Raw genomic sequence first — 288358 nt, 5'->3', positions numbered from 1 at the left:
CTCACTCACCTGCCCTGCCTTATTTCCCAAGAGTAGGTCAAGTTTTGCACCTTCTCTGGTAGGTACATCCACTTAATGAATCAGAAAATTTTCTTGTACACACTTAACAAATTCCTCTCCATCTAAACCCTTAACACTATGGCAGTCCCAGTCTATGTTTGGAAAGTTAAAATCCCCGACCATGACTACTATTATTATTACAGATAGCTGAGATTTCCTTACAAGTTTGTTTCTCAATTTCCCTCTAACTATTAGGAGGTCTATAATACAATCCCAATAAGGTGATCACCCCTTTCTTATTTCTCAGTTCCATCCAAATAACTTCCCTGATGTATTTCCAGGAATATCTTCCCTCAGCACAGCTGTAATGCTATCCCTTGGGACAAATAGCCTGTTTCTACACTGTAGGTGTTCTATGATTCTATGATTGGCTATTCAAAGCTAGTAGGAGGTATCATTCTCCATTTTACCTTGAATTGAAAAGAAATGTTTAAAACATAACCACCTCATAAAACCCTGCTTTTCTATCATTCTTCAGATTTGCAACGTATTGGCAGGGTGTCATGACATTGCCATAGTGTGGTAAAATTGTCAAAGCTGTCTGCTCTGTGCATTATGGGTCACTTGGAACTGGGTGTGTGGACTTAATGAAGTTAGTCATTTTATGGCAAAGCTTACATTGCTTTCCATTAAAGTTGAATATTGAAATACAACAAAAACATGAATAGAAGTTCAGGTTGTAAGTTTGCTCACTGAGCTGGTAGGCTTGTTCTCAGTGATTGGACAGTGATCACTATGTCGGACAGACAGGCAGAAAACTAGCCACCAGGATGCATGAACACAAACTAGCCACCAAAAGATATGACTAGCTATCACTAGTATCCTTACACACAGACGAAGAAGGACACCAGTTCGATTGGGACAACACATCCATCCTAGCAAAGGCAAAACAAACACACTCACGGGAATTCCTAAGGGCCTGGCATTCAAACTGGAACTTCATCAATAAACACATCAATTTAGACCCCATTTACCAACCTCTGAGAGAAAGAACTGGAAATGATATCACCCACCTTAACAGACCAAAACACATAAATGGAAAGTAGAACAGAACACAAGCACTTCACCGGAGGTTCACGGATGAGCATGGTGACAAAATGTCTGAGAACAAACCTATCAGCTCAGTGAGCAATATTACAACCTGAATCTCAACCTAAGCTACAAATTTTCTCATAAATCACAAATGAACAGAAGTTATCCTCTTGGGTACAGTCCCTCTTGAGTTTCTTTATTAGAAGAGAGTGAATTAAATATGAGGGTGGTACACTGTCTGAATAATTTTAGCTACCTTTCAGATATTTAGTTTCTCCGACAGGACATGAATGTTTGTAGGCATTAAGAGCCACAATTTATATCCATCTCATCAATATTAGGCATCTCTATTAAATTTTGTAAATCTCATTGTACCTTTCTAGTTCTAGTTTCTAACTACTAACTTCTGTGTTCGTAACAGGGATATTTTGGCTAGCCTGAGGTTTCATAAGAGACTATCATGTAACTCAGATGTAATAAAATTAGCTATAAGTATTATGTAATAAACTTATCCTGGTCAACAATACTGAGCCTGTCTTCTGTCAAAGATGGATATCCTTCCCCACTTGGTATCAGTAATTTTGACTAATGCCAATGAAGATTGTTTACAGTGAATCTATCCAAGTCATCGTAAGATGATTGTAGTGGACACGACCACTTTGCACACTAATTCCCGGAGCAGCGATCGGAAAAGTGCAAGTTTTGCTTGGGTCAAAGTTATTAAAAGTTTCAGAAACAACTCATGAACAGAAGGGAAGAACAAATAGTAAGGTGTCTTCTTTTTTGGCTAAAAACCAAAGCAATTTAAAGAGCTTTCTTTTAAAAAGGCAATCAACTCTTGTTCCACTACCCAACACTCAACATACAGAATATCATTGCTAGGGAATTCAGTGACAGTATAATGTGTGAAGCAGTGAAGAATAAAATAATGAAGGTGTTTATCAGCCAGGCTTAATTCCAGTGCATCTTCACAAGTGTATTGCAGTCACCTCTGCCCTTAGTAATACAAGAAGCTATTAGACTTCCATTCTCATGCAGTACCCATCTTATAATGTGTCTGCCCAGACACAATTCACATCCAGCTGAACATATTGAAATATGCAGCCTTGTCTCCTTTGTAGACGGTAAAGCTCCGAGTGTCAGATTATTCGCAATGCTAATGTATTACTTTCCTGCCAGTTTCAGACACCCGCCAAGATTAAAAACTTCACTGTGGCGTCAACTTGTTAAATTCCAGTGAGTCTTAAGTCTTTTATTAGCCCCGGTGGTTTTCTTGGTTATTTAGCAGTTTCATGTCACTAATCAACAACACATCCTCTCTTTGTTCCATTTTTGTCACTAGAGGGCATGTGCATCTGACAGCTGTGTGATTGAATCCATTTGCATGGTCCTTTAGGAAGGGAGAAAAAAATTGCGTCCTCACTCATGGTCTTGAAGTCTTTACTATGTATTTTATGCCGTCACTTTGGGCTAAGATGCAGCATGTCAGAGAGTTCACAGGATTAGAACTAAAGAGTAGAAATGGTTTGTTCTCTCTGCTGAAGGAGAACAGATGGTCTGATCCAGTTTCGGACACTAAGGTAGGTTAGTTTTCCCCCAAAATGTTAATTTTCCACTTTATTGGAAATGTCTCAGAACTGTAAGATTAAGATACAGCGCAGCCAATTTGGATAAGAAGGACTCATTGCTTTGGAATGTGGTATGCATCTACAATGAGTTGGTACACATTCTTGTGATAAACAGATTATTTCCTGTATTTCAAATAAAGAAAATACATCGTTAGAGGAAAGAAAGTGATCATTGTGCTTTAATTTATGAGACTTTGTGGCCACATTTATTTTTGTGATAAACTGAGTTTATTTTTACCTCAAGGTAATGATAAAGTCACAAGGTGATTCCACCAGCATTTCTGGGATGTGATTCTCATCATGTACTTCAACCAGAAAAGTCATAAATCTGCAGCCATCTATAATTCATAATTTAATAACAACAACAAGCAGCAATTTCATTATCCCTCACTATGCGTAACAGCTTATTAATGGGGCACATCAAATTTTTCATGCAATGTTTTGACGTATTTTAACTTTGATGAAATCTTGCTAAGTGTTCAACATTGATCCAGCAGTTTGATACTGAAAAACAGAATTGAATTGATTAGCTGGGTGTTATGCACCCCCACCACCATTGATTGACTGTTTAAAGGCTTCAATAGGTGCAAGGGTGGACAGACCTCCTATGAAAACATCATCCCTCCAAAGATTTCACACAGGTTGGGGTCAGGCATGAAGATCTCCTACAGGATTTTATAAACTCTCCCTCTCCAACTTTAAACGCACTGGAGTGTAAAATCCAGCTGTATGCTTTTAAAGTGTGAGGGGCCAAAACTGGGCAGCAGATACATATGATTTAAAAATTCAGAGAGAACTCTGTACTCGCAGAGTAATCAAAATGTAGAATTTGCCCCACACAAGTTGAAATTAATAGTGTGGCTAGGTTTAAGGGGAGGCTGGATAATGGTGTTGGAGACAAAGGATAGAGTTAGATAAGTTGGGGGCGGCACGGTGGGTCATTGGTTAGCACTGCTTCCTCATACCACCAGGGTCCCAGGTTCGATTCCAGCCTCAGGTGACTGTCTGTGTGGAGTTTACACATTCTCCCCATGTCTGTGTGGGTTTTCTCTGGGTGTTCTAGTTTCCTCCCACAGTCCAAAGGTTTGCAGGCTAGGTGAATTGGCCATGCTAAGTTGTCCATTGTATTAGGTGCATTAGTCAGGGGTAAATGGGTCTGGGTGGGTTACTCTTTGGAGGGTCGGTGTGGACTGGTTGGGCAAAGGGCCTATTTATACACTGTAGGAAATCTAATCTAATCTAATTAATGAGGGAGGAATATAGTGTGGAGTGTCAATATCATCATTGACCTGATGGGTTCAATGGCCTGTTCCTGGCTGTAAGTGTTAAATTGGAGAGATGGTGGCTTGGTCACTAGACAAGTAATCAGAGCTCCATCCTAATGTACTGGGGCCATGGGTTTGAATCTCATCATGGCAGATTGTGAAATTTGAGCTCAATAATAAAACATCTTAGAATTAAAGTCATGGTGGCCATGTTACCATTGTCAATTATCATAAAAACCATCTCTTTCACCAATGTTCTTTAGGGAAGGAAATCTGTCATCCTTACCTGGTCTGGTCCACATTTCACTCCAGACTGACAGCCATAAGACATAGGAGCGGAAGTAAGGCCATTCGACCCATCGAGTCCACTCCGTCATTCAATCATGGCTGAAGGACATTTCAACTCCACTTACCCGCATTCTCCCCGTAGCCCTTAATTCCTTGTGACATCAAGAATTTATCAATCTCTGCCTTGAAGACATTTAGTGCCCAGCCTCCACTTCACTCTGTGGCAATGAATTCCACAGGCCCACCACACTCTGGCTGAAGAAATGTCTCCACATTTCTGTTCTGAATTTACCCTCTCTAATTCTAAGGCTGTGCCACGGGTCCGAGTCTCCTCGCCTAACGGAAACAATTTCCTAGCATCCACCCTTTCTAAGCCATGTATTATCTTGTAAGTTTCTATTAGATCTCCCCTTAATCTTCTAAACTCCAAAGAATACAATCCCAGGATCCTCAGCCGTTCCTCGTATGTTAGACCTACCATTCCAGGGATCATCCGTGTGAATAGCCGCTGGACACGCCCCAATGCCAGTATGTCCCTCCTGAGGCGTGGGGACCAAAACTGGACACAGTACTCCAAATGGGGCCTAGCCAGAGCTTTATAAAATCTCAGTAGCACAATGGTGCTTTTATATTCCAACCCTCTTGACAGCGATGGAGATTACCTCTTAACTGAGCAGTTGGAAACAGCAACACATGCTAACCTAGCCAGCAACACCCATGTCCCATGAACATGTACAAAAGCAAAATACTTGACAAATTTTAATTTCTGTTCCTATTTCTTTCAAGTTAAAGCTCTTTGGCATCCATGCATCTATTGGAAGATGAACAGTAGGAGTTATTTATGCGACAACATTCTCCAAAGCCATGGACAAATCCAGGTTTTGCATGTCAATTCCAGTCTGCTTTTCTTCTTCCTGTCATTGTAATCAGCAGCTTGCGAACAAAAGAAAACATTCTGCTTTGTTCTGCTTTGAATGCTTGGAGCTCCCATCCTTGGGTACGCTTTTTAATAGAGGTGTCACTGTGGTTAATATGATATGATAAATTAATCCTCATTTGGATATGAAGTTCTAACTTGTTTCATGCTTATACACCGCAGAATGAAGTCCAGCTGAACAGGGAATGCACATGCCATTGTTATTAAGCAGTTGCAAACTCTTCCCTGACTTTTGGCCTTACCCCCACCTTCCTCCCTCCAGAAATTGTGCCACCCCACAAAAATCACTCCATCTTCAACATCCCTTCATGTGATGGTGTTGGCTGGTCAACTTGTGTTACTCTAATGTGATGATTGTCTGCAGGCAACTAAGCAAAGAAAGACATGTAGTTAGATAGTACCATTCATGGGTTTCCACTGTTCCAGGCTGCTTTACAACCAGTGCGGCCCACTTGATGCATGGTCACTGATGTAGCGGACAAATTACAGCAGTCAATTTGCAGAGACGATGGTGCTATAAATACTGACATGAATTGGGAGCAGAGAATGCTTTTTGTGTTGCTTTACAGGGGATAATTTTTGGTCAGCACATCAAAAAGAGCCCTGCAGTACTTCTTCAGAAATGGCTCCATGGGATATTTAATGTGCAAGAGCAGCCTGACCTTAATGTCTCATCCAGATGGGAGTACCTCCATATATGTTAGCTACAGACGACAGGATACATTCCTCCCATTCGCTCCCTAGTAGACTGTGGTCAGGTTGCCACTGGCTGCCTCTGGGTGCTTTCTGGGCTTGGAGGTCCGAAAGGAAAGGGGTAAACAGAGGCAGAGAGGGCTGGGAATGGCAAAACTGGAGCAGCAGCTGGTTTTGCTTAGTTCTGAATATTGAATCCCTACAGTGTCGAAGCAGGCCATTCGGCCCATCAAGTCCACACCAATCCTCCAAAGAGCATCCCACCCATACCCATACTCCTTACCCTACTCCCGTACCCCTGCATTAATCCACCTAACCTGCACATCCCTGGGCACTACAGGACAGCTTAGCAAGGTCAATGTACCTAATCTGCACATCTTTTGACTGTGGAAGGAAACCAGAGCACCTGGAGGAAACCTAAGCAAACATGGGGAGGACAGTGTGCAAACTCCACACTGGAATCGCTGGGTCCCTGGTGCTGTGAGGCAACATTGCTAACCACTGAGCCACAGTGCCACATGAATATTGAATCCCAGTACTCTGAGACGTCTCAAAAACAGACACAAACCTTGGCTATCGGATCCATCTCTGGCTGTACTATGGCACCTGACACTGGCCCAGCTCTGTCCTGAAATGGTAGCCCCAACCAGCATTTTACCAGACTCGGAGTGTCATAGTATAAGGTTCGGGGAAGATTGTGGCAATGACAAGTGATGGTGTCAAATGCGTACTCTTCACCACTTTCTCGCAATGCAGCTGTTCCTTTCTGTCTCCTGTGTCGAAGCACTCCAGAAGCCGATGAATCTCCTCTTTTTAAAATCTCGAGTGGACTGCTTAATGTGTAACTGTTCAAGGTAAAGATCACTCAGTTGTAACGGAGGTCATTAATATTGATCAGCAGGCCACTGATGTCTGGTTATGTCTGTCCGTGCCTTTTACGATTGTCCCATGTGAGCCTTCTGAAATGACAGTGTTGATCCACCCAAACCAAGTGCAGCTGTCATTTGATGTGTGAAAGATGTTGAGTGACAGGTCTAATCATTATATCATGAAAACCTGTCAGCAGGCTTTTTTGCTCCTAGAAGCCTATTTGTGATTGGTGACTATTTATTTGTGCAAGCTGCTATTTGGATTTTATGACAAATTATATGCAGCACAGAGACTGGCCATTCATTCCAAATGGCCTACACTGGTGCTTAGGCTGGGCACAGACCCCCTCCCACACCTCTTTCTCTCACCCTATCAACATATCTATCCATTCTTTTATCACATACATGCTCATTCAGAGTTCCCTTAAATACATCTGAATTACTGGTCAGCTCAACAATTCCATCTGATAGTAAGTTCCACTCTCTGGGTAAAGAAGCGTCTCCTTAATTCATCACTGTACTTATTAATGACTGTCTGTGATTTATTCTCCCGAGTTCTGGTCCTGCCTACAAATGGAATCTTATCTATATCAACCCCTTTCATAATCTTTATGATCACTATCAGGTCACCACCCTTCAATCTTTCTTTTTCTAAGGGAAGGACATCCACCTGTTCACTCTGGCATACAAACAAAAGTTACAGCTCTTGCCTCATCTCAACATTTCCTTCATACATTGCTGCTTCATCAGCTGCACCTATGAGTTAGATGAGTCATATATCTGTTTGGTCGAATGGCCTGATTCTGAGCTGCAAATACTTTGGGATACTTGTAATGAATACCTTGTTTGTATCTGATTTCCTTTTCAAAAATCCACTCAAAATTAAATGTATTACTTCTGATGTCACTCAGCATGGTGTAAATTAAAAGTTGCAATTTATCAATCTGCCTTATTTAACTTCTTTTCCTATTTAATGTTATTTATTAAAACTGATTAACAATTTGTAAGCCTTTTTTGGTAGAAATCTGTATGTTGCGCATGTGTAGAATCTGAAAACTCAGAATTTACCAAACAAAGCCTCAAGGTTCACAGTTTTAATCAAAAGGGTTCTGTTGTGCACAAACCAAAACATGAAAAATCAGTAAATACACCCTATCTTAAGTAATTGATTGCATTAGAGATAATGAAAGAACAATTAGCTTAGTTATTTATAATCTAAACCAAACGCTTCTAAATTCCACTTGCTCCTACACCCATTAGGACTATGGCCACCTATAAACGAGTCAAAATTTGAAAGAATAGCATTTTGGTCTTAGTACTGTTTTGAAGATTTGTAAAATTGGTTGAGATTTCATGCATTTTCTGTTTACTTCAGCAAGGTTTTCCTTTCAAATCTCCAATTATCCAACAACTGCAAGTTAGCACAGGCATTACCAGCATTGAGTCAGAGTCAGAGATCTCCTGACTCTAATATTTCTTAACTCTGGGATTTAATATGTGAAACTGTCTCTTCTTCTCAGCTTGAAAGTACCAGAAATCTAATTCTCTAAGAGGATCCTTCAGTTAGCAAGATGATTAACTTTTATTAGCCAGCACCTAAAGTTTTAGCTCAACTCTGAAATAGATGTTTCCTGCATTTCGCTTGTTCTCATAAATAAAACCTAACTGCTTGAACATAGAATTGCATCCCTACAATTAAATTATTTGAGATTCATTTCTCTATTATTAATTTCTATGGCAACCTGGTCAGATGATAAATAACTACAAGCCAGGTCCTTTGCCAGAAATCATCTGTGAGAAACTTGATTCTTAAAGAGACCACTGCCCCAACACAAGATCCAGGGCTATCATCCCAATAGACCATGGGACATTACATGTCAGCTCTCAAAACAAAAAAAGCCTTGCTTATTTTTCACAATAGCTTAAAATATGAATTTTTTTTAATATTATAAACAATAATACAACAATAATCTCCTCCCCATAGTTCAATCAAAATTCAATATTCAACATCTTGCAGTCCCAATGCCAGATTTTACACTTTCACAACCCGATTCAATTCCAACATGCCCCCACTAGACCCAACACCCACATCCACCACCGAACACGATATCCACACACTCCACCAGACCCAACACCCAAACCCCCTGCTGCTAGACCTGACACCACTCTGGTAAGGTAAAAACAATGGCTGCAGATGCTGGAAAGCAAATACTGGATTAGTGGTGCTGGAAGAGCACAGCAGTTCAGGCAGCATCCAACGAGCAGCAAAATCAACGTTTTGGGCAAAAGCCCTTCAAGGGCTTTTGCCCAAAACGTCGATTTTGCTGCTCGTTGGATGCTGCCTGAACTGCTGTGCTCTTCCTGATACCACTCTGCCTGCTCACTCAACATGGCCCCCACATTATTGGACTTGATATCACCACCTTGCTCTGTCCCTTGACCTGATACTCTATCACTTACCTGGAACCCTAACCACCTTGTGTCCTTTTTATCTGACTCCATATCACACTACTTAACTGACATCCTGGCATGGCTTGACTTTCCCTGACTATACTGTGCTACAAGGAAGCCATTAGACTTCAGGGTCACCGCATACTTCTGAAGAAATTCATTCAGTTCCACCAGGAAGGTACAGAAAAAGACAGAGCAGAATCACTATCAGTGCTATGCCTCAGAAAATCAGCCCCATGTTTTTAAATGGATTTTACAGCTTTCTTTTCTGCTTATTATTCCATTGCCTGTTGAGAAACTTTAATATGTTTTTGAGCAATTGTTTATATTTTTGATACACTGTCTTAGAATGTTAATACATGAACTATCAGATTAATTTCCTCCTCTTGATCCATAAACTTTTGCTTGGTAAATTTAATTGGGCTTCTTCCTTCCTGTGTATACAGTAATTCAAAGGGACTGAAACCTGGTGATTTATTAGCTCCTTTTCAAATTGCAAACTTTTCTCGAAGTTCAATTCCCCTTCCCCACCCTCTGGGTGTTGAATAAGTTTTGACCATTCAGTCTTTAAAGTTTGGCATCTTTCCTCTGCCCCTTGCAAGTCTGGATGCTATGTAGCTGATTGAAATGGAGATTTGTGTCAATGTGAGTCATCATAACCATAAGATAAAACTGCAACTTCCTTTGTTTTAGAAACATTCTGTCCTTCGAGTGAGACCTCATAGCTGCTACCATTGTTCATAATTTCTTCTGAGATTATGGTCTTCCTCAAAAGTCTTCTTTTTAAAGTCTTAGCGAAGTAAGTTGAATGATATACTGACTGCACCAATTGTCTCCCTCTCCAACATAAACCACAAAAAATGTTCGGTTTGTGTTTTCTTTTGTTGAAAATGTGTTATTACCTCAACTGGGGGCAGGGAGTGGAGGCTGTCCACAAGCCTTCTCACACAGATTTATTCAGGGTAGAGGTCATCCACAATTTGCTGCCTTATTACATGCACCCTGCTACCAAATTTCCACAGAGGAGGGTGTATGATAAATTTGTAACTTCTTCAAAACACCTTAAGAAGCCATGAAAAATTTGTCATAATGCATTCCCCTTCCACTTGAACATTAACATTCACAATTTCTTTCAGCCAAGACTGAAGATTCAATGTGACTTACATTATACTGAGGTTCATATCAACAGATATGAGACATGGGAACACCACCACCACCACCTACAAATCCCCTTCCAAGCCACTCACTATCCTGACTTGGAAAAGTATCACCATTCCTTTCAGTCTCAATGGGTCAAAATCCTAGAATTCCCTCCTTAACAATATTATGGGTGTACTTATACCAAATGAACTTCTGTGGTTCAAGAAGGCAGCGCACCACCACTTCTCTAGGGCAGCGGGAGAGCATTTTGGTAATAGTGATCACAACTCCCTGACCTTTACCATACACATGGAAAGGGATAGGAGCAGATGTTATGGGAAAGTATTTACTTGGAGGAGGGGCAATTACACAATGCTATTAGACAGGAACTGGGGTGGCTAAATTGGGAACAGATGTTCTCAGGGAAATGTGGAGGTTGTTTAGGAAGCACCTGCTGATAGTGCTGGACAGGATTGTCCCCACTGAGGCAAGGGAGGTGTGGTAGGGTGAAAGAATCTTGGGTGACAAGGGATGTGGAATATCTAGTCAAGAGGAAGAAGGAAGCTTACTTAAGGTTAAGGAGGCAAGGATCAGACTGGGCTTTAGAGGTTTACAAGGTAGCCAGGAAGGAATTGAAGAATGAACTTAGGAGAGCTAGAATGGGGCATGAAAATGCTTTATCAAGTAGGATTAAGGAAAACCCTTAGACATTCTACACTTATGTGAAGAACAAGAGGATGACCAGAGTGAGGGTAGGGCCGATCAAGGATAAAGGAGGGAAATTGTGCCTGGAGTCAGAGGAGGTTGGGGGTGGTCCTTAATGAATACTTTCCTTCAGTATTCACTAGTGAGTGGGGCCTTAACATTTCTGAGGACAGCATGAAACAGACTGATATGCTCGAACAGGTTGGGATATGCTGAAAATTTTGACGTTAAGAAGGTGGATGTGCTGAAAGTTTTGAAAATCATAAGGATAGATAAATTCACTGGGCCAGATAGGATGTACCCAAGGTTACTACAGGAAGTGAGGGAAGAGATTGTTGCGCCTTTGGCAATGATCTTTGCATCCTCACTGTCTACTGGAGTAGTCCCCCATGATTGGAGGGTGGCAAATGTTATTCTCTTGCTCAAGAAAGGGAATAGGGATAATCCTGGGAATTACAGACCAGTCAATCTCACATCTGTGGTGGGCAAAGTATTGGAGAGGATTCTGATAGACAGGACTTATGATTACTTCGAAAACCATAGTTTGAGTAGAGATAGTCAGCATGGCTTTGGGATGGGCAGATCATGCCTCATAAACCTCATTGAATTCTTTGAGGATGTGACAAAACATGTTGATGAAGGTAGAGCAGTAGATGTGGTGTACATGGATTTTAGCAAGGTGTTTGATAAGGTTCCCCATGGTAGGCTCATTCAGAAAGTAAGAAGGTATGGGATAAAGGGAAATTTGGCTGTCTGCATACAGAATTGGCTGGCCCATTGAAGACATGTAAATAAAGGGTGACTTAGTGATGGGATACTAGCCTCTGTGGTGGTAGATGGAAAGTATTCAGCCTGGAGCTTGGTGTCCAGGGGTGTTCTGTAGGGATCAGTTCTGGGACCTCTGCTTAGAACTTAGAATTCCAACAGAGTGCAAACAGGCCCTTTTTCATACCGACAAAGACACATCCACTCACACCCACAAATGCATACATACCCAGGTGCATAAACATGTACAACCACTCACACCCATTCATAATTTATAGATTTGCCTATTGGATGCCCACACTGAGCCTGCCAGACTCTCACATCCACACTCTCAAATAGTGAGTAGTTAGGGTATGGAATGAACTGCTGGAAGTGTAGAGGAGGCACATTCAATTGAGTCATTCAAGAGAGAGTTGGATGATTATTTGGATAGACATGGTGGGCAGGGATATAGGCAAAAGGCAGGAGATTAACACTGAGCAATTGACTATGTGTTCCCTGATTGGGGCTGTTAACCTAGGGCAATTAGGGAGCCCTGGCTAACAGATATAAACAGGAGTGTCAGAGGTTCTGTTCACTCTGACAGCTGACTCCGAAGGAGCTGGATCAGTGTCAAAGACTCTCCACATGTAAATAAAGGGTGACTTAGTGATGGGATACTAGCCTCTGTGGAATTATTTCAAGAACCAGTGCAGGTACTATGGGCCAAATAATCTCCTTCACGATAACAATTCTGTCATATGCACATCTACATACAAGTACCTGTCAATACACACTTACACACACACACACACACCAGGGGTTCCACAGAGGTGAAATGCTAATAATGAACAATGTTCATTGGATTCTGAGAGTCTCAGCCACCACCTTGTCACACACATGCAAGGAATAGTTGAAGATCCAGATGACATGCATGAAAGTGAGCAGGAGGCAGAGGGAAAAAGAATAGATTGGCAGGAGGTAGAGAAGAAAAAGAGACAACAACTGACAGATAAAGGGAAGCAGCACTGAAGGGAAAGTGTTTTTTTGAAAAATAGAGAGGGAGTGAAAATATATCAATGGACAATGCAGTGTAAAGAAGCAAAGCACAGAATTAAAGGGAGAAACTGGATCTAGGAAAACTGGAGTGTGTGTTTTCATCATTGCATTCATTTGTCCCCTCATACTGGTTAAATATTTCTTCAAATTGTCCAAAACTCAGCATCACCTTCTTCGTGCTGCTCCTAGTTTCTAGACGCAAGTTGAACTTCTTTTTTCTGTAAAAGAAAAAACAACTATTACTTATCATGATGGATACAAAATAACATCCGAGAATGGTCCTGACCTTCAAACAGTCATAGAGATCTGATCCTGACAAACCTGATCACAGTCCACCCTTCAATGTTTGAAAGACCCAGCTATAAAAATTCACAAATTAATTTCCAGTGTGAATATTTTGTGGCGCTTTTTGGTCCTGTCACATTCTACTTTGACCCTGCCAGTGGGATTAGGAAAGTATCAATGACAGATGTTGCTAATGTCGGTGATGATGTACCTTCACCCGCAGATTTGAATGGTTATATTCATTAATAATGGGCTGAGTTGAATTGTGCCCTGGGGATTGTGAATTGGAGGAGTGTCATATTTAGCATCAGGCATACAGTGCACAAGACACAAACGGCTGACCTTGATTTTCTAGTAGTGTAATTACTGAGTGTTATGTCCATATAATGTTAAAACATTTCTGTTACTTTGTGTTGCCCAGTGTTTTTATTGTGTGTGAACGCGTCATCAATTTGTACCAATTTGTCTTTGTATCCTTGGAGAAGGTTACTTCTAAACTGCAAGCTATGGAGCTAACATCCGCCACTCTCTTGTCAGGTCCACGCCCCCCACCAACCCACCCTCCCCTCCTGGCACCTTCCCCTGCCACCGCAGGAATTGCAAAACCTGGGCCCACACCTCCCCCTCACCTCTGTCCAAGGCCCCAAAGGAGACTTCCACATCATTCAGAGTTTTACCTGCACTTCCACACATGTCATTTACTCTATCCATTGCTCCCGATGTGGTCTCTCCTACACTGGGGAGACAGGATGCCTACTTGCAGAGCGCTTCACAGAACATCTCCGGGACACCTACACCAACCAACCCTATCGCCCCGTGGCCAAACACTTCAACTCCCCCCCAACTCCACCAAGGACGTGCAGGTCCTAGGCCTCCTCCATCGCCACTCCCTAACCAACCTACACCTGGAGGAAGAGCGTCTCATCTTCTGCCTTGTGACTCTCCAATCCCACAGCATCAATGTGGATTTCACCAGTTTCCTCATTTCCCCTCCACCCCCATCTTATCCCAGATCCAAACTTCCAAATCAGCACCGCCCTCATGACCTGTCCTACCTGTCCATCTTCCTTCCCACCCATCTGGTCCTCCCTCCTCTCTGACCTATCACCATTACCCCATCTTCATCTACCTATCATACTCTCAATTACCTTCCCCCCAGCCCCACCCCACTCCCATTTATCTCTCCACCCCCTTGGCTCACAAGCCTCATTCCTGAAACATTGATTCTCCTGTTCCTCGGATGCTGCCTGACCTACTGTGCTTTTCCAGCACCACACTCCTGAGCGAACATCATGGCTGCACTGGTTAAAGCAGCTTGAAGTATCTGGTTTCTGAACCACAAACAAAAACAGAATGTGCTGGAAAAGCTCAGCAGGTCTGGCAATATGTACGGAGAGAAATCAGAGTTAGTCTTTCGGGTCGAGTGACTAGTATACAGTTCCTACCTCCCCAGAACCAGTCCCAATGTCCCGAAAATCTAAACTCCTGCCTCCTGCATAATGTTCCAACCAGACCTTAAGCTGTCTTATCCCCCTATCTCTATACACTTTTAAGCACAGCATTGGAACTAATCCAGAGTCATAGAATCATACAGCATGGAAACGGCTTCAGTCCAACCCGTCCATGCTGACCAAGCCACCCAAAGTAAAACTAGTGCCACTCGCCTGCTCACATCCCTTTAAACTTTCCTATTCATCTACCTGTCCAACTGTCTTTTAAATGTTACACTGTACTTGCATCTACCAGTTCCTCTGACAGTTCATTTCACATTCGAGCCACTCACTGTGTGAAAAGGTTGCCGCTCAGATCCCTTTTAAATCTTTTGCCTCCCACTTTAAAAGTATGGCCTCTGGTTTTGACCTCTAAAACTCCAAAAGACCTTGGCTAGTCATCTTATCTGTGCCCCTCATGATTTTATAAACCTCTGTAAGGTCACCCTCAGCCTTCCTCACTCCAGTAAAAAATGTCCCAGCCTATCCAACCTATTCTTATAACTCAAACCCCCCATTCTTAGCAGCATCCCGGTAATCTTTTCTAAACCCTCTCCAATTTAATAATATCTTTCCTATAGCAGGGCAACCAGGACTGTCCACAGTATTCCATAAGTGACCTCACTAATGTCCTGTACAACCTCAACATGACATTCCAACTCCTATACTCAATGCTCTAAGCAAATAAGACAAGCATGCCAAAGGCCTTCTTAATCATCCTGTCTACCTGTGATTCAATTTTCAAAAACCTGAACCACCAGGTCTATCTGTTTGACAACGTTACCAGGGCCCTACCATTAATGGGTGGCACGGTGGTTCAGTGGTTAGCAGGGACCTGGGTTCAATTCTCACCTTGGGTGACTGTGTGGAGTTTACACATTCTCCCCGTGTCTGTGTGGGTTTCCTCTGGGTGCTCTGGTTTCCTCCCACAATCCAAAGATGTGTAGGCCCGGTGAATTGGCCATGTTAAAATGCCCGTAGTGTTAGGTGCTTTAGTAAATATCGGGTAAGGGAATGGGTCTAGGTGGGTTAGTCTTTGAAGGATCAGTGTGGATTTGTTGAGCTGAAAGGCCTGCTTCCATACTGTAGGGAATCTTAATTCTATAAACACTGCCTTTGTTGGTTTTAGCAAAATGCAATACCTCACAGTTGTCCAAATTAAACTCCATCTACCACTCCTCAGCCCATTGGCACAATTGATCAAGATCCCTTTTTAATCTTAGATAATCTTCTTCACTGTCCACTGTCACACAAATTTAGGTGTTATCTACAAATTTACTAACCGTGCCTCCTAAATTCTCATCCAAATCATTTATATAAATGACAAATGAAAGTGAATCCAATACCGATCCTTGTGGAACATCATTGGTCACGGGCGTCCAGTCTGAAAAACAAACCTGCCCCACCAGAGACTACATGTGAGATCCTGCTTGTTAATTTTCTGCATCAGTCCCCAAATTCTGACTTCAGGACCAAATCTCTTTATCAACCTTTCGTGAATTAAAGGTCACATGATGGGAGATGTGGTACTATGTCAAGGCAATTTCTTTTTTTCTTAATTCAAAGTTATCTCCACTCCTACTGGAAGCAGTCATACACTTTTGAACTACGCAGGATTAGGCCATTTTCCAGTAGTTTGTTTAAGTGCCCCTTCTTAACGCCTGAGGCTAGACAGTTAATGTGAGCAGATTATTTGACTTAGGGTCTGAGCCTGAGCCTGAATCCAAGCGTGTCCTAGTCAACCTCTATCCATGTGCACTCTCCAGCTGAATAGTAATCACAAGTGGAAGCTTTGACTGATTTATTTCTGGAAATCCCAGTCTGGAAATACTGAGGCCAATTGTAGCACCATGACCCTGGCTCAGATCAAGTAATTCAGCAAGACGGTACAGCTTCCTGATCAGTACGTGTCAATTTCACATTGCAAGCAAAGTCTTTCAACCATACCACACAATCAATTTTCTGTTAATTAACAATATTCCCAAATATCAAAGATGCAATTTGTTTTACATTAAAAAACAGCATATTTAGTGGGTTGTGTAAAATGTGTATTGCCTCAGGTCAGTATGGCGATGTGACTGAAATACTTTGATTAGCTAATTCTAATTACCTTTAATCCTGGTTAGGGTTGAAACGTCAGCCAAGAAGGGAATAAATTAATGGACAAATTCCTCAGGATGTTTATACATACCTCTCAGGAGCCAGTTACATAATGCCCTTTGTCAAAGCATGAATTTAGGTTGTAAGTTGTCGTCTGAGACCTTCGGGCCTTGTAGAGCAGCCTTACAGAAATAGAAATGTCTTTGAAATGTGGAAGAACATATCAGGGAGCGATGAATCTATAGCTAGATTCAATCATGAAGTACAACTCCCTTGTTCATCAAGCCCTCGTCCCCCATACAGTCCAAGAACCTCAAAACCCCGATGGTTACCTCTTTATTGGATCTTAGTGGAGAGGAGACGATGAATGTTGTTTCACTGAGGTCTTGCAGAGTGGGTGCTGTCATCAGAGGCAGAATATTGCTGAGGCAATGGGCTCTCATCAGCTGGCTAGAGATCTGGCAAAAGTCCAATGGTGTGTCTTTCCGGAAAAACCTAACCAAGCGACCTGCCAAATGGAAAATAACCAGACCATTGCCGGCCTTCCCCTGGAATCAAGGCTGCCACGGGTGGAGGTCCCATCTAGTGGGGTCTGCTGGCCAAAGGTGATGGACAGTTTCTGTCACCATGGCAGAAGTACTTCTGGTTGCTGGAGGTAGAGCAAGTCTAGAGTCCAGAATCATGGAGTATTCAGGTCATGGAGGCTAGGGGAGAGGGTAGGAGTTGCTGGGGGTCAGAAGCAAGGTCAGAGGCTGATGGCAGGTCCTGCCCAATATCCAGTCCCTCAGTCAGTCACTGATTTGATCGAGGGACTCTGTTCCTCACTCACTCTCCTGAGCTGCCCAAGGGGTAGCAGCAAATCACATGGTGACAGGCTCATCTGAACCACAATGCCCTCAATGGCAGCATGGTGGAAAAGTCACCCCTGGGCCTTCCTGGACAGAACTTCCTTCTGATGGAGGCGTGAAGGCAGCAGTTTTTGTGTGCGTTACCAGCCCAACTAATGAAATGATCTTCCTGTCTCCAATCTCACCACTTTCAGATTCATTGGATCCAAGACAGAGGTTCACCTGTCTCCCTTCCAACCTACTTTACTGCACCAGGTGTTCCCAATGTGGTCTTCTCTGCATCAGGGAGACCGAACGTAAACTTGGGGGACGGTTTCAGATGCATCCGCAGGGACCAACCGGACCTCCCAATCACCGCCCATTTTAATTCCGCTTCCCACTCCCTTTCTGATATAACAATCCTTGGCCTCCTCCATTGCCACAACAAACCACACCGTAAATTGGAGGAACAACACCTCATCTTCCTCTTGGGCAGCCTACAGCCCGGGGAACTCAACTTTGAGATCTCCAATTTCAAATAGCCTCCCTACCCATCCCCCAACACCCTTCCCAGCCCCTCCCCCTCCCTTCCACTCCTTCCTGCCACCAAACGGATTCGTTCCTCCCATTGACCAACCAGGTCGTACCCTCTACCTGTCTTCACCTATGCCCACCCGGCCCCCGCCACCCCCTTTATTTGCAGCTCTCCCCACACCCACCCCCAGTCCTGAAGAAGGGTTACACATGAAACATCGACTTCTGTCCCTCCTGATGCTGCCTGGCTTGCTGAGTTCTTCCAGCTTACTGCCTGTGTATTTTGGATTCCAGCATCTGCAGTTTTTTTTTGTCTCCAACTAAGTATGGGCAGGATTGCCACAGTTACAGACAAATGGCTGATACATTTGTGGGTTTGTGATGCAACCACAAGGGATGTGTGTACATTTTTGGCATTTAGCGTTGCTTTTGGTGGTGGGGCCTTGTGTACGTAAATAGTTGAATAGTCACACAGCAATTGAACTAACTCCCTGTACACCAGAATGCCAACAGTTTAAAATGAAAATCAGGCCAAGCACGCTACACTGTAGTAATCTTTCAGTTCCATTCTCCAGCAGCTCCCAGGTGAGCTGCTCAGTCAAAGCAAGTGACCTAGCTAAAATTATTAAAATAATTTAAATGCCCTCCTAACCCTGAGAACAGAATCGGGGTCAGGGAGCCATCCTTTCCATGTTTCGAACATTATTGCTGTGCAGAAGACCTAAAGCAAGCACAGGACTTGCATTAATATAATCCCTCTCAGGCGCTCAGAATTTTCCCAAACACTTTGCAGGCAATTAAGTTCTTCTGAAGTGAAACCACTGTTGCCAAGTAGGAAGTTTAGATTACTTACAGCGTGGAAACAGGCCCTTTGGCCCAACAAGTCCACACCGACCCGCCGAAGCGCACCCACCCACACCCATTCCCATTCCCCTACATATACCCTGCACCTAACACTATGGGCAATTTAGCATAGCCAATTCACCTAACCTGCACATTTTTGGACTGTGGGAGGAAACCAGAGCACCCGGAGGAAACCCACGCAGAGACAGGGAGAATGTGCAAACTCTACACAGTCAGTCGCCTGAGGTGGGAATTGAACCCAGGTCTCTGGCACTGTGAGGCAGCAGTGCTAACCACTGTGCCACCATGACGCCCAGCAGACAATTTGCAAACATCATGGTCCCACAAACAGCAATGTGTTCATAACCCAGGAATCTGATTCAACATCCTTGGCTGAGGAATAAATATTGCCTAGCACTTAAAGGTGGATTCCCCTGCTCTTCTTTGGGTAGTGTAAAGGTAAAATTACGATTTTACTCTAAGAATAGCTACTGAATAAAGAATCACGTCTTAGTGACATCAGATCACTTGGATTAGCGTGTCTGTCAGCACGGACGGGTTGGACCGAAGGGTATGTTTCCATGCTGTATGACTCTATGACTCTAAGATGTCCTTTCGCAGTATCCCTTTTACCCAGGCAGGAGTTTAGGTTCTGCCCAAAGTCCAGTTACTTACACAGTCACTGATTTGATTGAGGGAACATACTCCCTCACTCCCCAAGGTACAAAACTGCCTGTAGGACAGCAGCTTTTGTAAAAACTACACAATTACAATTAATGAACTTTGTTAACATTCACTTGCCTGCATATACATGATGTACACAGTAGACATGGCAAATGCAGTGCAACGTGGCTAAATGTTAAGTTATACACTTCAATTTGAAAAGTAGTAGGAAGAAGTATTATTTAAATAGTAGCATATTGGGAAATGTGAATGTACAAAGGGACCTGGGTGTCCTTGTACATCAGTGAGTAAAGATATAGGGACAGATGCAGCAAGCAATCAGGAAAGCAAATTGCTCTTATTGCAAGAGGATTTAAGTTCAGAAGTTGTAGTTACACAGCACCTTGATGAGGCAACACCTGGAGTATCACATGCAGGAAGGGTATACTTGCCACATAGGGAGTGTAGCTGAGATTCACTAGACTGATGCTGGAATGGCAAGATTGTCACATGAGGACAAATTGGTTCAGCTGGGCCTGTATTCAAGTAGAGTTTAGAGGATGAGAGGGGACCTGATTTAAATGTGTAAAATTTCAATTGGGCTGGAAAGACTAGATCCAGGGTGGATATTTCCCTGAATTGGGGAGTCGTGAACCAGGTGACATAGTCTCAGGATATAGGGTCAACTATTTAGTACTGAGATGAGAGACATTTCTTCACTCGAACGGACTAAACCTCTGGAATTCTCCATAGCAGAAGATTGTGGAGACCAAGCCACTAAATATATTCAAGCAAAAGGAAGCTAATTTTTTAGATTTTGAAGGCATCAACAGAAATGTGGAGAAAACAGGAACATGATATTGAAATAGAGAATCAGCCATAAACCACAAACCAAAGAACTGTGGATGCTGGTGGAAAAACTCAGCAGGTCTGGCAGCATCTGTGAAGAGAAGGCAGAGTTAATGTTTTGTGTCCAGTGAGCCTTCTTCAGAACTAGTTGTAGCTAGGAAAAGGTTGGTTTATGCTGAAGATGATGGGGGCGGGTTGCGGGGGTGGTGGGGGGGGGGGTGAGGATGTAAGGAGAGAGGAGTAAATGATGGAGATGGAGCCTAAAGAGAGAGAAAACAACAGTTGGGCAGATAAAGGTCAGCCTGGGAGAATCAATAGCTGCTAATGGGGACCATTAGTGATTGACAATGGGTTGTTTATGATTGAAACCCATGTGATGGCAAGGCTTGGTGTGTGGGGATGCAATAAGGACTTGGGAGAAGGTGCTCAGTCCTTATGATTATTGAGTCTACAGGGTCCCCAAGTGGAAAATGAGATGCTGTTCTTTCAGCTTATGCTGAGCTTCACTGGAGACATGCAGCAAGCCCGATGCAGAGATATTACCCAGGGATCATGGTGGTGTGTTAAAAATGCAGGCAACAGGAAGCTTCTGCAGACAAAACATACGTGTTCCACTCAGCGGTCACTCAGTCTGCAATACTTCTCCCCAGTGTAGAGGACACTACACTGTGAGCAGCAAATGCAGTAGAGTAGATTGTGTGAAGCATTGGTAATTCATTGCTTCATATGGATAGAGAGGAGGGAGAAAGTCAATAGGCAGTTGTTACACCTCCTGCAATTGCATGAGAAGTGCTGTAGGACTGTGGGGAGGTGCTAACAGTGGAGGAGGGGTGGACAAGGGTGTCCCAGACAGAATGATCCCGGCAGAAGGCTGACAGGGGATGAGATGGGGATATGTGTCTGAGGGCAACACCTCACTGAAGGAGGTGAAAGTGGCAGCTAATGATCTTTTGGATGTTGATGATGGTGGGATGATCAGTGAGGACCATGAGGACCCTATCACTGCTGCGGGAGGGAAGAGAAGGGGCGGGGCTACAGTGCAGGGAAAAATAAGCCGTAATCCCAATGAATGGTGGAGCAAACTTGAAGGGCTGAATGGCCTATTCCGGCTCCTATTGTCTATGTTCCAACGTTTCCATATGTAGACCTTATCCTATTGGAGACAACACTTCCAAATGAACAGCACTCTCTCAGAATTACACTGGCATTTCAGCCAGATGATGTATGGTCAAGTCTCTGGGGTAGTTCTATGAACTATGAAGTCCTTGGACATGGTAATTGAGGGTGCTACTTACTCAGCCTCAGCTTAGAAAGTCTCTCCCAATTGTATTACAACTATCATGATCACTATCCAGCCATTTGTGCTGGCAATGTATAACTGTGATGAAGTGCTCAGTGAGGAGAGGGCAGCCTTTCGTTAGCCCGTGCAACTCTTGATACAATCTCTGCTGTACCAGCAACACACATAAAATTGATTCCAGAAAATTGCAACAGCCGGTTAATCAAAGCTAGTGTGCAGGGAAAAGAAATAAATGTTAATGATGTGATAAGACACGCTGCCTGTAGTAATGAGTAATTTAAGATGACAGATAAACAAGATTGTGCTACATGACAGCAAAATATCGAGGGGTTATGATGATTTCTTAGATGACAACAGTGAAGCTTAAGTAATTTATCAATGTCACCTCATACCTAAGAAATATTAGTGTCTTGGTCCATGTTCCATGATGTTATATATTCATATTTATATACATAATATTTCATGTATATGAACCCAAAACACTTTACTGTTTCATGCCAATTAAATTCATTAGGAAGTTCTCTGATAGCAGACATCGATGATTGTCAGCTGATGATCCAGGAGCTTCCAATGGTTTCCTTTTCACTGAGTGATAAATGTCAGTCTAAAATGTCAACGTTGTTTTTCGCTTGAACAAACACGACTTGTATTTTCACACAAAGTTAAAATTTCTACCAAAACATTATCCTTACAAATAAAAAGGCAATTTAAAGTTCAGATTAAACTTTGGGTTTTATTTCAGTGAAACATATTCTTTATCTTGTAATATGTTTGCTACCCAATGTCTGGGAACTAATACATACTCTTCTCAATTTGTTAAATTTAATTAATGTTTTTCCATTTGTAAAATATTCCTATAATCCCCATTTCTCAGAATGATTTAATATCCCTGCCTGATTTCTCACAAGCATTTTGTGGCTTCGTTTTGTAAATGTATTTGCTGTCACGGTCTATGATCAATAAATTATATTTTCTGCCTCCCGGTGTGATTACAGAAACCTGTCAGCTCTAAGCATTCAAAGTTTCATTTTTATGGTAATTTTGAATTCATTAATTAAATAGTTTTACTGCATAATCAATGCTTTTTCAAAAGCTAATGTTAATACTTTCATAATACCTGTTAAATTGAAATTGTTTCTCGTGGTATATATTAAATGCATTAAATGACAATTTGCTAATGAGAAAGGGAATAATTTTTCATGTTTTTGTCTGTGTATAAATATATTTGATTCTATGCATGTATACAGTTTTGCTCTATGTATGAATTTTGTCTATACATACCTGCTTTGTGCTATTTACAAAGATGCATATCTGTCATATATATGTTTAGTGTACAGATGTAGCTCCAGCATGGTGTGTAGTACACCTCTTATTGAGTCACATGGGAGATGATGGCTTCAAGACTGTCCTGAAGACTTGAGTACGACATCTAGGATTCCAACATCAAAGGTGGTCTGTACTATTTGGGGATACTCAGCAGAATCTTACGCTGTCCTTCATGGTGAGTTTGATGGCAGGGGAGGCTATTAATCAGTCAGAAGGTGACCCCATCTTCTCTACTCCATTCTGATCAAGTCCAAAATGAGATATCTTGCATTCATGCCTCCTAGCCTCACCGCCAGTTGAGACTCTGAATTAAGTAGGTCACTAGCATACTAAAGACCTTAAGCTCCATCCAATGGTATTAACTCCGTAAAGTGAGGGCATTTACAATGCAGGAGCTCACAGAGGCTGACTCTGATTCAAAGGTTCTCAATGTCCAATGGAGAGGCATGACATTGGGGAAGTATTGCTCTGTTCTCTTTGCTTCAGACCTCACCTTCATACCCCGATCCCATTCCCACCACTACTCACCTCTGGCCTGGGATCCAGTGACAGCCCTGAGCCCAGGTTAGGGGACCATGCCAGCAGAGGACACCATTTCCTTGGTAGCACTGTTGTTCAGCCTCTGATTGGCTAGCTGCTGTTAGAACATAGAGTATGGAACTGTACAACACAGGAACAGTCACTTTGGCCCACTGTGTTGTGCTGAAAATGACGCCAAATTATACTGTTCCCTTCTGACTGCCCATAGTCTATATCCCTGCAATTCTTGCATACTCATGTGCTTATCTAAAAGTCCCTTAAATGCCCCTATCGTACCTGCCTCCACCATCACATCTGGCAGTGCATTCCAGACTCCTACCCCTCTCTATATAAAACACTTGCTCCTCACATCTCCTTTGAACTTCCCCCCTCTTACCGTAAACACATGTCCTCTCATTTCAGACATTTCAACTTGGGGATAAAGATTCTGACTGTCAATCCTATATAAGTATCTCATAATATTATAGACTTCTATCAAGTCTCCCCTCAGCCTCCACCGCTCCAGAAAAAACAACCCATGTTTTTTCTAGCCTCTCCTTGTAGCTCAGACCATCTCATCCAGGCAGCATCCTGGTAAACCTCTTCTGCGCCCTTTCTAAAGTCTCCACATCCCTCCTGTAATGTGGTGACCAGAATTGAATGCAACTCTGAAAGTATGGCCTAACCAAAGTCTTACATAGCTGCAACATGACATCCTGACTCTTGTACTCAATTCCCAAAACAATAAAGACAAGCATGTCATACACCTTCTTTACCACCTGTCTACTTACATGGCCACTTTGAGAGAGCTATTGAATTGAACCCAAAGATCAATGCTGTTCAGGGTCTTGCCATCAACTGTATACTTTTCCTGAACAGTTGATTTCCCAAAGTGCAGCACCTCACACTTGCCTGGATTAAACTCCATCTGCAATTTCTCTGCACATATCTGCAACTGATTTCTATCCCACTGTATCCTTTGGCAACCTTCTACACTATCCACAACTCCACTGATCGTATATCATCTGTAAACTTACCCACCTACCCACCTACATGTTCATCCAAGTCATTTATATATGTCACAAACAGCAGATGTCCTAATACAGATCCCTGCAGAACACCACTAGTCACAAACCTCCAGCCTGAAAAGCACCTCTTCCACCACTTCCTTCTGCCTTTTGTAAGCAAGCTGATTCTGAATCCACATGGCTAAGTCACTATGGATCCAATGGACCTTAATCTTTTGGATTCAGCTCTTGACAATGAGACTTCTACCTCAGCGTCCTTGGTACTGAAGGAAGGCCCACTCCAGGTCTTTCAAGTGCCTGAGTAGAAGTAGCTCCTGTCGGCCTTCCCACAATTTGTTTTTGTGAATGTGAAGAATTGTTGGTGACCATGTTTTAGTCTTTTTCACCAGAGAACAGCAACTGTGGTGTAAGTAAAGTGGAACCGTTTGATAGACTGTGAACCACCCTGTGGGTGAGATATGTATTTTTAGGTTTGTCCTCTTACAAGTTAATTAAGTCACATCTGGGAAAGCTGTGTGAGCTTTGTTTCTAGGCTTATCCGGTCCCAATTATGGTACACACTATGCAAATTAACTGCTATTTGAATATTTCTAGAAAAAGAAATTTGACTGTGAAGTAATGGCAGCAAGATAGTTCATGTCCTAACACTTTGCTACATTCAGTAAGTTAAATCCTGAAATGTTTATATCTAACCCTCACAAAAATTATATAGAAAGAATGCAATTGAAACCTATGAGGCCCCAGAAGCATCTTAAACTGATGATTTTGGTTTTCAGAGCTCAGAGGATTTACAGCAGATTGTAAGTTAAAGGAGTAATATCTTTCAATTGTACATTGTAACCAGTAAAAAAAATCGCAAGGATATTTGTAATGATTCTACATTGATTGTCTTATAGATTCAAAGGAGAGTATTTCACCTATCTTCTAGGTATGAGAGAAAGTGAGGACTGCAGATGTTGGAGATCAGAGCTGAAAATGTGTTGCTGCAAAAGCGCAGCAGGTCAGGCAGCATCCAAGGAGCAGGAGAATCGACGTTTCGGGCATGAGCCCTTCTTCAGGAATGAGGAAAGTGTGTCCAGCAGACTAAGATAAAAGGTAGGGAGGAGGGACTTGGGGGAGGGGCATTGGAAATGCGATAGGTGGAAGGAGGTTAAGGTGAGGGTGATAGGCCGGGGTGGGGTGGGGGGGGGGGAGAGGTCAGGAAGAAGATTGCAGGTTAGGAAGGTGGTGCTGAGTTCAAGGATTGGGACTGGGACAAGGTGGGGGGAGGGGAAATGAGGAAACTGGAGAAATCTGAGTTCATCCCTTGTGGTTGGAGGGTTCCTAGGCAGAAGATGAGGCACTCTTCCTCCAGCCATCGTGTTGCTATGGTCTGGCGATGGAGGAGTCCAAGGACCTGCATGTCCTTGGAGGAGTGGGAGGGGGAGTTGACGTGTTGAGCCACGGGGTGGTTGGGTTGGTTGGTCCGGGTGTCCCCGAGGTGTTCTCTGAAACGTTCCGCAAGTAGGCGGCCTGTCTCCCCAATATAGAGGAGGCCACATCGGGTGCAGTGGATGCAGTAAATGATGTGTGTGGAGGTGCAGGTGAATTTGTGGCGGATATGGAAGGATCCCTTGGGGCCTTGGAGGGAAGTAAGGGGGGAGGTTGGGCGCAAGTTTTTCATTTCTTGCGGTTGCAGGGGAAGGTGCCGGGAGTGGAGGTTGGGTTGGTGGGGGGTGTGGACCTGACGAGGGAGTCACGGAGGGAGTGGTCTTTTCGGAACGCTGATAGGGGAGGGGAGGGAAATATATCCCTGGTCCTGGTTTGGAGGTGGCGAAAATGACAATGGATGACATGATGTATATGGAGGTTGGTGGGGTGGTAGGTGAGGACCAGTGGGGTTCTGTCCTGGTAGCAATTGGAGGGGCGGGGCTCAAAGGTGGAGGAGCGGGAAGTGGAGGAGATGCTGTGGAGAGCATCATCAACCACGTCTGGGGGGAAATTGCGGTCTTTGAAGAAGGAGGCCATCTGGGTTGTTCGGTATTGGAACTGGTCCTCCTGGGAGCAGATGCAGTGGAGACGAAGGAATGGGAATATGGGATGGTGTTTTTACAGGGTGCAGGTTGGGAGGAGGTGTAGTCTAGGTAGCTGTGGGAGTCGGTCGGTTTATAGTAAATGTCCGTGTTAATTTGGTTGCCCGAGATAGAAATGGAGAGGTCTAGGAAGGGGAGGGAGGATTCTGAGATGGTTCAGGCAAATTTGAGGTCGGGGTGAAAGGTGTTGGTAAAGTGGATGAACTGTTCTACTCCTCGTGGGAGCATGAGGCAGCGCTGATACAGTCATCGATGTAGCGGAGGAAAAGTTGGGGAAAGTGCCAGTGTAGCTGCGGAAGATGGACTGTTCCACATATCCTACGAAGAGGCAGGCATAGCTGGGGCCCATGCGGGTGCCCAAGGCTACTCCTTTGGTTTGGAGGAAGTGGGATGATTGGAAGGAGAAGTTGTTCAGAGTGAGGACCGGTTCAGTCAGTCGAAGGAGGGTGTCAGTGGAAGGGTACTGGTTGGTTCGGTGGGAAAGGAAGAAGCGGAGGGCTTTCAGTCCTTCGTGATGGGGGATGGAGGTGTACAGGGACTGGATGTCCATGGTGAAGATAAGGCGTTGGGGACCGGGGAAGCGAAAATCATGGAGGAGGTGGAGGGCGTGGGTGGTGACCCAAACGTAGGTGGGGAGTTCTTGGAATAAGGGGGACAGGACTGTGTCGAGGTATGAAAACACCATCCCTCCAGAACTACACCTCTCTGAGGATGAAAGATCAGTCCTCAGCAGAGGCCTCACCTTCATCCCCCTATGCTCTCGGATTAACGAGTTCAACACGCGGCGAGACATCGAACAATTCTTCTGCCGCCTTCGCCTCCGCGCCTACTTCTTCAACCAGGATTCTCGTCCACCCTCTGACGACCCCTTCTCCCGCCTCCAACACACCCCATCCACCTGGACACCCCGTGCTGGCCTCTTACCTGCCCTCGATGTCTTCATAGCCAACTGCCACCGCAACATTAACCGCCTCAACCTCTCCACCCCTCTCACCCACTCCAACCTCTCACTCTCGGAACGTGCAGCCCTCCACTCCCTCCGTTCCAACCCCAACCTCACTATCAAACCGGCAGACAAGGGAGGCGCGGTAGTAGTTTGGCGCACTGACCTTTACACCGCTGAGGCTAAACGCCAGCTCGCAGACACCTCCTCCTACTGCCCCCTTGACCATGACCCCACCTCGCACCACCAAACCATCATCTCCCAGACCATCCATAACTACATCACCTCAGGGGATCTCCCATCCACCACCTCCAACCTCATAGTCCCACAACGTCACACTGCCCGTTTCTACCTCCTCCCCAAAATCCACAAACCTGACTGCCCCGGCTGACCCATTGTCTCAGCCTGCTCCTGCTCCATTGAACTCATCTCTGCATACCTTGACACGGTCCTGTCCCCTTTAGTCCAAGAACTCCCCACCTACGTTCGGGACGCTACCCACACCCTCCACCTCCTCCATGATTTTCGCTTCCCCGGTCCCCAACGCCTTATCTTCACCATGGACATCCAGTCCCTGTACACCTCCATCCCCCATCACGAAGGACTGAAAGCCCTCCGCTTCTTCCTTTCCCACCGAACCAACCAGTACCCTTCCACTGACACCCTCCTTCGACTGACTGAACTGGTCCTCACTCTGAACAACTTCTCCTTCCAATCATCCCACTTCCTCCAAACCAAAGGAGTAGCCATGGGCACCCGCATGGGCCCCAGCTATGCCTGCCTCTTCGTAGGATATGTGGAACAGTCCATCTTCCGCAGCTACACTGGCACTTTCCCCAACTTTTCCTCCGCTACATCGATGACTGTATCAGCGCTGCCTCATGCTCCCACGAGGAGTAGAACAGTTCATCCACTTTACCAACACCTTCCACCCTGACCTCAAATTTGCCTGAACCGTCTCAGAATCCTCCCTCCCCTTCCTAGACCTCTCCATTTCTATCTCGGGCAACCAAATTAACACGGACATTTACTATAAACCGACCGACTCCCACAGCTACCTAGACTACACCTCCTCCCAACCTGCACCCTGTAAAAACACCATCCCATATTCCCATTCCTTCGTCTCCACTGCATCTGCTCCCAGGAGGACCAGTTCCAATACCGAACAACCCAGATGGCCTCCTTCTTCAAAGACCGCAATTTCCCCCCAGACGTGGTTGATGATGCTCTCCACAGCATCTCCTCCACTTCCCGCTCCTCCACCTTTGAGCCCCGCCCCTCCAATTGCCACAAGGACAGAACCCCACTGGTCCTCACCTACCACCCCATCAACCTCCATATACATCATATCATCCATTGTCATTTTCGCCACCTCCAAACCAGGACCAGGGATATATTTCCCTCCCCTCCCCTATCAGCGTTCCGAAAAGATCACTCCCTCCGTGACTCCCTCGTCAGGTCCACACCCCCCACCAACCCAACCTCCACTCCCGGCACCTTCCCCTGCAACCGCAAGAAATGAAAAACTTGCGCCCAACCTCCCCCCTTACTTCCCTCCAAGGCCCCAAGGGATCCTTCCATATCCGCCACAAATTCACCTGCACCTCCACACACATTATTTACTGCATCTGCTACACCCGATGTGGCCTCCTCTATATTGGGGAGACAGGCCGCCTACTTGCGGAACGTTTCAGAGAACACCTCGGGGACACCTGGACCAACCAACCCAACCACCCCGTGGCTTAACACTTCAACTCCCCCTCCCACTCCACCAAGGACATGCAGGTCCTTGGACTCCTCCATCGCCAGACCATAGCAACACAATGGTTGGAGGAAGAGTGCCTTATCTTCCGCCTAGGAACCCTCCAACCACAAGGGATGAACTCAGAGTTCTCCAGTTTCCTCATTTCCCCTCCCCCCACCTTGCCCCAATCCCAACCCGTGAACTCAGCACCACCTTCCTATCCTGCAATCTTCTTCCTGACCTCTCCGCCCCCACCCCCATTCCGGCCTATCACCCTCACCTTAACCTCCTTCCACCTATTGCATTTCCAACGCCCCTCCCCCAAGAACCTCCTCCCTACCTTTTATCTTAGCCTGCTTGGCACACTTTCCTCATTCCTGAAGAAGGGCTCATGCCTGAAACGTCGATTCTCCTGTTCCTTGGATGAAGCCTGACCTGCTGCGCTTTTCCAGCAACACATTTTCAGCTCTATCTTCTTGGTATGCTTGTTATCATCGTTCCCCAATTATTTTGCCTCTTCCTCTATGTACTTTGTCCTGGCTCTGACTATCACCAAATGACCACAATAACAAGATAACAAGGATGGTGCCAGTTCTTAAGGAATGAGCTGTGAATGAAAGATAAGAAAACTGCAATAAAAATAATTTAGAGTAAGGAGAATGGAAAGAAGAGCACCCTTGCATCTGACCTGCACTTTACTTGCAACACTGTAAGATCTTCCCCCTTCTCCAGTACTGGCCGTTTGTTCACTCCCTATTTGTATCACACTATCGTTTCGCCCCTGGTTTCAACAGCCTACGTCCAAGTTTCTGGAAATTATCACAAGCAAACATTGTCAGGACATTCGTATGATGATGTAAACTGCTAAATCCAACTTCAAGGGTTCATCTCTGTCCTGCCACAAAACTCACAAACATCTGACACTAACTTCGCATCACACCGTTGTAAGAAAGGACTGTTAGTTTAAAATAACATCTCAGATTTGGCAGCAGATGATGAAGCAAAGGTGCTCACCACTAACCTCAAAGAATATTTACCACCAAGTGACCTTTGAGACATGGACCTCCCATCCCCTAACACGACTTTAAATGAGGAGCCAAGTCAAGAAGATGTCTTGGTGTATTGCAGCAGTCACCTCAGCAAACAGGTAAATAAATAATTATGTTGAAGTATTGAGACAAAGCAAAGCAGAAGGTAAATACACTCAACTTCCTTTATCTTTAATTTTAATGCTCAGATAATTAAATAAATGATATTGATTGGAAGAAGATCAAAGCTAAAATAAAGAGGAACAAAAATGCATAGTTTTTTTCTGATTGTGGAGAAACTTGACAATCAATAAATATTTAATAGTAGCTTTACAGGACAACTGAGGCTGTTTAACAATAAATGTGAATTTAATACATCATCAAAAACATACATCAAAATCCAGGTACTAGGTTTTAGGCACAAAGGGTGGTGATGGTCTGATGAATTACCAGGAGTGATCATGCAGAAGGATGGCGGTAAATGAATACATTTCTGGCAATTTGATCTGTTTCTTTTTCCCAGTGAAGCAGTTATCCCTTGATTAACGGTTGTAAATGCCCTTGCCCAAGGAGTATATCAGAGGTTCAACTGATATGGTGAATGGTTGTCTGCGAGGCAGGCAAGGGATTTTGAGGGTTTTGTTGTCTCACACAGATGGAAGGCACTTTCTTTATAAAAGCCAATGATGACCCCGATGGGCAAGTTCTTCCTGGAACAGGGACCATGGCCCACATCCTCACTTGTAACATTGAGGCATTGAAAACTTACAGCACAGGAAGAAGACATTCAGCCTGTCATGTCTTTGCTGACCATTAAAGAGCTGTTCAGCCTCAACCCACTTTCTAGTTTTTGATGAGTAACCTTGTAGATCACAGTGCTTCAAATGGCTTATCCAGATGCGTTTTAAATGTAGGGAGGGTTTCTGCCTCTAACACCTTGGAGCAGCTTGTTCCAGAACATTCTGGAACAGACCTTGGAATCTTTGCATCATTCCCAAGTGTCTGGACAAGACAAACCTTTGCCTGTAGGCAAACATTATCATGCTGTCCGTGATTCTCAATCATTTCTTATCTCTCCTCTAATCTTCACGCCAACGTCTTTAAATCTGACTATCACTCCAACTGTAAAGGAAACAGGATCCCTCGTGCCTGCTGTATTTGAACACTTCATGGATTGTTACATCTCAAATGATTCTCACCTGACTTTCCACTATTCCAAAGAAAGGAATCACAACTTATTCAAAATTTATTCATTGCTAAACTTCTCTATGTTTGGCAGCATCCTCATAAATCTCTTTTACAACCTATTTGGTTCCCACATCCTTCCAGGAATGAAGTGTTTAGGACTGTACACAACACTCCAACTCCATCATGAGCAGGGATTTTGTGTCCATCAATTCCCTTGTCTTGTTTATGTCTTATTTACTTTCCAGTCACCCTTCCACAAGCCATTTTACACCTCACGACCCTTTTCATCCCAGTTAGGAACACCTTCACCTTTCGTATGGGTCCTCAACAACATCTGTTCCCCTGCCCCCAATCCCACACTCTACACTATCAAACGTATTTTAGAAAACACATTTTCCAAGCCGTTTCACTCGGATTCAGGGTCAAATCTCACAGATGCAGAGTTCCTCCAGCACTTTTTGTATCAGTTTCAGGTTTCCAACATGTGCATTATTACTGCTTTTATTCCATCTCTTCATTTTCACCACTCAGAAAGACCAATCGTTTAATATTTTAGGGACAGCACAAAATCCCTGCGAATCTTTTACTGCTGGATTGCTGACTGACCCATCCAGACACGGGAACAGTGCAAGGATTCCCTTGGTCTGTTCCATAATGATCCAGCAAATGGTCAGAGCTTCCTGAGCAAAAACAGAAGTTGCCGGAAAGGCTCAGCAGGTCTGGCAGCATCTGTGCAGAGAAATCAGAGCTAATGTTTCTGGTCTGGTGATCCTTCCTTGGAACAGCTTTGTGTATCCTATTTACAGCCTCCGGCCTCAGTCATTTTCATAGGAGCAGGAATAGACCATTCAAAACTTAGTCTGACCGAACGGCAAAACAACATATTCAGTCACACTGAACGTGAGCCTTTGTTGAGCACTGCAGGCATTCTGGATGGCCTAAGAACAAATAAACCTTGGCTTTTTTCCTGGAAAACATGTTAATGTGAGTGATGAGGTGGCTAACATCACTTGAAACTGGCATTCAGGAAAATAAATCATTTTCTGTTGCTGACGCTCTTTTCCGATTACGCTGATATGTGGCAAACCTGTTGGGAGACATTGATCCAAATTTTCACCGTGACGAAGTGATACTGTACCATGGCAGAAATGATGGCAGAGGCCAGGAACATGGCCCTTCCCATGTTCATCCAGGGGTGGTGGGGGGGGGGGGGGGGGGGGTGGGAGGTGTCATGGGCAGGAGTGACATCAGACTAGGTTTTGCACAGGCACATTTATAGAGGCAGCTGACCATTTGAGTCACCAGCCTCCATAGAGGTGGGGTTTTGGCTTGGCTATGGCGTGAAACCAGGAGTGAGCATATCCGACATGCTGAATTCTGCAGATTCATTGGGAAAGCAAGGATAAGCCCTCTGGAGAAACAAGTTCCAGTTTCAGTATGTCCTGGGTCAACGTTTGAAATGCCAGATAGGCTCAAGGGCGTGTCAGTTACCCGCAGTGAAGAGAGGTGTTCAGGTATTAATTGTGTTTGTTGACAGTGGAGAAGTTTGTGTTTAAACGATGCACAAACCCTTTGGAAATATCAAGCTGTAAAAGGAGTGTTTAAGCTGTCTGGCACTGTTGTACCTGTCAAGACTGTCAAGTCCATTTTTATGAATGAGTGTTTTTTTTTCTCAATAGGGTGTAATCTGCAATATGGAACTTTAAGGAATATGTTTTCTTTATCTGCTATGTGCACAGATACCAGTGGACACTGGGTGAGGAGGAAAGGGTGATGGATGGAATCAGTGCTGGTGGGAGTCAGCTCTAATTTCACGTAACGACGGGAAATGGTGGGAGAAGGGGTTTGGCTAGGGGGCATAGTGTGTCGTGGGAGTACAAGAGGCCATTGGGAGGATGAGTAGACTGCATCAGATGACTTGGGTCCACATGGATAGGGCAGGAGGAGTGTGCAAGGTGAGAAATGTGAAGGGAGTGTGAGGGCTAAGAACTGGAGGAAGGTTTTTTCAAGTTTTATTCGTTTATCTTAACTTTTGGACGTCACATTGGAGCGTTGAAGTAGGTTATCCAGCCAGCAAGGCACTCATTCCTGGGCAGTTACCAGCAGCCTACAAGTGGTGACCTTGTCCATGATACACATTTCCCATGTGGAAGGAAATTTCTGTGGCAATCTTCCAAAAGATATTGAGTAACCTTCTGACATCCTTGCCAATACTTAGCCCTCACCCAAATTTGCTGACCCAGCTTCCTTCTGGGAAGTCTGTCTGAGAGGCATTTTGGAAGCAGCTAGCTACGTGCTGTTAGCTTGACAAAGCTTGATATTGTGAAAAGTCCCTGTGACACGGTGCGATGGTCAGTTTGCTCAACCTCCCTACAGCCGCATTCTCATCCACAGAGGGAGCAAGAATCTCAAACCTGTTAAACAAATGCAAGAATCTCCAGAGGAACATCGGTCTGTTACATTTGCAGCCCCTTTTAAACTGCCAGCACATTGCCCAAAAACACCTCAGAGGGAATTATCTTTATACAGTACCTTTCGCAAACTCCCGATGCCCTAAAGCTTTTTACAGTCAATTCTACCACTTAAAGGGAGCAGACACAAGGGACCACTACCATCTCCAGAGATCGTCTCCAAGCAACACAACATCCTGACATAGAATTATGTTGCTGTTCCTTCACTGTTTTGGGGTTATAATCCATTCCTCACAGCACTGTGAGTAAGCCTACACCCCAAAGACCTCCAGTGGTTGATGAAGACAGCTCACTTTCTCAGGGGAAAAGGAAGGATATGCAATAAATCTTGGCCTAGCCAGCAGAGTACATTATTAATGCCGATGTAAGGCAAAGTCACCATAGTCTGAGCAGATCATATGGCTTCTCCCTCATTAGAGAGAGATGATTCGTTTAGCCTCATGGTCACTGCGCATCAAGCAGGGGGCGAAATCGAGAGGGAGAATCCTTTGTAGATACCTCAACCAGTGCAGGAAGTAAACCCACACTCATTGCTCTGCACTGCAAACCAGCTGTACAGCCAACTGAGCGAACTGACACCTCTTGATAGCACTGTTAATGATACCTTCCATTATTTTGCTGATGACTAAGAATAGACTGATGGGGCAGTAATTATCTGGTTTGAACTTTTCTTGCTTTTTGTTGGCAGGATGCCCTTGGGAAAATTTCTGCATTGTCAGGGAGCTGCAGTGTTTCAACTGTACTGCCTGAGCTTGACCAGGGACATGGTTAGTTCTGGTGCACATATCTTCAATCCTGTTTCTGGAATGTTATCAGAGCCAACATCCTTTGCAGTACTTAATACCTTGAGCCATTTCTCAAATCTTACCTTTATTTTCATTTACAAATTGATAATATTTAAAGTGTGAGAGACTGAAAGGTATGAATCAGTTCAACAATATGAGATTAGACTATAATGGGTCATGGGAATGCTTCTTCAACATTATCTTCAGATTACTGAATGGACTTAGCCGATATTATCTCAATAAAGTTTGGCCATGGGCCTAGATCTTAATGATTGTGAAGATCTGGCTGGACAATGATCAATTAATTAATCCATCAAGGGACTTAAATCATCAGTTGCAATATTAATTTGAGTCTGAGGAGCTTAAAAAATGATGAGAGTGTATCAGTAGTAATCTCTACCACAGGTATTGATATTCATTAGGACCACCTGATAACTATAAATACAATCCGTCTCGATTTTAGACTCAACGGTGAAGGTTTGTCTGCTTCTACAGTGACACTGCTACTCTTGCAACTGTTTACAGAGTGTGGTATGCCTCAGGCTGCCTCGTTTTCAAGCATGATTTCTTCAAGCAAGAAAACTTCTTGAATGCAGCTATTTACTCTTTTTAAATTAAACTTTCTAAGGAATTTAGGGCAGAACTCATTCTACCCGACTTATAGGAGAGAGTGAGGTCGGCAGATGCTGGAGATCAGAGTCGAGAATGTGGTGCTGGAAATGCACAGCAGGTCAGGCAGCATCCGAGGAGCAGGAGAATCGACGTTTCGGGCAAGATGAAGGTTGTTTCTCCTGCTCCTCAGATGCTGCTTGACCTGCTACCCAGCTTATAGCTAACTTAGAGTATGCCTGCATGTTGGCATTCACAGGTATCATTACTAGCAGCCATCAAACTCTTTGATTGCTACTGGAGAAATAATAAAGCAACAAGGGAAAATTTGCAGGCATTGATCTTTTTTGGTTCCAGCACCTTTGTCCAGACTGATAGCCCCCACCCATCCTCGTTTTGACAGAATGGAAGGTGAAAGTAGACAGAATTCCGTTGCTTCCACATGGTGGATGTCCAGGGATTTGCCTGAGACTGAGATTCTCAGAAACCGTTGGCCTGTTTTAAACTTTACTGCCTCTGAGTAAGCAAATTTACAATTGGAAAATCCTGGAGATGGGGAGGTTGCTCTCCTCAGAGAGGAGATGGTCGAAAGGTAATGTGGGTGTTCAAAATCTTGAATGGTTTTGATCATGTGTGTGAACAGCAACTATTTTCAGTGGCAGAAGTGTCATTAACCAGTGCATACATATTCCAGCTGATCAATGGCAACAGGATTGAACTTTTCTTTCTTTCTTTCTTTTCTTTCTTTCCACCTTTCTTGAAAGGTGGAAGCAGATTAAATGGCAACTTTGAATGAAATAAACAGAGTCGTCATCTCTGGGTTGTTGCCGGTGCCACGTGACAGAGAGGCAAAGAATAGGGAGAGAGTGCAGTTGAACACGTGGCTGCAAGGATGGTGTAGGAGGGAGGGCTTCCAATATTTGGACAATTGGACTGCATTCTGGGGAAGGTGGGACCTGTATAAACAGGACGGGTTGCACCTGAACCAGAAGGGCACCAATATCCTGGGGGGTAGGTTTGCTAGCACTCTTCGGGGGGGTTTAAACTAATTTGGCAGGGGGATGGGATCCGGACTTGTAGTCCAGCAAGTAAGCTAGCTGTGTGTCAGGATGCCCAAGACTGTAGGGAGGCTGTGGAGAAGGTAGCACTGACAGGGACTACTTGCGGACACAGAGATGGGCTCAAGTGCGTATACTTCAACGCAAGGCGTATCAGAAATAAGGTGGGTGAACTTAAGGCATGGGGTACCTGGGACTATGATGTTGTGGCCATCACGGAAACATGGATAGATGAGGGACAGGAATGGCTATTGGAGGTTCCTGGTTACAGATGTTTCAGTAAGATTAGGGAGGGTGGTAAAAAAGGAGGGGGGGTGGCATTGCTAATTAGAAATGGTATAACGGATGCAGAAAGGAAGTTTGAGGGGGATCTGCCTCTGGAGGTAGTATGGGCTGAAGTCAGAAATAGGAAAGGTGCAGTCACCTTGTTGGGTGTTTACTATAGGCCCCCCAGTAGCAGCAGAGATGTGGAGAAACAGATTGGGAAACAGATTTTGGAAAGGTGCAGAAGCCACAGGGTCGTAGTCATGGGCGACTTCAACTTCCCAAATATTGATTGGAAGCTCTTTAGATCAAGTAGATTGGATGGGGCGGTGTTTGTGCAGTGTGTCCAGGAAGCTTTTCTAATGCAGTATGTAGAGTGTCCAACCAGAGGGGAGGCCATATTGGATTTGGTACTCGGTAATGAACCGGGACAAGTGGTGGGCTTGTTAGTGGGTGAACATTTTGGTGATGGTGACCACAATTCTGTGACTTTCACCTTGGTTATGGAGAGAGATAGGTGCGCACAACAAGGAAGATTTTACAATTGGGGGAAGGGAAATTACGATGCTGTAAGACAGGATTTGAGGAGCATACATTGGGAGCATAGGCTGTCAGGGAAGGATGTGGTGGAAATGTGGAACTTTTTCAAGGAGCAGATACGACGTGTCCTTGATATGTATGTACCGATCAGGCAGGAAAGAAATGGTCGTGTGAGGGAGCCTTGGTTGACGAGGGAGGTTGAATGTCTAGTAAAGAGGAAGAAGGAGGCTTACATAAGGTTGAGGAAACAGGGTTCAGACAGAGCAGTGGAGGGATACAGGATAGCCAGAAGGGACCTGAAGAAAGGGATTAGGAGAGCTAAGAGAGGGCATGAAAAATCCCTGGCGGATAGGATCAAGGATAACCCCAAGGCATTTTATGCGTATGTGAGAAACCTGAGAATGACGAGAACGAGGGTAGGTCCGATCAAGGATAGTAGTGGGAGACTGTGTATTGAGTCGGAAGAGATAGGAGAGGTCTTGAACAAGTACTTCTCTTCAGTATTTACGAACGAGAGGGACCGTATTGTTGAAGACGAGAGTGTGAAACGGACTGATAAGCTAGAAGAGATACCTGTTAGGAAGGAAGATGTGTTGGACATTTTGAACAACTTGAGGATAGACAAGTCCCCCGGGCCTGACGGGATATATCCTAGGATTATGTGGGAAGCAAGAGAGGAAATTGCAGTACCGTTGGCAATGATCTTCTCGTCTTCACTGGCAACGGGGGTGGTACCAGGGGACTGGAGAGTAGCGAATGTTGTGCCCCTGTTCAAAAAAGGGAATAGGGATAACCCCGGGAATTACAGGCCAGTTAGTCTTACTTCTGTGGTAGGCAAAGTAATGGAAAGGGTACTGAGGGATAGGATTTACGAGTATCTGGAAAGACACTGCTTGATTAGGGACAGCCAGCACGGATTTGTGAAGGGTAGGTCTTGCCTTACAAGTCTTATTGAATTCTTCGAGGAGGTGACCAAGCATGTGGATGAGGGTAGAGCAGTGGATGTAGTGTACATGGATTTTAGTAAGGCATTTGATAAGGTTCCCCATGGTAGGCTTATGCGGAAAGTCAGGAGGCATGGGATAGAGGGAAATTTGGCCAATTGGATAGAAAACTGGCTAACCGGTCGAAGGCAGAGAGTGGTGGTAGATGGTAAATATTCAGCCTGGAGCCCAGTTACAAGTGGAGTTCCGCAGGGATCAGTTCTGGGTCCTCTGCTGTTTGTAATTTTTTTTAATGACTTAGATGAGAGAGTCGAAGGGTGGGTCAGTAAATTTGCAGATGATACGAAGATAGGTGGAGTTGTGGACAGTGAGGAGGGCTGTTGTCGGCTGCAGAGGGACTTAGATATGATGCAGAGCTGGGCTGAGGAGTGGCAGATGGAGTTCAACCCTGCCAAGTGTGAGGTTGTCCATTTTGGAAGAACAAATAAGAATGCGGAATACAGGGTTAATGGTAGGGTTCTTAGTCAGGTGGAGGAACAGAGGGATCTTGGGGTCTATGTACATAGTTCTTTGAAGGTTGCCACTCAGGTGGATAGAGTTTGTAAGAAGGCCTATGGAGTATTATCATTCATTAGCAGAGGGATTGAATTCAAGAGTCGTGAAGTGATGTTGCAGCTGTACAGGACTTTGGTTAGGCCACATTTGGAGTACTGTGTGCAGTTCTGGTCGCCTCACTTTAGGAAAGATGTGGAAGCTTTGGAGAGGGTGCAGAGAAGATTTACCAGGATGTTGCCTGGAATGGAGAGTAGGTCGTACGAGGATAGGTTGAGAGTTCTCGGCCTTTTCTCGTTGGAACGGCGAAGGATGAGGGGTGACTTGATAGAGGTTTATAAGATGATCAGAGGAATAGATAGAGTAGACAGTCAGAAACTTTTTTCTCGGGTACAACAGAGTGTTACAAGGGGACATAAATTTAAGGTGAAGGGTGGAAGGTATAGGGGAGATGTCAGGGGTGGGTTCTTTACCCAGAGAGTGGTGGGGGCATGGAATGTGCTGCCCGTGGGAGTGGTAGAGTCAGAATCATTGGCGACCTTTAAGCGGCATTTGGATAGGTACATGGATGGGTGCTTAATCTAGGTTAGAAGTTCGGCACAACATTATGGGCCGAAGGGCCTGTTCTGTGCTGTATTGTTCTATGTTCTATGTTCTATGTTCTATCTATGTTCTAAATGCTTGAGGTGAGAAAGACATTGTGCAGCCATTCAGAAAGAGCAGAGAAATGGGTGTAATTCAATAGTTTTACTAAACTGCTAGTATGAACACAAATGGCTGAATGTCCTCGCACTGTGCTGGGCCATCCTATGACTTCATTTATTCTAACAGGTTCCTCTCAAATCATGTGATGTTCTAAAAACCTGTCCCTGCTTCCTCTGATTGATAATCTTGGACCTACAAGCTTCATCTTTAACCCCGGCATTGATTTCATTGGTTAGAATCATTATGCACAATTCTCAACCCACCCAGAGTTGGCGAGAAGACAAACTAATTGGGAAAGCTAGCCCTTTCTCATCATCTCACCACCCGTGTTCTGGATGAGAAGGTCCATCTGGGACTTTCTCAACCAACCAGCCACAAAGGCCCATAAGTGGTCAATTAACAGCCACAAAAGACCACAACCTGCCACCTCATCAATTACCTGTTTTCCTGACAGGGAGGATCTCCGAACTGAGTAACCAAGGCAACCTACTGCCCAAAACCTCGATTCTCCTGCTCCTTGGATGCTGCCTGATGTGCTGTGCTTTTCCAGCACCACACTCTTGCCAGTGTCCTACATTGTCCTCAATCTGGAAGCCATCAGAGGTATAGATCAGTGAGAAAAGTGGTGGATTCTGAAAGCCATGTCCCCCCCCCCACGCAACTATTTCTCCAATGTCTCAATCATGTGATATTCACCTTCTCTATTACTAGACGAGGTGGGATTGAGTTTCACAAGGAAGTGGTATTAGAAATCCTGCAGTGTGTGAAAATAGATATGTCCCCTGGGTCAGATGGGATTTATCTTCGGATCCTCTGGGAAGCCAGGGAGGAGATTGCCAAGCCTTTGGCATTGATGTTTAAATCATCATTGTCTATAGGAATAGTGCCAGAAGACTGGAGGATAGCAAATGAGGTTCCCCTGTTAAAGAAGGGGAGTAGGGACAACCCTGGTAATTATAGACCAGTGAGCCTTACTTCAGTTGTTAGTAAAGTGTTGGCAAAGGTTATAAGAGATAGGATTTATAATCATTTAGAAAAGAATAATTTGATTAGGGATAGTCAGCATGGTTTTATGTAGGGTAGGTCGTGCCTCACAAACCTTATTGAGTTCATTAAGAAAGTGACAAAACAGGTAGATGAGAGAAAACCAGTTGATGTGGTGTATATGGATTTCAGCAAGGCGTTCGATAAGGTCCCCACAGTAGGCTATTGTACAAAATGCAGAGGAATGGGATTGAGGGAGATATAGCAGTTTGGATCAGTAATTGGCTTGCTGAAAGAAGACAGAGGGTGGTGGTTGATGGGAAATGTTCATCCTGGAGTCCAGTTACCAGTGGTGTATTACAAGGGTCAGTGTTGGGTCCACTGCTGTTCGTCATTTTTATAAACGACCTGGATGAGGGCATAGAAGGGTGGGTTAGTAAATTTGCAGACGACACTAAGGTCGGTGGAGTTGTGGATAGTGACGAAGGATGTTGTAGGTTACAGAGAGACATAGACAAGCTGCAGAGCTGGGCTGAGAAATGGCAAATGGAGTTTAATGCGGACAAGTGTGAGGTGATTCACTTTAGTCAGAGTAACCAGAATGCAAAGTACTGGACTAATGGTAAGATTCTTGGTAGTGTAGATGAGCAGAGAGATCTTGGTGTCCATGTACACAGATCCTTGAAAGTTGCCACCCAGGTTGACAGGGTTGTTAAGAAGTGTTTTAGCTTTTATTAATAGAGGGTTCGAGTTCCGGAACCATGAGGTTATGCTGCAGCTGTACAAAACTCTGGTGCGGCCACACTTGGAGTATTGTGTACAGTTCTGGTCATCGCATTATAAGAAGGTTGTGGAAGCTTTGGAAAGGGTGCAGAGGAGATTTACTAGGATGTTGCCCGGTATGGAGGGAAGGGTTTACGAGGAAAGGCTGCGGGACTTAAGGCTGTTTTTGTTAGAGAGAAGAAGGTTGACAAGTGACTCAATAGAGACATATAAGATAATCAGAGGGTTAGATAGGGTGGACAGGGAGAGCCTTTTTCCAAGTATGGTGATGGCGAACATGAGGGAGCATAGCTTTAAATTGAGGGGTGATAGATATAGGACAGATGTCAGAGGTAGTTTCTTTACTCAGAGAGTAGTAAGGGTAAGGAATGCTTTGCCTGCAATGGTAGTAGATTCGCCAACTTTAAATACAGTTAAGTCGTCATTGGAAAAGCATATGGACGTACATGGAATAATGTAGGTTTGATGGGCTTCACCCCCCTACGACCCACCCTCCCATTCTGGCACTTTCCCCTGCCACCGCAGGAACTGTAAAACCTGTGCCCACACCTCCTCCCTCACCTCTATCCAAGGCCCTAAAGGAGCCTTCCACATCCATCAAAGTTTCACCTGCACATCCACCAATATCATTTATTGTATCCGTTGCTCCCGATGTGGTCTCCTCTACATTGGGGAGACTGGGCGCCTCCTAGCAGAGTGCTTTAGGGAACATCTCAGAGACACCCGCACCAATCAACCAAACCGCCCCGTGGCCCAACATTTCAACTCCCCCTCCCACTCTGCCGAGGACATGGAGGTCCTGGGCCTCCTTTACCGCCGCTCCCTCACCACCCGACGCCTGGAGGAAGAACGCCTCATCTTCCGCCTCGGAACACTTCAACCCCAGGGCATCAATGTGGACTTCAACAGTTTCCTCATTTCCCCTTCCCCCACCTCATCCTAGTTTCAAACTTGCAGCTCAGTTACTGTCTCCTTGACTTGTCCGACCTGCCTATCTTCTTTTCCACCTATTCACTCCACCCTCTCCTCCTTGACCTATCACCTTCATCTCCTCCCCCACTCACCCATTGTACTCTATGCTACTCTCTCCCCACCCCCACCCTCCTCTAGCTTATCTCTCCATGCTTCAGGCTCACTGCCTTTATTCCTGATGAAGGGCTTTTGCCCGAAACGTTGATTTCGCTGCTCGTTGGATGCTGCCTGAACTGCTGTGCTCTTCCAGCACCACTAATCCAATTTCAGATTGGTATGACAGGTCAGCGCAACATCGAGGGCCGAAGGGCCTGTACTGCGCTGTAATGTTCTATGTTCTCCCATGACACTCTTCTACGTGAAGCACTCGAAAAAAACATACATTTCCACTATGGGATTCTCTTATGAGTAGGATTTGACCAACACAGTGGTTCAGTGGTTAGCACTGCTCTTCAGAGCACCGGGGACCTGGGTTCATTTCCAGACTTGGCTGACTGTCTGTGTGGAGTTTGCATGTTACCTGAATGGGTTTCCACCTGGTATTCCGGTTTCCTCCCACAATCGAGAGAGATACAGGTTAGGTGGATTGTCCTGTGGAGTCCAGGGATGTGCAGACTAGGTCAATTAGCCATGGTTAATGTGGGGTTACAGGGATAGGGCTAGGTCTGGGTGGGATGCTCTTCGGAGAGTAATTGCAGATTCAATAAACTGAATGGCCTCTTCCTGCAGTGTAGGGATTCTATGAACAGCCTCGAGGAATCAGATGCTCTGGCATTATGGAACACCAGTGTTCCAGCCTGCCATTCTCTGAGAAGCTCACATTAACATGCCAGTGAGCTGATTGGTGCATGATCCAGCAAACTTTCTTGGGAATTTGGAAAGTAGGTTTGTCATGTGATTAGAGCTATGAGAACTATCCATTTAGTTCAGGTTACGAATTTGGGAAAATTGCCTTGGATATTCAGTTGAGTGCAGAAGTAGATGCCATTCTTGTAAGTGGGCTGGAAACCTTACATTTTAGGGTCTGCCCATACTGCTAAGTTCCTGTACCATGTGAAAATGTTTTTCGCATTTCCTCCACATTTGTCAGCACATTCATATTTATTGAGAAGAGCAATGAATCTGAAACCAAGCTCTCGAAAGCCACCACTGTTTACCTCCATCCAATCCAAATATACATCTGCAATGTTGGCTTCTTTTAGCACTGAGGCTAACTTCCTACCTCGTTGCCACACTCAATTCATAAACTATAATTAAATTAAATAATTAAATATTAAATGTGTAATCAAATCTTAGGCGCAGCACATACGCAGAATACTGATGCTCCCTCTGCCACTTGGAATGAATGAGGCTTGATTCCTGCTGCTGACAATTGGTGCCATGGGTTGAAGCAACGACTGCCAGTTTAAATATCTGAGAATTGACACTGAATGATAAGGCAAAATGTGTGGTGCTGGTAAAGCACAGCTGGTCAGGCAGCACCAAGGAGCAGGAGAATCGATGGTTTGAGCATATGCTCTTCATTCCTGACGAAGAGCTTATGCTCATAACGTCAACTTTCACACTCCTCGGATGCTACCTGACAGGCTGTGCTTTTCCAGCATCACACTTTTCAACTCTGATCTCTACCATCTGCAGTCCTCACTTTCTCCCTCTAGATGATGAGGCACTGAACTGACTCAACTCTTTCACAAAAAGAACACTAGGATCTCGAGTTGAAAACAACAAATGGAGAGAGAGAGAGAGAGAGAGAGAATCTGTACAGTTACCGCCTTTGCTGTTTGAATTCGTGTATCGCTGGACATCGGAGTACATCTGGGAAAATTAACAAACAGTGAAATTCACAACTAATCTTGGAGGAACTGTTGGGCGAAGTTCACAGCACAGAATTGATAATTGGTAAGGTAATTGTTGTTTTAAGTCTGTCCAATAGAAAGGATGCAGTAGTGGGTACAGTGGATTCTTTCTTGATGATATGTTTTTGGAGCTAAGTCTCTTGATTAAACTTAAAATATAAGCCATAGCTATTAATTTAACCTGGGGCAGTGTTTGTAGAGGAATAAGACGGTGTTATTTTCTGGGTCTGTAGATTGTGAAGGAGCAAAAATGGCCTTTGCAGTGATATGTACTTCTTGTCAGATGTGGGAGTTTAAAGAGAGTGTAAGGGTTACTGAGGATTATATCTGCCATAAATGCTGTTGGATACAAATCTTATCAGATGGAGTGGATCGGTTGGAGAGACAAATAGAAGCGATGAGGAATTTGCAACAGCTACAGTATGTGACGGATGGCAGTTATAGAAAGGGGGGAAAGTCTCCGATACAGTCACATAGATGGGTTAACTCCAGGAAGGGTAAGAGAGGTAGGCAGCTAGAGCAGGAGTCTTTTGTGGATATAACCATTTGAAACGGGTATGCTGTTTTGGAAAATGTAGGGGGTGATGGATTCTCAGGGGAACGTAGCACAAACAGCCAAGTTTCTGGTATTGAGACTGGCTCTAATGCAATGAGGAGTACATCAGCTTCCAGGAGATCAATTGTGTTAGGGGACTCTCTTGTCCGAGGTACAGACAGACGTTTCTGTGGCCAGCAGCGAAAAATCAGAATGGTGTGTTGCTTCCCTGGTGCCAGGATCAAGGTGTCTCAGAGAGGGCGCAGAATGTTCTCACGGGGGAGAGGGGCCAGTAAGAGGTCATTGTCCACGTTGGAACCAATGACATAGGAAGGGAAAAGGATGAGAGTCTGAAGGGAGATTACAGAGAGTTAGGCAGGAATTTAAAAAGGAAGTCCTCAAGGGTAGTAATATCTGGATTACTCCCAGTGCTATGAGCTAGTGAGGGCAGGAATAGGAGGAGAGATCAGATGAATGCATGGCTGAGGAGCTGGTGTATGGGAGAAGGATCCACATTTTTGGATCATTGAAATCTCTTTCGGGGTAGAAGTGACCTGTACAAGAAGGACGGATTGCACTTAAATTGGAAGGGGACTAATATACTGGAAGGGAAATTTGCTCGAGCTGCTCAGGAGGATTTAAACTAGTAAGGTGGGGGGTGGAACCCAGGGAAATATTGAGGAAAGAGATCAATCTGAGACTGAGATATCATAGCAATATCATATCATGGGACTGGGATATCATAGCAATTACAGAAACATGGCTCAGGGATGGGCAGAGACTGGCAGTTAAATTGGAAGGGGACTAATATACTGGCCGGAAAATTTGCTAAAACTGCTTGGGAGGATTGAAACTAGTAAGGTCGGCGGGATGGGGGTGGGGGCGGTGGGGGGGGGGGGGAGGTGGGACCCAGGGAGATAGTGAGGAAAGAGATCGATCTGAACCGGGTACAGCTGAGAACAGAAGTGAGTCAAACACTCAGGGCATGGATTAGTGGTGCTGGAAGAGCACAGCAGTTCAGGCAGCATCCAAGGAGCTTCGAAATCGACGTTTCGGGCAAAAGCCCTTCATCAGGAATAAAGGCAGTGAGCCTGAAGCATGGAGAGATAAGCTAGAGGAGGGTGGAGGTGGGGAGAAAGTAGCATAGAGTACAATGGGTGAGTGGGGGAGGGGATGAAGGTGATAGGTCAGGGAGGAGAGGGTAGAGTGGATAGGTGGAAAAGGAGATTGGCAGGTAGGACAAGTCCGGACAAGTCATGGGGACAGTGCTGAGCTGGAAGTTTGGAACTAGGGTGAGGTGGGGGAAGGGGAAATGAGGAAACTGTTGAAGTCCACATTGATGCCCTGGGGTTGAAGTGTTCCGAGGCGGAAGATGAGGCGTTCTTCCTCCAGGTGTCTGGTGGTGAGGGAGCGGCGGTAAAGGAGGCCCAGGACCTCCATGTCCTCAGCAGAGTGGGAGGGGGAGTTGAAATGTTGGGCCATGGGGTGGTGTGGTTGATTGGTGCGGGTATCCCGGAGATGTTCCCTAAAGCACTCTGCTAGGAGGCGCCCAGTCTCCCCAATATAGAGGAGACCGCATCGGGAGCAATGGATACAATAAATGATATTAGTGGACGTGCAAGTAAAACTTTGATGGATGTGGAAGGCTACTTTAGGGCCTTGGATAGAGGTGAGGGAGGAGGTGTGGGCGCAGGTTTTACAGTTCCTGTGGTGGCAGGGGAAAGTGCCAGGATGGGAGGGTGGATTGTAGGGGGGACGTGGACCTGACCAGGTAGTCACGGAGGGAACGGTCTTTGCGGAAGGTGGAAAGGGGTGGGGAGGGAAATATATTCCTGGTGGTGGGGTCTGTTTGGAGGTGGCGGAAATGTCGGCGGATGATTTGGTTTATAAGAAGGTTGGTAGGGTGGAAGGTGAGCACCAGGGGCGTTCTGTCCTTGTTACGGTTGGAAGGGTGGGGTCTGAGGGCGGAGGTGCGGGATGTGGACGAGATGCGTTGGAGGGCATCTTTAACCACGTGGGAAGGGAAATTGCGGTCTCTAAAGGAGGAAGCCATCTGGTGTGTTCTGTGGTGGAACTGGTCCTCCTGGGAGCAGATACGGTGGAGGCAGAGGATTTGGGAATACAGGATGGCATTTTTGCAAGAGGTAGGGTGGGAAGAGGTGTAATCCAGGTAGCTGTGGGAGTTGGTGGGTTTGTAAAAAATGTCAGTGTCAAGTCGGTCGTCATAAATGGAGATGGAGAGGTCCAAGAAGGGGAGGGAGGTGTCAGAGATGGTCCAGGTAAATTTAAGGTCAGGGTGGAATGTGTTGGTGAAGTTAATGAATTGCTCAGCCTCCTCGCGGGAGCACGAGGTGGCGCCAATGCAGTCATCAATGTAGCTCAGGGCAGGCAGGGACAAGGTAGGACGAAAAAATTAAACTGCATTTATTTCAATGCAAGGGGCCGAACAGGGAAGGCAGATGAACTCAGGGCACGGTTAGGAACATGGGACTGGGATATCATAGTAATTATGGAAACATGGCTCAGGGATGGGCAGCACTGGCAGCTGAATGTTCCAGGATACAAATGCTACAGGAAGGATAGAAAGGGAGGCAAAAGAGGAGGGGGAGTAGCATTTTTGATAAGGGATAGCATTACAGCTGTGCTAAGGGAGGATATTCCTGGAAATACATCCAGGGAAGTTATTTGGGTGGAACTGAGAAATAAGAAAGGGATGATCACCTCATTGGGATTGTATTATAGACATCCCAATAGTCAGAGGGAAATTGAGAAACAAACTTGTAAGGAGATCTCAGTGATCTGTAAGAATAATAGGGTAGTCATGGTTGGGGATTTTAACTTTCCAAACATCGACTGTGACTGGCATAGTGTTAAGAGTTTAGATGGAGAGGAATTTCTTAAGTATGTACAAGACAATTTTCTGATTCAGTATGTGGATGTACCTACTAGGGAAGGTGCAAAACTTGACCTACTCTTGGGAAATAAGGCAGGGCAGGTGACTGAGGTGTCAGTGGGGGAGCACTTTGGGGCCAGTGACCATAATTCTATTAGATTTAAAATAGTGATGGAAAAGGATAGACCAGATCTAAAAGTCGAAGTTCTAAATTGTAGAAAGGCCAATTTTGGTGGTATTAGGCAAGAACTTTCGAAAGTTGATTGGAGGCAGATGTTCGCAGGTAAAGGGACGGCTGGAAAATGGGAAGCCTTCAGAAATGAGATAACAAGAATCCAGAGAAAGTGTATTCCTGTTAGGGTGAAAGGAAAGGTTGGTAGGTATAGGGAATGCTGGATGACTAAAGAAATTGAGGGTTTGGTTAAGAAAAAGAAGGAAGCATATGTCAGGTACAGACAGAATAGAACGAGTGAATCTTTAGATTATAAAGAAAGTAGGAGTATCCTTAAGAGGGAAATCAGGAGGGCAAAATGGGAACATGAGATAGCTTTGGCAAATAGGGTTAAGGAGAATCCAAAGGGGTTTTACAAATATATTAAGGACAAAAGGGTAACTAGAGAGAGATTAGGGCCCCTCAAAGATCAGCAAGGCAGCTTTTGTGTGGAGCCATGGAAAATGGGGGAGATACTAAATGAATATTTTGCATCAGTATTTACTGTGGAAAAGGATATGGAAGATATAAACTGAAGGGAAATAGATGGTGACATCTTGCAAAATGTCCAGATTACGGAGGAGGAAGTGCTGGATGTCTTGAAATGGTTAAAGGTGGATAACTCCCCAGGACCTGATCAGGTGTACCCGAGAACTCTGTGGGAAGCTAGAGAAGTAATTGCTGGGCCTCTTGCTGAGATATTTGTATCATCGATACTCACAGGTGAGGTGCCAGAAACTGGAGGTTGGCTAACGTGGTCCCACTGTTTAAGAAGGGTGGTAAAGATGAGCTAGGGAACTATAGACCGGTGAGCCTGACCTCGGTTGTGGGCAAGTTGTTGGAGGGAATCCTGAGGGACAGGATGTACATGTATTTGGAAAGGCAAGGACTGATTAGGGATAGTCAACATGGCTTTGTGTGTGGGAAGTCATGTCTCACAAACTTGACTGAGTTTTTTGAAGAAGTAACAAAGAAAATTGATGAGGGCAGAGCAGTAGATGTGATCTATATGGACTTCAGTAAGGCGTTCAAAAAGGTTCCCCATGGGAGACTGATTAGCAAGGTTAGATCTCATGGAATACAGGGAGAACTAGCCATTTGGATACAGAACTGGCTCAAAGGTAGAAGACAGAGGGTGGTGGTGGAGGGTTGCTTTTCAGACTGGAGGTCTGTGACCAGTGGAGTGCCACAAGGATCAGTGCTGGGCCCTCTACTTTGTGTCATTTACATAAATGATTTGGATGCGAGCATAAGAGGGACAGTTGGTAAGTTTGCAGATGACACCAAAATTGGAGGTGTAGTGGATAGCGAAGAGGGTTACCTCAGATTACAACAGGTTCTGGATCAGATGGGCTAATGGGCTGAGAAGTGGCAGATGGAGTTTAATTCAGATAAATGCAAGGTGCTGCATTTTGGGAAAGCAAATCTTAGCCGGGCTTTCCCACTTAATAGTAAGGTGCTAGGGAGTGTTGCTGAACAAAGAGACTTTGGAGTGCAGGTTCATAGCTCCTTGAAAGTGGAGTCGCAGGTAGATAGGATAGTGAAGAAGGCGTTTGGTATGCTATCCTTTATTTGTCAGAATATTGAGTACAGGAGTTGTGAGGTCATGTTGCGGCTGTACAGGACATTGGTTAGGCCACTGTTGGCATATTGCATGCAATTCTGGTCTCCTTACCTGTCGGAAAGATGTTGTGAAACTTGAAAGGGTTCAGAAAAGATTTACAAGGATGTTGCCAGGGTTGGAGGATTTGAGCTACAGGGAGATGCTGAACAGGCTGGGGCTGTTTTCCCTGGAGCATCGGAGGCTGAGGGGTGACCTTATAGAGGTTTACCAAATTATGAGGGGCATGGATAGGATGAATAGACAAAGTCTTTTCCCTGGAGTCGGGGAGTCCAGAACTAGAGGGCATAGGTTTAGGGTGAGAGGGGAAAGATATAAAAGAGACCTAAGGGGCAACTTTTTCACACAGAGGGTGGTACGTATATGGAATGAGCTGCCAGAGGATGTTGTGGAGGCTGGTACAATTGCAACATTTAAAAGGCGTTTGGATGGGTATATGAATAGGAAGGTTTTGGAGGGATATGGGCTGGGCGCTGGCAGATGGTACTAGATTGCATTGGGATATCTGGGCGGCATGGACGGGTTGGACCGAAGGGTCTGTTTCCATGCTGTACATCTCTATGACTCAATGACTCTAAATGTTGGATGATGAGGAAACAGTGATTCAATAATGCAAGCCTTGGATTTAAGATATCATTGATTTCTCTGGTCGGAGATCCGAGAGATTGGAGCAAATTACTGCAGATGCTGGAATCTTTACTAAAAACAAGAAATGCTGGAGATCACAGCGGGTCAGACAGCACCCATGGAGAGAGAGATCAAGCTAACGTTTCGAGTCTGAAAGGTCATCTAGACTTGAAACGTGAGCTTGCCCTCTCTCCATGTGACTTGCTGCGATCTCCAGCTCTGTTGTGTTCAACTGGAGATCCTAGAATTCTTTTTGTGTTAGAGTTGAGACAGTTCAGTGGCTCTTGGGGGCGAGGTGGGTGGTAAACCTCTCATTTAGTGAAGTTCTTGTGTGAGTCTTTAATGCGTATTGAACTATATTCCTGCATGCACTATGTTTATGCATCCATTACGTCTAGGTTAAATCCTGTAGAGAAAAAACAGATACAGGAATATGGTACAGTTATACCAAGCCTTCTCACATGAACTACAAATTATTAGGTCCACGTTTTGAAGGGTATTGGTGAGGATGCAGGGGGATGGAACCGTATGCATGTGAGAATACCTATAGTCCTTCCCTGTTCTGTCCAATGCTTTTTATTCTTGCTAATTGTATCCTGTCTCCATATGGTCCACCCATTGCTGGTCAGACAAGACTCTCTAAAATTCCCTGATTCTTTCACCATTTTTAGCAAGTTCCTTAAAGTCAATACCCTTCACCAATTTTTCAATTGCATAAACTAATTGTTCGCCTTCCAGTCACAAAACTCATTTTCATCATGCCTATTGCAAACCAGCTGAGGGCATTTCCTGCATTAAAAACAATACTTTAAATGCAAGTTCAATACTGTAGGAGGACCAAGAAATGAGAAAAGTTAATGAAGCAATTAAAGCCACAGTAGTCTACAGAATTTATACAGGACAGTTTGTGGAGATGGATTTTGGAGATTAACAGTCAACGAAGGATGCAAACATTTCTTTTCTCTTCTCCTAACATGAGCAAGGTATCTGAAGAGCCGCTTGCGATGCAGGAGCAATATTTATTATTTTGACAGAGGAGCAACATGGGGTTTAACAAGTGGGGGAAAAGAACGGACACAAAAGAGGAAACCAACGTTCTTGGCAACCATTTTGGATGTTGGAGTTTCAGGAGAGGTACATAAATCTGAGGTATGAATAAAAGATGAAGGATGCAGCAACTGGAGATAAGAGGAAAGGGAAGAGCTATGACTCATATGAAAAACATAGCTCCTTTCCAAAATTAACAGAAGCAAGCTTTTTTGAGCTTCCCACCCAGCCAAGTTCTGTTGATATTACCATGATAGATTAAAGTAAAGAAGAATAAAGATTCTCTACTTTGACAGTCAGTCTCTGGCATCAGTTTTTAATTGCTGGGTGGCTGACTGAATTGGCCAGGTGCCCGTTCTGACAGTGAGAGGCTCCAGCTTCACTTACGTTCATGAGGTGAGGTACAGGACCCCAGAGATGGGTTGTCTCTTGTGATCCAGGGAAAGAGAACAAAATGGAGTCATATGGGGACGGGTGGGGGGGGCAATCACATAAGGCAGAGGTTCCAATAACTTCACAAAAATTACCTTTCACAGTCAGGTCCAATTTATGTCAAAGACCCTGATTTCCACATGAGAAAGAACCCATCATCTGAACCGCGCAACAGACACTTCCAACATGCCAAGGTAGGAACTCCTTGTGAAATGATGCCTGTCGTGGGATAGCAGAGTGGTAAAATTACTCGAGCGTGTTTTGAGGCTGTTACCACCCATTTGAGCAAGGGTTGAAAATTGACTCCAAAGCTTGGTATGAGCAGTTGAACATACAGATTCTTTCACCCAGTGATTAATGCTTGTGGGAGGTTCTGAATAATTTACCACAAAACAGTGGAAGAATATCCCTGTATGAACTCCAATTTAAGGCTATGCTAATACAGATCTATTATACAAATCTTCTGCACAAGGAAGTTAGAAAGAGCAAGGCTATAATTATTATAACCCAAGACCTTTTCTCATCTCAAGTAAGGCCGACTCCTTGCAGGTGAAATGTTATTACAATTCTCAATTAGAGTCATTTCTCTTCCCAGTATATTAATTTAAATCGAGGTCTCACCATTTAGAATTTAATTAGCTTTCATTTTCCGATATTAAGGCAATTTTGGCTGTCACAAAAAGTGAAAAAAATCAAAATTGATATAACAAACTAAACGTGACATTGAGACAAAAAGAATTCAGCAGGCAACTCAGAACCTGAGCTGAGCGCTGTAATCATTTTTTAATCACAGTTATTCATCATACCCCACTTAAGAAGCTTGCAAATAATTAATTGATCTAGGACATTTGTACAAAAATGGATCTGAACTGGAATATTGTGTTAAATAAGTAGGTTCTCAAAACCAAACTAATACTGAATGGTGTGAACATGTTTTGCAGCTACAGTAACAGATTTAGAAATACAGGTGTTCCCTGTATCTGCAGGTGATATATTCCAAGACTTACTGCTGATGCTCGAAACCTCGGATAGCACGAACCCTATCATTTAAATGGGAAATTTACCTCCCCGGCACAATCCCTGGAATTATTTCTGGAGTGTTCTATGTAATATTTTTGGGCTGCAGTAAACCACACATAACTGAAACCGCTGAAACCAAATCTGTGGATACGGGGATTCTACTGTAATTTTATGAGTCTTCTGCGTCTTGAAGGGGTAAATATAACATTGTGTTACACTGAACTGTCTAAACTGGTAAAGGGAATAACTCCACAGAGGCTGGAATCCCATCACTAAGTCACTCTTTATTTCCATGTTACTTGATGCTGATCCAGCTCCCTCAGAGCCAGCTCTCAGAGTGAACAGAATCCCTGACACTCCTGTTTATTTTATATATATATTATTAACCAGTACAAATTACAAACAAACAAACAGTTAACATTAACAGCTGTATACAAGAAACAGCAATTTACAGGGAAAAGGGGCAGCAAAACCAGACCCCAAACCCCAAACCTGCTTATATCTGTCAGCTGGGGCTCCCTTATTGGACGGGGTTAACAGCCCAATGAGGGAACTCATATTCTATGAGATCAACCTGGCTGACCTTATTCTAATCATTACGGTTAATAAGATTTTCTGAATTTAGGAGAGATTCCTTTGGATTGGAAAGTAGCCTTCAGTGCTCAAGAAGGGAATGGGGAGAAAACAGGAAACATAGGCCAGCTAACTTGATGAGGGGAAAAGTGTTGGAATCAATCATTCAGAGAGTTATAACTGCACACTTAAAAACTCAAGACATTAAGAAAGGGAAACTATTTAATCCATTTTTATTTGCAGTTTGTTGAAAGAGTAATATGAATGTGAACAAAAGGGAGCCAGTACACATTTTGTATTTGGATTTCAGAAGACATTTGACAGGGTGCCACATTGCAGAGTAAAAGCTCACAGTATGGGGATAGCATATTAACAAGGAAAGAAGATTGGCTGGCTTGCACAAAAGAGAGTATGCATCAGTAGGTCTTTTTCCGATTGGCAGGGTGTGACAAAGGAAGTCTCGCAGGGGTCAGTGCTGGTGCCTCAGTTTTTTGCAGTTTAAAAACTGTAAGAAAAAATTTTGAACAAAATTTTGTAAAACTGTTTTTGAAATTATGCATGACTTAGATGAGGGGAGGGAAGTCATGATCACAAATATAGGTGGGCCAAGTATATGAGGAAGAAACCACGAGGAGGATGCAGGCAGATATAGATTGGTTGAATGAGTAGAAGATAATCTGGCACATGGAGTAAAATGGGGGAAAATGTGAAGTTCTTCAGGAAGAATAAAGAAAAAACAAAGTATTCCTTAAAGAGAAAAGTTAAAGAGGAATCTAGATATTCTAATGATAACTAGTTAATATGTTGGTACAACGAGGAATTAAGAAGGCTAATAGGATGCTATCCTTTATTACAAGAGGGATTGAACATAAAAATAATGATGTTACGCTTTGATTTTGTGGAACATTGGTAGGACCACATCTCAAAGACAGTGTGCAGTTTTGCATTCCTTATTTAAGGGGAGGTGTTGGCCCATGGTATTGTCACTTGACTATTAACCTAGATGTTCCCATAATGATCTGGGAACCCTGTGTTTGAATCCTACCATGGTGGATGGTGAAGTTTGGTTTCACTTAAAAATCTGGAATTCAGAGTCGAATGATGATCCTGAAACTCTTTTCACTGTATTTTCCCAAGTACATGTGACAATAAAGTCAATCATTCAAACAGATGACCTTGAAAACTCAACTGGTTCACTAACGTCATTCAGAGAAGGAAATCTGTCATCCTTACCTGGTCTGGCTTACATTTGACCTCTGAGTAAGTAGGGATGGGCAAAAAATACTGGCTGAGCCAGTGATATCCTCATCCTGTGAATAAACGAATAAAAACATACGAGGTGGTTCAAGGCAAGTTGATTTTCACCTGTTTATCTTATGGTGATAGGTTGGACAGGCTGGACTTGCCTACGCTAGCATTTCGAAGAGTGAGGGGTGATTTGGTTGAATTATGTAAGTCCCTGAATGGTCTTCGCAACATGGACATGGAAATAATGTGGGTCCTCTTGTGGATTAGTCCGGAAATAGGGTTCACTGTTTTACAATTAGAGGTTGCCCTTTCAGGACAAAGACTCATGATCATAGGGTCATAGAGATGTACAGCATGGAAACAGACCCTTCAGTCCAACTCGTCCATGCTGACCAGATATCCTAACCTAATCTAGTCCCATTTGCCAGCACTTGGCCCATATCCCTCTAACATCTTCCTGTTCATATACCCATCCAAATGCCTTTTAAATCCTGTAATTGTACTAACCTCCACCACCTCCTCTAGCAGCTCATTCCATATCGCGCACCACCCTCTGCGTGAAAACATTGCCCCTTAGGTCCCTTTTATATCTTGCCCCTCTCACCCTAAACCTATGCCCTCTAGTTCTGGACTTCTCCACCCCAGGGAAAAAGACCTTGTCTATTTGCCTTATCCATGCCCCTCATGATTTTATAAACCTCTATAAGGTCACCCCTCAGCCTCCGACGCTCCAGGGAAAACAGCCCCAGCCTGTTCAGCTTGTACCTATAGCTTTAAGCCTCCAATCTTCGCTACATCCTTGTAAATCTTTTCTGAGACCTTTCAAGTTTCATAATATCTTTCCGATAGGAAGGAAACCAGAATTGCACACAATATTCCAAAAGTGGCCTAATCAATGTCCTGTAGAGCTGCAACTTAACCCTTTAATTCTGATACTCAATACTCTGACCAATAAAGGAAAGCATACTAAATACCTCATTCACTATCCTATTGACCTGCGACTCAACTTTCAAGGAGCTATGAACCTGCACTCCAAGTTATCTGTGTTCAACAACACTCCCTAGGACCTTACCATTAAGTGTGCATGTCCTGCTCTGATTTGCCTTTCCAAAATGCAGCACCTCACATCTATCTAAATTAAACTCCATCTGCCGCTCCTCAGCCCATTGGCCCGTCTGATCAAGGTCCTGTTGTACTCTGAGGTCATCTTCTTTTTTCTTATAGGATTGTGTGACTTATATGCTCTCTGTCTTTCAAGCTCATTAAATTAAAGTGGAAATAGATTCCTGTGAGTTGGAGGAATCAAATATTCGTGGGGGTAATATGGAATTCAAAACATAAATAGATCAGACATAATCTTATTGAATAGCAAAGCTGGCTTGAGGGAAAGAATAATCTAATTCTGCTCCCAAATCATATACTACTACAAAATTGGAACAGTGTTGTCAGAGCCGTTTCCTAACTGATGTGGGTGGGTACAAGCTGTTAGACATGGTTTGGTTGTAGCATGCTCAGTTGTGGATCAGAAAGCCCCACTCTAGAGACCACTGTATGTAATCCAGGCTGACACTTCAATGCAGTGCTGAGGAAGAGCTGCACAATCAGTGATAATATTTTTTGTGGATAATACATTAAACAAGGATTGAGAGTGTGTGCTGGAAAAGTACAGCAGGTCAGGCAGCATCCGAGGAGCAGGTAAAGCGATGTTTCAGGCCGGAGTCCTTCTTCAGGAATTAAACCAAAGATGTCAGTCTGTCCTCTGAGGTGGATGGCAAAGGTCACCTTGACACTCTTTGAAGAAAATCTGGAGAGATCTGTGGGAACACCTCCACTCTGTCCTCAAAAAATGACCGCAACCTTCCAGTTGCTTGCAATTACAACACCCCATCTTGCTCTCAAAGTTACTTTTCTGTCCTAAGCCTATTGTCGTGTTCCAGCAAAGCCCAGCACAAGCTGAAGGAGCAGCAGCTAATATTCTGCACCTTACAGTCTTCAAAACGCAACACTGAGCTCAAGGTCATCCCATGACCTCTGTCCTCTATTTTGAACACTCCCTCCTACACCTCCTGGCACATGAGAGTTTTGTTTGCATGGGTTTGTTCTCAGCAGAACTATTTTCTGCTATTAACACCTATTCTTTGTTTATATACTTTTCCTCTACTGCCATCAGCACACTGTTTGCCTTTTTTTCCTGGACACACTCGCTATGTATTACTCTTCCTTCTCCTCCCACTTTTTCAACAGTATAAAAACTATCTTAGTTCCATCTCCCTTGTTTTCTGACTAAGTTATATTGGTTTCAAAATGTCCAGGTGGGATTCTCTTCAGAAGGTCAGTGTGGACTTGATGGGCCAAATGTCTTGCTTCCACACTGTAGGGATTCAATGATTCTATATCCTGATGTCCCGGTCAAATTTTTTCCCTCAATTAATGTCACTTAAAGAGGATTAGTTTATCTCATTGTGGTTTGTGCAGCTTTGCTGCATTCAAACAGACTGCAACATCACAGAAATATTTCATTGATGGTGAAGTACTTTAGGACATCCTGTGATTGTGGGAGACAGTATATGAAAACAAATCCCTTCCTTTCCTTTAGCGTTGGTGCTCTGATTGGAATCTTAGTCTCAGGGATAGTGAAATCTGCCAGAGTCCAGGAAGCTGACTGGAAAGTAAACTTTGGGTGAGAACTGGACTCAATTCAGTTGTAACAATTCCACGGGGATTCATTGTCTGGTGAGCCTCATTTGAGAAAAGCTCCATGATACACAAAAAAAACAAAAAAGTTTGCGGATGCTGGAAGTCAGAAACTAAAATAGAAGTTGCTGGAAAAACGCAACAGCGTCTGTGGAGAAAAAGACAGAGTTAACGTTTCAGAACAGCACCATGATTCAGGTGTGATATCCAAGAGTGAATGCTGACTGTAGAATTGTGCTCTAGTACAAATCATCATCCTCAGGAGAAAAAAAGGAAGAAATGTGATTTGACAGATGTTAAAATAATTACAACCTTTCCTCAGAAATTAGCAGTAATATCACTGCTTCAGATTGCCTAGTCAGGAAAATGCAATGAGAGCTTTAAAACTTTGATTTCTGCATTGCTATGGATATACGAATTTAATAACATGGTGATTATGTCATTGGACTAGTAATCCAGAGGTCTGGACAATAATCAGAAGATATAATTTCAACACCACAACAGTGGCTGGGGAATTTACATTTGGTAAAGTAGGTAAATGAGAATTTAAAAAACTAACATTGGTATAGCTCACCGTGAAACGACTGAATTGTCGTAAAAACAAATCTAGTTCACTACTGGCCTGCAGGGAAGGAAATCTGCATTCCTAGCCTTATGTGGCTCAAGACCCACCACATTATGGCACAGCAAGCCACAAAATTGGACCAAAACATTAGGAAATAAGAACAATGCATGATGGATTGACTTGCATTGACTGAGAGAAAGTGAGGACTGTAGATGCTGGAGATCAGAGTCAAAAAGATGTGGCTCTGGAAAAGCACAGCAGGTTAGGCAGCATCTGAGAAGCAGAAGAGTCAACGTTTCGGGTATAAGCCCTTCATCAGGAATGTTCCCACATTCCTGATGAAGGGCTTATGCCCGAAACATCGACTCTCCTGCTCCTTGGATGCTGCCTGACCTGCTGTACTTTCCCAGAGCCACATCTTTTGACTCTGTATTGACTGAGGTCCCAGATAGACGAAGAGCACACCCACAATCAGCTGGACCCAGATTATGAAATTGGGAGAGCTATTCTTCTGATGAATCAAGCCATTGTCACATGTCGAGCATTCTCAGCCAATATCCCCAAACTCTTCCTTTACCACCCCAGGGCATGAGATTTGCTACCAACAAGACACACTGACTGGAGATGGTTGCACAATGATGTACAGTCTCAGGGAAGTGGCACACTTTAACACAGTTGTCAGTGACCTGTTTCTGAACAATGTTGTCAATTTACTGTCTAGATAGTTAATATTTTGCTGAGGCCTTTTGCCCACCATAACTGAGATAACAAAGACTAATTATCCGGTACACCCAGAAAAACAAACATTTTATCCCAGCAATTTGTATTGGACTTAGATCCAAGAATTAAAGTTTAAAGTGCATTCTTTCCCACTTGTGTAACACAATCCTCAATTTAGCTGTACTCCTTGTCTATGCATTGAAGTTATTCAGGATTTCTGTGTGTTTAACTTATATCTCCTGGTTAAGTGTTCTAATAAGTCAAGCTCCATTTTCTCTTTAGAATTCATGATGTGATATTTCAAAGGATTAAGGAATTCTCATTCCAAAAAAAGTGACTGCGAATGTAATTGAATATTCTAGTGGTTTTTGATTTGGTGTCTCAATGCCAGAATCTATTAATATGAAATAAATGTAGTGAATTATCCCAAAATCAAAATTTCTTTCTTTCTAGTAACTGAAAAATATTCTCTTACGTGTGTTGTCTATGGTGGTGAAAGCTGTGCATAACCTATATTAATGTTGTGGTTCTGTTCGCCGAGCTGGGAATTTGTCTTGCAAATGTTTCGTCCCCTGTCTAGGTGACATCCTCAATGCTTGGGAGCCTCCTGTGAAGCGCTTCTGTGCTGTTTTCTCCGGTATTTATAGTGGCCTGTCTCTGCCGCTTCCGGTTGTCAGTTCGAGCTGTCCACTGTAGTGGCCGGTATATTGGGTCCAGGTCGATGTGTTTGTTGATAGAGTCTGTGGATGAGTGCAGTGCATGGCCACTGCAGTGGACAGCTCGAACTGACAACCGGAAGCGGCAGAGACAGGCCACTATAAATACCGGAGAAAACAGCACAGAAGCGCTTCACAGGAGGCTCCCAAGCACTGAGGATGTCACCTAGACAGGGGACGAAACATTTGCAAGACAAATTCCCAGCTCGGCGAACAGAACCACAACAAGGAGCACCCGAGCTACAAATCTTCTACCAAACTTTGAACCTATATTAATCTTGTACCATTTGTCAAATTTCCATCACATTTATTTAGCACCAATGGCTGTACTTTTCCAACTACAAGAAAATCCTTTGACCCTGTCAACCTGAAGGTTCATGAAGAAGCCCCCTCAAATTGGACCATCCTCAGAAATGTGTTGCCATCTTCTGCCTACTCCACAATGAAACGTTAGCCATGGTCCTCACCCGTGGAATACCCACAGACTCTACATCGGTGAATGCTAGAGTCAAACAATATTGTGTCGTGGCACCAATCCTCTTCATCTTTCTTGCTGCATTACTCTGCCTCATTTCTGCCAAGTTGAAATAATCTACAGAACAGGTGAGAAATGCCAACCATGCTACCTTCAATCCAGAAACAAGACCGTTCCAACACGAGCTCTTGAGCTCCATTAGGCAAATGACGTTTTTTTTTTAATGAAATCATTCAGAAATTGAGACCTGAGTCATTATTGACTCCTTCTCCAAACCAAATCTGAAAATGAGCCTTATGCTAAACACCCAGCAAATCCTGTATCAACCATCTCTCACAGTGCAACCTTTCCAGGAACTCAAATGCAATACTAAGGTCATGGTTTACTGGACAGCAGTAAATCCCAAACTTCCACAGGCTCTGGAGGCCTCATAAATCTACTTCAGGTTCCTGAAAACACTGGAGATGTACCACCACTGGGTGCTTCAGTAAGATCCTCAAATTCCAGTGACAAGGAAGGTGAACCAACAGCAGTCATCCTCTTCCTAGCTGTCATGCCCATCATTGAGGAGCTAGTCTCCGAAAATCAGTTCCACTCGGCAAGGCTTGTTGTCATACACCTGACACCAGCCTCCCAAAGCTCATTTCAGAACGTGCTCATGACAGGAGACACCCACTAGGAATACAAGATGCAACAGGGGTGTACTTAAAGCACCCCTGAAGTGATCCACCATTCTTGACAATTCATTGGAATCTCTGGATTGTGTCTGTCCAAAATGGAGAATGTTTATTCAGGAGCATATTGAACACATGGTTGGGAACACACCAAGGCAACTTCAAGGCTTCAGAGAAACCTCCCAACACCTCATCTACCCACCCCTCCAAGGAACACCCATCCTACATGGAGCAGATTGTGCAATGGACTGTCGAGCCATCTCAAAACACCTCAAACTGGAGTGAAAGCAAGAACGCAATTCTTGTCTGGTGCCATCTGGCTAATGGATGCATTCCAGTGTGTGGCAGGGATTTCTCCACACTCAAAATCCAACGGAATGTCAGAAGGAAACCACAGGTAAAAATGGAATTAAGAAGAACAACTGGGGAGTGTCAATTAAAGGAAATCTTGCAATAAAATTATGGTTAGATTCCCCACAGTATTGAAACAGGCCCTTCGGCCCAACAAGTCCACATTGACCCTCTGAAGAGTAATCCACTCAGACCCATCCTCCATATTTACCCCTGACTAATGCACCTAACCCTACAGGCAATTTAGCATGACCAATTCACCTAACCTGCATATTTTTGAATTGTGGGAGGAAACTCATGTAGACACAGGGAGAATGTGTAAACTTCCACACAGACAATCACCCGAGGGTGGAATCAAACCTGGTGCGGTGAGGCAGCAGTGTTAGCCTGTGATGATCAGTAGGAGCTCTGCAACCAAGCATACAGCTGCTTCAAAAGAGAAAATGCTGGAAATTCTCAGCAGGTCTGGCAGCATCTGTAAGGAGAGAAAAGAGCTGACGTTTCGAGTCTAACTGACCCTTTGTCAAAGCTTTGACGAAGGGTAAGTTAGATTCGAAGCATCAGCTCTTTTCTCTTCTTACAGATGCTGCCAGACCTGCTGAGATTTTCCAGCATTTTCTCTTTTGGTTTCAGATTCCAGCATCCGCAGTAATTTGCTTTTATACACCTGCTTCAGTTGGATATGCAAAATTCATTGTCTTATAATTAAGAGCAAATGTTGCACATTACATTTTACTTTCTACAAACCTCCGAGATATCTGAACAGCTCTAATTCTGGTTTCTTACCCGACCTCAGTTTTAATTGTTCCATTATTGGCAGGCATGCCTTCAGCAGCCAACGCCTTCTGGAATTCCCTCCCTAAATGCCTCTGCCTCTTTACATCCCACTTTTTCTTTAAGGTGCTCCTCAAAATGTCTCTACCAAGATTTTAGTCATCTTTCTTAAATTTTTCTGTGACTCGGCATCAAGTTTCATATGGTGACTTTATTACATTAAGGGAACTATATAAGTACAACTTAAGGTTGTAGGGTTGCTTCCTGATGTGGTACTTCATTTTCTGCTGCTCCCATTGTGTTGCCTGAGATTCCTTTTTATTTTGTGGGGAGTGTTCCATTACAGCTGATCCCACTTTAAAAACTTCCGAAAGTCTTGGATGATAATTGTTTCCTTGAGGGCTGACCATTTCCCCCAGTGGCTGATATAGGTTCGACAGGGGTTAGCACAGGTCTGTCTGTGCTGTGGCTGGTGGCCACAAAATGCAGATACCTTAGTATCTGACAGGTTTATTTTGTAATAGGATAGATTAGAATTAATTCTAGATGGCGCTTTTTGGTTCCATTGGTGGAAAATCTTTTGTTGCTTGGGAATTGACAGTGAAAATGACCATGTAAACGTTCTGTGGCAATCAGTCCGATTCCTAATCTGCTATGGTTCTTGAAATAGCTCCACAGAGGCTGTCACCAAGTCACCCTTTATTTTCACATGGAACATAGAATCATAGAGATATACAGCATGGAAACAGACCCTTCGGTCCAACTCATCCATGCCAACCAGATATCCCAACGCAATCTAGTCCCACCTGCCAGAACCCAGCCCATATCCCTCCTAACCCTTCCTATTCATATACCCATCCAAATGCCTCTTAAATGTTGCAATTGTACCAGCCTCCACCACTTCCTCTGGCAACTCATTCCATACACGTACCACCCTCTGTGTGAAAAAAGTTGCCAAACATCCTTGACTCTGGCAGAGCCTCGTCACCCAGAGTGTCAGTACCTCTGACATTCTGCTTTTTCTTTTATTTTGTTAACCAATACAGTTGACAAAACAATTACCATTAACAGCTGTAAACAGAGAAACGGCAATTTACAAGGGAGAGGAGCAGCAAAGCCAGGCCAAACCCTAACATTCAACCAGTTTTCAGAGAAATGAGGACAAACCTCAAATCCCAGTTTCAAACATCACAAAACGGTAACAGTGATAAGCACATATAAGATAGTCCAATTACATAAAAACAGTGCATAAAATACAGACCCCCAGCAACCCAGCATGTCACCCGTCCCTCCCACCTTCCAGCCACTCTAAGACAGCCTGCCCCCATGCCCCTTCCGGCTGCACCTCGCTATTTTTATTTTATTACAAAATTACAAAACTGTTTACAAAAAGGAAAACTTAACATTTACAGCTGTATACAACAGCAATTTTACAAGGGAGAGGAGCAGCAGAGCCAGGCCCCAAACCCTACCGTTCAACCAGTTTACAGGGAAATGAGGACAAACCTCAAATCCCAGTTCCACATATAAAAGACAGTGACAATGACATTTGTACATGAGACAATACTGTTACATGCAAAAGTGCAGACAATACAGACCCAGCATGTCACCCGTCCCTCCTACATTCCAGCCACTCTAAGGCAGCCTGCCCCCATGCCCCTTCTGGCTGCATCTCGTTTTTTTATCTGTCAGTCAGTGCTCCCTGATTGGAACAGACTAACATCCCTAATCAAGCAACTCATATTCAATGAGGTCCGGCTGACTGACCTTGTTACAATCAGTACTGCTCTATTGGCAGTAGACTCTCCCCTGAGTCAAATGGTGCGAGTTTGAGTCCTTTTCACAGACTCGAGCATATTGTTTGGGTTGACACAAATGCAGTAGTCAAAACACACTGTTGGAGTTCCTGTCCTTGCTCTTAGAGAAAGATCCACTGGCATTATTGCAAAGAAGAGATTAGATTACTTACAGTGTGGAAACAGGCCCTTCAGCCCAACAAGTCCACATTGACCCGCAACCCACCCATTCCCCTACATTTACCCCTTTACCTAACACTACGAGCAATTTAGCATGGCCAATTCACCTGACCTGCACATCTTTGGACTGTGGGAGGAAACCGGAGCACCCGGAGGAAACCCACGCAGACACGGGGAGAATGTGCAAACTTCACACAGTCAGTCGCCTGAGTCAGGAATTGAATCCGGGTCTCTGGCGCTGTGAGGCAGCAGTGCTAACCACTGTGCCACTGCGCCGCCCACAAAGCAAGGGAGTTTTCTATGGTGACCTGGTCAATACTTATTCCTCAACCAACAGCATCCAAACAAATTATCTGGGCATTGCATGAACAGTTTGCTATACCAACAGTTGCATTTCTGTTTTGTACAGTCCAGCAGTGACTTCATGTCAGAAGCATTGGTTGGCTACAAAGCAGTTTGGCAATATCCTGAGGTTGTGAAAGACGTGATATAAATGCAACGCTTTCTTTACCAAGATTCAGGTATTAGTGCCATAGAATCATAGAGATGTACAGCATGGAAACAAACCTTTCAGTCCAACTCGTCCATGCCAGCCAGATATCCTAACCTAATCTAGTCCCATTTGCCAGCACTTGGCCCATATCCCTCTAAATCCTTCCTATTTATATACCCATATAGATGTCTTTTAAATATTGTAATTGTACCAGCTTCCACCACTTCCTCTGGCAGCTCATTCCATACACACACAACCATCTGTAATGAAACATTGCCCCTTAGGTCCCTTTTAAATCTTTCCACTCTCACCTCAAACCTATGCCCTCCAGTTTTGGATTCCCTCAACCCAGGGAAAATACCTTGTCTATTTATCCTATCCATAATCCTCATGATCTTATAAACCTCTATAAGGTCTCTCCTTAGCCTCCAACACTCCAGGGAAGACAGCTCCAGCCTATTCAGCATCTCCCGATAGCTCAAACTCTCCAACCCCGGCAACATCCTTGTAAATCTTTTCTGAACTCTTTTAAATTTCACAACATCCTTCCGATATGAGGGAGAATGGAATTGTACACAATATTCCAAAAGTGGCCTAACCAATGTTTTGTGAGGACTGCAGATGCTCGCTCTTCCTCCAGGCATCGTGTTGCCATGGTCTGGAGGAAGAGCAACTCAACTTCCGCCTAGGCACCCTCCAGCCACAGGGGATGAATGCAGATTTCTCCAGCTTCCTCATTTCCCCACCCCCCACCTTTTCTCAGTCCCAGCCCTCAAACTCAGCACCGCCTTCTTGACCTGCAATCTTCTTCCTGACCTCTCCGCCCCCACACCCTCTCCGGCCTATCACCCTCACCTTAACCTCATTCCACCTATCGCATTCCCAACACCCCTCCCCCAAGTCCTTACCTTTTATCTTAGCCTGCATGGCATACCCTCCTCATTCCTGAAAAAGGGCTTATGCCTGAAACGTTGATTCTTCTTCTCCTTTGATGCTGCCTGACCTGCTGCGCTTTTCCAGCAACACATTTTTAAGCTCTGAAAGGAAAGGCTGGGAAGTGTAGGGAATGCAGGATGATGAGAGAAATTGAGGTTTTGGACAAGAAAAAGAAGGAAACATATGTCAGGTACAGACAGAAGAGACTGAGAGAATCTTTAGAAGAGTATAAAGGCAAAAGGACTATACTTAAGTGGGAAATCAGGAGGGCAAAAAGGGGACATGAGATAGCTTTGGCAAATAGTGTTAAGGATAATCGAAAGGATTTTTATAACTACATTAAGGACAAAGGGGTTACTAGGGAGAGAAAGGGCCCCTCAAATATCAGCAAGACAGCCTATGTGTAGAGTCGCTGGAGATGGGGGTGATACGAAACGTTTACTTTGGAAAAGGAAGTGGAAGATATAGAATGTGAGGGAATACATGGTGACATCATGAAAAATGTCCACTTTACAGGGGAGAAAGTGCTGGATGTCTTGAAACACATAAAAGTGGATAAATACCAGGACCTGATCAGGTGTACCCTAGAACTCTGTGGGAAGCTAGAGAAGTGATTGCTGAGCCTCTTGCTGAGATATTTGTATCATCGATAGTCACAGGAGAGGTGCTGGAAGACTGGAGGTTGGCAAACATGGTGTCACTATTTAAGAAGGGCGATAAAGACAAGCCAGGGAACTACAGACCGATGAACTTGGCATCAGTGGTGGACATCTTGTTGGAGGGAATCCTGAGGGACAGGACGTACATGTATTTAGAAAGGCAAGGACTGATTAGGGATAGTCAACATGGCTTTGTGCGTGGGAAATCATGTCTCACAAACTTTATTGAGGTTTTTGATGAAGTAACAAAGAGGATTGATGAGGGCAGAGCAGTAGATGTGATCTGTATGGACTTCAGTAAGGCGTTCGACAAGGTTCCCCATGGGAGACTGATTAGCAAGGTTAGATCTCATAGAACACAGGGAGAACTAGCCATTTGGATACAGAACTGGCTCAAAGGTAGAAGACAGAGGGTAGTGGTGGAGGGTTGTTTTTCAGACTGGAGGCCTGTGACCAGTGGAGTGTCACAAGAATCAGTGCTAGGTCCACTACATTTTGTCATTTATATAAATGATTTGGATGTGAACATAGGAGGTATAGTTAGTAAGTTTGTAGATGACACCAAAATTGGAGGTGTAGTGGATAGTGAAGAAGGTTACCTTAGAATACAATGGGATGTTGGTCAGATGGGCCAATGGGCTGGGGAGTGGCAGATGGAGTTTAATTTAGATAAATGTGAGATGCTGCATTTTGGAAAGGCAAATCAGAGCAGAACTTATACACTTAATGGTAAGTTCCTGGGGAGTGTTGCTGAGCAAAGAGATCTTGGAGTGCAGGTTCACAGCTCCTTGAAAGTAGAATCACAGGTAGATAGGATAGTGCAGAAGGCTTTTGGTATGCTTTCCTTTATTGGTCAGATCATTGAGTACAGGAGTTGGGAGGTCATGTTGCAGCTGTACAGGACATTAGTTAGGCCACTGTTGGAATATTGCGTGCAATTCTGGTCTCCTTCCTATCAAAAGGATGTTGTGAAACTTGAAAGGGTTCAGAAAAGATTTACAAGGATGTTGCCAAGATTGCAGGGTTTGAGCTATAGGGAGAGGCTGAATAGGCTGGGGCTGTTATCCCTGGAGATCAGAGGCTGAGGGGTGACCTTATCAAAGTTTATAAAATTGTGAGGGTAAATAGACAAGGTCTTTTCCCGGTGTGGGGGTCCCCAGAACTAGAGGGCATAGGTTTAGGGTGAGAGGGGAAAGATATATAAGGGATCTAAATGGCAACTTTTTCACACAGAGGGTGGTATGGATATGGAATGAGCTGCCAGAGGAAGTGGTGGAGGCTGGTACAATTGCAGCATTTAAAAGGCATCTGGTTGGGTATATGAATAGGAAGGGTTTGGAGGGGTATGGACCAGGTGCTGGCAAATCGGATTAGATTAGGTTAGGATATCTGGTTGGCATGGACGAGTTGAACTGAAGGGTCTGTTTCCATACTGTACATCTCTATGACTCTATAACATGAAATACCCTCTTAAATATCTGCCTCTGCAGGCACTCATGTCAAATTATTTGGATGTATTGTTGCATTCAAAGGAAAGGGGCCTTGAATTTGCCTCCCAAAAACAAAAGGGTCAGAAAGAATGATAAGGTAGGCTACTGTAGTTAGCTATCAGATTGAGTAGTGCTTGATGTTATTGCTCAAAACGTTTTAAAATGAAAAGCTTGACCGACCTGTACTGACTATGAAACTTTTCAATTACAAATGCACATGAAGCCCCAGTTTTAGTCAGCAGGCTAAGAAAAGCTTCTAATCTCTGAAGTCTTCACGGTAGAAGAGTTGCCGAGTTTTCCAGTATTGTTAGTGAAATTCCTCCATTATGTGGGCAGCACGGTGGCACAGTGGTTAGCACTGCTGCCTCAGCAACAGGGACCCAGGGTCGATTCCAGCCTCTGGCGACTGTCTGTGTGGAATTCGCACATTCTCCCCGTGTCTGCGTGGGTTTCCTCTGGGTGCTCAAGTTTCCTCCCACAATCCAAAGATGTGCAGGTTAGGTGAATTGGCCATGCTAAATTGCCCGTAGTGTTGGGTGTATTAGAGGGAAATTGGGCCTGGGTGAGTTACTCTTCGGAGAGTCGGTGCGGACTTGTTGGGCCAAAGGGCCTGTTTCTACACTGCAGGGAATCTAATCTAATTATGATCTCCCAAATCCTATACCCAATGTACTGACCAAAAAAGGCAAGCATACCAAGTGCCTTCTTTACTATCCTATTGACCTGCAACTCAACTTTCATGAAAATGTTACTATATTTGATAGAGACTAAAAGTTATGACCTCCTTTTCTGATTCCTTCCATACCTGCAGCTGTCCTATGTATCAGCATCAATCCTTTACCCACTGTCAATTATATAGTTTTCCATTCCCTCTGGGGCTCTCTCATATGATCCGGCTTTATTATAGAAGAAATCTCACCGACAGTCACCTCTTTAAATATCAAAAAGAGATGTAGAATTATGGTTACCTTGCACAACATTTTGCTCTATCTGTTCTTTGGATTCTTTTTTTTTGTAACATTTGATAACCACATTGTTATTGGAGAAAACTGGCTGGGAGGAGTCAATCAGCGCAACATTATAAAAAAAAACAGAATTACTCCCAGCAGGCAGTAAGGTGCTTCAGTGAGCTTGCTGTCAATAAAAAAATAAAATTTGGACAAAAAAAGAACATTTCTCAAGGCAATTGTTGTAAATTGCAGTTCCAGGATAGACCTAATCTGTTGCTCTAATGACAGTGCAATGACAAATTAATGTAGAGCTTCCCTCATTTGTTTCTGAACGCTTGTTAAGATAATTAATTGTCATGCCAAATTCAAGACTGCATGGAAACCTAGCCATTCTTTGTCATACAAGAGGGAAAAATGCGAGATATAAGCATTGGTGTGCTGTTTTGATCAAAGGTTCTCCAGTTTCAAAGCTGTACGGTTTACCATTGTTGCAATTTACTGTCAGTTTGCCGAACAGGTGACTGCCACTGTCCATAGGTAGCTGCTGAGTACACATTGGTGCAGTCTGCATCATAATGGTACCATTCAGATCATTGGTAATAATTACAAACATTCACATCAGGAGCAGGCACAGTCCACTCAGTGCTTTGAGCCTGCTCTGTCATTCAATAACAAAATGACTGATCTAATCACTCTATATTCACACTTACTCCCGATAACCATTCACCCTCATGCTTATTATGAATCTATCTACCTCTGCCTTAGAAATATTTCCAAACTCTGCTTCTGCCACCTTTTGAGGAAGGGAGTTCCAAAGACTCACGACCCTCCGTGAGAAAAAAAAGCACAAGAACAGATGAAGGCCATTCAGCCCATCAATTCTGTCTGCCATTCTGTCTTACATGGATGACTTCTTATTTTGAAGCAGTTGGCTCCTAGTTCTAGACCGTGACTTTAATTCTAAATAAATACTGTAATAAATTCTAACAGTAATACATTAAGTTCTAATGCATTAATAAATACTAAATAAATACAGAAAATTTCCATTTAATTTTTATATATTAAAAGTGAAAATTTTAATTTAAAGTGATATTTTTCATGTAGATGCTACTTGCAATCAGTGCTGTAAAATGTACATCACATTAAGGTCGAAACACAGTTATATTTATATTTTAAAAACCTTCAAGGATGCAATACCCACTCCTGAGTCCAGAATACTCCAAATTTGAGGCCTTTGCAACACCAGGTTAAACTGTCACTAGACCACTAAAACATCTCCCTAACAAACTATCCGGGATCCAAATAATGCTACTTTAAATGATGAGACAAGATATACACATTATATATTCAACCACTGTTTCACAAAGAATTCAATGGTGCCCATAATTGTTAAAGGCTAGCCTCTTAATGCATTCTTAAACAATATAAATGGTAGCTCCTTAGGGACCTGTGTTACGCAGTGGGTTAGTGCAGTGGATTGGCACACTGCCTTTTTCATCTCTGTGATGCAGATCTGAATCCAGCATGGGCTGCATTTCCTTCCCTTTTCTCTCTCTCTCCCTCTGGCTTTGTTGGCTCTCAAAGATTCTAATCAAAGCAACTTTTGACAGTTTCAACCAATTCTAAGCAGGCGCAGACCTGCATCAGGAGAGAAAAATATTAACTGCTCGTGCCGCATGGAATGTGCACAAAGCCTCCTGCTGCCTGAAGAATTGAGGGAGAAAGATTGCATTGATTTGGTGCAGAATGCTTTCCTGGAGTGAGGGTACAGGCAAAGGGCATCTTGTATCTGATTAAATCTCTTGACCAAGGAGTACTTGGTACTGATAAACATTATCCAAAACAGACTTTTTTTTAACGATTCAAGGTACAGGCCAGCACATTGGCTCGGCCAGCACATCCCTAATTGCCTGCAGAGCAGTTAAGAGTCAACCACGTTGCTATGGGCCTGCAGTCATATATAGACTGGACCAAATAAGCATGGCAGCTTCCTTGTCTCAAGGACATTAGTGAACCAGATGGGCTTTTCCCCTGACAATTGGTAGCTGTCTCATGGTCATCATTAGACTCTTAATTCTAGATTTTAACTGAATTTGAATTCCACTATCTGTCACAGCGATTCAAGCCTGGGTCCCCAGAACATCTAGGCCTCTGGTTTAGTAAGCCAAAGTCAATACCGTCGGACTTCCACTTCTGTTTTTAATCAGCTTTAATGGAAATTAAGGACCGTTTTTGCTGAAAATCCCCAAAATAGCTGGCTAGTGAGTGACCCATTTCCAAAGCTTGCTTTCTGATCTTGTGTCTCAATGGATAAAATAAGCAGATGTATAAACAAACTATGGCTCAGTCACTCAGGGTGAAATGACACAGACCATTGTTATTCCTCCTTTGTCTCAAAATCTTGTGTGAGAGGGAGAGAAATGACTGAAGGTAATTGGGAAAAACTGAAGGACCTTTTCTTCCAGTGCCCCATGGCAAACCGGTAAGCTCGACTAGACTACAGTAAGTCATGAATCTTAGTCATCTCAGCTATTGCATAATTTATCACCTATATCTTGAAAGCTCATTCTGTGAAGAGCTAACCAGCTCCTGTTTGGAAGACTGCATCAAATCCATAGTCATTATACACATGCTACAGCAATCAGTTCCAGAGGATGTCGACTGTTTACAAAAACACATATTTCCAAACATCTAATCGAGTATTTTACCTCCAAATTTTATATTAATTTTATAATCTATAGTAAATTGACTGCAGTTTACTCCCTTCATGATTTAAAAATCCCAAACAAAATAGAAAGAACTTGCATTTGTATAGCACTACTCACAACCCCAAGATGTTTGGGAGTGCTTCACGGCTAAGGGAGTAAACTGCAGAGCACGAATGAGCTGTAATAGACGCAGCTCGCACCTTATCAAGTGACCAGTGAAATGTTATACACAATGATTCTTTTCAAAATGCCACATGTTTGTGTGGCACCAAGTGAAACCTGAAGAAACAACCTCCTCCCCTCTCACTCAGAGCTCATAGATACCCTACAGTGTGGAAGCAGGCCCTTTGGCCCATCAAGCCTACACCACCCCTCCAAACAGCATTCCACCCTGACTCACCTATCATCGCTCTGTAACCCCCATGCTAACCCACCTTGCTTACACATTCCTGGACGCTATTGGCATGACCAGTCTACCTAACCTACATGTCTTTGGACTGTGGGAGGAAACTGGAGCACCTCGAGGAAACCCACACAATGCAGGGAGAATGTACAAATCAAACCCAGCTCTACAGCACTGAGAGGCAGCTGTGCTAACCACTGAGCCACCATGCCACCCCAGTAATGATCTACTTTGATGTCTTCATAGCCACTGTGTAAACTAGATTTATTTATGCCTCTCATCAAAGTTAGTAGAGAGTGAGGACTGCAGATGTTGGCGATCAGAGTCGAGTGTGGTGCTGAAAAAGCACAGCAGGTCAGGCAGCATCCGATGAGCAGGAGAATCAATGTTCCACCTCATGTAAGTTAGTCATTAAGTAATGATATTTCCCTCAACCTAAACAGCATGGCATTTAGATTCAGTGGGATGTGGTCAAAGACCATTCCTCTGACAATTGGTGATTTGCTTCAATCAACAATCACCCACAAGCAGAATCATGCATTCAACTTTCACACAGTTTACACTCGCCTTCTTATATTCACTTCAATCCTGACTACTACTCACCAAAACTGTGAGGAAACCTTAATGGGCCTCAGAAAGGCACTCGCTTATAATGACTGTTGAACAAATCATTTTGATTTCTCATGCCATACCTGATCCTACTTCTCTACTCCAAAATGATAATTCCACTATCGTATCCTACAACAATAGAAGTGAGCCATTCAGGCCATCGCTCCCATGATGGCTCTTTGAAAGAGTTCTTGAAATTAATCCCACATCCAAGCTTCTTCCTCAAAACCCTGAAAAATAGTTCTCTTGACCAGTATCTGTTGAAGGTCTATATGGAATCTGATTCTATCACCCATTTCAATAGTATATTCTCGATCTGTAAACAAAAACTCTTCATTTTCCCTTTCGATCTTTTTACCAATTATTTTAAATATGCAATTTCTGGCTACCAACTCACAAGAAGAATTACTTTCAACTTACTTCATTGAAGCTTCCTATTCAATGTTTGCATTAGGTCCGCTCGACCTTCCCTATTCCCAGCCTTCTCTAATTGCTTCACGGAGTTGGAACCCTTGATTTCCTATATGTGTAGGTATCAATGAGCTGACCTTTGAATTGAGGATGAGATCTATTCAAGGTCTCAAGGTCTGTTGTGAGTCTTCATGACACTGAACAGGCCAAATATTGGCCTGCAGTTCTTTCATATGCGGCAGGATGACCCATGTGATAGTGGGGTCAGCAGACCAGGATTTGCTTCCTTTTAGACCATAAGAAGTCCATAAGAAATGGGAACAGGAGAAAGCCATTCAGCCCCATGAGCCTGCATCACCATTCAATGGGATCATGACTGATCCGACATTCCTTAAGTCCACTTTCCTGCCCTTTCCCCAAAATTCTTGATTCCTCTACTTATCACGATTCTGTCCATCTCAGGCTTAAAAAGACAAAAGGGCTCTGCCTCTGCAGCCTTTGACATGGAGTTCTAATTCAGCTCTGTGAGAGAAGAAATTCTTCCTTATTTCAGTCTTAAATTGGTACATCTTTGTGACTATGTTCCCTGGTCCTAGCCTCTCCCAGGAGAGGAAACATTCCCTCAGTATTTACCCTGTCAAGCCCCTATATGTTTCAATGTGATCAACTTGCATCCTTCTAAACTCCAGGTGTAGAGTCCCAACCTGTTTAGTCTTTTCTAACCAGTCAATCCCTCCATACCAGGGATCATCCTATTGAAGCTTCACTGAACAGCTTCCAATGAAATAATATATTTCTTTAAAGAAAGGGGACTAAACTGCTCACAGTAGTCCAGAGGTGGACTCACCAGTACCTGTACTGCTGCAGTAAGACTTCCCTACTCATACTCTAAACCCCTTGAAATAAGGAGAAAGTGACAACTGCAGATGCTGGAGATCAGAGTTGAGAGTGTGTTGCTGGAAAAGCACAGCAGGTCAGACAGCATCCGATGAGAAGGAGAATCAACGTTTTGGGCATCAGCCTGGTTCCTGATGAAGGGTTTATGCCCGAAACATCGATTCTTCTGCTTCTCAGATACTGCCTAACCTGCTGTGCTCTTCCAGCACCACACTCTTACCCCTCGAAATAAAGACCAACATACTCTTAACCTTTCAGATTACCTGCTGTGCCTGTGTGCTCGATTCCTGTGTTTCTTGCACAAATAGTCCCAAGTCCCTTTGTGTTGCAACTTTCTGCAGCTTTACTCTTTTTTTTCCTGCTCTGCTGGCACTGTGCCTCAACATTATGCTTTTGGAACGTGTTGCTTGCTGCAGCTTGGGAGACACTTTGACACCATTTTGATTTACTGGTAGCAATCTTTGAGATCAATCTTGCTGTAATTTATCCACTCCTGGAACTTTGATCATTTTCAAGTTGGGAAAACTTGACCTGGGATGGAGACAATATTCAAAATCCAGACATGGTGCCTGTCCATCAAAGTTGCTTTTGCAGGGATTTTTGCCTGAATATTTGTAGAAGTGGAAAGACATTAATTCTGTTTATTTAATGGCAGCAGAGGATATGGTGGAGGCATTGTTGGTAAAGTTTCCCTAGCCCTCTTTATGTGTCATTGATACACAGTCACTGTAATACAGGAGTGTGGCAACAACTGCTCTGTATTACTGCTGTAATTACTGCCAATGCCTTGTCAAACACTGTTTTAGTTTATAGAAGACTGAGCTCACACAGTTGGTCGGGAGTTGTTGCCATCGTCAATGGTAGCATTTTGAGACAGGAGGTTGCCAATGTGTAGGATGTGCTCAACATATTCAGAGTCTCTTATTTAACGTATATGGGAGGTGAAATATTTGGTTCACTGGATCTGGGTTGGTATGTGGCTTGTTTTGGCAACATTCAAAGACAGACCTAGTCTCCTACATGCAGCATTGGAATCTGTTATTTCTCACACTACATCAATGAATATACTTATGCACTTCGTGTGGTATAATCTGCCTGTGTTGCACACAAAATGTTTCAATGTACCTAGGTACACATGACATTAATAAATCAAATCAAATACACTTCAAAAGTAATTAATTGTCTGTAAAGCACTTTGAAAATCAATTGATCCTGAAAAGTGCTATATAAATGCAGGGTTTATTTTCTTTTATTTATCTTCCTGATAAGACTTCTGAGCCTTCTGTCCCAAAATGTTCAAGCTTAGGTCACCTTTGGGTCACCAGATTGGCTTGCTGCTGCTCTTAAGTGTGGTTTGCAGCATTGAGATGTGAACCCTGAAGGAATGAGATTTATAATCACAGAGAGTGAGCCAGATGGCAAATCAGTTTACACATATGGAACTGTGTTTATTTTAAAGAATAGCATATATCACATTAATTTACATTTTAGTTCAAATGAATGAAATGAATGAATATCATCTCTGTTGTATGCAACTTGCCAGGTCTGCATATGGGTCAAGTAAGGGCCATGGGCAGGATCTAATATTTACTGAAGTTGACTTTTCATCTGGTTCTCTATTCGGCCCAATTCAGTTTAACTATGGCTTTATTCAGTTTCAGTTAAAATAATCTGGTAGAGATTGGAACCCTTTTCATTATCCCTGGAGACTGGCAGTGCCAGGGCATTTAATTGGGACAAGCACAAATTGGCATCACACTGGCAGATTCGTTCACTCTGCACTGACAACTGAACAACAAACTCTCTGCACAGTTGCCGGCCTCATTTTCCTGCATGTTTCCAAATAAAACGCTGTCAAATGGTCTGCCCTTTATCTCCATCATTTAACCGACTGCTCGCTTCTCAACGCAGGGGAAGGTGGTTGGTTATCTTTTTTCTCTCTCTCTCTCTCTGTTCCCGTCCTGCATGAACTGATTAACTGAAACCCCACGTGGGAAAACTATTTGAGTAATACTGCTGGAATGTTGTCAGAAAATTCCTCATTTACTCACAGCATCACTGCGGCTATTTGTGGGGTGTGTTTATTTGGAACGGGAGGAAGGAGTTGGGGGGGGGGGGCGGAGGGAAACGTTTGCCGGATTTTCAAATATTTAAAACTTTGGTAGAGTTTTGTTTTATACATAAAGGACATATTATTGTGGGATGTTTCACACAGCGCGCTTACTTCTGTAATTTCAGTTTAGCTCTGGTCCGGGAGTCGACCCCTCTTCCAAAGAAATACAGTGCAGTGTGACTGAATCTTGCAGTCATCTCAAACTCTGATTTTTACGTAAATGTCAAATAGGAGCCGGCTCTAGCAGGGTGTAAAAGCGGTATGCTTAAAATGTTTTAAAAGTGGAAGGATCAACTAAAATATAAATATGTAATTCTGGAATATGAGGTGTTTCATTGATAGAGATGGGGGCGGAGGAAATTCGATTGATTTTTTTGTGCTCACGTGTTAATTCGTGACTTTAAAGGTCTGTAGAATTGATGTTCCCTCGTTTTGTAGCCTTTGTTGGTTATCTGTGAAACGCTTTTAAAATGGCAATGACTACCACCGACCTTTCATATATTATTCAGCATATCATTCCTTTATACATGTACGGATGTACTGTATATGTTAAACATTTACACATCCGTCAGGTTGGGGGACACTCATCACTGAAACAATAAAAGGAGGGTGTTGGTGGAGGGTACGAATGAGATGAATTGCAGTGGATTTTCATGTTGCTTTACTGTCGCTTGCAGCAATGTGTGGAATGCGCGCATGCGCACCCAGTTGCGGATGAGCGAGGCGTGGTCTTATTTGAATATTCTGCCGGGGTTATCCAATGAGTAGGCGGGGAATGGAGTGGGGCGTGTACGTCACAATAACGGCGGTGTTTGATTGACGTGTGCATTTTGGGTGGGGGAGGGGGGAGGCAGGGGACGCAGCTGGTTGGTTGCTTGGTGTATCAATGTGTGTATCTGTGTGCCTGTGTGTATCTGTGTGTGTATTATTGTGTATCTGTATGTGTATATCTGTGTCTATTAATGCGTGTATGTGTGTGTCTATGTATATCAATGTATGTATCTATATGTGTGTATTAATGTCTGTATTTGTATGTGTCTATATGTGCATCAGCTTGTGTATGTGTGTATCTGTATGTGTGCATCTGTGTGTATTAATGTGTATATGTTTATTAGTATGCACTGTATATGCAAGTGTGAGCACATTCATGTGTATCTGTATGCATGTATCAATGTGTGCATCTGTATGTATTAATGTGTATATCTGAATATATGTACCTGAATGTATGTATATCTGTGTGTATTATGTGTGTATCTGTATTTTAATGTGTAACAGTGTGTCCATGAGTATAACAGTGTCAATGTATATTTTAATGGGTGTAACAGTGGATCAGTGTATATTTTAATGGGTGTATATGTGTGTGTGCGTCGATGTATACTTTAATGTGTGTATCTGCGTGTGTCAATGCATGTATTAATGTGTGTGAGTAGCGGTGTGTTTATCAATATATGTGTACATGAATATGAATGTCAGTGTGTGCATGTCAATATGTGTACTAATGTGTGAATAGCAGTGTGTTTATCAATATATGTATATATCAATGAACGCCTGTATGTGTATGTCAATATGTGTATTAATGTGTGCGAACAGCAAGCAGTGTGTATCAATGTGTGTATATATACGAATGTGTGCGCCTGAGTGCGGACCCAGAGCGCTGCGCTGCTCAGTGGCTCACACACATACTCTACTCCAATCTGTGCTGTGCCATTAAAACCCCCACCGTATATATAAAAAAAGACGCTCCTCTCTGACAGTCCGACAAGGCGTTCGCTGAGACCGCCCGTCTGCCTCTCTGCTCCAGATTCGAGGAATTTCTCTCTTTCTCTCCCACCACTCATCGCTTCTGAGGAGAAAAAGAACCGTGTGTGTTTTATTTTCTCTCTTTTTTTTGTTAATTCCTTGAGAGGGGAAAACAAAAAAATGTGGAAGAACTCTCAGTGTTGAAGCGGACCTATTTCGATCCTGATTTGAAGAGGGGGAGGAGGGGAGTTGCTGCTGAAGAAAGAAAATAAGAAGCCGGGCACAACTTTCTCTGCAGCGTTTCAGCCGAAAGCAACTTTCAGCTTGGATTTTTGAAGGGAGAAGAAGAGGGTACAGCGAAAAAGCGTGTTTCTTTTTTTTCTAATTGTTAAATTCGCCCTGCACGCTACCCGCTTGCCTTGTGGCATCGGTGAAGTATTCGTGTGTGCGAGAAGACTTCTTCCCTGAAACTTTCGCTGTGATTTTTGTGGGCTTTTTTGTGTGTGTGTGTGTGTGTTTTGAGTACATAAAAGTTTTTTTTGTTGTTGTTGTGCTGTTTTGCAAGAAAGAAAAGCAGTGTGAAACAAAAATGGTTCCGTCTGGGATATACCTGGCTGCCAAGTTGCTCGCAGCCGTGCACCTTCTGCAGTTGTTCGCTCAGAGCGGCCGGGCTCTGGTGTGCTTACCGTGCGAGGAATCTAAATGCGAGGAGCCCAGGAACTGCCCCGGGAGTATCGTGATGGACTTCTGCGGCTGCTGCTCCGCCTGCGCCCGGCAGAAGAACGAGAGCTGCGGCGGCGTGTACGGTCTGTACGGGACTTGCGACCGCGGCCTCCGGTGTGTGATCCGACCCCCGTTCAATGGCGATTCCATCACCGGCTACCAAGTCGGCCTCTGCGAAGGTAGCTCGGAAATCAGCGCGGACTTTTTCTCTCTCTCTCTCTTTTAACATGGCGGGGTGGCATGCTGTAACTTGGAACCGAGTGAAGTTCAGTCTAGTTGCTATTTTCACATTTCACTGACTGGCTGAGGGGGGGGGGGGGGTGCTAAGTTATTTTTTTAAAATTGCAGTGTATGCTTTTGCACAACGTAGCCAGTGGAAGCAAAATTTTGATCCCGCTTTGTATTTTTAGCATATATATATTTATTTAAAATTGCAATGCACCTTTCTGCGGATTTGATCTGGGCTGGAATCTGCAAAATTGCATAGTTCGGGGTTTTTTTTGCATTGGGTGTGATGACCTGCACACAATTGGATTTATTCATGTCCTTTTAAATATATGTATAGTATCTACACAACATATAATAGCTTTTTATAATCTTTACAATCGCACATCCGTAGCTGAGCTGAGGCTGTGATCTGGTAGATTGTAAAGGGGATCTTTTTTTGTTGCTACTAATAGATTCCTTGCTGTTTTTGGATTCGATATTGCGAGTTCAGGCTTTGACTGTGGGCTGTTGAGGGGGTTTTTTTTGACAGGAATGTTTGCTATGTCTGATTGCGGACCGGCCCCCTAAAGGTTTGGAAGCCACACTGTGATGCCTCAGGGAAGCACGCCGTGAGAGCCCTTCTTACAGTGTGTGTTGAGAACCGACAGCACACGACAAAGCGCACACCACCAACTTTACAGTCTAACTTTCAGCAATTTACATCAGCGTAGGTCGGTGCTGTCATTTGTAAAGTGTGTATTTGTGTGACTGTGGTGTGTGTGTGTGTGGGGGGGGGGGGGGGGGGACGAATTGTGTGGTTACAGGTGGGGACCACACGCCGGCCACTTGTGGCTTTTTCATTAGTTTAATAAATACAAGCTGAAGACGGTGAGTAAGGAATTTAAAAGAAAACACCCTTTTCTAACTGAGTGCAGCGGGCTCTCCGGGATATTGGAAATTCTGCCATCACGATTTGTATAAGAGTCTGCCTTTCCAAATGGGATCGGGGTGACTTGAAATGCGGCCTCTTTATTTTTTCTCTCTCTTCTGAGGAGACTTCATAGAATCAAACTGGCGAGAGAAAGAAAAAAAAGCATAAACGTCATCCGATTTACTTACTTGCTTAAAATATATTTTGCTTTGTCTAAACTGGATTTCACTTTGACCCGGGCATTTAATTTCTTCAGGCAGCAGGATTTTGTATTTCCTAAAAAAGTAGGAACAAATCTCTGCTCAGAGGTTTTCTTACCCCCCCCCCCAAAAATAAAGAAATGCTTGGCGAGTACTTTTCCATCCTCCCCCACACCCCCGTTCTCCCTTATTAATTTTCAAACGCAGAAACTTGCTTTCTGAGCAATCTCTCTCGAAAGACAGGCGGCAGCAGCGAGCTTTGGAGAAAAATCAGAAATTCTCACGACTGGGGGGAAGTCAAAACAGTAACTGAGCTCGAAATCTCCTCTCCAGGAACTTAAGTCGATCGGTTTTTGTTTTGCTTGTTACCAATTATCTAAGGTTGTTTCAGACCGTGACAGAGGGGATGGGAGAAGATGGGGTTCGGGGTGCAGGTGATGTTGGAAATTAGTGCTGTAAAGGTAACTAACTACATTGGGCTTTGGGAGCTGCTGTTTTTCTTTTAAATTCCTAAGCAGTGGGAATGTCAGCCTTCCGCCACCACTTTCTTATCCTGAAAGTTTCGACAGCCCTCCACCCTTTCTCCTTCAGATCCCAAGGATTTCCTTCCCTTCGCCTGCTGGGACCTTTCCAGGGCTCAGCTCCAACCTTGGAGCACATGATACATCAAAACAAGAGCTTACCAATGACACAGAGTGCAGACCCAGCACTACCCAACCCATGACCTGTACTTCCTAGCTTCTGAACAAAACAAGGTTCATGTTTGTGTTTTAGCTGTTTAGATTTGGCACCAAATTCTGAAGCAGAAGTTGGCAAGGGGATTGTGTTAGTTCGAGGTGTTACTTCAGGCTCCATGATGCCTCAGAATCTTTAACTCATCAGGAACTGAGCACCACTGCTCAGGCCCCAATTGCAGCATCACAGTGAGCTGATCTCACCTGGTGAGGGATTAAGATTACTGCGATTAGTGTAACCAATTTCAGGTTAGTGAAGAAGGCCAAATTCGGGACTGCTCGCATATCCAGAGATTTCATCTGGAAGCCCCATAGTGTGGGGGCAGAATTCAGCTTAACCAGGATGCTACCTCCAGTCAGGCAAAGTCGACATAGAATACTGACTCTGTGGATGAGTTTCCTGGGCCCAGACAGATTCAGTGCTTGTCTGAAGGGAAAGCCTTGGCACCGTGCCACATAACGGGAAACCTGCTAGCGCATACAGTTACTGCAGCAAAACAAAAAGTCTGGAAGCACTTTGGTCCATAAATGTAGAATGAAAGCAGAGGATGCTGAAAGTACTTCGCTGATCAGGCAATATCTGTGGAGGCCCAAACACAGTTAATGTACTGTATGTTACATCTCCCGAGGGTATGTTGGCAGGTGAGGCGAGATGCAAGTTTGAATGCAACCCTTTAATCCTGTTCAGGAGAAGAGAATGTCGTCATGGGAAGAGGGAACTTGTTTTGTACATTTGACAAGCCTGGTATGCTGTGAAAAAGATGTGATCATTGAGATATGGGCCATTGTGCCAAAGGGATGGTGCGATCGCAGATAGATTTATTACTGTGATCTATTCGTAGGCTCCACTTTAAATTGAGAAGAAAATCAAAGTATTGTAATATAGGTAAATTTCACAGCTACATGTTTTTATAAAATCTATTCACCACCTTAGTACCTCAACATCCTTCATTGATAAAGATGTAAGTGCTATTTATTGTAGTAGATTGTGTGGACTGCCAGAATATCAACTAAAAGACAGGCAGTGTTACCTCCCTGTTGGTGATCTGCTCTATGCTCCGATACTGACAAGGCCAGTAAGGGCCAGCAAGGGAAGGAAACGTGCTGAGTACAAGAGCTAACATTCTGTCTGGTCTCTCCTGAGACCTGGGGAACACCTGTATGCTCATGTCACTAGAATGGAGGGGAAGCTGGAGGAAGTCATTCCACACAGGAGTACTTTAAAAAGAATCAGTTACATGTTTGCAAAGGAAGGACATCACCGGATGAGTCACAAAAGGCTGGGAAATGAGATTAAAGCAGGTAGCTCTGCTCAAAGAGGTCTGGTTCAAATGTCCTCTGCTAATGTAATTACTTGATCCTTTGGTGCTATTTCCATTCTTGGAACACAAAATCATGTTATGCTTTATTTTCCCTGTAAATGTTGTCTTTTAATTCTTGTGGTGTGATAGATTCCACTAGTGTTATCTCCATGAAATGCATGCTTTTTAATTGGTAAGGAAGGCCATGGTTTACGTAGTTATGCTGAACAATAGTGAGAAGACTCCACTGGTGGCCTTAGTGGGTTAATCCAAGGGGGTGATGAGATGCTGAACCATAGAAATTTGTCATCTTGTATTCTCTGAGACCTCAGCCAGAGGAGCAGTGAGGCTGTGTCAGTTGTCCCTTCAGATTGGGTAAAGAAGCTTCACAGCCCTTCAGATGGATAGTGAAACAGCATGAGTTCCTGTCAATGGGCAGTGAGCTAGAGGGTTTTGTCAAATGTAGGCATAATTTGGAGCAAAAACCTGTCAGCACTGATGTAAAATGGACACCTGGCGGCAGTACTGTAAAACTGCTCCAGGAAGAGCAACTTGAGTCAGCAGTTATTGGAGGAGAATAAATAGAGTTTACGTTAAATGTGTAAACAAATGCAAAATATGGTGTAAATTGTAACATTTGCCTGGATTTTTCCAATGGCCAGACATAGATGGGAGTTGGTCATGGGGACCCTGATGGGAGTTGGTCATGGAGACCCTGCGGAATCCTCATCCTAGCACAGTCCAAAGGAATTGATTGGGAAATTGAATCATCTGCTGAGCAATTGTGTTACATCTGGAACCCTGAAGATTCCATTTCAGCAGAAACTTTGGAGGGTTCCAGTGAGGTTAAGTAAAATACTTGCTCAGGAAACATTAGACTGTTAAATCTGAGTCGTAACTCCTCAATAGCTGTTAAACTGACCCTGTATATACTTCAGATTCTTGCCCCCCCAGCTACACCTTCCTCAGAATCCCTACATCACAGAGCTTGACCAATCAGCCTCCTGGGACCTGATTGGAATCCCCTGCTGCTGTATTCAAATAGCAGCCTATTTGAATACTACTCTACCAGCCTACTCCACCAGCCCCAACTTCTTCCACCCCAATGACCTACCCTAAATAGTACATCCCATACCTGGTACCCTGGCACCCTAATCACTTTTGACTTGGCATCCTGCCCAGCTGGAACCCCACACCATTCAACTTGATCCCTACATACCTGGCGCATAATCCCTGATGGACACCCTCTCCCAGCTGGCACCTAACTTTACCTGGAACCCAGCCCTTCCCATCTAGCATCCTACCCACCCTGCATCATTACTAACCCAGCATCCTACCCCATACTCACCTGGCATCTTAACCTTGCACCCTACTCCCTCCCTAGCTCCAACCCTACTGACTTGATATACTAACCCTGTGTCCATCTGTCACCTTCCCCTCCCAGCACCCTAATACCTTGTGTACTTATTAATTGACAGTGGCTGTCAGTGTTAGAATGGAGCAGTGAACAAGTGTGAAGAGGGAGGGATGCCATAGTTTGTCTTCCCCCAACAGTTCTGTACCGTGAAAGAGCTGTCATAGGAACAGGAGTAGGCCATTCAGCCCCCCAACAAGCCATTCAGTGGGATGCTGGAAGATCTGTGGCCTAACTCCATATACTTACTGTGGGCCCATAGCCCTTAACATTTTTCTTTAACAAAAAATTATCCATCTCAGTTTTAAGACCATAAGACAGGGGAGTGGAAGTAAGGCCATTCGGCCCATCGAGTCCACTCCGCCATTCAATCATGGCTGCTGGGCACTTCAACTCCACTTACCCGCATTCTCCCCGTAGCCCTTAATTCCCCGAGACAACAAGAATCTATCAATCTCTGCCTTGAAGACATTTAGCGTCCCGGCCTCCACTGCTCTCTGCGGCAATGAATTCCACAGGCCTACCACTCTCTGGCTGAAGAAATGTCTCCGCATTTCTGTTCTGAATTTACCCCCTCTAATTCTAAGGCTGAGTCCACGGGTCCTAGTCTCCTCACCTAACATCCAAGCCATGTATTATCTTGTACGTCTCTATTAAGTCTCCCCTTAATCTTCTAAACTCCAATGAATACAATCCCAGGATCCTCAGCCGTTCCTCATATGTTAGACCAACCATTCCAGGGATCATCTGTGTGAATCTCCGCTGGACACATTCCAGTGTCAGTGTGTCCTTCCTGAGGTGTGGGGACCAAAACTGGACACAGTACTCCAAATGGGGCCGAACCAGAGCTTTATAAAGTCTCAGTAGCACATGGTGTTTTTCTATTCCAACCCTCTTGAGATAATTTTAAAATTAACAACTCATCTAGCATCAACTGCCACTTGCATAAGAGAGTTCCAAACATCTACTACCTTTTGTGCATAGAAGTGCTTCCTAACATCTCTCCTGAATGATCTGGCCTCATTAATAGACCATGTCCTCTTGTTCTTGAATCATCAACCACTGGAAGTAGATGATCAATTCTTGCCTATTCCTGGTAATATATTGAAGACTTCGATCAAATCATTCCTCAACCTTCAAAATTCTAGAGAAAATAGGCCTAAGTTTTGTAATCTCTCACTATAACCCAACCCTTGAACTCCAGATATCGTTCTTGCAAACCAAGGTGTCCTCCCTCCAAGCCCAGTATCACCTTCAGAATGGATGTGTAGTTCTACACTGAAGCAACCCTGATTGGAATCTCCTGTCAGAAATGGGTAGCCTTCTTCTTTCATAAAATTCCTTGGAAAATCTGGCCCATTGTTTTATTAAATATTTCTACCATATCTTTTAGTAGCCTGTAAAAAGGTTCCAGGTCAAATTCCTAAATTTCTGAATCTGTACCTGCCATGACTTGTGCTCTTTGTGCACTGAAGAATGAGTAAACTGAAAGTTAAACTCCAGGCATAAGTGTGAATGACTTGATATTCATTACTCTGACACATCTGTGTCACACATTTAAAATGATAGCTTCTGGTATCATTATTGAGGGGGGGGGGGGTGGTGGCTGTGGGACCCTTTAACTTGCTAATTACTTCTATAGACACTGTGCCTTTCAAACCTAAATGTTATAGGGCACACATGGTGTCTTTATGTATCTTTATTTACTGAGTCAGTTCCAAACTAATATTGCCTTTTTAAAGCGTTGACTAAATTTGAAAAATCTTGAGGAAAGAAGATTTAAGAAACAAACTTTGGAAGCCACATTACATGGAAAGTACTCGGCTATTGAGAATCAGAGAGAACCCCCACATATGTCATATATAAACAAGCATTTGGGAACAATTCCCAATGAATTGGTCACTGTACTGTTGCCAAGATTGTGACTTGTTTGATACTCCAGTACGGTTTGCAGTAACATGCAAATTGTGGGCTTATTTTGATCCTGACCGTGTTCTGAAAATACTTTCCTTTCAGATGAGAGCTGGGAAGACGACCAACTTCTTGGAATCGAGCCCTGCAATGAAAACCTAGCAACAGGCTGCAACATCGTCAATGGGAAGTGCGAGTGTGACACTATTCGGACCTGTAACAATCCATTTGTGTTTCCCAGTCGGGAAAACTGCCTTTTGGCAATAAAGCAGATTGAAGGTAAGTGCGCAGTGAATGTCAAAAAGGCACTTCAGATTGGAATTTGTAAATTTGGCATTGTCTTTTATGTTCAGCAGTGGCCACAAATGTAACTGACAGCTTAGTGGGTGTGGATAGATAGAGAATTGGTGAGGTAATCTTACAGAGATATTTAGACTGACATCTGCCTTTGGTCTCCACCTACTCAAGGCCAGATCTCTTCCCCCCTCTCTCTTTCTAACTCATACTTGTCATTTATACCTATCTTCTGTTTGAGAGCCTCTGTAAAATTACAGAATTCTGTGTGATCTGAAGCACAAGGTGTCGTTCTTAAATTTTCATCGTCATCTGCTGATTATTTCTGTAGATTTGTTGAGTTGGCTTTACAGAAAACACGCAACACAGAGTTGGTTGAAATCCCATTTCCCTGCTTTTTTCCCTGCATCGTATAGTATTTTTCTAAATACTGCCCTCTCAAGATCGACACTCACCATTCTCCCAAAAACTACTTTTTGAGAGCAATCCCTCAAAAGTTGCAGAATGTCAGAGCCAATCAGAATTGGGAGAGACAGTTGGGGGGGAAATGGCTCAACATGTAGTTGACAAGGAGGGTCTTAAGGGGGCTTTTGAAGGTGAGAAGTTAGGTAGCAAAGAAAGAGGAGCTTACAGAGGCAGTTGGAGTGGTAGGACAAGAGACTGGAAGGTTCTATACATGATGGTAAAGTGGACGAACAGGACCACATGAAGCTAGTCAGAACTAGAAGATGGGGGAACAGAGCGATGACTGACTATAAGGGACGGTTAATATGGGGGAGGGGCTGCAGAAATAAGGAGAGCATGTAGGCTGCTCACTCCTCTTCTAGTTTTTCTTGCTATTGCAATCAATAGCTGATCCACTGCTGTCTAGTTTTCTTCCTGACCTGCAGAATACCACCCCCCCCCCCCCCCCCCACCCACACCACAATGGGAAAAAGCAGGGAGGATTGGAGGAGGTAACAAAAGCAGGGGAGAGATTTATGGACCCAGCTCTTCCTTATCTCGACTTTGTAATAACGTTATTGCCCTTGTTCTGAACTATGGAAGTAGCCTTTCACAAGTTCATCTCTACTCCTTTCATAATTTAAATGGCTCTGTTTAAACAGCCCCACCCAGTACCAATGAACACACACTTCAAAAATGTACTTTATTCATAAAAAATCTTTGTATACATACACAGTCATGAAAGCAGTTTGGTTTTGAACAGCCTTTGCATATGGAGAATAAACAAACATTGGAGTTTGACTTCCCCCACCTCACCCTAGTTCCAAACTTCCAGCTCAGTAACTGTCCCCATGACTTGTCCAGACTTGTCCTACCTGCCTATCTCCTTTTCCACCTATCCACTCCACCCTCTCCTCCCTGACCTATCACCTTCATCCCCTCCCCCACTCACCTATTGTACTCTATGCTACTTTCTCCCCACCCCCACCCTCCTCTAGCTTATCTCTCCACGCTTCAGGCTCACTGCCTTTATTCCTGATGAAGGGCTTTTGCCCGAAACGTCGATTTCGAAGCTACTTGGATGTTGCCTGAATTGCTGTGCTCTTCCAGCACCACTAATCCAGAATCTGGTTTCCAGCATCTGCAGTCATTGTTTTTACCTTTCCAATAAACAAACCCAAGGCATTTCTTACTTATGCAAAATACTACTTACATATAGTTGAGACACCGGGAAGGTCCAATAACTGAACAGACCCCCATTGTAGTTTGGCCAAAAGACCTTAGGCGGTGGTCTTTCCCCCACTGCGGTAAAAACAATGACTGCAGATGCTGAAAAGCAAATACTGGATTAGTGGTGCTGGAAGAGCACAGCAGTTCAGGCAGCATCCAACGAGCACTTTCCCCCACTGCACCTTGGCAGCAGCTGTCACCAACTTTAGTGCATCCCTCAGCACATAGTCTTGGACCTTGGAATGTGTCAGTCTTCAACACTGGATCGCGGTCACCTCTTTGCTCTGGAGGACCAACAGGTTTGGGGCAGCCTGAAGTGTGTCCTTTAATGAGTTGATGATCCTCCAGGTACAGGTACTGTTTGCCTCTGTGTGCCTGGAGCATGTATAGGCAGCTGTTCAGCAATGATACATCAGCCTCTTCTGGGAAAAGGTCCAAACAACCGCGTGCCTTCTTCCACCTTCTTCACCGTCACTCTGTCCGTGTTCTGGACACCACCTGGCCTGGGTGCAGGTGCTTGCTAAGGTCATAGCTTTTGGTTGGCTTTATCCTGAATTGGTGTTAGGCCAAAACCATTATGAGAAGGTTCGTCAACTGATCATCTTCCAATGTCCAATCACGATCCAGTGGTGATCTCGAAATTCTCTGATGACTCGAAACTCGGAGTTTACACTTGAGCTTAGCTGGAAAACCGTTCGCAGGAAGTGTCTCCAGCTACAACTCCTGGAAACCTGGGTTATGGAGTTGGAGCAGTTTTTAGGGACACTGTGGAGATTCATGAAGCTGAGTATAGTGGGCTGATCACTCCTCAGGTTAAAACTCCACAGATAGGAAGGGAATGGGTGACCACCCGACAATGCAAGTGGACTAGGCAGGCAGTGCAGGCTATTCCCCTGAGAAACAGATAGACCACTTTGGATACAGTTGAGACACTGGCTCCACTGCATGGGACAGGAGGAGAAAGTGTGAGAATGCACTAGTCTTCAGGGATTCAGTTGTAAGGGGAATAGATAAGTGTTTCTGTGGCCACAAACAAGGTTCCAGGATGGCATGCTGCCTTCCTGATGCTAAGGTCAAGGATGCCTCGGATCACCTAACAGAACATTCTAGAAGGAAGGGGTTATTCCAGTGGTTGTGGTATACATTGCTGCAAACAACACTGGTTTGAAAAAAGGGATGAGGCCCTAAAAGCTGAAGATAGGAGCTAGGCAGTAAGTTGAAAAGGACCTCAAAGATAGTGATTTTGGGATTATTATGAATGCCATGTGCTAGGCAGAGTAGAAATAGTAGGATATATCAGTTGAATTTGTGACTAGAAAGATGGTGCATGGAAAAGTTCAGGTTCCTGGCACTGATTCTGGGGGAGGTGGGACCAGTACAAGCAAGGCAGCTTAACCTGGGCAGGACCAGGATGGATGTCATAGGGCAGGTCCATGCAACTGTGGTTGGACGGGTTTGAACTAAATGCCAGGGAATGGGAACCTAAGCAGGGTGACAAAGGAAAGAGAAACAAGCATAGTAATGGACGAGAGAACAGCAAAATCCAAAGTCAATAGACAAAGGGTGAGATTTCCACAGTACAGAGAAAAGTCAGGATGATTAAAACTGTCAAAAACGTCAGTTTAAAGGCTTTGTGTCTCAGTGCACGAAACATTCGGAATAGGGGAGACAAACTGACAGTGCAAATTGGGGTAAATGGATGTGATCTCAAGGCTGTTACAGAGGCATGATTGCATGGAGTACAGGGAACATAACATTCAGGAATAGTTGACCTTTCAGAAAGACAGAAGGGAAGGAACAAGTGGCGGGGTAGCATTGTTAATAAGCGATGAAATGAGGACAATTCAGAGTTGATCTAGGCTTGGCTGATGTAGCATCAATTTTGGTAGAGATAAGAAATGAGCAAGAGAAAGAAGAAATTGGTAGGAATAGTGCATAGGCCCCCAAATAATAGCTACGCTGTGGGAAAGGTTATAAATCAGCATATAATAAGAGCATGTAAAATGCACAGTGGCTAAGTGGTTAGCACTGCTGCCTCACAAGGCCCGGGACCCAGGTTCAATTCCAGCTTCGGGCGACTGGCTGTGTGGAGTTTGCACATTGTCTGCGTGGGTTTCCTGCAGGTGCTCCGGCTTCCTCCCACAGTCCAAAGATGTGCAGGTCAGGTGGATTGGCCATGCTAAATTGCCCATTGTGTTAGGTGCATTAGTCAGAGGGAAATGGATTTGGGTGGATTACTCTTCGGAGGGTCGGTGTGGACTTGTTGGGCCGAAGGGCCTGTTTCCACACTGTAGGGAATCTAATCTAATCTAATCAGTAGTTATGGATAACTTTAACCTTCATGTTGATTGGGTTAATCAAGTTGAATGGGTAGCTACAACAACAAATTAGGGATAGTTTCCCAGAGCAGTATATCGTGGAGCCAACCAGGGAATAGGCTATCCTAGATCTGGTCAGGGGTAGTGAGGCAGGTTTAATAAATGACCTCAGAGTGAAAGATCCCCAAGGAATTAGTGATTGTAACATAATGAAATTTCAATATTCAGCTTGAGAGTGAGAAACTCGCTTTGGAAGCAGCTCTGTTTAGCTTAAATAAAGGGAATTGTGATGAAATGAGGCACAGTTATCTAATATGGACTGGGCAGATTGGAGGAAAGAGAGTAAACAAGCAATGGCTGACACTTTTTAGGAGGTAATTCATGACTCAGTAAAAATATATCTTAGTAAGAAGGAAAGGTTCTAAGAGGGATAAATACAACCATGGCAAACCAATGAAGTTAAGGAGTTGAAAGAAAAAGCATATAAGGAGTTAAAAGTCAATCCTGAAGACTGGGATAAATTCACAATTCAGCAAAGGAGTACTTAAAAAGACGATATGGAGGAAGAAAATAAACTTTTGAGGGCAAACGAATGAGCAATGTAAAAACTGACAATAAATATTACTTTTAATATATTAAAGGGAGGAGAGAAGCCAAAGGGAACATAGACCCTAGAAAATGTGTCTTGGGATAGTTATGGGAATAAACAAGTGGCAGAGAAGCCAAATAGATATTTTGCATCAGTTTTTATGGTGGAAAATACTTCAAACGTCCCATAGTACTGAGGAATATTGGGGGAGGAATTGAGTAGCCTTACCATTACTAGAGAAGTGGTATTAGACAAACTACTGCGGCTGAAGGCAGATTTGTCCCCTGGTCTTGATGACTTGCATCCCAGGATCCTAATACACAGAGCTGCAGAGAGAGTGGATGCATTGGTTGTAATTTTCCAAAAACCCTTGGAATCTGGGGAAGTACCGGAGGTTTGCAAAACTGCGTATTTAAAAAGGAAGGGAGATAAAAAGCGAGTAACTATAGGCCTATTAGCCTAACATCTGTTGTTGGAAAAAAATGTTGGTATAAATTTCTAAGGAAGCAAGAGCTGCACATTGTGCAAATCAGAATCTAACCAGGCAGAGTCAGTACAGCTTCAAGAATGGAAAATCATGTCTGACTAATTTATTAGAGGAAGTCTCAACCAGACTGGATCGAGGGGAACCAGTAGACATGTTGTATTTGGACTTCCAGAAGGTGCTCTACAAGGTCTCTCACTAAAGGTTAAAAGCCCATGGTGTTGGAGGTAGTATATTGGCATGGATAGAAAATTGGTTAATGGGCAAGAAACCAAGGGGGGCTTTTTTCAGGTTGGCAACCCATGACCAATGGGATTCCATAGGAATCAGTGATGGCACTGCAACTGTTTACAATAAACATTAATGACTTGGAGGAAAGAAGTGAATATACTGTAGGCAAATTTTCAGGCAACACAAAAATATGTGGAAAGGCAGTTTGCAAGAGGGATACAAACAGAGATATTGGTAGGTTAAGTAAATAGGCAGAAGGTTGTTAAATGGAGTATGGTGTAAGAAAATGTGAATTGTGGAAGGGAGATCAAACAAACAGTATTATTTAAATGACGAGGAACAACTACAGAAAGTAGAAATACAAAGGGACTTAGGAGTACTTGTGATGAAACACAAAGCTAAAATAAAGGAAGGCTAATGGAATGTTGGCCTTTATTTCAAGAGAGTTGGACTATAAAAGTAGGAAAGTCTGACTGCAACTGAACAAGGAGCTGGTGAAACCATATGTGTGGTCCTCTTATTTAAGGAGAGATATCATTTCAGTGGAGACTGTTCAGAGCTGTTTAACTAGGATGACCCCTGATATGGAAGGATTGTCTTATGAGCAAAGGCTAAACAGGTTGGGACTTTACTGGAGTTTAGAATAATAAAGGTGATCTCATTGAAACATATGGGGTTTTAAAGGGGTTTGACAGGGTAAATGCTGAGAGGATGTTTCCTCTCATGGGAGAACCTAAGACTAGAGGGCATAGCCTCAGAATAAAGGAGGGCCAATCTAAGACTGAGATGAGGGGATCTTTTGTCACAAGGTTAGGAACCTTTGGAACTCCTTCTCACCATGAGCTGTGGAGACAGAGTCTTTGTGTATATTTAAGGCAGAGCTAGGGGAATCAAGGGTTACCGGAAAGGGGAGGAAAGTGAATGTGAGGAATGTTGGATCATCCATGATCCTATTGAATAGCAGAGCTGAATCAAGGGGCTGAACGGCCAACTCCTATTCCTCTCCTGGATGGTCTTGTGGGTATGTGGGTGTCTGTGTTAAAGTGGAGGTGCCAGTGTGAGTGTGTGTTAGTGTGTGTGCTAATGTGTTGGTGTGTGTGTGTGTATGTGTATGGAGGTGCCTGTGTTAGTGTGTGCATGTGTGTTAGTGTGTGCGTGTGTATGTGTTGGTGTGCATGTGTGTGTGTGGAGGTGCCTTTGTTAGTGTGTGTATGTGTATGGAGGTGCGTGTGCATGTGTATTAGTGTGTGCGTTTATATGTGTTGGTGTGCATGTGTGTTAGTGTGTATGTGTATGGAGGTGCGTGTGTGTTAGTGTGTGCGTGTGTGTTAGTGTGTGCGTGTGTGTGGAGGTGCCTGTGTTAGTGCAGAGCTGTGTGTGTGTGTGTGTGTTTGGAGGTGTTGTGTGTGTGTGTGTGTGTTTGTTGTTGTTTTTCCCCTCTCTCTAAGTCAAATGGGATATGCTTGTTGATTGCCTGGGTGCAGATTAATTGCGACCGTTTCTGAGGCAGGTACGAAAGCTGGTAAACCTCAGCCAACCTCCTTATACAGTCACTGCACAGAGGGACCTGTTGTTTTGGTCTTGGTCTGCTGAAAACAAATATTTGGCAACTTTTTGTTTGGGTTTGTTCTCCTGACTGTGTGCAGGTGCTGGCAGATAGCTACATAGCACTCTCATTATTTCACCAGTGATAAAGCAATGTTTGAAAAGGCTCCTCCTGCCTGTGCCAAAAAAACAAATTGGGAGAGAGGGCAACCTGAGGAATTTGCAGCAAGTTCGCTGGTGTTTTCTTTTGGTTTCTTATGGATTATCCCTTCACCACCCGCACCTCCCACCCACCAACCTCCTGCACATACAGTAAGCAATATTATCATCTTTGGACTGAATTCCTTACTGAGCAAGGTGAGGAATGTTTGTGTTTATGGTTCCATGTTGAGAGTGCAATGTCAGGTTTGAATGCCCTGAATGAGGAGCAGTAATTGTCATACAGTTAAAAGAATGCTCACACTAGTCTGTCCCTCCAAAACATTGCTTGCAATGCACATAAACTCTGGTATACTGCCCCCGTTTTTTTTTTCCCCTGACACTTGGATGGGATCTATCAGTTCCTGTGGGCAGGCGTTTGAATTAGTTTAGCTATACAGGCAGCCTTACACCAGAGTGTCGGTCTGCATTGTGCTTCTGATAACCCAGTCCAGACTTTCCAAGGCTCATTTTACTGTCAGACCTTACTGCAGCTGGGAGAGAAACGGAATTGTTCATGCTGCAACCCACGGCCTGGATTTAAGCCCGGGTTCCTAGATGAAAGAATAGTGCACTCAGAAACACGCTGCACCACCCAGTTTCCTCTTTCACACTTTCTGTATCAGTTCCAGACTTCTCCCAACAGTTGAACAAATCAAGCCCAGCAAATAGTGTTCTCTGTTAAATAGTTTGAAAGCTTGTGTTGGATTGCATTTTTGTTACTTGGCAGAACAGTATTCTGCAAGACAAACTTGGCACAGTGCAATGTGAATCAGTCCAAGAGATAGATGTGTTTGAAATGGCAGCGAAAGACACATTTCCCTGTTATGAGGGGCTTTTTGGCTGCAGGCATTCAACTGTCGAGGTCTTTAATTAATTATTATTCGTAAATACCAGAGACGCCCCATTGTACAGAGCCATTCACATTTACAAGTTCGTGTGTGTTTGTCTGCTGAGGATATTCAGCATGAGCCTTCATCGGTTTATTGCTGCTGATGGTAAAACACATTGCTGATGGGTGTAGAGCAGAATTAAATACTTGCAGGCGATAGTGTAATAACTGTGGCAAAGTCATGGATGCAAGCGGACAAGTAATCTAATTCTCTGAAGGGCTGGTTGGAAGTCAGCGAGACATCTGTGTGAAACAACTGAAGGCAACATGACTGGAGAATGCTTGGTAATTGCAGTTTTAACTGCGTTCTGTCAAATACCCTGCACTCGAAAACAGATGCAGCCCTTTGATTGGAAGCTGGGCCGAGGGATGGTCTCCTCCAACTGCTTGGCTGAATGAGGAAGCAGAGATTGGCTGCGTGGATTTTTTTCCTCCCAGTTTGGCCTGGATTTTTGACTTTTTTTCTCTCTCTCCCAGCTGATTGTATGTTCTTGAGGTTGGGGAATGACTATATTTTGGCACACAAGGTGTTGCGATAGTTTAAGACAGATCAGAGGGTGATTACCTGTCCTAATTGTATTCCCCCACCCTCAGACCCAGTGGAAAGGATGGGATGTGTCTGTCTGGTCAGTACTTTGTTTAGCCGCTGAAAAGGGCAGATGTGGATGTTTGGTGAGAGCAGTATCGAACAGGGATACAGTGCTCCCCACTGTAGATGAATCTGCTTTTCGACTACACCTGTCAGATCTGTGCCAGGAACCAAACATCTCTCTTAAAAATATTTTTGACAAGATATACAAACACCTAATAATTAGAACTAAAAATGAGTACAATACAATAAAACAAATCAAGATATTAATGTAAATTTTTTACAGTCAACATAATATTGTCATAAGCAATTGTTACTAATCATTGGTGCCAGCAAGCACTTTGTTAACTTTGGACTGCACACAGCAACTTTTCATTTGATAAGAATCTTTCTATTCATTATTGAAGCTGCCCCTTAATATGTGGTTGAACCCAGAATCCACTTTTCCACGCGTGCCACCTTTGGTTAGGCTTAATGATATTGGCACATTAGGACACTGCATAGTTTATTATTTAAGTCTCGGTGTAAATATTTTCCCTTTGATTTAGTTACATATCTATGGAATGCAGAAGACAATGCGACAGAAATAAGGCTAGGGTTTGTTTTATTAGTTGGGTCACTGAACTCTCTTGAGTCACTATGGATGACCCGATTTCCATGAGTTCTAAATGCAGACAGATTCGAGGGGAAATGGGATATGTGGGGCCACATAGTTGGCAGATTCATACCTGCACGAGTAGTGCAGGTATGAATTTAGGTAGGTAGTGCCTGTGAGGACAGTCATTTCTCAGTACAAATTATGAACTTGCATGATCTAGCAGCTACAATCACCTTAATGGATTAAAATCCTTTCTGGAGTTTACAACGTCACTTGCACATGCATCCGATGTCGGAAACAAAAACCGAAATTAATGGGAAAGCTTAGCAAGTCTGGCTGCATCAGTAGAGAGAAATCAGAGTTAATGTTTCAGGTCCAGTGACCCTTCTTCAGAAGTCAGATGTAAATGTTCACCCATAAGTGTTTACCGAAAGTAAGAGAGATTAGCCATTTTACCCTCTCTCCACCACACAACCTTTTCTTAAACTAGTGGATACTTTGGTGTAGTCAACTGGAAGTGGTCCTAGATCTTGTTGGGCGAGAAGCTGGGATCGGCATAAGATGGAAAAGCATTAGGTGGTCGTTCAGAGCTCACTTTTTCTTTTACTGTCCACTTTCACTTTCATTCTGGCAGAGGTGCAAAATATCAAAGCCATGAGAGCGTGCTTGGGAATCTAAGTCTGGGTTCTACAATCAACATTTATTGCATTGCCAACCTGGACAGGGCAGCAACATAAAATCTCTTCACTGTTTTTATTTTAAAATCAGAGGCAGAGGTGAAACAGCACCATGTCACCCCCATTAGCCATGTCCTGAGGTATCTGCACAGCTAATTAGACCAAAGATTGAAAATCAGGACTATTGGCATCTGTGCCAGCTCAATGAAATGAGGTCCCAAGAGCTGACATACCCTGAAAATTAATTCATGGTGTTAGTGCAATAGCACAATCCTTCTCATCAACTGCAAGGGAGAAAACTAGAATATTTTATCAGAGGAACTGCAGGCAGAAGAGTTAAATGTCGAGGTGATGTGCTAGGATCCGGTGACAGCGCTGGGCGCTGGGGCATTATATGTAATTATACAAGCGTGTCTCATGAATTCACAGAATCACAGAATCCCTATCGTGTTAAAGCAGGCCATTCAGCCCATCAAGTCCACAACAAATGTCCGAAGAGCCTCCCACCCAGATGCACCCCTCTACCCTATCGCTGTAACCCAGCATTTCCCACGGCTAAGCCACCTCACCTGCACTTCCTTGGACACTATGGGCAATTTAGCATGACCAATCCACCTAACTTGCACACCTTCAGACTGTGAGAAGAAACCAGAGCACCCGGAGAAAATCCACACAGACACAGGGAGAATGTGCAAACTCATACTACAAAAGAGAATTCCAGATAATCCTTTTAGATTGTGTGTATAAGTGTTGAGTAGTTAATACAGTATACTAAGCATTACGATTGTATAGTAACCCCTAATGCATTCCCAATGATCAGCAAATTCTCGTGTTGGTGATACATTTCGTTATTTGGACCAGTTTGTTGGGTGACTGCTCTTCCAAATGAATACTATTTAACATTTAGTTTAAGGAAATCCTCCAAGCTTGGACACAGTTTTAAACATTTGTAATGAATGAGTTACAACAGGCAGAGCAAGTGCTAAATGCGTGTGCTGTAAAAGACAAATGTTATTTTAATGGTCTCTGTGTGGGCCTCGGCAAGACCAGAAAAGTATGTGAGGAGGAGTTGGTAATTTGGAGCTGTTCTCCTCTGGTCTTTTGACCTTCTCATCTAGAGGACATTACAGAGGAAATGTTTTGCATTCCACTGCTCTGCTTTTGTGTCTTTATAATCTTTGGCAGGATAACAGCAATGAATATTTGTACCAATGCGGCTAGCCATGCTATTTGTAGGCTTCTTTGCCTGGACAAAGAATAGGAGTGAGTGCCAAGACCAACATGTTGCTGCTCTCTGCACTGAGCCTGGTGCTGTTGAATAATTTGTTGTTCTTTAAGGAAGTTGTAAGACGGAAACAACACCTTGTCAATTCCAGCTGTGGTTAGAAACCACTCCTTGTTCTCCAGGGTCTTCTGAACAGTAGTGCAGCCATCAGAGAAGGTCAGTGTTTCCACAGGCCTACTGATTGTGCCTGTCGTCTGCACAACACTGCAGTCTGCTTGCCTCATTCCTGCTAAGACACTCCACATTTCACATGATTTTCTTATTCGTCTGCCCTCTGCCCTTGCCCCATGTCACTCTCTCTTTAGTTTGGAGGACGAACGTAGCCATTTTGAGAGTAGATCTGGTGCATCCCCAATGTTAGTCATTCCACCTCTTGCCTTCTGGCTGTACATTCTGGAATTCATTCCCTAAATCTCTCCTCTGTCCACTTCACTTTTCCTCCTTTAAGATCTGCGCCTTCGGCCAACCTTTCCACTGCCTGCCAGCTCTTTAAAAGCAAATTATTGCAGATGCTGAAAATCTGAAACAAGAGCAAAGGATGCTGGAAAAACTCTGCAGGTCTAGCAGCACGCATGCAGAGAGAGACTGCGTTAACGTTTTGGAGTCCGGTGTGAATATTTGTCAGAACAGTGGCATGGTGTCAAATTCTGTTTGTCAGTGCATGGGCTTTTTAAAAAAATAAATTGTGCTAAAGGTGCTATATAAAAGCAAGTTGTTGTTGAGTGTATTTTCTTTCCCTACTGCCCATCAAGGAGCTGTGCCCTCCTCCCACTGAGAGCGGGACAGAGTTTGGAAACTTTCCTGACTGGATTTGTCCATAGTGGAATCCCACCACACCATCATGCAAGCATGAATACCTCAGGCTAACTGTAGTTTCCCTTCTGCATCAGAAGATCAAATGAGAGCTGTTTGGGAGAATTTAAACTGCAGAGAGGAGAATGCCTAACACAATCAGGACTAATTTAAAATTTGACGGCCAAGGAGTTGCATTGAAACCATTTTTTTTGTTTTATTTAAAGGGGGAGTGCTAATGACATCACAAAGGCTAGGGCAGATGGATTAACATGCACAGTCACAAGAACATGATTGTGGAGGCAGTCTGGATTAATGACTGTTTCACTGCTGATGCTAATTCAGCTTCATCACACTGTCAGACTCTGCAACTCCTCCCAGCCAGTTCTCCTCAACACTTACCCTGGACTCATCCAATTATTCACCCAAGTGACAAGAATAGATGAGAAAGGAGGGAAGCAGTGAGATGTTAAAGCCGCAGGTTGTTCTATTTGTGATTTTTAAAAATTTGCTGATAGTCGCTCTCCCCCTTTATATAAGACACTCCATCTCATGTAAATGAGCTGTCAAAATACTAGATCAGCCCCTGACATCAGATCGGTTCCCTTCCTGTATACATTAAAGTTAATGCAGGATTTGGTCGCCCCCCCCCCCACCCCATTCTGGAGTTAACCCCTCTCCCTGCTATGCACATCTTTGGCAGCCAGAGGTACTGGAGCCAGCAGAGGATAGGGGTGAGGTGGATGGAATGGAGGGGCCGGGAGCAAAAATAGCAAGAAGACTGCGTGCACAGCAGAGAGGCAGCATTAGCCAGCAGCTTTCACAGTGCGACAAACAGTAGCAGGGAGCCTAACGATAGAATATTCAACAGGCCAAAGCCATTAGAATCATTGATTCCTGCGAAATTGCGAACTTTGTCATCTAAAACGGTTGCTCGCTTTTCAGAGCTGCCAGCAGCTCAACAGTGCATTCAAATGAGTGATCAAACCCAGCTAGGCAGAATAGCCAAAATCCTGGACTCACTCCGAGATAGCGCAGAGACTTCTTGAGTACATCCTGCACCCCCCCCCCCCCCCCCCCAACCTTTGCCAATGACTTGGATGGGTGTTGGTGCATGTACAAACACACAGCACCCTGCTGACTGGCATTTTTCAACTCACGTGTACTTTTCTGTGCAAACGTCATCAAAGCCTGTGGCACATGTGGGCAAAGGCATTGGGGAAAAGCAGTGACTGAGGAGTCAATGGGTGGATGGTTGAATTTATTCCATCCACACTATTTCTCACTACAGTGGTGGTCAAAGCTTAAGCCTGAGATAGTACAGAAAAACCTCAATTATCCCAAGGACACGGGTGGGAAGTATTTTTCTCGGTTAGTCGAATTCCGAATAATCGAATTCCGGATAACATAGTTCAGCCGAGCATTGGGACCTTGCGATCTTGCTGGATGATCCGATATTTGGATAATTGAATGCCGAATAATCGAGGTTCCTCTGTATTTGATAAAATGCTGCCTTTTCTGTACTGTTTCAATAGGCTACAAGAGACACACTGCAGTAATATCCACTCCATGGCACAGGGAGCCTTTGGAGTTAATTTTAATACGTGGGCTGGTGTATTTCAGTCTGCCCTTGGAATGCAGTGTCAGTCAAAAGCTGTATCATTATTAAGGTCATATATGCACAGCAGCAATGAGAGAGTGCACATCTGGAATATGGGTGAAGGATACACCAACAGGGGATGCCTTTCTTGAGATGGGACATCAGCTGATGATACTGAAAAAGTTTGAGCACTGGATTAATTCTCCCCAAAGAGTGAATGTCAGTGTTCGGAATCTTAGTTTGGAGGAATCATCTTTACGTTTAAAAAACAAAGAACATTAATACCTATATATAAGTTCCATCTATTTCTTCTGATTGTTTTTGGCACATGTGAGCGTATTTTTAATCAATTGCCAGCACCATTTGAGAACCTCTCTGAGAAAGGATTATTGGATCTGACAGTCTGCAGGATTCATTTACAACAGAAGACAGTTTTACACTGAGAGGGTCATCGAGTGTCAGTGTCCACAGTTTCGGCTATTGATGGCAGTGTTTAATACAGATGACCTTATTTTGGGAGACCGGACCCCTCTCCCTCAACACTATGAGCTACTGTTGTGTGGGGGAGGTTTTCACATGGACAGAAAGTGGACACTGGGGTCTTAAGAAATAGCTGTAGGGATAAGGTCCCTCTCAGGACACCACCCCACCCCCATCTCTGACAATGACCAGGCACTGTCTACTTCCCAGGACAGTCGGAACTGTAGTGACTGTAATGAGGGCAGCCAGATGGACCTCATAGAATATGAGTTCCCTCATTGGGACTGTTAACCCAGTCCAGTCAGGGAGCCCTGGCTGACAGATAATTAACAGGAGTGAACGGGTTGTACAGTGGGGTTTGGGGGGTCTGGCTTTGCTGCCCCTTTCCCCTGTAAATTGCTGTTTCTTGTGTACAGCTGTTAATGTTAACTTTGTTTGTTTGCAATTTGTACTAGTTAATAAAATATATTAAAAAAAAAGGAGTGTCAGAGGTTCTGTTCACTCTGAGGGCTGGCTCTGAGGGAACTGAATCAGTGTCAAGGGCTCTACACGTGTAAAGAAAGGGTGAATTGGTAATGGGATACCTGCCTGTGTGCAGTAATGTCAGGAAGGTAGATAGTTTTTCTGTTTTTTTTAATTCATTCATGGGATGAGGGCATTGCTAGCTAGACCAACATTTACTGCCCATCCCTAACTGCCCAAAGCACAGTTAAGAATTAACCACATTGTTGTCAGTCTGGACTCACATTTTGGCCAGACCAGTTTCCTTTGTTAAAGGACATTGGTGAACCAGATGGGATCTTCCGACAATCAGCAATGGATTTGTAGTCATCATTAGACTCTTAATTCTAGATTATTATTGAATTCAAATTCCACCATATGCCATGGCAGGATTCAAACTATTGTCCCCAGAACACTACCTGGGTCTCGAGATTAACAGTCCAGTGAAATACCACTAGACCATTACCTGCCCTAAATAGAGTCATAGAGATGTACAGCATGGAAACGGACCCTTCGGTCCAACCTGTCCATGCCGACCAGATATCCCAACCCAATCTAGTCCCACCTGCCAGCACCCAGGCCATATCCCTCCAAACCCTTCCTATTCATATATCCATCTGAATGCCTCTTAAATGTTGCAATTGATACTTGTAGGAATTTGATTGGTGCCTTCTCATTTGGAGAGCTGTTGACCTGGATCCTGAAAGGTCAATTTCACTTTATTCTTGAGTTCCAGAGGTGCCTCTTCGGGCTCCACAAGGTAGAGTAACCTGGGTCACAAGGGTGCTAACATATATTTCAGACGGATAACCCTTATCTTTGCTACTCTTCCTCACAAAAATAAAGAATCCCATTGTATCTGCTTTGTCAAAACCTTTTCTAATGTTAAAGGCCTCCATGTGATCACCCCTTGGCCTTTTCTTTCAACAAAAAGGTAACCCAGCCTGCAAATCCTTTCCTGAAATATATAAGCATGCATTATTGTAAATGTCTAATTCTCTCATGCTGTTATGTCCTTTCTGTAAATGGCTACTATATATGGGATCTAACCCTACTTCAGTGCAGGGTTAGTGTCTCTCCTTTTGTTAGTTCTGTTTGTCTGGAAATTAAGCCTAGTGCTTAGTTTACTTCCTTCAAGACCTTGCTAACCCATGATTCAACATGTAGTGTTTAGTGCAAGTGTACTCTGAGATTCCTTTGTTCCTCTGTGCACCTTCCAAATAATAGGAGACTTCCCTTTTCTTTATAACAAAGTGTGCCTGTGCTGAACATTATTTGCCAATTCTTTAGCGAATATATGGGTTATTTTGGACACCCTTTGGGAAGCTATTTCAGTCAGGTGAGTTTGCATTGATATTCTGGCACAGAAGTGAGGCACAGATATTGTAATCACCCCTCCTTCCCGACTCCTGGGTCCAGTAAACCAGAGTAACAAGCTGTTATTACACATCTGTCATTATGACAAGTGTTTCCGTGGTTGCAGTTGCAACTTCATTATAGCCCGTAAGAGAAGTCAAGCCTTATAATAACCCATTGCTTCAGTTCTGTCGAGTTTGTAATAATGTGTTCCGGCTGTGTTTTGTCTGTAGGTGACTTAATCATCTTCCACAAACACCAGCAGCAGTGTTTTTATTATGACAATCACAGCAGCATATATGGTGGGTTGGGATGCAACACAAGAATATAAGGTTGGGAGGAGGATGGTATTTTCCTGGACAATAGCTCTAGTTCCCAACTAAGCACCAGGGAGCTGCAGTATCCCCTTTCCAAACACTGGGTGAAATCAGTGCCATCTACCTTTGGGTCTTTGCTTGTACAACCAGCCCAATAACACACAAACCCCAGGCATGTGCACCTGCTCCACAGGCATCCGAAGAGAATTCCTCAACAGAAGTGGAATGGATAAGTCAGAGGCAGAACATCAGAGCCAAGAAACGAGAGACTCCTCGATTGCAGAAATACTTGAGAATGGCTGGAAGGAGAGCGACCTTGCTGAAGCTCTTTGTCTTGCACTCATCAGGACAGAATGCAGGAAAGCAAAATTTCAAACATTAACATCAATTAATATAACAAGAGAAAAGGGTTCTGATTGATTGGCAAGTCGACTCTGATTGACTGAGGGATTGCCATGGAAAAAGCAACAGGGAACCATAGACTCGCCATGTCGAAGCTGATTCAGAAAAAAGCTTGTGGATATTCCTGTTGTTTGCAGAGAATGCATCTCTGCGTAAAAATGTTAAAAATAACACAACATCAGGTTATAATCCAACAAGTTTACTTGAAAGCATTAGCTTTCAGAGCGCCACTCCTTCATCAGATGGTTCACCACCTGATGAAGGGGCAGCGCTCCAAAAGCTAGTGCTTCCAAATAAACCTGTTGGACTATAACCTGATGTTGTGTGATTTTTAACTTTGCCCACCCCAGTCCAACACCGGCATCTCCAACTCATGCGTGTAACTGTGTCACTTCCAGCAAGTGTAAAGCCATGTGACAATCTTGACGAATTGCATTCATTGTTCATGTTTGTTCGTCCTGATGAGTGCACAATGAAAAGCATCAGCAAACTCATCTCTCCTTCAGGCTTTGCACTATTCAAGTTTTGTACCATCAAAAGCAATTGGACAGTAGATCAGGAATAAAGTATCAGAAAACTGTAGCTAATTTTATTCCATTTAAAAGTTTGTATTTCTGCTTCTTAGGACAAGAAGCATTTTTGTGTAAAAGCAAAAGTCTTGCAATTATGTAGCACCTTGCATGACCACAGGATCCTTTCTACTCACCTAGTACTTTTGAACTGTAGTTGTTGTTGTAATATTTTTTATATTTCAAAAAAAAGTACGTTATCACAATTGCAGTTGGATTGTGTGGCAGTAGCATATAAAGGAAACAAACATTACATTTTGACTCTATCCAGACAAACCAAAGACCTATTTTTCGTGTACAATAGGATATGTACGTGCATGTGAGACACTAGGAGGGTCCGGTAACTGAATGAACCCCCAATTAACTTTAGCAGAAAGACCTCAGATAGTGGTCTGTGGCAGCTGCCCCAAGCTTTCGTGTATCCCTCAGCATGTAGTCCTGGACCTTGGAATGTAAGTTGTAATGTAAGAGGGATGCTTAAGGGTCTGTGTTTAAGGAATGGGCATTTATGGATTTGGAGCCAAGGTAAGTGGAGGATGTTAAAACACAGTCATGTTGGCCTTGGCTTCAGAACCGGTTAAAGAGGCTGGAAGGCCAGCTCCTGTTCCTTTGACTTTCTTCAGTTTATAGCAGTATGTGACAAGTGAGTGATAGTCATCTCATCTTCACTGCTGAATTTAAAACTGCGACATGATTTGCTCTGAACTTGTGCGTGCTGAGATGTGTATGAGTGTGTCCCACCTTCCTACATTTTTCCCATTGCCCCACCCATGTAACCTGAGTAATCATATCCATTTGCTGCTCGGCAACATCTGTTGAGATGGGGTTAACCCCCAGTCTCTGGCAAATGCAGTTGAGCAAAGCACTGTGCATTATCCCTGTGAGAGTGCAGATTTGTATGGCAGCAGAATGTCAGCACAAGGTCTACTTTCGGACATTCACTGGATAGAACAGCACTTCCACTAAGACTTGTGCAGATGCTGATCCTGTGTCCATGAACTCCCAACATCACATTCTCTCTATCTCCCTCTCTCTTTTCTTCCCCCCCACCTATTCCCAACACTACTGCTCCTTCTGCAACTCAAAGGTCTTTGCTTTCATGGACTACATGTTTAATGTTAGCTAAGCAACGTAGCCCAGGCCCGGTAACGTTGAAACCCAGATTCTGACTGGTTTGCATGGATCTGACATTGACAGTGTGTTAATAGATACTGCAGGGTATTTTCATTTAAGATTGATTCTGACTCTTAAGGCAATATTGCTAATGCCATCCTCAATCCAAAAAAATCCCCAGGGCCAAGTTCAAGTTGAGTGAACTGGCAAGTGAAGGATTGGAGTCAGTTCCCTGGGCTTTCAAAAGCCAGTTCAGGATTAGTTTACTGTTCCCACGTCACACTTTGAGGCCACCTCTTGTCTATAGTCAGGGCAGACAATAGAAGAACATCCATCACAATGATTGAAGGCTTCCCTCAGCTGTTCTTCCTCCAGTGGATCATGGGGTTTGATGCATTATCCAGTTTGAGAATAGATAAAATGCAACCATTTGTCTGGATGGGAAAAGAAAGACCAATCCAATGTAAATTACATAATTTGAATGTATTCCTTTTCAGTGCTGTATGATTGGTTAAATATTAGTGGGCGATGCAACAACAAATTTTGCCAAGGGGTTCCTGTGGCACAGTGATTGTGTTCTTTGACTCTGGGTTCAAGGCCCACCTACCACAGAAGTGTTATAAAGCAATCCCTTTTGAAGAAAGGAACATAATGGGAGAGCACATAAAGTAGACTCCACTATGTTCCTTCTTCGACATTATATAATCCCTGGCATGTGAAAGGTCTGGATCATGTTGTGATTCCACTCTATTTCCGTGTCAAATTGGGAACACTGCCTTTTAACTCTTTTGCCTGGGTCAAGCAATTGTTACCATAATGTATCCACTTCATCTCTCCCACATTCTATCCCCACAATCCTAACAGTGGGAGGGTGGTGACCCTGTAATCCAGAGATCCATGTTATGTTCTGGGCACCTGGGTTTGAATCCCATGATGGTGGACTTTGCATCCAGTTAAAAATCATGAATTAAAAGCTTAATGATGCCTCATAGAGTCATAGTCATAGAGATGTACAGCACAGAAACAGACTTTTCGGTCCAACTTGTCCATGCCGACCAGTTATCCCAACCCAATCTAGTCCCACCTGCCAGCACCCGGACAATGTCCCTCCAAACACTTCCTAGTCATATACCCATCCAGATGCCTTTTAAATATTGCAATTGTACTACCTGGCACCACTTCCTTTGGCAGCTCATTCCATACGTGTGTAACCATTTTTGTAAAATCTCAGCTGGTTCACTGAGCCGCTGTTGACTGGATCTGCTTTACATGATCTGGTCCACAGCAATGTGGTTGACTCTTAGTTGCCCTCTGACATGGCCCAGCAAGCCACGCAGTTCAACAACAGTTAATGCCAGCCCAGCCAGTGGTGCCCACATCCCGTGAATGAATAACATTTTTAAAAATGCCATAATTTCATTGAATCTGGGTGAGGGAGAAGATGGGAGTCAAGAATTGGATTTTATGGTGGAACTGAGTAAGATTGCCTCAGTTCCCCATTACCACACCCTCAGTTTTGCACAGCTGCCAACTTGGCCAGGGATGGTATTTTTTACATTTTAAATAGAAGTTTTTGTGAAGGTGTAAGACAATATAAGGAAAAGATGGTTGTTAATGCTATAAGTTCAGTGACCTGCACCGATGATATATCTTTAGTGTGGAATAATATTCAAAGGCACTTCAAGAGTGCCTCTAATAGAAGCAGAAGAGCTGAAGGAAAGAGCAGTCTGAAAAGACATTGACTGATGAGATCCGTAAAATCAGGGAGAAAAGTGAGAAGGTGAAGATCTTCAGGAAGGACGTTCCAGAGGGTTTACTGAAGACCGCTGAATGACTTTGTTTCCAAGAGAACACAGCTCTTTTATCAGCATCAGAACCTCAGGTCACTTATGTATATGTCTGGAAATGGGTTAGAATCCTAATCATATCAGTTTAATTCAAGAATAATGTTTAGCATCATGAAAGGTGGATTATAAAACACTAATTTAATCAAGGGATTCCAAAGAGGCAGTCAGTCAGCTAATTCTCCATCCCTTCCCTCACACGCCCCAGATTAGAATTTAGCTAGGAGGTGAATTCACACTGTTATACGTGTTTGCTACTGAAAGCTGTGCAAATTTTAATTGGGGAGAGTTTCAAGCTTGTTGTAGTGTATAGTGGGTACAGACACAGACTACCTGCTTTGTGTAGGTAAAAACAATGACTGCAGCTGCTGAAAAACAAATACTGGATTAGTGGTGCTGGAAGAGCACAGCAGTTCAGGCAGCATCCAACGAGCAGCGAAATCAACGTTTCGGGCAAAAGCCCTTCATCAGGATTTTTGCATCCCACCATCACTCATGAGTGCTGAGGAATGATCTGTAGTGGTTTTGTTGTTGGGGTTTTCATGGTGACATTTGAATGATAGAAGTTTGTCCCATTAGACTCAGCTCTCCACTTGTGGCATCTAACTGTATACTGAATAAGCTCAGTGGCTGACCTGCTAGTGGATTACATGGTACATAATACAGCTGCTTAAAGCCCAAGTTCTTAATACTACGTCCAGCACAGCAGGATGCAGTTTTGAATATACAATACAGGGCAACCTTGATTATCCGAAAAATACAGGTGGGGAGTATTTTGTTCAAATAATCAAATGTTTGGATAATCGAATGTTAGGATAACACAGTTTACCCAAGCATTAGGACCTTGAGATCTTGTTCGGATAATCCGAAATTCAGATAATCAATGTTCGGATAATCAGGGTTGTACTGTACTGATTTATTTTTAAATAGTTAATCTGCAGAGATTAAAGAATTCCCTTGCACCATCAACTGTATTTTCTTGAATAACTGCAAGTCTCATGAGGTAACAGCTGCGTTCCTGAGTCACGAGGGATTTAAACTCTTTTCTGAAGCTGACACTTCAGTACTGCATTGCCTGGAAGTGACAACTTTCAGATGACTTCATCTGCCAGTTCACGTGAGCAAAGATCCTGTGGCCTTTTGTTTTAATTGAAGAAGGGAATTCTTCGCTGGTGTTCCACATGGCATTCCTTCCTTATCCAGTGCCACCAGAAAACATGATCTGGTCACTTAACTCATGTGATATTTATAGGATCTTGCAGTGTCTACCTTACGATAATGTGGAGGTGCCAGTGTTGGACTGGGTGGACAAAGTTAAAAATCATCCAACACCAGGTTATAGTTCAATAGGTTTATTTAGAAGCACTAGCTTTCAGAGCACCGCTCCTTCATCGGGTAACTAGTGGGGAAGGATCATAGGACACAGAATTTATAGTAAAATCTTTATCTTACAATAATAACTTATAATGCCGTAAGACGTAGGAGCACATATAGGCTGTTTAGCCCATTGAGTCTACTCCATCATACAATGAGAGATCAAGGTTGATCTGACACTCCTCAACTCCACTTTCCTACCTTTCTCCACTAACCCTTGATTCCTTTATTGATTAAAAATCTCTCTGTCTCAGCCTTGAATATACTGAATGGCCCAGCCTGACAGCCCTCTGTGATAAAGAGTTCCATAGATTCACTGCCATCTGTGAGAAGAAATTTCTCCTTATCTCTATCTTTAAGTGTGCTTAAAGTGTCCTTTCATCCTAGACTCTCCCACAAGGGGAAACAACTTTTCAGCATTTATCCTGGCAAAGTACCTAAGTATCTTATTTGTTCCAATAAAGCCACCGCTCATTCTTTCAAATTCTAATGAGTATAAGCTTAAATTACTCAACCTCTTCTCTCAAGACAATCCTTTCAAACCTGGGATCAACCTTCTCTGGACTACTTCCAATGCCAGTATATCTTGCCTTAGATAAGGGGCCAAAAACTGTTCACAGATTTCCAGGTGTGATCTGACTTGCTCCTGGTATAGTTTTAGCAAAATCTCCCTACTTTTATACTCCATTTCCTTTGAAATAAAGGCCAACATTCCATTTGCCTTCCCTATTATCTGCTGAACATGGATGCTAGCTTTTTGTAATTCATGGAAGGATGTTGTGAAACTTGAAAGGGTTCAGAAAAGATTTACAAGTATGTTGTCAGGGAGAGGTTGAAGAGGCTGGGGCTATTTTCCCTGGAACGTCAGAGGCTGAAGGGTGACCATATAGAGGTTTATAAAATCATGAGGGGTACGGATAGGATAAATAACCCAAAGTATTTTCTCTCGGATGGGGGCGTCAAGAACTAGAGGGCATAGTTTTAGGATGATAGGGGAAAGATGTAAAAGGGGCCTATAAGGGGCAATTTTAACATGCAGAGTGTGGTGCAAGTATGGAATGAGCTGCCAGAGGAAGTGGTGGAGGCTGGTACAATTACATAATTTCAAAGACATCTGGATTGGTATATGAATAGGAATGGTTTAGGGGGATATAGGCCAAGTGCTGGCAAATGGGCCTAGATTAGTTTGGGATATCTGGTCAGCATGGACAAGTTGGACCGACGGGTCTGTTCCCATGTTGTACTTTTCTGTGACTCCCAAATCCCCCGGTTTGTAATTTCCAACAGTCTTTCTCCATTTAAATAATATTCACTGCAGAAGCAACTAATTTGCTCTGAGGGTATAATGAGCTACTTATGTCTATCCTCTATTGATTTTTGTAGCTCTGCTTTCGATATTGCAAAGGTCTTGTGATATTGCTGCCTATTTCTAGTTGCCAGCTCCACAGGTCGTTTGCTGTCTGTTAGCCAGAGCAAAGGATCTGTTCCCATTTGTGGTTAATGTCACTACTAATCTGCTGAAACGGAACTGCCCAGGAATAATGCCAACTCCATTCCTCCTTCCTGTCAATTCATACTCCCATTCTCTGAATTTTCCATTCCACTACTTCAATTTTCTTTCCATCCAGAGGAGTTCTCCATTCTTTTCTCTTGGGTTCTCCATCTTGCCAAATTCTCCTTTTCTCCCTCAGAATTCTCTTTCCTTCTTCCAAATTATCATTTCCTCTCCTTGAATTTTGTTGCCCTGTCAAATATCTTTCCATCCCACCCATCCCCTGAACTCTCTCTGTCTCCCTCTGAATGTGTCTTATCTATATTCTCCCTCCATCCTTCTGAGCAGCTCCTCTCTATAGGTTTTCCTTCCCTATCTAGCCTTGATAATCTTCCCCTGATGATGCTGGTATGGTTTGTAGTTATGAAAAATGTGTTTTACCAGACTAGTGTGAGGCAAAAACAGGTGAAGACTAAAGAAAGAAAGTTGCAGCCAATTTTCTGGATGTTCCTGGTTTGTTCCTGGAGGCTTTCAGTGACCAACAGCATAAGAGCCCTATTGGTCCTGGATATCTTAAGATGGAGATCTTTAATCAGTAAGGGAATCAGGTGAGTTATGGGGAAAAGGCAGGAAAGTGGAGCTGAGGATTATCAGATCAGCCATGATCTCATTGAATGGTGGAGTGGACTCGATGGGCTGAATGGCCCACTTCTCTTCCTAGGTCTTATGATCAAGGAGTCTGAAATGTGTTAAGAGATTAAAAAAAACTTAAAATTACATAGCTCATAAATGTTAGCCACATAATTGCAAACTGAAGTTTGTTCTGCTCTTCCAGCACCAGTACTGTGCTGCTACTGTACCCGGTTATACTCAGAAGGAAGATAAATCCATAACACTAACACCGACTCACTCACGAGGCCTTGGTACCCAATCCTTTCTCTGGACATGGGCATCACTGACAACTTGTGCAAAATTTATTGACTATCTGTAAATGGTGTTGAGAAGCTCATGGTGACCCATCTTCTTGAGTGTCCAAAGCCCATATCTGAAAGTGCTGTCACAATGCTGTAAAATAGAGTTTATTGCAGTGACACTGAAGGCGCAGCAATAAAGGGTCACATCAGGATGGAGAGCAACTTGATGAGATGAGTTCCCTATCCAGTCTGCTGCTCCTGTCTTTCCAGGTGGTGGAGGTCACAGGTTTGGGAGATTCTGACCAAGAAGGATTGGCGAGTTCCTGCAGTGCATCCTGGATTGCACTCAACTCCAACCCAATCTGTATATAACACAGGTGTCTGAGAGGTGGATGAAACATTTAAGAGGCAACACTTTGAAAGGTAGTGCTTCCAAACCTGTTGGACTATAACCTGGCGTTGTGTGATTTTTAAGTCTATTGTGGACACAGCCCCCCTCCGCAGTCAGACAATGGCTCTCTGTCTCAGCATTTGAGGCAGATTTGAGACATACCTTTGAGAAGCCAAATGGTTTTTAAAAGCTGTGTGTGTCCCCTTTAGCTTGCCAGGAAAGGCCACTGTGTTTCTGGTGTAATTGGATCCACAGTTGTCAGACAAAGAGATTGCCAGTAAGGGCATACTGATCCTTTCCCAGCTATCGGCCTCTATCTTTCCCAGACCCCAGACAGATTCAGGTTCCACCCGACAAGGTAAAGCGATATATATGTCAGCACCTTTTTTTATTACCCCACAGGCGATATTCCACAAACAGCCCAGGTAACATGTGTACAGTATCCAGCTTGTCCTGACATTGGCAACTGGTGTGTTGTGGCAGAAATGTGCACATCACACTGGCGGAGTTTCATTTTGCAGCCCCATCGGCAGGAAATGAAATATGTGTTATGTGTATATTAAAGTCTGTACGTTTTTTTGGATCTACCTGGTGGTCACATGAATATGAGCTATTGCTATATAAACTTTGGAGTCTTTATACAGGATTACCATGTGCCAAGGATGCCCCAGGCTGTCAAAGTCAGTGCAAGCCTGGTCACAGCTTATATTGGAATTATATATGTACACACACAACATATCAACCTGTAATTCATTGCGCCCAGGAAGCAAGAAGTCAGAACTGAGAGCTTACTTAACTTCTTCCTGGCATTGTTTCCTCCTGCTGTGCTCTGTCCAGAGTGATAACCATGGACTGCTGTCTGCTCAGCTACTGCTTTTTGTCTCCCTCCTTCTTGAAGACTGTCTTTGTGGTTGAAGAACAAAGGAACCAAGAGCTTATGTTTAAAGGAATTGGTGGTCACGAGCAGATGTGGAATGGGCTTACACTGAGACCTTAGCCAATTTCTCATTGCAATCCAATCACCTTGTCCTCGAAGGCCACTTAATTACACTTCAAACCCTTTTAGGAAATGCCCCTTGGTGTCGTTATTACTTGGATTGAAATTAAAAGTGTTGGTAGTATTTTCCAAGTCAGCGGAGCATGAAAACTGGTGTGGTGGAAAATCAACTGCTGATTGTCAGTGCCAGTTACACCTCCATGAGCGTCTTTCACAACCTCTGAACATCCCAAAGTTCTCTGCAGCTGGTGAACTGTGGCCAACTGTTGTGATGCAGGAAACACAGCAGACAGTTTGAAAACTGCAAGTCCTGCATTTGCTATGCAATAAGGATCAGTATAATCTGTTTTGTCATTTGAAGGATATGCATATGTGTGTGTATATATAAATGTGTATAGAACATAGAAAAGTACAGCACTGAACAGGCCCTTTGGCCTACGATGTTGTGCTGAGATTTAATCCTAATGTAAAATATAATAACAACCTACACATCCCTCAACTCACTGCTATCCATGTGCACGTCCAGCAGTTGCTTAAATGTCCCCAATGACTCTGCTTCCACCACCACCACTGGTAACGCATTCCATGCATTCACAACTCTCTACATAAAGAACCTTCCTCTGATGTCTCCTTTGTACCTTCCTCCTAATATCTTCAAACTATGACTTCTCGTCCCAGTCAATCCTGGCCCGGGGAAAAGTCTCTGGCTATTGACTGTCTATTCCTCTCATTATTTTGAACATCTCTATCAGGTCTCCTCTCTTCCTCCTTCTCTCCAGAGAGAAAAGTCTGAGCTTAATCAACCATTCTTCATAAGGCAAGCCCTCCAGTCCAGGCAGCATCCTGGTAAACCTCCTTTGTATCCTCTCCAAAGGAGAGGATATCTTTCCTATAGTAGGGCGACCTGAACTGGACACAATATTCCAAGTGTGGTCTCACCAGGGACTTATAGAGTTGCAGCAAAACCTCGCATCTCTTAAACTCGATGCCTCTGTTGATGAAAGACAAAACACCACATGCCTTCTTAACAATCCTATCCACTTGGGTGGCAACTTTGAGGGATCTATGTACTTGCACACCCTGATCCCTCTGTTCCTCCACACTGCCAAGAATCCTGTCTTTAATCCTATATTCAGCATTTGAGTGCAACCTTCCAAAATGCATCACTTCACATTTATTCAGGTTGAACTCCATCTGCCATTTCTCAGCCCAGCTTTGCATCCTGTCCATGTCACGCTGCAGCCTACAGTAGCCTTCTATACTATCGGCGACGCCTCCAACCTTTGTGTGATCTGCAAATTTACGAAACCACCCCTCAACCTCCTCATCCAAGTTATTTATAAAAACTACAAAGAGCAGAGGCCCAAGAACAGAGCCCTGCGGGACCCCACTCAGCACTGTCTTCCAGGCAGAATACTTTCCATCCACAACCTTCTGTCAGCCTTCTGTCAGCCAGCCAATTCTGAATCCAGATAGCCAAATCTCCCTGTATCCCATACTTCCTGACTTTATGAATGAGCCTACCATGGGGAACCCTATCAAATATTATAGAGCGAGAGAGAGAGAGAAGTCTCCTGTTCATCGTTGAATTTTACCATGGGATGTTTCTAGTCCACCTGCAAGAGATTACACTTCTCATCCAAAAGGTAATATTTCCAACTCTCTGTAGCAATGCGCTGGAGGCTTGGTTGAGATTTTGCACTCACATTTCTGGAATTGAACTTGCAGCCTTTTGATTGAATGCTGGAGAGTGCCCCCTCTGAGCCAATTGGCTGAAATGAATTCCAGTCGCCATAGTCAGAGCACCGCAGACTGCTTTCTCATTAAAGAGGGACACGGGTGAGTGAGTTTAACCTGAAAATCACCACACCTCAAGTGAAGTTGAGATGGTGGGGTCTTCATGGTAGATGTTTCTGGTCTCCACGATGCTGGCATCGCACCGCATCAGAAACCACCCATCCAGCCGAGTGAATTAACCAACCCCCTTCTTGGAGTGATCTATGACACGGGGAGTCTTGGCCACCTTATGCGAAAAGCCAGTCTTCATTCGTGAGGTGAAGTAATGAGTCTTGACCTGAACCCTGAACCTGGAGGGGAGAGAAAACACCAGAAGGAATCCAACCCTTACCCTCTTCCAAAATCCAGACTTGCACAGTCACTGGGTGAAGATAGGGAGTAGCAATCCTGGCTGCCTCTTCTGTTTCATGTGCTGGGATAAACTGATGGTAACCCTAGTTTCTCCCCACTGTCATTGACATGCTACAGATGAGGTGACTAACATTTAGCAAGTAAGGAATCAAAGCGGACCTCTTCTCGGTCCAGAGGGATCTGACAGCTCAGAAACCTCTGGCTATCAGGAAGCATTTTGTTTCAATTTTGTTTTAAAGGAGAAAAATATTCTTGTATTCTCCTTCATTGTCCAATCAGAAAAGAACCGTAAAGCAAGATGAAGTATATAAGAAGCCAGCATTTTTAAACAGTGCAGTAATGTGACGAACATGCCTGGCAGTGGGTTAAATGCTGTACCTTTTATTTTGTGCCTTTGATACCTGTAAACCTCCCATTGCTGCAGTGGTCAGTTGAGGAGAATTGAATTCATTCACTGTCTTCGGCTAACCATTCATTATTTACAAATAGTTTCCTATGCTCTGGATATTTTTAAATCCAGCTGCTCAAATATCTTGTTACATAATTCTCGAGCAGGTGGGACTCAAACTCTACCCACTAACACAGTGCCAAGAGAGCCCCTTTCGTGTTCTATCACCAATCACCCTTTTGTCCTCATTTATTGATTGGATCCTGGTCTGTAGTTTAAAATACTCAGCTTCCTGTTTAAATTTCTTCATGTCTTCACCGCCCCCTCTATCACTTCAACCTGCTCCAGCCCAATGAACCTACCATCAAATCTCCTTTTCATTGTGGACTCTTTGTGAAGATGCGGTTGTGTCCCTATCTCTGAGCTAGGAATCCTGTCTTCAAGACCTGCTTGTACAGATGCATGTAGTAACACATCCGCACAGGTTGATTAAAAATATCTACATTTCTTTGACTCCAACCTTTTTGTGTATGTCCCTTTCATGTCGTCCCAAGTAGTAGCATCGTTGTTTCACTAGACGTCCCTCACACTCCATTTCTGCTCCTTCTGTTCCATCAAGCATGTCCTTAATACCCATCATTCCTGACCAATCTCTTTGCTCATTCTTCCTCCTCTGGCTCAGTTCCATTTAGGTCTGGATACACCTTTAGGAAGTGCTCTGCAGATAGTTTTCTACCGCAAAGGTGTTAAGCAAGACGGCATCTGCAGCTGAAGTGGGACTCATGGCCTGGTGGGAAGCCAGTCTAGCAGCAAAGGCAGGAACTCTTAGGGACGGGGCAAGTGTGGGGTTCAGTGACATCGGCGAAATGACTCCAGCGGCAAAGAGATGGCGCTTAAAGTGGGGCGACCTCTACGTTGGTGGGTCCAGGGCAGCTAACAGTGAGGCAGTGGAGGTCTTCCTTCAGACGAAGTGCTGGCATGGACAGCATCAGAACGCCTGATATCCTGAACTTCATATGTTATTTTCCTAGATGATTTCTATGAGCTATATTGCTGGGCTATTTATTTCTTTACTTCTGTAATTTTGTTTTGTTTCCTAAGAGTTTGATCTTAGTATCTGTGCAAGGGTACCTTTATACCTAAGCTGATGCTGTAATGTGGCGACTGTAAACCTTTCAGTGTACTCACCTGAGTACATGTGACAATTGAGCTATCTCAATTCAGACAAAGCAGTTATCCAACAGAACATTGATTTAGTTTGCCTCTCTGGGTAGCAACACAGCTTCCTACCTACCTGGGTTTTGTTGTTGAACCGCAGCTGATGTTTGTGGTCTTCCATGCAGTGCACTTGTGGTGACTCTGCCCAGAGTGCTCCGTACAGAGTTAACCTTTAGTGGTTTAGCCTCTTGCGGTTCGTTCCTCAAGTATTGAAAATATAATCATTTTTGTGTATCTGCACAGTGAGTAACTTACTGTGTGGCTGCTTTGTTGTAATAGCATTTGCTTTGTGAAGGGCTGTTGTTCTGTTGACCCATGTCGATTTCCTGGTGTAATTTATCTTGCTGGTGGGATGGGGGGTTGGATTCTGGGGCGGGGGTAGAAATTTGTTGGAGAGTCACTTCATGTTTACGAAGGGGTTCCTCAACAGTGGTGTTTTGTTTTGGCTTTGGGATTCCTTTCCTTTTATTTTTGGAAGGAGCTGAAGTCTTAAACTTTGCAAAAACGTACACGAAAGAACTATGGAAACTGTACCAAAAAACACATCCTTCATGGTTTGGCTATAATTCTCTGGTATCTGAAGCAACTTGAGAAAGGAAAATAGCAGTAAGTGCAGTAGCTATTGCCAGTCTGATGAAAATGTCCTTTTCCCCAAACATATTGGGGAAAAGGACTTTATGGATTTAATAATCCACAGTGAGTCCAGGTCAGTCTGAGAATTTGAATTCAGTTTTTAAAATCCAAAGAGATTGGTAGTGGTGAAACTAACCAAGCAAACCAAGAAATGTTTTTGTTAGTCAAAGGATTAAGGAACGAGGGTGGGTGGTTGGAATTAAGATACACATTAGCCGTGATCTAATTGAATGATGGAATGAACTTGAATAATGTCCTCCTGTTCCTATGTTTTAATTAATATAATTTAAGCCAGGAATTTGTCTTATTTACCACAAATTAATGTGATGTCTTTATCACCTGAAATTATTCTGATTGCACCGAGTATGCATGATTGAACATGCAAATTCCAGCACTGCAGCCTCAGTACATTTAGCTGAAAAATAATTTTCCAAATAACCGCTGAAGTTTCCCATCCCGCACAGACTGGAGTGAAAATCTTCCCCACAAGGTGTTAAGCCCTCGAAAGATGTAAAAATGAATAAGTGTGTGCTAAATCACATTAGTGCCTGATAGATTTGCCAAGAAAGGTTCAGCTTATATAAAAGCCAATTTATGAAAAGAGGAACTAGGGACATATCCATTGGCATCCTGTTCTTGGATTTCCTGTTTTCTGCAGAAATGCAAATTGAGAGAGATGTATCGCAGGAGATCAATTCAATGTTGATTGTTTCCCACTCTAGCTTTCCAGATTTCAGGAGAGGGAGGAACAGGATTGGCCCACTCAGCTCATCAGGTCTGTTCTGATATTCATTGAGATTGTGGCTGATCTGGTAATCCTCAACTCCCCTTTTGTTCCTTTACTGATTAAAACTCTGACAATCTCAGCCTTGAATATACTTAATGACTCAGCCTCAACAGCCCTCTGCAGTAAAGAATTTTACCCTTTGAAGAAATTTCTCCTCTCCTGTCAGATGTGTGACTCCTTACTCTGCAACTGTGCTCTCCTAGTTCCCTTTCTCTTTAGCGGTTGCTGTACTGTCAAGGGGCGTGGATGCTGATTGATCTACGGGACTGGGAACTCAAGTTCAGATCCCAAGAAAGTGATCTGTGAAATTGAATCAAGTCAGTCTGGGGTGGTGTCAGCCAGTAACCATGAGGCCGACTGGTTTATTATAAAAACCGAACAGGTTGCCTCATGGCATGCTGTCAGCATCACTCAGTTCATCATCAGCACAATGAGCTGGACAGCTTGAACAGTATAGGTGCTGGGTCTCAGAGAATTCAAACCCTTCACAGCATAAAAGCAGCTTTCAGCAGTGGGTTTGTCAGCCTGCCTTCGCTCTTCTCGGATGTCAGAGCTCCCGCTGAGCATTTTCTAAATTGCTACATTTGTAGTTTTTGTTTTTATCTCAAGAGTTTGATCCCTGCTCAAGGTTAGAATACACAGTGCTGTGTTCTCCTAGCAGTCTCTTTGAACAGAGTCCACCCTCTACCCACATCAACCATCATACACCCCCTCCTCTTTCCGCCCCCCCCCCCCCCCCCCCCCCCCCCCCCCCCCCCCAAAGCAAATCTGCAATAAAGAGCACTTGGAGGCAAATCCGCACTTTAAAATCTGACGTCAAACTAATGGCACGGAGGGTAATGCTTCTGAAAGGAACTAAAGACTCTTGTTACTTCTATCATTTTATATGAGCAATTCTGCCTCCCTCAGAAACATATTATTTTACATGACTGTGTCAGATGTTGTAGAAAGGATTTCAGATACTGTAACGTATATTAGTGTACACTTTAATCCACAGATTAAGTTTCTCTTTTGTGTGTGCAGTGTTGACAGAGGGCTCCTCAAATGGAAAAGCCTGTGGTGCTGTCAGCATTAAGAGCTGGAGAGATGAATGGCAGTGAAAGAGTGGAGGGTAACCTGAGGAATTGGGGATAAGCATAATGTGGCTGCTCTTTGAAATAATTATGTTATGTGTGCGCGTGGAAATGCATTCAGCTACAGAAACGTTTTTTAAAAAGAAACTTTTGTCCTGAATTTGACAGGCCTGCCCGCCTTCTTAACAAGTCATAGCTGGAAGCAGATGTGTATGTGTGATTCTTGTAAGTTACAGGGTTTGTGGTTGGGGAAAATTTCTAATTTAAAACAAAACAATTGATGTATGCAGAAGTCTGCTGTTCCCTCTCAAGTAACTGCTGTTGAATCTCACACTCATTAGGAAAGAAAGATTTGCATTTGTAGAATTGTTTTCATGCCTTCAATGTCCCAAAGCACTGTACTGCTAATGCAAGTACCTCTGGGCAGCCGTTGCAGTAGTTTAGTAAGTTCTGAGGGCTTGACTGTTAAGTCCTCACTGAGTTACCTGAAGGAGTGTGACACTATCAGATGTACAGCTTATGGATGAGAATTACACTCCATCTGCTATTGCAGGAAGAATTAAAAGATCTAGAAGAGAGAATATTCCTCCACAAGTTCCTGCACAGTGTTTCCCTCAATATAACTCCTCAATCTAATCATCTAGTTATTCTCTCACTGATGTTTATGTACTGACCTTATATTGCTGCAATGACTGCACTTTTTTAAAAAAAAACTCATTGGTTGTCAAGTCCTTTAGGTTGTGAAAGGCAGTATAAAGATGTATTTCTTCACTGCTGATCCACAATTCCCTCTTGTCTATTTGGATGTCATGTGAGGACAGGGTTGAGTTTAGCCTTGCTGCAATGTCCAGTGGTTTGTCTGGCAGCACCTTTACATCACTGCACTCCACTGTGATGGCTCACGCAGCCTCTGTCCCCTCTCTCCAACTTAGTAACCTAATGATTCATGGTGTAGGCCTTCATGCAGAGTGATCATGGCTGGAGGGTGCTCTGGTGCCTGAGGGTTTGTATGCCAGCAGATGAGAGGGTTTAAAATCAGGAGGAGCTCCAACGCGGATGGCATCAAAATAATTCCCCCTCATATCTGGATTCACAACTCATTCCCTGCCCATGTGAAGCAACACAAACTGGCTCACTGTGTTATATTGGAGAGAATATTTCCTCTCCTTGCATTGGCTCCCATACTTAAGAAAACACAGGCAAGTTGGAGTTCCCTCCTTAACAACAATGTGGGTCTACCTGCTGCGAATAGAGAGAAGACAGCTCACCAGCACCCTCTTCAGGAGCAATTAGAGACGGGCAATAAATTCTGACCTAGCCAGCGGCTCCAATGTCCCATGGATGAATAAAAAATACACAACTTAACTCTGGTGTATTTCTATAGTGGAAGCCTGATGTCTTTCAATTCATCCACTTATGCTGTAGGTCAGGATTGTAATACTGGTATGTACACGGAAACACTTACGGGGGAGGTCAGGGCAAGGGTGGTGCAGACATCTTAATGTTACATGTGTCACCCTGTGTTCTGTCTTTAGACCTTCAGAGGTATGTCTATGGTGGGCAGCAGTGGGTAAAGCCACAGGGATCTCAAGATGCCAGCCATCCATTGCTGAAAGAGAGTAGTGATAGGCACCACCAGGAGAGCATTGTCTGCTCTCTGGAGAACCCCAGGGAAAGCTCATTGATGTCTCTGGTGGTGCCAGTTTTACCTTGTCTATTTCACATTGCTTGCTGGGAGTCTTTAAACCACCACCAACAGCCCGCAGACGCACAGAGGCCCTGCTGGGAATGTGCGAGTGACGTGCTGAAGGGAATAGGTACCCCGAGGGGTTGAAGGGAGCATGACTAGACAGCCTCGACGTAAACCTAGCCGATTTGGGAACGAAAGACCTGCGCCTGCATCACCGGCTTCGTTTCCCGTGGCTGGAGAGTACACCGAAACCCTCCGTCTGACGCGAGCTCCCGACGACGCGGTGCAGCAGGACCGGACCTGGTGTGGCTCCCTTCGTCAATCACAGACAGGTCGGCACTGGTGGAACCATATGACTGCCACGGTGTGACCCGTGGCCCAGCTACAGACTGGCAGCCCCAGACCCAATTCCCAAAGACTGTCCGCCCGGTTTGGGCTGGTTATTTTTTCAGCATTCTTGGATTCTGGCAGGCACAGCAGAAAAAATGTTTCCAGGCATCGATCATGAACTGTGTTTCCAGCAGAAAGTGTCAAAGGGAGAGAACCGAAGCCTTGTTAGCCGTCATTTAAAAACTGGACTCAAAATCAGTGTGAAACGTTTGAAGCAGTGACATCTCAATGAGTAGTCCTTACTGATGTTCCACTGGAGTGTAAATTAAAGCAACTTTTCAATTGAATTTTAAATGTACATCCTCGGTAGTGCATTCCTACGTTAGCTGGTTACAGACACATTCATTTTGTACTCTGTTTTGTGGATGGCATCATTTCAAATTGGGGAATTAATTACATGCGCTGTAGACTTGTTCAGCTCTGAGCAGCAGCTGACATTAAATCCTTTATTTTAAAAAAAATGAACAAATCCGAAAATGTTGAGATTAGCTGTCTCTCTCACTCCCTTGCCTGTGTCTTTACTCCCCCTCTTCTCCCTGTGGTGCTTGCTCTCTATTTATATCTTGTCTCTTTTTGAGCATCTGTCTTGCTCTCTATCTCTTTTACATGAATATTTCTGCCTTTCTATCTCTGCATGCCCACCTGACCACCTTGCTATGTCTCTGTACGTCTGCTTGTCTCTTCATCTCTTGTGTGTCTATTTTATGCAAATGCATGTATCTATTTTCTCTCTCGCATTGTCTCACTGTTCGTGTCTGCCTATTTCACTGTGTTACCCTTGCTCTCTGTCTCTCTCTCTGTCTCCCTCTATTTGTCTATCTGTCTCTATCTCTCTCTCTCTCTCTCTCTGACACCTCTCTGTCTGTTCCTCTATTGCTGTCTGTCTCTCTCACTGTCTGCCTTGCTCTCTCTCTCTCTCTCTCTCTCTCTCTCTCTCTATCTGTTTGTCTCTCTCTTTCTCCCTCTCTCCCCATCCTCTTTATCAGTCTCATGTTGTAGAGCCACAATTCAATAGATAATCTGCAAATGTCTCTCTGTCCCAAGGCTTTAAGTTTTCCATTTTGCCAGCGTGCTGCTGTTGTCAAACAGATGCTGAAGCTAGAATGCCAGGCTATTCCAGTTCAGTTTCTGTAATTACATAAGAAAGAACACCTTATTCAGAGGCTGTCAAAGATGGCAGGATTTCCAGTAATAAAAAACGACTGAGGACCAAGTGCAAACAAGAGTGGAATTGTGAACAGTCAGGAGGACTGTAAGCTCCTTTCTTCTGAAAAGACGAGGGTTGCCTTAAGGAGTGATTCGCGAGAAAAGATGATGAGGTATTAGTGAAGCCCTTCCTTTATCCCAGAGTTGAAGAAGTCATGCTCATTACATTGAAAGGACATTTGTAATGTTTCAATTTTAGAAGAAGTACTTTATTTAGGAGAAGTGGGCTGTTTAACACCATTAATTGATTATTACAGTGATTTTTGAAGTTAAATCTGATGTAATTATGCCCATGAGTGGGTAACAGAGTATCCTTGACTGCATGAATATTAGCCTTGAATGCAAACCAATCGCTGTTGTGTGAGGCTTCAGTATAAGTGAGTGGGTGGCCACTACTCTGTTGCTGCTTTGTCAGGTAATAAAACGTTTAAGATGCTCTCGCTCACTCCCCATCCCATCATCAGAGACAGGAATTTCTGCTTCTTCACAGAGCTGCTTACCAGTCAGAGGCTGGTGCCTCTCCATCACCTTCAGGTTGGAGGTGAATGGGGTTGGATTTGGCTACATGAACGGAAACATCACCAAAGCCAAGGGGGCGATACCATGGGCTCTACCAGTCCGCGAGATTCACCCGCTGTTCCCCCCCCATAAGACAATGCAGTCAGTTTCGCAGATGTAACTAATGCTGTGACATCCATTGACCTTCATAGAGCCACATAATGCCAAATAGTTCAATCCACCCTCAACTGGATCTTTTAGCTGAATGGCCTGTTTCTGTCCTGTATAAACTGCCACAATTACAGGATCAGGTGATGCAGGGTTCAACTGATATAAAATATTTACAACTGGTTTTGTTGGCTAAAAGCCCAGGGTCAGGACTTACACAGTTAATGGTAAGGTCCTGGCGAGTGTTGCTGAACAGAGACCTTGGAGTGCAGGTTCATAGTTACTCAAAATTGGAGTCTCAGGTAGACAGGATAGTGAAGAACGCATTTAGTATGCTTTCCTTTATCGGTCAGAGGATTGAGTATAAGGTCATGTTACGGCATTGGTTAGGCCACTTTTGGAATATCCCTCCTATTTGCGATCTTTGTTGGACAGTTGGTGGGATTGAGCTGCTTTTTGCACTTAATGCATTGACAGCTGATCTCCCCCATCCATCTCCCATCCAATACAGCCAAGACTGATTTGTCTTGCCAACATGCTCTCATTCGAAAGGGCAAGTTGATGAATGGGTCTAAGTTGACAGTGCCAGCCAGGTCCATTCTTTCTAATGGTGCCAGGTAGGCCATCCGCTGGAATTTACAAATCCCTCATCTTCAAACCCACTAGCATGGGAATATGAAAGAACAGCCGGCCAGCTCTGATTCTTTTTCAGTGGTTAAAAAATCACACAACACCAGGTTAGAATCCAACAGGTTTATTTGGAGGTACTAGCTTTCAGAGTGTTGCTCCTTCATCAGATGGTTCATCACCTGATGAAGAAGCTGCACTTAGAAAGCTAGTGCCTCCAAATAAACCTGTTGGATTCTAACCTTGTGTTGTATGATTTTTAACCTTGTCTCCCCGCTCCCCCTCCCCCCCCCCCCACCCAAGTCCAAAACCGGCTCCTCCAAACTTTTCTCCACGGATACCAAGCTTCTCCAACATTTGCTGTTTATACGGCAGATGGAATGTCATGTGGCAAACTGTAAGATTATTCACTTTGATAGTCAGAATCGAGAAGCAGGACATTTTTAAAAAGTACTCAAACAAGGAACCAATAAAACCAGCATTCAGATGCAACAAGTAATCAGAAAGGCAACTGGCACATTGCCTTTATTGTAAGGGGATCAGAGTGCACAAATAAAGAAGTCTTGCTACAATTGTACAGGGCTATGGTAAGATCACAATTGGAATACTATGTTTAGTTTTGGTCTCCATATAACCAGGAAGCATTAAGGTTCTCTGGTTTGGTCCTTAACATGAATGGTTTGAGGTAGAGGATCATCTGTGGTCATATTGAATTGTGGTGCAGGCCGGAGGAGCTGAAGGGTCTACTCCTCTTTCTGGTTCTTATGTGCTATTGTTCTAAAGAGGGCTGCAGTTGCCCCCCTGACTAACAATCACAGCCCAGGATATAGACTCACCTGATCCATTTAGGTCGGGCGATGTCAAACTGCTACAGACTTGGCACTGAAGGAGTGGGAGCAGAAACATCCACAATTCCATGTTCCATCAGTATTGTCAATGACCAATAAAGATGACAGCTTGATGCCTCCGATCACTATGTGGATGGATATTCCTCTGACCATTTTGACACACATCCTGATCAGAAATTATCAACGTGGTCTAGCAACCATTTCCCATGTCATTTTTTTTTAAACAATATTCCTGCCCTTTAGTTGGAAAAAGCCGAGTGTCTGCAGCACGCTGGAATCATAAGCCAAATGCAAATCCTCTTGCACTTCTGAGAACGTACAGTATTTGCACCAAGTAATGAATTCTGCTGCTGAGGGAATAGGTTTGTGACCTGAACATTGCAAACAAGAACTTATACATTGACTGTTTCTAAACAATTCACAGGAGGGAAGTTCTGTTCTATGTAGAGGAAGAAGGGTCTGTGGAGGTGAGGAGCAGCAGAGTTCTTATGTGCAAGGTAACAGGGAGCAGATTTTGTAGCTTTCGAGGGCAAGGGAACTATTGAACATCCAAAGATCAGCCTGGTACTAAGGTCAGTCTTGTGTTAGATAACCCGTTTATTCATCCACAGTCACTCCTCTGGGGTACAGTTGTGCATGTGTGTGGATATTGGATTAAGGAAAGGACGGGATTGACTTCCTTTTCTTACAAGGAGTAAATTAAGCAGGTTGGGCCAGCGCCCACTGGAATTTCGAAGAATGAGGGCTGATCTTATTGAAACATAAGATTCTGAAGAGGCTCGATAGGATAGATGCTAAGAGGATGTTTCCATTGCTGGGGGAAATTCGAGAACCAGTGGAAATGGTTTAAAATTAAGAGGACTCCCAACTAAGATGCAAATGAAAAGAACTTTCTTTCTCAATTACTCATCGGAATTCTGTCCCACAGAGAGCAGTGGAGGCTGTGTCATTGTGTGTACAAGGCTGAGTTAGGCAAATTTGAAAATCAAGGGTTACTGGGGGAGAGCAGGCAGGAAATTCAAGTTAAGGCCATAAGCAGAATGGCCATGATGTTATTGAATGGGAGAGCATGCTCAAAGCACTGAATGGTCTCGTTCTGCTCCAGTTTCTTACATTCTTAATAAACCACTAAGCTAAATGTAAGTCACTGACTTCTGGACCAATGGGGTGAAGGAAGAAAGTCAGAGTTAGGAAGATTGCAAACAAAATCAGTTGTATTTTGGCTTATGCTTTGTACAGTGTGTTTAGTTTGTTTAATAGTTTATTGAACAGGAAGTGATTTGAGTTGCCCTTGTTGAGATAGAGAAAAACACGTGGCAGTCATGTAGGTAATGATTGCGGTTAATGTGTGAAGACGTGCTGAGTGCATCTGTGCCAAAGCATGGAAAAGAATACACTGTTCCTGATTTATTTGATATGCCAGGATGACAATATTAGCAGTAACCTCCTGCTTGTTGGATAATACTGGGCAGTCTGAGTGTAATGTGTCCTGTGGAGTCTCTCTCTTATGTTGTGTTCAAGTTGTGGAGCATGTTGTGGCTTTGTGATAAAATCACCATCTCCTCACTGAGGCACAGAGACATTTTGGCTTGACTGTATAATTTTCCAGTTAGGACTTTGCCCAGTGTTTAATGGTCCTTCCCACTGTGTTACTCTATCTTTCCCACTATTAATGTGTACTTCCCACTGTGTTACTGTGCACTATTCCACTGTTACTCTATCACAGGATTATAGAACAATAACAGCACAGAAGGAGGCCATTCAGCCTACTGTGTTGGTCTCGCTTCTCCTTAGAAATGATTAACCTAGTACCGCAAACTGCCTTTACTCAGTAATCCTCCAATTTTTTTCTTTCTTTCTGTCTGTGTTCTTCCTGCTCTGGGAATGAAATCTTTCCCACATTGATGTTTTGTATCCTCTTCACTTTGTGTGCTATTGATAGATTCCAAACCAATTGGTGAGATTGAAATCAAGTAGTCATAACTTTTGTTTTGTCAAGAGAGTTTATGGACATCCTCAGTCTCACCTCTCTAATTCCTTACCCAGTATCTGTGGTGCTCCCTATTTGTATAATAAAACTCTGTTCTCAATCAATGAGATTAGATTCCCTAGGGTATGGCAACAGACCTTCGGCCCAACAAGTCCACACCGACCCTCCGAAGAGTAACTCACCCAGACCCATTCCCTACATTTACCCCTGACTAATGAACCTAACACTCTGGGCAATTTAGCATGGCCAACCAATATCTTTGGTTTCTGGGAGGAAACCGGAGCACCCGGAGGAAACCCACGCAGACACGGGGAGAATGTGCAAATTCCACACAGTCGCCCAAGGCTGGAATCGAACCTGGGTCCCTGGTGCTCTTAGGCAGCAGTGCTAACCACTGACCCTCTGTGCTGCCCCCAATTAATAGCAACCACTAGGACTATCAGGGATACTAAAGACAAAGTTCAGTTCCATGGTAGGGAGTTTCTGATCCTGTGTGATTGGCTGTGTATATATACATAGACATTTTTTGTATGTTATGGTGCAATGGTAGCATCTGTGCTTCTGGACATGGAGGCCTGGGTTCAAATCCCACCTTCTCCAGAGCTGTGCGAAAACATTTCTCAACAGGTTGATCAGGGACTATATGTAATGTCCTTTGTGCCCTTTCTATTCCCTATATTTCCCTGTAAGGAAACCTACCATCTGTCCCTGGTCTGAACTACAGACCTCAAACCCATAGCAATGTTGTTGACTCTTAACAGCCCTCTGGGCAATTAGAGATGGGCAATAAATGCTGGCTTAGCCAGTGCTGTCCTCATCCCATGAATGAGTAAAAAATGCCTACTGTATATATTTTACATCATTACTGGTTCCGATTTTCATGTTTCTGATAGTACTGTTTTCATTGGTTGTGTTCTGTCCCTTAGCATGTAGTTTTTGTGTTGTGTTTTGTATCTTTCGGATTCTGCTGTTTTTTTCTCGTGTTCTCCATCCTTATGTTGTGATATTTGCTTTGGGTTGTATTCTATGACTCTTGTTGTTCTTTCTTTTGAGCTGTGTTGCGTATTTCTTAGATTGGTCTTGTTATTTTATATTGTGTTCATGTCTCTTGTGTTATAATATTTGCTTTGAATTGTGTACCATGCATTGTACTCTGTTTCCTTTCCCATGTATCTGAAAGCAATTTTAGCTACTTAGTGCCGAGAAATGATGCTTGTCTTCATCTGAAAAAAAAAATTTCAAAAGCATTTTTCACTTTGTAAAAGCATACAAGGCTGTATTAAAGATATTATGATGAAGCACATGGGGATGTCATTGGGGCTAATGTTGTTGTGCGAAAGAATTTCTTTTGATTGCACTCCCTGTTCAGTCAGAAATGATTTGGGTTGTAATGACCAGACAGCATGTCTTCAGTGCTTTGGGCCCATATTATTTTAAGAAAACAATTTTCTCCTGGGAATTGCATCACCCAATCCCCACCCTATGGGAAAACGAAGGAGGGAGGGAAACTGTTTCTCATTAAGTTGTAATCTCCGATGCTTTGACTGAGTTGGAATGAAGAATAAGGCAAGACACCCAAGCAAAAACGTCATTGATTTACTTATTTATGTTAACCTTCCCTTTTGATTTCTACTCTGTTGTAGGGCCTCTGGTACTTGGTGTAAGCAGGAGCAGAGCCTCTGCTGGTTAACCTGAATCATTGCCAGTCAGTGGGTGCAGCAAAACTCTTTTCCTCCTTTTTTTTGCCACTTCAAACCACAAACCAAAAGGTCTTAGCTTGAAGAGGGCTTTGCGTGATTATTTGAATAGAGATGCTGTGCAGGGATAGGGGGGAAAGTGGGAGATTGGCGCTAGGAAATGGAACCAGGGCAGGCATGATGTACCATTGATACAAAGTGTGTGCCTTGGCCTATCTCACATGTCTCTATTCTGTGATCTTTGTTGGGAAGCTGTTAGGATTGAGCTGCTTTTTGCCCTTTATGTATTGACAGCTGAATTCCCCCATCTACCTCCCATCTGGTAAGGCTTACGCTGACAGTGCTAGCCAGGCCTGTTCATTTTTCACTAATGGTGGGTAAGTGCCAGTTAGGCCGTCCACTAGAATTTACAAACTCCTCATCTTCAAGTCCACTAGCACAGGAGTATGAAAGAACAGCCGACCAGCTCTGATTCTTCCTCCATAGATACTGAGATTTTCCAGAACTGACAGTCCAGTGCAGCCTGAAGCACTCCCTTGGCAGACAGCCATGTTAGGTTCAACCAGATGGAGTAGGCGCAGTCACACCCAGCCTCTGTCCTGGGGAGCTCTGGTCAGCTCTAGACATGAGAAAGCCTGTATGGTATCTAGTGTGGGCGTGACTTCACCAGCGATTTTTCATGCAAGGCCAGTGTGCTGACCCTCCCCTCTCCTGTCACACTTGCACACCATCACCAATGGGTGAGGAGTTCTTGTGTTATACTTTTCCATGGGTGAGTGTCACTGGCAAGGCCAGCACTTGATGCCTTTGGCTATTTACTATTGAGCTGAGCGGCTCGCTCAGCCATTTCAGAGGGAGGTTAAAAATCAACCTCACCACTGTGGGTCGGGAGTCACGTGTAGGCCAGACCAGGTAACAACAGCAGATTTCCTTCACTGAAGGACCATTGATGCATCAGATGAGTTTTGACAATAATTAATGATAGTGTTGCGGTCAGCATTGCTGAGACAAGTTTTATATTCCAGATATTATTTATTGAACTCAGTTCAATCATTTGCCCTGCTAGGATGTGAATGGACGTTGCCCAGACTTGAGTGTAGGCCTCTGGATTACTCGTCAATGACATTCCCATGGCACGAACTCCCCCACCAGCATTGCAGCACAAGATGTTTCCACTTGTGTGAGGGTCTTAAATTGTAGGCCATAAATGCGAGATGATGAAAAAAAATTCCAGTAAGACATTTAGGACAAAATTCTTTGCTTCGAGTGAGTAGAGGCATCAATGGAGTAGATAAAGAAAAGTGGGAGGTGGCTCTTGTGGAATGTAAGCATTGCCACAGTCTCATTGGGCTGAATGGTCTGAGCCTATGCTGTACAGCTCAGAAATTCTCTCAACATGATGATTTGCAAGTATGGCTTGTCACACATTGCCCGTCCACGGATTGGACTAGTCAAGCATTGCTGTTGGGACCAGTTTGTCCAGCACCCACTCAGGCCATTGCACAGCACCCCCATTTAACCCAGAACCCCTCCCTAGTCTCTGTCCCACACTAACCACAAAAGCAGTAAGGGACTATCGTGGCTTGCCTTCTTGATTGGAAAGGTGGTATTGAAACTATCATTGTCCACGTGAGGTACCCTACATCAACTGAGGTAAAAATTAATAGCAGGCCGAAAGGGCCTTGTATCCTTTAAAACCTGTGGCTCCTCTTGCTCTGAACATCTTCCAAGATGGGATGGTTGATTTATTTTTTTCAGACCATACTGAGTAAAACTTACACCATCTGACATCTGCTTATCGAAGCATGCTTAGACTTCTTAAAATCTAATTACAATCCAGGACAGGCAAAGTCCACAAGGAGGTGTCTGTAGTTGTTGCCAGACACCAGTTAACATCAGTCATTTCTGAGGGCACTTCTAGTTGACCTGTATTGCAGGCCTCAGCACTGGTTCTGTCTGATTGGACAATGAAACTGCACAAAATGCTAGATTTGTTCTTCAGCTGTAGCTTGTTTGGCGGGGTGGGGGTGTTCAGGGTGTGGGTGGGAGGAAGGTGACTCCGACAAACTGTGGAGTACTGTTTCTGCATCACATTCTCAGTGTCATGCATCCCCATTGGCTGCACTGCCCTTCTTCACATCCTAAATTGATAGATCTCTGTTGACAGTCCTATCATGCGGGCTTTAAGCAAAGACTAAAACCATCCAGCCCATTCACTTCAACTATTGCTTGTGTGGGAATGAGTTCCACAATCTTCACACCCATTAAAGTATTTTTTGAAGGCACTGTTGTAATGTAGAAAATGTGGACACAAAACTGAACAGTGAGATTCCACAACCTGATTCTGGCTGAGGGACAAATACAAGCCAGTGACAATAGTTTTAATGCACATAAGTGATGACAAGTGTGTGTGTCTGTGTGTGTGTGTGTGTGTGTCTGTGTTTGTGTGTGTCTGTGTGTGTGCGCCTACATTGTTTCTTCCCCGTTTCCTGTATGGTCAGTTGCCTTTTCTCCCATGTGCTGTTTTGTTTTTTAGGTATTGTATGTGCTTGTGGGTTTCATTTAATCCTGCAATGCTCTTTCCTGCTATTATATTTCTAATCACCGGTTTTGTTGTGTTGTAATCTGCCTCTTATTGAATCACACTTCAATAAGAGAATTAAGCGTTGTTCCATAGTGGCCTGGGGTAATGATAATCGTCAGTGTTCACTGAGCAGGCAGCTGAGGCTGCCGATTGCCATATTGTGCTGCTCAGCGTCAGTAACAGGCTGAGGATATTTATTGTGTTGAAATTTCATTTCTACCAGCAAGGCTCAGCATTCTGTGATGACTGCCAATGAACTGCTGGCATTTGTCTTTGTGCCATTGGGTAATGAGACATTGGTTTGATACCAATGCCCTGCCCAGTGCTGAATCCTAATTTAACTGTGCCATCATAGGAAGATGCTGCATGAAATGGAGACACTTGCTCTTTGAGAGAGGGACAATTTAGCTCAGCTGTCCCAGGTCCTGGCAGAAAGAGAGAGAGAGAGAGAGACTATACTAAGGTTTGTCTTCAGAGTATTACCTATTTCTGTAGTTTTCTCCATCTCGCCCTGCAATGTTCCATTTTGATCTTCTGTGCACCCTTGATTTTATCGCTGGCTCCCATGTCTTCAACTGCCGAGGCCTGAAACTTTGAAATTCTGAACCCTGCCACGTTCTGTTTATTGACCAAGTCTTTGAAATGAGTTGCCTGCCCCTTCCAATTTTAGCAAATTATGCTCATCCCACCCTGTTGCATCTGATCACCTGATTCATTGGGCTATCGGACAGTCACACAGTCTGAAGTGACAATGCCTGCACCTTAGCTGTGGACAAGAACAAATCCACATTTTCTGCCACAAACACACACACACACACACACACACTTTCATGTGTGACAAAGAGCTCCAGTTTCCTTGAATCCTACAACAATGCACCTTGCAGCTGTAGGAATAGGTTTTGTTTGTTCATGGGGGTATGGGCCTCACCAGCGTTTTTTGCCCAAAATGGCAATAATGTGACAAGAATGTGATCATGAACTTCCTTCTTCACCTGATGTAGTTCTTCTGGTGTGGCTATACCCACTGCGCTGTTAGGATTTTGTACCAGCAACGCTGAAGGAGCGGCGATATATTTCCAAGTCAGGATGATGTGGGGCTTGGAGAGGAACTTGCTGGTGATGTAGGTTACATGAATCTGCTACCCTTCTCGTTGGTAAAGGCCATGGGTTGGTAAAGGCTATCGATGAGCATCTTGGAAATGGAGCAAACCACTGCCACTGTGCACTGGTGGAGGATGAAATGAATGTAAAAGGTTTTGAATAAGGTGTCATTCAAGGGGCTGCTTTTTTCCAACTTTCCTACTTTTTCCTACTAGTAGCTTCTCTCTTGTTGGAGATGGGCATTGCCCGGCACTTAATATGATATGAATGTTATTTGCCATTTTTCAGGCTCGGATGTTAGTATACTGCTACATTTATTTGCAGTGGACTAAGTTGAACATTTTATTGCATTAATATGCCACTGAATCATCTACCCCAAATAATCCTTCTCTAGACTTTGAGCTATTCCTTTTGATTAGGTATTAGTTCATGGGACTTAACCATTTTGCAACTACATGCATATATCTATGTATAGGATCTGGGTGTTCCAAGGGCAATATTTATTGCACATCATTAATTGGCCTCAAGAGGGTGATGCCATCCTCCTGCTTGATTAAATGCCTCCACCATCAAACTCACCACAGGATGGGTGAGGAACGGGATAAGGTTCCAGCCCATCTTTCTAGCAATGTCCAAAAGGCATGAAGATGCATCTCACAGCACTTCATATTCAACACTTTGGTCCTGGTGCACATTGACTTAATTGCACCAAGTCAAAACCCACAAACAGCAATACAACAAGTATTCTTTTATTCTGGTTGTGGTTGCTGTTGATTGAAGGCAACCTTGATCCAGACACTGGAAATATGCCTAGGATCTCTTCACATACACCTGAATCATGAAACAGTGGCGAGCCCGAATACAGTCACACCTCAACTAAGAATTGCTACTCTGCTTGCTCAGACCGCATTGGCAGCTCTAGTCTCGGACTGCAGCAACAGCCCGTACACTTCAGGCTCAGATGCAAAATTGACAGGAGCCATGACAGAACAGCTAACAACCTGATTCCTCAGCATCCAGCAGCCAAAGCAACATGAACAGTAGTATGTGTCAGGCACTAAATGACCAATAACAATTATTTATTTATCCTGCTCAATTGGGAACTAGAGTCTGTGAAAAATTAATTAAAGAATCAAATTGAATTTTAGCTGTTTTATGCAAAAGCAGTCTCCATTAAAATTCACTAAATACTTGACGCATAGAGTCGTAGTGTGGCTAGACGGGAATGCTTTAATAATAGCTGCAGGAGCCACAAGTTGTTGTGATATTTGGTATGAATGTGAATGCAGGTCAAACACTTATTCCTCGCTACACTGTTGTTGTTTACACAGCCTGCTCTTGGTATGTCGCTCTAAAAGATGACGCCCTCCTAACATTGCACCAGTCTCAGCTGTTGCTAGGCATCAACTGGTAGTTGGCAGATCTCTGGATATGTAGATAGCTTTCCACAGAACTCACCCAACAGCTATAAACCTGCCACTCTTTATTTTACAGGGCATGAAAACACCTCACTTGCTTCGACATGCTCGAACTTCAATGTAAAAATTAATTAGTTTCTTCCTTATGTTGAAGAATAGGAACTGCAGTCAATCCAAATTATTTTCCCCTGACTTTTTTTTAATTGGGAGTTGACTGTGAAGAAAAAGTGCTACAGGTCGCATTTACCTTTCCATGGTAACGCTTGAAAACTGTGTGCATTCTCAGACTGGAATTTTTGGTTTCATACTAAATATTGGTGCTTTATCTATTAATATGAGCTGTTTTGAAAGAGAGCTATATTTCAAATGTATTTACACAAAAACAACTCATTGTGTAATACAGTAGGTATGGCACAGGGCTAACTATTCCACTTCCATCTATTTTTCTAACTTCACTATTGTTTTGCAGTTCTTTAAATGTTTTTACAAGACTTCCAACTTGCCATTGTTTTGACGCTAACAGCCTAATTCCTGAACAGCTAGATTGAATGGCTTGGAATCTACAGTATAGGAAATGGGCCTTTCTGCCCAATCAATATATGTAGTATTTTACAATCCAGTTTAGCCATCCCCTGTATTTTAGATTAGATTCCCTACAGTGCATAAACAGGCCCTTCGGCCCAACAAGTCCACACCAACCTTCTGAAGAGTAACCCACCCAGACCCATTCCCCTACTCCCTACTAATGCACCTATCACTATGGGGCAATTTAGTATGGCCAATTCACCTGACCTGCACATCTTTGGACTGTGGGAGGAAACCGGAGCACCCGGAGGAAACCCACGCAGACACTGAGAGAATGTGCAAACTCCATGCAGCCTCAATGTAGCACCTGCATTGATGGAAAGCATCAATGCAGATATTTTCTAATCAACCTGTTCAGAGATGTATTACAGATCTGTAGCAGATAGGATTTGAACACTGGCCTTTTGGCTCAGAGATAAGGACATTACCATGATGACACAAGAGTCCCTTAAACCATCCCTGTATTCTTAGCACATGAAGATCATTTGGTGGTATCTATTTTTAATGGAGCAAAAGAAGTTGAGGGTTTGTGAAAGCATGAAGGGATATACGCCTTCAAAGTGGCTTTGGAATGCCCAGCTGGCTGTGTCTATGTCTTGTTCCTTTAGTTTGAGCCTTCACACACTCTTCCCCAGGACCAAAACGTCGGACTAAACTCTTGTTGATGCAGTCTGAGACCGCTGGTCTTTGCATAATGCCTGAAGTTGGCAGCAGCAGGTGCACAGTATTTGGTTTGCTGTCTTTCTCCTCTGCCAGTATCCTGTTTTGTCGCGAATAAAACCCAATAATTGGGTCGGTGTTGAAATTTGAGGAAGTCAGAAGTGAAACTTCTGTAAAATTAGATTGTGCTGCCTTGCTGTTTCCAGAGTGAGTAAGATCCCTAGGCACAGTCAGCCTGGCAGAAAACCCAGTGCACAGAGCCCTCCATATATAGCATGTTTTAAGCAAGACTTAACCTGGCCTAGTGTGTTGGAGAAGTACCATAGAGGTCACTGTACCAGGGAGACCCTTCAGAACCAGCATGCTGTATGGGAGAAGGCTTCTCAATCTGCAGTGTCTTCATGCAAATCTTTGACTGTAAGAAGCAGAAGCAGAATAAGGCCATTTGGCCCATTGAGTCTGCTCTGCCATTCAATGGGGTCATGACCGATCTGATAATTCTGAACTCCACTTTCCGGCCTTTTCCCCATAACACTTATTTCCCTTCATGATTAAAAAACCTGCCTGTCTCAGCTTTGAATATAATTAACAGCCCAACATCCACATCCCTCCGCAGTGAAGAATTTAACAGATCCCACTATCCCTGAAAGAAGAAATTCCCATCCATCTGCGTCTTTAATGTGTGATTCCTTATTCTGAGCTTATGTCCTCTAGTTCTAGCCTCTACCACAAAGGGAAAAAAACCTCTCTGTGTCGATCCTGCCAAGTCCCTTAAGCCTCTTGTTTCAATAGAGTCTCTTCTTATCCGAAACTGCAATTAGTACAGACCAAACTTACCTCTCATAAGACAATCTCTCCATACCTGGTGTCAACCCAGTGAATCTTCTCTGGACTGCCTCCAATGCCAGTTTATCTTTCCCTTGGCAAGGGGACCATAGTATTGTAGATGTAGTCTGACTAGTATCCTGTATGGTTTTAGTAAGATTTCCCTACTTTTGAACATCATTCCCTTTAAAATAAAGGCTAACTTTTCATTTGCCTTCTGTATTAACTGCAGAATTTGTATGCTGCTTTTTTTATGATTCCTGCACAAAGACATCCAAATTCCTCTGTGCTATAGCTTTTTGCAGGCTCTCTTGCTATTTAAATAATATTCAGCTCCACCATTCTTCCTGCCAAAGTGCAAGACCTCACATTTTTCTACAATATATCTACCTGCAAAGTTCTTGCCTACTTACTTAACCTATCAATATCCCTTTGCAAATTCTTTGTCAGTCTCACCATTTGCCTTAACACTTGCTTTGTATCATCTACAAATTTGGCTGTAAGTCCATTCACTTACTGCATCCAAGTCATTAATATATATTGTGAATAATAATGGCCACGTGGCACTCCACTGGTTACTGGTTGCTAGCCTGAAAATGCCCCCTCTTATCCCAACTGCCTGTTTTCTATTAGGTAGCCAAACCTCTATCCATTCTAATATACAGTACTACCTCCAACACCATGGGCTTTTATCATATTAAGTAGCTAGAAGTGTGGTACTTTATCAAATGCCTTTTGGAATTCACAATATATTGTATCTACCAGTTCCCCTTTATCTATCTTGTTTATTCTCCCGCTCAAGGAATAAATTTGTCAGACATGATTTGCCCTTCATGAAGTCATGCTGACTTTGCTTGATCATATTATGCATTTAGACATTTAATTGACTTTACAATATTTAAAAGGCATCTGGATGGGTACGTGAATAGAAAGGGTTTAGAGGAACATGGGCCAAATACTGGCAAATGAGACTAGCTTAAGTTAGAATATCTGGTCAGCGTGGTCAAGTTGGACTCAAGGATATGTTTCCATGCTGTACAGCTCTATGACTCTTTAACATTTTCCTAATAATAGATGTTAAACTAACCAGCCTACAGCTAACCTTTATTTCCCTTTGTCCCCTTCCCTCCCTCTTGAATAAGGATGTAATGTTGATAATTTTCTAATCTTCTGGGACTTTTCCAGAATCTAGGGATTCTTGAACGATTACTACCAATGCATCCACTATTTTGGTAGTCACTTACTTTAACATCCTAGGCTGCAACCCAACAGTTAAGGAGATTTGCCAACCTTTAGCCTCATGAGTTTCTCCAGTACATTTTCTCTACTGATGGTTATTGCATTTGATTCCTCTCCCCCTTTGGTGACTTTAATATTTAGTAATTTTAGAACGCTATAGAAGTCTCCTCTACCATGAATGCCGATGCAAAGTATTTATTCCACTTCTCTGCCAATTCTTGGTTCCAACAATTGTATTATTGGTTGGACCATTGCAGAGAGAAACAATTAGTTGTTTCACTGCCTAAAGATACCTGACGTTGTTTATCATGTTCAGCTTTGTGGACTTTGTATATAAAAGAAAATGACTTTATATCACATAGACCACGATGAGGTTACAGAATCCCAGTGAAATTCTTCATTATTGAGGAAGAACTATCTGGCACCATTTTTAAAAATACCATTTGAATGAGCATCATGACACCGGTTCTAGTTACCTGAGGAACGGTTAGGAAACACTATGGTGCGCCAATATCTCTGGGTCACATGTCACATGTCCAACTTTCAAATAACCCTTCAGGTGGGAAATTTCAAACTTCTGTACGTTGCATTGATCTGAGGGCAGTAACATGGAAGCAGCCTGACATTGCATTATTGCATGGACCATGACCTCAGTTTGGTTATGACTCACTGCCTAGTGCAGAGAGTACATGAAAAGACTTTATAGATATTTGACCTGTTTGTTGTATGCCTGCCAAGAGGTTTATTCTGTAAGAGCAGCACACAGAAACATCTGCGATCCAAATAAACTGATATTGTGATCATTCAGCTGAGCATGAGTCTCATCTCCTCAGACATCGAGGATTTGAAAAACTAGTCACCAATTAGATTTTATCTGGACCTGACCATTTAGCTGGTTTAGTGAACTGCTCTTACATTACACTTCCCATTAGGCATTGCTCCTAAAGTTACTTGTGGCCTGGTGTGGGATTAGTTTCATCTACTTCACTATTTATTTTCCACATGAGCGTCATTTTTATATAAGTGAGGTCTGACTGTACAGAAGAGGAGCTGTAATACTCCAGCTCTTAGGTTTCTTAAGAATGGGGTTCTCAATCTTAATTAACTAATTAAATGAGTACATTCAAGCTGGAATAGACAGATTTTTAATCAGTAAGTTAATCAAGGGTTGTAGAGAAAAGGCAGAAAAGTGGAAATGAGGATTGCATAGCATAGCAGATTTGATGGGCTGAATGGCCTACTTTGGGTTGTCTAGGCACCAGGTACATCTTCACATAGATGGAAGGGAAATTCTGACAAGCCTGATCCAGCACATCTGCTCATGGCCTAATTACGCATTGATTATCTATTACACAGAGAACTGGGGTCAGAGCCCCCATGACTAAGCAAATTCTTTTTATTGATTCGTAACATGAAGCAGTGGCTGCTTGGCCAGCATTTATTACCCATCCCTGCTTGCCCTTGAGAAGATAATGATGAGCTACTTTCTTGAACCACTGCAGTCCATGTGCTTCAAGTACATACAGGATGTGAGGGAGGGAATTCCAGGATGTTAGGGAGGGAATTCCAGGATTTGTAACCAGTGACAGGAATGGTGATATATTTCCAAATCTGGATGCTGAGTGTCTTGGAGAGGTCGTGCAGGTGGTGGTGTTCACAGGTATCTGCTGTCCTTGTCCTTCGATGTAGGAGTGGCCATTGGTTTGGAAAGTGCTATCTAAGAGCCTTGGTAAATGTCTGCATTGTATTTTGTAGATGGTACGTGTGGCTGCTATTGAGCATCAGTGGTCGAGGGAGTGAATATTTGTTGATGTGGTGCCAGTTAAGGGATTGGTTTGTCGTGGAGGGTGTCAGGCTTTTTGAGCGTTGTTGGAGTGGTATTCGTCCAGGCTAGAGGGGCGTATTCCGTTACACTCCTGAACTGTACCTTGTAGATAACGGAGAGGCTTTAGACAATAGACAATAGATGCAGGAGTAGGCCATTCAGCCCTTCAAGCCTGCACCGCCATTCAATATGATCATGGCTGATCATTCCCAATCAGTATCCTGTTCCAGCCTTATCTCCATAACCCTTGACTCCACTATCTTTAAGAGCTCTATCCAATTCTTTCTTAAATGAAATCAGAGACTGGGCCTCCACTGCCCTCTGGGGCAGAGCATTCCACACAGGGGAGTCAGGAGGTGAGTCACCCGCTGCAGGATTCGTAGCCTGTTGATACTGGGGAATTCAGTGATGGTAACGCCATTGAATGTCAAGGGCGAGTGGTTGGATTCTCCTTTTCTTGCCACTTTTGTGCCAAGGAAAGTGGGAAATCTGCTGGTTGGATGTGGGAGAGATAGTGGATAAGCAGTGGGTGATGTTGGATATGGAGGTAAAGTTAATCAGTAGGTTGAAGGTGTGAGCAGTACACAGATAACAAGATCATCAGGTTGAATTTGATACCAACGTTTGGATACTAAAGCCAAATAGTTTGAAACGATGGTTGATAGCTGTTATGTGGAGTTGCTGTCATCTATCAAGGGAATAAATGATCTGATAGGCTCTACAGTGGAACAGGCTAACCATAGCAACCAACAAAGAAAATTGCAACATTCACCCCATGATAAATGTATTCCTGTCAATCAGTGTAAGGAGCTCTGGCTGAAGAAAAGTACTGTACACATCAGGGCCAATTACTTCACTGAGACACTAGTATATGTTACAGAAGGGAACTCTTATGTCATCCAGTTTTAATATAAATCACTCCCAGGCCAGAGCAGAGTAAATCATAGAATCCCTGCAGTGTAGAAACAGGCCCTTCAGCCCAACAAATCCACACCGACCCTCCGAAGAGAAACCCACCCAGACCCATTTCCCTACTCTACATTTACCCCTGTCTAATGTAACTAACCTACACATCCCTGAACACTATAGGCAATTTATAACAGGCAGTTCACCTAACCTGCACATCTTTCGACTGTGGGAGGAAACCCACACAGACACGGGAAGAATTTGCAAACTCCACACAGAGTCACCCAAGGCCAGAATCGAACCTGTGTCCCTGGCGCTGTGAGGCAGCAGTTCTAGCCACTGAGCCGCTGTGCCACCCCACTACCAAAGCACTATTCCACTCTTGTCAACAGTGTACTGCAACTTCAGTCTCAAGAGGAATGTCTCCTGGAACTTACATTAGAGTTAATGCATTTCCCATACCAGCCAGCCTTACATCCTCTCACTGTTTTCAGCACAGGTTTCAAACTGGGAAACCTGGTCTGTGCACATCTGAGGAGATTTCCCAGGATATGAACGAGGTCATCGATTCATTGCAGTATTTCTGAATCATGCTATGTTTGTTAAAGTCACTAATGTGTGTTTGTGATGATTTATACCAATCAAAGGCAATTCTGTAGTATAGTTGCTACATTCTTTCGGGTAGCTAGCTCTGTCTTTCAGTAGTACAGATGGTTCTTGGCAATGTGTGGCTATGTACAGGGAAATCCCCACTAAAAAAAGCCTTTTTAAAAGTCTCTGCTTTTTGTCATTTGAACTTAGAAGCACTTTTGTCCGTAGGATGATATTTTGCGACCACTTCATGTCCCTTGGAGGCAGTAAAGAGACCTCACAACCACTAGTTATCTTCAAACCTTGGTTCTAGAATTGAAACATGGACATTTACTATAAACCGACCGATTCCCACAGCTACCTAGACTACACCTCCTCCCACCCTGCCCCCTGTAAAAACGCCGTCCCGTATTCCCAATTCCTTCGTCTCCGCTGCATCTGCTCCCAGGAGGACCAGTTCCAATACCGAACAACCCAGATGGCCTCCTTCTTCAAACACCACAATTTCCCCTCAGACGTGGTCGACGATGCTCTCCACCTCTCCACTGTATCTCCTCCACTTCCTGCTCCTCTGTCCTTGAGCCCCGCCCCTCCAATCACCACCAGGACAGAACCCCACTGGTCCTCACCTACCACCCCACCAACCTCCATATATATCGTATCATCCGTCGTCATTTCCGCCACCTCCAAACGGATCCCACCACCAGGGATATATTTCCCTCCTATCAGCATTCTGAAAAGACCACTCCCTCCGTGACTCCCTCGTCAGGTCCACACCCCCCACCAACCCAACCTCCACTCCTGGCACCTTCCCCTGCAACCACAAGAAATGCAAAACTTGCGCCCACACCTCCCCCCTTACTTCCCTCCAAGGCCCCAAGGGATCTTTCCATATCTGCCACAAGTTCATTTGCACCTCCACACACATCATTTACTGCATCCGCTGCACCCGATGTGGCCTCCTCTATATTGGGGAGACAGACTTGCGGAACGTTTCAGAGAACACCTCTGGGACACCCGGACCAACCAACCCAATCACCCCTTGGCTCAACACTTCAACTCCCCCTCCCACTCCACCAAGGACATGCAGGTCCTTGGACTCCTCCATCGCCAGACCATAGCAACAGGACGGTCTGAGAAAGAGCGCCTCATCTTCTGCCTAGGAATCCTCCAACCACAAGGGATGAACTCCGATTTCTCCAGTTTCCTCATTTCCCTTCCCCCCACCTTGTCTCAGTCCCAACCCTCGAACTCAGCACCACCTTCATAACCTGCAATCTTCTCCTGACCTCTCCGCCCCCACCCCCACTCCAGCCTATCACCCTCACCTTATCACCCTCACCTTAACCTCCTTCCACCTATCGCATTTCCAACGCCCCTCTCCCAAGTCCCTCCTCCCTACCTTTTATCTTAGTTTGCTTGGCACATTTTCCTCATTCCTGAAGAAGGGCTCATGCCCAAAACATCGATTCTCCTGCTCCTTGGATGCTGCCTGACCTGCTGCGCTTTTCCAGCAACACATTTTCAGCCCTGATCTCCAGCATCTGCAGTCCTCACTTTCTCCTTCTAGAATTGAAAAGACAGTGTCCTAATCCACTACGTCATCCACTTCATGGAATATTTCTTTGAAGGGAACATTGGCTGATGTGCCAGTAAATTCCTTGTGAAGTCCAATGGAAAACCTACAGGCATATACAAGACAGAGTTTAGACTGGAACTTGCTTCTTGTTTAACCAAACTCGTAGCCAACATTGTGAATGATACATTCTTGGATTTTTATAGACAATAGGCCTTTTACTAACTCAACGCACTATTATAATGAGACACTTGAGAGAAGCTGCTTTCTGTGGTTTGTCTAATAATGTTTATATATTTAATTTATATAGTGCTTCAGCAGATGTAGGTATGAGAGGCATCTGAACAACTAGGTGGCAGGTCCAATAAATGACTACTTCACCCTAAAGTCCAAAAGCATACCAAAACCAAGCCACATTTTACTTTTGTAACTAAATACATCTTCCAGGCAAAAATGCACACAGTGAGCACATGTACACACAATGTAAAAAACACACAGTGACATAGCACAGACACATATAGAGCACACACAGATGTTATATGTAAGCTTATAGTCAGCACCACAGAAGCACACAATGCATTTGTTCAAAAGCACCTTCAAAGTTTACACAATGGCTGGATTTCCTGCTCTGTCACTGGTGGACTGGAAGGCCTGGGACTTGTAAAACTTAATGGGTGGCCTTTCCTTTTGATGCATACCCACGCTGCCTGAAAGATGCAAAGGAGGTGCTGGGTGACCAGCATGGCCTTAAGCCTAATGAGGCCTGTAAGTGACCAATTAATGATGACCAAATGGTCTCACCCTGCCTTGGGGGAGGATGCCTAGGCTGATGTAGGGCGAGGGGAAAGGCTTCCTTTGCGGAAATCCTGGGCCTGTCAAGGAGATGCCCCCCCCCCACAAGTTCCCCCTCCAGACCACAGACTTTTCTGGGCTCCACAATGTCTTGGGTGTTCTTGCAGTTCCAGCAACAGCCACCACGCCTGGCTGGCGCTGCTGGGGAAAGCACTGTCACCAGGACCCCTCAAGAAATGTATGAAAGTCTGACCTTAAAGGAACTAACCCTGCTTCCAACATTGCATTATTGCCCAAGAAACAATTGGGATTATGGCTGGGCTGCTCCCCACCCCTGACATTTTAGCCAGTGTGGGAGGGTGATGAGACTGCAGTAAATTGTAAAATCCCACCAGAATCATGAACGCAATCATGCTTGCGTGCTGCACAAATTCACAAATGTACACAGAAATTTCATACTCGCAAACATGTTCACTTTCAGGGTGTGCAAATATGTAGATAGATTGGAAAAGGTGGGACTGTTTCCTTGAGAGGAGGTATGCTTAGAAATGCAAGAAATCTGGTCATCGTGGGGAGGCAGAAACTGAGGTCTACTGGCAGAAGGATGGAGAACTGTGGGGCACTAGAATGGTTAAAGGACCAAAATCACCATGAGGGAAAACCCTTTTCACACAGCGAGTGATTAGGATCTGGAATGTACCATGTGAGACTCATGGAGGCATATTCAGTTGTAGTATTCAAAGTTGAATTGGATAAGCACACGAACAAAAAGCTTTTCAAGGCCATGATGAAAAGGCAGTGGAATGTGGTTACCTAAATTACTCATGCAAAAAAGCCGGAACTGGCTCAGTGGGCCAAATGTTCTCCTTTATAAGTTTTAGTGATCCTATCATTCCATGTTGAAAGTAAGAAGCCTGTGTAATCGGCTTCCAATGTCAGACAACTCAGGACAATTTGCTTGCACAGTACAAACTACACAGAATTAAATCGCCTACAAGTGGAAATCCATTGAATGAAGTTATTCTCCTTTTTCATGTTGGGGAAAACCCTTAGAATGAAATCAGTTATGGTGAACTATTGTCAGTTTAGCTAACTGAGGTGACCACAAGATCCCTTCATATTCCATTCACTTTGGTAGGGCCTCTTGTGGTGGAGTTCCGAACATTGGGCAAAGATCCGCATTCACATCTTACCTAGCCTAGATATGTGTCATGATATGTTGGAACAGGTTATTTTATCTTTAAAGAAACACTCTGGTTGTTCTTTGGAGGTACAGTGGTTACCTGCTTAATAACAGTTTTGGCACTGTAGTGAAGTTAGAACATCGCTAACACATAGCTGGCAACCTTACCTGATTTAAGTGATCGTTGTTTTTATTCACTCATGGGATGTGAACATCACTGGCTGGCCAGCATTTATTCCTGATGAAGGGCTTTTGCCCGAAATGTCGATTCTCCTGCTACTCGGATGACTGACCTGCTGTGCTTTTCCAACACCACACTCTCGACTCTAATATCCACCATCTGCAGCCCTCACTTTCGGCCAGCATTTATTGTCAATCCCTACGTCTCATTGAGAAACTGGTGGTGAGCTGTCTTCTTGAACTGCTGAAGTCCATATTCCGTGGATAGACCCGCAAGATGTTAGTGGGGAAGGTCAATGATTCGTCCAGCAACACCAAAGAATTGGTGATATATTTTCAAGGTGGGAAGGTGAGTGGCTTGGAAGGGAACTTGGCAGGTATTAATGTTCCTATGCACCTGCTGCCCTTGTCCTTCTAGGTGGAAGTGAATGTGAGTTTGGAAGGTGCTGTCTAAGGAGCCTTGGCGAATTTCTGCAGTGTATCTTGTGAATGGTACACTCTGCTGCTACTGACCGTCAGTGGTGGAGAGACGGCATGGCACCACATCCACAGACAATCAAGCGGGCTGCTTATCCCGGATGGTAACGAGCTTCATGAGTGTTATTGGAGCTGCATTCATCCAGGCAAGGGGGAAATATTCCATCACACTCCTGACTTGTGGACAGGCTTTGAAGACTCAAGAGAATTATTCCCTATAGGTTTCCTAGCCTCTGACCTGCTATTATAGCCTCTGTATTTATATGGTGAGTCCAGTTCAGTTTCTGGTCAATGGTAACCCCCAGGCTGTTGGTGCTGAAGGATTCAGTGATGGTAATGCTTTGAATGTCAAGGGACTCCTTCTCTTTGGAGATTGTCATTGCTTAGCATTTACATGGTGTGAATGTTACTTGCCACTTTTCAATGCAAGCCTGGATATTGTCCAAGTCTTGCTCCATTATTGATGAAGTCCTGTCAGCACTGACTTTTGCTGTAAAGGTTTGATATTTTATTGGTGTTAGAAACCACTGGCAGAAGAGATGCTACTAGTTTTCAGCATGTGGTCATGAGATCATACCAGGTACAGACACAGTTTCATTTGCACATTGCGTAGTGATCTTGCATAAAGAGAGGTGGTGCTTTTAAAAGTTATCTGGAGGAACATAGGAGAGGTCTTGTAGTACAGTGAGTGTTACTGCCAGAAGATCCACTTTCAAGTCCCAGTCCAGAACTAAACTGCTGATGGCACACTCGTAATGTCGCCAAACAAGTTTATTATCAATACCTAAACCTTTCCATTGTGCCTATACATAGTGGTAACAGTGGGAGAGCCTTTTGGTCAGCAATGTTCGATGCAGTGTGGTGACCCCTTCAAGTAGCATCCTGTGATGACAGGCTAGCAACATGTTTCAAGATTATTTAGCAGTAGGAACAGACATTAAGCATGTGCGTTGTCTGCCTTGCACACTCCAGGAGTGAGAAGAGAAAGACTGGTGATGATGGAGTGGTAAAAATGGAAGGCAGACCCCTCGAGCCACACCACTACCACCACCAACCTACCCCCTGCCACCCACCAGCCGCCCTTGATCATCAGGACTTCATCAGTTTTTAAGCAGCTCAGTTGAGTTCTTGCTTTGCATCAATGGATACCCAACCCATACCCTACCACCTCCAAGAACAATGTGATCTAGGACAGAATAGAAGCGGGCGGCTGGTCCAACGGAAAGATTTTGTTTTTCTAATCATCCGTAAGTTTTTTTTCATCCATTAACCACCATCAGGTTATTCAATTGATTAATTCACAAGCAAAGTCTATTAAGAGAAATGCAAGCCATCTAAAAAGGGGGAGAAGTAGGGAGAAAGGGAGGCGGCTAAATCAAAATGGATTTGGAAGGGAAGATAAATCCAGTTTTTAATTTAACTATCAGTCATCGCCAGTAAATTACCCGTGTAGCCAATTAGATATTTAGATGCAAATCTTGTTAAGGGCAATCTGAACCATCAAAAGTGAGGGAGGAGATTGAATCAAAATGGAGTTGGAAAATGCAGTGTTGTTATCCAAACTTGGCTATTGGCCATACCTGCAGTCTTTAAACACATGATGTCTGTAGTTCAATCCATTGGCGTTTTGACAGTTTGGTGGAAACCAACATGCCACGTAAGTACTTTGAACACATTATCTTTGGAAACAGCTTTTCAAATACAAAGAAACCATGTGGACTCACTGCCTCCAACTCATTTTCTCCCAGTCCCAGTGCCCACCCCACTCCCCCACCCACAATGGATCACCAGCCAATCCACAATCATTCATACTGTAACCTGAAGAAGAAAAAGGATTAAGGAGGCTGGAATCTAATTGGAGTGTTTGAAATCTTGGACGAGCCTGAGGAGTAAATAGTGAGAGCTCACTTCCACTGATTTGATGAATTAAAAACAATACAATCAGCGCACATTGCAAAGATTAGAATGATTCCCACCAAGTAGACTAGTTGCTAGAATATGGAATGCATTACACCAAATTAGTTTTAAAAGGGAATTGGATAGGCACATGATAAAAACAAATAATCGCGGAATACACAGAAAATTGGGATCAGGAGTAGGCCATTCAGCCCTTGAAGCCTCCGCTGCTGCCATTTCCTGTGATCATATCTGATCATCCAGCTCTGTTCCTGCTGTCTCCCCGTACCCTTTGATCTCTTTAGCCCAAAGAACAATATCCAATTCCTTCTTGAGACCCATAGCATTACAATGAATAGATCTCAATCGGCAGCATCGTAGGTATAATCTTCTATTATTTCTCCTTGAATCAAGGACAGTCCTGTCACTCAGTGTAGAAGATCTAGCAGGCCTTTTCTGTCTGTAGTTCCTTCAAATTCCATGTCCCCAGCTTTAATCTGCAAAAAAATGTTCTGCTCCCCTGAAAGTAATGATCTCGATTGGGCACACACTCCACTTAGCCTATTGAGCTGTAGATTTTTCAGCTGGAGTAAAACCCGGGCCTGTGTTTGGCCTGAATTATTCCTGGTTTGCAGAAGGCCTTTCTCTCCCCTCTTCCGTTTGGCTGTGTACCTGGCTGGTGTGATGAGGCGTTCCTGATGTTTGCTCGGACCCTAGGCCTTGTCACCTTGCCAGACACTCTAGCGGCAACAGATGCTCGCTTCCATGGCAACCCGAACAAAATGTTACCATAGAGATGAAAGGTCAAATGTAAAGCTTGGAAACTGGGGTCCTAATGTTTCCTTGGAGTCGGTTAAACTATTCAGCAGCTGGTCTTTCCGTATTGGGACTTTTATGGATGTTAGATAATCCTGGTAATTCTATTTTTTTCCCTCCCTCTCTCTCTGAATAGGGAATACTTAACAATAAGGATGTCTGAATAATAGTTATATGAACTCATATTGCCATAAAACTGATTTGTTAATCTGCCAAACAGCCCTTCATGTGGTAACAGAATTAATTAGGGGTTATCATTTCCACATTTGTCAGATTTCAGTCCGGTTAAATTCAAGTGAGGTTTTTAGAACATCCTTTCGTGAACTTAGGATGAGATTGCCACTCACAGAGGACCCATGTAAGCGCTCTCTCTGTCATTAACCACGGTCACCGCAGCTGCTGTTTTCCCATGTTCCGGGAGAGACAGATTGCTTTGCAGCCAAAATAAAAAACAATGGAAAGCAAGGCAGGCCTTTTCAAACCTGAGGAAGAGTGAGACTAAACCCTCCCAGCTGTCAATTCCCCACCTGCCTGGGAGAGATAGGGTCTGTCACAGGCACCAGCTTCCTGTTACCACTCAACGCTGACTGTCAGTGGGGTTTCTTATTTCTGTCTGCCTGTCACCGAGAATTAGCAAGGTAACCAGGCTAAGATGGATGTCACAGTGTGAAGTGTTAAACAGGTGTGCTGTGCTTATCAGTCAGACCAACATATGCCTCTGAATCCTTTCATTAAGATTTACATTTTGTTTGAAGGGGGTTGGCTTGGGGCACTTGCCTCCTTTTGTTTTAACACCCTGTTGTTGCTGGGATGGGTCAAAAGCCTGCAATCATAAGTTCTCAGGGTGTCCAAGATGCAACACACCCACCTTCCAACCCACCACCCCCTCTCCTAGGGGAAATCTCCACTTCACATTTGATGTTGTCTGGTATCTGCTGGTTGGCATAGGTGTGGTGGGCTGAAGGGCCTGTTTCCATGCTGCTTGACTCTATGACAGTCACCTGCATGGCATTCGGATCATTTCCTCATTGCTGTCTGCGGTTCCACTGCCGTCCATTGGCAGTCCCTTTGGTTCAGAAAGATACCTCGCTGGCCCTCGAGCACATCGGGGGCACCCTGATCATTCAATGTTCTGTGCACCCAAAGCTAAAACAGAGAGCAGCAGATTTGGAGCAAGACCAGTTTTACCAAAAGCTGCCTCTTAGTTGACTCCTTGTGGACCCATCGTCAAATTTAAGCAGGAATCTGCTTCTGCCAGTCTCCCAGAGGCCTGGAAGCTCCACAGCTCAGCACGGCCACCAGAGGAGGTGGCTGAGGCAAGAAGGACACCTCAGGAGTTTGAAGAGGCAGATTTTTAAGAAGCAGTGAAGGACAATCGCCAGAATGTCTTCCTGCCAGAGGACCCATGAGTTAGGCCATCATGCTCATCGGGTACCTGCGTCCTGGGAGTGATCATCATCTCTCCATGGACCCCTGTCATATTCCTGGCCCTGAATCCTTCCCCTAGCTTCCCAATACACCGAGGGGCTAATAAAGCCGCGGCCTTCGACTCATTGTCCTTGGGGGTATTTTAAGGTGGGTGACTTGCTCATTGTTCTGCATCAGATTTATCCATCCAGTTCTCCTGTTTCTCCAGTGCAAGCCTACAGGCTCAGTAAAGGCTCACAGTTCACGTGGCACGTGCTTGGCTGTTGAGTAGACTTCCAGCTTCTGATAAGAGAAATGAAAGCTGGGTAGCTCATTCACAAAGCCATAACAGATTTGGGAAGTCCAAGGAGTAGTCATCATTCATAACCAAGTACGCTCCAGGGGATTGGCACCCTGGATTTTGAGAGAACAACTTCAACCAATATGGCTGCCATTACTGCTACCTAGCAACCCGTGACAAAAGAAGGATTGCTGGGCAGTGACAGAATTGAGCACAGTTTTGATGCACCCTGTGGTTGATCATATTGCGCCAGCACTTCACCATCAAGCTCCATACAGAATTAAATATGTTTCCGATTTGAGGGATACCCTCAGGAAAGATAGTACTGAATAGCCCTGACTTAATTGAATGGTGAATGGGTTCAAGGGGCTGAAGGGCCTTCTCCTATTTCTGTGAGAGGAAGCAGAAGGTCAATGATAAGCAAGAGAAAATGATGATAAACCTGATGGTATTTTTGTAACTGTTTCACCTTGAAGCAGTGTGACGCTGACACTTTACAGGGATGAAAGGTGGCCTTTTCGGGGCCTTTTGTTTCCACATTGAAAGAAATAAATGCTACAATTTGAAGAGGTGTTCACTGAGCCCCTTGCATTAAAAGCTTGGAATCTAATGGCCTTGCTTGTGCCACTCTTCAATCAGGGTAAAAATTACACCTCCCCACCCCCCATGCCATCCTCTCCAACTGATTACAGACATATACCCAATCATCCACCCCTGTCCCCAGTCTCTACCAAACCCCCACCATTCCACTCCCCCGCCAACTCTATTCACAAAACCTTCCTCCATCTCCAGCTCCAGATTGCTGACAGGCACATACTACTCTAGCCCAACACTAACCCACTTTCCTGACACTCCCCTGCCCCAAACTGTCTATCTAGCTTTTCGACAATTGAGCAGGAGACTGAGGCACTATTGTTTTAAGTGAAGCTGCCCCACCACCCCAAACAAGGGTCTGCAGCCAATTAAGAACATCACACACACCTCCCTTCCCCCTCCTTCCTCCATCCCCCCCCCACACAAAACAATGCTGACACACACACACACACACACACCAGTGCTGCCCGTTCCCATTCTGTCCCTGCCGCACCTTGACACTTTGGGATGTCTGTGTTGACAGTCCTCCACAGCATCAACCAAAGATAGATCACATACAATAAACAGAAAAACCGCAAAACCTTCTATCTTTAATTACAAGAAATGTCATCACATAGAGTTTTCTACTTCTAACAAGACTGACCTCGGTAATGTTGTGGTTTGACATGCCATGTACAAGATATTTGAGGGAAAATAAATTGCAGCTTCTCATTTTTACGTCTCATTTCTCAGTGTACTGGCTCATCTCCCATGGCATTGCTCACAGACAAAAATAGAAGCCAATTTATTCATTTCCATTCTTTCTGTCATTGTCTCTCTGCGTGTCTCACACCTTCTCACTTAGTCACCTCACTGATTCTGTTTTTTTCTTGTTATTCACTAATTTTCACCTTCCTCTTTATGGTGCAGTTTTATTTCCTCCTCTCCCACCAGCACGACCATTCCCCTTCCTCAGCTTCTCCCATCACTGAGTTCCTCATACCTGGAACCATCCTTGCAAATCTTCCTGCACCACTGCCTTGTCATTTGTTGGTTTGATTCATCATAACCCTCATTTTCACTCAGGGTCTCCATTAATAAAACCCAGAATTCCAAGTGCTTTTGTTGAAAAAGCTATTTTCTCAACCTGCCTGACCCGTAGCCCTGCTACTACTTGTGATTAAGCCTCCCTAAGCTCATTCTCAAAGCATCCCCTTCAGAGTTGAGGCCACCATTTTATGATTTCCTTCCTTATCCTTCCTACTAAAACCAAACTGTACATACACCCCTGCATTACATTCCATGCTACATGTTTACCATTCCACAGTCCAGTGTTTCTGAACTATTTAACTGCTATTTTCACAGTTCACAATACCTCCAGCTAGGTCTGTGTCATCTTAGAATTTTGAAACTGTGACATGCACGCTTGAATTTATGTCATTAATATATTCTAAGAGAAATAGTGTTCCCAGTAACTGCCCCAGGGAACTGCAGACTGAAAAACAACCATTCTTTACTAGTTTGTCTCCAATCACTCAGTCAGAAGTCACATGACACCAGGTTATAGTGCAAAAGGTTTATTTGAAATCACAAACTTTGAAGCACTGTCCCTTTGTCAAGTGATCCTTCATCTGACGAAGGAGTAGCACACCAAAAGCTTGTGATTTCAAATAAGCCTGTTGACTTTTACCTGGTGTAGTGTGACTTATGACTTTGTCCACCCCAGTCCAACACTGGTGTTTCCACATCATGGCTATGATCCCTAGCCTTTGACTTGGCTGGCAAGTCTGTAATGTGGCACTTTATGAAACAACTTTTGCAATTGCATGCACATCATGTCAACCTCATTACACTCATCAGTATCCTGATTCCTGAAGAAGGGCTGATGCCCGAAACGTCGATTCTCCTGCTCCTTGGATGCTGCCTGGCTTGCTGCGCTTTTCCAGCAACACATTTTCAGCACTCATCAGTATCCTCAGGTTAGTTAAAATTGATTTGCCGTAAATCCATACTAGAGTTCCCTAACTAATCCAGCCTTGCCCAAGCGATTATCAGTTTTCTCTGACATTATCATTTCCAAAAGCTTTCCTGTCACCCAATTAACTAAACAGCCTGTAATTGTTGGGGTAATCCTAGTGCCTGTTTTAGACCAAGGTCTGGCACCACATATGTGTCTCGGAAGGATTGGAAGATTACACCCAATTCCTCTACAATTTCTGCCCTCATTTCCCTCAGTATCCTTCGATCCATCCCATCTGGCTCTGGTGACTTTCAACTGTATGTACAGCCAATCTCTCTTTATCAATTTTTTTGCCTATCCAGTAATTCAACTACTTCCTGTTTTACCATGACTTTGTCAAAGCCTTCTTCCTGTTCAAGACAGATGAAAATCAGTTTTTTCATACTTCAGCAATGCCCTGCTTCAATAAGTAAATCCAGTTTCTGATCCTCCTCTTATTAACATCTTATTATTTGTGCGTTTGTTGAAGATTTTTGGATTACTTCTTATGTTAACTGCTAGTCTCATCCTATGTTCTCTCTTTATCTTTCTTATTTCCCATTTCAGTTCCCCTCTGAACTTTCTTTAAGCAGCCTAGTTCTCATCTATCATATCTATCATCTCCCACATTTTTCAGGTTCACCTTGCCCTCTTTCTGTTCTGTTTTGTAGATACTTTGGTTCCTCTAACTTGCCCCCTCGTGGGGATGTACCTCGACTGTGCCCAACACTATCTTCTTTTCAAAGGCAGGACATCGTTCCATTAAAATGATCCTGATTTTGCTCCAGAATCAAGAGTGGAGCTTAATGCCATCTTACTGTTGTCCAAAATAGGGGAGGGTGAGTCAGGAGAGTCAGAAAGAATAAAGTTTTGTTTTTTTTAACGAAAACTGATGTCTCCAGTGAGTGTTTCGAAAGCTGCTGAACAAAAAGGCAAATTTTGGATTTGGAGCAGTTACATTCCAAATAATCACTTTTTCCTGACTAAAAACAAAAATGCTAGAGATCACAGCGGGACAGGCAGCATCCATGGAGAGAGAGCAAACTAATGTTTCAAGTCGAGATGACTCTTCATCAGAGCATGAATGCTGCCTGACCTGCTGTGATTTCCAGCATTTTTTTGTCTTCAGTACAGATTCCAGCATCGGGAGTGATTTGCTCCCAATCATTTTTTTCCGTTTTGCAGTCACAAGTCGAGTAATCGCTTACAACTGTTCTCCGTGTTTTATGTTAATGTGGTCGTGTTAGATAGTCAGCTCTAAGCTTACACCTACGTTGTTTTCCTGACATTAGTACATAGCTGCAAGGGCAAGTGAGTGACCCACTTATCCTGCATTGCTAATAGGTTTGTTTGTTCCAGAATGCTGGAGGAGAGTTCACACTTCAGGCAGTGCCCCTCAGTCTGGTGCTGTGTGTTTATTTGTGAAATTCTCAATTCATCAACTCAAATTGCTTGCACCAGCAATGGCAGATCTGAAGCCAAGTGTACTTCAAACTAATATAAAACCCTATTTATGTTAATTGCTCCTTGTACTGAGAGTGTTGCTGCTTTAGATCCCGGTCTTGTTTACTGTCAAGTCTACTTATTGGAAGACAGACCCAGCAATGACAAATACCTGAGGGAATGTGAGTTACGTGTCCTTAGATCCCATGATTGGACGCTGGTTGTCTTTACCAAAGTTAGTGGCACCAAGTGAAATCTTGGGCTGTCTAACAGCAGCAGTTTCTCTAAGGTTATATGTTCAGTCATACATTTGCTGTGGAACAGGGTAGGGCATTTAGCCCTTCATATTTGCTCTTACATAATCTGTGCCTCAGATCCATTTACCCACCTTTGATCCATATACTGTCTTTGTCAGGAATATGCTAATGTACCCAGCATCCAAAACATTTTGGGTAGAGAATTTCAGATTTTCCACTGTCCTTTGTGTGAAAATTTGCTTTGTTACTTCATTATTGAATGGCTTTGCGACCCTGTGTTCTGGAAGTCCTGGCCAGAGGAAGGAGCATCTCTCACTCTAATTCAGTTTTGGTCACCCTGTTATAGGAAGGGGAGGGTTCAGAAGAGATTTACCAGGATGTTGCCGGGAATGGAGGGCTTGAGTTATGGGAAAAAGCTGGATAGGATGAGACCTTTTCTCATTGGAGTATAGGAGGTTGAGAGGTGACCTTATCATGGTTTATAAAGGAATGAAGGGTATAGATACAGTGAATGGCAGGTGTCCTTTCCATCGTGTGGGGAATTTCAAGATTAGGGGCATTTTTTAAGGTGAGCGGAGAAAGAGTTTAAAAATACATGAGGGCAAATGTTTTTACACAGGTCGTGGTTCATGTGTGGAATGAACTTCCAAAACAAAGGAAATTACAGAAGAGGATAAATTAAAAGTTAACCCAATTAAACTATCAAAACGTTGTATCTGCAGCGCTTCCTTCTAAAAACTCAAATTGCTTGCATCAGCAATAGCAGATCTGAAGCCAAGTGTACTTCAAACTAATATAAACCTTATTTATGTTAATTGCTCCTTCTACTAAGAGTGTTTTTGCATTAGATCCCAGTGATGGATGCAGGTACAGTTACAATGTGTGAAAGACGTTTTGATAATTATATGGATAAGAAATGTTTTGAGAGTTATGGGCCAAGCACAACAAGTGGGTCTAATTTAGTTTGGGATTATGGTCAACATGGACTGTTTGGACCAAAGGGTCTGTTTCTGTGCTCTATGGCTCTATGACTTCGACCATCTCAAATCTCCCAGTTAGATCAGGTCTGATAATGATGTGTTACATTTTGCTCAAGAGAGTTCATGTTGCTGTGGCTGGATGCACTTTGAAATGTGTGTTTTAGATAGCGATGGCTCCAACATGACTTCCACTCCATGGCTGACCAGGACTATCTCCTGCACTTACTCATCCTGTTTGGCCACATTATGAACGCACCTTTCTTTACTGTCAAGTCCATGGGGTAGTGGGAACTCAAGCCTAGAGCTCCTGGCTCAGAGGCAGGAACACACCCCCTGTGCTACAAGACCTCCACTCGAACCTTCATTCCTAAATCACAGAATCACACAATCATTGCAGTGCAATCCAGCTCTGCATACCTGCACCAGTTCTGTTACCCAATGTCAATTTCCTGCCTTTTTCAAGCACACCAACAGTCATCCAATACCCTCTTGAATGTCTCTGTTGAACCTGCCTCAGTGTTTCCAAGCAGAGGGAACAGCTTCTCCCTATCTACTATATCCAACCCCCTCATGATTTTCAAAACCTCTATCTAATCTCGTCTCAGCCTTCTTCTCCCCAGTGAAGACAGTCCCACCTTCTTCACTCTGTCCTTGTAACTGACGTTTCTCATTCCTGAGAAAAACTTCAAGTCTAACTCTATGTCCCAGGCAATATCTCTAGCAATACATCCAGTATCGAAAAGACATTCTTTTTCAGCTGGCTTTAGAAGGAAGCAATTCAGATTCGACGTTTTGATAGTTTGGTTGTGTTAACCTTTAATTTATCTTCTTACACAATTTCATTTATTTTAACTGGCCATTATGAAATCAGGACGTAATTCAATAGATAAATAAGGGCAAAGTCATTTCTACTTTTGGAACCTAGCTAGGTGGTGGTATGTGTTGGAGGATGCAGCTATAAGATGATAACTCTTGACTGGCTCCTCATTACCACGAGCTAACTTTATGTACTCATACACAGACACTTACATTGAGCTGGGCTCATCTTTCAGTCGAGCAGACGTTTTCTTTCATCCGTTGAGGTATGCAGTGAGAGATGTTCATGCAGCCTGTTTGTCCCTTCAAAGTAATGAGGCAAATGACCTCTCTACAATGGGAAAAAAGAACAGAGAACTGCAGATGCTGGAAATCTGAAGCATAAACTAAAATTGCTGGGGAAACTCAGCAGTGCTGAAAATAGGTCACTGGACCCAAAATGTTAACTCTGCTTTCTCCCAAAAAAATGCTATCACGGCTGCTGAGTTTTTGCAGCAATTTCTGCTTCAGTTTCAGGCTTCTACAATGAAATCGATTTTCTCTTTCAAAAAACACCTTGCATTTCCCTTCAGACTAAACGAGCCCACAGTCTCCCTTACAAGGACTTCTTGCCGTCCGTTCAGGCGTATCCACAGCCAGTTTGCATGCCTCACCAGCTGGTCAGTAGGTGGGATGATTCCAAGGTTAATGGCTTGTATTTCAATACATTGGGAATTCCCTGGTAATTAATGACGTGCTGTCGTAGCACCAAAAACGGAACACAGTGAGAACAAAATCTTTTGTTCTATTCAGGGGGAGTAACCAACTTTTAAATGATTTTGTTTCCCGACTGTTTTTTATGCTAAGCTTATTCTTTACAGAACTAAAATAGAATTTGGTTTTTGCCAATTTTTTCCCCTCACACACCTAGCCTGGAAACAGGAGTCATTCCAAACCATAGCTTTAATTTTCTTAGCTGCCTGTTGTCTGATAGCGGGTCAGAGATGGAAACTGTGCAGTAGGAAGGTCACACTAAAGTGAGGCAGACTGCCTCAGTGTTTATTTAGAGCTTCAGATGTCATGAACCACTTGAGAAATCAAAGCATTTATATTTGTAGTCGAGACTGTATCCATGTGCAGAACACTTCATCATCTGAGGATGTTATCATAACCAAAGCAAAAGACAGTAAGGAGGAATTCTGGTCAGTCCCATTCTATCACTCTGTCCTCAAATTTATTTTCCCCAGGTACCCATCCACTTTTTAAATCAATGATCATCCCGACGTCAACCACCCTCATAAGCTGCAAGGCCCAGGTCATAACTTACTCATTACATAACAAAGTTCTTCCTCACAATCTCTCCTGCATCTCCTGCCCAGAATTTTAAATCTGTTCATGTCAAGGGCAAAAAACATTCAGGGTTTAAAATGAAGGGAGTGAGAGGTCTTATCGCAAATTCAAATTGCTGGGGGACTCCATTCTCACCTGTAAATTGAACTTGTAGCTGACCCCAGGACCTGTGCGTCAGTGATGTGTCTGCATCTCTGTTCCATCATGGAATGGGGATGATTAGGTTTAAATCATAGGGAATCACACTGCTCTAAGTGACTGCGATTGAGGTTATTCACATTACTACCATCCACTGTCTGCATTTTACTGACAAAATCCCCCGCTTTTCTCAGGATATGCTTCTTCAGTTTTCTCATGCATGACATCCATGTGCCGTGGTTCTGGAAGACACATTTTAAGTAAACTGTGTGGTCTGTTTGCTGTAGTTTGTTGTTTAAACAGAATCTGCTGTCTCCTTAGACTTTGTTTACTGTTTCCACTCCGCCATTGATACTTGTACCTGCTGCTGTACCTCCAGCCCTAGACTCTGAAATTTCCTCCTCTCTGCCGCTATCTTTCAGGGCACTCCTAACTCATCTGTCCTTGCATCTCCTTACACAGCTAGTTAAGTGCCTTTTAATCTGGTTCAACATCGATTTTTGCTCTTGCAAGAGAGTATTCAAATGTATATAAAGGAGAAGGAGCGCCAGAGGTTAGCAGAGTTTGATAAAAAGGTGTGTGGTTGGCTGAAATAAAGCTCCAGCTAGGAATGCCCGGTGTTGGTCTGAAAGCATTTAACATCCAGTCAAGAGCAAATTTTAAAAAAGAGGGTTTGGTTCATTCTGTAGCAAACCAACAGAAGCTGCACTGGGGAATATCATGGGGGAATGGGCTAAATGTGACAGTCTGGAATTCAACATCTGACAAGTATTTGGTTCAACGCATAGCAGTAATGACAAATGTTCTCAATGGAGAAAGGCTTAATGCTGTGGAATAGAGGGAGAACTTGGCAGTTCAGGTTTGTTGGACATTAAAAGCAGCACCTCTGTTTGATAGGGCTGTAAAAACGCTAATGGAATTCCACATTTTATAAGCATAAAACCCAGGAGTTAAAGATGAGCCTTTATAAAACCTTGAGACACTGTTAAAATACTAGCTGAAGCACTGACTCCATACCAAAGGAAAGGTACTAATCATGAAACATGGTACAAAAGAAATTGAGTGGGCTGCCTATCTGTTACGAAAAGTACAAATATGAAGGAATACTTGCAAAATAGATCTTTAATAGATTGGATTATGGGACAATATGATTGAGAACAAAGAAAATTACAGCACAGGAACAGGCCCTTCAGCCCTCCGAGCCTGCGCTGATCCAGATCCTCTATCTAAACCTGTCGCCAATTTTCTAAGGGTCTGTACCGGTCTGCTCCCTGCCTATTCATGTATCTGTCTAGATACATCTTAAATGCTACTAATGTGCCTGCCCCTACCACCTCAACTGGCAATGCATTCCATGCACCCACCATCCTCTGCGTAAAGAACTTTCCACACATATCTCCCTTAAACTTTTCCCTTCTCACCTTGAATTCGTGACCACTAGTATTTGAGTCCTCCACTCTGGGAAAAAGCTTCTTGCTGTCCACCCTGTCTATACCTCTCATGATTTTGTAGACCTCAATCAGGTCCCCCCTCAGCCTTCACCCTTCCAATGAAAATAATCCCAATCTCTTCAACCTCTGTTCACACAGCTAGCACCCTCCACACTAGGCAACATTCTGGTGAACCTCCTCTGCACCCTCTCCAAAGTGTCCACATCCTTTTGGTAATGTGGTGACCAGAACTGTACGTAGTATTCCAAAATTGGCTGAACCAAAGTCTTATACAACTGTATCATGACCTTTCAACTCTTGTACTCAATATGCCATCCGATGAAGGAAAGCATGCCATATGCCTTCTTGACCACGCTACTGACCTGCATTGCCACCTTCAGGGTACAATGGACGGATCTGTTTAAAATATTGAAAGGGTGGAACAGAGCCCAGGGGAACAAATTCCCTCCCATAGTTAAGGGACCATAGCTACAAGATTAAATGTGAGGGATTTAGTAGAGAGGGCTGGAAAAACTGCTTTACCCACAAAGTTGGACTGCTCCTGGGTTAATAGTTGAGGCAAAAATTTCGTCAAAAGGCAAATTGGACAGATGGATGAAGGAAAAGCAGGAATGAAGATATATAGGTGTTGAGTAGGGTAAATGTGAGGAGAACTGTTTCCACCCAAGGATGTTAAATGTCTGCACGAATTGTTAGAGAGGAGTGGAATAGTTCCATGTTCCAGCTTCTGTGCATGTATCAAACAGGAAACAGAAAACGCAGTGGGTCAGGCAGCATCCATTTTAAAACTTTAGCTTGCTCTCTCTACATGATGCTGCCTGACCTGATGTGATTTCCAGCATTTTTTGTTTTCTGTACACATTCCAGTATCTGCAGAAATTACCTCCTACAATGGATCAGAACAGCATTGAAGTTAAACTGATCACCCCGGTCTCCTCGTCACAGTCCCACAGCCCATCAACACTCACTATTTACTTGTGAATGTGGATACTCCTTATTTGGATGCTGCCAATTAACCCACACATTCAACCTGCTGAGGTGTGGCATGAAGCATTGCACTTCTTTATTTCTGTTTATTGTATTTAAACACGTGATAATTTTGGTCCTACCAAGCTTCCCTGGTTGAGTTAGAGAGTAGTTGAACCAAGAGGTGCGCAGGGTGATGGCTCAGTTCTATTCTAGAGCAAGTTACAGGATCTCAAGTGAAGTTGAGGTGCTGTTCTGTTTGAGAATGCACCCTGCCTAGATTCTCTCCCTGGAACATAATGCAGTGACTCTCTATAGAAATTGCTGGCTTGGTCTTCAGTTGAGGACAGAACTGACTGAGTGAATAGACTATTGAGGCTTGTGTATGAATAAGAGACACCAAGATTCTACTTTAGATTGCCAGGTGATGAAGGCTAGAAATGAAGCTCCATCTTTACACTTATTTATTTCCAGCAACAGCCATCACTTATGTGCATCTCCAAGCCCAACAAGTGCTCCTGCACATAGGTTACCACCTGCACCTGAATGCAGTTTGGCACTGAGTTAGTATGCACCTAGCAACTGAAAGAGCTCTTGTGGCACAGTGATAGCGACCATACGTCTGAGCCAGGAGACTCAGGTTCAAGTCCCACCTGTTACAGAGGCATGTCACATCTGAGCAGGATGGTTTAATAGTAACTACACTGAACAACTTGAGCAAAAGGGCTTTTGTGTTGCAATGACAGTGTGCCTCCCAATCCTTCAGAAGGTCCAGGTTCAAATGTTATGGTGATGTCATAACGCAATCAAGCAGTTTGCTTTTTTTTAAAGAAAGAGCAACTCGTTGGGAGAAGGGGGATCTTAGTAGATGGGGGAGAGCATTAGAGAATGACCTTAGGAAATGGATGAGATGGGGAGATAGAAATCTATTTCGGAAGTAATATATCTTTATATGGTTTCTTCACTTTATTTCCTAACCAACAAACCCCAAGTAAACTAAGAAAATACCAGCAGTAAGATATGGTTGACTGACCTTGTGAAAACAGAAAAAGTTTCTGAACAAAAATGATGACCTAATCCTGACAGCAACATAAATAACAGATGCTTCTGAGGATAAACCATCAGCAGAATTTCAATTGCATTTCCCTGCCTGTGCAACAAAGCAGCCTAGATTAGATTAGATTCCCTACAGTGTGGAAACAGGCCCTTCGGCCCAACAAGTCCACACCGACCCTCCGAAGAGTAATCCAGCCATTTCCCTCTGACTAATGCACCTAACATTATGGGCAATTTAACATGTCCAATCCACCTGACCTGCAAAATTTGTATATTAGAAATATATCACTAATATTGTTCCTCATCTATGGTTTCAACTTTCTCTATATAGTGGACTAAACTAGAAAAATGTGTGCCATTCGCATTTTGTCACAGATAATTAATGTGCCTGTCTCTCAGATTTCACTGTGGTGCGGCACCCATTATTCTACTCCTGCTGCTCAACATTCTCGAGAACTGTTGATAAGTTACTTTCTCACTGCCTATCCCTGTCCCTTCCACTCCTAAACTCTCTGTACAACTTGGCTGATGAATGGTCTTGTTCTGGAGTTAAGAGCTGGAGCCAGGCTGAGCCTGTTTCTTTGCTCAGTGCTTCCTGCTGCTGAGGGGTGAGCTGAAAGGTATCAGAGGTGGGTTGGCAGTACATCCACCTCTTCTTCCCAATAGTCAGGACTCTAGCCTAGAAACTACTCACTGTTGCTTGCGTGCTGCACCTGTTTGGCCAATATCCTGGAGCTGTTTTGTTCATTAACAATGATAATAATAAAAACACTTCCATAGCATACCGCTTTGACACTAGCAAGAATCTCAAGTGTATTAGAGGTGGTGATTGAGAGCACAGTGACTGTCACTCTGTCGGCAATAACTGTGGCAAGATACAAATGCTAGAACATCTGTATGATTGGGGAGGTAATGGACTTGTGTTATTGCTAGATTATTAATCCAATGAGGTAAAAACAATGACTGCAGATGCTGAAAACCAAATACTGGATTAGTGGTGCTGGAAGAGCACAGCAGTTCAGGCAGCATCCAAGGAGCAGCGAAATCGACGTTTCAGGCAAAAGCCCTTCATCAGGAATAAGGGCAGTCTCTCCACGCTTCAGGCTCACTGCCTTTATTCCTGATGAAGGGCTTTTGCCCGAAACGTCAATTTTGCTACTCCTTGGATGCTGCCTGAACTGCTGTGCTCTTCCAGCACCACTAATCCAGTATTAATCCAATGACCCAAGTAATGTACTAGGGACCTGGGTTCCAAACCTGCTTTGGTAGGTGGTGTAATTAAGAATCGAATGATGACCATGAAAACCATTGCTGATTGTTAGAAAAAGCCAGTTGGTTCACTAACGTCCTTCAGGGAAATCTGCATCCTTACCTGGTCTGGCCTCTGTGTGACTCCAAGCACACAGAAATGTGATTGACTTTCAACTGCACTATGGACATTAAATGTTGGCCTAGACAGTGATGCCTACATTCTGTGATTGGATACAAAAGAGGAATAAGTGGAGAACGCTTCTGACTAGTACTATAGTGTCTGTAGTATTTACCTGCACCTCTTATTGAAACAGACTGGATGTCAATTTTACATCTGTGTATCTACTACAGCAATTAGATCTTGGACCTGCTAGGAGTAGGAGACATTCTGAAATTAACTGTAGCACAAGTAGCCTAAATAAAGATGCACCGTCTTCTCCTGTGTGTGTGCAAATAGCTGCTTTCACATTTTGGCTTTGTAAGTACAATGCTTTTTCCCCTCTGTGCCAGCCTTGAAATTCTGTTCATTGGCTCGATATTTCATACTATGAGCTGCACAGTCACATGAGAACATTCAATATTCACTCCTGGCGAAGACAAGGAGGGATACAATAATTAAACTGCATGCACTGGGCTCTTTGGAAATGCTGCTAGAATAAGATGTCAGTGTATTCCAAACACACGCTGTTTAAATTGTTGCCATTGAGTTCAGAGCTAGATCTCTTTCTGAGGCTGCCTTTCGACCTTGTATACCCTCCTGGGAGCTGTTCGGTGAGTGTACTGCAGTCAGAGGCATGCTGCACAGATGCTGTGTTTGTTGTTTCCTAAAGCATGAAGATTCAGGCAGAAGTCAGAGCACATGGAGCTAATGACTCAGGAGTGGTCCTTCATTGAAGTCGCAAAGTGTAGACTCCTAAGAATCTGTGGAATGAGAGCCTGACAGATCAAAGTCAATGGACTCATCTAGTTTAGGAACCCCTGTAAGCTGCCACTTCCCAATCTCCATCCGTTCAATTGTATGTTATTAAATGTGCCAAATGAGATCCAAGGTTGGTGTTCCTGCTGGCTTTGTAAACCTGCTTGTTTGTTTCTGCTGGAGATACTGCCAAACACAGGACTGAACATTCAATGCATTACCTGTACCTGAAGAGCAAAGAATTCATCGTTCAGGCCAGCATATTCAGCTCGGAATAATTGCTTCAATAAATAAGGCAACTGTGCCTTTCTCTTTGTCACCAAATGATAAACAGTGACAGATATTCCTATTTTTACAATTCCCTCCTCGGAGCATCGATTAATTATTCATGATAAGGATTTGAGTAAAATAGATTTTTTTTGGGGGGGAAATGCAATGCATTCACTTTTCATGATGCTGTTAATAATATCAGTTAAAGGAAAGCTTTTCCTATTAACCCTATGCCCAAAAGGGCATAAAACATATTCATGTAATGCTGTACAACCTACTAGAGCACGTCAGTACCAACTTAAACCATGTAATGTGATGCACTGCTCGAAGCAAATTGTTTTACCAATGCAATTAACCACCCTTTCGGTCTGAAAAAAAAAGGAAACCAATCACAGACAGTCAGTTGACTGATTAAGGATTGAATTTATTTGTTGTTGGGCAATGGCTGCTGTTAATTACGAAGACACTTGCAACACAGATTGGGAAACCACTGCTTTCCTAAGCAATATCCACACACTGGAGAAGTCAAATGTGAGCCAGGGGAGGAGCAATCTGCTTAATCAACAAATCTAAGTATCCTAGAGTTTGATGTTGTTGTTGACCATGCAACTGCGATTGGGGCAATGGGAAAAATGATGGACTGGTGGCTCTGATGTGATTGATCCAAGTTTTAGTTTCATTGGCTTCAGTCGAGGTTAAAAATCAGGAATTGCTGCCTCACGATCACATGTTTTATGCTATCATACAAAGTCAGGATCCATCCCATGAGTTCTCAGTGTAGGCATTGACCCTCGGACATTCACAAAAGCCACGTTGAGACCAGTCGCATGCAATCACTGTCCCCGTTATGTCTGAGCTGCTGTTGGATTTACCACTTTATAGACCAACTGCACAGGGCTAGTATTCCTCTGTAATTCTTAACATCCACAGCTGACTGATTTATAGGAGCAATGCAATAAGAGTGAACTAAACCCACAGATGCCAGGATCCTGTCACCAAGTCCCCCTTTATTTACACATGGAGAGTCCTTGACACTAATTCAGCTTCCTCAGAGCCAGCTGTCTGAGTGAACAGAACCTCTGTTTATGTCTGTCAGCCAGGGCTCCCTGATTGGACCAGGTTAACAGCCCCACTCAGAGAACTCATATTCAAAGAGGCCCACCTGGTTGAACTCATTACAATCACTGCAGCCTTCCCCCAGTGAGTCCAAGGACACAGCCCAGTTCTTTTTTTTTTCTAGCTCCTCCTGGGGCATTTAGCACCGGGTCAGGATTCTCTAACTCTGCCTCTGATACAGGCAGCGTGTAATGCATTGTAGCACACCTCATGTGCTCAGAGCATCTCGGAAGAAATTTATTTTCCTCTTCAGATGGCAAAGGCAACAAAGTGGTGATGTCCGCTGTGTCCATCTCATATTCCAAGGTATCTTCAGTGCTAGGTGGAGAGGGAAAACCCATGGGTTCCGGAACAGTCAGAAAGACAATCAAGGAACCAGTCATGTATTATACCTGCACCGTTTGCAAGTTTGCAGCTTTCATATTGTCCGCGTGCTTGTTTGGACTGCTCTTTCTGCCAGACCTTTGGATGATGGAGCTGTCTTCATATGATGAATACTATTTAACTTAAGGAAATACTCAAATTCCCTGCTGGCAAACAATGGCCCACTCTCTATGACCAACACTTCTGGGAGAGCATGCATTGCAAAGAATGCGTGCAGTTTTTCTGTCATCATCCCCATGTTTGACAGATGAACTCTATGTATATCCACTTTAAGTGGGCATCTACAATGACTAAAAATGTTGAGCCCAGGAAAGGACCTGCATAGTCAACGTGTAACCTAGTCCAGAATTTACCTGGCTACTCCCATGAATGTGGGGGAAATGCTGGCAGTAGTTTTTGTTGGCACTCTGGGCACTGCCTCAACAACGCAGCCATGTCTGCATCCAATTCTGGCCACCAGACTAACTCTGGTGAAGTTCAGCTAGAATCCAGAGGCGACCTTTCCTCGGGACAATCGCTCTTGCTCCCCATAACGATATGCCATTCTCTACTATGATCTGACCTCTCTGGGTCCAGAAGGGGTTCAATTCTGGCTGTACTTGCACTTCTGTTTCCCCCATCCCCACCAGCTGTTTCAGTTCTTCCAAGACTGGGTCTCCCTGCATCCAAAATTTAATATTGTCAGCTGTGACTGGAAGCATGTCCAGAAAATTTAAAACCATTACAGACTGTTCCAGTGGTGGTACCACCAGTAGGGTATCTGGCAATGGGAGGCTGCTCAATGCATTCACATTTGCCACGGCCTCCCACACAGGGTTCCAGCTTGTAATTATATGCACTTAGTATTAGAGCCCACTGCTGAATTCAGCCCGAAGCTAAGGGCGACACTGCCTCGTCTTCATTAAGTAGATCTAGAAGGGGTTATGTTCTGTGACTATTATAAATTTACGTCCATAAAGGTATTGGTGGAACTTTCTTACTCCAAATTTGATCACTAAACCGTCCTTCTTGATCAGGATGTATTTACGCTCTGCATTAGCCAAAGCCTTGAATGCATATACTATTGGGTATTCCTCTCCACTTGGCCACCTATGAGCTAATATTAGCCTGATGCAATACAGGGAGGCAGCACATGTCAGTACTAGATCTCGCTTGGGATCAGAGTGTGCCGACCCCTCAGAGATAAGGTGGATCTTTTTTGAAGGGTCATTCCAGAGGTGCCAGGGTGGAGGCCAGGTTATGTATGAACTTACCGTAAGAGTTCAGCAGCCCAAGAAAAGATCTAAGCTCTGGTACAGACATGGGAGCAGGGGCACCTTTGATCACCCTCACTTGTATCTTCCAGTCATGTTGATTCCGTAGTCTAAGTAAGTCATTTGGGGTGTCTGGAACACACATTTTTCCCTTCTAAGGTGTACGTCCATCTGGGAGAAACGTATAACGACTATGTCTGAGTTCTTTCAAGTTTTCCTTTTAGGTCTAGCGGGGCTGTTTTGCTGTCTAGAATTTGCAAACTACAATGACTTGCCAGCCCAGATCCAGAAGAACATTTTATCCTTTTGGCCAAGGCTTGGTTTTGTTTTGGAGTTTGCTGTGGGCTGACCCAGAGTCCCTCTGTTCAGGATATGTCTTGAATGAGGCTATGCAAATGCCTTCACTCAAGGGGTATTCCTCAAGCTCAGTCAGACTGGCAAGGGTGTGCACTTCCAACACAATACCCTGCAACTCATGTGCTCCATTTGCTGCATTTTCCAATGGCCATTCGTCAGGCCTGTTTGAAGTCCAGTTGGACTTCAGCTCGTAGGTGCTTTTGCATAGTTACATCCACATAGCAAACAGTCTCTTAGCATCTCAATAAAAGATAATCCAAAGTCACATGCCTCTGCCGATCATCTTAAACTAGTCAAAAATCCCGATAAGGATTTCCACTTTCTCAAATTGCCAAGTAAATCTGATAGCATCTCAGAATTAGAGAGGGCTTTGGGTTGTAATTTTCATCAACTAAATCTGTCAACTCTTGAAATGTTTTAGTACCTGGCGCCTCAGGGAAAGATAGGCTCCCAATAACCGAAAAGACTGCAGGTCCACAAGCTGTCAGGAGACTTACTTGCTGCTTTTCATCTGCTGCACATACTGGGCCAAGTCTTTGTCAGCAGGATCGAATTAAACTTCCCAAATAACGGATTGATACCAGAAATGCTTACCCCAATTCAAAAACAACTGTTAAAAATTAATTCCTTCAAGACCATGCTTTTCTCTCGTGACTACAGGGAGCTGGACTCCTTTAGACATAACCATTGCCCAGTTCCAACTAAGACTCCATCCTTTCTAAGCTTTCAGCCAAGGGCAAAGAGAGTTAAGGTCACCAGGATGGTCTCCATTAGCATTTACTGCCAATAAATTGCTAAGTGAAACGAGCAAGCAGATCATCATTAAAGCGGCATTAAAAACTCTGAGGACGCACGAGTCAAAAATAGTCTTTTTCTGTCAAGGGAGAATGTTTCTCAACAATTTAGATTGGCAAGTAACTGAACTTCCCATCCCCAAAATGACTATGTTTAATTAGGTGTCTTTGTTTAATATGTAGAAGTAAATTCAAGCTATGGATTTATAATTTTAAAACCCTGAAAACAGACTAATCAATTCCTTTCCTTTATGACCAAACCTTCAACTGAAGCCAATTATCATGTTCTGCTGGCTGGCTTCATTTTCCAATTGCCTGCTTTTTAAATAGAAAATGATTGACAATATACCAAAGGTTAATTGCCCCAAATTTACTCACTGAACCCTCAAATGTTTCAAATGCCATCTCTCTGATCAATACAAAAGTGAGAAAAATGAAATGGAAAATTAGATCTTTGTCAGAGGTCCTATTAAAGCTACTTGACATAAAAAGCACTCTGAATGTGCCAGGCTCGGACAACCAATCAATGTTCTCCTCAGTGTTGTGGAAGAGGACTGCAGTCATCCTGTCTCGCCCGTCAGCCGCAAAAGGGAATAATATTTAAAACCAGCTGATGGGGTGCAGGATAATATTGTGGTGCTCACAGTTGAACCCCTTCCCACACACTTGGTTTCATTCACCATTTTCCACCCTCTGTTGTACTACTTCAGATGCATGGTGGCTTGGTAATTAGCACTGCTGCCTCACAACATTCGATTCTGGCCCCGGGTGACTGTCTGTGTGGTTTGCACATTCTCCCCGTGTCTGTGTGGGTTTCCTCCGGGTGCTCCGGTTTCCTCCCACAATCCAAAAGATGTACAGATTAGGTGAATTGGCCATGCTAAATTGCCCATACTGTTGGGTGCATTAATCAGAGGGAAATAGGTCTGGGTGGATTGCTGTTCGGAGAGTCAGTGTAGACTTGTCAGGCCAAGTGGCCTGTTTCCAGACTGTGGGTAATCTAAAAGATGGAAGGTAGTAATGCACCCCATCAGAATGCTGCAACCCCCTCCCAGCTATTTCAATATCACACATGCAGAACAGCAGAGAGCAGGACCTCTCCAACAAGAGTTAAAATAGCATGGAGGACCCCCCCTCCAAACACAGACACATCCTGGAGGTCGTTTGCCCCACACCCTTCCCATGGTGTGACTCCACCATTCTGCCCCCGTGTGTCCTTTTCCTCCATATCATGAATGGTGCACATCAAGCTATCAGGGGTTTGTTATTGCCAAACTAGTAGGAAAGGAGATTCGCCAGTCGGTGTGGCCTTTTTGTGATTCTAGATCTGCAGCAATATGACTGTGTTTCACCCACCCTCTCCAATGGTTTAACAAGTCACTCAGTCACATTGAAACAGCACTTCAAGAAAGGTAAATTGCTAGCACCTACATGAGGGCAATTATCAAAGGAGTGTAAGTGCCCAGCGACACACAGTCTGTGAATGGAGAAATGATTAGGACATGTAGCAGGTGGTCAGGGTTTTCCTGAAGGCTGACATTATAGAGCGATGCGTTTGTGCTGAGTTTTGAAGCTCTAGTAATCAGAAAGGTGTCACAGTTGATTGCATGCTGGTGCTGAATTATTTGATCTCAGTTGACCAATGGTTGTGCTGATACGTTGGCCTCATTGCTGCTGGAATGGGGAAAACCAATGAGGATTCTCATTCCTGGTTGCTGCTGGAATCTACACTTGCCCATTGCCCTTCAGATTTAGCTGCTGAAGCCAAATATCCTGCTGGGTACTCAGGCAGAAGGCAACCAGTCACTGTGCAATCATATCCCAGAGAGAGAAATTTCTGCCAAGTTTAATTTTCTTCAGAGGTGACAGGAGAGACATTATTCAGTTGTCAAAAAGACACAGGGGAAAGTAGAATAAACGAAACAGACATTTGAAAGTCAAATTCTATTCATTGTGGATCTATCATTGGGCAACGTAATCACCAGCATCTGGTACTTCATCTACAAAAGTAATATTTACAAGTTCTGTGTTGGAGTCCAACCTAAGTTGATATGGAAGGTGTGGGCTGGTAAGTTTCATTTAGCCATTATCTGGAACATTACCCTGACAGTAACCAAGGACACAAGGTAGGCCATTTAAGACTGAGAGAAGGAGAAATTTCTTCACCCAGAGAGTGGTGAATCTGGAATTCACTGTCACAGAAAGTGGTTGAATGTTTTCAAGAAGGAGTTACGTTAAGTTCTTAGGGCCAAAGGCATCAAAAACTTAGATGGTCAGTCATGATCATATTGAATGGTGGACCAGGCTCAAAGGGCTAAATAGCTTACTCCTACTCCTGTTTTCTATGTTTCCATGCCCATCTGGGCTACATTCTTTGGTGAACAAAGAGAAAGCAACAATATTTCACAGTGGTTTTCAGAGTGGCAGTGGCAGTAACAAGGTTTAGGATATCATCATCATCACAAGTTGCTTGGCACTGTCTACATCTGAACCAAACTGAAGTTTTGAGTTGTGGGTTGGTCTCTTAGATCTTTGTACATGGGAAACATTTTGAACCTTGACAATGGGTTGTGATGAGATCTCAGGTCTAATGATAGAGCCCTCAGATTCTGCAGGCAGAGCTGTAATAGAAAGTCCTTAATAGTAATTTCAGTGGTTGGTAAGCCTCCATTTGGATTCATTCTGCCAAAGCTAAGCTGACAAGAATTAGTCTCCTGGATTAGTTGCTCATTTTCTTTTCCACCACTGTGCAATAACAGCCAGCTGCTTGACCCATTTTGTATTATCGTGGCTTCACATAAAACCATACAGCTGAGAAGGAAACCATTCTGCCCATCGTTCCTATACTAGCACTCCGAATGAATTGTGTCAATTTTGTCCGTTCCCCTGTAATTTATATTGTACATTTTGAGTATTTATCCAGTTCTCTTTTGACAGTTATTCTTGAATCTGTTTCCACGAGCAGATTCAGGTAGAGCATTCCAGAGAATAACAACTTGCTGCATTAAAAAAAATTATCCTGACTTCCCCTCTTCCAATTTTCCTAAATCTGTGCATACAACTTTTCTGCCTCTTTGCACAACCAGTGGGAATGTTCTCCTTCCACCATCACTTGCTCCTTTCTCTCCTTTGGACTTTCTGTGCTCCGAGTACAGGCAACATTTGAGTTCTTCTTGGTTGATTCCGAACAACATGTCTTAACTCATCAAAACACTATGGAGGGAAGGGTAGACAGTTTCATCAGGGCTGATCCTGTCCTTTCCAGCCCTGGGGCACTTAGTGATATTGGAGCAACTCTATCACTGCTACACCATTGATCAACACATACCAGCAATCAAACCCACAAATGGGGGAAAACTGCAGCTGGTGCTATTTAATTTCAATACAAAACGCCTGGAATTGAAAGCTAGTCTCGGCTGGGGTGATCGAGAAAGCAACATCAAATGGTAGGAGGTCTGCCACCCTGACCCACATGTGAGTCCTGACCCACAGTAACTCGTTTGGACTCGTAGCTGCTCTCTGAAATGGCCCTGTTTAGTTCAAGGGCAATTGGGGATGGGCTATACCAATGCTGGCCTTGTCATGTCCCATGAAAGAATAGAACAAAGCTTCCTAATCTATTAGCTTCCAGTTGTGAAGTCTGTTTGTTCCGTGAATCATTGGAGAGGCCTGGGTCTTTTTTCGATGATTAGTATTAAGAGACAAATCCCATTAATCCAGTCCATCCTGCTCTCCTTCCATCCTGTGCAATATGAGTTTCCCCTGGCCCTGATCCACACATGCTCTGAAGACCAGTCAGTGATAAACATCAAGGTGTAGATTAGTGGCCTTGGCGCCACTGCTGGGTCACCACTGTGGAATTCTGTTTCAATTTTAAATGAGTGAAATAATTAAAATCTTTTTGTTTTATTATTTACCATTTAATGACATCAGATTCACAGTGTTACATTACTATCATTGACTGCAGTTGTCAAGGTATACAATTTTACCCCTGTAGCATATTTCGCACTAAAACTCTGGCTATTCTAATGCAAATAGCCAGGTATTGATGAACAGAACTGGAGTCAAATCTTTATAGAGTTTAGATTAGAGTGGTGCTGGAAAAGCACAGCAGTTCAGGCAGCATCCGAGGAGCAGTAAAATCGACGTTTCGGGCAAAAGCCCTTCATCAGGAATACAGGCAGAGTGCCTGAAGGGTGGAAAGATAAATGAGAGGAGGTTGGGGGTGGGGAGAAAGTCTAAACTCTGCTTTCCAGCATCTGCAGTCATTGTTTTTACCTAGTCAAATCTTTATACACTTATACATAAAGAAATGGAAATTATTTATTGTACACTTCCAGCCTGCTCCCACATGTGTTATTTCTTCTAAATTATCCTGTTATGACACTCCACTGGGACTGGTGGGACCAAACACCTGACCCAGAAGTGTTTTTTCTTAAAACCAACGGTAGTTGTTAGGGTCAATGACCCCCAGGGTTACAGGGAAAGTGGATGTGAGCCATGATCCAATTGAATGGCAGAGCAGGCTCAAGGGGGTGAACAGACGACTCTTTCTTATAGTCATTTCAGATTTATTCCTGCTCCCATACATTTAATCACAGGTGTACGTTGCCATTAAATATCCACTGCCTGATTATAATTAAAGACCCAATTAATATATCGTTAACCCCAGGTGCTTGTTAATGTCATTTCCAAATTTTATTTTATCTGGCACATTCTGGTTGAATTCCAGCTGCTTTCCTTGTATTTTGGTCAGCGAACATCAACCTTTCGCACGGTCGTGCCCTCTAACCCCCTCCCTCCACGTGTTTTTCAGTTATTCCCCTCCCTTCCCCTTAGACCTGATATAACTCTGTTTCAGTCCTGCATTTGATCATCCTCCTTCTTGCTCTCCCAACATGCTTCAGAAGTCCCCATCAACTAATTTTTCTTTCTATTTGAGTACAGTTCTGGGCAAGTTCTCCTTTGTTGAGGGGATTCGATCGATATAAATTGCTGCGGTTTTGTCATTGTTGAAGCATGAAGGTCTGTGTTCACACAGGAGGCTCAGTGAAACCTAAATAGACCTCAGGCTTGGTTAACATGTGTCAGGATCAGTAAAGTAAAACAGTTGCTCAGAATTAAGGCTGTCTTAACGTGCTTGACAAGTGTTTTGTTTATGCCGCAGTTACTAATCATTGCAGGAAGTAGCTGTTGAGTTACTAAGCCGCACATTTGGAGAGATGCAGCTGTTATTTATGTTCTTTCCCTTCCAGTTCCTTTTTCTTTGTTTTTATCCAGCCTTTCTCCTTTTCATGGAATACAGACTTTTTGCTATATGCAGGCTTATGGTGTCTCATACAGCTGGTAGTTTATCATGCGTGAATCCTGAGGCGATTAGACTAGAAATGACACCCAAACCTGATGCAGTTTTCATCCAAAGTTCCTACATGTGCATAATTCATCAGAGGTCATCACAAGCATGAGACAAGTGATATTTCCCCTCCTTCACCTCAATTCGACCGATGGACCACAGCCAGAAGAAAAGAACCTTCCCACCACAAAAGTGCCAAAAATGATCATCCCCAGCAAGAGAGAATCTGACTATCTCTCTTTGATGTTTAAAGACATTGCCATTGTTGATCCTTCACCTTGCACATCTTCAGGGATTATCATTGAGCAGACATTTATAATGGCCCAGCTATTCTTTGGATAAAATAGGTCCAAGGCTGGGAATTCAGTGGCATGTAACTCCCTTCCTGTCTCTCCAGCATTGTCCACCATCTACACGTGCGATGGAATATTTTCCACTTGCCTGGATGAGAGCAGCTCCAACAACGTTCATCCACCATGAACATTCCCCCTCATCTACCACCTTCATCCTTCACTCCCTCCACTATAAACATTCACTCCATCCACTACCTTCATCCTTCACTCCCTCCACTATAAACATTCACTCCATCCACTACCTTCATCCTTCACTCCCTCCACTATAAACATTCACTCCATCCACCACCTTCATCCTTCACTCCCTCCACTATAAACATTCACTCCATCCACCACCTTCATCCTTCACTCCCTCCACTATAAACATTCACTCCATCCACCACCTTCATCCTTCACTCCCTCCACTATAAACATTCACTCCATCCACTACCTTCATCCTTCACTCCCTCCACCATGAACATTCCCCCTCATCCACCACCTTCATCCTTCACTCCCTCCACCATGAACATTCACCCCATCCACCACCTTCATCCTTCACTCCCTCCATTATAAACATTCACCCCATCTACCACCTTCATCCTTCACTCCCTCCACTATAAACATTCACTCCATCCACTACCTTCATCCTTCACTCCCTCCACCATGAACATTCACCCCATCCACCACCTTCATCCTTCACTCCCTCCACCATGAACATTCACCCCATCCACCACCTTCATCCTTCACTCCCTCCATTATAAACATTCACCCCATCTACCACCTTCATCCTTCACTCCCTCCACTATAAACATTCACCTCATCCACCACCTTCATCCTTCACTCCCTCCACCATGAACATTCACCCCATCCACCACCTTCATCCTTCACTCCCTCCATTATAAACATTCACCCCATCTACCACCTTCATCCTTCACTCCCTCCACTATAAACATTCACCTCATCCACCACCTTCATCCTTCACTCCCTCCACCATGAACATTCACCCCATCCACCACCTTCATCCTTCACTCCCTCCACCATGAACATTCACCCCATCCACCACCTTCATCCTTCCCTCCCTCCACCATGAACATTCACCCCATCCACCACCTTCATCCTTCACTCCCTCCACCATGAACATTCACCCCATCCACCACCTTCGTCCTTCACTCTCTCCAGCATGAGGACCAGGGCAGCAGGCACGCAGTAACATCTCTGAGCAACTTCGTCTCCAAACCACACATCTTGCTGACTTGGATATATCATTATTCCTTCATTGATGCTGGAACGACATTCTGGAATTCCCTTCCTTCTTAACAGTGAGGGTGCCTGCAGCCGTTGGAGTGCAGCTGTCAAAGAAGGGAGCTCATCACACCCCACCTTCTCAAGGGCAGTTAGATATTAGCAACACCTACTGGTCTCGCCAGTTCAGATTCCTCCTTGCCCCCCACAAATATATGTATAGCACTGTAAATCAAACCAGGGATCATCCAGGCCTGAAGGGTTACCCCCAATGCACAATGTATTTAATACAGAGCCACTGAAGAAGCTGTGAATTGAGCTTCAGTAATTATCTCACTTCAACAGCCTGACATCAATGGTGGGCAAGTTACTGAAGGTCATCCTGAGGGACAGGATTTACATCTATTTGGAAAGGCAAGGACTGATTAGGATTAGACAACGTGGCTTTGTGTATGGGAAATCATGTCTCACAAACTTGATTGAGTTTTTTGAAGAAGTAACGAAAAGGATGAGGCAAAGTGGTGGACTTGATCTGTATGGACTTCAGTAAGGCATTCAACAATGTTCCTCATAGGAGACTGGTTGGCAAGGTTAGCTCACATGGAAATACAGGGAGAGCTAGCCATTTGGACAGAGAACTGGCTTGAAGGTAGAAGACAGAGGGTGATGCTGAAAGATTGCTTTTCAGACTGGAGGCCTATGATCAGTGGTGTGCCACAAGGATCAGTGCTGGGGTCCACTACTTTTTGTCATTTATATAAATGATTTGGATGTGAACATAGGAGGTATAATTAGTAAATTTGCAGATGACACCAAAATTGGAGGTATAGTGGACAGTGAAGAAGGTTACCACAGAGTACAACTGGATCTTGATCAGATGGGCCAGTGTGCTGAGGAGTGGCAGCTGGAGTTTAATTTAAATAAATGTGAGGTGCTGCATTTTGGAAAGGCAAATCAAGGCAGGACTTATATATTTAATGGTAAGGTCCTAGGGAGTGTTGCTGAACAAAGAGACCTTGAACTGCAGTTTCATAATTCCTTGAAAATGGAGTCGCAGGTAGATGGGATAGTGAAGAAGGCATTTGGTATGCTTTTCTTTATTGGTCAGAGTTTTGAACATAGGAATTGGGAGGTCATGTTGCGGCTGTGCAGGACATTGGTTATGCCACTGTTGGAATATTGCGTGCAGTTCTGGTCACCTTCCAATCAGAAGGATGTTGTGAAACATGAAAGGGTCAGAAAAGATTTACAAGGATGTTGCCAGGGTTGGAGGATTTGAGCTATAGGGAGAGGCTGAATAGGCTGGGGCTGTTTTCCTTGTAGCATCAGAGGCTGAGAACTGATCTTATAGTGTTTTATAAAATGAGGGCCATGAATAGCGTAAATAGACAAAGTCTTTTCCCTTGGTTGGGGGAGTATAGAACTAGAGGGTGTAGGTTTAGGGTGAGAGGCGAAAGATCTAAAAGGGACCTAAGGGGCAATTTTTTCATACAGAGCGTGGTGCATGTATGGAATGAGTTGCCAGAAGTGGTGGAGGCTGGTACAATTGCAACATTTAAAAGGCATCTGGATGGGTATATGAATAGGAAGGGTTTAGAGGAATATGCACCAAATGCTGGCAAATGGGACTAGACTAGATTAGAAAAACTGGTCAGCATGCATGAGTTGGACCGAAGGGTCTGTTTCTGTGCTGTACTTCTCTATGACTCTGTGACTACTCTGTCCCTCTACATCACTGCCTTTCCACACTCCCTCTTTCTATTCCATACAGTTATGCTTAGACAATCTCTGTATCAGAGCTATTTTGAATTAGGAAAAACGAAATGCAGTAAAGAAAAACTACCAAGAAAAATTCAAGATGTGATCTCTGATGTCCCAGACTGTAAGTGCACAAGTGGCCCAGTTAGACTGACAGTGAAAATTGTGCAGAATATGTTTCTCCCGTCTTCACTAGTTAGCTGGCCTCTGGTGAGACAGTAATGCAAGGTCTGTAGTTAGTCCCAATGTCCTTTTAGTACAGGAAGTAAATAATCATCCAGGATATTTGTTTCTTCTGACTATCCAGCATAATTCTTACAACGAGGAGAAATGTAAAGAGGGAGAGAGGAAGAACAGCAGGAGAGAAGGAAGGAAGGTATTTCTATATGAATAGTTAATGAGCAGTAGAGATCAGATGAGGAGATTGGTGATTGGCAATGATGCCTTCCCCATTCATCCACAAATGTGCTGTCAGTTGGCATTGATCACCGGGTAAGGTTTGTTTCTCCTTCATTCACAGGATGAGGGTGTCACTGGCTAGGCCAGCATTTATTGCCCATCCCTAATTGCTCATAGTTAACAGTTAACCAGATTGCTGTGGGTCTGGTGTCACACATAGGCCAGACCAGGGCTGGCTGGCAGTTTCCATCCCTGAAAGACATTAGTGAGCCAGATGGGGTTTTCCAACAATTGGCAATGGATTCGTGGTCATCATTAGATTCTTAATTCCAGATTTAGCCCAGATACCTGAGGGTGGCAGCTCACAGTGGAACAGTGAAGCCGACATGGGTCTGCGTGTGTGTGTGTGTGTGTGTGTGTGTGTGTGTGTGTGTGTGTGTGTGTGTGTGTGTGTTGGCCAGAGTTGTTTCTCACATGTATCCTCCCTCTTTATTTTTCAGAAGAGAAGCCAGATTGCTCCAAAGCCAGGTGTGAGGTGCAGTTTTCTCCCCGTTGCCCAGAAGACTCCATCCTGATTGAAGGCTATGCCCCTCCTGGCGAGTGTTGTCCCCTCCCAAGCCGCTGTGTGTGTAATCCAGCTGGCTGCCTCCGGAAGGTCTGTCAGCCCGGCTACCAGAGCATCCTCGTTTCCAAAGCATCGGGAAAGCCAGGAGAATGCTGTGACCTGTATGAATGCAAGAAAGGTTTGGGAAAATAATTACTTACTTTGGTTTCAAGAAATATTACAAGAAAGATGTAAATAAAATGCTGGCTGTATTATATAATTAAGACTTATTGTTTAGCTTTGTGGAAAGGAAACAGAGTCTTTCTAAATATTTATAATATTTAAGTACAGAATGTGTTAAAAAATCTTACGGACTCACCTCCTACGTCAATTTGTAAATTCATATTGTTCCATTATTATAGTGAAGACTGCCTCTGCCTCTGTAAACCTGTAATGTACCCTCTACCAGTGGTGGCGCTATAGCAGCTCAACATTGGCTAGAACCAATTCTATTTCTTGGCTTCCAAAATTGATGTGACTTGGATCAGAGTGTTCTGTGAGGATATAAATAGATTGTATATCATATCTGTATAATACATAAATAGGCTTTAAAATGGGGACTTAGTTATATCTGCACACTATAGTGTAATTATCTTCTATTCACTATCTCCCTTTCACCAAATCATTCCTTGCTGACTTTTAGCAGTGGTGTAGGTGGACTAACATCCGAATGGATTCAATTGAAATGAAAATGGAGGCATAAAATACATCCAATGTGGTATTGCCTCAATTTACACAATTGTCCAAGGTCATGATTATGCAGAATTCCTGTGTATAAGCATCTTACCCTTTACATATATATTTCAAAATTCCAGAAGAATGGGAAAAGAAAAGTGAGAATAACAGCCATTTAATATTTTTTATTTCACTCTCTCTTGGAACCTGATGTTCACATGTCAATTCTGGTCAATAAAACTCCCTCACCAATGGCTATTCTCCTCTGATTGACCTCAAGTGTATTGTGGTTTCCAGCCCTGAAGAGGACAAAGTCAGCTTACATCACACTGTCACCTTAATGTCGTATGAAGAATTTTGCCACTAAAGATGAGGCACCTAGGGGAACTCAAAAGAAATTGTTGGGTATTAGCATGGTGTGTGGCATGATGCTCAAAGTAATTAAGGATCTTCTGCCTTATGAGATCCATAAATACATCATGAGGAAAAAAACTCCTTTTTTAGTGATTCACCAGTGTTCAGTCCCATGAAATGCAGGAGTTGACCATTCAATCCATTAAGCCTGCTTGTGGTTGCTTTGTATCTCAACTTGCTTTGATTATTATCCATTAATGCCGTTCCCTGACAAAAACAAAATTGAAACTTTCAGTTGAGTCTCCTGCCTCAAAAGGTTTTGGGGGGAAAAGGTTCCAGACATGCTCTTCCTTTCTATAGTAAAGTGCTTCCTGGCATCATCCCTGAGTGGCCTGTTTTTAATGTTATGCATCCTTTATTCTGGACTCTCTGAATTGTATCTCTCTACTTAGTCTATTAAACTTAATATTTCCACCTCACATCAGTGCTAATTCAAACTCAAATATGCGACGACAGGCCGCGAGCAAAGAATGGCTGAAGCTGAAGAGGGCAATAAGAGCCAAGGGAGAGAGGGGTGTTGGCTGGGGCGAGAGGAAAAAAAGAGAAAACCCCGTGAACGCAAATTTTGCTTTCTTTTTGCTTTTCTGGGATCCCAGTGCCAGCCGTGGTGTTGCGGAGAGATACTTAGTAGAATCCCAGCTTTACTTCCCCGAAGAGAAGAAATGTTGGTGGGACTGGCCCAAATAGACAAAGTCAAGATTTAAGTTAATGGTAGTCTTGGAGGACCTCATCATCGTTATTTTTGAGACTCCAAATTAATTAATACCTTGAAGTGTGTGATATCTCTGTAAATCAAAATCACAGCAGAAGTCCAGTGTGCCATATTTACCTAATCTTTGCTGGTTAATTTTTTCTGTAAGTCTCTTATTTTATCCTGTTTTATATTCTGTGACTACTGGTTTATTTCTCTCTTTTTCTCTCCCTGCCCATCACTCTCTCTTGGTCTCTTTCTCTCTCTCTATCTCTCTCTCTTTTTCTCTCTCTTTCTCTCTCTCTATCTCTCTCTCTATCTCTCTCTCACACTCATTCTCATTATCTCACTCTGTCTCACTCTCATTTTCTTTCTCTCTCTCATTCTCTCACTGTCTTTCTCTCTCACTCTTATTCTTTCACACTCTCTCTCTATCTCTCGGTCTCTCTCTCTCTTTTTCTCTCTCTCCTGATTTAAAACCCTTCCCACCAACCTCAAGCATTCACTGCTTGGGTTTCGTCACCACGGCCTGGTCCCCATTAAAAATAGCACTAATTTGCCATGAGAACATAAGTATTTTTAGTATCAGTTGGCCCAAACAAACCCAACAACCCTTTTAAGTTCTGATTGAATCCAGCCTCCTGTCTAGTGAGATAAGAACCAGACGTTGTGAAAGTCAGTAGTGTTTTCGTTGTCAACTTGTTTCAGCTGTCATCAGCGATCTGGGAAAAGAGAGATGCTCAATCCACAGTATGTACAGGTGCTGCTGTACTTTTGTTCACAATTCTTCAGATGCCAGCCAGTCTTGGAACTCCCCTACACCTGAGGAAACACAAAACAAGAAGCCTACTTAGCAATAGGTTTCCCCAAGTTTGTCATTTATTTGTTAATATGAGCATCTGGTCTCTGCTGAAAGAACAGAAATCAGACAAGTGAGCATGAAATACTGCAGAGGTTGGAAATCTGAAATAAACTAAAAATGCCCTTATCTAAGGAAAGGTGTACTGATATTGAAGCCAGTCCAGAAAAGATTCACTGAGCAGGTGTCTGCTATGGAAGGACTGTCTTATGAGTTGAGAGTGTGTTGCTGGAAAAACACAGCAGGTCAGGCAGCATCCGAGGAGCAGGAAAATCAATGTTTCGGGTGGGAGCCCTTAATCAAGAATGAGGCTGGGAGCCTCTGGGATGGAGAGATAAATGTTGGGGGGGGAGGGGGGTGGGGCTGGGGAGAAGGTAATTGAGAGTGCAATAGGTGGCTGGAGGTGGGGGTAACGGTGGTAGGTCGGAGAGGAGGGTGGAGCGGATAGGTGGGTAGGAAGATTGACAGGTCGGACAGCTTATGAGGATGGTGCTCAGCTGGAAGGTTGGAACTGAGGTAAGGTGAGGGGGGGAGGGTGAGAGTGTAGAGTGAGCCTGTACTCGTCAGTGTTCAAAAGAATGAGAGGTGATCTTATTGAAACATCCAACATTCTTCAGGGACTTGACAAGGTAGTTGCGGACAGATTGTTCCTCCTTGTGGGAGAGTCCAGGACCAGTGGTTGTAATCTTAGAATAAGGGGTCCTCCATTTAAAGCAGAGTTAAGGAAGAATTTCCTTTCATACAGGTTAGTGCATCGGTGGAATTCATTATTGCACAGGTTGAGGATAGGTTGTTAAGGATATTCAAGGTTGAGACAGCCAGATTTTTAATCAGTGAGAGTTATTGGGAAATGGCAAGAAAGTGGTATTGAAGATTATCAGATCAGCCATGATCTCATTGACTGGTGGAGCAGACTCATTGGGCCAAATGACCTTGTTGTGTTCCAATGTCCAATGGTCTAAGATGATGAAAATACATGGGAAGTAATTCTGGGAGAGAGGAAGAGACAGATTTCGCATTTCAAGCCAATAACCTCTTATCAGAATTTGGAAATTTGGCCAGTTTGAAACTTATGAAAATGGGAGGTGGGAAAAAGAATGAAAGTGAGAGTCTGTGAAGGGAGAGGCTAAATAACAAAAGAATCAGTGGTTGCTGCATGGCAGACAGGAATGGTCATGATAAATATTAGGAAACAAAATGGAGCTGTCAAGGAGGTGTGAGTGGCAGAATGGTGCACAGCAACTATCTGAAAGAGAGAAAAAACAAGAAAATAACAAATTTAAACCAAGATGGGCGGCACAGTGGCTCAGTGGTTAGCATTGCTGCCTCACAGCACTAGGGTCCCAGGTTCGATTCCAGCCTCGGGTGACTGTCTGTGTGGAGTTTGCACATTCTCCCTGTGTCTGCGTGGGTTTCCTCTGGGGGCTCCGGTTTCCTCCCGCAGTCCAAAGATGTGCAGGTCAGGTGAATTGGCCATGCTAAATTGCCCATAGTGTTACGTGCATTAGTCAGAGGGAAATGGGTCTGGGTGGGTTACTCTTTGGAGGGTCAGTGTGGACTTGTTGGGCTGAAGGGCCTGTTTCCACACTGTAGGGAATCCAATCTAATCTAAAACAGTATTGGGGGAGTGGACTCCACAGCCTGAAATTGTTGAACTCAGTGTGGAATTGTGCCGGATTGAAAACTGAGGTGTTGTTCCCTGGGCTTGCGTGAGGTTGGTATTGGAATAATGCAGGAGGCCAGGATCAGAGGAGGTCAGGGTGGGAATTTAGGTCGAGAATAAAAATGACAGGCAACTGATGACCCAGATTTGCAACCCCAAGGAAACCTGAAAGACAAACTGATTTTGTCTTTATAATTTGTTGACAAAATCTAGGCCGTTTACTAGCAAATGAATCAATCCCCGCAAAATCCTCTACCAGTGATCTAGTCACTATCTGCTGTCACACCATATTGTCCAGAGGAACCTGTGCTGTCGCCATTGCTGATGGTTTTCAGCACGTCGAGGGAAACAGCCTACGCTTTCACTCCTATTTAACGCAGGTTGTCATGTGACAGGATTTTCATGAGGAATGTTTTCCCATACAACAGGATATTGGATATCAGACCGACCTAAGGGCTTAATTTCCTTAGACTTAACTGGATATGGCTTACTTTGTCATGCTATCGCATGTCAGCTACTACTTTTGTCTGTACTGAGCTCCAAAGCATCACATCATGCTGTCACAAAGTCTTCAGATTGGTCTTGTGACAAACCTTACATCTTTTTTATGAAGCACTATACAAGAGTGAACAGGATTGCCTTGAAGGCATTCTTGACCTCCCTCCTCTTCCTCATCTACATGCTGCCTCTTGAGGACATCACCAAACACACTGGGTCACCTTTAACAAGGTAGTTCTGCCTCTCTATCAGCTGCACTATCTCTGTTGCAGCTCATGTACTAAACAGCCCTGGAGGAGGCTTGTTAAACACTAGCCAGACCGAGTCATTCCTGAGCAAATGATCTCCATTCTACACCTAGACCACCATCTCGGGAGAAAGCAGAGTGTTTGCAAACTCTGACTCCTTTTTGATCTAAACTGAGCTTCCAATTCCATGTGATGTCCACCATGAAAAACTGTCTGTTTACCAACCCAACTGACTGTCCCTCCCCATACTGCCTTAGTCCAATTGCTGCTGCTGCTGAAACCCTTATCCAGATGGTTGTCCCCTCTGACTTATTCCAGTGTTCACCTGGACAGACTTTCATCTTCCATCCAAAGTTCTGCTCAACCAAAGCTGTGTGCTCTTTGTTGACACCAATCCCTGACCTCCTTTGGCTCCCAGTTCCTCCTGTTTAAAATCCACTTATGATCTCAAGCCTCTTTCTAAACTTCTCCTGCCCTACAACCCTCTGAGAACTCAATATTTTCCAACGGTGTCTCCTCATGCATTACTCGTTCCTTTAGCAACCACGCCTTCTGATGTCTGAGCTCTGCACTCTGGAATTCCCTCCCTATTCACTCCCTCCCTGCCCTCTTCTATACCAGCCTATGACCCTCCCTCTCACCATAACTCCTCGATTAAAGAGGATCAGGGGAGAGATGGAAATGTGGAATTTGGAACACAAACCAATCAGCTGAAATCTTATTGAATGGTGGAACAGGCTTGATGGGCTGAATGGCCTATTTTCACCCCTAATTTGTCTTAATGTCATGCAGATTATCCATCTCAGGCAAAGAGCTGGGGATGTTTCTCATTATTGAAGATGCCATGCCTGCTGTTGTTAGACCAAACTTGGACTGAAATGCTATTTTGCAATGTTAGTAATAAAACTGTTAGCGTGTTCATGTGATATCCACAGGTTAGATTGCCTTTTAAAAAGCAGATAGAGGAATTTTAAGTGAAACCATGAGCAGCATTTGTTACTAATATCGCGTCACACGATTGCAACCCTTTATGTATTCACAGAGAAATGAGCCTGATCAGCTGACAGTTACTTTCCCAGATTCTCTCTACACAAACACACACACACTCTCTCTCACACACACAAATATACTCAGTCACACACACTCGGTATCGCTCTCTCACACACGTGCTCAATATTGCTCCCTTTGTTACTCACACGCAAGTACGCAGTCCCATGTCATTTCTCTGTCTTTCACATGCATGCACTCACTCACACCTTCGGTATCTCTCTCTCTCTCTCTCTCTCTCACACACACACACACATAGAGTCAGTGTTGTTCTGTCTCACATGTGCGCTCACATACTCAAACACACACGCACTCAAATTATCTTCATCTTTCATCACATATCACTCTCACATACTCAGTATCACTCTCCCTCTGAGTCACACACACTCTCTCTCACAAACACTCACTCACGCACATACATGCGGTAGCACTGTCCTCTCCTGTGTCCCTCGCTCTCTTTCTCACACACACATACACACACACACACCACACACACACACACACACACACACACACACATATTACTTGAACAAGAGATTTTCACAATTTTAAATTTCTCTAGTCTTTCAACTCAATGGAAAGCAAAAAGGCTCCCCATTCAGAGCTCACTTGATAGGAAACGAGAAGGGAGGGCACCAGAAAATAACCTAAAGAACTAATTCACTGTAGTGGTGCCAGTGGAGAACTTTGTCCAAGTTTTATAGCTGTAGTGCCTGTTCCTGGAAGAATAAAATGATTTCACAACAGAAAAAGCCCACCATCTCTGTACTGACTGTTGAGTCAAACTCCCTTGTGGCTCTGTTACATTTTCTCCTCAATCGTCATCCAATTGCCATTGAAAAGCCTCAGTTGAATCCGTGTGCACCCCACTCTCAGGCAGTGCGTCCCAGATCCTGAGCACTAGCTGCATAAAAAAGATTTTCTTCCTGTTACGATTACGTCTGTTACAAATCACCTTAAATTAATACCCTCTGAAATATTCCACCAACAAGAATCCTATCCCCTTATTTACTCAGCTCAAATCCCTCCTGATTTTGAACACCCTGGATTCCCATGGGCTATAGGAGTTTGGAAGATTACACTGTGAATGTGGGAGCATCTAGCAGTTACTGTTTGCTGCTCAATTTTCACCCTGTTCTCAGAAGGCTCTGTTGGAGAAGGTGGTAATACCTAGAGGTTACAGTGAACTCTTGACAACACGCGCTGATTCAATGCATCCTCCATCTGCACGGGTTCATTCCACCTGCTCATCTCTCCAGCTGCGGCCAGAGAATACTTGATATTGACAATTTCATTTTGCCTCTTGCAGTGTATAATGTGGACTGCAGCACAGTGGACTGCCCAGCCATTCAGCCTGTCGTCTGCCCACCCGACAGCTATGAGACCCCGACCCGACTAACTGCTGACGGCTGCTGCACTCTCCCGACACGGTGAGTCTCCTCGCTGGTCCTGACGATGGTGAGGAAGGGTATCCATAACCCCCAGGGATGCGGCAAGTCAACAACGGCATGTTCAGTCACTCCCTTTGTGGAGGTTTTAGCTCTCGTAACTACAAGTTAAGTCGTGATTTTACAGAAGCGCATTGGACAGGAGCTAGTCCTAGACGGAATCACTGATATCTAGAAAAGAGGGATGACCTAATCAAGGTTCTTCTCAGCCTGTCCCCTCATCTGAGGTGTGGTGACCCCAAGGTTAAACTACCACCAGTCATCTCTCTCTCTAATGAGAGGGCAACCCTATTTCTGGTAGGAATATAGTAACTTAATTAATTTAAGATTTGGAGATGTCGGTGTTGGACTGGGGTGTACAAAGTTAAAAATCACACAACACCAGGTTATAGTCCAACAGGTTTAATTGGAAGTACACTAGCTTTCAAAGCGCTGCTCCTTCATCAGGTGATCACCTGATGAAGGAACGGCGCTCAGAAAGCTAGTGTGCTTCCAATCAAACCTGTTGGACTATTACCTGATGTTGTGCGATTCTTAACTAATTAATTTAAGATTTGGATAGGGTAGATGGGGAGATGATACTTCCACTTGTGGGTAAGTCCAATACTAGGGGCTGTAAATTTAAGAAAACAACTCATAAATCCAAAAAGGAATTCAGGAAGACCTCTTCACTCCAGGAATGGTTAGAATGTAGAATGCCTTACCACAAGGAATGGTTAAGATTAGATCATTTAATTGAAAGTGAAATAAACTCCTGAGACTGAAACTAAATAGAAGGGGACATGAACTAAATGCTAACATGAAACAAAGAATTTCAGGTGATCTGAAGCTAAAATGGAAATTGCTGAAGAAACTCAGCAGATCTGGCAGCACCTGTGGAGCGAAAGCAGATTTACCATTTCAAGTCCAGTGAACCTTCTTCAGAGCAGGGTCACTGGACTTGAAACGTTAACAATGACAGGCTGTGGGGTGTGAATGCCGCTTTCTGGGCCAGTATTTATTGCTAATCTCTAGTTGCCCTTGAGAAGGTGGTGGTGAGCTGTTTTATTTTGAACAGCTGCATTCCACATGCTGTAGGTAGGTTGGAGATAGTGAGGGCTGCAGCTGCTGGTAAGTCAGAGTCGATAAGGTGTGGAGCTGGAAAAAGCATAGCAGGTCGTGCAACATCAGAGGAGCCGGAGAGTCGATGTTTCAGGTTGGGCCCTTTCACTGAGTCTTGTTGAAAGGTCCCGATCGGAACTGTTCACTGTCCTGCTCCTCTGATGCTGCTTGACCTGCTTTGCTCTCTCCAGCTCCACACATGCTGTAGATAGACCTACATGCCATTGTAGTTGAAGAAGGGTGGGAGGAATCTGTTCTGAGAATAAATACTGACATGAACTAGATGGCAGACTAGTTTCTGTTTTGTGGACCCAGCGTAATTTGATGAATCCCTGAATCTCAGCCGGGCTGATAATATTGGATTCACACGTAGCCTCAGCGGGTCCTGCCAGCACATTTGACCATTGTCTCTCTCAGGTACATTCATGTCTTAGATCCAGCTGTTCACTCTGTCAGCAGTACCACTCATCATTGCTCACAAAAGGATTCAATAACAATCACACCTCCTGCTCCACTGTTTCTGATAATTTCCTGTTATCCTCATAACCCACTCCTCTGCTTGTAATTGCCTATGATTGTGAAGTGAGGAGCTGTGGTTCATAGAACATAGAACATAGAACATAGAACAATACAGCACAGAACAGGCCCTTCGGCCCACGATGTTGTGCCGAACTTCTAACCTAGATTAAGCACCCATCCATGTACCTATCCAAATGCCGCTTAAAGGTCGCCAATGATTCTGACTCTACCACTCCCATGGGCAGCGCATTCCATGCCCCCACCACTCTCTGGGTAAAGAACCCACCCCTGACATCTCCCCTATACCTTCCACCCTTCACCTTAAATTTATGTCCCCTTGTAACACTCTGTTGTACCCGGGGAAAAAGTTTCTGACTGTCTACTCTATCTATTCCTCTGATCATCTTATAAACCTCTATCAAGTCACCCCTCATCCTTCGCCGTTCCAACGAGAAAAGGCCGAGAACTCTCAACCTATCCTCGTACGACCTACTCTCCATTCCAGGCAACATCCTGGTAAATCTTCTCTGCACCCTCTCCAAAGCTTCCACATCTTTCCTAAAGTGAGGCGACCAGAACTGCACACAGTACTCCAACTGTGGCCTAACCAAAGTCCTGTACAGCTGCAACATCACTTCACGACTCTTGAATTCAATCCCTCTGCTAATGAACGATAATACTCCATAGGCCTTCTTACAAGCTCTATCCACCTGAGTGGCAACCTTCAAAGATCTATGTACATAGACCCCAAGATCCCTCTGTTCCTCCACCTGACTAAGAACCCTACCATCAACCCTGTATTCCGCATTCTTATTTGTTCTTCCAAAATGGACAACCTCACACTTGGCAGGGTTGAACTCCATCTGCCACTCCTCAGCCCAGCTCCTCAGACAAGGTTCATTGTCCTTTCAGAGCTAGATTGGAGTGGTTTATAGCTATTTCACATAAAACCTTTACCAGAATCTTTACAGCCAGAAAAAAGCAGAGGGATCACGTTGTCTCCTTTCCAATCATTCTGTGCTGGATCAAATCCAAATGGCAGAACATAAAGCCAATGCGCACACACAGGCATGCACACACATACACACAGGCACGCGCGCGCGCGCGCGCACACACACACACACACAGACACACACACACATACACACAGGCACACGCGCACACAGATACACACACACATACACACAGGCACGCGCGTGCACACACACATACACACACGCACACAGACACATACACACACACACACACACACACACACACACACACAGCTGGATAGTAAGGCAGCTTCAGGCCAGAGTTGCTTGCTCAGTTACAATATAATGACTGAATGGACTCAGCGCTTGTGGCTTTGTCCTCCTCTTGGGCACCTGCAGTTCTCGCAGTCAAAAGATTCATTTTGTTGTGTCTTGTTTGGGTTCTAGGTGCGAGTGTCTGCTGGGAATCTGTCGTGTCCCTAAGTGTGAGGCTGGCACTGTGCCACGTATCATTTCCCCTGGGGATGGCCTGCCAGGAAGATGCTGCGATCTGTTCGAGTGCATCAATGGTACGTGCAAATATAGTTCAAAATAAAGTTTAAAGCTGCTGTGGGAATGTTTGTAAGAAATGAAAATGGGGAGATGTCTGTGTGTGTGTGTGTGTGTGTGTGTAACTGTGCCTGTGTGTATCGATGCCTGGGTGTGTCTGTGTGTATATGTGTGTGTTTGTGTCTGTGTATCTGTGTATAACGGTGCCTGTGTGTGTGTAAAACTGTGCCTGTGTGTATCGATGCCTGGGTGTGTCTGTGTGTGTATGTGTGTGTTTGTGTCTGTGTATCTGTGTATAACGGTGCCTGTGTGTGTGTGTGTGTCTGTGTGTGTGTTTATCTCTGCCTGTGTGTCTGTGTATGGCATGCACAGGAAAGCCAGACTGAGAAAGATGTCCTGCACAAAGCTGTGGGGGAGGATTCAGAGGTGCTGTGTTGTCAGCCTCGATTGATACCATTTTAGACTAATTAAAAAAGAAGTCTAAACATTGTCCACATCTAAGGATTTGGAAATGCCTTCAGTGATTTTTACTACCTTTGGTTAAAAGCGCACAATCCAGCTTTGAAGCTACACTTTATAGCTTCTTTCACGCTCTTCTGCATAACTTGATTACAGTTTTTATGTATGTTTGAAAAGCCCAATGATATAAAAGAGCTGTTATTAGGATATATCTAACACCGGCTGTGCTCTCTGAAGTTATGAATCATGCTTTTTTCCATTCTTACTTCAGATTTCCTTAAATCATGCACAGTGTGCAACTAAGAAGGCAGGGAGCACCTTGTCTTGTTTTAATGGCAGCCAGGATGTGGGTGACCCTGATAAGGCCACCCATCCCAAGAATGTGCTGATAGGCCTCTTGCTTGAGTCACTGCTATCCTGGTGGTCATGGTGTTCCCTCAGAGGCACTGAGAACTGTGGGGCATTGAACCAACAACCATGGCACAGGGGTGATAAAATTTCAGTGCCAGGATGGCGTGATTTGAGAGGCAATGGCACTATTATTTGTGCCCTTGTTCCCAGGTGTAGAGGGAGACAAGCCTCAGCCACCCACTGTCTGGGAGGTCAAGGCAGGTTTTCCTGCACTTTTTCCACCCAGTTTACTTTGAGGGGGTTTCCACCCCCTCTGTTTTATGGCTATCTCCATTTCCCAAGTTGCTGTCAATAATTCATCAGGGTGCTCAGTTGGACTCACCTTGAGGCGTTGTGGCTTTGACGTTACTGCGCTGCAGCAGAAGGGTTGAAGAATTTTAGTCTTTGTTGCCATGACCTTTGTGGTGTTGTTGATATTGGAGCATGACCATGTCCCATAAACTCTCCTGGCTGGAAACTCATGGCATTGTAAACATTGCTCCACATGGCCAGTATTTGTTGGCCATCTCTAATCACCTGTGAAAGGACAGTGGGAAACCACCTTCCCAAACTAGGGCAATCCAGCTGGTGTCAGCACACATGTAATGCTTCTTGGAAAGGAGGCTTTATTCACTCCATCAGTGTTACGTTTGGCTGCTTCAGTTTTCTGTCCATGTTCCTGTGCTTTATCATTGATCACTCCAGTGCAGACTTTGCGTCAGAATGCTCAAGATGTCAGTCACCCCAGACATTGGCAGAACCCACACTCTCTGCACCCACGCAGACCTGTACCTTCCATTTGAGCTCCTCACTACTAGTTTAACCAGTATATTGTGTATCCCAGAGACTATCCAAGTTCAAGGCAATGTTGTTGCAACTGAGTGATAAGACTGATATTGAATTATTTGTGGAGGATGCAGAAAAGTGCGAATCCAAATGGAAAGAATGTGTTTTGCAAAGTATGAAGGACGCCTCCGACCATAACATTTATTCCTGCTGTTTTATTCACAAATAGTCAACATAGCAGCATTGTGCATCAGCAGGATCCAGCTCCTTAAATATAGCACAATGTTTCGACTTTGATGGAAACTAAATATAGAGAATGCTGCGCTGTATCTTGCTGAAACACTTGGCACCGTGACAACAATGTCTCAAAGGATAAAATGGTCCACTTGACAGCAACAACGTAATTAAATTATGTAGTCAACATTGGAAGAAGGTATTGCTGAAATACATTGAAGCATCTCCGTTGACCCCCCCCTCCCCGTGCCCCCCACAAACAGTGAGCTATTTGCTCTTCCTTCCCTCCACGTGCAATGAAGCGATTTCCCATTTTCAGGAAGCTGTCACAGAGAGCTTTGTAAACCCAGACTTTGGCTCCAATCTGTTTCTACCCGTTTTGCCAATTGAATTGTTTCATCCCAAACAATTTGGATGGAAGGCTTAAGCATGGTTCATGGAGATACTTTTGAAGGTTGCTCAATCTGTCCAGTTCTAGGATCCCTTAACACTGATCTTTTCACCTCCAGAAAGAAGGGGTGAAATAGCCTCCTTTGTTTACATTCCTTTCACTTGTCACTCTCTCCCTCCCTCCCTCACTCTCTCTCTCTCTCTCTCTCTCTCTCCCTCCCTCCCTCGCTCCCTCCCTCACTCTCTCCCTCACTCTCTCTCCCTCCCTCCCTATCTCTCTCTCTCTCTCTCTCTGGCTGACTATAGATCCTGAAATGAAATGAGTTCAGGGCAGCTTCAACCAGATTATAACATGTGCCAATACATTTTGATTACTGTTGCAAGTGGAAAATATTGGATGATAAATGGCTTATTAGACACCTCCCTGGCTTGCAGCACACAATGCGAACAGTGGACAATGGTTCAAAGAAGCTCTTTAGTCATGCTCCTTCCAAGACAATAAGTGTCAAATCCCCCTAGACTGATGCATGCAAAGGCAGTTCCACTGTGGGAATCAGGGAAGATGCAGACAGAGCTTGTGAGTCAACCTTCTTTAGCTTTCTGAACGTGACAATCAACTTGCCACATTCCTACTTGTCAGTAGGTTGTGAGTTAAAGCTTTTGAGATTCCAAGACTCAGCAAAAACGCTTAAAAAATTACGCATGCATTGTCCTCAGTTTTCCATCCATTCCATTCATTGCTTCGTCCAGGAAATCTACCTCAGTGCTCTCTCTCTCTATCAGTTCCTCACAACTATATCAATTTGTTTTACAGTCCAGGTTTTAATTTGTTGCCTCCATCCTTTCTTGCTGTGGTGTGGTTCTGCAGTCAGCAGCAGTCTGCAAGAACTGTCCAAATGTATTAGCCTAACAGTGAATGTTCACCTCGCCATTAAACCCAAGCTTGCCACTTTGTGGCATCATGTACTGGCATGTCCCAGCAGCCGTCATTGGATATTGGTCAGGTGCAGCCACCGGGAATGTTTCCATTTCTCATGTCAGACACCCTTGACTCTGAGTCACTGGGTTGTGGGTGCAGGCCCCATTTGAGTGAACATCTGGGCTGACAGTGCAGAGCTGAGTGGGTGCAACAGGGGGACTGTCCATTGGGGGACAAGTGAAACTCAGGCATTTTATGCCTTCTCTGAGAGTTGCTAAAGATCCCACATCAGTTTTTCAAAGAGCAAGGGGGTTATATCTGCTGTTCTGGCCAATATTTTTCCCTCAAACAATATTACTATCAGAGGAGCCTTCCTCTTTCACCTTTATAAGAGTCCCATCCAAATCAAGGGCTCCGATTATTGCAGCATTTATTCCATAAAGGGAGCAAAGTGCATTGTAACAGAGGCTCATCCGAGACTCCTTCAGCAACAACATCTTTCTTTGACTATTCAACGTCAGTATAGTTGGAGGAAGATTGTCACCTGCTTTCTGATTAGAGATTGTGGACATAACCCACAGACTCAAAGATATAAAAGTAAGGATAAATGAAAGAGGAGGCGAATGCAGTGTTGGAGTTGGGAGAGTTGTGATTAGGATACCTATCTGATGCTTACTTATGTGGCATGCTTCATATGTTTCGAATGATTTAAAATCTCTGCTAAATGTAAGACAGAAAAGTATTGTGCATGTTTGCTAAGCATTCCACAATGTATATAGTCAAAAATAATCTCTTGGCTTATATTATTTGAGCAGACCATTGGAATCGGAGGGATTTTGCATGGTGGTTTGTGGAATGGTTTGGATGCAGGGTAAAGGTAACCAGTCACTCAAGGGTTAAGGTTTGATCTGTGTTATTCTCGGCAGGAGTGGGGGCGGAGAGGGATTCGTGTATTCACAGTCTATTCACAAGAGATTAGCTCCACTCAAAATATTTGCTGCATTGATCTTTTAGTGGGTGGGGTTTGTCTAAGGAAGGGAACCTGCTGAAGTTAGAATCCCCGTGCTTATCCGTGTGCTGCAGAATGGGAGCCAAGTACCTTCCATATATTGTACCAAGCAAACATATCTGGTCATTTTAATATCTGACTCGAAGAGAAAGCAATCTGTCTTAAAATAAATAAAATCTAGTTGAAGAGAGGTTGTTGTGAGCAGTGACCATGAACAACCAGAAGTTTATATTTTGGTTTGTGGCCAGCCCAAGTATAAGTTATATCTATATTTGTCTACAGTTCGTAATGGAACACATTCTACCAGCACGACTTCTTTTAAAAATTAGTTTAGTTTAGAACAGGTGTACATTCTCTTGTGTAAATCTAATAAATGGAGAATAGTAGCATCATGGTTATATTACTGGGCTTGTAATCCAGTCAGCTTGAATTGATGGCCCAAAGATATGAATTCAAATCCCACCACAGCAGCTGGGGAATTTAAATACAGTTGATTAAATAAATCTGGAATAAAAAGCTGGTATCTGTAACACTGACCATGTAGCTACCAGATTGTCATTTTAAAAAAAATCAGCTGGCTCACTGATTTGTTTTTGGGATAGAAAATCTGCTGTCCTTACCCAATCTGGCCGATTTTTGATTCAGAACCCACAGCGATATGGTTGACTGTGACTGTTTTCTGAAAGGGCCACTATGTTGTCAAGAAGGTGACTCACTAGGACAACTAGAGATGACTGGAAAACAACCCCTACACGTGGAAATGACATATGTACATATATAAGTGCATCCAAGTGAGGCTAGTGGCCCTGCAGGGGCTGGAATACATTTTGTCTAGCTGCAATTACATTTTTAATTTAAAATTTTAGTTTTGTTTGATCATTTTGATTTTTGTAACTGTGCCTCTTTTAAGGGGCTGTCGATTTTTGACTTGGTTTAATTTGGTTATCATTTAAATTTGTTTTCACCAAAGAGTTCAGATGTGTGCATCCATCAAGATTTAGAGTGGTGCTGGAAAAGCACAGCAGGTCAGGCAGCATCTGAGGAGCAGGAAAATCAGGCAAAAGCCCTTTCAGCACCACTCTTAATTTTGACACTGATCTCCAGCATCTGCAGTCCTCACTTTTACCTATGTGCACACATCGCCAGTGGGCACTGCAGGAGCTAGAGGGCATTGTCACACACCCCTCAACATAATCACATGTTGATTTGAGTTTCAAAAGTGCAATTTAAATATTTGGTTTTTGTCACAGTGTTCCTCTAAAGGGCTGCCGGTCCTTATTTGGGTTGCATTAGCTTTAATTTAGATTAATTCGGCTTGGTTTTCAAAAGAATATAGTGCATTCTCAGCCAATGTTCACGTGCTCACGCCTGGATTCAAGTGCTCAGGAAGTTCCATGCCATTCTGGGTCATTACCCCAACTCCATGTTCTTACAGCGGGCCTTCGCCAGTGGGACGTTCTGCTCAGTAATGATCAGAAGATGATGCTGAGTTTGGAAATTGCATGCTATCAATGGACAACGCACCCCACAAGAAGTAGGAGCCCGACAGAAAAGCTACTTTTCATGTCAGCAAATAGTGAAGACCTTTTAAAAGATTTGCCCTCGATCACAGCTGTCAGGAACGCCTCACAGCACTTTGTGTGCCATTTGCTTTTCCATGCACACGGGTGATGCACTGGAGGGGTTCAGAAAAAAGTGGAAGGGAATATTAAAAATAAGCATGGCAGAAGATGGAGATCAGAAACAAAATAAAGTGATGAAGAAACTCAGCATCTGTGAAGAGAGAAAAAGGGAAAATGTTTCAAGACCAATCTGACTCTTCTGTAGAATTCTTCTGTTTAACAAAAAGCAGAGGGTGTAGTAATGGTTGCAGATAAGCAGCCATTGGTCTGGAGTAGATGTTAATAGCGAAATAAAGGTCAGCTCTGAGTGAAACCAACACAGAGACACTGCAGGACGGGAAGGAAGAGCAAAATGGAGGAAATGCTGTGATGTCGTTAGACCTCAATGTTAACATAAAACTTCAAATACCTTAGCGGAAAATGAGGTTCCATTCTTCCAACTTGCATTGGGCATCCATGGAACACTGCAGTGAACCTTGGACAGAAATGTGAGCATGAGGACAAGGCAGTGTATTGGAACAGCTGAAGGTCAGAGTCATTCCTTTCAGATGAGTTGGAAGTGTTCCCCAAATTAAGCGATCACCCAGCTTGTACATGGTCTCCGCAGTGTAGAGGAGACAACATTGTGAGCCATAGATTCAGAGAAGGTGGTGGAAAACGCTGCTTCAGAAAGGTGTGCTTGGGGCTTTGGATAATGAGGAAGGAGAAGGTAAAGGGGACAAGTGTCACACCTCCTGCGATTGCATGGGGAGGTGCAAGCAGAGGAGATTCATTGTGGCATAGGGCAGTTCCTTGATGGAGCGGAAGGGGATGAGGTGGTGGCAGTGGTTGAAAATCACATCTGAAGCTCTAACCTTATTTATGCTACAGCCTCCTTTGTCACTGCTCAGGAATTCACAACATAGACAATCAAGGGCAGCATTCAGGTGTAGACAGACAAATCTTGAGATGACAGACATTCCCAGATTCTTGTGGTTTACCAACCTGAACTCATTTCCATATCAGGGCTGGGGCTCCACAATTGAAAGAGTGCAAGTGTTGTTGGCAGGGTTTGAACTGCTCTTCCACTCAATATCATAGTCTCAGCTTCTGTTAGGAAGTGCTCGCAGACATCTGGAGGCCACACATTGAAGCAGCGTGGCTCTGTGCCAATGAATTAAGCTCTTTTTTGGTAGAACTTTGCAATTTCGTCTACAAAAAAAAATTGGCTTAAAGTTTGCATATACTTGTAATGCTTCCCAAATGTTTGTGGGATGATTACTTTGAACTGGTTCCATGATTGTCCCCAGAAAAGGGAAGGAAATTCTTAATACTCTTGCGTGTCAAGATATCTTACCTTCGTCTGAAGGACTCGTTTCATTATCAAAACCTTACTCATGCTTCTGCACAGATTTAACCCTTTAACTCTGACTCCAGTAACCTCAAACCCCATTGGACCTTCTAGTATTGCAGTTTCGCTTCCACTATTTAGAAGTGAACATTGTTCTACAGTACCATTTTTAGTATCATTTATCGTTTCCATTACTTTTCCCTCTTCAGTCTCCCATATTAAACTGTCCTGTTAATCTTGCTGTCCATGCACCAAACTCTCCCAATAGCAATGAGGAAGCATGCAGAATTGAATTCACTTAGCTTTATTGTTACATGTAGAGTCATAGAGTCATAGACATGTACAGTATGGAATCAGACCCTTTGGTCCAACCTGTCCATGCTGACCCGATATCCCAACCCAATCTAGTCCCACCTGCCAGCACCCGACCCGTATCCCTCCAAACCCTTCCTATTCATATACCCATCCAACTGCCTCTTAAAAGTTGCAATTGTACCAGCCTCCACCACTTCCTCTGGCTGCTCATTCCATACACATACCACCCTCTGTGTGAAAAGGTTGCCCCTTAGGTCTCTTTTATATCTTTCCCCTCTCACCTTAAACCTATGTCCTCTAGTTCTGGACTCCCCAACCCCAGGGAAAAGACTTTGCCTATTTATCCTATCCATGCCCCTCTTAATTTTGTAAACCTCTGTAAGGTCACCCCTCAGCCTCCAACACTCCAAGAAAAACAGTCCCAGCCTGTTCAGCCTCTCCCTGTATCTCAGATCCTCCAACCCTGGCAACATCCTTGTAAATCTTTTCTGAAACCTTTCAAGTTTCACAGCATCTTTCTGATAGGAAGGAGACCAGAATTGCATGCAATATTCCAACAGTGGACTAACCAATGACCTGTACAGCCACAACATGACCTCTCAACTCCTGTACTCAATACTCTGACCAATAAAGGAAAGCATACCAAATGCCTTCTTCACTATCCTATTTATCTGCGACTTCACTTTCAAGGAGCTATGAACCTGCATTCCAAGGTCTCTTTGTTCAGCAATACTCCCTAGGACCTTACCATAAATGTACTCAAATAAGGACTGTGAAAAGTTTATATGTCGTCACTTGCAGTGCCATCTTAGGTACAAAGGTGGTGAGGTACAGCTTCTTCAGTGACGAGATCTTAGAAAATAAAGAAATAAAAAGTCCAGCGTTGCAGAAATAGGAAGTTCAGGACAATGGTCTTGCAACCCAGACCACACTGGCAACTAGCCTCCAGTCCGCGCCAGGCTTCACCGTGAGGTTCACAAGGCCAGGAAACCGCTTTGGAATCTCCTCAAAGCTGGGAGACCACGCTGAGGCCATGCGATGCCAAGAGACTGTCACATGTCACCGGAAGACCATCATGACCATGTTGCAAGCTTGATGAACCAGCTAATCTTCTCCTGGCTGGTATGCACTTCCTGGAGTCATTGTGGCACAGCAACAGGCCATTCAGCCCGTCAAGTCCACTCCAGCTTTCTGTTGAAAAATCCAATCGGCTCTATTTCTCTGCTCCCAGCTCTGTAACCCTACATGATTATCTGTCTCTGTTTTCTGTATGTTTATATACAAGTGACTCCTGTCTGGGTGACAGGGAGCTCTTATCACATGGTTCCTGACAGGCCCTGCCCTCACTCCTGTGATTGGTCACCCAATACATCCCACCTTCCTGGCATCCTGCTCTCTCTAACCAATCAAGAACAAACAGACTGGGTGCGAATTGGGATCATTCTCAACTGTCAGTCATGTGGTCTTGGCTCCCCTTTGGCTAACAGACAAAAATGTTCAAAGAAAATGAGAAAATAAAACACAAACAGTTTTCAAATCTCAGATTCTAACCCATCCAATTTCCGTCTGAACAATAAAGCTTTTAACCAGCCTGTCTGTGAATGGGTTTAAGGAATCTAGTTTTGAAACAAAGGTCTTGATTTAACAATCCTGTATTACATAAGGCATTCATTATCACTGAGGTTGTTAATTCTTTTCAATTAATTTTGGTTACATCAAATTGATCCCACCCTGTTTTCCCACAGTCTCTCTAGTTTTGAGTTGGTTTTCAGGTTACCAACTCTAACAGTCTGCAATCAGAGCTATGGAAATACAACTGCTCTCTCAATCCTCTACAGGGCTTTCCATTTATCATCTTTCTTTTGGGAAGCCATCTCCTTGCCACTAAGCCTTTCTTACAGCCTGGGTGTTCAACTGTTCACCCAGCAGGGGCTCACCAAGATCCTTGGCAATTGAATGATGGTAGCACAGGGGGGCACTAAGATGCTGGAAAGCCATCCCAGTGCTGGTTGCCAGCTGCGATTCAGTGGGTAGCACTTTCCTCAGAAGGCCATGGGTCCAAGCCATGTACTGATTTGATTAGATTCCCTACAGTGGGGAAACAGGCCCTTCGGCCCAACTGGTCCACACTGACCCTCCAAAGAGTAACCCACCCAGACCCATTTCCCTCTGACTAATGCACCTAACACTACGGGCAAGTTAGCATGGCCTATTCACCTGACCTGCTCATCTTCGGACTGTGGGAGGAAACCGGAGCACCCGAAAGGAACCCACGTAGACAAGGGGAAGAATGTCTGTGTGGAGTTTGCACAGTTGCCCGAGCCTGGAAGCGAACCTAGGACCCTAGTGCTATGCGGCTGCAGTGCTCACCACTGAGCCACTGTGATGTTGAAGCACAAAGTCTAGGCTGATATTCCATTGCAGTGCCAAGGATGTGCCACACTGTCACAGATGCCACCTTTTGATAAGTTGTTAATCCAATGCCCTTTCTACCTTCTGTTGTGGGTGTAAGAGATTCTAAAGATCAGAGGACTTATCCCCAGTGTATTGGCCAATATATATCTGTCCCAAAAAGATAATACTCACATTATCTTGGGATTACTTCTTTATTGTTTTTGAGACCTTACTGTGTGCAAATTGTGTGCCATGTTTTCTACATTACTACAGCAACCATGTTTCAAAAATACTACTTTGGCGGTTCATCTTGAGATTGTGTGCTCTATAAGTGACAACAGTTTCTCACTTTCTTACCTTTTGTTCACGTGAGTTGGTTTCTCTTTATTGACTGTCCCATATTCTCTTTCCCTAACCTTTGCATGACCTTGGGAAAGATGCAGTGTTACATTGCAAAATCTTTATCAAAGGATGAGGGGGGGTGAATTTCCACCACGTTTTCAGGGAGTCGATGTGGCAGGGTGTTCGGGAATTCTTCATTCAGAAACACAGCAGGAAAGCTGCGAGAACTCAGCCTCCTCTAATCTTCAATACTTTACTAAAACGAAAACAAAGAACTGCAGATGCTGGAGATCGGAAACAAAACTGGAAATTTTCAGAAAAGCTCAACAGGTTTGGCAGCATTCGCAGAGAGAAAGCAGACATAACGTTTCAGTGATCCTTCTTCAGAGCTTTGATACTTTGTTCCTGGAACTCAGCTGAAGAAGTACTTGCACTGAAGATTTCAATGTTCATCCTAAGCAGAGCCTTTTTAATTTACCCCCTTGTGAAAAGAGAAGATTATCTAGTGCATGGCAACAATAAAGGACAGGATTGCAATTGATGTCATTTCCCATCTCCACCTACAATGATTTATGCTGCAAATTGATGCAACGACTGTATGAAAGTACCAATGCTTCCACATCATTGATATACAGTAGCTTCCAGCTCTCAAAAGAAGTTTAGTTATGGGTTCCTTTGAAAGGCAGGTGGAGAAAAAGAATGAGTTTATTCTAGAACGTGATCATTCTTAATTGAACAGTAGCCACTACTCAGGGGCTACGGAGGGGTAGGCGTTTTGTTCTCTGGTGTTGTGCAGGCTTTCTGAATTCCTGGTGTCAACACTCAGGAAGAAATATTCACGAGTCTGGAATTTTCAGGAAATAGCACACAAAACAAAACCAGAGCTTGCCTCTATCTGGCTCTCCAACATTGAGCTCCTTTATACAGAGCCTTGTACTGAAGGCTGCCTTGACAACACTGGGAATATATGAAACCTTGTTGCAAAACATCAGGAGAAAAATGAATGGACGGAGAACCTAAAACTGGCACGTATAAAAGTATCAAACACTGGCGAGGATGCAGAAAGTGATGAAGCGCAAAGTGCAATTTGATAAATCTGCCATGTAGCAGCACAAAGGCTAATTTAATGGGGTGATCAATAGTCAGGGAATGCCCATAATTCATGAAACAAAAGAGCATTTCCACGTATCCTGAATATTATGAGGCAGAAAAGGGAAGGGTGATTAATAACGCTCTGTGTAAAAATGCAAACACACCACAGCAAGTGAATCCAAAAGGGTGAAAAGCGTCTGATAACATCGTGACACAGACCGGTGATTAGTGGGGCTCTATGTTAAGACAAAGGGATAGTTCCCTTGTAACAGTTCCATATCGATAGGAGTGTCAAGGAGAACGATCCCTGGAGCATTTTTCTGAGCACAAATTAGAAGTAATGGTGGGAATTGTTTGAGGATAATAGATTAGTGAAGTGCGCATAGTTCTGAGCACTGCACCTTCAAAAGGATATACAGTATTGACTTTGGAAGGTGGCCAGATTCATCAGAATGTTGCCATTGCTCTAGGGATTAGATTCTGAGAGAGCACAGAATTTAGTTGTGTATTATTGGGAAGACAAGAGGTTTAGGTTGATTGGATTAGAGGAGAAGGAGTGAGAGTGCTTATTGCACTGATAGAGTTCTTAATATCAGAGCCAGCCTCTTCAGGAAAGAGATTAGCAAGTGGTTCTCACTTATAGAATGCAAGAATTGGAGAATGTCGCCCTGCAAAGGTAGTGATTACTGATGCAATTCATAATTTAAAAATTGGGATCAATACATTTTTGATAGACCAGGATATTGAAGCATATGGAGCCAAAGGTATGAATCACCTTAACTCTCACTGAATAACCTAACAGGCTTGGTATAAGTGGAAGTTGTCATAACCTACTCCCTCATTAGAGAGAGAGCTAGAGACACAGCTGATGGTGTGTTTTAACCTGAGGGTCACATGCCTCTGGAGAAGGGTAAGGTTGAGAGGGTGGGATCGCCACGATGAGCTCAGCTGGTAGAGGAATAAACCCACGCTGTTGACACGCAGGGCAGCTATCCAACCTGTCGAGCTAATGTGCCCGAGGGGACTGCTCCTCTATTCCTTTGATCTTGTCCTCAATGCAGTTTTCATAAAGTTTGCTTGGAGCATCCTGTTATTTCCTTGCATCGACTGAACCTCAATGGCCACCTCTGGTTCAACATCGTAACTGTTTCTGAATAATTAACTCTCTCACTGTTCACCAGCCACCACCTTCATCAGTACACTCTGTTGGAAGTGCCAGGGCCATCATCAATCTGGTATCACTCTCTGGATTCTTCCCAAATCTTACTTCATTTTTTTTCCCAGTCGCAATCCCCCACAGGGCATGTGTGGAGATTTTGGAGTCATGCACTCGGAGGCAGAAATCACGGAGTTTGTACTGAACACTGCCTTTAAATGCTCTGGTTTCAGACTGTCAATGAGTATGGCTTAATTGTCAGTTCTCGGATTGCTGTTAAAATGGCAGCCTGTTAAAAAGTGAGTCTTTGTTTTTCCACAGGGGACACTCAACAGTTTTAAATCACTCTCCTTCAATTTTCACTCTGGCCACTGGAAGTCTGATTAAAATGAGGTCGCCTTGGGATAAAGTTTGGGAAGCCCTGGCTTAAAGCTGTCCATGTTGAAATTCATATCGGTTAGCCCCTGTGCTGTCCTTTCAACTCTTCTCCCAATTACCCCACTCATCCACAACCACTTCCATCCCCACCCCATCCTGCCAAACGTTTGGATTTTGCACTCTCTTAAGTACATTCTGTTTTCCTGAGAGCATAAAGTTTGAAGGGAGCTTTAAGCAAAGTATTCAAAACTATCTCTGTTATTATTTAATGAAACAGGTTTAGACAAAACATTTCATCAGATAGGATGGTCAATAACCAGAGGTTTCAGGTTGGAAATAATAGGTAAAATATCCAGAGGAGAGATAAACAGAAATCTGCTTTACATAGCAACTTACACACCGTCGGAAAGCATTGTGGAAACAGATTGAATTGTAACTTTCAAATGGAAATTGGACAGATTCTTAAAAGGAAACAAAAAAATTGAAAGGTCGCGGGGAAGAGCAGGAATAATTAGCAAGTTCTTTCACAGTGCTAGCATAGACATGGCAGGCTGAATGGTCTTCTTCTATGCTTTATAGTCCTGCAGTATAAGTAAATCATTGCTCTTCGCTCATGTGCATATTACAGAAAAATCTGCCAACATCCGACGCAGCACGTTGGTTTGAGAACACAGAAAGATGGGACTTTGGTGTCCCTGTCCCTCTGTCTCTTTCACTCTTTCATTCCACATCCCACTCTTCCCTTCTGCTGAACTGTCAATCACAGCTGGAGTGAGGTTTCCAGATGAGGTTAGAAATCACACAACACCAGGTTACAGTGCGTCCAACTAAACCTGTTGGACTATAACCTGCTCTGTGTGATTTCTAACTTTGTCCACCCCAGTCCAACATCAGTTCCTCCACATCAAATCAGGTGCCTCCCAGACAGTAGGATCACACTGTTAAGTGCAATTGGTTAGGAGCAGCTGTGTGACACAGGATGAGTGCAAATTAGCTCCCCTCTCTGCTGCACACTATTTGAAGCCAGTATTGAATGAACAGAATATGGTGGAAGGGAAGAGTTGAATAATTGCCTCATATTAAGCCACGATTCTATCCCTTTTCCTGCCTTTTACTCTGTTCCCCTTTGCCCAACTTTCTTTTTGGTGTTGCCAATGACCTCCCTGTTTTGGAGTCCTGAAGCAGACCAGCCAAGTGAATAGGCTTTCGATTTCTGAACCAGACGATCAGGAGCAGGCTGAGGAGATTTGTCCCGTCAGAGACCCCAAGTGCACCAGGCCTCCGAGGTCAGGCTCAGATTTTTGAGACCAGAGTTGCTGCTGTGCCAGCAGACTATCAAGACGCCTGTCATCAGCCGGGCTATAATTATACCAACGTGCAAAATGGTGCTCAAACCACTTAGCACTTCCAAGAACAAGTGTCTTTTCTGGGGTGCCTGGATGCATTGTTGAACTTCAAAGCTTTACTGAACGCCTCAGTCAGCCAGACTGAAAGCTATATTTGCAGCACATACATTTCTCCCACTCATAGTCCCCTTTTCACATGTGATACTTGGAGCTGGTCCAAAGTGTGTGGCTGCATCTCAGTGAAAGTTGCCACTAATGGTACCCCATAAAGCAAGAATAGATAGCACAGCACTGGCTTTGTACCAGAACATTCCAGATTCTCAATTTAGAAGACAGCAGTCCATGTTGCCATGTCAGAACTGTTGCCATGTGAGATCGTGGCATGGGTTTTCTTGATGCGTGCTGAGAGCAGACTCTAATTCGTGGTTAATTCTATTAAAACATGCCTCAGAAGGCACATATACTGCCGGTAGTGTTTGCAGATGTACATTCCCTTACTGTCACGTCATTGTTTTTAAAATCCCTTCATGTATTTTGCTTTCTTTAGTGCCCATCATACAGCGCGGCAAACCATGATCAGAGCAATGGACAGATGACATGCGATTGTTCTTTGTCTGTCTTCAGATAGGGCAGCATGGTGGCTCAGTGGTTAGCACTGCTGCCACGCAGCACCGCTACCTCACAGCACCAGGGTCCCAGGTTCGATTCCAACATTGGGTGTCTGACTGTGTGGAGTTTGCACATTCTCCCCGTGTCTGTGCGGGTTTCCTCCCACAGTCCAACAATGTGCAGGCTGGTGAATTTGCCATGCTAACTTGCCCACAGTGTTAGGCGCATTAGTCAGAGGGAAATGGATCTGGGTGGGTTACTCTTCGGAGGGTCAGTGTGGACTTGTTGTGCTGAAGGGCCTGTTTCCACACTGTAGAGAATCTAATCTAATCATGACTGTCCTCCTCAGTTTTCTGCTTCTTGCAAACATATTAAAAGAGAAAAAAAAATCTTGCATTTGTACAGTGCCTTTCAGCTCTTTACAGACAATGAGGTACTTCTGAAATGTGGTCGTCATTTTAGTGTAGCACCCAGTTTGAACAGGGCAGGCTCCAATAAAAAGCAGGATGATAGTGACCAGTTTGCGTGCATTTTGCAATGTTGGCTGATAACGTTTTATGCAATGAAAGTGTAGCACTCCCTTAGAACCTCACTGGGCCATTAAACCTTGGCTTTGTCCTCAAGCCTTAGGAATGACACTCAAACCCAGAATCTGGCCTTTCCCTGCCTTAAGAGTAATGAAAGTCAACTTCCGAGAGGGTATGTATATCAAGTCCTTGGCTTATTACCTGCTGATACTTCTTTCTGAGCTGATTTCTTAGCTGTTTTTTGTCAGTAATGGTATTGCTTTCCGCTGACTCCCAGGGCAGCGCAAGGAGACAAAACCCAAGTCTACCTCAGCCAGAATGGGAATTAAACTAAATTAAATTAAACCCCCACTGTTACAGTTGTTCTAAACCATACATTAGCCATTGAGCCAACTGTCCCTTGCAATGCTCCTGTCTATGGGTCAGAGGTGAGAACAGGTTGTGTGTTGCTTCAGATGTAAGAACAACACAGGTGCTCGGACCCAGAAAATCATGAAAAATAGAAACAGGGGGTCACTTTCCTGTCTTTTTCCCTGAAACCCTTGATTCCTCTACTGTTGACGAATCTAGATCAGAGTGGTGCTGAAAAAGCACAGCAGGTCAGGCAGCATCCAAGGAGCAGGAAAATCAACGTTTCAGGCAAAAGCCCTTCATTAGTAATGAAGGCAGGGCATCTCCGGGCTTGGAGAGATAAATGGGAGTGGGGTGGGGCTGGGGAGAAGGTAGCAAAGAGTACAATAGGTGGATGAGGGTGGGGATGAAGATGATAGGTCAGAGAGGAAGGTGGAGCAGATAGGTGGGAAGGAAGATTGGCATGTAGGACAGGTCATGAGGACGGTGCTGAGCTGGAAGGTTGGAACTGGGGTAAGATGGGGGGAGGGGAAATGAGGAAACTGGTGAAGTCCACATTGATGCCCTGGGGTTGAAGTGTTCCAAGGCGGAAGATGAGGCGTTCTTCCTCCAGGCGTCGGGTGGTGAGGGAGCAGCAGTGGAGGAGGCCCTGGACCTACATGTCCTTGGCAGAGTGGGAGAGGGAGTTGAAATGTTGGGCCAAGGGGCGGTTGGGTTGATTGGTGCGAGTGTCCCAGAATTGTTCCCTAAAGCGCTTCAAAAATCTATCTCAGCCTTAAATATACACAAGGACTCTACCCCCATAGCTCTATGTGGCAAGGAGTTCCAAAGAGTTGCAACCCTCTGAGAGAAGAAATTTCTCCTCACCTCTGTGACTGTGTACCCTGGTCCTAGACTCTCCCACAAGAGGAAAGGTCTTCTCAGCATTTACCTTGTCAAGCCCCTTAAGAATCATTGACGTCACCTCTCAATCTTCTAAACTCCAGTGAATAGAGTCCCAACCATTTAGTCTTTTCTCATAAGATAACAGTTACCCTGCCTCCTCCAGTTCGTTCATTTTCTGAGCATCAACTGCAATTTTTATTTCAAGGCATGTTTCTTACCTATGTTCATAATTAACAAGCTGTCAGTTGTTATGCAGCTTAAAAGTCTTCGGGCTCATCTTATATAGTATTCTTCTTTGAAACTTGTTGCATTATAGTGTTATCGCTTAGAATAAAATAATTGCCCAATACTGAAGGTGCTTAGGAACCATTCACCCACATCCAATGGGAAATACCGGCAATCAGCGTAGACCTCCTCTTAGTCAGCATTAGTTAGATATTACCCATTGCCAGAGGTAAAGTAGTGGTTCCTGCAGAACGTTGAAAGGATTTCATTTGGAGCAAACATTGAAGTTTTGAGCATGAGACACTGAATAATGGCTTTTTGGGGAAGTGTTGTTGGACTATTGACTTCTGATTTGTTTTTGTCTCTGTAGTAACAGAGTGAATTAAAGCATTTTCAACAGGAGCGATCATTGTTGACTCAGTTCTGCAGTAGCTAATTGCCTAGGGACAAGAAATTTCAGCTGAACTCAGATAAGAGAAGCACAAATTACTGAAGTAAACACACACTCTCTCTCTCTCTCTCCCATGAATCTGAGAGGGAGCTCAGAATCAAGGGAAGTAAAACTGCTAAAAGGAAGTAGAAAAGTAGAAACCAAAAATGGAAAACAATGGAAAAATGGAAAATGGCAAGCATCAAATGGGAGCAAAATAGAGAATAACACGTTGAAGAAAAAGCACCATCAAAGGCACTCTGTCAAAATGCATGTAGCATTCATAAAAAGGTCATTAATTGAGGGTCATGTGGCACAGTGGCAGTGTCCTTACCTCTGGACCAGAGTGTTCAGGTTCCACCTCAGAATGTGATGTCCATGGAGGTATAAACATATGAACAAGAACAGGTCCGTTGGCCCTTTGAGCCTACACTGCTATTCAATGAGAACAAACTGATTTTAACCTCTCTGTGGTCCTGTATGTCCTCAATAACCTTTTAATCCTTTGGATCTCGAGAATCTATCTCCCTCTGCCTTAAAAAATATGTAAAGATTCTGCACTTCTGTCTTTTGACGAAGGGAATTCCAAAAACTCACTACCTTCGGATGAAAAATGTTTTCTCATCTTAATTTTAAATGGATGACCCTTTATTTTTCAACTATGACCACTTGTTCTAATTTCTCCTGCACATGAAGAGACCTACATAACATATCCACCTGGTCAACTCCTCCCTTAGATGCTCCAGTTAAGTTACCTACAGGTGCAAACCCAAAGACAACTGAGGCTTCCCTGGGTAGTGTACTGAAATAGGTGGGAGTTTATAGCAAGACCTGCAGTCACCTAGGTTAGCAGCAAAGCCCGAAACGATTGCAACCTCTAGGTTCTTTCACTGTTGATTCATTTCTGGGTGCACAGACAGTATTTAACAGGCTGCCATTCATAGCTGCACGAAGAGGATGAACAATACCCTCTTCCATCATGCGGATGAATTCACCGATTACTCCGTTGATGATGACAATGAGATGGCTAAGCTCTATGGGGTTTCATGACCATTGCTTTTCTCCCAACAACACAAGGGGTCACGAACTGCACTCCCGTAGCCACTGGATTTGTGAATCGCATGGGCTTTCACTCTTCAAACATACAAACGGTTTGCAACCACATGCAGGAACCACACGTTTCTCTGCTCAGTTTCCAGGGAGCTCTCAGAGTTTCAGTGTGATTTGCACTCCTACAGCTTTCTGAGGTGCCAGTCAAGCTGACAGACAGTGAGATCCACCAATCAATAGCCTGTCCAACTGCACACTGCTGTCATTTAAAATATTTTTTAGAATTGTGCGTTTGCACGTGTGTTTATGGTGCTGTGCCCACATACGTGTATGTGTGTGTGCATGCGTGTGGGTGTGTGTACGTGCGTGTGTGTGTGTCTGTGTGCGAGTGAGTGTGTGTGTGTGTACGTGTACGTGTATATGTGCTTGCGTTTTCTTTATTTTTGGATGGGTGGCGTTCACACTAAAGACATTTCCAGTGTTTGCAGATTTGAAAGCAGCAGACATAGACACACTTACTGCTCCTCAGATGCTGCCTGAACTGCTGTGCTCTTCCAGCACCACAAATCCAGAATCTGGTTTCCAGCATCTGCAGTCATTGTTTTTACCATAGACACACTGGTCCACAGCCCATTGCTACACTGGGTTCTGCTGCTTTAACCCCAGTGGAACCTGCATAAAGGCGATGCTAACATTATGCTGGAGGGTAAGGGAGTCAGTTTTAGTCAGAGCAATTTGAGACACCCCTAGTGTTAAATGTCCTCGGGAGGAAGACAAGGCTAAGAAAGTTTTTCAGGACCAGCCTCCCCCTCTCCATGTTATGAATGTAAAAGTGGGAGAGTGATGTATAAAGTGTGGTTTACCAGAAATGGGAATGCAGTTTGTGTGAAGCTAGCTGGCAGCTACAAATTTATCTTCATCTGGTCTCATCCAGCGATCAGTGGCTCCATGAGCTGAGGCAATTGAAGGGCAAAGAGGTGCTATTTTTATCAACTCTTCCTGAAAACTCGTTCTGGCCGGTAGAAAACATCTGTGAGTTTACACTCTGCTGTAAGCTAGACTGAAAACTCAACAAAAAACAAACAGAAGAGCAGCAGAGCTGAAGCAAAAATAGAAATTTCTGGAAATCTCAGCAGGTGTGGAGAGAAATCAGAGTTAACTGGAGTCCAGTAACCATTTATCAGAATGCATTGTATCTAGGAAAAGATGAGTAAATATGCTGAAGACGTGGTGGGGGAGAGTGCAGGAGTAAATGATAAGTGGAGGTGGCCCAGATAGAGAGAAAATAAAGTTGAGCAGACGAAGGAAGGGGTAAAGATCAGCCTGGACAAATCAGTAGCTGCAAATGGGAACCATTGACATCTGACAATGGTTCAGTTGTGATAGCAATCCGTGTGATGACAGGGCCTGGTATGTGGAGGTTAGGATAAGGACATGGGAAAAGGTGCTCGGGCCCTAACATTGTTGAACTTGATACTGAGTCCTGAAAACTGCAGGGTTCCCAAGCGGAAAATGAGGAGTTGTTCTCTTCCAGCTTGTGTTGAGCTTTGAAGGAGCACTCCACCAAGCCTGAGGCAGAGATGTTGGCCAGGGAACAAGGTGGTGTGTTGAAGTGACAGGTAACTGGAAGCTTAGGGTCATTTTTCTGGACAGAAGGTGTATATTCAGCAAAGCAGTCATCCAGTCTGCATTTTGTCTCCCCAGTGTAAAGGAGACTACATTGGGAGGAGCAAATACTGTTGATTAGATTGAGTGAAGTGCATGTAAATTGTTGCTTTACCTGGAAGGTGTGTCCTGGGCCTTGGATAGTGAGGAGGGAAGAAGTAAACGGGCAGGTATTACACCTTCGGCAATTGCAAGGGAAGGTGCCCAGGAAGTGGGAGGGAGTCCAGAACTAGAGGACATAGGTTTAGGGTGGGAGGGGAAAGATATAAAAGAGACCAAAGGGGCAACTTTTCCACGCAGAGGGTGGTACATGTAAGGAATGAGCTGCCAGAGGAAGTGGTGGAGGCTGGTACAATTGCAACATTTAAGAGGCCTTTGGATGGGTACAATAAATAGGAAGGGTTTGGAGGGATATGGGCCGGGTGCTGTCAGGTGGAACTAGATTGGGTTGGGATATCTGGTCGGCATGGACGGGTTGGACCGAAGGGTCTGTTTCCATGTTGTACATCTCTGTGACTCTATGACTGTATGAGGTGTGGGTAGGTGCTGGGAATGGAGGAGGACTGGACCAGGAATGGTCCCTGCGGAAGGCTGACAAATGGAGGAGAATGGAACGTGTGGCTTCCCACTGGAAGTGTTAGAAATGGCACCAAATGACTCTCTGGATTGTGGATGTGGATGGGATGATAAATGAGGACCAGGGGACTCTATCACTATAGTGGGTGGGAAGAGAAGGGGAGAATGCAGAAGTGCAGAGATGAGTTAGACATAGCTAAGGGCACTGTCAACCACCGTGGAAAGTATCATGGTTTGTAATAAAACCCCTCCTGGTTCATTAATGGGAAAAAGTTCTGCCATGTTACTGGGTCTGGCCTACATATGACCCGGAGACATGTGGTTAACACATAACTGCCCTCAGGAATTGCTATGCAGGCAACAAGTGATGGGCAAGGAATGCTGCCCTTACCAATGATACTGACATCCCATGAAAGAATAACAAACTTTCTAACATGTTTACAGCTAAAAACAGGCCATTTGGCAAGGCATGCAGAAGCAGCACAGTGGCTCAGTGGTCGGCACTACTGCCTCACAGCGCCAGGGACCCAGTTCAATTCCAGCCTTGGGCGTCTGTGTGGAGTTTGTACATTCTCCTTGTGTCTGCATGGATTTCCTCCGGGTGCTCCGGTTTCCTCCCACAATGGATGTGTAGGTTAGGTGCATTAGTCAGGTGTTAGTATATGGTAGAGGAATGGATCTGGGTGGGTTACTCTTCAGAGGGTCAGTGTGGACTTATGGGGCCGAAGGGCCTGTTTCCACACTGTAGAGATTCTATGTCCAAGTTATGTTAATGGTGTGCTTATCCTGCCTTATTTATTTCTCTAGCTTGCTCTTAAATGCCGTAGGTAATAGGGTCTAATGGGAGTTTATTGTTTCTACTCCGTCGTTGCAGAGACAAAGCCCACGTGCATATTCAATGGTGTGGAATATTACGACGGGAATATGTTCCGGATGGATGCGTGCCGTTTCTGTAGATGTCAAGGTGGTGTCTCGATTTGTTTCTCAGCACAATGCGGAGAGCTGCACTGTGACAGGTACTACGTACCTGAGGGAGAGTGCTGCCCAGTCTGTGAAGGTAAATGTTCTTGATTTAATATCCTTTCTGTACCGGAAGGGGGCATTTTCATCTTCCACATCTGACCGATCATCTACCAGCTACTGAAACTATTCCAGTTACCTTTCCGTTAAAATCCCTGGAATGAAAATTGGTTGGGATCGCAATCAAACAGAAAGGTGTCAGTGCCAAATATCAGCACAGGTGGTGAAGACAACTAGTTGCAAAATAATAGAGTTCAGTTACATTTACATAGCTGCTTCAACCTTCAGAAGAATGGGAAGGTCATGTTGGACTTGAAATGTAAACTCTGTTTCTCTCTGCACAGATGCGGCCAGACCTGCTGGGTTTCTCCAGCATTTCCTGTTTATAGAGAAGAAGGTTATATAGTGCATAAATCCTGACAATCTTTGTTACTTCCAATCTAACATTAATCAATCTGTTAGGCATGTTGAGTCAGCCCCTCCAGGCTAGGTGAGATGTTCTAGCCTAGAGGCAGGGACACTACACAATGCCACAAGAGATCCAATCTAGTTAATTCTAGGTTTAGAAGATGTTCAGTCATTCTGTGAAGGTATCCTCTACTCAAATAACCTGCTGCTACTACCCAGCAAAGCAAGGTCTCCTGAATAAAATATTTCAGAGGTCAATGGTAAAGCTATACACCAATATCTGATCTGGGAAAAATTAGGAGCGGAAAACGCCATATATTAACTCAGATCTGGCACAGTTGTGTGCTCCGAATGCCTTGTAACTAATGATATTAACCCATCTTTCAACCATTAGCAAGTTTGTACTCAGGCACAAGAGATTGTTAGACTGGCCCATTAAGCTGCATTGGAGCAGTCCTATTACATGGCAGTTACAACATTTTGTTCTCTGCTCTAATGCACTTCATTTATTTAAAGGGAAGCTGCAGTTTCTAGCCTGTTTCTGTTTAACGCTGTGAGCCATGATATTAGCCCCTAATTCCCAGCTCGTTAGAAATAGAATTGGATTTATCGTCACGTGTACTCAAGCACAGGGGTACATGAGTACAGCGAAAAGTGTATAAAGTTGCCGATACTTAAATACAAAGATATCTAGGTACAAATCATAAATAAGAAAAATGAAAAAGTAAAGGCAGAAGATCAGCATTACGAGATACCTGAAGTATAAATTAGAAATTTATGAAGAAGTGAAGATAAATGTTCAGCATGACTGTCTTTCAAAAGCAGGGAGCCCACTCTGGCTTTCACCTCGAGACTAGGAGTCTGCACTGGCCTCCCACACCATCTGATTTTGCCTTTTGAGGGAAGCTTTCTGTTTACATGAAGAAGGTATTTACTGCTTTGGAAGGGTCGGGTTTTTTTGCAGAGTCTGGTCAGATTCACCCCACCGCAGAACTCAGGCTGAAGCCTTGTCACTGGGGAGAGCAGACCTGGTGTGTTATACTGATTTGGGATTCCCCATTCCCAGTGATCCTGAAGGCATCCCCTGTATAATGTGAAAGTGTTCCTTTGACCAGCGTTTCTTGCTGCTGCCAGATTCAACAGTGTGTCAAGCTGTTCTTTTTTCTTAAGTTTAATATCTTGCATGGTAGAACATTTATGCCTTTACAACAAATTTACATATTGGTTGCACACACTATTTCCCTCACTGTTTCTTGGTCTTCAAGCCTCTCCTGATATTTGTTTAGTCAGCTACACATGGAACGGGTCTTCTTGGGTTGCAAATCCAAATGGACTCTTCTAGAATTTACTCAAGTTCTCTTTTTGTGTCTGATGTAGAGCTCTTGCAATGGACTTCTGCCCAACTCAAATTTTTGGATACAGCCCCTTCAGTTTGTTTGGCCGTACAGAGCTGGGACAGTTCAACCTTGCCACGTTTTCTTGCCACGCAGATTTCTTGATTTTTGCCAATTTCTTGGGCACGCTATTGCCTTAGGTTGACTGTGTAGCTACACAGGGCATGGTATAGGGGTTAGAATACTCCCTGATTACATCGAATCCCCACAGTATGGAAGCAGGCCATTTGGCCCATCAGATCCACACACAGTCACCTGAGACTGGAATTGGTCACAGGTCCCTGGCACTGTGAGGACTTTGTGCGAACCACTGAGCCATTATGCCACACTCACGTTGTCTCACCCAGAAAATGTGACAGGTGGCATTTAGAGCTGAAAGCAGAGGGCTACAAACAGTATATCCAACAGTAGCACTGCATGGCATTGTCATGACTGGCAAAACACCTACCTTCAAATCTCTGGCTTGACTGCAGAGATGGAATGACATACAGAATTCAGTATTAGCAGCTGGATTTTGCAAAAACATTGCCTACATTAAAAGATGCATGACCAAAATGATGCCAAGTGATTGGAATTTGCCTTTCAAGAGCTTAGTGACATAGTCAGAGAGTCATAGAGATGTACAGCATGGAAACAGACCCTCAGTCCAACCTGTCCATTGTATCGAATTTATCCAGGGCAAGAGGAACAAAACTAGAGATCTGCTCTGCACCTCCCCATCTTCAGAATACATACTACCTTTTCCTAGCTACTCATACTTCTGAAGAAGGGTCACTGGACCTGAAACGTTAACTCTAATGTCTCGCCACAGGTGCTGAGTTTTTCCAGCAGTTTCTGGTTTTGACTAACCCCCTCTGTCTGGTGTTTTCTCGATATTATCGAAATACAACCTTTATCAAGATGGTAACATCCACTGGAACCTGGTGTGCATTTATTTGGGATTGTGTGCTTCCCATCACTGATCCTGTACTAATGGAAAAATCCCATTGCTAGCCTCAGACGGCAGTGAAATGACCCAGACCATGAAGTGCTCACCCGTGCTGGCATGCCAAGCATTCACACTGTATTGAGACTGGTGTGACTGAGTTGGGCTGGTCATGTAGCCAGGAGTGTCTCTTCAGGTTGTTCCTCCCTATTCCAGCAGCCTCAGGACAGGGCATGATCTCTGCAGATCAGACAGTTCGCTGGACCTCACAAGTGGTTATCAGGGGTCGGTGTGAGTCTTTCTGCCATCCCCTCTACCTCTCCCGCCCCTCTTTGCAGTAGCCAAATCTCGGCCTGCTGTTCCTCGCACTGCCTTGACAGCATTTCAATGTCTGGAAGTCTTCCTTGCTGCATTGTGAAATTCTGGAAGCACAAGTGAGTTCTTCAGAAAACCAGACGGACTGAGTGTGCCAGCTGGGAGAGTGCTGGATTAGGGAGATACAAATCTTCAATGGAGAGCTCAAGTCTGGCAGCCCTCTCCCAGCAGCCAAAGGACCTGCTTTAAGGACACCCCGAAAACGTCACTTTAGTTCCTGGGATCAGCCACTCTCTAGAAGTCTACCACAAACCCCAGACACTGAACACTGTCATATTCATTACAAGGGATGAACAACTAAAGCAAGCACACAAGTAACTCCACTGTGCAATATTTCGCTGACCAACAAGTCAGTTTCTCTTACATTTCAGCCTATTCCCCAGAAACAGCCATGCATTAATGTGGTGATGTACCTGTCTCTGTGGACAGAGCTGTACTATAAATAAAAGCCCTCATGGCCCAGTCTCTGTGGATACTGTGCTGTTATATGAAGTGTTACAACTGAAGTTGGAGGGGGGCACTGATTCCTTTCTAGTCCCACGCTTCCAATGGTCATAACAAACTTTAACTCACGTGGGGATTTGGTTAATTATCCAGGTTTACTACGAGAAGCAATTCAGCCTGGTTTCTTTGGTCACAAAGAATAACTAGGTTATGACAAAGATAACTTACACAAACGTGTAAAGATTATTGACAAAGTTAGATTTATAAATAAACAGAGTTAGATCTAAATTATCTTCTGACATCCCAAAATTAACACGAGGCAATAATCTATCAGTTAGCATATTACTGCTTGTGGATTTCCTTCACCTTTGCTCACAGCTGCACTGAACATTTAGTAGTACAATTTCTTCCAAATCACCACAGCCCCAAGGACTTCTCCAAAGTTCTAATTTCAGCACTTAGCTGAACTTACTGATGCTTAGAACCTCCTGCTGAATTTAAGCTGTCCACTTACTCTTGACTTCACACTGAGCCACATTGTTAATTATACATCCCTTGACTCCCAGAACGACTTCTTAATTTCTGGCTGCACAAAGCCAGTGGTGCTCAAGTTGTACAGCACAGATTAAAAGTTACTTTTTGTAAGGACCTCTTGCTCTCTCCCTCCCTCTCTGTCTTCAAACTCCAAATAACTGTGGCTCCCAAACTGCTTTGAATGACCTGTTGAAAAACTTGCTGCACAGGCTGCACCTCTATTGCTGGGAAGAGTTAAATTTAATAATCCAACAGACAAATGCAGAACCCTTTGGAATTGCTGTCCCCTGAATGCTTCAGTGTTTACTGTGCTGGCACTTACACACAATAAAAAGGAATTCATCATGCAAGGTACTGATATATCAGCGGCTATAGTCAGGGTTGTACCACAAACAAGTTGACATGCAACAGGCGATAATGTAACTGGAATATCAAATACTGTATTCAACTCGCGTGTGTTTGTGGACATGTGTGTCTCACAGATAGGTTTTATGTTTTTCATGAGAGCCCTCCTGCTTTACCAGTCAGGTTTATCTGTGTGCCCATCCATCAGTAGCTTGTGTTGATCTCTCTTGTGGCACTTTCCCAGTCGGCTGTGCCCATCGCTCCCTTTGGTTTATGTCTGCTTATCTCTGTCCTCTCTGGAAGACATTCTCCATGCCTCTCACCCACCGTGCATATTGTGTTTTTCCACTGACAGACCCGGTGTACCCCATCCACAACCCCGCTGGGTGTTATGCTAATGGGCAGATCCGTGCCCATGGAGACAGGTGGCGTGAGGATGACTGCACCTTCTGCCAGTGTATTAATGGAGAGCCCCACTGTATGGCCACAGCCTGTGGTCAGAGCTGCTTGAACCCAGTGAAGATTCCAGGAGAGTGCTGCCCTGTGTGTGAAGGTAAGGAAGCCTTTAAAATTGAGAATATAATTATGTTCGTTCAGGGCAAGCATCGAAACAAGCTTACATAAAAAAACACATTGTAGTCACACATGTTCAGTGGCAGCAATTTAGTGAAGTACACAGATGGATAATATGCTAATTGATAGAATTGTGTAGAATTAATATTCCACTCCTCCAGTGGAGTTAATGATAATTACTCCTGGAAATCAAACTGCTTTTCATCAACTACGTACGTTTTGAGTCAGACTTCATGGCTTTTTATTATGATGATGAGTTCCTAGCGCCAACAGGCTGTATCAATACAAGAGGCACGGACTGTAGGTTCCAGGCCCCATGTTTCCTTGGCTGTGCAGTACAGCTGAGAGAGAGAGACTGAAACAGAGAGTGTGCAGGAGACTCTGAATTCCTCAATATACTGGCCCATCCCTCAGAACCTAGAGGTGTGACAACAAGGGAAAGCCAGGCTGTCAGCTCTCAGAGATTCTTGTTCTGTAACCCAATCTCTACGCTGCCTTTTGAGTTGCTGCTTCCGTGCAGTGCCTGCTATTCCAAGGGGATACGGAGTGACCCGCTCTGACACCAAAGGCCTGTGGTGACCCTTTACCGCCAGCCGTGATATGAAAAAAAATGCCCCTCTGCTTCTTCAAACCTCAGTTTCACCCCATGGCCCTGCCCCACAAGGCTCGAACTGTCGGTTATAAACTCCCCGTGTCCCATTCCTAACTGAAACCCATCAGGAACAATGTAGAGCATGGAAGGAGGTGACCAGTGGGTAATGCCCCCTGATGGTCAGAGAATCTGGTTGGGATGGGGCCAGAGCCGAACAGAGTAAGGGTAAGGGGGTGATCTCTCTCCTGATGCGTCACGGGGAACTCTTCTGAAGATTAAAATAACATACTATCTCTTCTTTCTGATGGTGGGCGCCTGGTAGGGACAGCAGCAAACATGCGACTATATCAAAACGGCAATGGATCGCAATTATGTTCTGCTCCTTAAGCTCTCATTCATGGTGCCCTGACATTCCCGTCACAAGGGCTGACACCATCTGATACCTGGGACTAACAACATCGCCAGACTGAGGGGTTCCAGGCTGGGGAGAAGATGTTTCCTCTATTTTAATGATTACCTCCTATCTCAGCATCCCAACAACCTCACCTTGCCCTCACCAACTCTCATTTCATAATAGGGGGCTGTGGGATTGGAAGAGGTGTCATTATCAGCCCTCTAAGGGTTTTGGGAAGGTTGCCTCATCTTGTAAAATACCAAAGCCTGACACAGAGCTGGTTCAATCAGTGAAGGCCGTTCGCTCTTTTACATGGGAAATTGGGAATCTGAGGAATGCAAGTGGTAAATGAAAAGTTATTTTTGGAATGGTTCATATGTTTTCACTGGGATCTTACAACAACATTTGCAGAACATTTTCAAATTCACACCTGGCAGGTGGCTGCTTTGAGTTAGCAGGTCATGAAGGAACCTAACGCACAGAGCTTGACTTGTTCTCCCTGATATCTGCTGGGTGGTATATTTACCCTCTGATGTCTGGAGTAAGGTATGCTCCTGTATATCGTATAGTAATTTCATTACAGTTCATTGCTGGCAGGTGCCTGGAGACAAAGGAAGGTAAATGAAGTATAGGGCTATAACTATCTACTGTTCTTCCTGACTGTGCGTATGGTAAATGCTGAGAAAGGTTTGCAGGAAGAGTTCCATCGGCCCGTTTGATCTCAGTGGAGTCCTTTTGATCTCCTCCTACCAGGATACCAACCCAAATGTCTTCCCCACTACAGCATCCAGCTGTCTCTGAAATAGCTATAGCCCTTCGAACTTCAGCCACAATGAGTTCCAACCCCTGCTCACCTCCAAGAAAATGAACGCTTCCTCGGCTTTTGCCCCAAACAGCCCTGACCCTATGCCCTCCTACACTGCAGCGTAACCGTCCACCTTCCTTTATCCCATTCTCAGCCAAGTCTTGCTCTGGATTCTTAATGCTGTGAGGGTGCACTGGACTGTCAAAGAGTCTTTTGGATCAGGGCCCATTCTCCTTCACAGATGGGGTCTACCTGAGGAAAGACTGGGCTGGTCTCCCTGGTGTAATGGCCAACAACAGATTTATCAGTTGGGAGCAAGGGTGGTGTGTCAGAGAACCAAGGTAGAGCCTCCTAAACAGCTTGCCCCTGTATCCATGCTGTCATCCAATTACAACGGAGCAGGTGGATTTTTTTTTCCCATGGGTCAAATCCATTTAAATCAGAGTCAGGAGAAAAGATGGCCGACCAACAGGGCATTTTGTGATGCTTTTTTCCATTGGAAAAGTACTGTCATTCATCTGAACAACGCACAGGCTGCTCAATGTAAGATAAATAGAACATTCTGGAGAAACTAAGAAGGCATGATTATATCTGTGGAAAAAGGAACAGAGTTAGCATTTTGAATCCCACTTGTCTCTTCTTTAATACTGAAAGTAAAGGTCCAGTTATCTTTTAGGGATTAAACAGGTGGTTCCGAGCAGAAAGTGAGATGCTGTTCTTCCAGCCTGTGCTGAGCCACGGTGGAACACTGCAGCAAACCCACTGCAGAACAAACTTGGAAAAACAAAGCATGACATTGAGCCACATAAGGCTGTATTCAGTCAGGTGACCAGAGGTTTGGTCAAGAAGGTAAGTTTTAAGGCCCATGATAAAGAAGGAAAGTGAGATGGGAGAGTATTTCAGAGCTTGTGCGGAGGTCACTGAAGTACAGTAATCATTAAGGCGGCCAAAGTGACGCAGTGGAAAAGATGGCTTCAGGACTTTGAGTTAGAATTTGCGTTAGTAGAGGGATTCCATCTCCAAGTTTCCATATTCATATTTAATTATTGTTAAAATATTTTAGCAAAACACTTTGCTGTCCATTGTGGAAGGTAACTGGGTCAACGAGCTCCTATTTTTCGAGCTGACTTTCTGAAAATTTCCCTTTCTACTGTTCAGATCTTCTTAATTTCTTCAAGGCTTTTTGAATATCTTAGCTGAAATACTACCTCTTAATAGCTTAGTCAAGGACTTGCTGAAAGAGATTCCTGTTCCTGGCAGGTAGGTCAGGACATCATTTCTGCTAATCAAAGCAAAACTATGTCAGTTTAAAAGTTTCCCTTTAATAATCAGATATCCGTGCGAAACTCAGGATCAGAGAGAGGGAATTGTCAGTAACTCAGGGTTAAATTAGGAAGATGAGAGGATGGTGTGTTGCTTAATTCACTTGGGAATTAGGCATATGTAGATTTATCAGAATGATACCAGGAATTAGGAAGCGTATGTATAAGGAAAGGTTAGAGAAATTGGCCTTATTCTCCTTGGAATAGAGAATATTAAGGGGTGACCTTATTAAGGTGTTTAAAATTCAGAACAATTTTGACAGAGTAAAGAAGGATATTCTGTTTCTACTAGTTGTTATTGTCATTAACTAGGGGTCACAATTTCAAAATTATTGACAAAAGAAGTAGGAGTGAGATGAGGAGAAACTTCTTAACTCAGAGAGTTGATAGGATGCACTGTCTGGGTAGAGGAGTGGAGGCATATGAGGTTTCAGAAGACAGCTGGCCATATATTTGAAAGTGATGAAGTTACAGAGCTAAGGAGATAGGGATGAAGTTAGAGGAGCTACGGAGATAGGGCTGGAGAATGGGACTAGCTGGGTAGCTCTTTTGGGAGCCAGTACAGACACACGATTGGCCAAATGGCCTTGTTCTATGCCATCGAATTCTATGATTTTATGTGGTATAATCTTGGTCGAGGGGGTAAGTGGGTTGGAGTTGCAGTCATGAAAGAGTACATTGTGTAGAAGGACTCAGCTTGATGGAAATGCCCAACCCCTTGGCCAAGCCTCCCTGTGTCTCAATGGCAGAATGGTATCAGTGTTGGCATTCTGAGAGCACTGTGTCACTGGACAATCCAACAGGACCAATGTCTCCAGTTCCTTAGAATTTTTCATCCTGCCATCCAGTCCCTCCCCCACACTCTCATCCCCTGCTTGGCGGAATTTGTAAAATTAGATGGACTTTCCCATCTCCTGTGGTATTTTATCAGTGGTGGCCTGCCTCTAAGTGGTCAATTAATTAGCTATATCAGGGCTTTGTACTGTCACTGCTGATATGTTGACTTTGTGGTAGGAGTGGAGGAGGGAAGGCGAACGCTCTTTAGCTAACTCCACTTGATCAAATAATATCTCTACCAACACTACCTCCCCCCACTTCCTGCCTCAGAGTCAAGTAAAATTTGACCCTCTTCTTGCAGAGGGCAAAGGGGGTTGGAGTCGGGGTGGGGTGGAACGTCTAGCTGTTCTGCATGGAACTCCAGCCGATAAGTAACCATTTAGCACAGACCAGGTAATTGATTACTTGCCTCACTCGCACTTTCCCAGTACAGTTGTCATTCCCAGAAGCCTGTGGAGGAAGCACCCTGAGCACGGAATGCAGGGTCTACATAGTGAGTTTCAAGGAAGGGCCTTATAAGAGAGGAGAGGTGGTGTAGTCCATTTGGGAAGAGAATTCCAGGGAAACTTGAGGCTTGGCAACAAATAATGGACCAAAGGAGGTGGATGAGCAAGAGACTGGAATCAGAGGAAACTACAGCTCTCAGAGGGGTCAGGATGTAGAAGTGGGGAAGTTTATTGAGGTAAGGAGGGTGAAGTCTTGGAGGGATTTAAATATGAGGATGAATATATCTTTGTATGTCTTGAGACCACCAGGATGGCTAAGGACAAGCTGGATCTTAGACTTTTTCTTTTAGCAGTTACTATAAGAATCTGTGTTTGCAATGTAACTCAGTGGGAATTGTACAGATGACCTTGGTGGAGGGCATTACACTATGAGGCATATTTTATGAGGGTGAAGAGTAGAACTTCAACCAGCAGAATATTGACAAAATACGTTCAGGAGGTGATAATGATATGAATAGAACATCTGATACTGCTGGAAAACTTGCAATTATAATATAGACTCAGTATCAGCTCAAAGAAACCACAATAAATTGACGCAAAGCTAGCCCTTGGAATTGTGTAGTTATTTTTGCTTTTACTTCCACAAGGCCAATGCATGGCAGGGAGCTACTAAATACTGAGGGAGAGTCCAAGGTGAGATGGTTGCCATAGTGACAGCAAGCAGACAAATGGGGACCAAAAGAACTTCTAAATTGCTTTTACCTCGTAGGTGATGATTCCAAGCCAGATATTATCTCCCTTCTCTATGCAAAATAAATTCCATGCTGCTTGAATGTGTGATAAGGATGTGTTGTTCATTGTGTAAGACTGCGTTCACTGTATAAATTACACACACATACATTGCTGAAGAAACCCTACATATCACAAAAGAAAGCTTCATTCTCCAAAATAATTCACTATGTCTCTTCCCTGTGAAACTCTTTCAGCACAAGTGTGTGCACGCACACAAATATGCAAATACAAGTATGCACACACATATGCATGCAGGCAGACAGGCAGGCATGCACAAGCATACGTGTGCGCACACACACACATACACACACACACGCACAGGTCTCCATAGCTTCTCAAATGCAGAGCAATGCACTCAACTTTACAAGGCAACTGACATGGACACCACTTACAATCAGCTATTGAGAAACCTACATAGTTCACATTCCAGAGGGCTTGGACCCCTGCAATATACGAGAATCCTTGAGTGAGAGAAGTCATGTTTGGAGCTCTTGGGACGTGGAAGGAGGATGTTGAGTGTGGAGAACAGTGGGAGGGTGAACTAAGCTGGATCATATTGACACATTTCCCCCTCCACTCCACCCCCACCCCAACAATCAATGGGATGTGTCTCTGCACTTCAAACCGCACAGATATCTGTTGCTACTTTCCCATCTCCCCAGTGCATTGGTTTAATACATGACCACAGTACAGCAGTCAAAGAAGATTAGATTATATTGCCTGTGCAGGGTTTGTTTCTTCTCCCAAGCTTAGCTATTGTTTGTCTATTCCAGTGTGTGGAAGTCTAGCAATGATTCTGCCTTTATTTGTTGAGTCTTGTGTGGTGAAGTGAAAAGGGCAGATGTTTTTCTTTCTCAGTCTGCATTTTTTTTGTGTGAAATTATTTCCATTGTCCTCTGTTCTCAGCTCATTTAATCACAGGCATGCATATCCAAAAAAATGAACAGTGTTTGAATTTGTACCTTGATACAAAAAGAGCCACTGAAGCCTATCCACAGCCAACAGACAGGTATTCTGTTCAGTGCAGTGCCAACCATGGCTTCTGAGTGAGAAGATTGTCACTTCAAATCCACTTCAGAGACTTGGGCTGACAATTAAGTGCAATACTGAGGGAGTGCTGCACTATCTGAGATGGTGTCTTTGAGCCTAAAAGATAGAGGATTATACAGCACTTTAGAAAGTGGAAAAGCAGTGGAATTGTCTCATATTTAAGCTGGTCGATGTAACTCAAATAAATTCTGTTTATTCTGTCATTTTTGTTTGTGGGAGTTTGCTGTTGTGTTGCCACATTTCCTGCATTTGAACTGTGACTACCCTCCAGTAATGTCTGCTTAGATGTTACAAAATGTTTTGGGATGTCCTTAGTTTGTCAAGATATTATATAACTGCAAAAGACTCTGCCTTGCACTTTTCGCGTCTTTGCAGCATTACTGGGTTTGTCTACTTAAGACTGGGCTTCCCTTCATAATTGATGTTTGAGCCTTGTCTACCTCATGTCCAGAAGCACTTACCACCATAATAAGGAGGCACCAAAACAGGACGTAATGCCCTCTCTTTATAGAATCATGTAACTTTAAAAGAAAACTGAATGTACTTAGTGGAGGTGCAAGGTGGCAGAATAATTATGTTCAGCAGCAGCAGCATGAGATTTTAGCCACAGCTCTGCGCACCATCCTCTCCTCATTGTACTTATACTGTGAGAAGATCTTAGGATCAGTAATCATCTTAGCAAGGCTGCGCTGTGACCATCTGGATGAGCCATCCAGTTAGTTCCACTCTCCAGCTCTTGCCTTAGAGCTGGGCATTTTTTTCCACTTCCAAATATTTATCCTATTCCTTTCTGAATGTCACTATTTAATCTGCTTCCACCAGCCTTCGCAGGAGGTGTATCCCAGATCATAACAACTCACTGTAACAATTTCTTTCCGTTTTCACCTCAATTCATTCATGTTCTTTTAGCATTTAGCTGAAATCTGTAAGCTCTGCCTACCAGCCCTTTTGTCATGAAAAGCAATCTCTCCTTATTTAATGTATCATAACCTTTAATGGTTACAAATGCCACAGTTGGACTATTATGTGCACTTTTGGTCTCCTTATCTGAGGAAGGATGTTCTTGCTTTGGAGGGAGCACAGGGAAGATTTACCGAATTGATTCCTCAGATGGCAGGGCTGACAAATGAGGAGATTTTGGGTCAGTAAGGATTGTATTCACTGGAATTTAGAAGAATGTTAGGGGCATCTCATAGAAACCTATAAACTCCAACAGGCCTTGGCACATTAGATGTTGAAAAGATGTTCCCAATAATGGGGGAGTCCAGAAGCAGGGGTCAAGGTTTAAGGATATTGGGTAAACCTTTATAGGACTGAGAGGAGAAGAAATTTCTTTACCCAGAATTTACTCCCACAAAATATTGTTGAAGCCAAAACATTATGTGTTTCTCAGAAGGAAGTAGGCAAAGCTCTTGTGACTAAAGGGATCAAGGACAATAGGGATGAGCAATAAATGCTGGTCTGTCTCACAAATGAATTTTAAAAATCATAGCCGCAGGATTAGGTTGGTGAGCTCATGGCTGATTCTGTTGTATGGCAGGGCAGGCTCGTGGGGTCAAATAGCCTACTCCTGATCCTGTCATCCATGTTTCTGTGTAACATCTCTCTCAGATTTCCAGTTAATCTTCCCTACTCCCAGGAGAACTGCTGCAACTGCCCAGTCTCTCCCTGGAGTTGAAGTACATAAGACCATAAGAAATAGGAGCCTAAAACTCTGCTCCATCACTCAATGAGATCATGGCTGACCTGATAATCGTCAACTCCACCTTCCTGCCTTTTCCTCATAAGCCTTGATTCCCTCCCTAATCTGTTTATCTCAGCCTTGAATATATTTAATAACCCAGCCTCGACAACCCTCTGCAATAAAGAGTTTCAAAGGTTCATTACCCTCTGAGAGAAGACATTCCTCCTTATCACCGTCTTAAATTTGCGACCCCTTATTCTGAGATTTTCACTCTGGCCCTAGACTGTCTCTCAAGAGGAAACAACATTTCCACACCTATCTTATAAAGCTCCCTAAGAATCCTGTATGCTTCAATAAGATCATCTTTCCTTCTTCTAGATTCCATGAGTACAGGCTCAACCTCCTCATAAGGACATCCCTCCATACCCAAGATAAACTGAGCAAACCTTCTCTGGACTGCCTCCAATGCTAATAAGCTCCTCCTTACAAAAGCAACCCAAAACTGTTCACAGTATTCTCCATGTGGTGCAGCTAGTACTTTAGGAAAGGCTTGCCTATTTTTAAACACCATTTGTTTTGAGATAATGGCCAACATTCCAATAGTCTTTCCTGTTACCTGCTGACCTTGAATGCTAGAATTTTGTGATTTATGACCCAAATCCCCCTGTGCTCCACCTTTTGCAGTCCTTTCCCATCTCAATAATATTCACCTCCTCTATTCTGTCTGCCAAAGTACTGAACTTCATATTTTTCCACATTATTTTCCATCTGCCAGGTTCTTTGCCCATTTGCTTAATCAAAGGCATTCATTCTGGTGCCATTCAAATAAATTCACCATGGATCTTATGAGACCTTAACATCTTTGATAAACTGAGATGCCCAGAACCGCTTCAGGCTCACAGTCTTTATTCCTGATGAAGGGCTTTTGCCCGAAATGTCGATTTCGCTGCTCGTTGGATGCTGCCTGAACTGCTGTGCTCTTCCAGCACCACTAATCCAGTACAACATTCTACCTAACCAATGATTAACTGAAGTTCAGGAAAACTGCTAAAACAAGAGCAAAATGCTATACTGGGGATGTTGACAATCTGAAAGGAAAAGTGCAGGAGAAAGAAGATGAGTCATACTGGATTTAAAACATTAATTCTGTTTCTCTCTCAGCACTTACTGCCAGAGCAGCTAAGTTCTTTCAGTTCATTTTATTTTAACAAAATTGTCTTGGTTCTGTGGTCTGGAGGCCAGGTTTAGCTCGTGCCAGTAAATGAGTTTGGTCAGAGTTAAAATCTCATTCTCTGTCTCAGTTTATAAAGCCTGAGGGACCACCAACTTTTGTTTAACCGCAGCCTTCCCAGCATGTCCCATCAGCTTCAAAGACAAGTACCATTCTGTCCCTGCACCACCGTTAACATTTCATTTTCCCCTTTGCAATTCGCTGAAGTCAGCTTTCCTCCATTTGGGTATTTTCACATTTAATCTTTCTTCATCCTTTTCCATAAACCAATTGATATTATGGTCACGGCTTCCCACTGAAACATCTTCACTTAGAGTCATAGAGATGTACAGCATGGAAACAGTTCCTTCGGTCCAATTCATCCATGCCAACCAGATATCCCAACCTAATCTAGTCTCACCTGCCAGCACCTGGCCCATATCCCTCCAAACCCTTCCTATTCATATACCCATCCAAATGCCTCTTAAATGTTGCAATTGTACCAGCCTCCACCACATCCTCTGGCAGCTCATTCCATACATGTACCACCCTCTGTGTGAAAAAGCTGCCCCTTACGTCTCTTTTATATCTTTACCCTCTCACCCTAAACCTATGCCCTCTAGTTCTGGACTCCCTGACCCCAGGGAAAAGACTTTGTCCATTTACTCTATCCATGCCCCTCATAATTTGGTAAACCTCTGTAAGGTCACCCCCCAGCCTCTGAAGCTCCAGGGAAAACAGCCCCAGCCTCTCCCTATAACTCAAATCCTCCAACCCTGGCAACATCCTTGTAAATCTTTTCTGAACCCTTTCAAGTTTCACAGCATCTTTCCGATAGGAAGGAGACCAGAATTGCACACAATATTCCAACAGTGGCCTAACTAATGACCTGTACAGCCGCAACACGACCTCCCAACTCCTGTACTCAATACTCTGACTGATAAACAAAAGCATACTAAATGCCTTTTTCATTATCCTATCTACCTGCGACTCCACTTTCAAGGAGGTATGAACCTTCACTCCAAGGTCTCTTTGTTCAGCAACATTCCCTAGGACCTTACCATTAAGTGTATACGTCCTGCTAAGATTTGCTTTCCCAAAATGCAGCACCTCGCATTTATCTGAATTAAACTCCATCTGCCACTTCTCTGCCCATTGGCCCATCTGGTCAAGATCCTTTGTAATCCGACATAACCTTCTTTGCTGTCCACTACACCTCCAATTTTGGTGTCATCTGCAAACTTACTAACTGTACCTCTTATGCTCATATCCATATCATTTATGTAAATGACAAAAAGTAGAGGGCCCAGCACCATTCCTTGTGGCACTCCACTGATCACAGGCCTCCAGTCTGAAAAACAAGCCTCCACCACCACCCTCTGTCTTCAATCTTTGAGCCAGTTCTGTATCCAAATGGCTAGTTCTCCCTGTACTCCATGAGATCTAACCTTGCTAATCAGTCTCCCATGTGGAACCTTGCCAAACGCCTTACTGAAGACCATATAGATCACATCTACTGCTCTGCCCTCATCAATCCTCTTTGGTACTTCTTCAAAAAACTCCATCAAATTTGTGAGACATGATTTCCCACACACAAAGCCATGTTGACTATCCCTAATCAGTCCTTGCTTTTCCAAATATGTGTAAATCCTGCCCCTCGGGATTCCCTCCAACAACTTGCCTACCACCGACATTAGGCTGACTGGTCTATAGTTCCCTGGCTTGCCTTTACTGCCCTTCTTAAACAGTGGCACCATGTTTGCCAACCTCCAGTCTTCCAGCACCTCACCTGTGACTATCAGATACAAATATCTCAGCAAGAGGCCCAGCAATCACTTCTCTAGCTTCCCACAGAGTTCTAGGGCACACCTGATCGGGTCCTGGGGATTTATCCACCTTTAACCGTTTCAAGACAACCAGCGCTTCCTCCTCTGTAATTTGGACATTTTGCAAGATGTCACCATCTATTTCCCTACAGTCTATATCTTCCATATCCTTTTCCAGTAAATATTAATGCAAAATACTTGTTTAGTATCACCCCCATTTTCTGCGGCTCCACACAAAGGCTGCCTTGCTGATCTTTGAGGGGCCCTATTTTCTCCCTAGTTACCCTTTTGTCCTTAATATATTTGTAAAAACCCTTTGGATTCTCCTTAATTCTATTTGCCAAAGCTATCTCATGTTCCCTTTTTGCCCTCCTGATTTCCCTCTTAAGTATACTCCTACTTCCTTTATACTCTAAGAATTGACTCGATCTATCCTGTCTGTACCTGACATATGCTTCCTTCTTTTTCTTAACCAAACACTAAATTTCCTTAGTCATCCAGCATTCCCTACACCTACCAGCCTTCCCTTTCACTCTGACAGGAATATACTTTCTCTGGATTCTTGTTATCTCATTTCTGAAGGATTCCCATTTTCCAGCCGTCCCTTTACCTGTGAACATCTGCCTCCAATCAGCTTTTGAAAGTTCTTGCCTAATACCGTCAAAATTGGCCTTTCTCCAGTTTAGAACTTCAGCTTTTAGATCTGGTCTATCCTTTTCCATCACTATTTTAAATCTAATAGAATTATGGTCACTGGCCCCAAAGTGCTCCCCCACTGACACCTCAGTCACCTGCCCTGCCTTATTTCCCAAGAGTAGGTCAAGTTTTGCACCTTCTCTTGTAGGTACATCCCCATACTGACTCAGAAAATTTTCTTGTACACTCTTAACAAATTCGTCTCCATCTAAACCCTTAACATTATGGCAGTCCCAGTCTATGTTTGGCAAGTTAACATGCTCTACCACAACCACTCTATTATTCTTACAGATAACTGAAATCCTCTTACAAATTTATTTCTCAATTTCCCTCTGACTATTAGGGGGTCTATAATACAATCCCAATAAGGTGATCATCCCTTTCTTATTTTTCACTTCCACCCAAATAACTTCCCTGGATGTATTTCCAGGAATATCCTCCCTCAGCACAGCTGTAATGCTATCCCTTATCAAAAATCCCTTATCAAAAATGCCACTCCCCCTCCTCTCTTGCCTCCCTTTCTATCCTTCCTGTAGCATTTGTATCCTGGACCATTAAGCTGCCAGTGCTGCCCATCCCCGAGCCATGTTTCTGTATTTGCTGTGATATCCAAGTCCCATGTTCCTAACCGTGCCCTGAGTTCATCTGCCTTCCCTGTTAGGCCTCTTGCATTGAAATAAATGCAGTTTAATTTATTAGTCCTACCTTGTCCCTGCCTGCCCTGACTGTTTGACTGGCTTCTGTTCTCAACTGTATCAGTCTCAGATTGACCTCTTTCCTCACTATCTCCCTGGGTCCCACCCCCCACCTTACTAGTTTAAATCCTCCCAAGCAGTTCTAGCAAATTTCCCTTCCAGTATATTAGTCCCCTTCCAATTTAAGTACAATCCGTCCTTCTTGTACAGGTCACTTCTACCCCGAAAGAGATTCCAATGATCCAAAAATGTGAATCCTCTCCCATACACCAGCTCCTCAGCCATGCATTCATCTGCTCTATCCTCCTATTCCTGCCCTCACTAGCTCATAGCACTGGGAGTAATCCAGATATTACTACCCTTGAGGACTTCCTTTTTAAATTCCTGCCTAACTCTCTGTAATCTCCCTTCAGACTCTCATCCTTTTCCCTTCCTATGTCATTGGTTCCAACGTGGACAATGACCTCTTGTGGCCCCTCTCCCCATGAGAACATTCTGCCCCCTTTCTGAGACATCTTGATCCTGGCACCAGGGAAGCAATACACCATTCTGATTTTTCGCTGCTGGCCACAGAAACGTCTGTCTGTACCTCGGACAAGAGAGTCCCCTAACACAATTGATCTCCTGGAAGCTGATGTACTCCTCATTGCATTAGAGCCAGTCTCAATACCAGAAACTTGGCTGTTCGTGCTACGTTCCCCTAAGAATCCATTCCCCCCCCCCCCCCCCCCCCCCCCCCTCCCCGCCCACCACACATTTTCCAAAAGAACATACTTGTTTGAAATGGGTATAGCCACAAAAAACACCTACACTAGCTACCTACCTGTCTTACCTTTCCTGGAGTTAACCCATCTATGTGACTGTATCTGAGACTTTTCCCCCTTTCTATAACTGCCATCCATCACATACTGTTGCTGTTGCAAATTCCTCATTGCTTCTAACTGTCTCTCCAACTGATCCATTCGATCTGATAAGATTCAGGACCAACAACATTTATGGCAGATGTAATGCACAGTAATCCTTAAAAATCTCTTTAAATTCATCTGACAAGAAGCACATTTCACTCTACTAAAGGTTAATTTTGCTTCTTCACAATCTACAGATCCAGAAAATAACACCATCTTATTCCTGTTTAATAACTGCACCAGGTTAAATTAATAGTTATGGCTTATATTTTAAGTTTAATCAAGAGACAAATCTCCAAAAACATATAATCAAGAAAGAACCCACTCTACTCACTATTGCAGACTTTCTGTAGGTCACACTTAAACCAACAGTACACTCATCTGCTTCTTTGCTGTGAACTTCAAGTTCCTCCAAGTTCAGTGGTGAATTTCACGGTTTGTTAATTTTCTCAGACACACTCCGATGTCCAGCAATACATGAATTCAAACAGTAAAGGCACTAACTGTGCAGGTACACTTCAGTGTCAGTTTCTTTCTCTCCTGCACTGACCTCACCATGTGCTTCCTTTGTCTATGCTTCTCACTTTTAAAAATTCTGTTGTTCTGACTTTTTTTTCCGAAAGTTCCAAAACAATGCAACAGCATATAAAACAGTAATTGCTGCTCCTGGAATTCGAGGAAATCACCTCCAGCACATAAAATACCTCAATAAAGGAGCAGCTGTTACAACCTGAATTTTTTCCCATCCTCCATCTTGGATTACCCAGAATCCTTAATTTTCACTTGCCCCTCTTAATTCCCCAAAACTAGACCCAGCACTGCTTCCTTCCTCACTGGGCAAGAAACATATTGATTGGGAATGTTTTCTTCTAAGTATTACAAAGAGTTCCTCCTCATTCATTTGAACTGCTGTCCATACAGGATATTTGAAGTCTATTTTTATCACGCAACTCTTAAATTTTTTCATCTTTTCAAAATTTTTTAGTGAAATTTGCTCCTTCCCATTATTTGGTGGTTTGTATTATATACTCACAGCATAGTAGTGGCTGTGTCATTTCTCAGCTTTAACGAAATTATGTGTACCATTCTTTTCTAGTACTGCAACAGTATCTCAGATCAATACTGCTATACCTCCCTGTCTATCTTTCTTAATGTATTACAGCCAGGGCTATTATGTTCCCATTTGCTCCCTTACATTCACTGTGTCCCTGTTATCTTCACTATTATGCCATGATGCTACTGGTGGTTATAGTTCACCAGCTTCATTTTTCTAGTTCATATGTTTATTTATGCATTTGCTCTTGATATGTATCTCAGAGGGTGCCTTACGTTGCTGCTTCACTGTTTACCATCCCTGGGAACGAGGAACCGAGGTGAGGGAGGTGTGACGGGTGGCAAAAAGAGTGCAGCATTGGAGATTGGGACACATGGTGAAGCAGATCATTGAACACACAGGCACCACGCATGTGCATATGGGCAGGGTCATTTGGCCTCCAGATTCACATTGACGCAGTCCAGGGCCACCAACGTTCCTCACCAGTATGGTAGCAGGAGAGCCACCATTTAAAGGCTTTGTACCTTCAGTGGCATGAAAATGAGCGAAGGCTGTTGCTTCTCTGAGTGTATTGTTTGTTAGCCCTTGGGGGTACTCAAATTGTTTGCAATGTAAAATATGATGGAAAGGCTCAGAGGGCACTTTTTGAATATCCCTCTTTCCCTTTCCACACCCTCTGTCACAGCTTTCCTGTCCTCCTCCCGTTTTGCCACATCACAGATGAAACATCGGTGAAATGGAAGCTCAGTGGGAGACTAGTTTTGTTGTAGCTGCTGACTGGATCCTCTCCCATTTGTTCCCCCATTTCTCTTGACTGACTGTTTGCATACATTGCAGTTTCTGATTTAACAGTTTTAATCCAGGATGGAGCGTGTGGTGATTGAAACCAAGTGGATCTTATTGACTATGAGATCCCTGGTTAGGGTGGTTAACCTAGGCCAAGCAGGGAGCCCTGGCTGACAGATATAAACAGGAGATTCAGAGAGTCTCTTTATTCTAGGGATTAGTTCTGAGTTGGCTAGTCAGAGACCAAGTAACTGTGCACATATAAATAAAGGGTGACTTGGTGACTGGATACTAGCCTCTGTGCAGTGATTTCAGAAGGGATCAGTGGGAACCAATGACTTACATTGTGTGCGGCTGATCAAGTGTGATGCTATCGGTTGATAACACACAAGCTGGACAGATACTTGTGGGTCATTTTTAAAACGCAAAGAAGAACAGGAGTCAAATTAATACATGAGGAATTAATCCTTCAAGAATATCGACGTGAACACATATTGACTATTGCCCTTTTTAACCACTCAATTTCTCTGGTACACAGTTTCTCCCCCCGCCCACACTGCACCTACCAACTTGACGCCTCAAGGGTCTGTATCTCATATTACTTCTCATTTTCAAAGTTCAGTGATATAAAACATGCCCAGTGTCACCTCTGGCTACGATAGACTGTGTCTGCCAGATGATTAATGGCTGAAATAAGCTGAACCCTGACTGAGTCCCCGTCGCAACTCACAGCTGCTGCAGATGCACTGCAGAGGATTATTCGACACTGTGAAACCCAGGCTCTGGCCTGGAGTTATTTGGACAGTGCAGAACAAGGGCTTTTTTTCAGCTGAGGTGGGGGTGCTGGTGGGTATCAACTGCTTCTCCATTTTCTAGCCTCAGCATCAAACCCCACTCTCCCCCCTCTCCCCAGCATAAGCTTCAAGCTCGACACCTGCTTTAAGTTTCCATGGCAACCGCGAGCAGCCCAGACTGCCTTTGACCTTGAACTGGAACCATCCACTGACTGAAAACAATCAAGGCCGAGAGAGGCCTTTGCACAATGAGAGGAGCTCTTGCCAAAGAATTCCAGATACCTGGGATACTACAGTCCGATTAGAGTGGTGTGGTAAATACTCCGATATCTGAAGAAATGGAAAGAATGTTACACATGAGAGGCAGGAAAGCTGATGGAATGTTTCCCAGGAATGAAATGGAAAGTTGTGCAAGAGTTTCAGATGGCGTTTCTTTCCACTCTCCTGCCTGCAGTTTTATTTATATTTTACAACCCTCCCTTTCTCTGAACAAGCTCCACACTATTCTACAGCCAAGAGACTTATTAAGACTCAGTCCTCTGGTCTCTTTCAAAGCTGTTCTTAAGTTGTCAATGTAAAATTTCTAATGCCTTTTATTTTTTTGTAAACATACTGCCCAGCTGATGTGTGTGTAGGAGCATGGACATTCCTCCCCCAGTAAAAGCAATTATTAGTAACTTGGCTATTGGCCTTAACCCACGGGAGGAAACGAATTATCAAATTGTAAATAAGCCACATGTCTGAGTGACATTTCTGCTTTTGCAGAATGGTCTGTATAACTGAAATAATTGCACTTGGTATCCTGTCACCAAGTCACCCTTTATTTACATGGGCTCTGACCAGGCAGCTCAGATCTGGTCCCTAGACTGAGGAGACCTTCTGAATCTTCTGTCTGTATCTGTCAGCCAGGGCTCTCTGATTGGCCCCAATTAACAGCCCCAATGAAGGATCTCATGCTCAATGTGATCCACTTAGCTCTGATTGCAGTCACAATAAAAGCTAAGTTAACTCATTATCAACAATGTCCATTTTAGGTAATAAGGGCTTCTGAAGCACATTCTTAACTGAACCTAGAGAATCCTTTATTTAGAATTCTGAAGATCGCGTGCAAAGTCCTCAAACGTCAGTTGACAACAGGATCAATTGGCCCCCACTCAAAGTGGATTTAAACATGGGTCTAATTTTAACTGTCTATAAGTTAAAATTGGGCCTATCTGAGAGTTAGGATGTTAGTGCTAAGTGTGAAACAGTGCCACCTATTGGGGGACTGGATTCACTCAAAGACCTACAGAATAGCCTCTTCCTCAGTGGTTGACTGATCAGATTTCACTTTTATACTAGTGGAGTGTACATACTGCTCCCATTGAGCCATTTTTAAGAAATAGAAACAGCAGAAGCCAGGAAGTGAGTAGCATCTGTTCCATCCTACCAGACAATTCAATACAAACTTGTTGCATCTTTGGTTCTGCCCAGCCCAAACACAAAAGTACAGTACTGCACATGTTGAAATGCTGCAGTAAAAACTGGAAATTCTCAGCTGATCAGGCAGCTTCTGTGCAGAGAGAAACAGAACTAATGTATCATGTTGATGAACTTTAATCAAAATGATTTTTTTTTCAGTTGGGTAGGATCTACTCTTTTGAATGAGATATTAAAACCAAGGTTGCATTTAGCCTCTTAGGTGGAGAGGAAATATTAAATGGCACCTTTCAAAGATGATCCAGGGAGTTCTCCCAGTAATTAAAACAGAAAATGCCGGAGGAATTCAGCAGCAGGTCTGGCAGCGTCTGTGGAAAGAGAGAGAAACAGAGTTAACAGTTTGTGTCTGCTATGACTCTTCATCGGAACTCCTCAGTCATAACTGGACTCAAAACATTAACTCTGTTTCTCTCTCCACAGATGCTGCCACACCTGCTGAGTTTCTCCAGCACTTGCTGTTTTTTAATTTCCAAACTCCAGTCTGCAATAATTTGCTTCTATTTATACTTTCCAGTACCATGACCACAATTGATCCCTCAATAAACATCACTAGAGCAGATTATTCCATTGCTGCACAGAAATTAACTGTTGCTTTTCCCCATATTACATTAGCGGTGGTAGTTTCTGGTGTGAAAGTTCTGTCTTCCTCTCTCTCCTGCTCCTCTGTATGATTCCAAGTGGGTGGATTAATCAGGGTTCTTTCATTGTGTCTCATGAACCTCTGCTGAACAGCATCACAAGTAACATTCTCTAACTAAAACCTCATTAGACTCACCTACATAAAACTGCCAAGTGCCCCATTCACTATAACAATGGAATTTACCTCGAGGGTGGGTCTGTTTAAAACCAGTGCAGCTTTTGGATTCCGAGTTTAACCCAGTATCATTCTCTCACAATGATGAGTCTGCTGGATAGTGACTGAACCCAGTCAATTACCATCTTAAACCACGATGGAAGCCTTGCGTGTGAATAAAAGTCAGCATTTTCAAACAATCCATCATTGACCCGCTGCAGACTAACTAAATGGCATTTTTTGACTGTAACCAGGTGCACCAGCAGTCACTTTGTTTTGTAAAATTCTTTGTTAATCTCATGCTGAAACCGCAATGCTCCTGCCTAACCGTAGTTGGTTAGTGATGAATGGGCTGCGCCTGTCACCTTTGACACTTTGGCCCCCATGAGTTTCTGTCCAGGAGACATTCCTTCCACAGTAAATGGCCATTCAGTTCAGCTTGAAATGTGAAATATGCTCTTTGCTCTGAGGTTTTGGCAGGTTTACCCACAGTGCAGTCATAAAAAAGAAAGGATCCGGACAATTCAATCAATTTGTTTGGCTAAGTGGAATAAAGTCCAGTTAATTTTTAAATCAGATTTGACTTGAATTCGCATCACTCTCACAGGGCTTGACACGATTCCAAAAGACTCATAATGTCTCAGCCACTTGTGGGTTTTTTTTCATTCCCCCACTCCCTCTCTTTTCCTTTGTTTATTTGCACAGCAGCCCAGCCCCATCTGCATATTCTGAGTGTACTTTTATTAAACTTCACACCACTGCAGTGCCATGGGGTCGTCTGGTGTAGCTGCTGGTGTTTGACTGTTCACTGTCCCAGGAGGTTTGAGTTGTGTAGCAACATGCTGTTCTCATGTGCCTGTTATAATCTGGAGTTATAGGTATCAATATTAGAGACTCTATGATGTTCTTTCCATCGTGTGACTGACCAAGAATCTCTTCCGCTTTCACCATGGCGTCCTTGAAAGGTTTGAGAGATTGACACACAACCTTTTTGGCCACATTACGAATGCACCTTCCTTGATTCGATTTGATTTATCATTTTAACATGTACCTAAGTACAGTGAAAGGTTTTGTTTTACGTGCAGTACAGGCAGATTATAACCTGCAAAGATCATAGGGTAATTGAACAGAGCAAGGAATACAAAGTTACGGCTGCAAAGACAGTGCCCGAAAAGCAAGATCAACATTAGATTTGCAATTTGAGAGGTCCATTCAGAGGTCTAATGACAGCAGGGAAGAAGCTATTCTTGAACATGTTGGTGCATGTGTTTAAGTTCTAGGATAAGATGCACACCTGAAGCTTTGCACTCAGAGGCAGTGTCAGAGCACTGCACCACAAGATGTCCTCACATGGGGTAGCGTTGAATACTTGAACGAAAAGGTTAGTATGCAAGTACAGCAAGAAATCAGGAAAGCTAACAGAATTCAGATTTTATTGTGAGGGGAATTGAATTCAAGAGTATTGAGGTTATGCTTCATTTATGCAGGCCATACTGGAGAACTCTATATAGTACTGCTCACTGTACTTACAGAGGGATGTTAATGCATTGGAAGTGGTTCAGAGAAGCTTTACTAGACCAGTGCCTGGAATGAGCAGATTGCCTTATGAGGAAAGGCGAGACAGGCAAGGCCTGTATCCTCTGGAGTTCAGAAAAGACCTAATTGAAACATATGTTACATATGTTATATGTTCCAATGGGGGCACTTGACTGGGTGGATCTTGAAAGATGTTTTCTCTTGTGGAAGAATCTAGAGTGAATGGTCATAGTTAAAAAATGAGGAGCTGCCCATTTAAAACGGAGATGAGGAAACATTTTTTTTCTTTGAATTCTCTTCCTTAAAAGACAGCGGATGCAGGATCTTTAAATATTTTCAAAGCAGCGATGGATCAATTCTTGGTCACTAAGGGCCTGAGAGGTTATCAGGATACACAGAAATGTACAATTGAGATTACAATCCGTGATCTTAATGAACGATGGAACAAATTTGAAGGCCCAAATGGTCTACGCTTGTTTGTATGTTCATAAACCCTCTGGGAATCGAGCAAAACTCATGAATTTCTCATCAAGTGAGAAGTTTGGTTCTCATCAGCGAGGTCTCTGAGTGCAGAAGGAATGCACAGTTCAGAAGCAAAGACCTACATTTATATAGCAGTTATCATAACCTCAACAGATCCCAAAGGACCTTATAGAATTTGAAATGTTGCACTGTTGGTAGTGCAGCAAACTTCCACATATATCAATGTGAATATGACAGACAGTCGTCAATTTTGTGATGTTGATTAAGAGATAAATATTTGCCATGATATTGGGAATTACCATAAATGTCTTTTTCAAAATAGTGCCATGGGATTTTCTTGTGTGAACCTTAGTGTGCAGATGGAGTCTTGGTTTAATATTTCATCTAAAAGACAACACCTTCAGCAATGCTACGCTTCCTTGGGAGCAACAGCGTCAAGTCTTGGACTAGTACGTGGAGCATGTCCAGAGGTTAAAATGATATCAACTGAGCCATTATTAACACCCAGTTCATGAGGTGAAAGCAGCACAGGCACTATATACTGATGGGACAAGAGGGGAGGCTATTCAACAGCTCCTTGAGCCTGTTCCACATTTGCAAGATAATAAGATATATAAACAAAATTTGGCCATTCGACCATCAAGTCCACTATACCACTTGATCATGGTTGATATGTTCCACAGTTCCATTCTCCTGCCTTCCACCCATAACTTTTGATTCCCTTACTAATGAAGAATCTATCTATCTCTGTCTTAAAGATACTCAATGACGTGACCTCCATAGCCTTCTGTGGCAACGTGTTCTGCAGATTCACCACCCTGCAACTGAAGAAATTCTTCTTCATCTCAGTTCTAAACAGTTGTCCCTTCACTCTGTGACTGTGCCCTCAGGTCCTAGTCTATCCTACTAGCAGAAACAGCTTCTCAATCCAGGCATTTCAGTATTCTGTAAGTTTCAATTAGATCGCCCCCATTCTCCTAAACTCCATCATGTACAGACCCATATTCCTCAACTTCTCCTCATATAACAAGCTCTTGATCTCTGGGATCATTCTCATCAACCATCTCTGGATCCTCTTCATGGCCAGCACATCCTTCCTTAGATACAGGGCCAAAACTGTTCACAGTATTCCAAATGCAGTCTGACCAGAGCCTTAGACAGCCTCAGCAGTACATCCCTCCTCTTGTATTCTAGCCCTCTCGGAATTTTGCTAAAATTGGATTTGCTAAAATTTGCCTTCCAAACTGCCAACTAAACGTGCATGATAACCTTAAGAGAATCTTGAGCTAGGATTTATAAGTCCATTGGTGTTTCAGATTTCTATAGCCTTTCCACATTTAGAAAATAGTTGACACCTCTATTCTTCCGATCGAAGTGCGTAATCTCACACTTTCCAACGTTATATCCCAACTGACCACTACTTTGACCAATTCTCCGAGCCTGTCCAAATCTATTTGCAGCCTCCCTCAACAATACACATCCCTCCACCTATCTTTGTGTCATCTGCAAACTTAGCAACAAAGCCCTCAATTCCTTCGTTCCAGATCGTTAGTGTATAACATTCAATTAGATCATGGCTGATCTGTTTTAGCTTCATCAATGTAACCAATAATGTTTATGTAAAAATATCTTCTGAACTCTATTTCTTTTGTATTTCTGCCAAAAATAGTTATAACAAACCATTTCTGCTTCGTTTCATATGTATAGGTAGTTCCTTTCAATCAACTTAAGTTTAATTCAGCCCATTGTTTGTCGATTTGACAAATCGCCTGCACCCTGGGCAAATGAATATTATTGTTCCAGCTTTAGTAAAATATCATTTCATGTGAAAATAGCTCAAAGCACTTAACATGATGAATTCCTGATAGAGTGCAGTAAGTGTTGTCAAATGTGACAGTCAATCCATGTGGTCAGCATCCCACAAAAAGCTAGGGAAACAAGAGGCAAGGCAATGTATGCTTTTATTAATTTCCTTAACCTCTGAACATGACTGTGCTTCATTTGTAGATTACAGTAAGCTATTTGACTACCAGAAATGTTACAAATTAACCCATTCGTGTCCACGAAGCAATCTGTAAAATTAATGCAGACAAATACATAAAAGTGGATAAATCCCCAGGACCTGATCAGGTGTACCCTAGAACTCTGCGGGAAGCTAGAGAAGTGATTGCTGGGCCCCTTGCTGAGATATTTGTATCATCGATAGTCACAGGTGAGGTGCCGGAAGACTGGAGATTGGCTAACATAGTGCCACTGTTTAAGAAGGGTGGTAAGGACAAATCAGGGAACAATAGATCGGTGAGCCTGACATTGGTGGTGGGCAAGTTGTTGGAGGGACAGGATTTACACATATTTGGAAAAGCAAGGACTGATTAGGGATAGTCAACATGGCTTTGTGTGTGGGAAATCATGTCTCACAAACTTGATGGAGTTTTTTGAAGAAGTAACAAAGAGGATTGATGAGGTCAGAGCAGTGGACGTGATCTATATGACTTCAGTGAGGCTTTTGACAAGGTTCCACATGGGAGACTGATTAGCAAGGTTAGATCTCATGGAGTACAGGGAGAACTAGCCATTTGAATACAGAACAGACTCGAAGGTAGAGGGTGGTGGTGGAGGCTTGTTTTTCAGCCTGGAGGCCTGTGACCAGTGGAGTGCCACAAGGATCGGTGCTGGGTCCTGTACTTTTCATCATTTACATAAATAGTTTGGATGTGAGCATAAGATATATAGTTAAGCAAGTTTGCAGATGACACCAAAATTAGAGGTGTGGTGGACAGCGAAGATTACCTTAGATTACAAAGGGATCTTGGTCAGATGGGCCCGTGGGCTGAGGGGTGGCAGATGGAGTTTAATTCAGATAAATGTGAGGTGCTGCATTTTGGGAAAGCAAATCTTAGCAGGACTTATACACCTAATGGTAAGGCCCTAGGGAGTGTTGCTAAACAAAGAGACCTTGGAGTACAGGTTCACAGCTCCTTGAAAGTGGAGTCGCAGGTAGATAGGATAGTGAAGAAGGCTTTTGGTATGCTTTCCTTTATTGATCAGAGTATTGAGTACAGGAGTTGGGAGGTCATGTTGCGGCTGTATAGGACATTGGTTAGGCCACTGTTGGAATATTGCGTGCAGGTTTGGTCTCCTTCCTATCAGAAGGATGTTATGAAACTTGAAAGGGTTCAGAAAGGATTTACAAGGATGTTGCAAGGGTTGGAGGATTTGAGGTACAGGTAAAGGCTGAACAGGCTGGGGCTGTTTTCTCTGGAGCATCGAAGGCTGAGAGGTGACCTTATAGAGGTTTATAAAATCATGGGGGGGCATGGATAGGATAAATAGACAAAGTCTTTTCCCTGGGGTGGGGGAGTCCAGAACTAGAGGGCATAGGTTTAGGGTGAGAGGGGAAAGATATAAAAGGGACTTAAGGGGCAACTTCTTCACATGGTACGTGTATGGAATGAACTGCCAGAGGAAGTGGTGGAGACTGGTACAAATACAACATTGAAAAGGCATCTGGATGGGTATATGAATAGGAAGGGTTTGGAGGGATATGGGCCGGGTGCTGGCAAATGGGTTAGATTGGATTGGGATATCTGGTCGGTATGGACAGGTTGGACCGAAGGGTCTGTTTCCGAGTTGTACATCTCCATGACTCTAATTGCATCAGGAATCATGCAATAACAGACAGACTCAGTGATCTTGAACAAACCTGAAATTAGGTTAAACAGTTCCAGAAGGCACTATAACAAGAGTATAATCAAATGGTTACCAGAAACGTACGAACAGTGAAGGGAAACTTCCAAAATCAAAATATTTGAATGGAGATCTTTGCTCTTCCTCGCTTGGAGCCCAATTATACAGTCTGTGTATAGTCAGCTGTAGAAATGAGCAAAGAATAGGCCTCCACAAATGGAAGTAGTGAAAAATTAGTATTAAATGTTCGAGATAAATAACTCAGACACAGTGTGAAAAGAAGTGCTTCCGAATAAATTATGCATCTTTACAGAATATTGGCTTGTTATCTTAAGTGAGTGTAAATGCAATTAAACTTTCAAAAAACTTTCACTGATAGTTTTATCATTTTGAAATGTATCAAAGTACTTTATGCAGTTAATTAGTTTCAAAGAGCAGTGATTGTTGCAGGTAGATACAAAAGCATTCTGCTCCAGAAATAGCCCATAAGCAGGCAGTGAGATGACTGGGTTATCTCATGGATGTTGGTGTTGAGGTTGCATTGCTGATATTGAGGAACATCCCTGCTCTCTTCGGAATCGTTAAGAACCACCGGTGCAAGCAAGTAACACCTCATCTCATCTCTTTAACATCTCATCCCAAAAATTGCCTCAAGCAATATAGCTTTGCTTTAATGCTGCAAAGCCTAAATTATCTGTTTGAACCTGAAACTTTCTGATCCCAGAGTTTGAGCTATGCCAAATAACCCAAGCTGGCTATGAAGAAGAGTGATCTACTTGAGATTTTCCAACAATCCTTCCCCGACTCTCTGTCGTCTCTCTTTCTCTCTCTCTCTCTCTCTAATCTGCCTTTCCTTCATTGCTGCAGAGCCAACATACATCACCATTGGGCCCCCGACATGCGAGCTGCTGATCAACTGCACCCTGACTGAAAGAGATTGTATCTATGGCTTCAAGCTGGACCACATTGGATGCCACACGTGTCAGTGCAAAACCAGTGAGTACTGCTTTTGTCATTCTGCTTAACATCTGTGTGCTGTTTGAGTCACTTAGCTGCATGTGTGTCTGCATGTGCCACACATAGCAACAAGGCCTGGATTAGTCAGCATTACCACCTGAAACTACTGAAAAGCTTTATAAATAGGACTTCCTGCTGTGTGATATGATAAATATCTCCAGAAGTGAGGTTGATGCAAATGATTCACAAGTAGGTTATGGCAGCCACACAAGTGGAAGTATTTATCATATTGCAGTGTTATCCATGACATTTTGAATTTATAACAGTTTTGCCGCCTGGATTCAGTCTAGGGGGGAAATACACTTTTTTTTTAGAAAACACAATTGCCTGGCCCAGAGCCAGGAAAATGCTTCCTTTTTCTCATTTTCCATTGGTGTTCCTTCATGTAATCTGATTGAAAGGAACTGCAGCTCTTCCATGTGCGTCATTCCGTGTATTTATGCTTTGAAAGCGAAAAGTAAATGTTGAGCCTCTTTGCCCTGCTGCACAGGTGACAAGCACCAACAGGAAATATCCCATGTGCCCCTGAGTGCCTGTGTTTGCATTCCTGGTGTCTGATACTAGGAGGCTATCGTGACTCTCAAGGTCAGAAAGATCTTGCATTTATATAGCCTCTTGCCTCATACTTGGCAAGTGGTGTTCTTCAGGCTGTACATAAGCAATTGTTTCTGTCTGATCGAAGGAGATTCATATAGCTCTTCATTGATTATAAGTAATTACCTTACCACAAACTTCAGACTCTGCAAAGCACTTTTCAGCCAATGGAGTACTTTTTTTTTAGTATAGTCAATATTTTCATAGCTTTCTACTGTACAATGGAGCCTCTCTAGGGAACTCTCCTGATTAGGTCAGAGCATCAACTTATCAGGGAGGAGGGGTTACTCTGGGTTTCTGTGCTGTTAGGAGAATTGAAGATCTATAGTAGTGCCTGCACAACAAGAGTCCAACTTGTCCCTTTCAACAATTAAGGAGAAGCAAAGCATCAAAAGAATTGTGAGAAGAAAGAGCAAAACAGGATTCTGAAATGATTCAGTGATTTACCCAATGAGTAACTGTGAAACGATGGCACTCGCAAGCTCAACCCCCTATTTTACATTAACTCAGAAGCACAGAAGTATTGCAATATTGAAGGAGACCATTAGCCCATTCTGTCTGCACAGACTATTAGCTAGTCCCACTTTCCTGTTTTTTTCCCCAATAGCTTTATACATTAGCGAGTTTTGAGAAGGTTTGTAGCTCACTGAGCAAACTTACATCCAGCCTTACACATTGTTCCTCTCCAGATGATCATCCAAGGTCCTCTTGAATATCTCACTTGAACCTGCCTCCACCATACATCCAGGCAGTGCGTACCACACCTTACAACTCCCTGTGAAAAAAGTATTTTCTAACCTCACATTTGCTTCTTTTGCAAATTACTTCAAATCCGTGCCTTCTGGGTCCTGGTCTTTGTAAGAGTGTGGCAGTTTCTCCTAATCTCCCCTATCAAGCTCCCTCAGGATTTTTAAAACCTTTATCATATCTCTCCTCTCAGCCTTCTTCTCTCGAAGGATAACAATTTCTTCGAATTATCCACATAGCTGAAGTTTCTCAGTCCTGGAGCCTATCTTGTAAATTGCTTCTGCACTCTTTCCAATGCATTCACATCCTTACTATAAGGTTGCTCCTGCATTTGTACAACCATATGCCTGCTGACATCTAACAAATGTCTTATTCAAGTTCAACATCGTCTCTTTGCTCTGGTACTCTATGCCCCTGTTAATAAAGCTGAGGAGACTGCATGCTTTCTTAACTGCTGTCTCCACCTGTCCTGCTACCTTCAGTGATCTCTGCATATATTCACCCAGATCTATCTGTTCCAACACCACCCCTACTTTTGTGTTGTCTTTCTGTGTTCTTCTGATTGAAATGCTTCACCTTGGTTGACCCCAGTAGCGGTGCTGCAATTGGTTCCTAGCTCTCTCTGCAAGGGAGGAGACCGTTGTGCCAAGTTGCTGCTTCATATGGTAATAAACCAACCCAGAGCACAGCTGGATAAGAAAGCCATTGAGTTCAACTAGGGCACTGCCCTTGTGGTCAAACACCTTGTTGACACAGCATGCATGATCACAGGGACAGATATTGGAAGCTGGTCAATGTGCCTGCATAGAGTTTTGGCAAGGCAAGAGGAAGTGTGAAAAAATATAGAGGAAACATTCACCTCCACAATGTAAACACACACAAGAACTGCTCCAGTAGTTCCAGGAGCACATGGAAGCTGATTAAATATTTCACAAACTTGCTAAAGAGAAGCTGTTGGCTTTTCTTCCACTGTTAATTTATAGAGAAAGGAGCACTTTTCCTGAAAACCCACCCCCACCTCAGGCTTTTTTTTTCTTGTCGTGTTTAGTCCTGCCTCTCCTTCCTGCAAACAGAGGATAATAACTGCTTTTCAGGTTGCACATTACCCAAAGCTGGAATGTTTTTGTACGATGAGCCAGCTTCAAAGAGCCAATAAAAATTCCATTTGCCACATTGTTATGGAAAATGTGTCTTCCCACTGTGTATTTTGCTAATTGGCCTGTTGGCAGGTCGTTAAAAGCAGAATCATTATAAACATTTGGGTCGGGGCTATAACTAAATGATCAAAGGTGCGTTATTTTTTCTTTTTTCAAAAAAAATCCTTTAGTATGTTTAACATATTTGCCCGACCATTGAGACTGTACAGTCGAAAGGAGTCTATTTTTCGAATCCTTAAAGTGAATAAGCTGTTGAAGGTAAGCAGCCAATTCCTGACATCACTTTGTACGATGGTGATTCAGAAAGATGAGCGTGGTAAGTCAGGATGTCAGCATTTGGTGAAAGAGACAAGCTAGAGAAAGGATGGATAAAACAAAAGCCAAAGACCTTCGGATGCTGGAAATCCAAAACAAAACCAGAAATTCCTGAAGAAACTCAATAGGTCTAACAGCAACTGTGGAGAGAAAGCAGAGCTAACGTTTTGAATCCAGTGACCCTCCTTCAGAAAGGACGAACTCTTTTTATTTAAAAGATCTACTCCCGGATTTTGTGTTAGCTATCTCAAGTCCTGATCGGGTGTTGGTGAGATTTCCCATTGATCTGCTGCAGAACATAGGAGGATGCTGTTTCTGTGATCGTTTTAGATGGGGAATTCCAGGCTGCATCACAGAAAGAGGAACCTGTTGGTGTTGGTGATATCAGGGTTGCTCCTGGTGTCATTCTCCATGGTAAAAGATGTGTAATTGTTGGTGCTGTGTATCTTCTACCCTGTAGACAATAGACAATAGGTGCAGGAATAGGCCATTCAGCCCTTCTAGCCTGCACCACCATTCAATATGATCATGGCTGATCATTCCTAATCAGTATCCTCTTCCTGCCTTATCTTCATAACCCTTGATTCCACTATCTTTGAGAGCTCTATCCAACTCTTTCTTAAATGAATCCAGAGACTGGGCCTCCACTGCCCTCTAGGGCAGAGCATTCCACACAGCCACCACTCTCTTGGTGAAGACGTTTCTCCTCATCTCTGTCCTAAATGGTCTACCCCGTATTTTTAAGCTGTGTCCTCTGGTTCGGCACTCACCCATCAACTGAAACATGTTTCCTGCTGCCAGAGTGTCCAATCCTTTCATAATCTTACTTGTCTCAATCAGATCCCCTCTCAGTCTTCTAAACTCAAGGGTATACAAGCCCAGTCGCTTCAGTCTTTCAGTGTAAGGTAATCCCGCCATTCCAGGAATTGACCTCGTGAACCTACGCTGCACTCCCTCAATAGCCAGAATGTCTTTTCTCAAATTTGGAGACCAGAACTGCACACAGTACTCCAGGTGTGGTCTCACCAGGACCCTGTACAGCTGCAGAAGTACCTCTTTGCTTCTATACTCAATTCCTCTTGTTATGAAGGCCAGCATGCTATTAGCCTTCTTCACTACCTGCTGTACCTGCATGCTTGCCTTCATTGACTGGCGTACAAGAACACCCAGATCTCTCTGTACTGCTCCTTTACCTAAATTGATTCCATTGAGGTAGTAATCTGCCTTTCTGTTCTTGCCACCAAAGTGGATAACCATACATTAATCCACATTAAACTGCATCTGCCATGCATCTGCCCACTCACCTAACTTGTCCAGGTCACCCTGTAATCTCTTAACATCCTCATCACATTTCGCCCTGCCACCCAGCTTTGTATCATCAGCAAATTTGCTAATGTTATTGCTGATACCATCTTCTATATCATTAACATATATTGTAAAAAGCTGCAGTCCCAGCACGGATCCCTGCGGTACCCCACTGGTCACTGCCTGCCATTCAGAAATGGAGCCGTTTATCACTACCCTTTGTTTGCTATCAGCCAACCAATTTTCAATCCAACCTAGTACTTTGCCCCCAATACCATGCGCCCTAATCTTACTCACTAACCTCCTATGTGGGACTTTATCAAAAGCTTTCTGAAAGTCCAGGTACACTACATCTACTGAATCTCCCTCGTCCATCTTCAGAGTTACATCCTCAAAAAATTCCAGAAGATTAGTCAAGCATGATTTCCCCTTCATAAATCCATGCTGACTGACCTATCCTGTTACTACTATCCAGATGTGCCGTAATTTCATCCTTTATAATAGACTCCAGCATCTTTCCCACCACTGAGGTCAGACTAACTGGTCTATAATTTCCTGCTTTCTCTCTCCCACCTTTCTTAAAAAGTGGTATAACATTAGCCACCCTCCAATCCTCAGGAACAGACCCTGAATCTATTGAACTCTAGAAAATAATCACCAATGCATCCACGATTTCCCGAGCCACCTCCTTCAGTACCCTGGGATGTAGACCATCAGGCCCCGGAGACTTATCAACCTTCAGACCTAACCGTCTCCCCAACACCAAATCCTGGCAAATATAGATTCCCTTAAATTCAGGTCCTTCAGCCACTGTTACCTCAGGGAGATTGCTTGTGACTTCCCCAGTGAACACAGATCTGAAGTACCCATTTAATTCTTCTGCCATTTCTTTGTTCCCCGTAATATATTCCCCTGTTTCTGTCTTCAAGGGCCCAATTTTAGTCCAAACCATTTTTTTGCCTTGCACATACCTAAAAAAGCTTTTACTATCCTCCTTTATATTATTGGCCAGTTTACCTTCGTACCTCATTTTTCCTCTGCGTATTTCCTTCTTAGTAATCCTCTGTTGGTCTTTAAAAGCTTCCCAGTCCTCAGTTTTCCCACTTATCTTTGCTATGTTATACTTTTTCTCTTTTAACTTTATATGTTTCTTAACTTCCCTCGTCAGCCACGGCCACCCACGCCTCCTCCTGGGATCTTTCTTCCTTTTTGGAATGAACTGATCCTGCAACTTCTGCATTATACACAGAAATATCCGCCATTGTTCCTCCACAGTCATCCCTGCTAAGGTATTGCACCATTGAACTTTGGCCAGCTCCTCCCTCATAGCTCCATAGTTCCCTTTATTCAACAGAAGTCCTGTCACTTCTGACTGTACCCTCTCCCTCTCAAATTGCAGATTGAAGCTTAATGTATTATGGTCACTACTTCCCAATGGCTCCTTCACTTCGAGGTCTCTGATCAATTCTGGTTCGTTACACAATACCAGATCCAGCATTGCCTTCTCCCTGGTCGGCTCCAGCACCAGCTGCTCTAAGAATCCATCTCTGAGGCACTCCACAAAGTCTCTTTCTTGAGATCCAATACCATCCTGATTCTCCCAGTCTACCTGCATGTTAAAATCCCCCATAACAACTGTTGTAACATCTTTGAGACAGGCCAATTTCAGCTCCTGATTCAACTTACATCCGACATCCAGACTACTGTTTGGGGGCCTATAGATGACTCCCAAGAGGGTCTTTTTACCCTTAGTATTTCGCAGCTCTATCCACACTGACTCTACATCCCCTGACTCTAGGTCCCTCCGTGCAAGGGACTGAATATCCTCCCTTACCAACAAGGCCACCCCACCCCCTCTGCCCGTCAGTCTGTTCTTACGATAGCACGTGTAGCCTTGAATATTCATTTCCCAGGCCCTGTCCACTTGAAGCCACGTCTCAGTTATCCCCACAATTTCGTATCTGCCAATTTCCAAAAGAGCCTCAAGCTCATCCATCTTATTTCCAATGCTTCGTGCATTCATGTATAGTATTTTTAATTTGTTACTGCTCTCACCCTTCCAATCAACCCCTATTTCACTCAACCTTACAGCATGATCCCTTTCCGAGTTTTCTGCCTCATTGATACAGTTGTCTTTCTTGACTTCTCTTGTTCTAACTTTCCCTTCAATTTCCTTTTTAAACATCCAGTTTGTCCCCTCCCCCCCCGCTACTTAGTTTAAATGTAGTGGTGTTGCAGTAGAAAACCTGCCTGCCAGAATGCTGGTCCCTAACCTATTAAGGTGCAAACCGTCTCTCTTGTAGAATTTATGCTTTCCACAAAATCTACCTCAGTGATCCAAGAACTTAAATCCTTGCTTCCTGCACCAGTTCCCCAACCACACGTTCAAATCCATTATCTCCCTGTTTCTGGCCACACCTGCCTGAGGAACTGGAAGCAAACCGGAGATAACCACCTTGGACGTCCTGCTTTTCCGCCTTCTTCCTAGTTCTCCGAAGTCCCGCTGTAGTATGTTCCTCCTCTTCTTCCCGACATCATTTGTGCCGACATGTACCACCACCTCTGGCTCTTCACCCTCGTCCTTGAGGATGTCCTGCACTCTGTCAGCGATGTCTTTCACCCTGGCACCAGGAAGGCAACACACCATCCTTAAATCCCGTCTGCTGCCACAAAAACCCCGATCAGTTCCTCTCACGATGCAGTCCCCAATTACCACGGCTCTGTGCGATGTCAGACTCTTCCGCTCTGCCTCTGCACCAACTTTTGATTGACAGACCTGGCCACCTTGCGAACTGGCAGTGTCCTCAATCTCTACTGTTTCCAAAAGCTTCAACTTGTTCCTGACAGGTACTTCCCCCAGGGTCTCTTGCACCTGTCTCCTCTCTGCCTTCCTCATCGTCTGCTCTCTTCTGGCATGATTGGTGTAATAACCTCGCTGAAGGTCTTGTCCAGAAAGATCTCGTTCTCTCAGTCCTCGAGTTCTTTCATCAGCGCTGCAATATGCTCGGTCAATAGCTGAATGTGCACACACTTTCCACACATATACGAGCCAGACACACCAGAGTCGTTGACCTCCCACATCAAGCATGTAGCGCACTGAACCAGCTGGGCAGTCATGTCTTCACCCTCTTCAACTGTGGCGTATTCACTTCACTCAACCTCCTTGTCAAAGACGCCTGAGCTGAAACCTCACTCTTCAATCCAAACTTCCTTAAACCCTCTTTTTGTGGCAAGTCTGTGGACTCTTAATTAAGGTTAGAGGAGGAGGGAGGGAGGGAGACCCTACTTTGTAGGACCTGAGGTTTAGAACACACCCACTCTAATAGCAATCACTTACCTTCCCGACCGGCTTTACGCTCCACCTGAACTTCCGCCCAGCTCCCGCCACTCTCTGCTGCGAACAAAAAGGTATCATTCTACAACCAAAATGTCAGCCAAATTAGGAAATAGCTTTATTCTGTTCAGCAGAGTGGTTCAGTGGTGAGCATTGCTGCCTCATAGCACCAGGGACCCGGGTTCAATTCCAGCCTTGGGCAACTGTCTGTGTGGAGTTTGCACATTGTCCCCGTGTCTGCGTGGGTTTCCTCTGGGTGCTCTGGTTTCCTCCCACAGTCCAAGGATGTGCAGGTTCGGTGAATTGGCCATACTAAATTGCCCATAGTGTTAGGGGCATTAGTCAAGGGAAATGGGTCTGGGTGGGTTACTGTTCGGAGGGTCAGTGTGGACTGGTTGGGTTGAAGGGCCTGTTTCCACACTGTAGGGAATCTAAAAAGCAAAGCATTGCATTCACATATTGCTGTATCATTCATACATGAGATGTGTATGTCACTGGCAAGGTGGCATTTATTGCTTATTCCTACATGCCCTCAAAAAGGTGATTGTGAGCTGACTTCTTGAATCACTGATGTCTGTGTGGTATAGGTACACTGGTATACGGGAGAGCAAGTTCCAGGACTTTGACCATAAACTGAGAAATTAATGGCATAATCAGTTCAAGTCAGAAGGGTGTGTGACTTGGAGGCTGCACCTACTCACCAGCCTGACCTTCTCCTTCTCAGTGAAAGGGGTGACAGGTCTCTATTCCACAATGGATCAGTACATCAGCTATCTGACAAGGTGGAACACAGTGCGGCTGCTCTGCTGTGTTCCCACATCATGAGTGTTTAACATTAATGGTGTAGTTTGTTCAGTGAAGGGTTGGCAAGAAACCTTGCAGGGATGATCAGGGGAAAGATCATTGTGTAGGTCAGCCACAGAAATGAAATGGGAGACCCATCAGCTCAAAATACCCAATCCCACTCTTTGCAAAGAGTGCAGTCAGTTCTCCCCATGTTTAGCCAACGTTAGTCCCTAGACCAAGGCCAGCAGCACAGATTACCAGTTGCTATCTGTGGGACTTTGCTGATTCAAAGAGTCTGGCCATCATTCCCAGCACAAGATGGAAAACCTTTGAAAGTAGTTCATTTACTGCTATGGGACATGCACAACTTTCTGGAATTACAACTTCACAAGACTAGGCACCAGCCCCTCCCCCACTCAAGTGACCGTGTGGGCAGGTGGGATTCCAAACCAAGAGAACCTTTTTCCTTTTTCAAAATACAGGTGGACACCAGTTGGAGCTTTTAGTGGCCCACCAGATCTAGTTTCGTAAGGATACGCTGCCAAATGACAGAACACATTGTTCCATAATAACAACAGATTGTCCCTGAAATGGACCAGTTGGTGGCTGGAGGGAGGGCTCGCCATCCAGTTCGGGGATAGTGGACACCTCCCCAAAGTTGAAGGGCCAATAGGAGGCTTTCCAGCACTGACCAAGCAGCAGGATGCATTTGGCTGCAGACAGCAGACCTTTATGGATTTTAATTGAATCCCTGTTTCTTGGGTACAGTAGCCCTGCTGCCCACACCCCATTCCACCAATAGTTAAAGGGCCCTGAGGTGGAATGGTGCCAATATGGCACTAGTGGAATGATGGCTGCCCCCAGTGGTGGCTACAGATCCTACTGCAAGAGTCCTGAGGTGGTGAAAGGCACCGTGCAAATTTGTTTTCAGCTCTTTCTTTCAGCTGCATCTCGATAGTGCAGACTCTAAGGTGACTTTGGTATTTTTTCTTTCCCCAGGAGAAGAGCTGTGCACAGGGCTCATATCGGGCTGTGGCCTGGACTGTCCATTTGGCCTGCAGACTGATGTACACGGCTGTGAAATCTGTCAGTGCCGCACACGGCCAAAGAAATGCAAGCCTGTGGTCTGTGACAAATACTGTCCTTTCGGATACATGTAAGTGCAGCTACTTTCTTAGTGATGTTAACCTGTCTGCACTGATCATTACAGAGTTTGGGCATTAATGGCATTAATTAATTAATTAATTGACATCAATGCCTTCAGACTGGCCACATGTTGTACAATCTGTCCTTCAGACATTGCTACACAATTTCCCAATTTGTAATGGTCCACAAATTAGGGTGAACTTGCCTGTTTCAGTTTCTAAAACTGAAATCCATTTGGAGTCTCTTAAATAAATTTGCAGTGATTTTCAATTACGTTTTGTATCTCCCGCATCTTAACAATTCCCCCTTCTTCAGCTTTCCCCAGTGTCAAAGCTAGCTCTGTTTTATATGTACTGATCCACAGAGCCCTGTAAGTGCTGGGTGCCCTCTGGAACTCAGCTCACACATGGAATTGAAGATCACACTCAGAATCAATCGGCTTATTTTCACTAAACGTCAACAAATTAGACGTAGAAAGATGGAACTGTGGTTAAAGTTGAATGTATATGTCGAAAGTAAGTGTTATGTCTTTTTTTAAAAAGTAGTCATTTCTTTCTGGCCTCTTCCATCTCCTAAACCTGCTTCTACTATTTGTCTCAAGCTACTGTATTTAGAGTATTTGGAGTTTGTGAATGTAACAAAAACACAATTCCATCTCAGCTGACAGGAAAGACATTGTACGATCCAGAATGTAATGGTAGTAAAACTGTGTGTGCTATTTGAGAGAGAGGAATTTAATGCCCCTCCCCGGAGACAGGTTTGCATCCCAGGGAAGCATTTCATTGGCTGGGAACTTCCCACCCCTAGTCTCTTCATCCAGGTTGTTCTGGGGACATCTATAACCTGCCTCAGGGCCTCACCCTTCACTGCCATTGCTCCCCCAGCAACAGGCCAGGGATTTGCCATGCTGGACACCTGAGAAACAAGCTCTGTCCGGCTTGTCCAGCGGGGTAGCCAGTGGGGGCGTGACCGAGGGAGATGACATTTGAAATGGTGCGACAGAGATGGGGGAAGGGGAAGGGGGGTCTTTCACCATGGCTGCCCCACTTCCCTCCCCCATGCTATCATCTGTGGCTCCAGTTCCTCAGTGATTTTGGACATTGGGAGAGTATATTACCAGCTGCTACCCAGTGAAGAACTGCCAGAAGTTTGCTAGGCAGACCTCGCCTCTGGGAGTGGGGGAGCTATCACTCTGAGGATCAGGCCCATTGCTGCCTTGTTAAGTGCCTACCTATGCCAAGCCTTCCTGAAAAGCAGCAAAGCACTGGCTGTCCAATGTCAGTGAGACCACTGCCAGCCTGCATTAAATGTTGTCGAGTATTCCCACCTCCATAAATCTGCGTAGCCTTGACCCCCACCTCAACTCATCTGCGGATGAAAGACTTTGCTACCTCTCGGCTTGACCACTCCAGTGCACTCCCGGATTGTCTCCCACATTCCATCAACTTCAGGCTTTCCAAACCTTTGTTGCCAGTGACATAGCTCGCAGCAAGTCCTGTTTCCCCCATCAGCCCAGTGTTCGCTGACCTACATTGACCAAGTCAATCGAGCTGTTAATTTAAAAACTCTCAGTCATGTTTTCGAATGGAGTACAGCCTCATAAGCCTCTGAGACATTTAATTTAATCTCCTCTGCTTCTGGCCTCTTGAACATCCCAAATTTTAACCATTCCATCTGTGCTTTCAGTTGACTAGACCTTAAGATCCGGAATTCCCTCTATAAAACCTTTCGGTCTCTCCATCTCAATGTTCTCCCATTAACCAAGTTTTTGGTCATCTGGCCTCACATTTCATTGAGTCACTCAGTGCCATACTTTATTTCAGAACACTCTTGTGAACTGCCTCATTAAATCCATTATTAAAAGGCGCCACATAAATAAATACACATTGTTGTTGTTATTACTACTGTCAGCCATGCTCTGGGAGATCCATAATTAACTTTAAGATGAAGGCTGAGGGGTGACCTCATAGCGGTTTATAAATTCATGAGATGATGGATAGAGTGAATAAACAAGTACTTTTTGCCAGGGTAGGGGAGTCCAAATCTCGAGGGCTCAAGTTTTAGGTGAGAGAGGAAAGATTTCAGAGGGACCTGAGGGGCAACCTTTCACACAGAGGGTGGTACGCATATGGAATGGGCTGCCAGAGGAAGTGATGGAGGCTGGTACAACTACAACTTCCAAAAGGCATCTTGGTGTGTAAATGGGAATGGTTTAGAGGGATATGGGCCAAGCGTTGGTAAATGGTACTAGATCAGTTTAGGATATCTAGTCGGCATGGACAGGTTGGGCTGAAGGGTCTGTTTCCATGCTGTATATCTCTATGACTGTATGTGCCACTTTCCCAAAGTGTTACATGAAGCAAACGTCTCACTACAGCATGATCCACTGTTATTATGGTGTAGCAAGTATTGCCTTCAACATGCCCCAAGCTAAGTGTTACTGACCTGTAACAAGCTCCTGGCTCTTTACTATTGCTCTGTAATATCTTCAAATCCACGTGTTATTGGTGTCCCAGATATAATTAGCTCACTGAGTGTACAGCAGGGATGAAACCTGGGACTTGCCTGGTCTGGAAAGATCCGCGCCACACCATGTTGTACATTTACTCACTGAACCATCACAAGAACATTTCTCTTTTCTCAATGAGGTGGAAAGATTTTTTGTTGAATATTTTGGATTCCATTGGATCTGCAAAAGAAAGCAAAACATTTTAGCAGACATTACTGCTATCAACACTGCGATCGCAAGCAGTGGTTTGATAACATCTGAATGTTGAAGTGAACGTCTGTGATTCAGGGAGAAGTTAAGATTCACAGATACGGGAGTAGAAGCCTGAGACAGGGGACAGTTGTGCGATACAGCCTTCTCTGAGAAAAGCGTGCTGTTTACAGCAATCCAGTCATTTCCAAGAATGGCATGTTGGCATGCTGCACATCTGTTGATGCCATTGCAATCAAGCCTAATCATGCTCTCTCCTATATCAGCATACACACTTCTGCTTTTGCATGGGCTCACTGGAATGTGATCAGAAGGACAGTAGTATATTGGTCATGTTTACTGGGTTACTAATCCTGAGGGCCAACAAATACTCAGTCACAAGTTCAAATCCCACCAAGGCTTCTGGGATATCATAAAGGCAATAATTCAAAAATCTGGAATAAATTGCTTTCTAACTAATAATGTTCATGGAACCAAGCAAAAAATTAGCTGGTTCCTTAATCTGCCCTCCTGTACCAGTGTGGCCAACATATAACCCCAGAACTGCAGCAATGAGGTTGACTCTTAAAACACTCTCTGAAATGGCCAAGCAAGCCAAGCTTCTATACACAGAAGCATAAAGATAGCACTCTGAATGTTCCCATCACCACATGGACTGCAATTGTTCACCAAGACAGCTCACCACCACCTGCCCAAGAGAAGTAAAATGCTGATTCCTGATGAAGGGCTTATGCCCGAAATGTCTCTCAGATGCTGCGTGACCTGTTGTGCTTTTCCAGTGCCACACATTTTGACTCTGATCTCCAGCATCTGCAATCCTCATTTTCTCCTGGCAGTAGATGTTGGCCTAACCTGTGACTCTCATGCCACACCAATTAAGAGTGAGACCCTTGGCCAAATTCTCCATTTAGACTGAAGTAGAGAGGATCTGCTCTGAAAAGTTTGAGTCTGCCTGTGAGAGTCAGATCAGCAAATGCAGTTGAAATGTGAGGTCACCGTAGTCTCAGAAGACCATAGGGCTACTCTGTCAGCAGTGAGACGATGGTGGTGGCTTAAACCTGAGGTTCACTACACCACAGGCAAGGGACACAGTTGGGAAGGCATGACCTTCAACCAGTAAAGGAATCGCACCCATGCTATTCGGTGTGATTTTACATCCAATTGAGCTAGCCTGTACCCTTGAGTTACCCAATCCCCTAGTTGAAATGACACAATCACTTAAGTATTTTCACATTATTAATGCAATTACAACTTCTATATTGACATAAATCCATTTCGTTTATGCTGATATAATCAGTAACTCCTCCAATTGGTCTTATTAAACCTGGAAGGAAAATCTTGCCAAAATCAAACCTATTCTTTCAGATTAAATAAAAGCATTTAAGGGGTACTGATGTTGCAAATCAGAGTCATACAGCACGGAAACAGACCTTACAGTCCAACTCAACCATGCCGACCAGACATCTTAAACTGAACTAGTACTCATTCCAGACACACACCACCCTCTGTGTGAAAAGGTTGTCCCTCAGGTCCCCTTTAAAACTTTCCTCTCTAGTTTCTCCAAATTAGTTAATATTTTGTTTATTTCCCATTTTTAAATAAATGAAATTTCCTCCACTACTTACAATTTCCGGTTCTTAAACGCTTGTGTGAGGCTTTATACCAACCAAGCTAAGTAAATTTTTATCTGAATTGTTTCCTAGGGAGAGATTTAAGAGAGGTGTTTAAAAGTATGACTTTATCATTTGTGGCATAGATCATAAGAGCAAGTTGTATTGGTCTTTGGTTAGTATTAGAGTGGTGCTGGAAAAGTACAGCAAGTCGGGCAGCATCCGAGGAGCAGGAAAATCGACGTTTCGGGCAAAAATCAGGAATGAGGAAGGGAGCCTCAGGTTTGAGAGATAAATGGGAGGGGGTGAGGCTGAGCCAGCACCACTCTAATCTTGACTCTAATCTCCAGCATCTGCAGAACCCACTTCAACCTAGTTAGTCTTTGGTTAGGCTACAGCTGGAGTACAGAGTACTGCATGCTCTCACAGCGGAGATGAGGAAGATCTCTTCAGCTAGAGGGTGGATAATCTGTGCAATTTATTACTGCACAGGGCAGTGAAGGCCAGGACATTGAGTGTATTTAAGACAGATAGATAGATTATTGATTGGAAAGGGGATCAAGGGTTATGGGAGAAAGCAGGAGAATAGGATTGAAAAACATATCAGCCATGATTGGCAGAATTCTGCTCCTACATCTTATGGTCTTGTTTCTGGTCACCACATGATAGGAAGGTGTGATTGCATTAAAGAGGGTGCAAAGGAGATTCACCAAGATGCTACCTAGGGTTTTGCAGTGTAGCTATGACGAGAGGCTGGACAAGCTCGGGATGTTTTCATTGAGCAGAGAAGGCTGGTATGGGGGCACCTGATAGAGGTGTGTAAGGTTACGATGGACATGGACAGGGGGAACAGGAAGCAATTGTTCCCCTTAATCAAAAGGTCAATGACGAGGGGGCATAATTTTAAGGTGAAAGGCAGGAGATTTAAAAGGGATTTGAAGAAAATGTTTTTCACTCAGAGGCTGGTAGGAATCTGGAATGCACTGCCTAGGAGGGTCCTTGAGACAGGACACCATACAAACTTTAAAAAGTACTTGTCAAAACATTCAAGGCTGTGGGCCAGGCCCTGGAAATTGGGACGAGTGTAGATTTCATGGTAGTGTTTATGTGGGTGAAGATCTGATGGGCCAAAGGGCCTTTTCTGTACTCTTCTGTACATGAGCAATGAAGGGGCTTTGAAAAGATAGGTAGGAAGAAAACACCAACAACAACTTAAGTTTGGAGAGTGCCTTTTACTTCATGAAACATCACAAGGTGCTTTGCTGAGTCAGTAGACAACAAAATATGAGCTACCTGAGGAGAGATTGAGACATCTGACCGAAAACTTGGGTCAAAGAGGTCGATTTTAAGGAGCGACTTAAAGGAGGAAAACAAAATAGCAAGGTGGAGAGGCTTGGCAACTCGGGAACCATTCAATAGAGATCCAGGACAATCAGCAAATGGGAGATGAGGAAGTTTTTACTGTCCAGTGAGTTGTTGCACGGGAACACACTGGCTGGAAGTACATTGGAAGCAGACTCAGTAGTAACTATGAAAGGGGATTGGACAGATGCTTGAAAATGAAAAGGAAACACCTGTAGCCCTGAAGGAAAGGGTCAGGGAGTGCAACTACTTCAATAGCTCTGTCAAAGAGTCTGCATGGACACAATTGATAGACCGAATGGCCTGCTGGGCTTTCACACTCTCTGTTTCCTCCCCTTTTGTTTTTAGTTAGTTGCGGGGCTTCATTCACCACCTCCCCATTGACTCTTGCAGCTGAGATTGAACAAACCAACCACATGGTCAGGAAGCTGCCTGTTGCCTCATTGTGTCCCGGGATTCCTCCAGGCAGAATGAGGTCAGCACATTCCCAGTGGACACATCTTCCCCTTCCACCTTTTACTTGGCCAGAATCCCAGTAACAGCAGCTGGAATACAAACAGCTTTGTATCTGAGCTTCTCGCAGAGCAAAACGTTCCAAATATAAGTCCAAAATGCAAGTCGCCAGACTGATTTGTAAGATGTGCGTATTCCTTAAATCGTCGCAATGGGCAGCCTTGCGTGTTGGGAATGACTTTATTCAATACCTTCTCCTTTAAAAACAGGAAGAACAAACATAGCTGCGATATCTGTCGCTGCAAGAAGTGCCCTGAGCGGCCGTGTGACAAGTATTGTCCAATGGGATTCGAGCAAGACATTTATGGCTGTCTTATCTGCAAGTGCAAGGGTAAGGAAGCTAATTGGTTTTACCTGGCATGTTGAGCTGATGGTGCGCTGAGCTTAAAGAAGACGATAATAATTATCACAAGCAAATGTGAATCTCATTTCGCTGAGGCCCAAGGAAAATTGTAGTGTCTGTTCTCCTGTTAATTAAGATAGTCATCTTTAGCAAAGGCACCTTTCCTGAAAGGGCTTTGATCCTATTCAACTCCCTTAAGCGAAGAGGAGCAAATTGACTAATCACTCGTACAGGAAAGGTATCCTTTATGTTTCACAGACAGTCTCTGACGAGGTGCTTTGGCACGCAGGTAAGTGGAAGGGATAAGAATTCTGTTGACTGATTATATGCTGATTCAAAGGTTTTATTTTGAGTTTGTGGGCTTGCTGAGTAAATAGCAGGCTTTTTCAGACAAATCCTAATTCACCTTCTGCTGCATCCGAGGCCTGCTCAGTGACAGTACCACAACCCAAGGCAGCCTTCATGTGGCTCAGCACTTGTGAGAGCAGCAACTATGAAATATTCAGGGCTGGATGCATGGGATGGTGGTAGCATAGGAACAGGAGTATGCAGTTCAGCCATCAAGATCAGAGTGGTGCTGGAAAAGCACAGCAGGTCAGGCAGCATCCGAGGAGCAGGAAAATCGATGTTTCGGGCGAAAGCCCTTCATCAGGCTTTTGCCCGAAACATCGATTTTCCTGCTCCTCAGATGCTGCCTGAACTGCTGTGCTTTTCCAGCACCACTCTAATCTAGACTCTGGTTTCCAGCATCTGCAGTCCTTGTTTTTACCTAGTTCAGCCATCAAGCCTGTTCTGCCAGTTAATACAGCAACGTGAGACAGTCACCAAAGTTGAACGTACTCGCACTTTTATGTCTCTTCAACCTCCACTGATTGTTCGCAAATCATGTAGCCAAATGGAGCAGCCACATTACCAACTCTCCTAACACCACCCCTAACTTGTTTGCTGAAATGTCTGGACTCTGCACTTTGCATAGGTGCATTCCATTTCTTTGCTACTGCAAAAGTAAAGGAATTTTGCTATTATGTTGTTACTTATTAGCTGGGACTTCATGTACTGAAGGAATGGGAGTCAGTCACTCAGTAAGGTCCAGAGTGCCAAATTTAATTTAATTTTAATGGTTGGTTTTAGAGCAGGAGCAACTCTTTCCATTCCCAGCCCCAGCTTTGACTTGAAAGGAATGGGTTTATATTTCTTTCTACTTTAAAGCAGGATGTAAATGTTCGGGAGCGATATTCAAATTGACAATGGGCTGGAGCAGCACGGTGGTTCAGTGGTTAGCACTGCTGCCTCACAGTGCCAGGGACCTGGGTTCGATTCCAGCCTTGGGTGACAGTCTGTGTGGAGTTTGCAGATTCTCCCCGTGTCTGCGTGGGTTCCTTCCGGGAGCTCCAGTTTCCTCCCACAATCCAAAGATGTGCAGGTCATGTGCATGTGAATTGGCCAAGTTAAATTGCCCATAGTGCTAGGTGCAGGGGTAAATGTAGGGGAATGGGTCTGGGTGGTTAGCTCTTCAGAGGGTCGATGTGGACTTGTTGGGCTGAAGGGACTGTTTCCACACTGTAGGGAATCTAAAAAAAAATTGAGTAGATCGGGAGACTCCGTTGTGGCTGAAGCAGATTGGGGATGTGCTTGCTCGGCATGATGCAAAACAAGATAACAGCAGAAGCCAACCACCCTTGAAAAACTTGGAGAAAATGAGAGGGATAAGTGTTTCCATTGTTGTGAAGGTTGGTAGCCAGATGTAAGATTAGCAACTATCCTAGGAGCACGTAAGGATGCTTTTATTTGACGCAACTCTTTATTACAGTCTGGAGTGTGCTGCCTGAAAGAATGGTGCAAGTAGATCCAGTTGGAGTTTCTTTCTAGAGACATGATGGGTTTTTCTTTATTCACTCACTGTATGAGGGTGTCGCTGGCTGGCTAGCATTTATTGCCCAGCCCTAATGCCCAGAGGGCATTTAAGCATCAACCACATTTCTGTGGATCTGGAGTCACATGTAGACCAGATCAAGTAAGGATGGCAATTCCCTTTTCTAATGACATTCAACGCTGTACACTCCCAGGAAGTTGGGAGTAATGGGGACCATGCCTCGCACAAATTGACCTTTCTATTTTCTATTAAAGCTGTGCCTGTGATTTCTGAGGCATCCTCATAAAAAGCTAGGAAGGAAGGCAAGTGATTTCTAATGAATTAACCTCAGCATGTGAATGATCCCTAATTGATCTCTAATTGTTCTCAGGATGAACCCATTTGCAGCTGTTACATTTTTCAGCCTTAAGGGGGCAGCCTGCTTAAGTAGCAGAACAATACATCATGCTGTAACTCTGTCGTCTCCTGACTTTCCCTTGAGCAATAGTGTCTGCTAATACCGCTTCAAAAAGGTTGATGTAGCTTGTCTCTGCAAAGAGAAAGCAGAAAGACTTTGAGAGCCATATATACGTTTCTTTTAAGGAAAGCATTTTTAAAAAATTTTGTTTGAAGGTTTGAGTTCAAAATGAAGCACAGTTTCCACTGCAAGTTAAGGCTGTAGTATTCCAACATTCTGACTCCAGCTTTGATTCGTCTGCCTGTACTGAATTAGCTGTCCCAAAATCCAAGCGTCCATTCACATGAGTTCAGGCTCTCAACCATAATCATAACACTCTGACACAAAGAATAGAAAATGTTGGAAATAATGCACTACAGATCTGCCAACATCTGTGCAGAGACACAAGCAAAGAGTGTTGTTCCAGGCCAATGTCCTTTCATCACAACTGGGAAGATGGTGGAGGTGAACAGCTTTTAAGCCATTAGTAAGGGGAAGGTTGGACTGGGAGAGGCCAGGAAAGAACAGCAATAATTTGTGTAACACCTTCTAACATATAAAACAGCCTCAGATGTTTCACAAGGAGCATTAGCATACAAAATCTGACACTGAGTCATTCAAGGAGATAGTGAAAGTTGTGCCCAGAGTTTTGGCCAATGGGTAGATTTTAAGAAGCATCTGAAAGCAAGAGAATTTGAGGGAGAGAATTCCAGAGCTCAGGGGCCAGGCAGGTAGCTAAGGCTGTCAGTGGTGAAGTGATTAAAATCAGGGTTGTTCAAGAGATGGGTATTGAAGGTCCTTAGAAACCTCAGCAGTTTCCACAAGGAGTAGAGAGATTAATGGATGGATTTGAGAACAAGGATGACAATCGTAAAACTTAAATTAGAAAGTATTTTCACTGGTAAACAGGTTGGTAAGCAGAGATTACAACTGGGAAAAATTCTGAGGGGGTATGGTGGAATGATTAAATAAGTCCAATTGTGTAAAGACACCCATGGATACCTTCTGACCTCTGCTATAAGTGCAAGGGACATGGGTAAGGACAGGATCAGAACACACCAATATTGCCTTGTGTTAAAAGGGAACCTTAACTGGGACAGGCACTGGAGGGCATTTGCAGAGGAACACACATTATGTGAGAATAAGTGCTGGTACGAGATAAGTGAGCAGCTGAAGAAAAAGATGCAAAAATATCAATAAAAAACTCATCACAGTACGCTATGCATCTCTGACCTAATTTGATTCTCTCCAAGGAGCCTGGTAGCACAGTTATGTTAATCACTTTACCTCAAACCATTTGGAACCATTGGAGTTGTCATGAACAGCAATTTATTTAGGTCATCTGTTTGATCAGTGACTCTGTAAAAGCAGTTGAATATTCAACCCATTCTTTTTCTTTTAAACAAATTTGTTTTGGAGCCAGTGCCCCTCAGTATTCCATATTGTGCTTTTTTTTAAAGATGGCTACTAACTGAACCCCACTGGTCCTCACCTACCACCCCACCAACCTCCATATACATCGTATCATCCGTCGTCATTTCCGCCAACTCCAAACGGACCCCACCACCAGGGATATATTTCCCTCCCCTCCCCTATCAGAATTCCGAAAAGGCCATTCCCTCCGTGACTCCCTCGTCAGGTCCACACCCCCCACCAACCCAACCTCCACTCCCGGCACCTTCCCCTGCAACCGCAAGAAATGCAAAACTTGCGCCCACACCTCCCCCCTTACTTCCCTCCAAGACCCCAAGGGATCCTTTCATATCTGCCACAAATTCACCTGCACCTCCACACACATCATTTGCTGCATCCGCTGCACCCGATGTGGCCTCCTCTACGTTGGGGAGACAGGCCGCTACTTGTGGAACGTTTCAGAGAATATCTCTGGGACACCCGGACCAACCAACCCAACCACCCTGTGGCTCAACACTTCAACTCCCCCTCCCACTCCACCAAGGACATGCAGGTCCTTGGACTCCTCCATCACCAGACCATAGCAAAACAATGGCTGGAGGAAGAGTGCCTCATCTTCCGCCTAGGAACCTTCCAACCACAAGGGATGAACTCAAATTTCTCCAGTTTCCTCATTTCCCCTCCCCCACCTTGTCTCAGTACCAACCCTCGAACTCAGCACCACCTTCCTAACCTGCAATCTTCTTCCTGACCTGTCCGCCCCCACCCACACTCCGGCCTATCACCCTCACCTTAACTTCCTTCCACCTATCGCATTTCCAACGCCCCTCCCCCAAGTCACTCCACCCTACCTTTTACCTTAGCCTGCTTGGCACACTTTCCTGAAGAAGGGCTCATGCCCAAAACGTCGATTCTCCTGCTCCTTGGATGTTGCCTGACCTGCTGCGCTTCTCCAGCAACACATTTTCAGCTACTAACTGAATTGCCCTATTAGCCTCCAGAAGGTGCTTTGCTCCCAGGTGAGTCCTGCAGGAGACTGGATTAGGCTCGGTTGTGATATCCCAATGACTCAATAATTTTGCCAATGTTAACTGTTTGATCTAACACGATCAGGTCGCAAGGGAAGTCAGCACCTGTGCCCTGAGAGAATAAGAAATAGGAGGAGGGCACAAGGTCCTTTGCTCTTGATTGTCATTCAGTACGATTGCAGCTGAATTTACAAAAAGTGGAGCGGGAGTAGGCCATTGGGCCCTTTGAGCCTGCTCTGTCAGTCAATGTGATCATGGCTGAAAATCCACTTCAGTACCCTGTTTTCACTGTCTCCTCATACTCTTTGATCTCTTTAGCCTAAGAACTAAATCTAATTCATTCTTGAAAACATTAAATGTTTTGGCCTTAACCATATTCTGTGGCAGAGAATTCCACAGGCTCACCTCTGTCTGGGTGAAGAAATTTCTCCTCATCTCAGTCCTACTGCTCACTCATATCCTCAGACTGTGATCCCTGGTTGTAGACTTCCAGGAACAGCCATGTTGTGTTTACGCTGTCTAGTCCATTCGGATTTATTAGACAATCTTCTCCACCCATCTACCTTTCTCCCCCTATCTCTTTAACTCCCTTAATTTTACGAGAAACAGTCAACAATCTGAGTCTTCAATATATGTTCAAAATTCAGCATCCACAACTCTGTGGGATAGGGTTTTCCAAGAATCCAAAACTTTCTGGGGTAGGAGATTCCAAGTATCCACAACCTGGGCAGCACGTGGCACAGTGGTTAGCACTGCTGCCTCACAGCGCCAGACACCCAGGTTCAATTCCCACCTCAGGTCTGTGTGAAGTTTGCACATTCTCCCCGTGTCTGTGTGGGTTTCCTCCGGGTGCTCTGGTTTCTTCCCACAGTCGAAAAATGTGCAGGTCAGGTGAATTGGCCATGCTAAATTGCCCGTAGCGTTAGGTGAAGGGGTAAATGTAGAGGAATGCATCTGGGTGGGTGACTGTTCGGAGGGTCGGTGAGGACTTGTTGGGCCAAAGGGCCTGTTTCCACAGTGTAATTAATCAAAAGCCTCTGAGTGAAGAAATATCTATCACCTCAGTCCTAATTTGACCAGATAGAGAAACTATCCTCAGGAGGAAGCCCCCCTGGGCAGTAAAAGGTGGGGTGAGGAATCATTGTGCAGAATGGAATTTTAAGTATTACTGTTGATTTAATTGTCTTTTTTTCTCCCATGCACACAACATGCGTTGGTATGTTCTTCAATGGGTAAAGAAGTGTTTGTAGCTTTTCATTTTTGAATTGGGAGGAGGACTGTCTTAAGTGATGGATTATGCCTTTCAGATGTCATTGAGATAGAGAGTTAAATATTTTGGTGTTTTGATTGAGTAGTTAAAGTGAGTAAGTTATTATTCATGACAATGATCGGGAGAACTGACCTGGAGTTTCCTGGTTCAGTTAATCTCATATTCAGCAGTGTCAGGGTTGGTGAATTGCCAAGTTAGAAACCATCCAAATTCTTGTAAGGTTATGTGGCAGAGTTATAGGTAAAGGCTTTATCCCCAGTACATGGTTGAGTCTGGGTCAGATCAGAGGGTGGCACAGTGGTTAGCACTGCTGCCTTACAGAGCCAGGGACCAAAGTTCAGTTCCACCCTCGGGTAACTGACTGTGTGGAGTTTTCACATTCTCTCCATATCTGCATGGGTTTCCTCTGGATGCTCCAGTTTCAAAGATGTGCAGGTTAGGTGGATTGGCCATGCTAATTTTCCCATAGTGTGCAGGCTAGGTGGATAAGCCGTGGGAAGTGGGAGGCTGGGTTTGGGTGGGGTGTTCTTCTGCAGGCCAGTGCAGACCTGATGTGCCAATAAGGATTCCATGAGAAACAAAAACATGAAGAATTTTCATCTGAGAACATTGTATTAGAAGTGGAGCAGGGGGCAAGGGACTAATCCACTTTCTGGATGTGGGATTGATCATTGAAAACCTTGTTAAGGAGGTTGTAGGCCTTGTAAAAGGAGGTAGGAAGGGGCTAAGATAAAGTGACATTATTGCACAAGCTATGGGCCAGAAGGAGCAGGAATCCAGATGCCAATAGGTTAAGACTTTAAAATCCCTACACGATAGTTACATTTCTAATCACTCCACAGACATGTTATTTGCTGCTGCAATCTGTCACCTTCAACTGACGCTTCCCCCAGGCCCCAGTGATCTCACCCATGGCACCCCTCCTTCTCCAAAACCTGAGCTGCTCCTTAAACCCATCACTTTGCCCACTGAGAGGCAGCCAGGTCTATCCCTCGAGCTGGGTGTCAGATGGGGAATCAGAGAACCTCAAACACAGTTAAGTCTCCACGGCGATGGGAGAAACCTGTACTTCCAGATTCCCAGATTGTTATCTCGCCCTGTCCCCAATTCCTCATTTCACAACCTCACCTGATTACCAGCCCCCAATGTCCACTTTTTTTTCAAGTGTGTGGGTGTCACTGATCTTGATTGACTGGGAGGCATCAAATACATCAATTCTCCAGTCTAACACTGGGTTAATGCCCTTCTGTTCATGGAGACTCTATATTCTTGGTTATGTCTCTGTGGAGAAGAAGTCAAACAGAAGTCTTTCCCCACAGGAAGGGATAAAATAAAATCACCCTCTGACTCCAGCGAGTATTCACAGTGGGTCCGAGTTTCAAACGTTGCTCCTGAATTAGCCAAGTTCAAACCGAGGTAGCAGTAGGTGGATCTCCCAATTTTGTGTGAGGTTTGATTGCAGGAAATCAGGCAGTGTTTCCATTCCTGATCACAACAGGACAGCCATCGCAAGTGTTGAGTGTATGTCAGGTAAGAAGAGGGATCAGGTGTGGGCTGTCTATGGTCTGATAACCCGCTGATATTCAGCACCATGGCAACGTATATAATGGTCACTTTGAAGTAGCAGAGGGAAGCCACATTACCTTGGGAAGAGAACCTAAGGGGGCACTGCCTTTTAATCTGTGATCTAAATCCAGCCTAAGGTGACAGGACAGTCTTCTCTGGCTGTAAGGATTCTGTAGGGTCATAGCACAGTTCAGTAATTTATCCTGCCTCTTTGAATTGGTAATCCAGTTAGATCCACACCTTTTACTCTATGCCCATCTCCCTGTGATTTTGTTTCTCTTTCAAATGTTTATTTAATTTACCAGCGAAGGTTGCAATTGAACCTGAACCCATCATCCAATCAGAGCGTGCATTCCACACCTTAACCATTCATCACCTAAAGGGTTTTTCCTCAAGTGTGGCTGTTTTACCAATCAGCCAAAACCTCTACTTCCTGATTATCGACCCACCAGCCACTGTTTAGTTGCGAAATGAGGTTGTGCAATCTCAATCCTATTCCAAATGGACATGGTCTTGCTGCACAAAATTGATCCTGTTTATAATCTCACTCAGAGGCCTCTGACGTTGGGGATGAAAGAGATGTCATATTGTCTTGAGAATTGTCATTAAAGGCTGAGGCATATTGTTGAGCAGGGACTTAAAGATGGTTTGTTGGCTTAGTTGTTAGCCCTTTCGTTACTCGCTCAGAATATTGGGGCTTCAAACCCCTCTCCAGAGACTTCAGTTTGTAATCCAGACTGGCACCCCAGTGTCACTGGAGATGACTCCTTTTCAGTGGAGGTGATGACCTAGTGGTGTTATTGCTGGACAGTTAATCCAGAGACCCAGATAACATTCTGGGGACCCAGGTTCAAATTCTGTCACGGCAGATGGTGGAATTTGAATTCAATAAGTATCTGGAACTAAAGAATCTAACGATGACCTTATATCCATTGCCAATTATTGGGAAAAATCCATCTGGTTCACTAATGCCCTTTAGGAAGGACACTGCCACCCTTACCTGGTCTGGCCTACATGTGACTCCAGTCCCACAGTAATGTAGTTGACTCTTAACTCCCTTCTGGGCAATAAATGTTGGCCTAGCCAGTGACACCCTCATCCTGTGAATGAATTAAAAAAAAACACACATTAAACTGAGATCCTATGGCACTATTTTGATCTGATCCCTAAAAACAAAAGATTTGGTCACCTGTCTCAGTGGCGATTGTGGGAGTGAGCCATAAGTGAATTGGTTGCCATATTTTCTGTATTATGATGGTGACTGCTCTTGCACTGTATTTAATTGGCTTTAAAGTGCTTTAGGACATCGTCAGGTTGTAGAATGCATTATATCAATTTACATTCCTTTTTTTAAACCAAGGTTAAGATTCCACAGTTATACTGACTTTCACTTGAGTTGGAAACATAGCTGCCGTAATCGAATTGAAAGGTGGAGCAGGGTCTCGGTGCTAAATGGGGCTACCCATCCTCCTGTGTACAATAGTACACCGGGTTTGAGCAGCTGAAAGGAAAAGCCTTGTGATTAAGAGGGAGAGACAGCCCTGTTCCGTGACTAACTCTTGCTTTTTTTTTTCTTCCAATTCTTAATATCCAGAGGTGCCCACAACCGCCATCCCACCAGTCAAAACTGGCTCGTGTTTGTCCATGGATGGGCGGCGTCACGAGAGCGGTGAGAGTTGGCATGACGGTTGCCGTGAATGCTACTGCTACAGCGGACGCGAAATGTGTGCACTCATCACCTGTTCCGTGCCCAACTGTGGAAATCCTACCATCCGGCCCGGGCAATGCTGCCCATCATGCCCAGGTAAGAAGCACCTAAATCAGCCCTCTCTGCTCCCCCCCCACCCCACCCCCAAACCGAGTATGCAGTTGAGATGGTGCTGCGGTTAGATTCTTTGGAAATTTTGGCCCCTTGTTAGGGACTTGCCTTCACTTTGCTGCACAGAAAGACTACATGGTGAGCTCTTGAAATGCCAAGGCTGTGGGCCAAGTATTGGAAAATGGGAATAGAATAGCTGGATGTTTCATGGCTGGCTTGGACATAATAGGCTGAAGGGCCTTTGCCATGCTATTAAAAAATCTGTGACTGTTAAGAGGTTGTTCATTCCATTGCACTTTGGTTAGCTCTCTGCAAGAGCTACAGACTTAGCTGCAGTGACAGAACAGTCTCTGGGTTTGAAGAAATTTATTCAGAGTAATAAATATTATTAATAGGAGTCTCATCATTAAAGGAGTGTGCTAAATCTAAAATGTCAGGGTCACTGAGCACTGGCTGTACATAAATGTTAATCCAATATGCCAAACTCATGCATTAATACTCAAGGATCCTTTGCTGTGTTGATAACACTGAAGGATCTCCAGTTATCTTATTGAGATTTGAAGCTCATTCCGATAAACATTAGCTGTAGTTTTCCATTAATTGATAGTGAAACATTGTACCAGTTGATGAGTGGGTAAGTGCATCACACTGTGATGATAGTTAAGCTGCTGATAGACTAACACAGTTTTAGACTGTGTTCCAGGAGACCAGCTTTAGGCATCGTCACTGTTAAACCTGGCTGCCTTAACCCAGCAGCAGACATTCGGCCCTGTGAGGTAGACTATGTCTAGGATAAGAAGGTCAGAGCAAACATGATCACCATCACCACCATTCCCATCCCTCCCCAGCTCACTACCGAACGGCAAAATGCAACCAGTAGGTGTGAACGTTCATGACGTTGGCAGGTTTGCCCATTTCTGGGGGCTGGCATCAAGAACAGAGGGTTCCTGCCTCACACACAGTGAGTAGCCAGGTCAGGTCAGGCAGTGAGCAGTTTCCAGAGGCTGATTGGGTTCTCCTACCACGTCTGCTGCCCACCTCAGACCCAGGAACCGGTCGGTCGTCTGGAAGTGGCTTCACAACAGCAGGGCAGGGCGACCAGCAACTCCAGGCCAACTTTGAGGCTGTCCTCACCTCCTCCTGCCCTCCACCCCAACCCCATCCTGGCCTTGGCTGCCTCCTCGTGGAGGTTTTTTTAATCGCTTGATTTTAAGAAATTGCCAAGGAGGTGTCTGAAGACAGCAGAGCCCTGTGTCCCTCCAAGTAAGGGGGGGGAGGGGTTGGGGTGTGGGAGGAGGGAGGGCGTTGATGGGGGGGGGGACCTTGTAGTGGACCTCCAGCTTCCAGAACAAACTCGCTGTCGTCAATTCGGCTGAGCACACCCCTGTTGACACCAGAGAGCCATCTTAGGGAAAACCACTGTCAGATGGTCGTTCAAGTGCAGGGTCAGGATCCCAATCTGATTCTGATATCGGGGTCCCTAAACAAAACCATACTTCATTCTCTAACATACATCAGCTCAACTGTGTCAAAGGGAAATGCCGTTTTTACTTTTTTATCCCGAGCTCTGGGACCCGGAGAGCTGTTGACCTTAGGCTGAGAACAATAAAGTTAACACAGACTTGAAATAGAACCTGAAGCTTTCCAGATCCATGTATTTTTTATTGGATTGATCTACCAAAGAGACAGGCACGAGTGAACCAGAGGGCTAGCTCCTTCTCTATGGTTCACAAATGGACATCAAAATCTGCAGTGAGCCTTCTCTTGTTATCAGTTTCTGCCACTAATTCACTGCCTTTAACTGTACCAGTGTAGGACCTTTTCCGAGGAATGAGCTCGGAAACAAAATGCATTGAGAGTAAATGGTACTTTGTCTCTTTATATTGCACTGATATAATAGATCATAAATTGCAGCATTGATAAACATATAGAACATAGAACATGCAAAAGTACAAAGAGCAGGCCCTTTGGCCCACGATGTTGTGCCAAGGATTATTCCTAATCTAAAGTAATAACCTAACCTACGCACCCCTCAATTCATTGCTGTGCACGTGCATGTCCAGTCGCTTAAATGTCCCTCAAGACTCTGTTTCCACCACCTCAGCTGGCAACGCATTCCATGCATTCACAACTCTCTGCGTAAAGAACCTTCCTCTGATGTCTCCTCTATACCTTTCTCCTAGTGTCTTAAAACTGTGACCCCTCGTACCAGTCAATCCTGCCCTGGGGAAATGTCTCTGGCTACTGACTCGATCCATGCCTCTCATTACCTTGTATACCTCGATCAGGTCACCTCTCTTCTTCCTTCTCTCCAAAGAGAAAAGTCCGAGCTTAGTCAACCTCTCTTCATAAGACAAGCCCTCCAGTCCTGGTAAACCTTCATTGCATCCTCTCTAAAGCCTCCACATCTTTTCTATAATAGGGCGACCAGAACCGGACACAATATTCCAAGTGTGGTATCAGCAGGGACTTGTAGAGCTGCAGCAAAACCTCACGCCTCTTAAACCTGATCCCCCTGTTAATGAAAGCCAAAATACCATATGCTTTCTTAACAACCCTATCCACTTGGGTGGCAACTTTGAGGGATCTATGCACTTGAACACCCAGATCCCTCTGTTCCTCCACACTGCCAAGAATCCCCTCTTTAATCCTACATTCAGCGTTCAAGTTCGACCTTCCAAAATGCATCACTTCGCATTTATCCAGGTTGAACTCCATCTGCCATTTCTCAGCCCAGCTCTGCATCCTGTCTATGTCGCGCTGCAGCCTGCAGTAGCCCTCGATACTATCGATGGCACCTCCAGCCTTATGAAAGGAGTAACCAATTGATGTGAAAGTACAGCTTCATTTCATGTTGTAAAGGAATTCATTTCTTCCTCTGATGTATTACAACCGTTAATTCATAAACTGAAAGAAATTACAGTACAAAAGTAAGCCTTTCAATCCTGTACCTGTGTCTGTGCTGGCTTTTCAATTGGAGCTATCTATTCAAATTGCATTTCTCCGCCCTTCCTGCATATCTTTTAATGCTCTTCACCTTTGAATAGTTCCGCTTTTCAATTGACATTAGTGATGTGCTTGTGTTGAGGCATTCCCCATTATGCTAACCAGATTGTTAACTCACTTTGTTCTCAGAGGACTCTGGCCTTTGGAAGCCTGAGCTGAGTGATACCTCGATCTGCCATGCTCCTGGGGGCGAATACTTTGTGGAAGGAGAAACTTGGAACATTGACTCCTGCACCCAGTGCACGTGCCACACCGGGCGTGTGCTCTGTGACACCGAGGTCTGCCCACCCATCCTCTGCCAGAACCCCATCAGGACACCAGACTCATGCTGCCCACAGTGCCCAGGTATGCTCACAAACTGCAACACCAGCTTGTATTTACTTAGCAGCAAGGCAGCAAGATCTCCTGACACCCTGGTTCAAAGTTTAAATAAAGGGGACAGTCACAACAGAGTATATGAGAGGGATAAAGAATAGAAACGTATACTGATGCAAAGACAATAGGTAGTGGGAGGCTTATGGGGGGTGTTAAGCACTAGAGCCGAATGGCCTGCTTGTGTGCTGCATGGTCTTTGGCCTTTTATTGAGTAAGAATCTGCTGTAAGAAATATGTCAAACATACGAAAGATATATGTCAGCTGGGAGTTCAGTCCAGAACCTCACTGACATTGCATCTTATAGTCTGTTTTTTAGCTATTTGATTGCAATGCTGTTTTTAATGCATCGGACTTGGACTAAAGTGACCTCCTTAGAACTTAATGAATAATTTATTTTACACTTACAAATGATTAACTTGTGGAAGTAAGCTGCCATTTAGCACATCACATACCGATTTTACTGAAACGTAAACTGACCGACCATGGAGCTACGTTCCCTGTTTTGGTGCAGGTCAGAAAAGCAATGAGTAACACCCAAGCATGTTCTGCTCTCTGGATAGTATTGATTGGGCTGATTGGCCTCTCCCATTTCTGCATCTTTTTACCGTTTACAAAACCCTTAGCAACATCACTTTGCAAAAGAAAAATCTGGTAATGCATTGCTTTGCAGTTTGTGGGATCGTGCTGTGTACATGCTGGCTATTGGGGTTGTCCTAACACAGGCGAAAGTGCTACATAAAGGCTAGTTCTTTGTTTCTGGCTCTCAGGACCCAAATCTGTGCTGTATTACTTGCCTCGACTGTTCCTTATGGTGATGAGTATTGAACAGCAAGTAGAGAAAGAACTCGGCTGGTTTAAGCATTATCCAGCTTTTTCTTAACTAAATGCAACACATCGGCTTGTGGATGATATTGGTTGAGGGGAGTGGGGAGGCTGACTTCACGTTCTCCTGTTGCAAAATTGGTGTCTTCTCCTCCTTTCACCAGATGAACCCCTTCAGCCTATGTCGCCAAGCAACAGAAGTATGCCTGGTTACTGTAAGAATGATGAAGGTGATATCTTCCTGGCAGCTGAATCCTGGAAGCCAAATGTATGCAGCAGCTGCATTTGCATGGAGGGTGTCATCAGCTGCTACTCGGAGTCGTGCCCAGCTGTGACCTGTGCCCGGCCTGTCCTGCGGAAAGGGCAGTGCTGCCCTTACTGTATTGGTGAGTAATAGTGCTGAGGAATCGGTGTGCCATTCTCTTATTGTGCATCCAGGAGATGGACCATCTGCTTTTGTTGCTTTTATTCCCCTGTTGTCTAGGGCAAGTTGGTACATTTTGAGTTCATAGTGACTCTAATCGTATTCATTATCGATACTTTTGACACCCTGAGCCTAGGAATCTTGCTGTTGCAGTCTCCCTCCTTTGCAGCTAATTCCTGATCAGTCAAAGAACACGCTGGGTAAACTCTCTGTGAAAAAGACAAAGGAAGGGCTTGAGCAAAGTCATTCCTTCTCTGTCCTCCTGAATCTCTCAAGGCACCTCTGCTAACACAGCTAATGAGGGCAGATAATGATAACATTATCAGAGAGGTCCTAAGAGCCTCTAACGGCTGTGTCTGCCCTATGGACAAACTCAGAGACTTGTCTTCCTTTATTAATTAACACATCCTCAATGGAGAACAAGAGGGGGAGCTAAACCCATACCGTCCACCTCTGTTATAGTGTGGTGTTAACCCTTAGCTGGGTCCTCAGAGCTGAGCTGCCCCCCAGAACGATAAACCTGCCAGCACAACTGAAGCTGTGAAAGCAGCAGAGAGGCAGCATTAATCATTTCTTCTGATGCAGTGTGGCATTGCTGGCCAGTGGCTGGGGAGAATATCACTCCCTCCCTTCCTGTTCCCCCAACCACAGGATCTCCGCTGTGACCTGTCATCTTCCCTGGACACCAGAGCCAAGCTGACTGAAACCAGCTTCTGTCAGTACAAACTGATTATTATTGTTGTGACAACAGTGTGTATTAGGATAATTCTCAATAATAGTTCCAACAAAGCAGTGGGAAATTAGTATCTTGTCACCAGGCTGCGTAGAAAATTCCATCCTCTTCTTCAGGCCCCCCCCACCCCCCGGCAAGCTCATCCAACAGATAAAATTAAGCTGATTGTTCGATTTATATATTGGAATAACTATATTGGAGCATGAATTAGTGCCCACACCCCCTCAAAAACCCTTACTGGTTTCATTTTCGTGGTATTTCAGTGAAGGTGACAATGGTCCTGAGTCCATTCTTGTATGTTCAGTTTAATAAGACCAGTTGTTTTTCTGGGACACAGACAATTCATCCTCACACACTGTACACTCTTGTAACCCTCACTCACAACTCTATCCTTTCCAACCCTCTTACACTCTCCACTGACGTTGCAGCTCTCATCACACTGTGGACCTCTTGCTCCCTCTAGTGACAGCCCAGTTACAACCTAGTGGCCGTGAGGACCAAAATTACAAACAGTCCCTTTGATAGCACCAAACTTGAAAATTCCAGAAAAGAAGGTGAGAGACTGCTGAAGATTTTTTTTACTCCACTCATCAGGACAAATGCAAGAATGCCAAATTTTGTGGGTTGTGATCATTTGAAATGGTTAAGCCCAAAATGCCGACACTGCTGCTTGCCTGACCTGCTGTGTTTGTTTCCAGCACCACACTTTATCAACTCATCATTAGAAATTTTGCATTCTTGCATTTATCCTGATGTGTGCAAGATGAAAAAAACCATGGCAGCACATTTCTCATTTCAGTAAGCAGTAATTTTTCAGATTTCAGATTCTCCTTGCAGGGATCTTTTTATCCCTTTTTACCCTACCTCTGGTTGACCTCAGTCAGAAACACTCCCAATACGCTTGTGAGCTTTACTGACCTGCTTTCCTTTGAGAGTGCTATCGGTGCCAGAAACCACCCGGATGGTCTGAATGCATTTCTCACAATATCGTACATTCCTAGACAGTGTCCAGGCCTCCCTAGTTGTTCAGGATCAATTGCAGTTTATGATGAAAGCTGTTCTTTTTCATAAAAATTGATCTGATTCATTAAGGGAAGGAAGCCTATCAGCCTTACTCAGTCTGGTCGGTATAGCAAGGTGGTTAACCCGTGACTGCCAACTGGAAGCCATTCAGTTGTAGCGAACCCACCACCGGCCATTCCAATAGAAGCCCCACCACCATCGTATCAGAGCATTCAAAATTGGGCATTCAATACCAAAGCATTACCTGTGGCGCACACATCCCCAGACTTGGCCTATTGTTGATAGATTCAGCCAGTCTGGTCAAGTCAATTCAATCGTCAAGGCTACTTGTGCAGTGCTGCGTGTAACTGTGTGCTCCTGGTGAGCTGAGAGACGGTATAAAGAGTCAGCAGAGACAGAACCAGGTGACTCTTAAAGTACTCTTAAAGCTGGTGAGGAGTTTGTTAAAATGCCCTCAATCCCTTCAAAGCTGTTCGTTTAAAAGACAAGCAGCATTTGAAGTAGCACTTCACTAAGAGATTGGTACGTTTATAAACTTTAAAGGCATTAAGGGGTATAGAAAAAAAGCTGAAATACCACAGAGGATCATGAAGATGTTGAATGATGGAGCAGGTTCAAAGGGCAGAATGGCCTTAGCTGCTCCTGGTTTCTATGCTTCACAGATTGAGAGATAGAAACCATGCTGCGATACCCAGATTGTCAGCCTGATGCCGATTAGTTGCTTCTCTACCCAGAAATCACTTTCAAACTGACTGAGTTGTAAGATTTCCTCACTGCAGGGAATGGCTGAATGACCACGGTCTAACTCGACTCCGTTTTTATTTTCTCCATTTGCCTGCCTTCGACAGAGGAGAGCATCCCGAGCAAAGTCGTGTGTCACTTCAATGAGAAAACCTACGCAGATGAGGAGCGATGGGACATCGACAGCTGTACACACTGTTACTGCCTGCAAGGGCAGACACTCTGCTCCACGGTCAGCTGCCCTCCCCTCCCCTGCCTGGAACCTGTCTACGTGGATGGAAGCTGCTGTCCTGTGTGCCCAGGTAATTAGAGGCCTTCCCCTGCTTTATAGATCCTAGAACTGACAGAGATGGCATCCCCCGCCTCCCCCCCCCCCCCCCCCCCCCCCACCTCCCAGTGCACACATTGTTTACTTTCCACCCCTTATTGACTTTTACTTACGGTTAATGAAGAGTATCTGCTGCTTACAGAGCCTGCCTATTCTCAGAAGCAAACCACAAGACGTACTTCCCTTGAATCTCTGACTCCAGTTAGCAGCTCATTTTTCCTGCATTGTACACCACTCTCCCCCACTCCGTCAGCTTCTCTATCGCACCCCTCCCCAACACACCTTACCTCCTCCCCTCCAAATACACTGTACCTCCCACCCAGGTCAGTGCTCAGTCTCCCCAAGGACAAACTGTACCCCATCAACTTCTGTCCCACAACAATACACACTGTACCCACACTTAACCCGCAAATGTTCTACAAATTTATCCCACAATTAACCCTTACCTCAATACTCATACTCTCTCCGTTGCACACACACATACTGTTCACTCATTCCATTGATTAATGCTCTGATCCTGGACTAACTTCCCCCCCTCAATCCAGGAGTGACCCTTACTTGCCCTCCTCTTCACCCTTTACCTCACCCTCCTGACCTACCCTCCCATCAAGCAGTAGCCTCTTCCTTAGCTGGACCTCAGTTTGACAACAGTTTGCATTCCCAGCTGTCCCACCCATGCCTCTGAATAAGAATTACACCCCTCTCCACTCCCTCATTCTCACATATGCTCCATAGCACCCACCCCACACTTCCGTACCTACACATAACGATGGTAAACTGACTTCAGTGCTATCACAACCGGTAACAAATCCAAAATGTATCCATAGGAAACTTCTGGCTCACAGGATATGTTGGTGTTTATTTAAAACTGATTGACTCCTTCATTGGTAGAACAGCTATACATCCATTCATTACTAACACTGCTCCACACGTTTCACCTTATTAATGAAGCACGTTGGATGCTAAAACTTTGAAAGCAAAATAAAAATATTGTTACAGGTAAAATCAGTTTATGACTTGGAGTTCTGGCCATGGTTCATTCCCTCTTCATCAACCTATCCTTTATACTTCTGTCAAGATCTTCAGGCAGGCACAGAGATTCCTCAAACTGTGGCTGTCCCTTGAAGCTTTCTCTCTGTCAGTCTCGCTGCAGCACAGTCTGGATCCTGTGACTCAGTGCCCTGCCTCTCTGATTGACATGTTGTCTGACTGAGTTAGAAACAGAGTAGGACAAATTCCAAAGGATCTTTTGTGACCCCTGGACTTGTCACCTTGCCTCAGTGGTCACAATCAGCTCATATTAAAAGTGCTATTAATTAAAGTTTTATGGTGCTTTTTTTGTTCATCACTGGCAACTGTACCTTCTGCTACCCAGGCCCCGAGCTCTGAAACTTTCTTCTGAAACCTTTCGCCTTCTTTTAAGAGTCACTAGACCTTATGTAGTTCAGTTTTAGTTGAGAATGCAACCATGAAGCAGCTTGGAATGCTTCACTTTGTTAGAGGAACAACGTAAATGCAAGCACTTGTACTTTCATTCTAGTTGTAAGGACGTTCTGAACCCCCCCACACTATCCTAGTGAGGAAAACATGTGTAATCTTTGCATGGTTTGGGTATGGTTTTGTTTGGGTATAGTTTTGTTTTGGTTCCAGATTCCATCAGAGTTTGCTTCACAATGCCGGAGCATTGAGATCTATTCATCCCAGGCAGCATTTCGGATTCATTCCTGGCAAGGACAGCAATGTTTGTCCAAACTGTACAAGGGTTGAAAAATGTGTAGCTGGAAAAACACAGCAGGCCAGGCAGCATCCGAGGAGCAGGAGAATTCTCCTGCTCCTCGGATGCTGCCTGGCCTGCTGTGTTTTTCCAGCACCACATTTTTCAACTCTGGTACTCCAGCATCTGCAGTCCTCACTTTCTCCACACTGTACAAGTGTTTGCTTACAGGAGGACTGAGGCCATTCACAGATGCCATTCATGTTGTTTTGCTCGATCCCCGTCTCCCTTTAGACCTGTACATTCCGGAACCCACCAACATACCCATTGAGAAGTTTGACCAAAGAGGACAGATTGAAGTGGAAGCCCCGTTCTGGCCAACTCCTAGTGGGAACGAAATTCCTGCACATCTTCGGGACGATGGTAAGTGAGTGTGTGTATGTGTGTGTTCCTCACTATTTCATCCACCAGGGACATTGGAGGGAAACTATGAAGTTTTTGCCTGTCTAGGACCTCAGGCCAGTCAATTCATGGCAACCCACAAAATAGTGGAGTAGACCAATTTCCAGTAGCCAGAACCCCACCTTCTTGGCTTCTGTCAATAATCTTTAACTCCTGTTTTAGTTAGTTAGTTCAATTAGCTGGATGGCTGGCTTGCAATGTAGAGTGATGCCAACCATGTGAGTTCAGTTCCTGCACTCATACTGAGGTTACCATGAAGGACTCTCCTTTTCAGCATCTCCCTTTACCTGAGGTTGCGACCCTCAGGTTAAACCACCACCTAATGAGGAAGTGGCCCCACAATATGACGACTTTACTTTAGTCAAGAATGTATCTACTGCAACCTAAAAAACAATCAGTGACTCTCCCTCTTGAGGGAAAGGCATTCCAAAGACTGACAATAATGAGAAAAAAAACTCCCCCTCATCACTGTGTTATACTCCGTTCCTTAATTTTAGTCTCTCCCACAACAGGAAACACCCTTTCGCCATCTGTCCTGTCAAGCCCCCAACCCGATGTCCACGTTGAATATTTTGCCCTCCAGCCACTTGCTCTCTACCTGTAACCCGCTGAGCTGTTGGCACAGTGCACAGCTCCCCATCATGGCCGTAAGTCTATATTCATGTTGGAAAATTGCAGCTGATTGGTTGCTGATGAGCCTCGGTGGGCTTCCTGCTGCCAATTGGTGGATTGTCATCGCATGCAATCCTGGCCCACAGGATGATTGACTGTAGGAGGCATTCCTGCCATGTACCATTCTGCCAACACACTTGCACTGCCAAGGGTGGCTGCTGGATAGGAACAGCAACAGCTCTCTTCCTCCTAATCTGAAAGCCACCCCTCAGCACAACTGGTGATTCCTGCTTGAAATGTGATCGTCCTGGGAAGAGAAGGAAAGGCAAATGGGAAATCGACATTCCAGCAGTCATAGAGTCATGGAGATGTACAGCACGGAAACAGACCCTTCGGTCCAACCAGTTCATGACGACCAGATATCCCAACCCAATCTAGTCCCACCTGCCAGCACCCGGCCCATATTCCTCCTAACCCTTCCTATTCATATACCCATCCAGATGCCTCTTAAATGTTGCAATTGTACCAGCCTCCACCACACCCTCGAGCAGCTCATTCCATACACGTACCACCCTCTGCGTGAAAAAGTTGCCCCTTAGGTCTCTTTTATATCTTTCCCCTCTCACCCTAAACCTATGCCCTCTAGTTCTGGACTCCCCGACCCCAGGGAAAAGACTTTGTCTATTTACCCTATCCATGCCCCTCATAATTTTGTAAACCTCTATAAGGTCACCCCTCAGCCTCCGACGCTCCAGGGAAAACAGCCCCAGTCTGTTCAGCCTCTCCCTGTAGCTCAGATCCTCCAACCCTGGCAACATCCTTGTAAATATTTTCTGAACCCTTTCAGGTTTCACAACATCTTTCCGATAGGAAGGAGACCAGAATTGCATGCAATATTCCAACAGTGGCCTAACCAATGGCCTGTACAGCCGCAACATGACCTCCCAACTCCTGTACTCAATACACTGGCTCATCTGGTCAAGATCCTGTTGTAATCTGAGGTAACCCTCTTCGCTGTCCACTACACCTCCAATTTTGGTGTCATCTGCAAACTTACTAACTGTACCTCTTATGCTCACATCCAAATCGTTTATGTAAATGACAAAAAGTAGAGGGCCCAGCACCGTTCCTTGTGGCACTCCACTGGTCACAGGCCTCCAGTCTGAAAAACAACTCTCCACCACCACCCTCTGTCCTCTACCTTTGAGCCAGTTCTGTATCCAAATGGCTAGTTTTCCCTGTATTCCATGAGATCTAACCTTGCTAATCAGTCTCCCATGGGGAACCTTGTCGAACGCCTTACTGAAGTCATATAGATCACGTCCACTGCTCTGCCCTCATCAATCTTCTTTGTTACTTCTTCAACAAAACTCTATCAAGTTTGTGAGACATGATTTCCCACGCACAAAGCCATGTTGACTATCCTGAATCAGTCCTTGCCTTTCCACATACATGTACATCCTGTCCCTCAGGATTCCCTCCAATAACTTGCCCACCACCGAGGTCAGGCTCACTGGTCTATAGTTCCCTGGCTTGTCTTTACTGCCCTTCTTAAACAGTGGCACCACGTTTGCCAACCACCAGTCTTCCGGCACCTCACCCGTGACTATCGATGATACAAATATCTCAGCAAGAGGCCCAGCCATCACTTCTCTAGCTTCCCACAGAGTTCTCGGGTACACCTGATCAGTCGCAGGAGAGGGTTAATCATTGAGCATGAAAGATGTTTATTGAGGTGCTGTGATCTCAAAGATTTTGAAAATCATTCCATCCGAAAGTATCTGCTTCAGCTCTCAATGAGATATTGTTAATATGGGTAATTATTTGTAAAGCAGTGCTGCATTTATTTGTCTTGTGAGGTAGCCTGTAAAATTCGCCAGCGTCAGAGAGGATCCTAGAATCGTGGCCTGCTCAGTAAACTAGTCATTCAGTGCCCTTTATCATTCAAGGATTGTTCGTCAGCAGTTCCCAGGAGATAGGCCTGCGGAAGACACAAAGCATTGTACTACTATGAACTTTGTAAATCGTGAGTCAGCAGCCTTTACTGAGATTAATGCAGGCATTCTTGTGATAGCCGGCATCTCCACCTTTTATAGTTCCTGTTGCTCAACAGATAAAAGATTTATTCATTTATTAAATCTATTGTTCCCTCGACACCTTCCAGACTGTTCAGTTTGGGCTGGAATGTGTAAAAGGTGACGGCAGATTGTACATACCCTGTCTGATTTCCCACTGCTTTCAAGTGTGTCATATTACCTCATTCACCCGATCAGCAAATCTTATTCATTTCTTCTCGTGTACGTAAATATGTGGAATGTAAATTTGGGGCTAAGTCAGCTCAGCCATAATCAATTTGAATGATTGTGTGGGCTATAGGGGGTCAAACTCCTGCTCCTGGTCATACAGGGGAGGATGTGGTATAGTGGTTATGTCACTATGGGTTATGCCCTGATTCAAAACCCACTGTGGTAACTGCTGTTGTTTAAATTAAGTTGAATAAGAATGTGAAAATAAAAGCTGGTTTTGGTAATACTGACCATGAAGCTATCCATTTTCAGCCGTTGGTTAAAACCCAAACCAGTTGACTCATATCCTGTTGGAGAAGAAAAGCTGTTACCTGGTCTGGCCCCCATGTGACTCCAGACCCTCTGAAATCACCGAGCAATCCAGTCAGTTCAAGGGCAATGGGTTGGACAGCAAAAGCTGGCTTTGTCAGTAAAGCCCATATCCCAGGAAAGAGTGTTAAAAAATATTAATTTACCTTAATTTTATTTCTACTTCTTCCTCGTGAGGTAACACCTTCTACGGTCTGTTAATAGAGAAATATCTCCTGAACTCCCAATTGGATTTATTGGCGATTATCTTGTATTTATCACCCCTAGTTCTGGTCTCCCCACAAATGGAAATAGTTTCCCCACGTCTAACCCATGGAACCCCTTTGTCATCTTGAAGACCTGTAACATGTCAACTCTTAGCCATGTCTTTTCTAGAGAAAAGAGTTGTCGCCTGTCCAACCTTTTCCTGTTCTGGAATCAGCCTTCTACATCTTTTTCTGAACCGACACAGTGACTCCACATCTATAGCTTTTTGCAATACTGAAACCATAACTGAACAGGCGTCTTCTGATCTCAGTTTCTGTGTCCAAATTTGAATGATCTATCTCAGCAAAACAGCTCAGCAGCAGTGGGCGGGTTTGTGGTGCTCCAGTTTGTGGTGCTCCATCACCGATTCGGTAATCCAGAACCCGAGGCAAATGTCCTGAGGTTGTAGCTTCAAGTCCCACCATGGCAGATGGTGACACTTGAATTCAGTAAAAGTCTGGATTCAAAGGCTAACCAAATGGCGATTACATAATCACTGCTAATTGTTGTTTAAAAACCCATCTGGCTCACTTTGCCCTCGCGGGAAGGAAATCTGCTGATCTGTGTGTGACTCCACACCCACACAGCAAAACGTCTGACTTCTAAATGGCTTAGCAATGATACTTGGAGATGGGCAAAGAGTACTGACTTTGCCAGTGATGCCATCTCCCATGAAAAGAATAAATATCTTGGTGGTGCTGAAAATGTGTGCCCCCACCCACCCAAAAGGCTATCACATTGAATGGTCATTGCCTCAGTGTAACCCCCCCTCTGCTAACATTAGACTTTGTCTTTTTTCTTCATCTCCAACAGAGAATCTCCATGTAAACGCAATAGGTGGAGACTATCCTCGGTACAACGAAGACTCTGCCATACACTCAGTGGCTTGGGTAGCACTGCCTATCATGATTGCTCTTATCCTAGTCATAGCTCTGCTGCTCGTCAACCAGAAGAAGCAGTGGATCCCAGTGCCCTGTTACAGAGCTCCTACAAAGGTATGTTGTCCTTCTTTCTGAGTATACCCCTGTATAACTGGTTAAGGAAAGTGTGTGGGGTTTGGGGTTGATGATCATGAAATGTCCACATTGTCATAAAAATGTATCGGATTCACTATTACTATTCAGAAAACTTTAATGAGCCCAGCCTACATGTTGATTTTTAAGATTAGATTACTTACAGTGTGGAAACAGGCTCTTCAGCCCAACAAGTCCACACCAACCCGCCAAAGCGTAACCCACCCATTCCCCTACATTTACCCCTTTACCTAACACTACGGGCAATTTAGCATGGCCAATTCACCTGACCTGCACATCTTTGGACTGTGGGAGGAAACCGGAGCACCCGGAGGAAACCCACACAGACACAGGGAGAATGTGCAAACTCCACACAGTCAGTCGCCTGAGTCGGGAATTGAACCCGGGTCTCTGGCGCTGTGAGGCAGCAGTGCTAACCACTGTGCCACCGTGACACCCCTAACTACCCACATAACTACCCACATAATCTATCACTAAGTTGTATCAAACTACTGCACACAAAGGCAGAGCTGATTAGATTAGATTTGATTCCCTACTGTGTGGAAACAGGCCCTTCAGCCCAACCAGTCCACACCAACCCTCCGAAGGGTAACCCACCCAGACCCATTTCCTTCTGACCAATACACCTAACACTATGGGCAATTTAGCCTGGCCAATTCACCTGATCTGCACATCTTTGGACTGTGGGAGGAAACCAGAGCACCCGGAGAATGTGTAAACTCCACACAGACAGTCACCTCAGGCTGCAATTAAACCTGGGACCCTGGTGCTGTGAGGCAGCAGTGCTAACCACTGAGCCACCATGCCGCCCTATAAAGGTTAGGGCTATTTTCCTGGAGAGTCAGAGGCTGAGGGTGACCTTTCAGAAGTTTAAAAAATCATGAAGGGCATGGATAAGGTGACAGTCAAGGTCTTTTCCCCAGAATAGGGGAGTCCAAAGCTCAAGGACATGAGGGTGAGATAAGAGCGGAAAGATTTGGAAGGAACCCCAGGGACAACGTTTTCATGTAGAGCATGGTGCATGTATGGAATGAGCTGCCACAGGAAGTTGTGGAGGCTGGTACAATTATAACATTTAAAAGGCATTTGGATGGGTATATGACTAGGGAGGGTTTAGATAGATATGGGCTAAATGCTGGTAAATGGGACTAGATTAATTTAGAATATCTGGTTGGCATGGATGAGTTGGACCAAAGAATCTGTTTCCATGCTGTACAGCTCTGTGACTTTAATTAAGGATAGAAAATAAATGGCTTTGCCAGTGAAGTTCACATCCAAAGAGCAAAAAGGAATTGTACGCGTGTGTTCATGGAATCAGGGTCAGCTACAGTGCCCCTACAGGACCGGAGAGGAAGCTCATCAGTGAATAATGGGCAAGTTTTTGCAAGTTAACTGGTGCTCTTGGAATCCTTCCCCAGTGGGGGAAACTGCATTTTCAAAAGAGGAGGAAGCCAGTACGGATTAATTGTCAAATGAGAAATATCTCAATAAATGTGCCTCTGATCTGACAGTATATTCTAAATTCAGTTTTCAGCCAACTGGGCCAGTCGTCAGCAGGTTATTCAGAAAGTAGCTCTTCCAGTGTAGATTAGTAAAATGGACCAAATTAGTCATACACTGTGGTATAATTTGTAAACTTGTTATAAATGTACTCATTCAAGATTTTGAAACAAAATAAAGCCCTTTGAACCACCTCAAGTTCTTGTGTGTAGCTCCCAACATTTAATGGGTCATTCATTTGAAAAGATCTGTTAGATCTGCATTTATTTCCCTCCCCTTTAACATCCCACTTGTTAATTTTTTTATTAATGGAATATTTATACTGCGAACAGAACACACAGATGACTTTGGAATAATTGACTGGGAAGTGTTATTGAGCCAAGCATTGAGAGAGAGAACTGAATTAACTCAAGGGGTTGCTGAATTACTCTCGGTTAATTACTGCATCTTTCCTATTGTTAATTCAGCTCCATTGCTTTTCAGTGGCAATTACTCGAATGCACTTGGCAATTCACTATTTAAGGAAAGCTCATAATAAGTAGCTGGGAGAAGAGGAAGGATGTGTGCAGCTTCTTAGTTGTTGGTTACAAAAGGAGGCGGGTGCTGGATCTCAAACCTGATGTGGTAATTGTAGTTTAGAGCAGAAACAAGTCCCAGCTGACACTCCAGTGCATTGGTCAGAGAGTATCGCACTATTGGAGCTGCTGCCTTTGACATGAAATGTTAAACCAAGGCCCCATGTTGGGATGATGTCAACAGTCCCATTGTTCTTTTTTGAAGTGTTATGCCCAGAATCCTGGCCAATATTTATCAAAAAAACAGACTGCTGGCTCATCACCACACAGCTGTTTGTGGGAGTTTGCAGAATACACATTTAACTATGATAGTGACTACACTTCAGGACTACCCAGGTGACTGCAAAGCACCTCAAGATGTCCGATAGTGGTGAAGAGTGCTGTATAACTGTATAAGTCCGAAGAGACTCTATGTACAAAGACCGGTGCAATGGGGGAAAAAACACGCCCAATGCCACCCTCACCCTGATGGCCACCTTTGTGTGTTGCTGCATCAAGCTGTGCGTGGATCCCCGGTACGCAAACACCAAGTGTCACTACGTACTGAGGTTCTACCTGTCCCCGGTGTTGCGAAGGATGGGCCTGGCCTCGCTGCCGCGGAACGCTCCGAGTAGTTGGACCGTTCCGTATCACCTGTCCTTCGTGGAGAAATTTATGAGGAAAAACACCTTTGACCACAAGTCCATCAGGAAGTGGTCAGCACGTAGCGTCCTTGAGACCCTTCGGGAAAAGGAGAGGGCGGATCCTGTCGAGCGGTTCCCTGAGCAGACTGTCAAAGCCATTTGGCAGAATGCCTCATCGCCAGAACTTTCCAACAAGCACCAAGACGTGGCTTGGCTGGTGGTGAGAAGGGCTCTGCCTGTGAGATCCTTTATGCACGCCCGGACTCTCTGCCGCACCGCACGCTGCCCTCGAAGTGGCTGCGGGGGGGACGAGACTGTCACACACCTCCTTCTGGAATGTGCCTATGCAGAGGAAGTCTGGAGAGGAATGCAGTGGTGCTTGTCGAGGTTCGTCCCGAGCAGCGCCGTGACGCGGGACTCCGTGCTCTACGGCCTGTTCCCCGGGACTCACACCGAGACGAACATTAACTGCGCCTGGAGGATCATCAACTCGGTGAAGGACGCTCTCTGGGCGGTCCGAAACCTGTTGATCTTCCAGCTGAAGGAGTTGACCCCGACCGAGTGTTGCAGACTGGCACATTCCAAGGTCCAAGACTACGTGTTGAGGGACGCGCTGAAGCTTGGGGCAGCTGCCGCCAAGGTGCGGTGGGGAAAGACCACTGTGTAAGATCGGCCTGCCGAAAGAAGAACAGGGGGCCCATACAGACGTTTTTTTGGGCTCTGCTGATGCCTCAGCCAAATATATGTATATATACAAGATTGAAAAAATGCACAGGATTGTAAAGGACAAGAATAAAGTCGAATCTGTGTTTGTAAATATGGACATATGTATGGCATGATCCAATGTACAGACCATCAAATCATTTATGAATAAAGTATATTTTTGAAATAAAAAAAAAGTATAAGTCCTTATTCCCCTTAAATCCAACGGTTTACCGCAAACATTAGAAGCAGCCCTGGATACACCTTGGCTCAGGCTGCCCGCTGATCCTTACAGTTCTGAATGGTCTGAATTGCTGCCTTATCATTGGTAAAGCATAGTGCATGTCACTGAAATCTACCAGTAAGAATTTGTCAGGTTCAGACCCTGGACTGGATTGAGTCAGCTGTTCTCAGGCAGTGAGGCCATATGTGGCTTCTTGCAAGTTGGCTATTTAATAGCACTGTGGCCTAGGACTCATTGGAATATACTCTAAGAGAATCTGAGACTTTAATGAGGGAATAGTTAATCTTTAATAATGAACAAGAATTAAAGTGAATGGTACCTGTGAGCATTTCTGAAAGTAAAAGTAATTTGCTGTGTAATTAGAAGGCTCATTAAGGAGATAAATCCTTTCCCACCAAGCCTTGTGTCCTTGAGGCATCCATCCTCCCTCCCAGTTCCCAATTTAGGTTCCGTCTGTTAGCACATGACTCCAGCATCCTATTCAGTCCTGGGATGAGCTTCAACCCCCTCTTATATCCAGTACAAAAACTGCTTTTTCACATCAGCACAGCCGTGGCAGTCTCTGCTGCACACTTACCTTCCATTACAGCTGAGCTCCTTATCCACTCTTCCATCACGGCAAGAATCAACTTCTCCAGCACTCTCCTCACCAACCACAGGACGGGTACCTGACGAGAATGCCAAGTTTCTCGCACTGGGGGCAGCATTTTCTGTTTGGGCTCAGGACCCCAGTGTCAGGGTCAATCACAAGTCTCCACTCTGTACCATCAGGAACATCACTCAGCAGCAACCTTCCCAGGTCTGGCCAGCAAGTGGCTCAGGAGACACTTTCCCTCCAGTTAATGCTCTTTAAGCTGAGGGGCTGAATAGGACACTCAGTCACCTGCAGGTCACCTGTTTTAATTAATCCTTAGACTGAGTTAACAAGCTGCCTTGCCAGCAGATAGCTGTTCCTGACCCAGTCGAGGTTCCAAGAGCTGGCCGTGAGCTTGGACTGTGAAGAGTGGAGAGGATAGACACACCACCCATATGGGAAATATCCTGTTTCCTCCCTTTATTCCCCCACCCTGTACACTGGAACAGAAATCCCACCTCCGCATCTCTCTCTGCGCTTTCCTGTTTGCCGGTTGGAGAATCATAATGGCAGAACAGGAGATCATCATTCCTTTGTGCTTCGCTTGACCTTTTGAAAGAGTTACATAAATTGGTCTGACTCTCCATTCACTCTCCCACACAGCCCTGCATTTTTTGTTATAATTACGTATCCAGTTCCCTCTTGAAAGTCACGATTGAATCTGCTTCCACCACACTTTAAGGCAAAGTTGAAGACGGATTCTTTTATCTCCTTTATCTTTGACGTTAGGCCCATCAATGGCCCTGTCCCAGCCAATGTCTTCTGACTTACTGTTCTTGCCAATATTCTTTGGTCCTGCCCCTTTGCCCTACTCTTGGATTCATTTTCTGTCAGGAATCCTTTCTGTCCCTGTAAAGCATCGTTTTCTTTTTACTGCATCAAGGTCCTGTTGAAATGCACATTGTTGATAGTAAAAGGTGGTTCCTTGTCAAAAGACAATGGGAGGTGGTGGTGTAGTGGTAATTTGCCGAACTTGCTACCCACTAACCCAGGCTAATATTCTGGGGGCTTGGATTCATGTCCCACCATGGCAGATGGTGAAATTTAGATTAATTTTAAAGCTGGTCTAATGATGATCATTGTAACCACTGTCATAAAAATCCATCTGGTTGACTAATGTCCTTCAGGGAAAGAAATCTGACATTCTTACCCAGTGTGGCCGAACTGTGACTCCAGACCCACGTAGCAATATGACCTTAACTGCCCTCTGGACAATTAGGGATGGGCAGTAAATGCTGGCCTAGCCAATGATGCCTGCGTCTCATGAGTGAATAAAAAGAAAAGAGATTGAACTAAATTACAACATTTGCTAAATTGGCCACACTACAAAAACCTTCCTTCATACTTACCTGCACTGTGCAACTTAAAGAAATCTGAGTCAACAAGAGGAAAAGAATGAGAAAGTGGGCGGCACGGTGGCACAGTGGTTAGCACTGCTGCCTCACAGCGTCAGAGACCTGGGTTCAATTCCCGCCTCAGGCAACCACACTATGTGGAGTTTGCACGTTCTCCCCGTGTCTGCGTGGGTTTCCTCCGGGTGCTCCGGTTTCCTCCCACAGTCCAAAAGATGTGCAGGGCCCACAGTCCAAAAGATGTGCAGGGTCAGGTGAATTGGCCATGCTAAATTGCCCGTAGTGTTAGGCAAGGGGTAAATGTAGGGGAATGGGTGGGCTGCGCTTCGGCGGGGCGGTGTGGACTTGTTGGGCTGAAGGGCCTGTTTCCACACTGTAAGTCTAATCTAAGTAGGAGATCCACAGCATTGAAGAGCTCATTTGTTCCATATGATGATGCTTTGTGGAAAGAAAATTGCATTTATTGTTCCATCCCTAACTGGCCTTAAGAAGGTGGCACTGAACCACTACAGTGTGCGCTAAAACGTGGATCACATGTCAAAAAGATGGTAATACATTAAAAAGAGTGAGAAACAGAAAGATCCGGTTTTGATATGACCAAGTTGGTTCTTAAAGAGTAATAAAAGTGATGAAAATGTATCATCATGGCATAGACAGAGAACACAGGGGGCTAACACCTTCAACGTATTGTCTAGCTATCACCATTGTTAACAGCTAACCTGAGAATGCAACTTTTTAAAAAAAAAAGGTTTTGTGATTTACACATGAAAGAAGTGAAACTATCACTGTATTCTAACAGATGAAAAGCTTAACAGGCAATCAATCTTTCAATGTATAATTTCAGTTACATCACACTATAAATTCTTGCTATAAATTCTGTGTTAGGATTGAGCCCTCCATTATCACCTGATGAAGGAGCGTCGCTCCGAAAGCTAGTGTGCTTCCAATTAAACCTGTTGGACTATAACCTGGTGTGGTGTGATTTTTAACTATGAAAATGTATGTAAGAGATCAATGCCATAATGTAGGCATCATATTTCAAAACGTCATATTAGTTGTGTTTGTTACAGCTACAAACTGGTCTGTGAGGAAAAGATAAACACTGCAAGTCATTAATCTGAAGCCTGAAATGTAACATTTTAATGAGTCACTCGCTTGTGGTAATTGACTGCAGTGAAACTGAGTGTAACAGGCAGCCAATCTGATAGCACCCTGTTTCAGTCCAGACCAACTTGTGCCTCCAGATTTACTTCAGCTTTGCTTCTTGGCTCGGGAGCTTAGATCCATTCCCAAACTAAGCTCCAAAGTTGCCGATAAGTCCTTTTACAGAATTGGGCAATGTGATTGTGACATTGAAAGGGCAATCCACTTCCTCTGCTGTGTCACCTCTTTCTCTTTAGATGGAGCCTGCCAGTTGAAGTCTGGCTCACTTCCTTCTCCGTGCTGTGCACCAAGTGCCCCGATGACACATACATCACAAGGAGACTCCAGAATCAAAGTGTAGCCTTTGCACAGATCGTGGATCTGAAATGGAGCAGTGCCAGTATTCCTGGGCATGGGGATGGCAACACAGCAATCAGGGTTCATGTGTGTGTGTGTCAAGTGTCAAATTTGGCTCTGGCTCCCCCAACAGTAGAATAGATTATGAGGCCAGAATTTAAACTCATCAGACCACTCAGAGGAGAGGCATTGTGGATAATGTGTGAAAGGATCAGAGGTTGAGGTATGTGTGGCTGTACCAACTGGTTCCACTGTCCAAAGGCCAAGCACTGACCCTGGGAAAGGATAGGGAGCAGAACCTCAAAGGGGAGCTGGTCTGAAGTCAGTATGGGGTGACCAATAGCAGGGCTGATCCAAGCAGGCATTCTTAGCTCATGAAGCTAGAATCCTTCAGCTATACATAGCTGGCCCTCCACCATTTAAAAAACTCACAACCACTTAAATACTTAAGGAGCCAACCCAGAATCTCAACCCTTGCCTTAGAATGGGCTGGCTCTTCATCCATGTTCCCAGCTCCCGGTTAAAGGTGGAATGGACAGGGTAAGAGGCAGGATTGTGATTTTCAAGCCTTTGACCACTCCCACTCTATCCCCCAAGCGTCAGCCGTCACTGCTTGGGAACAGAAGAGAGTGGATATTTTTTTCAGTGTGTGCAGAGCCATTCCCCAGCATTCTCAAGAGAGGGTCATGGTAAGGAATTGTCGCAGGATGAATGTGCTTGTGAGCAGCAACCAGAGAGAAATGGAAAATTGTCAGCACATAAACAAGTTGGTGCACCTGGTGTTATATTTGAGAAATTGAGAATGACTCCAACTAAGACTTGTTTCTCCCTCTAACAGCCCTCGTGTCTGAACAACCAGTTGGTGTACGTGGACTGTAAGAAAGGAACCATGGTTCAGGTGGACAGCTCCCAGAGGATGCTGAGAATGGCAGACCCAGATTCCAGACACAGTGGCTTCTACAGCATGCCAAACACAAAGCAAAACAATTTACAAGTGGACAGCTTCTATCAAACGGTGTGAGACACCTCTCTATGCAGAAAGACTTTTTCTTTACCCGCTACAAAAAAAACAAAAAAAAACCACAAAAAAAAACAGCTACAATTGTGCACTTGCTTAATGGACTGTATTGGGTTTGTGAATTCATGTACAGCTCTGAGACTTTATCAGGATGGGCTCCGTTTCACTCCTACAGTGTGCCAGAGAGAGAAAAAGAATCATTCCCGCTTTTCCTTGTGATATTTGACCAAGTGTTTTCTAGAACACTTTAGCACCAAAGTTAAAGTTACTATGGGTTTGTCTGCATGTAATATATAGCTGTAGAGAGGTGAAGGACATTATGTGGAAGAAGAATCCTTTCAGGTTGACTACCAAACAGCAACTTTCCAAGTTTGTAGACTCCTTAAGTTTTCTCGCTTTCTGTACCCATTAATGACAAAGCCTAACCCACCGAAAACTAGAGAGAAAGAGCCCTTGGCATGAACGTCCTAGAGTGTGCCACAAGTACAAACTACATAAGAGTGTCAGCATGGTCCCAGGCCTACCATAGAGACAATGTTTTCTGTACACATAGAAACTCAAAAAGATAACATGGATTTTTGTTTTTGGTTTTTGTTGCTGTTGTTTTTAAGAGCATGGCAGATGTTAAGGGTGGGTTGACTGAGGCCATCTTAAAGTATATGTGTGCTGCTTTTTAATGGCCAGTTGGTTGGCAAGGATAGCGCGAGGCTGCGGCCTAAACTTCCTTTTTTTTTGTTTTGTATGATATTAGCACTGGATCATGTAAAGATACTACCAGAGATGAGGACAACCACAACAGGCTTTTCCCTGAAAACCACCAGCCTCTCTGGTGGCTTCCTAAGAGTTTCGGAAGGTGGACAATAGAAGAAACTTTGTTGGACAAAGTTCCTGCTCGATATTGAATGAGAAAAAGAGACTGGGTTTTGTACTTACTGGTATGCAGACTAGAGACTGCTTCCGTGGTAGGAAGCTTCGTAATTATATATTACTCAAGCACCTTTTTTGAAGCTCAGAAAAAGGAGATTATGCTTTGTGAAACATTAGCATTATAGGAATATTTATGTTAATATATATTATGCTAAAACAAAAGTATTTGTACATATATATAATTTTCTATGTTTTCCTGTTTAATGTATTTATATCCTAGAGAGATTTTATCCAGTTTAAAAAAAAATTAGCTTAACAGTCATTCCATTTTAGTGCTTGATGGCTCACAGGACTCCCAAAAGGAAAGAGCATCTCATTTTACCTAAGATTTTGTGCCTTTTTGCTGACGGCTTCAGCACTGCTCTCGCTACTTCTGATTTCAGCCTCTGAAGGGCTTTAAAGATCGCAAAATGGGTCTCACAGTTATCCATAATACAGTACCAATGCTTGCCGATCTTGAATTTTTTCTCCCCCACTTAAAAGTTAGTCTTTCTTTTATCCAGCTACTATGTCGTTGATTAACTTGTACAGCTTATTGTGTTGGTCTGTTGTTTGATTCCTGTTGCAATTTAACCATAAGGATATTATGCACTGGGCAGCATTTCTTTTTTGGTTCCTATTATAAACAGTGTGCTTTGTACTTGTTTTGTCTTTTTTCTCCCCCTTCTTGCAGAAGTTTTGACAGGCAGTTTTTTTTCTCTTCCCTGAATGCACCAGGCTCTCTATTTGTAAAATACAATAACAGAAGTGGCAGAGTGAATAAAACTCAACGTCCGGTGCAGAGCTTAACTCACAGGACAAGGAGGTCCCAGTCGCAATTCCCAGGCCATGCTGAAAGCAACCCCTGTCAGCTAGGGCATCGGTAAGGGAGCCAGTGAATGGCCTCACGCCTCCCAGCTTCAGGAGGGAATGATTCGGCCAGTGTCCCTGCTCCCTCACGGCACACCTACCGGCGAGAACAGGATTGGGCTCAGTCTCATCGGAGACCAGAACACCACAGATGCTGCTGGAAGTCTGATCTAAGAACAGAAGACGCCAGACAAACTTTGCAGGGTGATGCTGGTGTTCGTGGAGAGAAACAAAAGGGTGAATTGTACTCCTCCCCCTGCGCCCCCTCCCGCAGCCCTCCCTACCATATTTGAAGGCAGGACCCAGGGGGCTGATGTGTAGGGGAGATTGTAAAATGGACAGCTGGCCTGCCCATTCATTCCGACCTGTCTCCCACGTTACAGCGATCAGGAACAGGTATCAGACAGCCAAGCCAAGCCAAGCTGCAGTTGGTGGCCAATGAAGGGCATCATTCCACATCCTCCTGTTGTCATTTTATATGTTCCTAGAGACAAGGGAACCTGTGCTTAGTACACAGCGTCTTCTCCCCATGTAGTTGGCAAACCTGGGAGAGAGGTGGGGATAGTATTTAACTAGGCTGGTAGTATATTCAAACCCTTCCACCTTAAACCTTCCAAACCTGGGTCTTAAGTGTAGGGTAAAGCTCGGGTGGCCTTGCCACTGCCTGATCTGTATGTAATTCAGAAGTCCTTCCTTAGACAAGAGAGATTGGATTTCTCACCAGTGATTTCAATGTTCACCCCCTCGCACTGCCCGTCATCTCTACTATTGCTCCCCACCACCGATCACATTCCTCTCCTACCTCTGTGTCATTTTACATCCACCTCAGTAAACCTGCAGCCTCAACAGTTCAGCCTTGGGGCCTCCGTTCACAGCTGTTTATTAAATCGTCTCCTCCCCTCTGAGTAAAATCCTCCCTCTTTTCCCTCCCTGGGATGGTGTCTGTCATCATTCCCTCAAATTCAAGAGGCACAGACTTTTACCTATTTACCCCTCATTGCGGTTTAAGCTGTTAATCACTGGATCCGACTGAACTACACAAAGTGTAATCGACCCTGTTCTTTGTCAAAACTGATCGCAGCTCCACAATTGACTGAAAACAAAATATTTACCTCCAAAGGGAACTCTGGATTATTTTCTCCATGAACCACTGACCTCTTAAGCCACTCCAAACCCACCTCTAACAAGCATAAAAGAGCTCACGGGCTCTTTTGTTGAGTTGTGTCTGCTACGTGGTCCTCCTTCTCTTGTCCACCAAGCTAAGGGAACCCCTCCCCCCCCCAACGCTCTCACCTGAAGGATGATGAAGTCTGACTCGGGTGAGTGAACAATAACTGACTGTTAGACATAACTCGATACACAAGGGATGGTAAGACAGGTCATCTTCTGGAACCCTGCACACCCAACTCCCAGTTCCTTGTGATTGCTACCGTGTAACATGCCCAGGAGTTGTTCTTAGAATAAAGGTATAGTTAACCCTTCACTTCACACTGCCCTTGTCCTGAACTCATGTCTTTCACTTTTGTTCTTTGGTTCTTGTTCAGCCATATCTGACCTCACCTTGTCCCTGAGAGCTAGCACATACTGTGTCAATCCAGTTCCTGTGAAACAGCTTCTCTACCTAACATGCACAACAGCATGTGTTGTAAGTGGTTCCCTCTCTCATCCTCGGACATCACTTCCCTGAAAAGCACGAACACCCTTGAACTACCCCCCTACCCTACTGTCCTTAATAGCTATCACCCCATCTCAAACTTCCCTTTTCTCTGAGAGGTCCCAGAATGTGTTGTCACCCTCCATCTACCACTATCCATCCCCACACCCTCCCCCCCCACCCCCCCTCCCGGCTCCATGGCGCTGAATGCTACAGGCCACTCACCAATGGGATTGTAGGACAGGCGGAGCCAGGAGAAGGTGAGCCAGCATTTTCCTACTGTCTGTCTATCCAACCCCGCTCCGAGCAAGATTACAAGGAAGAGCAGGAATGGAGGTGGGATTGAGTGTGTAGCCCATGATTGTACCAATCGAAGTCCTTAAATGGGCATTTAATGCCACATTAAAGGCCTCCCCCTCCCCTACCTTCCTCACCAGCTCTTGATGTAATGAGTGGCAGGAGAGATCTGCACCCAACATGGAGACTGGGAGATAAACCCCACACACTGCTGGCTGATAGAATTGAGGAGCCTGTGTCAAGGTGCCCTGTGTCTATCAGAGTGCGCCTTCTTCTGCACTAGCCAGTCAGACACACTACCCGCCACCCATTGCTGGGATCAGTCAGCCTGCTGGTCCAAGAGTAATCTCAGAGCCACTGGAATATTCAGATCCATCGCTGACTGTCACCTCCTGCCTTTCCTGCAGCACCCATGAGTGCTCAGCACTCCTGCTTGGCATTGCCAGTGGACAGAGATGGTTGGTCAATGCAGCAGAGCTTCGTTCCTGGAGATGGGGGTAGTGGTAAGACCTCCCTCCCTTCCCGCACACACTAATTAAAGGGCCATTGTGCAAAGAAAACATTAACACGAGGTCCAGGGAGCTCAACTCTGGCCATTATCCTCTGGCCACCTCATCCTTTGTCCCCAGAATAGCCTTCAGCTACATTACCCACACCACCTCTCTCTTCTCCCCATGACACACTTCTTGAAACCTACCTCTTTGGCCAAACCTTTAGTCACTCATTCCAATATCCCTTCCTTTCAACTATTGTCCCACTGCTTTCCTATGAGGCACCACGGGGGTACTTACATTTTACCCCCAACTTAAAGGTGCTATGCAAATGGCGGCTGTCCATTTTGGGCGAACATGATTTATTTCCTCTATTGAAGTATGTATTATGGGTAATTGTGAAGAGCTCCAGATGGCATTGAAAGGCATCACAAACATACGTTGAGGGGGAGGGAGAGAGAGAGAGAGAGAGAGAGAGAGAGACAAAATAATTGACATGGTTCCTGGTACTGAAAAGTTACTAACAAAAGAACTACTGGAATGTTTGCATTGATAAGCTGGACTTTTTTTTTGTAGTATGCCTATTCGTGGTTATAACTTACTAAATGTATTAAAAACAAAAGACAGGTCTTGGCACTTTTTGTACTAATTAGCCCTTTTTTGTGTAATACCTTTATAAAGTGCTTTCATGAGAAAACCATTTCCCAGTTTGCTTTAATGTGAAAACATTTGTACTTGTGTTTCGTAGTGGAATTCTCAAGTATTGTTGTAGATACTTGGGGTCGGAGCTTGCTGAACTTGAAGCTGAAAAAAATCTAATTTATTGTTTGACCTAATTTATTAATCTGAAGATTAATGAAAAGTTAGAACATCGCAAGATGTACAGTTTTTTTTGCGCTATTTGTACGGAAGGAAAAAGAAAGGTGATCTGGTTTAATTAAGGGTCGAGATTTTTTCCTGTCTACGTGACTGTTTCATTGTTCCCACACAGTGATGGTTATCTCTTGAAATTTGTTTTCTTTGCTGTCTCTACACCCCACCCCAACTTAGTCTCCCCTGCCATCCCATCCCTAACTCTCCCCACTTGTATATGGGAATAGAATTCTTCCTGTATGATCAAGACCAATTGTTTATTTTTTTCCCAACTAAAAGAATTATGTTGAGTTTTTTTTTAAACAGGTATTATTTCACTACTTGTTCTTATTTTTGTGATTGTGGTTGAATTTTGGAGGTGTCATAAAAAAAGAACTAACAGAATGCAGGACATATGGGGTAAGATGCTTTTTTTAAAAAAAATGAGGGGAAGAAAGATTGCTGTCCACTACGTACTGTATCCATTTCACTCTTGTACTTTGGTTACTGTTGTACTAATGTAAGATAATGCAAAATATTTCTCAAATAGATGCGTATGTGGCACTTGGAGTGCACTGCAGTTCCGCAGTTGGCTTGTTTACTTTTTTTTTAAATGTAAGGCATTTTCTTGTAAATTCGCTCTTGACAGCACAATAAACATCGTTAAACCCACTCCTCCTGTTTATAGTTGTGATCCTGACCCAGCCTAAATTTAAAGTGATCACCTCCAAAGCACATGCAGGTCATTGAGCAAAAGGTTGCACTTATCAAATAGCATTGGGCTCATCTGACATTGGACCAGACAGACAATAATACTGTAAGGGATCGTGGAGCTGAGCAAAATATCTTTTACTTTTTTTCCTTCATTACAGGACATCTGTTCTGCCTGAATTAAAATTACTGGAAGCACCAAGCGTCTGTGGAGAGAGGAACAGTCAATGGGTCAGATCCATGACCTTTAGTTAAAACCCTGTTCTGTAATATTGGGTGGATCCAAGACATGAGGCTTCTAATCTCAGTCAGAATCACAGAGAATATGTTGGAGCTGGAGGTAGTTGCTAACATGGCAGCGAAAGAGTTTTTTGGTGAAAATCTGATCAGACACAAGAGAGAGGGAGTAATGTGGAAGAGACCAATTGAAATCCCATCAGGGAAAAGAAGTGCAAACCCTTCAAGGTAGACATTCCTACAAGAATCACAGCAAACAGTT

At 44.0% G+C, this 288358-nt stretch overlaps 1 protein-coding gene across 1 annotated transcript; it reads left to right on the top strand.

Annotated features, from left to right (window-relative positions):
* The first annotated feature begins 76602 nt into the window (after positions 1-76602).
* crim1 (cysteine rich transmembrane BMP regulator 1 (chordin-like)) lies at positions 76603-287820 on the top strand. Its single transcript, XM_072580500.1, has 18 exons — positions 76603-77596; positions 84221-84394; positions 172288-172530; positions 179796-179916; positions 182976-183097; positions 204432-204614; positions 209358-209555; positions 234309-234437; positions 243696-243852; positions 250256-250377; positions 259570-259779; positions 262930-263145; positions 264163-264384; positions 267027-267221; positions 269256-269384; positions 273710-273891; positions 281899-282075; positions 282830-287820. The coding sequence occupies exons 1-18, from the start codon at positions 77284-77286 to the stop codon at positions 282842-282844; spliced, it is 3108 nt and encodes a 1035-aa protein (XP_072436601.1). The 5' UTR covers positions 76603-77283; the 3' UTR covers positions 282845-287820.
* The last annotated feature ends 538 nt before the right edge of the window (positions 287821-288358 follow it).

This window comes from Chiloscyllium punctatum, chromosome 11, assembly GCF_047496795.1.
Source record: "Chiloscyllium punctatum isolate Juve2018m chromosome 11, sChiPun1.3, whole genome shotgun sequence".
Classification (NCBI taxonomy): Eukaryota; Metazoa; Chordata; class Chondrichthyes; order Orectolobiformes; family Hemiscylliidae; genus Chiloscyllium; species Chiloscyllium punctatum.
This window is presented reverse-complemented; position numbering and strand designations above follow the sequence as displayed.

Bases quoted from the DNA above. Each gene is read 5' to 3' on its own strand.
- crim1 (XM_072580500.1), top strand. From the start codon at position 77,284: ATGGTTCCGTCTGGGATATACCTGGCTGCCAAGTTGCTCGCAGCCGTG. The intron at 183,098-204,431 runs GTACGTGCAAAT...CCGTCGTTGCAG, and splicing joins TCTGTTCGAGTGCATCAATG to AGACAAAGCCCACGTGCATA. The intron at 250,378-259,569 runs GTAAGGAAGCTA...CTTAATATCCAG, and splicing joins TCTTATCTGCAAGTGCAAGG to AGGTGCCCACAACCGCCATC.